The 288,358-nt window shown below is 36.5% G+C and overlaps 7 protein-coding genes across 29 annotated transcripts in view; 3 read left to right on the top strand and 4 right to left on the bottom strand.

The window, feature by feature from the left end:
- Positions 1-17,070, bottom strand: part of ANKS1B (ankyrin repeat and sterile alpha motif domain containing 1B) — an 895,010-nt gene extending 877,940 nt beyond the window's left edge. For 3 of the 17 annotated variants that reach the window (XM_074326198.2, XM_074326191.2, XM_074326192.2), the window contains exon 1: positions 16,230-17,064. In XM_074326198.2, the coding sequence (XP_074182299.2) occupies positions 16,230-16,363 (134 nt within the window). In that variant the 5' untranslated portion in view covers positions 16,364-17,064. Of the gene's footprint in view, positions 1-16,229 lie in introns of all 17 variants that reach the window. The other 14 variants (XM_074326200.2, XM_074326193.2, XM_074326195.2 and 11 more) reach the window with 9 other exon arrangements.
- A 29,449-nt stretch (positions 17,071-46,519) lies between these two features.
- On the bottom strand, positions 46,520-123,657 carry BLTP3B (bridge-like lipid transfer protein family member 3B). 2 transcript variants are annotated; one of them, XM_019732112.3, is made up of 22 exons: positions 123,307-123,590; positions 112,950-113,097; positions 96,922-97,084; positions 95,620-95,658; positions 95,140-95,231; positions 91,733-91,922; positions 91,026-91,166; positions 89,934-90,104; positions 85,017-85,197; positions 82,473-82,556; positions 80,337-80,519; positions 79,677-79,795; positions 77,206-77,347; positions 73,328-73,521; positions 70,500-71,998; positions 69,994-70,169; positions 66,562-66,704; positions 65,719-65,869; positions 62,231-62,484; positions 61,454-61,562; positions 49,361-49,554; positions 46,520-47,169 (listed from the first exon to the last, which is right to left on the bottom strand). In XM_019732112.3, the coding sequence occupies exons 3-22, from the start codon at positions 96,982-96,984 to the stop codon at positions 47,050-47,052; spliced, it is 4,245 nt and encodes a 1,414-aa protein (XP_019587671.3). In that variant the 5' UTR covers positions 96,985-97,084; positions 112,950-113,097; positions 123,307-123,590; the 3' UTR covers positions 46,520-47,049. The 2 variants fall into 2 exon arrangements, with proteins under 2 accessions (XP_019587671.3, XP_019587670.3); XM_019732111.3 differs by lacking the exon at positions 112,950-113,097 and having other exon boundaries at positions 123,307-123,657.
- A 4,304-nt stretch (positions 123,658-127,961) lies between these two features.
- Positions 127,962-146,845, top strand: ACTR6 (actin related protein 6). Its single transcript, XM_019732202.3, has 11 exons — positions 127,962-128,117; positions 130,652-130,769; positions 131,281-131,349; positions 132,215-132,338; positions 133,473-133,608; positions 133,699-133,755; positions 137,315-137,413; positions 137,504-137,582; positions 142,033-142,204; positions 143,850-143,988; positions 146,031-146,845. The coding sequence occupies exons 1-11, from the start codon at positions 128,050-128,052 to the stop codon at positions 146,158-146,160; spliced, it is 1,191 nt and encodes a 396-aa protein (XP_019587761.3). The 5' UTR covers positions 127,962-128,049; the 3' UTR covers positions 146,161-146,845.
- Positions 146,846-152,453: 5,608 nt separating this feature from the next.
- LOC109447589 (DEP domain-containing protein 7) lies at positions 152,454-162,057 on the bottom strand. Its single transcript, XM_088789603.1, is given in 5 exon segments — positions 152,454-152,831; positions 152,938-153,075; positions 153,676-153,937; positions 155,937-156,126; positions 161,721-162,057. Coding segments are annotated over 5 exon segments (1,251 nt in total). The 5' UTR covers positions 162,004-162,057.
- On the bottom strand, positions 162,045-166,151 carry LOC148759018 (uncharacterized). The gene is made up of 3 exons (XM_088789571.1): positions 166,086-166,151; positions 164,599-164,932; positions 162,045-162,158 (listed from the first exon to the last, which is right to left on the bottom strand). Exons 1-3 carry the CDS (start codon positions 166,149-166,151, stop codon positions 162,061-162,063), a joined length of 498 nt encoding a protein of 165 aa, XP_088645697.1. The 3' UTR covers positions 162,045-162,060.
- SCYL2 (SCY1 like pseudokinase 2) lies at positions 164,307-218,395 on the top strand. Of its 6 annotated transcripts, none has more exons than XM_019732107.3 (19): positions 164,334-164,568; positions 177,590-177,790; positions 184,143-184,300; positions 187,084-187,228; positions 193,401-193,550; positions 194,681-194,902; positions 195,356-195,472; positions 196,060-196,185; positions 197,140-197,316; positions 199,078-199,089; positions 199,200-199,322; positions 203,095-203,208; positions 206,103-206,235; positions 208,084-208,202; positions 212,763-212,863; positions 214,209-214,275; positions 214,418-214,510; positions 215,483-215,602; positions 216,748-218,395. In XM_019732107.3, exons 2-19 carry the CDS (start codon positions 177,614-177,616, stop codon positions 217,390-217,392), a joined length of 2,799 nt encoding a protein of 932 aa, XP_019587666.1. In that variant the 5' UTR covers positions 164,334-164,568; positions 177,590-177,613; the 3' UTR covers positions 217,393-218,395. The 6 variants fall into 6 exon arrangements, with proteins under 6 accessions (XP_019587669.1, XP_019587667.1, XP_019587666.1 ...); XM_019732105.3 differs by having other exon boundaries at positions 214,415-214,510; XM_019732106.3 differs by having other exon boundaries at positions 164,566-164,965; positions 214,415-214,510.
- Positions 218,396-231,400: 13,005 nt separating this feature from the next.
- On the top strand, positions 231,401-272,318 carry SLC17A8 (solute carrier family 17 member 8). Its single transcript, XM_019732069.3, has 12 exons — positions 231,401-232,838; positions 243,652-243,904; positions 250,045-250,163; positions 251,992-252,106; positions 253,543-253,630; positions 257,143-257,229; positions 257,568-257,707; positions 257,840-257,989; positions 258,964-259,096; positions 264,601-264,711; positions 268,888-269,015; positions 270,392-272,318. Exons 1-12 carry the CDS (start codon positions 232,738-232,740, stop codon positions 270,734-270,736), a joined length of 1,770 nt encoding a protein of 589 aa, XP_019587628.1. The 5' UTR covers positions 231,401-232,737; the 3' UTR covers positions 270,737-272,318.
- Positions 272,319-288,358: the final 16,040 nt, after the last annotated feature.

Here is a 288,358-nt window from a genome sequence, read left to right as displayed (position 1 = left end):
AAGAAAGCAGTGTTGAAAGGCATCCACGGTCACAGAAAGAGAAGATCTACACGTTACCCACTTTCCGAAGGCCCAAGACACTGTGGCTCCAAAGGCAGCCCCAATAGCCTCAGAAGAGACAACACCCCCTGGAGAAACAAGCTTGACCACTGTGCCATCGTCAAGTCCCCCTAACTACAGAGTCAGCCAGGAAGAAGATAGAAGACAACATACACTGTGTCATTGTGAATGTCAAGGTCAACAAGTACCACATCAAACAGCCTGTGAACGAGCTCTGTGACATTGACATGGCCAAGGTCAACGTACCCTGATCAGGCCTGATGGAGAGAAGAAGGCATGTTTGACTGGCGCCTGACTATGATGCTTTGGATGTTGCCAACAAAATTAGGATCATGTAAACTGAGTCCAGCTGGGTAATTCTAAATATAAAAAATTTTCACTGTAAAAAAATAAAAATGAAAATTAAATTAAATTTAAAAAGATAAACTAGCCAAGGTTTCAGGAATGAAGAAGTTCAGGGTCTAGAGGAAAGGCAAACATGCAAACAAGTAATTACAGTGCAGTACTCTAAGTGCTAAAAATAGAGACGTGTACAAGGTACAGGGACGCACAGAAGACAAAGCTCAGGCACAGCTTTCAGAAGAGATGATCATGCTGGAATGAGACTAGAAGAACAAACAGGGCTTCACTGAGCACAGAAGGGAAGGATGAGTATTCCAGGGGGAGCAAGAGTAGAAAGTCTATGATGCCTGCTAACAACACCAAGATTTTCAGGTATGGTTGGAGGCTGCTGTTGCAGAGAACCAGTGGGAAATGAGGCAGGTAGGAAGGAGCCAAATCACAAAAGGCCTCAAATGATACGCCAATGAGTTTGGGCTTTCTTCTTTAAACAACAGAGAGCCACGAATTTCTAAGTCAGAAAGTAACCTGTTTTAGAACAATTCCTTAATGGCAGAGGAAGGAATGAGTTGGAAGGGCTAATGCTGGATGTGGTCGTACTGAGTGTACGTAAGAGTGAAGGAGGATTCAAGGATGCTCTAGGCCAGGGGTGTCCAAACTTTTTTCAATGGTTTTTACCAAGGGCCATAAGCACTAAAATACACAAACAGCCGGGCCACTCACTCGAGGTGAAGTACGTATTGCCTCACCTGGTTTATTTAAGTAAACTAAATATATTTTTGGAATTTGCTGTGGGCCAATTAACAATGGATTGTGGACCGCAGTTGGGCTGCGGGCCGCAGTTTTGACACCCCTGCTCTAGGGTTTCTAGCTTAGATGAATGCTACATAGTGGTTCCACTAACACAGAGGAGTGAAGCAAGAGGCAGAGGCGAACTGTGGGTAAAGAGAATGAACACTTCAAGTTTACTATCTCTACTGAGGGAGAGATGCTCAATAGGTCCCTGGGAATAGCATGTCTAGAGTACAGGAGAGAGGACTCAATTAGAGTATATATTTAGGATAGATATTAATAGTAACAATTTTTTAAAACCCAGGATCATACTTTTTAAAAGAAACATAATTCATTTGGACTTTTCTCCCAACTTCAATTGAAAAGATTATGAATTTAAAACTTTAAATTACTGTCTATTGCACACATTAAATTTTACCATGAAAAATAAGTCCACGTATTTCATGAAAAAAATAAACTCTAACCAAAGGTATTTTATATTTATTTATCTGTTTTCTTAAGCAGTCTAACTGATAATATATTTCCAAAATACTGTTTTCATGGCAAAAAAAAAATAAAAAATACAGCATGCTTCATTTTCTGAATAAACAGCATGTTTAATTTCCTGAGTAAACACTACTCCTATTTGACAGTGAACAGAGTCCAAAGTCCCAGAAGGAGTTAAGAAATTTCTAAAATCCCAGGAGCAATAAACCTCAGCTCACCCAGAGAATCTAGTCAAGAGCTTATTATAAAGGACTAAAAGTCAATGTCATACCAACATTTTAAATAACATCATGCCTTCCTCTATTTAATAAATTATTTCAAAATCAGGTCACAATTGACAGACACACTATCTTGGGCAGACGGGAGAGAGTAGATAAGCAGGGGAAATTTCCTTTTCTCTACTGAAGCATGTCCACCAACTGTCATGTCTGGAAAACAGCCAAAATGAGCACTTTATTTGCAAAAAGAGCAGGAGATTCATGAAATACTAGCAAAATGTGTGACTGTATAAATGTGGAATGTAGAGAATTCTTTTAAGATTCACATTTACGGATGTTTGGAAATAACCTTTCTAAGAAATAGATTAAAAGCACAAGTGCTACCTCTAAAAGCCAAGGTAGTGCCCTGAACGTCTGGGGATAAACTTGACCCTTTTCTTCTAGGCTGTGAACATCTATCCATACGGTTCCCTTACACACTCCCAAGACAGATCTCTGGCCTCCTAGATATTTACCTGAATTAGTCACATAAATTACCTTGAGAAAACCATTGTCAAACCATGTCTCTTTCTCTTAACTTTCTTTTTGTTAAGTTTCCTAATTTTTCTGTTCCTCTTTGATCACAGAGCATTTTCTAGTTTCCTGGCCATAGGGTTTACCAACAAAAGCTGACACAGCTGAGTTGCTGAGGGAAAACAGCTGAACTATTGGAAGGAAATCAGAGAAAAAAGAGGGAGGAAACCTAGAAATGTTAACTACAGAGGAAACAGGAAAACCTTGAACTTTGTCTGAATCTGTATAAACTTGTGACTCTAGATTAATGTTCTCAATTCAGATCAGGATCCATAGTCAACTACCATGTTTCCCCGAAAATAAGACCTACTCAGACCATCAGCTCTAATGCGTCTTTTGGAGCAAAAAATTAACTTAAGACCCGGTCTTATTTTACTGACCGGGTCTTATATAATATAATACAATACAATATAATATAATACAATACCTGGTCTTATATTATATAAGGGACCACACAGAGTATCTATTAATTATTGCTCCAAAAGACGCATTAGAGCTGATGGTCTGGCTATGTCTTATTTTTGAGGAAACAGGATAAGAGTCACCAAGGGCTTTCTAAAGAGTTTCTCACTGATCTAAAATAAATATATATTTTTTTAAAAACCAGAATGGTAGGAGTCTGGATCATGTTTATAGCCAATAACTAGGGAAAAGAGAAAGGTGGGCATTCATTTTGAGTGACTTTACTATTGGAAACTCCCCAACAGTTATAACATTGCAAACACCACTGTCACCTTGGACAAGGTACCCAATTGTGTCACAAAGTATTTTGGCTTTTTAAAGAAGTGAGATAAGCATAACAGAGAGCAAGTGGAAAAGGTAAAGTGAAGAAATACTTCTGGTTTTGGTGTATTTTCTCAAGAAGTTCACAAAGTAGTCAAGGTAATAAATGTTTCCACATGGCCCTTTTCTGAGATTTTTGTCCTCTTTTACCACCCAAACATGAGGCCAGGCTCAACGCAATCTAGCAGCCCCTAAAATATGATATATGAGCCTGTCCTCCTGAGCCTTTCCAACTCCTGGCAGTTCAACTTTTTTTATTTGTATCATCCAATAAAACCCCATCACCCTGTAAAGAGCAAGCAAGCAAGACCTCCAAGGAAGGTCACATTAGACACGTATCTTGAACTCTTTTCCTCAACTCCTGTCCATCAAAGAAACAACATGTGGATCACATTGCTGAGGAAACAGTATCTGCCAATCCCAGATTCAAGAGTTCTGGAAGGATTTTGAAGGGAATAGGAAATGGGTTGCATAGATACTCTGTGTGGTCCCTCGTTCTGCGAATGAACACTACACCTGCAAAGAACCATTTCTATGGAAGCCCAAGGGTTCCATAAAAATAGAAAGCCAAGATACAAACAGACATATCATGAAAAGGTCATATGTTACTAGAGGTGCTATTGATGATAAGAAAAGGTAAGGCGGTAAGAAAAGAGTAGATAGGAATCATGATCTCTTTAGATCCCTAGATGGTACCTTGTACATTAAGCAGGTTGCTTCAAACCAGGCCTGTTTCATTCCCTTATTAGATTGTAAAACCTAAATTTTTATTATCTTTCCATTGAGCTTGTTTTCCCAGACCTAGAAAATAATAGCAGCAACTTATAACACTGCCTGATGCTTTATTTTTTCTTGAATTTGGCATGAAAAGCCAAATGGTCTTTTAAAGTACGAACTATAACTGTAATGAATTATTTTTGCAATGCTCCCAAACTATTTTACCAATTTTTGCAAATAAGGAGGGTATTTTTCAGCTATATCAATGCTTACTGAAAGTTTCTTTGCGTAGATTTGTTTCTAGATATGGATTCCTTGTAATAATTTAAAGTCTGAGAAATCTCCAGAATGTATTATTTACTGTCCTGGTTCATTTGGGCCAATAATGATTTTTATAAGACCTGTGCAGAGTTATCATATTTTAAAATATACTTGGTCAATGTCCTGACATAATGTTTTTCTGACATTTTAAAAATCATAGTGGGACTATCATATAACAAGAAAAACCTACTTGCTGAACTTCTTATCTCTATCAAATTCTGCAAACTCAACTTCCTCAGTGAATGACAGTTACTATTCCAGTGCTTTTATAACTCTTCTTTTGCATTATCATCATCTTGCTGAAATTCTTGAGAAGGCATTTCACTGACAATTATCATAAAGACTTTTAGCTAAACAGAGGGAAAAATATAAAGATTTTCTGTCTCTCAGTCAATCTGGAGGCCTACTATTAGGTTGGTGCAAAAGTAATTGCGGTTTAAAAGGCTAAAAATATAATTGCAAAAACCGCAATTACTTTTGCACCAACCTAATACCATGTTTCCCCAAAAATAAGACCTAGCCGGACAATCAGTTCTAATGCGTCTTTTGGAGCAAAAATTAATATAAGACCCGATCTTACAGTAAAATAAGACCGTGTCTTATATTAATTTTTGCTCCAAAAGACGCATTAGAGCTGATTGTCCGGCTAGGTCTTCTTTTCAGGGAAACATGGTACATATCTACAACAACATTCATGAAAGAAAAAGCTCATAAAAAAATGCAGGGCGGCCAGTTGCTCAGTGGTTAGAGCATGGTGCTCATAACACCAAGGTCACCAGTTTGATTCCCACATGGACCAGTGAGAAGCAATGGCTTGAGCTTGGAGCTGAGCCGCCGGCAGGCAGCCAGTGGCTTAGTGATTGAAGCAAGGTGCTCCTAATACCACAGTTGCCAGTTCGAGTTCCACATGCGCCAGTGAGCTGCTCCCTCCACAACTAGATTGAAAAAAACAACTTGACATCCTGGAAAAACACAGTTTCCCAATATTCCCCAATTAAAAAAAAAAAAAAAAAAAAAGCAAAGTGCTGACCAGCCTATCAAACTATCATCATCTTTCCTCCAAAATACAAGGAAAAATAGTGTCCAGGAGAACTGCCACACAGGACTCAAACTTTGGTCATAATCTCCATGGTACCTGGTATTCTTAATTGCCCATAGCCTATTTTCTTCCAACACAGGGGTACAGGCATTGCTGACTTGGAGAGATTTTATTATTATGATGATGATGATGATGATGATGATGATGAAAAATAAGAGCATTATGTTACTCTCAGCTTCTGCTCTTTTTTTCTTTTCCTTCCTCCTCATTTCCCTCTCTTCCTGAACAACTCAGTTCCCAAAGCCATTTAGTAGGGCAGAGAAAGACAGGCGTTCACACTAGAGGAAGAGGGAGACCCACAGTGACCCACAGTGAAGTGACAGAGCCCAAACTAGTGGAGGAAAATATCCTTATTGGGGGCAGCTGAGTGTGGGGTATCAGAGCTGAACCAAGTTAGAGAGGGTGTCCCCTAGAGGGGTATGTGATGTGAGAGGTCAGAACCCAAGTAGGGTGACGAGGATATCCAGGTAGCGGTGGCAGAAGTGAACATCCAGACATGGGGTGTCAGAGTCCAAACAGGGTGAAGAGGGCATCCACATGCCAGGGTGACCCCGTGCAAGGGTTAGACCCCAAGCACGATAACAAGGGCATCCTTCTGTCGATGTGAACTGGCAAAAGGAGTCACAGCCTGGAAGGGGCAAGAGGATGTCTGCGTAGGAGATTCATCCTGTTGCTCACAATGTTCTCGTTTATCACTTGCTTATGAAAACACCTGTCAGGCTTCCCGTACAATCACTCTTCTTCCCTTTGTAATAACTAGTTTGGAGAGGCACACTTAAACTATTTGAATATGCCAGTCTTCATTATTAATTCTGATACTTATATTTTCTCAGACTTCAGTACAAGCCCTTTCAGGCTGGCTTCTTTGAGTCATTTTTTGAGCATTTTCTTGCTTTTGGCATCATAAAATGTTCCAGGACTCATCTTTCTCTGTTTCACTCCTGGATCAATCATTTCTCTAAGAAGCCATGGTTCCTTTTATTGGAAAATGGCAATCAGAGCTAAGATTTGGTTCCTGGGTATGTTCATTAGTGAAAACGATATGTTCACACACAGAAAAACACACATTTACATCTATATCTATATTTATTGAAAACTGTGAGTTTACAATGATTTGTCTAATTCCCACCCAACTCCACAGGCAGGATTCATTTTGGTTTCTTCCTTCCTATATCTGTAAATTCCTTCAATAGTGAAAACTTGGCTTCTGTTCTCTTTAGTACATAGACCTGCTCGATAAATCCCGCTGTCTGTAACCAATCCTCCTGTTTACTGCCACATCTTCCCCTGTGCCAATGTCTTCCTTACCCCCACTCAGGCTCTGCCGCCCGTGTCAGGCTGAAATGCCTTTCTCCCAAATTGCTCGCCTGGCAAACTTCTACTCATCCAACAAGATTCAAGAGTCTCCGTCTCTCTGAAGTTTCCCGACTCCTCCTCCCAGATGGAACGAAGGGCGCCTCCTTCTTGCTCTTCACATTCCTGTAGCATATTTCCATACTTCCATTATAGCACATATCACACTATTTTTAACTCTTTGTTGACATGTCTGTCCCATTACTCTGCAAGTACTTGGGGATAGACAAAGATGATCTCATTCCATTTTAGAATCCTCAAGGTACTCAATAAACAGTTGCTAAAATGAGTGGTCATTCTTTGTTATCACTGTTCTTAGATGTCAGTGCCCCATAAAATCCTGATTGACTTTGGTTAGTTGGAGAGTATTTGGTTCCTTGATTAATAAGTTTTGGTCTAAATACACCCTAATACACAGCATAAAACATACCAGTGAAAAAATGTGTAGGAAATGGGTTTATCATTATTCATAATTCTTCACCTTCTCTGATATGTCTTCGAAGCTTCTGTCATCCTTCAGAGTGACAGACCACTATGGTCTCTAGCCAAAGAAGGCAAAAACAAGATGCAACTCTGTCCCTGGCTAGCCCATTGCTGGAGTTTCCCACGCCAAAGAACATTCTGCTGTGCCCCCACACTCACTCCTACTCACTCCCAGGTCACCACACTAGCAGTAAAATAGCTCTACAGAACAGGAATAATTCTGTAAGTAAATATAGCAGTTTTCTGGTATATTCAAAACACAAGATACTATATTTAGCATATTTATATGATGATACATAAAACATTTCAAATGCAGATTAGTTACTAGAGGTATCAAAGACTCAAAGGAGTTAAGTAGTAATTCAGGCAAAGAAAGAAAACAAGGAAGGAAACTTTAATGCGGAGGAATGCTAATTGATATACAGAGGTCAGAATTTCAAATGCCTCCCTCGAACAGTGAAACACAGGAGTACGAAATAGTCTACATACTGAAGTCACCTTGCAACATAGATTGTTTTAAAACCCAAGAAAATGCATTTAAAAGAATGTGAATCTCAAACCATATTAGATATTAAATCTCTTAAACATTTGCACAGCATATCTTTGTCATCCATGATTGTATAATAAATATGTACATCTAAGGAATAACTTCTAGAAACAAGCAAACAACATGCCATATGCTAATATCTAAGATGGGTATATAATAAAACAGATATCCAATAAAATGTTCTAGAGACTAAACAAGCAGCAAAAAGAAAAGGCTTTTCCAGCACCAGCCCTGTGTCACCCCATTTCTCACGTCTCCAACCAAGTCCCTTTGCCCTTGTACAGCAGCAGCCTTATCAGAAGGAAGGATAAATGACCACCTTTATCCAACACCCTCTTGCAAATCTGGCCAAACCCACTCCATCAGCTCTACTACAAGAGCTCCAGGGGCCGGCCCGGTGGCTCAGGCGGTTAGAGCTCCGTGCTCCTAACTCCACAGGTTGCTGGTTTGATTCCCACATGGGCCAGTGGGCTCTCAACCACAAGGTTGCCGGTTTGATTCCTCGACTCCCGCAAGGGATGGTGGGCTGTTCCCCCTGCAACTAACAACGGCAACTGGACCTGGAGCTGAGCTGTGCCCTCCACAACTAAGATTGAAAGGACAACAACTTGACTTGGAAAAAGACCTGGGACTACACACTGTTCCCCAATAAAGTCCTGTTCCCCTTCCCCAATAAAATCTTAAAAAAAAGCGTTCCAAAGCTTTACTATTTGTCCTCAAGTTTTGTTTTACCTTAAAATGAAAACACAAAAAGAGCATCCTCTTCCTAAATGCATTTATCAATCAATCACATCTCAGTATGCATTAACTGTGAGCTCCCAGAAGTAGTTTTTGGTGATGGTGTAAAGTTAGGAAAGAAATGAGGACACTGAGTCCATGAGGTTAGTGGAGAAATTAACATTGAGGGAGGGAGGAAACTAGAGATGATGAAAGCAAACTCTGTAAATTCAATATTCCTTCTTCTTAATCTACTTTTCACTACACAGCCCATTCCAGTTCTACATCTCACACAAAATCTGCGCCCCCTTAGGAGAGGGACAGTTGGCACAAAAACTAGAACCAGGGTGAACTTGTAGTAATTTGAATGCAAAAAAAAAGGCTTTCTTTCTAGAAAAAGAGATTTGGCCAGGAACGGTTAAAGGAAATGTTGTATAGGGAACAAATATCTCAAACCAGCACTAAGAAAATAGGTTAGCCTTTTAAGCCCAAATCCATCATTCAAGATTTGATACAACTTGATCAAAGAATAGTGACAAGTTTAAGCTGATTGTTTCAGTTCACTTAACTAGAATTAACCACTTTAAATAAAGCTGCTCTCACAACACAATAGAACCCAAATATCTCTGCAGCACAACTGAATCAAAGTTCCATTTTACAGACAGATTCATGAAGATATCCTGTTAAATAAATCACAAAATTTCAATCCTCACCCAGGTTTAACACAAATGTAGAAATCACTTGCTGTCCTACTGATGCAAAAAAAGAAAACTGGACTCTAAGAAGAGTTCCTAGACCTGTGTTACACAGGAAAATTCACTGGGTTTTCAACTGGCATTATGCCTCTGCCTGCCATATGGTTTACATGACCATGTCATCACGTACATAAGATAGAACTGGAACACAGATGAAGTTCTGCGTAAATTCCTGCTTTTTCAAATATAAAATACTCTCTCGTGTCAAAATATGATGAATAACCCAAATTCATCCTATTTCAAGTAACTAAAACTATGCTGCACTATGTTCAAAATAGAAACCAAAGATACACTCAAGTGCATCAAATGTTAAATACCTTAAGATTCTGAAATTAGTCTTTTCTAATCCTTGATTTGACTTAGGGTCAACTTCCATTTCTAGTTAAATACTTAGGAAGAATGTTCTATAATAGGCTCCTTGAAAGAATTTTCCAAAATTATCCCAAATGCATAATTAAGTAAACTATTTCAATAAACAACTGAACGAATCAAATTGTGGTTATCGTCACCTGAGAGGCCAAATTGCTATGTCGGCAGATGCATTACTGAATATCGTGAGCTCCTGCATTATGTCAGTGAAGACCTGCTCCACTCTTCCATCTACTGTAAGAAACCCCTGAGACACACGAGGTGTTGGGCAATGTAAGTACAAACGAGATGCGTAGTAGTCACAGGCCGGTTGTCCTAATTCCTTGCTACAAATGAGCCTCACCGTTATGAAGAGGGAGCTGAAAACCCTGCTTAGTAGAGAAAGAGGTCAATCCCAAAATTCCCTCTCCTCTCTCCTCCCTCCCCATCATGCAGCTGGCACCGTTCACTCTGGCAGACACAGCTCCCTGAACATAATGGTGCAATCACCGCTTCAAACATCATTACTATCTAAAATAGATAACCCACTTGCAAGTTGACTATTTTTATAGATACAACATTTTCATGCAGTTTAGCTGCTCTATTTGTGATTTATTCCACTTAACCAATGCAGTTTCCCTGGTAGTGTCTTATGTCAGAATCAGAATAACCACAATTGCCCAAGTAATTGTAAAAATTATAATGCTTCCGAGTTGCCCCTTATCTCCTTGTACCCCTCACCAAAAACTTCATAAACTGAATCCTGAATCTGAAAAAAAAAATTATAAGTTATCTGGTTTATATGTCTTTAGTGATCAGAATATTATTTTTATCCAATTTATCTACTTTTTTCACATGGAAGTCTTGAGAACAAGAATTTACTAAATACACTTTATATAGTACTTGCCTCTTTGAGGTATTAAGAAAACCAAGTACAGAAAAAACACCAAAAAAAAAAACACCAAGTACATTTGGAAACATTAATAAACTTTTTATTACTTTATTAAAATACAAATAATTCTTACTCTAGACTCACTAATAAAGAAATAGTATACATTTTAAATGGGAATTAATTTTGTTTGGATTAAAAGGCAGTTGTACCAAAGAAAGACACTTTAAAAGGTTTTGCAGCTGTATCATGAAACATATGTTAAATAAAACGAAATTTCACATATAATATGGAGGAAGGAAAAGGAGAGAGGCAATCAATTTGAATTCTCTGATGAGCTCAGATTTCTTCAAGGACAAAAAGGGGTGATGAGGGGCATAATTGAAAAAACACACAAAAGAGTAGTATATACTTGTCCTGGGAAAATTCTAATGTCCCTTTCAGCTAAGTTTGGAAAAAAAAAAGGAAATACAAAAGTTCACTGGCTATGGTAGCTAATGTAACCTTGAGCTCTGACAGAGTAACAGTAAAACTGTGGATGGTTTTAGACCACAAGAGAATTTCCTATGACATTGAACAACACCAAGAATCTGACTCTTCCCAATTTCTATTTCGCTTCTGTCTTCCCTAGTGAGAAATATTCTCAAACCAGAAAGGATAAACAAATAATGTTAAGAGATTTTTGAAGTTCCAAACAGACAGAGATCCTAAGAGACACTTAGCTGCTTTAAATCAGTGTAAGTATCCAGACCCAGAAGAATTAGATGCAAGGGAGTGGGAGGAATTTGCATAAAAATTAGGCATCATCAATGGTTCACTACCAAAAACAAGCTATAATAAAGTAACCTGATTTGGGTGGAATTCATAGACTTACTACTAAAGGCGTAGATCAAAGGAATGTCATAAAAAGAACATAGCGTGAATTTGGAAAGGCAGTGAATAAAATACCTCACAATATTCTCACAGGTATATTGGAAAGAAGTAGCTGACAAATAGCTCTATTAAGTGGCTTCAGTGTTGGTAGAAATGCTATGCATAAAAATTGCTGCTTGTAAATTTATACTAAGCAGAAGAGAGGTTCTTTAGCAATATATCATGGTGTGTTGAATTCCAGTTACAGAAAACATGCTTATTAAATCTAAAGATCATGTACAGGAGACAAGCGAATATGTTGGAAGATAGACTCAAGATTCACAAAGATCTAGATAGACTATGAATATAGGCTAAAACAAATAAGACTAAATGTAATAGGAATCATTTACTTTCAATCAACACTTTTACAAGTACCAGATAGGGGAACCATGGCTTCACAAGTCATCGGGAAAAAAAATATCTGGAAGATTTAATTGAGTATGTGCCCAGTGTGAGCCAGTGCCATTAGATAGCTCAGAAAATATTGGCCTACATTACAGTAGATCTTAGATCAATAATAAGAAGGTAATAATTTCATTGTATCATGTTTTAAATAGCTGCTATTTTATTTTCATCACATGATACATGCTCATTGTAGAATATTGGAAAATGTGAGCAAAAAGAAAGATCACTCATGGTTCTGCCACTCAAAGATGACTACTTTTTACATTTGGTGTTTATCAGTCCAAATTTCTTAATGCGCATTATAAATGTTCACACACTTATTTTTCATTTTTTTAAAAAAAGGATCATACTGGGGCCAGCCTGGTGGCTCAGGCAGTTAGAGCTCCATGTCCTAACTCTGAAGGCTGCCGGTTCAATTCCCACATGGGCCAGTGGGCTCTCAACCACAAGGTTGCCAGTTCAATTCCTCGAGTCCCACAAGGGATGGTGGGCTCCGTCCCCTGCAACTAAGGTTGAACACCGCACCTTGAGTTGAGCTGCGCTGAGCTCCCCGGATGGCTCAGTTGGTTGGAGCGCACCCTCTCAACCACAAGGTTGCTGGTTTGACCTCCCTCAAGGGATGGTGGGCTGTGCCCCCTGCAACTAGAAACGGCAACTGGACCTGGAGCTGAGCTGCACCCTCCACAACTAAGATTGAAAGGACAACAACTTGATTTGGAAAAAAATCCTGGAAGTACACACTGTTCCCCAATAAAGTCCTGTTCCCTTCCCCAATTAAATCTTTTAAAAAAAAGGATCATACTATTACAATGCTAGTTTGTAACCTGTTTTGCTTTTTAATTCAACAGTATATCAAGTCCCAGTATATTCTACACTGGTCAAATGACATCTAATGCCCTTGTGTTCATTTCTGCTCACCACACTGTGAGTCGTTGCAAAATTTGAGAATATGCAAAGAAGGAAAAAGAGAGTAGCAAAAAGTATGAAAATATAAGTTCACCTATGCTCTGGTGCCACATGACAAAAGGTTGAAGGAAATGAGTGTACTGCCATGAAAAAACATAGAAGATTTATAAGAAAATAGTATAGCTAAATGCATGTGCCTGAACAACTGTGCTGGTAGATGAATTAAACTACTTTAGATTGACCCACATTGCCAAACTGGTACCAACTCCTGGAAATTAAAGGGAGATGGATTTCAACTCAATAGTAGGATTTTTTTAAAAAAAGAATTAGAGCTGTCAAAAAATGGAATGGATCTAATTATTGGAGGGTTTAACAGGACTAGAATAACTAACTGGTAAAGGATGTCAGAGGTAATTCCTATAGGTGAGAAGTTCTAATAAAAGACCCCATCTTTACGAAGAGTCTGCTTCTAATGGTAAACTTACTATAGAAATTTACTCCCAGTCCAATATGAAGCAAATTGGTAGTCATTGAGGTCTTAAGAAATAAGTCCAGTGCTTTAGAGCTGCATGAGAAATGCTAGCACTAACGATGAACACCAATGTGCTAAACGCTCTGCATTCATGCTTTACACCTCATTTAATACTTACAACAACGCCATATACACTATTCCCATTTTATAGAAGATAGTGAGGCTTAGAGAGATTTTTATATTTGTTCAATGTCATTCTTACTTTTGCCAAAAATTGCAATGTCACCCAATCATACCTGATTCCCCATCACATAGACACTTGCTCACTTAGTAGGTAATATGTAATCAAAGGCATTTTCACAAAAGTTCTTAACTAGTGATCCCTCAAAGCACAGTCATGAGATTTGTAATTAGAAAAAATATATAAAGATTTTTAAATTAAAATATACATTGTAAAACAAAAATATTCAGATTTGACATTCTCAACCATATACCTTAAACTTTTGTGAATAAAACAGATCCAATGAATAAGATGTAAGATGTGGTAAAGCAAATTTAAATCAAGGAATTTCAAATCTTTGCCATTACTAATTATGTGACCTTGGGCAAGTTCTTAATCTTCCTATCTCTTTAGTCCTTTATCTATGAAATGAGGATCACTTAAGGTTGATATAAGAATTAAATGATACATGTAAGCATTTAGCAGCATGGGATCTAAAACTTATTACACAACACAAGTAATAAACGGAGGGGGGAGAGGAGAGGCAAACCTATTCCACAATTCATTCCAAAACATTTTAAAATTCCAGAGTGTCATTATGTTTGAAGGGGGAGGGGCCACATTTTCCATTATTCTGTAAGAAATTTCTGATGACAATCATTTATGAAATAAAGTGACAACTAAATAACATGTGCCTTCTTTTAGGAATTTCATTTTATGCAAAGGATCACCCAAAGAGTACAATTTCAACTCCCATTTCCTTCTAAGACACTTTTAATTGTCTATTCAGTATGAGATACGTAAATCCAAGTTTAATGCTTATTGGTTTGGGTTTTGATTTTTACATCTTGGTTCAAAATACTCTAATGAACACGTTTTTTAGTTTCACTGTTTTCTATGTGCATTCTTGTTGTAGAGCTACTACTGTTACCTCTGACAACACCAGCAAAAGAGAAAAGCTCTCACTCAAGAAGCACAATTTGGGTCACCATTTTGATATTTTATTTAATGTTGACATTAAAGAGTTGGTATTTATTCTAAAAGTTTGACATCTATTCTTTTTTTCGAAATGGCACAACTGAGAAAGTATTTAAAATATGTTTGCCTTTAAGGTCTATCACAAAGATAGGCTTTTTAAAACACTATTTATCTCAATGAAATTTACTGAAGTTCTCCCTGTTTTCAAAGAATTCTTTAGTCTTTCAAAGAATTCAGTTCCAAAAGGAATTGATTATTTTTAGAAACCTCTTTCAGCATATAGGTTTCTAGCTATAATCATTTTTATAACTGATATGATCCACTGGCAAACGCTTTACCTGCAACTTAAAACTGTAACTAGATATACTGCATCTGTGTAAATTACCTGTGACTAAGGGCAATTACTACAGCTATCATCTGAAATATGTACACATTGTCTGTGCGTGAAAGTTAAAATTATTTAACAAGGGAGTACACACAAGAGTCATCACTTCTAAGACCTACTGAAAAAGATGTCCCATAAATATTCATTGTTCTGTAGTGAACTGTCATTCCAATAAAATGTCACTATCAACAAGTATAGATGATCACATATGGAGATTTTTTGAATCTCATCAACTATTTTCCTACTAAATTCACTTCACTGTAATACAAATGTTTTCACTGACCCTTGTTAGCCAGGGCTGTAATTAACTGCATTGTCTGACCACTACAAACATGAGAACTGTGTAAAGAACACATTGTCATCATTCAAAAGTTTGCATTAACCACTTGTTAAGAGTAGCACAGAACAGCTTTTCAAAACCAAGAAAATCACTTGGGCTTTTAAAATTTTTTACAAGTCCAGCTGGGTTGCCTAAGAGATGTTTCAGGGTGAAGATATGAATAATGCCTCTCAAAATGTCCAGGATAAATTGAAAAGCCATGATTTTAGATAAAAAGAGTTTTCCTTGAATGCTATCTAGTGAATATTCTTCAGGCTTCCTCCTTCCCAATTGATTTCATTTGTCCATCAATTCAACTTTTTAGTTCATAGTTTTTGAAATATGCAAATCAACGCTATTTCATTTCTACGGTACTGCCTGCTGAATAAAGACCTTGACATTTTTTTAAAATGTCATCTTAGAAAGATTCTCCAAAGATTCTCCAAAAGGCCTCTACCACATTCCAAATACACTATCCGGATCCCGACTTGGCATCCTTCATCCCGCGATATCAAATAAGCAAGTTTCCACTCAGCTATGTCCAGGTAACTGAAAGTACTGCTGGGGCTGCCAAACCTGCCTCATCAAGTTTTATACACACCCTGTACTGATGCCATCTCATCAGAAGGTTCACTTTCTTCATTTCGTGGGATCATAACCCATAGCAGAGCAAATGCCTTCTGCAAGAGAAGGTAGCAGCAACCAAAAGCTGTGGTTTTTGCAGGGTGATTGCATGCACGCAATAGCTTCTCTGCCCATTTCATTTAAATACTCCAAAAAAAAACCACCACAAATAAAAGGCTGGGTTCGAGCCTGCAAATATATCATAAACATTGATGGGAAGCAGGTGGAACGCCGATTTTCTTCCAGCCACACTAGTACATGTCCAAGTTCTGCACCACAGCTCAGAGAAAAGTAGCTACAGACGCATTGATGGAAGGCTATTTTAAAATTACCGAATGTGAAGCATCAATCTTCCTGGGAGGCTCAAACCTCCTCTCCATACACCCTGCCTGTTTTCCTGCCTAATTTCAGAATGAATCGCTGGCAGCCGGCAGGTGCAATAACCAGGAGGAGGAGGAAGAGGAGGAGGACGTATCCATCACAATGCATAAGGAGGTATGCAATCCCGGAGCTGCAGCCGGTCCTTACCTTAGCAGATTAGACAGGGGCAGGGGTCCGGATCCGCCGCCCAGGATCCCTCCTTTCCTGCCAGACAGGAGTTTCTCCACCAGGGCCACATTGCCAGTGCGAGCAGCTTCCAGCAGCTCCTGGTCCTTCCCCATAGTCTCTCAGCGACTCCCTCACAGAGTCCTTTCCCCTCTGGGTCCTTCTCCCCGCCCACCCCCACTCCCCCAAATCCGGGGCCCTCCCCGCCCCACCCTAAAATCATGCGAGAGCTTCCGCACAGAGAGATCCCTGCAGCCCCGAGCCGGGAGCACCACTCCGTCCTCTTCGGGGCGCAGCTTTTACAATGGGGATCGGACCATGTCTGGGGAGAGGGGCTGGCCCAGCGGGGAGCCGCGACGCGCCCCCACAGCCACTCCCCTGAATTCCTGAGGCCTCCTTCCCGCGGGTGGGGCGTGAGGGGGGTGGGGACCGGGGTGCTTTGAGAAGCGTGCGGAGAGGCCGGTGAGGGCTGAGGAGGTCTGAGCAGGAGGAGGACACCGTCCTCGCGGGAGCCCGAGCGCAGCGACGACCGCGGCGGCGGCCAGCGCGCCCCGGCCCGGGATCTCCTCAGCTCCGCGCCCGGCCGGCTAGCGGTTAGGGTAGGCAGCGGCGGCGGCGGCGGCCCGAGGCGGAGAGGAGCGCGCGGCCGCGGCTCCCGCGCCCGTGGCCCGCGCCGAGGCAGGGCGGTGCGGAAAAACCGCGGCGGGCGCGTGCCGAGGGCGGCGGCGCGGAAGCGGCGGAGGCGCGGGGCTGGGGACCGGCGGCCGGGCGCCCGGGTCCGCCGCGAGCCCCTCTGAGGCCTGGCGCGCCGGGCGGCCGGCGCGCGGGGGGCGTGAGCGCGCGGGCAGGTGCGGCCCGCCTGTGCGGGGGGCGGGGGCAGGGGGCGGGGCCGGGCCGAGATGGGGGCGGGGCCCGGGACGGTATGATCCTCGTTTTCGTGGGCGGGGTCCCTCCCGCCTCCAGTCTCCTTGGAAGAGGTTTAACCGTGTGAGGACTGGCGTTCTCCTCCTCAGCGGGTCGGGCAGCCGCGCCATGCCTCAGGTCAGTCACGACGCTTGAGGAAAATCCTCCGTGGTGGGGGTGGGGAGGCTGGGGGTGCTGGGAAGGGGTGCTTCTGCCACCTATTCTGTCCGCATCCAGGCAATGGACCCGCACTCCGTCCTAAGGCTTAACCTCCCGGACACGACTGAGAGCTATCTGCCCGTGGTCAGAAAGAAGAGGTTTGTTTTATCCTAGTTTCTGTGGCACTGGCCCCTGAACGGTCGGTGACTGTTCCAGTTTTTCTAGGGTCTTTCATCAGCCCCATTTTTCAGTTGGGCTTTGAGGATCTGCTGACTTGTAAAAATACCAGCAAGAAGGCTCTCGTTGAAAATTCCTCCACAGTCATACTGGGGAAAATACTCATGGGCATGGATTAGAGACCCACTGTAATTGGAACGTATCATCAGCAATTCACTATGCATGGTTTTGTTGGTTTGATGCTCTCCTTGCCTGTGGTGGTGAACACGCGTTTATTTTCTTTTGAAACTTCCTGTGACACCTTGTGCTTTGCCTTGCCCTTGAAATACACTTCATAAATGTTAACTTGCTAATAATCGATTGGGAGGAAAGGGACATAATGGGCACTTTCCTCTCAACCCAGTGAACTGAGTATTATTTACAACATATCCGTTTTGGAAATGAAGTAGTGACACAAGGGGTTAATTAAATTTCTCAAGATGCTGCACACAGTAAGTGGTGACAACTGGAACCCAGAACTGACTCACTGCAGAGCCTGTGCTCTTCGCAATATACCTTACTGCCCCTCAGGAAAAAATAAAGTGAACAGACAATAATTATCAGTCATTTGATGAGCAGCTACTATGTACCAGGCACTATGTTAAGTGCTTTTCATATGTTATCTTAACCCTCATAACCATCCCACGAGAGACTTCCATTTTTAACCCTATTTTACAGATAAGGAAACTGATTATTCCAAGATCATGCAGCTCAAAGTGAGCCAAGGCTCAAATCCAGGACTGCCTGCTACAGGCAGAGATTTTAAATCAGTAACTGGAGAAAACAAAAGACATTCAGAGATAAGTAACAACAAAAGTATATATATATACTATATATATATATATATATATATATATACTGAGTTCTGAGGTTGCATTTGAATGGTTGAAAGTATTAGGTAAATTATGGTTACTCATGGGAGGTTCCCTGAAGGAAGTAGGTTTTGAGCTAGTATGATTTTTGTTTGTTTTGTTTTAGTTTTAGAATCTGTTCTAATAATATGATATTATATATGGGGATAATACAATCCTTGACATAATGGGACTAGCAGACCAGTTAAAGAAACCATTGAATTTGTTTTGAAAATGGCATACAGAAATCCTTCCACTTTTCTCTGTTGCCACTTTAGCAACACACACATTTCCTAGAATATACCATAAGTATTCAACTGGTCAGAGGTAAAAATCACCCCCAGTTTTCACAAGCAACATTTAATCATGGCTGAGTTAGTGATTGGGAGACTCCTGGGTTATCTTATCAAAGTCAACTCCCAATGAGATAAGCATTAGTAATGATTTACTCTAAGAATCAGTTCCACAGTTCCAGGCACTCTAGTGGTATATGGATACTCAAAACCAGTTTTTTCAAGTCCAAAATCCGGGTTTACTTACATTATAGTTTCTTGTTTGAATAGGACAAAGGCTTGTCTGCATGGGAACTAACATGCAATTTAAAAGTGAAGACATTCTTCCAAAAATCTGAAGAGGCCAAAAAACCCTCCAGATTTTTTAAACATCCAGATTTCATCAAGATACTTTGCATCTGTATACAGTAAAAAGATCCAGAAAATCTTGGGAAACAATTAGACAGGCTAGATCTCAACTTGCACATATGTAGCTGATGATGTGTCTGATGGTCTCTACTAGCCTTTCCAGCCCTAATATTCTGTGCCTATGGTGAACGGTCTTAGTCCATTAAGTTATATGTATAACTGAAGCTAGAAATCAAGTATGGGGAAAGATTTGAGACCAATTTCTATTCTGTTTTTAATAACAAAAAATAAAAATTATTCTCCATGGTTTTCTAATTGAATTTTTAAACCAAAATCTATCTTTGTTATTCTCAATAGACAGTATTAATGATACTTGTAAATGCATATTACATACCAGGGATGATACCAAATTCTTTACTTTTCTCTCTTTCTCGCGCTCTCTCTAAATATATGTGTGTGTGTGTGTGTGTGTGTGTGTGTATACACACATATATATATGTAATTGTATTTTATACACACACGTGCACACACCAGTCAGGATTAAATGAGACAAAGTGAAGAATCTAGTATCATCCCTGGTACATAATATTCATTATAGTTATATATACATAATGTACTATATATATATATATATATATATATATATATATATATATATATGTGTGTGTGTGTGTGTGTGTGTGATATAATTCCTGCAAAACCTCTGAATCCCTTCTTCAAAATCCTGATATACAAGGATGTAATTGTGTGTACTTTTTGGCAAGTTGAGAATTATTACTCCAATATACACATATTGCAAGTCACTCCTTTTGGGGTTAATTAATAAAAGAAGGAACTAGGGACTGAGACTAGAAAAGGAAGGTAAAGCAAAAGATAAGGCAAGTATTGAAGTGTTTGCACACACACAAGTCTTTGGAAAAAATTGCAGGAACATAAATCCAGATTAATCTCAAAACTATGTATCAAGGTCTGTCTGCAGTGAGGAAGAGGAAAAGATGATGTCCCATAGCATCAAGTTATCAAATGAGCTAAGATAGGATAACGTTGTGATTCAGAGAATGGGTTTGGAATACATCTACTTTCTCCATATCCAGCACTGCAGACACTCCACATAACTGGGACTATAATAGGCTGTGGGATAGAAGTCAACAGCTTCAGGTTACAGAATATGAAGATACTGGACATGTAAATAGAAGGCCAAGTTCTTGCTTTCTGCATTCCACTTGAGTTTGTCTCCTATGCCCACTTGCCCCTCATCATCTTCCTGAGGAAACCCAGACACCAAGCATATCATGATGTTTGCAGTCTTTCTGAATGCATGGTCATGAGTGTAAAAGGCCATGGAATGTCAATCACCCATCTTCTTCAGGTTCTAACTGAGAATAGACATAAGGAAACAAATGAGCATCTCATTGGGGTTCATCTTTATTACTGAGTCAGGTAGTATCTAATATCCCTAGTGCAGGCATCCCTACTAAAACTAGAAGGAAAATGAGGCTAGTATCTGCCTCTCTGTAAATATGCAACCCTGAGACCTACATGTGGAGAAAGATCTGCAAATAGGACTTCATGTACCCAGCCAAACAAAAGCCTGTCTCACAAATAGGGTCAGAGGACTGGAGAGAATGATACAGAGACAATGATAGGTTTCCTGGGCTGCCTTTGGAAAACATGCTGGGACAGGTCCTGATCTACCTGGGACAGGTCCTGAGTTAGGAAGCAGAAAAAAGCCCACTTCCCTTCTTAGTGATTCATGAGACAGGCACATCAAGACAGAAAGCCCGAGTTGAATCCATATCTTGTTTTGAAAGCAAGGTAACCCTACCCACATAGCATCTGCCAGGAGGGAAATTTAGAAACATTGCATTAGATATTCTAGCCTTGGGTAAGCAGTAAGCTACACATTTGACCAGTTCTGCCCCTTGCAGAAGTTTTCATTGAACTGAACTGTAATGCAATGTCCTTGGCTTTTATGTAACGTGTGTTATCATATGTAGGAATGTGCTTGGAAATTTTGTCCACTACTTTATTTAGTGAATTCTATATTGAACAAAGTAATAAAACTATACAGGAAAGTTTCTCTACCTCTAGGGAACTCATTTTTTTATTAATACCTAAGAAATTGACTTCTTTACTTTCCACTTTAGCTCTCTGGCAACTGAGCCAAATTTAAGGTTTGACATACTTGTGATCTTTTTGCATCCTTTAAATATTTTTGCCTTGATTTTTGTTGATATTTAGTTGTATTTTATTCAATGTTTGTTACAAGAGCTATATGTGCATCCATATTATTGAACTTGCATCTGTAATGAACTTGCTATATGCCAGGCACTGCTCTAGGTAGTAGAATAATCAGTAAAGACAAACATACTCCCTGTCCTCATGGAGCTTCAATTGAAAGTGATAAAAATGCCAGAAATTAAGGAAAAGTTCCCCGTTCTCTATTTCTTTTTGTAATTATTTCACTTATCATATGAAAGCAGGCATAGGGAATATCTTGAAGATTAGTGTCTCCTTCAAAATGTACCATAAGAAACAAACTTAATTTTGACCTTAACGATACAAATTAAACTATATATTTCTTATCTTTTCATTCACTCAACACTTACTGAGTTGTCTGCTCTGTGCCTGGAAGCTTGCTAGGTGCTGGCAATTGAGCGGAGAACAAGGTGAAAATGGTCACAGTTCTCATGGAGCTCATATTCTATTTGGGAAAAGAGACATGGAACAAGTACTAACAAATGTTATAAAGAAGATGCTATAAGGGATATGGGCTGAATAACAGGGACACCTAAGTCTTGGAGGTGAGCAGGAGACTTGTCTTCAAAGGAGATGTTTAAACTGAGGCCTGAGAGATAAATGACAAAGAGAAGCAGGAAGTAGAAAAAGAACATTCCGTGCAGAGAGCTGCTTGGGAATCATTACACTTTGCTCTTTAGAGGGCAGTTGGAAATTATACTCTCAGAATTAAATCCCCACATCTTTCTTCCATCTCTATCTTTACCTCTGCTTCAACCTTGTTTTATTCACTCACATCTCCCAAACATGTTTGTATTTTTATGAAATTTAAGTTTATTGTTATTGAATGTTCTTAATTTCAAAAAGTATTACCCAAATGCTTTTTCTAAAAATAAAGTTATTTGCTTGTATATAGTCACTGATTCCTTTTGAAATTGATGATATTAGCCCACTTCAAAGGAGCTTCCCTCTTCATATGGAAAAAACCCAAATGAGTAAACTATGGCTTGTACTTTTTTTGATGGCTATGCATACTTTATGGACCAATGAATAGAATGGGAATTAGTCGCATGAAACAACTTGTAAACACAGCTAAGCTGAATATGAAAAAATGAATAGTTAATTCTAATTATAATTGTCCAGCACACATACGCTTTTAAATTCTTTCACTAACAAAGAAACATGTGCAACTAATTATTTGCCACAATCCAAAGCCCTCCCACCTTCCATATTCATGGGCCAGCTTCTTCCTGTCACCCAGCTGAGGTCCAAGCCTGCCAATCGGGGGACCAAGCTGGGCTAGATTTGCAGCCAAGAACAGAAGGGGAGTAATTGTGAGATTTTTCTGGACTCATTAGCTAACATCTGACTAAATGTATGTGTCTTCTTGTACATTGGTACCTAAATGCTTTCCAAAGTATCCTTTACAAAATACCATAAATTATGGTTTTGTAGTAGACCTCGTCTTAGCTTAGAAAACTTCTAGAATCTATCTGTGTCAACAGAGAAGCATAATACATATACCTTCACAGGTATATCAGTTTGCTAGGGCTGCCATAACAAAGTACCACAGATTGGCTTTTAAACAACAGAAATTTATTTCCTCACAATTCTGGAAGCTAAAAGTCTGAGATCAAAATGTCAACAGGATTTGTTTTGTTTCTTTTTCCTTGGCTTATAGATGCCTGTCTTCTTCCTATGTCTTCACATGGTCTTCCTTCTATGTGCATATGTCCTAATTTCCTCTTCTTATTAGGACACCAGTCATATTGGATGAGGGCCCATTCTACTGAATTCATTTTAACTTAACCACTTCTATAAAGACCCTTTCTCCAAATACAATCATATTCTGAGGTACTCAGGGTTGGTAATCAGGGCTAATAATTTTGACATATGAATCTAGGGAGGACACAATTTAGTCCATAACAACAAGGTTATGAGGACATTTTAAATGAGGATCAGATTAAATGAAACTAAAGAAGTGAAGACATTTGACTCTTACTAGATATTCAATAAATGCTAGTTATATCTAAACAAGTAATTTTTGAAGTATCTATTGTTTCTAATATTATCTAAGGTAAGGTTATCCAAAAACATTTGGTGTTGAAGGTAAATTTTAAATGAGAAAACTGTACTTCCTATAGGGATACACAACTACAATTTCATAATAAAATAATTCAAAATATTTGAGTTAGCTCTTTTGCTCCTTTTAAGAGTCAGCAGTAATCAAGAGTTACTTCCCTTTAATATCCATGTGATCATATTATTCATTAGGATAATGAAATTTTTCTCTTTTGGTCAATTCTAAGTACTTTAAATATCCTAGTAATTAAAATTAATTTTATTCAAGGTGTTATTTCTAAAGTAGAGTCAAACTTTTAAGTTTGATTGCTTGTCTCAGGAATCTGAAAATGTGTGTAAATACGTATGTATGTATTTCCATGCATGTAGTACAACTGTAAAATCAGAAAAAAATACTGTGGTAGTATTAATACATTAATATATCAATAAACACTACATTAAGAAATACATTATTAATATAAGTCATACATGAAAATAAGTGAAACTTTCAGTACTTTTGCAGGGAACTAATCTAGACAGGAAAGAGAAAAGATAAAGACCTCCCCACCTCATAGACTGTGTAGATGCCTGACCAATGTACCATACACCTGAAGCTGAAGTAGAATAATATTGAATGTCAACTATAACCAAATATAGATGTATATATAATCCCGGGATGTGGAGTACAACATAGGGAAGATAGCCAATGGTATTGTAACAGCTATATACGATGTCAGAGAGATAGTAGCTTGGGGGTTGGGGGTTATCATTTTATGAGGGGTTTAAATGCCTAACTATTATGTTGCTTTGTACACCTGAAACTAATAAAAATAAATAAATAAAATAAATAACCTCCCCAACACTCTCAATCATTGAATTCCTTTTCTTACAAACTATTGGACCAGTTTTTATGATGATTTTTAGTAGCTATGAGTGTATCCATTTAATAAACAGCATCACATTTACTAATAGAAAAACATAGATATCATTTGACTCAAAAAAATTTGATCTAAGATTCTGAATGAAGGAGGACAGAGAATTAAATTATTTACAGAACCTGCAACCTGAAACAAGTATTTCACTTATTTCCTGTTTGGAATATGTCATTTTAGGGGAAAGAACCTACATGCAAAGTAGATTGTTGCAGCCCAACTTGATAAGAAGGACACTGTAAATACTTAGCGTCTAGAAAAAATTAAAAATTCAATTATTTCCTAGTATCTATAAGTAGGCAGCACAGAGGAAATCTCAATGAATCCCAGCAATGATGGAAGGATAAAGAAAGAAAATACTGAGACATTCAAACTGCTAGGGTAGGTAGGGATTTGGTGAACTACTTTTCTTAAAATACTATGAAATAGACGAGCACATTAAAAACACCTTCCAAGGAGATCCAAGATGGTGGAGTAGATAAACACTGTGCCTGCTTTCTTCTGTGAACACATTACAATTACACCTAAATTATAGAACAGTCAACTTGGAGAATCATCTGAAGTCTAACTGAACAGAAGTTTTGTAACTAAGGATATAAGAAGCCACCTCAAGACTGGTAGGATCGATGGAGACCCAAAACAGGCTACAAAAACTCCCTATGGCAGTTGAGAACCACAAGGGATATCTCAGCTGCAGAGGTTCCCCTAGGAGGAGCAAAAGACCCCAAGCACTAACCAGTCTCCCCAGCCTGGAGTAGTGGTGCCGGGAAAAGGAGCCCCCATAATATCTGGCTGTGAAAAACAGTGAGAATTCCGACCATCCCAGTGAAACAGAAGACTGTGGGAAACCCAGACCTCCTTTTAAATGGCCCACACACAAACTCTATCACTCACAAGCACTAACCTTGGGCTCAAGCAGAGGGACAGTAACTTGGGGGATGTCAGAGACATATGGGAGGCAGACTGAGGTGTGTAGCTTTGTAGCGACATCTGGAGGACAGTTGCCATTTTCCCTGTGTGGGGTCTTTCTCCCGTGCAGCTGGCAGGCAGGCACCATCTTTCCTGTGTTGAGCCCTCCCCCACAGACCAAATCTAAATCTGATTGGCTTGGTGAGTTCCACTCACGCCAACCTGCTGACTCACTGGGACCCAGCCCCAACCAACCTGCCCAATACCAGAGGTACGTTCTCTGCCTGCAGCCAGCCCCTCCCACATTGCACTCTTTCTTAGAAAACTATCACAGTCCACAGGGCCCAGGAAGGAGGCGACTGGCTTTAGTGTGCTCTGAGACATTTGCTGAGTAGTTCCAGGCTCAGCACTGGTACCAGACCAGAGTCTACATTAACTTGTTGACCACACTCTTCCCACTCTAGTGACTCCCTGAGGACCCACCTCACCCAACTGGTGGACTGCACATGGCTTTATCAGTGGCTGAACCTTAAGGGAGCTAGAAGTGGCAGCAGCCTTGGGGGTGTCATGGCATTTTGTGGAGCTACCCCAAGCCTGGCACTGGTGGCAGACATCTTCGGTTTTCAGTGTGGCCTCTCCCACTCAACTCCATGGTTGGCACAGGCAGCAAACAACTGTGAATCACTTTGTAGCCCCTATCAGATAGTCTCAAGCCAGTCCCAGGCAGTGCACCTGAGCCTGCACAGGAGCCTCTTCCAAGAGGCCCAACATACTTGGAGGTTGGCTACAGACCACAGAAGAGCACAACCCAATTAACCCACAAGCAGCACACATGAAGGGCAGTCTCACCAGGCAATAGAGTCCACTGGAGCAAATCCCACTCAGTGGGGTAAGCATCCTGCACAGCAGCCCATAAGCTGTGAACATGGCCAAACCCCACAGCCAATCAGCCTGAGGCTCAATCCCACCCACTGATGTGCCAATAGCAATCAAGGCTCAACTATAACAGGAGGGCACAAACAATCCACACAAGGGACATTCCTGGATTACCCGGAGCAAATAACCAAAGAGATTGTGCCAGGGCCCCAAAGGGAACCTACTATATAAGGCCACCTGGCCAAGACTGGGAGATATAGCAGATCTATATAACTCATAGAAACAAGGAGAGAGGCAGCCAAAATGAGGAAATGCAGAAATATGTCCCAAATGAAAGAACAGGAGAAAACTCCAAAAAAAGAACTAAATGAAATGGAAGCAAGCAATCTACCAGACACAGAGTTCAAAACAATGATTATAAGGATGCTCAGGGAACTCAGTGAGAACTTCAACAGAGAGATTGCAAGCATAACAAAGTACAGAGAAACCATTAAAAAAAAAAAAAAAGTGAAAAATACAATAACTAAAATGAAAAATGCACTAGGAGGAATGAATCAGCAGCAGACTGGATGAAGTAGAAGATTGAATCAGCATTTTGGAAGACAGGGTAGACAGTCAGAACTGCAAAAAGGAAGAAAAAAAAAGTCCAAAAAAAATGAGGATAGTTTAAGAGATCTCTGGGACAACATCAATCATGACAACATTCACATCACATGGGTACCAGAAGGAGGGGAGAAAGCGAAGAACTGAGAACCTATTTGAAGGAATAATGATGGAAAACTTTGCTAACTTGGCAAGGGAAATAGACATACAAGTGCGAGTCCCAAACAAAATGAAGCCAAATGGGCCCAGACCAAGGCACATTATAATTAGAATGGCAAAGGTTAAAGACAAAGAGAGAATCTTAAAAATAGCAAGAGAAAGGCAACTTGTAGTAAATTATAAGGGAGCTCCTGTAAGACTGTCAACTGACTTCTCAATAGAAACTTTGCAGGCCAGAAGGGATTGGCACAAAATATTGAAAGTGATGAAAAGCAAGGACTTACAACCAACATTACTCTACCCAGCAAAGCTATCATTTAGAATTAAAGGACAGATAAAGAATTTTCCAGACAAGAAAAAGCTAAAGGAGTCCATCACCACCAAACTAGTATTACAAGGAATTTTAGAGGGACTTCTTTAAGATCGAAAAAAAAAAAAGGTCTTAATTATAAATAATAAAATGGCAATAGCAACACACAATCAACAATTACTTCCAATGTAAATGGATTAAATGTTCCAATCAAAAGACATAGGAGGGCTGAATGGCTAAGAAAACAAAACCCTCACATATGCTGCCTACAAGACAATCACCTCAGATTGAAAGACACACACAGACGAAAAGTAGAGGGATGGAAAAATATATTTCATTAAAATGGAAACAAACACAGAAACAAAAAATTGGGGTAGCAATACTTATTCCAGACAAAATAGACTTTAAAACAAAAGCTATAAGAAGAGACAAAGGACCCACTTCAGGATATTTATCTGAAGAAACGTAAAATGCTACTTTGAGAGGACCTGTGCATCCATATGTTCATTGCAGCATTATTTACAATGGCCAAGATGTGGAGGCAGCATGAGTGTCCATCAATGGAAGAATGGATAAAGAGGAGATGGTACATATATACAATGGATTAATGCTCGGCCATGGAAGGGAATGTGTTCTTTGCCATCTGTGGAGGTATGGATGAACCTGGACGGTGTTGTGCTGAGTGGAGTATGTCAGACAGAGAATGACAGATGCAATGTGATTTCACTTGTATGTGGAATCTAAAGAGCAAAACTAACAAACAAAACAGAAACAAATTCATAAATACAGAGAATATATTGATGGTTGCCAGATGCGCGGGAGGTTTGGGCGTGAGTGAAAAAGGGGAAGGGGTTAATAAGTACAAATTTGATGTTACACAGTAATGATGGGGATGTAGGGTATAACACAACGAATATAGTCAATAATATTGTAATAACTATGTATGGTGTCAGATGGGTATTAGATTTGTTGGGGTGATAGATGGGAGAGGGTTGGGGGCAGGGTGAAAAAGATGAAAGCCTTAAGAAGTACAAACTGGTAGTTACATAATAGTCATGGGGATGTAAAGTAAAGCACAGGGAATATAATCAATAATATGGTAATAACTTGTATAGTGCTTGGTGGGTACTAGACTAGTCAGGGGGATCATTTCTTAAATTACATAAATGTCTAATCACTATGCTGTACATCTGAATATAAAATAATATTGAATGTCAACTGTAATTGGAAAGTTTTTAAAGTGGGGAAAAGGTGAAGAGGAATAAGAGGTCTAAATTTCCAGGTATAAAACAAATAATCATGGGGATGTAATGTACAGCATAGGGAATATCATCAATAATATTGTGATAGTGTGGTACAGTGTCAGATGGTTAGTGGGCTTATCATGGGGATCACTTCTTAAGTATATAAATGTTGAATAAGTATGGTGTACACCTGAAACTAATATAATATTGTATGTTAGCTACGTTAATAAAAATCTTAAAACATAATAAAAACACTTTCCATAGAAAACATTTAAAACGCATTCTGTTGGATAACTGTTTTTTCTATATATAATATACATCACTTATATTTATAAGAATATGGCAAAATAAAACTTTAAAAAAAAATCCTCCTCCCATTCCCTTTTCCCTTTGTCCTCACTGTTAGCAACCCCAACCCCCACCAATTTTTCTTTTTCTTTCTTTCTTTTTTTTTTTTTTTTTTAAATCAGGCATCCCACTGCTCAAAGGAGGTACCTGGTATTAACCTGAAATTTTCTTCCTGGCTTCTGGCTTCCAAAATCCTAGGCCCTTAGGAGAAGAATGAAGCATTACAAATATAGAGAGGTGAAGAACTGAGGATAATAGCCTTCCTCACCTGAACCCCTCCTTCAGATAGAAAAATATTCCTGATTAGGTAGATAGAAAATTTACAGGTAAGCAAATACATGAGAATTGAGGCCACCCATAGTTACAGCTTAACTAGTAGTACTGAGAACTTAGGTAACCCGTGTCCATATGACTTTTACATTTATTTCAGGAAATTCTTTCCTAGGAAGACAATTCTAATTCCAATAAATAATTTCAGTTTCTTTCAGGAACTACCTTAAAATAACTTTATCTGACCAAATAGTTTGGTCATCTGGGTAAATAGCCCCTTCTTAGGACTGTAGGGAGGAAAATGTGCTTTAATGAAAAACTATGCATTGTTTAGAGCACACCCTTCTGGGTTATATCATTCTGATTCTATGGAGGTTCTGAGCCACTTATTGCCTTTGAGCTATTTCAAACTCTGTAAGTTGTAGATAACTAATAGCAATGCAAATTAATTCTTGTCTATATACCTAAAATAAATTGTCCAATGAATGTCCACTAATATTTTGGGATAAAGCTCTAGCGGAGGTGCCATCTTATAGGACTAAACAGGTATACATATTTCATCTTCCCATCTTCCTATCATCTTCCTAATTCTTTAAGCTTGCTTCATCTTTTGATCTCAGAGGCAAATGACTTCTTTGAGGACAATCCTCATAGAATAAATGGCATTTTAAAGGTAAGATTTAACTTCAAATTAATCTGTTATATTCAGCTAAAAGGGAAAAGTTTTTTATATACACAGTCTTAGAAACTGTTATTTTAAATCTTTAATGTTTGTTACCTTTCCTGTCAAATGACTATTAGTGCAATAAACTATTATTTCAGAAAAACATTTGTGAAATGCATTATCGACAGTTGGAAATGTGTTCATTATTTTGTTAACAGAAATGCCATTTTTCAGGACTGCTCCTAAAGTCTTAGGATTAGAAGTTTTGGTCCAGAATCAGAATAAGTAAAACAATCTCGTCTTCTAATAGGAAATGATGATAGTGGTGGCAAAGATGATGAAAATAATAAATAGCTAAATATAGATTTATTCATTTATACATTTGTATTCCCTTTGCAAACTATTCATGTTGACAAATATATTTTTTACAGTGACTTACCTTAAAAATATGTCTATAATTTTAATGTATAGACATTATGATCTCAAAATCAACTATACAAATATATTTTTGATTATTCACACATTCCTGATTTTGTTAAAGACTACTAAACTTCAAATAAATGGAGTTTTACTGAAAACTTTACTATTATATGAAATTAATAATCCCACAATCATATTATTCAAATTATGATAGCTACCAAATTATTTACAGTGTGATTAGGATTTTTGAATATCGTAACTGTACTGAACAAAGACAATTAGGTTTTGTAAAAAATGGATTGTTAGGCATTCTCAACTGATGCCAACCAGTAACAACTATTTGCTGAATAGCAATCCTTTTTGAAGAGAAACCACTTTGAGGATTAATATGTACACCCTTAAAACCATTACTGAAGCATATTTATATATAAAATTCACCCATTTGAAGTATAAAGTGGTATGAGTTGTAGTAAATATATAGGGTTGTGCAACCACTAGTATCAAGTTTTAGAATACTTTAATCACACTCAAAATTTCCTGATGCCCTTTAGCTGTCAAGTTGTCCTTCATCTCATCCACAAAGCAAGCACTGATCTGTTATATTTTTGCTTTTTCCAGAATTTCATATTCATATTTCATGTCTTTTGTGTCTGGTTTCTTTTACTTACTATTGTGCTTTTTATATTCTTCCATATTGTTCTGCATATCAAGTGTATTATTTTATTTGCTAAATTGTATTCTATTGAATGCACATGCCACCTTTTGTTTATACATTGACCAGTTGATGGCTATTTGTGTTATTTGTATTTGATTATTATGAATAATGTTGCTCTGAACATTCATGTACACATTTTTGCATGGACATATATTTTCATTTCTCTTAGGGAAACACCTAGGAGTTGCATTGCTGGATTATGTAATAGGTATTATGTTTCCATTGTTAAGACACTGACACTGTTTTCCAGTGGTTGCTACATCTTTGCTAACACTTGGCATTTCAGTCTTTTTTATTTAAGATATTCTAATACCATGTTTCCCCAAAAATAAGACCTAGCCGGACCATCAGCTCTAATGCATCTTTTGGAGCAAATATTAATATTATGTTATACAATATTAATTTAATATACTAAAATAAGACCAGGTCTTATAAATATAATATGACATGACATGACATGACATGACATGACATGACATGACATGACATGACATGACATGACATGACATGACATAATATAATACCGGGTCTTATATAAGACCGGATCTTATATTAATTTTTGCTCCAAAAGATGCATTAGAGCTGATGGTCCAGCTAGGTCTTATTTTCAGGGAAACATGGTAGGTGTGTATCTCACTGTGGTTTTAATTTGTATATTTCTCTAATGACCAGTGAAGTTGAGCATCTTTTTAAGTACCTGTACAGATCTTTTTCCTGTTTCTTAAAACTGAGTTGTCTTGCTACGAATTGTAAAATTTCTTAATCAGATCTGGATACAAGTCTTTGTCAGACATATGTTTTGCAAATATTTTTTCCCAAACTGTAACTTGCTCTTTAATTTTCTTAATGGTTGCAACAAGCAAACGATTTTAATTTTTTTAAATTCTATTAGTTTTTTTCATTAATGGTTCATGCTTCTTCTATCTTATCCCAAGGTTACAAGGATTTTTCTCCTATGCTTTGTTCATAGGATGTATGTGTTTTTGCCCTTACACTAAGGCTTATGATCCATTTTGAATTAATTTTAGTGTATGGTATGAAGAAGTACCAAAGCTCATTTCTTTTCCATATGAATATATAGTTGTCCCAAAAACATTTCTTGAAAAGACTATTCTTTTCCTATTAAGTTTCTTTGACATGTTTACTGAAAATCAATGGGCCACATAAGTGTGGGTCCATTTCTGGATTCTTAATTCTGTTCCATTGATCTATATATTTATCTTTATGAATCTTTTCATTTTTAATCCTTCAGAACAAGATAACATTAAGAGAAAAATAATCATGTTCAATACCTTCCACTGAAGCATACAATTTATCAAAATTTAAATAAACAGGCAAACAAGGATTAATCTTTCTAAAAAAATGTATTCTTTACTACGCAATTTAAAGCAAATGTGGTAATTAGATCATTTTGGACAGTTTTTTACTGGATCTGGAAAAAATTAGAAGGAAAAGCCTATTGCTTGAGGTAGTAAATTATTATTAACTACTGTGTTGCTTATGTTAAGAATAATTTTTTAATTTAAGAGGTAAGTAAACATGATTATGAGACAATTGAAAATAGTAAGAATACACACAGTTCCTTTAAACTGGTTTAATTCTTCAGCCACAGATGAATTACATCCATGGGTATAAAGCATAATACTAGGTGATTTAATGATAGAATCATTGTCAGTAATTTTTAGAAATGGAGAAGAACATAAGAATTGCCAGAAGGCTGAAGACGCACAGATGTTTCCATTTTCAAAACATACAAAAAATAGATTCCAGAAACAAAATGCTAATAAGCATGATATTGAAAGCTGGCAAAATTATAGAACAGATGAAGCATATAGTTTATCAACATCATTTCAAGTAATCACTAGAAGATGAGGGAGTTTTTTTCACCAACCTAAATTACTTAAATCACATACCTGAAAATGGCTGACACAGAACCTGATTTATTGTGACTAGTAAATATTTTTTTTAAATAAGGCAACCTCAAACGTTTCTCAGGGAAATCATATAATGGAAAGAAATAAATTAAATAAAAAAATGGAACCTAAATAAAATTATTTTTTAAAATATCATGTATAAGTCTACACTTAAAAAATAGAAAATCTTGATGAAATAGACTCATCTCAAATTATTAAAACTGATACCCTGTCTGTGCATGGTCGGCCTACTGACTCCAATATAAACTGAGAAATACTCAGGTGGAAGTTTAATATATGAGGTTGAGTCCAGGTAAGAAGTCAGGGCTGGAAATATGAATTTGGGAATAGTCAATGTATTTGTAGTATTTAAATCCATGAGACTGGAAGAGATAACCTAGGAAATAAGCATGGACAGAGAAGACCAAAAACTGACTCCTGGCACACTGAGGAATATGAGGAGGATTCATTTAAAAAGATTGAGAGGGGACAGCCAGTGAGGCTGGAAGAAAAACACAGGTGAGTGAGTCCTGAAAGACAAATGAAGCAAGTGCTACAAAAGGAAGAAATAATCGACTGTGTCATATGCTTCTGAGAAATCAGCTGAGGACTGAGACCTGAAGCAAAGCGGAGATAGGAAAACAGTTTCAGTGGAATAGTAGAAACAAAAGCCTAATTGGAGTTGGTTCAAGATAAAATGGGGACGGACAAAAAAAAAAAAAGAAATAGAAAATACTTTGAAGAGTTTTTCTACAGAGAGTAGAAAAAAAAATTAGTAGAAGCTGAAGGGGAATGTATGGTCAAGGGAAGTTTTTTGTTTGTTTTTTAGGTTGAGAGATTTTATAACATGTTTGTGTACTGGTAAAAATAATCCTATAGAAAGAGAAAATTTGATCATGTAGGACAGAGAGGAAAACATTTCAGAAGAAAACAGCTTGAATGGCTTACAAGCAACAGTATTCGCGCAAATTGAGGATTTGGTCTGAGTCAGCATCCACACATTTCACTCATGCGAGGCAGTGTACATAGGTAGACATTGTTAGACTGATAGATTTAACGGGGTTTTCAGGTTCAGAGGGTGTTTAAGTTTTCCACGAAGCAGACACTGAGTGAGGGGCCTAAAATTACCATTGCACAGTGACACCTATGAAAGGAAAAGACATGGGTACACTTCTACAATGCTATCCTGACAATCGCTGCCAGCCCAGCTCAAGTCAAGATTGCCCATTCAAAGGAGTACCCCCCTGGATGGAAGTGGATATGTCCTTACACACCACCTTGCTCTGTCATCAGCTGGGTGTCAATCCAAGAAGCCCATAGCCTCAGCTTGAGAGCTAAAGTGGACCCTGAAGCCATTAACAGCTGGAAGCAATCAGCCAAGCACACACCTAGCAACTGGGCAACTAGTCCTTCCTTGAAGGGGTATCTGAGTGGGTATGCTTCTTCATATCTGACCTAGGGTAAGAAGATGTAGAAATTCTCTTTTGATTACTTCCAGCTTCACAGTGAAATAATAAGCAAAGTCATGGGCCTGCATGGAGGGAATGGGGGAGTGTTGGAGGTTTATGGAAAGAACGGAAAGCATGAAATAGTTAACTTGAAAAGTAAAACTGTGAATCTAGAGGATTACTAGGCAAACCTGGTGATTTAGTAGCATTTGATAGTCATAAATTTAAAGCAAGATCAGCAGAAGGATCAGGAAAAGCAAGAATCATTGAAATAACTGAAGAAAACTTTTAGTATTAGAGTTGAGTCTGCCAAATTAAAAGGGCAAGTGCCAATAAAAATAGAGACCAATGGCTATACCTGCTATAGAGACATTTTAAAATATACTTTTAAAAATATTGTTAGCAATCAGTCAACAAAAACAAGTTATACACAAAGGAACAAGAATCATGCTGGCCTTGTATTTCCCTGATGAAGCAATGGAACAATATATAGTTAAAAGTTGTGTACCAGGAGGCTTTTCAGTTCCAAGAAATAGAAAACCCAGTACAATTGGTATGGGCAATAAAGCAAATTTATCGTCTCAAATAAGAATTTCTAAATTGGCTCTGAGATTGGTTAATTTAGTGACTCAAGGACCTGAGTTCCTTCCATCATTCTGCTTTGCCAAGCTCAATGAATCAGTCTTGCCCTGAGTTATACATATTTTTGTCTAGGCATTGTAAGTGGACATGACAATATCAAGCAGAAGGAAGATCTCACTGGCTATTTATGTGTCACACGCCCATTCCTCAGTCAATCACTTTTAAAGGGAATGCAACTGGTGTAGTAAAGTGCTGGCTGTGTGGAGAAAGGTAGATTACTCAAACAAAACCAGAGTTTTAAGAAGAGGAAATGGCTGTTGGGTAAGCAATCAACAGTGCCTCTTTCATGAGAGGAAGAAAATATTGTAACCTGAAAATAAAAACCCACCAAACTATCTTTTTTTTTTTTTTTTAAATGAGGACACATTCTCAGACATGAGACTACTTAGGAAAAATGTAGGATCACCAGTGTATCCTTCCTGAAAATTTTTCTTGAAAAATATTACAGATGATTGAAAGGAGAATCAAAACAACTCCAAAGGGGGAAGTCATGTTATGAAAGAGCTGGTAGTAATCAATGAATCCAATAAAACAAAATTAAGTCTAATCTCTTGTTTTTAATAAGCGTATCTGCATATTATATGAAAAACCAAATACTTATGTGACATTTAAGCTGGGACTTAAAAGTTGAGAAGTATTTAGTCAGATGAAGAATTGGGCGAAGAGCATTACAGACGGAAGGAACAACATGTGAGCATTTCCTTAGGCTGGAGTGGAAATAACCACAAGATAGATTAGGCAGGAGTCAGAGCGTGCTGAGCCTTGTGAGACATGTTAGGGATTTGGAGTTTTATTTTAAGGATATTGAAAATCGATGATGTATTTTAAGTAGAGGAGTGACATATCTGCATTCTATTTTAAGATCTTCCTGGTTGCTCTTTAAAAAGACAGATGGTAGGGGTGGCAAGGATGGAAGTTGAGAAGCTATTGAAGGTAAGAGATTATGTTGCTTGGACTGGGAAGGAGTGTGAAAATGGTGAGCAACTGATTAATTGGAAATGTAAGGAGACCCAATAGGACAAGCTAATGGATTGCATGCATACGAGGATCCGTTCAGAGACGTGGTAGAAACAAAGATCCAAACTTTTGGCTCTGTGGGTGGCAGTGCCATTTACTAAAACAAGAAGTACTCAAAGATTATCAGTTGAATGTTAACATGGAAAGAGGAGAGGAAAATGGGGGACCAAGAGCTGTATTTTGAACATTTTTAAGTGTGAGATGCCTGTGAAAGATCCAAGTAAAGATGTTAAGTAGGCAGTTGGAGTTCAGAATAGTGGTCTGAGCTGGAGAGATATTTTAGGAAGTCTTGGCACATAGAAGATACTTAAAAACTACAGGAAATGAATGAGATTACCTAAGGAGAGAAAAAGAACGAAAATTCCAGAATATAAAGGTTGGATAGAGAATCATAAAGAAGACGGAAAAGGAATACCCAATGAATTAAGAAGAAAACAAAGCGAGTGTTGGAATCATGGAAGCCAAGAACAGGAAGTGAGTATCCAGTTGTGTCAAAAACTGCAAAGATTCTCATGAGATGAGGACATGCATATTTTCATTAGATTTGGCAAAGTTTGGCCATGAAGATCGGAGCGATATCTGGAAAGATGAAGGCTAAAGGGAGGTTTGTTTGCTTTTAAAGATGGGAGAGACCAGTGTATGTTTGAATGCTGATAAATGATCTGATGTGATAGTGAGAAGTTGACCATGAGTGAGATGGGGTTTATTTGAAGAAGTGTCTTCAGAAGGCTTTAAACCCATCAGTAGATTGAGGACGAAATCTTGATGTATCCCTCTGTCAGAAAAGTTGAGTGCTATGTGCCAAGCTCAGTTCTAGGTACTGGTGCTGTAAGAATGAAGAAGACAGACAATATATCTGCCCTCACAGATTGTACTTTCTAGTGTGAAAGAAAACATGTCAACAAGTAATTAAATATAGAAGATCATTTTGAATATTGATAATTGCTATAAGGAGGTCGAGAGAGCCCATGTGCTTCGACTGACTATCCTTACAAGCCTCCATGTATTGTTACCCATCAGCAAAAACCACATGGCAGCTTCCAAATCATATGTGACTCAGGCAAAACCCCATATTTCCTTCCCCTAAAACTCTTAGCTTCACCACTACCTTCATCTCTGGGGCCAAAAGAACAAACATCATCATACCTTCAATCCTTATTTGTCATTGAACACACCCCTCCCTCTCCTGACATCAATCCATACACTGATCTGCACACCACCTTTCCTGGCCCCATCTTCCCACGCCTCTCCAGTACCCAAAATCTTTCCACTGTGAGACCCTCTGGAACTCAAGGTCAGTCATCAGCAAAATCACAATTTCCTTAACGTCTTCTTTATTTCTTGTATCTACTTTAACTGAGGCCAGTCTCTCCCCTAAGGGCCCTGCTTCTCCTGCAGCCCTCTCTCAAGTAGTGGTAGTTTTTCCTCCCACATTCTTCATATCGCAGGGCCTGAAGGTGGAATGGGTGTTTTTCTTGCACTTAATTAATGCTTCCAGGGTGTTTTCCTTCCCTCCTCTCTTGAAAAACAGTCATCTTTGAATTTTGGACCATCAGACCGTAGAAAGTTATCTTCCAGCCCACAGTTTACTTCTTCTTGGTCCTTGAACATTTAGCTCCTGGATCACTTCACTCTAATACTCCTCTTGTCGTTATTCTTGGGGACGTAAGATCCTCACTGATGATCCATCCGACACCCTGGCCTCTCATTTCCTTGGTCTACCCTCCTTCAACAACATTGTCTTTCACTGTTAGCTACTCATTCCTAAAGTCATTCTAGATCCTTCATTATCATTAATTAACCCCTACATAATGTCAAGTTCAAACATCCTATCCTTCAACCTCTACCTTATTTTCAGAATCCCAACTCCAAATACCCTTCAATACCACTGGGATCTATAATCCATTGATCTGACCACTAGTTCATTGTCTCTTATCCCCCTCGTGTTCTACTTCTTTTTCTCTTCTCGGCTGTTATGGGATGACTTGTGTCCTCCCCAAAAATATGTTGAATTCCTAGTACCTGTACCTAGTCTAGTATCCCCCAGTACCTGTGAACGTGACCTTATTTGAACACAGGGGCTTTGCAGATGTAACCAAGTTAAGTTGAGGTCATTAGGGTGGGCCTTAATTCAATGACTGGTGTCCTTATAAGAGGAAAATTTGTACACAGACACACAGAGCTATGACGACCATGTGAAGACAGAGGTAGATATTTGAATTCTACTGCCATATGCCGAGGAGCAAACACGTGGGGCTATGACAAGCTGGGAGAGGCAAGGAATGATCCTCCCCTAGAAGCTTCAGAGGGAGTATGCCCAGCCAGCACTGGCAGATTTCTAGTCTCCAGTACTGTGAAATAAATTTGTTTTAAACTACTGTTTGTGGTACTGTTACGGCAGTCCTATGAAACTAATACACTAGGTTCACTTGTACATGGTTAAATGATAAAATCATTCCCTTGCACATACTCTGAATTCCCTTGCTTTCTCTTACTTCATTGTACTTGGCTAAACAATAAACCCCGATTAAATCCAATTCTCAGCTCTCACCATGACTGCACCTGCAGTTAAACCTGCCCTGAGAAAAACACTCGATGTTGATTGGTGTCACTTAAAACACACGATTAACTGCAGTTGGACCCTAATAGTGCTTGGTAATCATACTGTATTTCTCTACTCCAGTCATCCTTCATCTCTCCTATAAATACCTCTCCTAAATAAAACCAATAACTCCTCTAATCCTCACTCTTAACTAGTGACCTCACTACCTATTTCAATGAGAAAATACAAAGCTTCGTAAGGAAATTTCCACGAGCTCCCATGACATCACCCCTCCTACCTGCATCTGGCCCCATATTCTTTGCCTTCTGTCTGCGCTCCTGGCTAAAACAAGCCACTCCACTCATGCACTCTAGACTATCCCCTCTTGCCTCTCAAAGACATGGCTCCAAAAATGCCCCTTTTCTCTTTCTTCATCAAACTTTCCCAGTCTACCTGATCATTCCTATTACCTATTATTTCTTCCTCTTAAACCAACAAACCAACACTTTATTCCACTTTCCTTCCAAGCATAGCCCCCTCTCTCCTTTCTTTCGTAAAATGACATTTATTTTAGTTTGTCATGACAGTTCCAGTTTATACTTGATTATTAATTAAATTTGGGCTTAATTATTAATGGTGCCCTTTTCAAATGTTCGTTTGGACTGTAAATTATATGGTTAGCTTACCTTTTAATGTAAAATTCCCTTAAAGTGTTGTCTATGTTCATTTTCTCCAATTTTTATTTTATTCTCTCCTGTGCCCCACTGCAAACATCTTGCCCCCATTACCGCATTGAAACTGTTCTCAAGGGCACCAACCATGTCCATATTGTTAAATCTAATTGTCAATTTTCAGTTCTCATCTTTTTGACCTTCAAGCAGCGTTTAACATAACCAATCATTTCCTCCTTCTTAAACAATTTCTTCACTTGCCTTTCAGGGCACCACTGTCCTGATTTTCCTCGTCACTTCTTCTTGGTCTCCTGTCCTGCTTCTTCCTCCCCTCTGACCTCTGAACACTGTACGGCCAAAGAACAGTCTTTACACCTCTTCTGCTTTTTATCTATACTCATTCCCTCCTTGTTATTCTTCCAAGCTATATAGGGAAGGAACTAAAATCCATTATACCTTCCCCTACACACACACACACACACACACACACACACACACACACACACACTCTGCTGAAGTAACAACAGATGGTCCCTAACTTTGTCTAAGAAAGAGAGTTATCTGCAGGAATTTTGTTGGCTGAATGTGGGTGTACGATCACAGCTGAATAGTTCAGGTCCAAAGGGGCTGAACACTCCACCAGGAATTTCAGTAAGTTGCTCAGGTCAGAAATCATGGATCAACACTCAAATCTTATCTTTCACACACACATCCAACCCAACAGCAAATCCTCAACAGATGCACCTTCAAAATATATTCAGACTCCAACCACTTCTCACTTCTGCTCCTTTAACAGCTCGTCCCTATTCCTTTCAGTTGTTGATGTCACACAAAATTACATCCTTATACATTGTGTCCAAAATCATAAACTAATACTTTTTAATGATTTAGTCTCTTAAATTATATGGAAAACAAAATATAGAGTTACAAAACAAAGTTAATGCTAGCTTCTAGACTAACAAGTTTTTTTTTTAATGTGCCTCTTAAATCTTATAAAAAGGGTGGAGTTGCATACTATTGCTACAATAACACTTTTATAACTATGTATTTACCTTTACTGAGATTTTTCTTCATGACTTTGAGTTGCTGTCTAATGTCCTTCCACTTCCACCTTTGTTTGCTTTTAACGATCATAATCATTACCACTGACAGTGCTTCTGAGGATACAAACTGTTGAAGCCTTTTGCAAAGTATTTTCAGTCACAGGAAATTCATGGCCTTTGATGGAGTTATTCTACTTTTGGAAATCCTACGAAAATAATCCAACCTGTAGACAATGTTTTGGCTCAAAAATGTTCATTAGTTATTTACAATAAAACATTGGGAAAACCCAAACGATTAATAATGGAGCAACTGTTAAATTTTAGTATATCTACTCAATAAAAATTATTCAATAATTAAGATTATATTTACAAAGAACTCATAGTGCATGGGGAAATATTCATGGTACATTAAGGAGAAAAAGTATTCCATGATTACATAAATGTAAATGCCAAGTAATTCGTGTAATTAGAAAATAATGAGAAGTGATATTAACAAAAAAAATTCTTAGTAGGCTCACAAAATATATTAAGAAAATATTTTAGAACTAAGTGGACAATCTGAGCAATTAGGCTGAAAAAAAATAGAATCGAGTACAAGAAGGTTGTGGCAAGTGGAATAATGGTACCAAAAGATTAACCTCTCTCCCTAGAATATCATATTGTTTTACATGGCAAAAGGGACTCTGCAGTATATATTTTTATATTATTTGTGCTTCAGTTTCTAAAATTGGTCACATTTTAATGGCCTCTGCACATATTAAGGGAAATACATAAAAAGTGGATCAAAACAAAATCAAAGCTGAAGCCTACTCAGCAAAATACGCGAATATTAACAAAAACCTGAATTCTGCCAAAAAAGGAGAGGACTTATTAAAGATACAGGTAAAAATTGCAAAGTATTAACTAGACTCCCATTAAGATTATAGGTAAGGCTTACATACATGATTACAGTAATTCTCAAATATCTGTGCTAATGCAGCATTCTACCACTTTTAATAAATACGTGGAATGTTTTCCTATTAATAATATGGGGATGCCTTAATTTCTGGAAATTTATAGAAATAGGACATAAAAAAATTGCTTAATTTGCTCATTCTGTATCCTTTAGAACTCTTTGCCTTCCTAGCTCTTTTCTATGAAAAATCTCGTTTGACTGCAAAGAATGGAGAAAGTAAAAATAAACCAGAGAGGAAAGCACCAAATGATCATCATACCTATGCTAATAATGCTAATAATAATTATGAAGCTAATATGCTGAACTCAGACAAAATGCTAAGATGCCACATTATTGCTACACCAATAAAATATCTCCAAAAGCAGAGTGCCCTGACTATCGATGTCAAAACTGGAGTCTTAAGATACTTTTGTGGGCATATCATTTATTGAAGAAATATGCCAATGTGCCAATTTTTGCACATTAAATCGAAGAATTTCTATCTATTTTTTGCTTTAGGCTTTAATATTATACACCAAGTGAATTCTTTATTATACATCTTTCTCAAGTACTTAATTATTGGAATTTTGTTCAACATATTTCCTTATGTAGGATTTGTTCATTGTTAATTATTTTTAAAAGCCCCTTCTCTGATTTTACTGTATATCTATTTTAATTGGAATGATCTTAAATTCTTGTGGAAGATGGACTTTGATCATACCCCTATAAATTTATTTCACTCATATCCTTCAGGGATTCTTCTGCTCTCTATTTATTTAAACCTTTGTTTATTTGCCTGTGGCTTTAAAAAAAAATTGTCATTCATTCTTGATGACATTTATGATTTGGTATTTGAGTTCTTTTTTGTCACATCAACCAAAACACTTCTGTTAAATGGTCACAAGAAAAGGTTAATCACCTCACTGTAATCTCTTAACCTCTGTAACACTTCAGTATTTCTTCACTTAAGTAATCAAATATTTCTTCACGTTCAGAATTAAGTCAAGAATGAGATATTTTACTTACCATTCAGTTTAGTATAACTTATAAAGAATGAATTGACTCTTGATAACAAACTGAAAATAAAATCTAATTTATAAGTTATATAGTATTGCCTTTTTGTCTGAAGATTTTTTTTTCAGAATCTTTTAAATTTAAAACCCAGATTATTCTTCTTGGTGATTTAGTGAAACCTTTTTTATTTTCTAAGACTAAGAAGATTATCACACATTTTATTGTATAAATATAAAAAAGACATTAAGTTGATTTCATATTTCTTAAAAATTTTCTATGAAAAAGAATTCCAAATTCTTAAACCTGCCATGACTACACAAGTGTTGGTAACACATATGCTGAATTTCACTATTGTAATACTAACGTCAATTTCCCTCTACTTTATGACGATTCATTAGATAATATCTAATGGTTTATAAAAACCACCATGCTTCACGGTACCTTAATTTTTGTACTTCTCAAAAGAGGCAGCAAAAATAAAATTATAGAGAATTTAATGAAGAAATCAGTGTTTTAAAAATATTACTGCTTTAGTGTTTCTATATCCTGTGTAATTCCAACTTTCACTATTTATGTATTCTTAAAGGAAATTGAAACATATTCAAATTTTACTTTCCTTAGCATCTCTAGGCATAAGCTAAAATGACATTGCTTGCACTTTAAGCAATTAGGTAAAACAGATCCTGTGTATTGATTTCTTAAAATTTAGAAACGTTCAGCCACTACTCTGTGGGCCTTATTTCCATTCTGTTTCGCTGATAGGACTGGCAGAGCTTGACAGCCACAACACCATATGCTACAATCAAAGCCAGATGACATTCTGGCACTGTCGTTTCATGAAGTGATATGCTAATTTTGTTTTGTGATGGTTTGTGATGAATTAACTACCATGTTTTCCCCAAAATAAGACCTAACCAGAAAATAAGCCCTAGCATGATTTTTCAGGATGACATCCCCTGAACATAAGCCCTAATGCATCTTTTGGAGCAAACATTAATATAATACCCTGTCTTATTTTCAGGGAAACACGGTAGAAGTTCAGATATTCAAAATTCTGAAGAACACAGTATGGGAAATTTCTCTATTCCCTACTTTTTTCTTTCTCTATGGACTCAAGGAGTCTGCACCTTTTAATAACTACTACCACCTACTTTTCTGCCTGTGTCCCATCTCCCTTCAGTCCAACTGAGAGGAAGAACTCGATACCTGAAAACACCCTTGATGCCTCATCCATTCATTTTATTCTTTCAACAAATTTATTGAGCACCTACTATGAGCCCAGGCACTGTATGAGGCATAAGGAATACAAAGGTAAACAATGACAACAACAAAAACACAATTCCTGTGCTCATGGGATTTTACAATCGAGAGGGTCTACATTAATCAAACAAATACATAAAAAATTACAAAGGTGTTCAATGCTAAGTAGAGGTATGTGTTTACGTGATAATGTGTAACAGCAGTCTTGCTTTGTGACAGAAATTACGGAATGCTTCCCTGAGGAAGTGATGCATAAGCTGAAGTCTGAAAGACAATTAGGAATTAACTAGTCAATGAACAGGGGAAGGTATTTCAAGCAAAATGAATAGCATGAACAAAGATTCCAATGTGGAAGAAGCACTTTTATTCTCATTTATTCTAGATACTTAAAGTGCAATGAAAGTAGAACGCAAAGTAACTGAAACATGGTACACAAGGGGATTAAGCAGTAATAATAACTACCTTCTTTTTAAGGTGCTTTTTAAGGTGATGTGCCAGCCACTGGTTTAATGTTTTGAGACATTAATTCTTTTAATGCTCAGAGTTATCCTATAAAGTAAATGGTGGCCCTAATATTTTTGTTTTCATTATAAGAGCATGAAAAGTCACTAAAGTATTTTAAGGTAGGGTGAGAATGGGGTAGGTGGGTTGCCTTGATTAATACTGCACTTCAAAACCATGAGAACTCTGCCTGCGTACAGAGAATGAATCCAAGGACTCCACAGTAGCTGCAGGAAGACCAGTTAGGAGGCAGTTCCAGTAATGCAGGCCAAAGGTGCTGATGGTGGCTTAGATTAGAAAGGTGGTGAGAAATGGAGAGTGGACAAATTTGAGAGATGTTTATAAGGTAAAATGACAGGACCTGGTAATGAATTGGGGGGGGGGGGGTGAGTGGGGGCGAGAGTTAGGGAGAGCAAGGTGTCTAAGATGAATTCTAGGTTACTAGTTTGGGAACCAGAGTGATGGTGACGCCATTCACTGAAATAGAAAGATGTCTTGAATAGACTAGAAGTGGATAAAAACTTCTTAAAGAGGAAGTTATAACTCCTGTATTGACAAGCATTGAATAAGTACAATAAAAACCCAGGAAGGAATTTCTGCTTAATTTTTCCACATACATTTGCCTGCAATCATACATAGCCATTCTTACACGGCTTAAATAAAAATAATGCTTCATCACAGCTAGTGTCACATGGTGGTCTTTTGAAATTCTAGGATAAAATGAGAAAAGAAAAAAATACAAGATACCAAGAAAATGTTTTTGACATACATGAAATTAAAATGCTCAACATAATTACCATTTCCTTCCCCTGATCATTAATATCTCTGCTAGAGATTTAGAAAAGAAAAAAAAAAATCAAGATACGGCAATTGTATTTCTAATTTGTGGTGATTTTAAAACTCTAGTAGGTTTATTACAGGTTTATTCCTGTATTTCTCACACCACTAAAAAGGCTGGTATTAGCTTAATCAATGAAAAATCCTCCCACTGTCATTTAAGTAGTTTAAATAATACACATATATCGTACACAAACACTATTAAACATATTATATTTATCTCTAAAAGAAAAACAGATAAAAAACAGTGATTCTTCTCCCCACCCCTCAAAATCTGTGAATTAATGACTAAAGTAAAATAAGAGCATATAACTGAGATTTAATCAAAAGTGCAGGTTGTTCATTGTGAATTCAGTCAAGTCACTTGTTCTAAGCCTTAGGGTTTTTATTTAACTTCTAAAATGTGAATAATAACTACCCTCCCAGGTTTGTTGAGGGAATTACATGAGATAGTGTTTTTGGAAGTGTTTTAAGAATTTTAAATCACTATAAAAATACTACTAATTTTTAGAAATCCAACAAACCATACAGAATGCTCAGATCTGTATTAATTATCATCCCTACTATTTATATGATTTTCTTGAGAAGGCCAAATAAATAAAAAAGGAGCAAGAAAAACATTCAGCTTCTTTAACACTACACAATTATAATGTACCATTAATTTAAAATGTATGTAGAGTGAATAGGTCAATCCCGAGAAACACTGTCAGCTCTGAAGAAGGCAATGTCCTATCAAATCTGCTTTTCCATACGAGACTCCTTTCGTTGAATATATGCCCACAAATCAAAAGGACTTTATCAAGGCTATTAGCTATCCATTTTAAATCTTTAATTAGACCTTTGCTTTTAACCTAAGACTATTACATAGTTTTAGATTAACATGGTTTAAGATCATTTTTAAAATACTCCGAGATAAAATATTAACAATTTAGTATGTTCTTTACTGTATCCTCACCTTCCAAAACAGGACCTGTTATTTTTAAATAATGTCAATGAAAATGGATGTTATAGAAGAAAAGAAAAAGGCCAGTACAGTTTTCAATAAAATCTAAGTCACTCCAACACTTAAGTAAATGAAACACATATTTTACTCCAACTACTCAGATATAGGGATGGCTATATAACATGCCAACAAGCAAAGCACCATAAAGTGTCGTAACGTGGTTTAAAATTTTCAAGTATCTTAAAGAAAAAGTACCCCAGCGGTTTCATGTTCTACCTTGGATATATTTATGGTTAAGAATGTGAATTTTAAAATAGACTCAACTAAGTTTAATTCTATCAGAAATATATTTTAAATCTTTAAAAGTCTCTGTTTCTTAAACACTCATGAACTTTTATGTCACAATGCATGATTGAGATATTCTTTCATGTTGGCTTCAATCTTAACAATCCCTAGAAAATAGAATTCAAAATATACCAATTATTCTTATTATAGAAGATAATATATAAGTCACATAGAACTTTAATCAAAACTAGCTATATATATTTGGTATGTGCAAACACTCACCTAATATGATACTACAAGAATGGTACGAAATTTTTTTTTTTTTGTATGTGTAAAGAAAATTCTCTTAAAACATTCCCCTCCTTAAACAGAGAAAAGATGAAGGTAAAGAAATAGTATAAATAGTATTAATTAAAATTCTTATAGTTATAAAGCACTGCCAAGTTTAGCAGGATAGTTAAATGACTTTTTTACTTCTAACAATAGTGTTTCAAGGAATGTACAAGTAATACTTTTTAAAAGAGTTGGCCATACACTCTAATGTTTTGCTTTTTTGGTTTGTGCTTTTTATTTTTACACTTGTACCATGTTTTTTGTTGAAAATTATAGCTTTACTGATACAGTCTACCCATCATTTAAAACGATTTCTTTTTCATCTTTTGAAGTTACTTTCTAAGTTCAGTAGGGTGATGATTTTCCAGAATTTTCAAACCAAGTAATTATATAATTTATTAATATGATTGGACTTTTTTACAGTAATTAAATAATTATGGTTAAGTACATTATTTTAATAACATTTAAAATGTAATCCTCCTTTTATTTTACATTAGCCCTAACAGCATTTGAATCTTTGTAAACAGTAATTATTAACAGATAGTGATAAATAAATTCAGCAATCTGTGGAACACAATAGGTTTTCATTTTTCTTTTTAAAAAATACCTATAGTGTGATATCAAAATTCAGAAATGATATTTTTATTACATGTAATTATTTTACAGTATGTGTTGAGTTCCCTATATCATACCAATTTAAAAGAGGGTTAAATCTGAAACACAAAACAACCAAAAGATTGTAATGCCTGTACCTAATACTTTCTAAACTGGTTTTAGAATAGTTACCACTGTCATTTTATTGTCTTTTCATGAAAAGGAAAGTCTTGAACTAATTGGTAACATCACATTATAACATCCCTACTCCAGAGCTATAATTTGAGTTTTTGACTGACACTCCTGCTATTCAACTGTCATCTTCTTTATCTGATGAAGAAGAGCATCTTTTTCCAAGTGAGCCTCTGCAAGAGCCATTTTAGCTTTAGCCAATTCCTTTTTAAGAGATTCATTCTCTTCCATGAGCTGAAATGATAAATTTGGAAAATAAGAGAATTTAATCATTTTCAGAATATATAGACAACTTATATAGTAGCTAAAGGTGTGTGACACATGAAACAGTAAAAATACCCAGTGCTGGTAAGTGTGCACTTAAGCTGAAAATTGCTTTCTTTTTTAGTTTTCCATTGCTTTGTTTTTACGTTTTGTTATTACAAACAATATTCCTATGTACATTCTTACACATGTGTCCTTGTGTACAGGTGCAAGAGTTTAAGAAACATTTTTTTTAATTAAATTTCTTGAGGTGACTATGGTTAGTAAAATTACATAGGTTTCGAGTGTACATTTCTATAATACATCATCTATATACTGCATCGTGTGTTCCCACCCAGTCAGTTCTTCCATCACCATATATTTACCCCCTTTTCCCTCATCTCCCACCCCCCTCCCCCCGACCCTCTGGTAATCACTAAACTGTTGTCTGTGTCTATGCATTTTTGTTTTGAAAATTGCTTTGAGAAGCTATTTGGAAACACATTTCAAGTACTTAAAAAAGCAATTCAAAACACTAATTAACTACTAATTTTGAAATCTAATAGTGATTTAGTTTAGTTTTAACTTCCCTGGACCTCTCTGAGACTTTTGACACTATTGACTGCACCTCTTCCTCCTAAGTCTCACTCCTTTTTTGCCTTTTATGCCATCACCTGAGTTATTCTCTTAGATGACCTCATCTTCTCCTGTGGCCCCAGCTACCATATACAGCCTGATCCAGCAGAACCCACTCTCTTGAGCTTCAGATCCACATTCGGAATATGTCATTAGACATATTCATCTAGATGGCCAACATGTCTCCCCTCCCCTCCTTAAGACTCATTCAAGTATTTCATCCTCTTAGAACTATTCCCTAATCCCTAACTATGATGAGAGGATAAAATTAAGGATTTTCTCCATGGAAAAATACATTTAAAGATACATTAAAATATGTGCACTTAATTTCAAAGAGTTCTCAGACTTCTTTTAGTACCAGCTTAAGAATTCCTGCCTTAGAGACCAAGCTGGGTATTTCCCTGTACTCCCCCAATCTCTAGTATAGCACGTGACACAGTATCATGTGATGTGCATAGACACAGACAACAGTTTAGTGGTTACCCGAGGGTCAGGGGGGAGAGGGGTGGTAGCAGAAGGAAAAGGGGGTCAAATATATGGTGATGGAAGAACTGACTGTGTGGTGAGCCCACAATGTGATATATAGATGGTGTATTATAGAAATGTACACTTGAAACCTATGTAACTTTACTAACCGTAGTCACCTCAAGAAATTTAATTTAAAAATATGTTCCTTAAACTCTGGCACCTGTACACAAGGACACATGTCCTTGTGTAAGAATGTTCATAGGAATATTCTTTGTAATAACAAAACGTAAACCAGTGCACACTCCTGTATTTCCTGCTAGACTTTGAGTTTCTCAGAAGATAAGGATGGTATACTGTTCAATTCTGTATCCTAGCTCAGAGTTGACAATTAAGAAATCCTGTTGAACAAATAAATGAACTCATTCTGTGGTTTTATCACAGAGAATTAAACTTCTGCTGGACATTTCATTTATTCATAACAGCAAAAAATAACAACTCAAATGTTAACAAATATTAAGAGGAAGGTTTAGAAATAACAGTATATCCACCTCCATATCACTCTAGCATTAAAAATAGGAAGCATATGTAGCAATATGGAAAACTATTTGTTAAACAATGTCAAGTAAAAAAATATATAGTATATACACAAGAATAAAAACTGTTTAGAAAAATTATGGAAAACAGCCTGAGAAGAAAATAAAAAAATACTAATAGCACTGCAGGAGGTTAGAAAGCATTAAAGTTGTTTTAAAATATTTTTCCAATGTTCTAAAATATAATACTTTTGCAACTTAAAAATAAGACCTCAAAAGGAACACATCCTCCTGGAAGCCTTCCTAGATTCCAGAAACCAGCACTCTTCCACACTGACTCCTCTATCTCCCCCATTAGACTACAAGCTCTGTGAAGGCTGGGAATGTCCCTACACTATATCCATAGCATCTAACACAGGGCAGAGGCCTATAACAGGCACCCAATAAACATTACTTAAATAGGTAAATAACGTTGTAATGATTTAGAATCTAATATTTATTTTAATTGCTGAAACTGAATGAGAGTGAGTTCGCTTTCCCATTACCTGTTCCCTAGTAAAGTCAAAGGAGCACTCAGGAAAGTTAACCGACTGAGAAGACCCAGGAACCTCCGGACTTGTCTGAGTGGCTTGAGTGATACTGTGTTGTTTCTTCAGATCATACTTTCCACCGGGAAGCAGCGTTGACTCACTTTTGACATTTTCTTTCAAATCATTTCCAGTGTTAAACATCTGGGAATCTGATCAAACAAATAAAATGCTCCAATAACATTTTCAAATACATGATAAATCTCAATTTCTATTATGAAAAACTAATTTAAAAATTAATATATCTCTATTACTATGAGGACATCATTATGAAATAGAAAAAAACAATAAAGTCAATAAAACCAAAAGCTCATTCATTGAAAAGATGAACAAAATTGGCAAAACTTTAGACAGAAAAAAAAAATTACTAGAATCAGAAATGAAACAGGGGACATTACTATCAATCTTAGAGAAATAAAAATTATTATAAAGGAATACTATGAACAACTGTATTCCAATAAATTAAATAATTTAGGTGAAACATAAAAAATCCTAGGGAGAGGTAAACTGCTAAAATAGCCTAAAGAAGAAATAGACAATGTGAATAGACATATAGCAAGTAAAGAGATTCGATCAGAAATAAAAAAATACTCACAAAGAAAAGCCCAAACCTAGATGGCTTCAGTGGTGAATTCTACCAAACATTTAAAGAATTAATATAAATCTTAACAAACTCTTCCAGAAAAATAAGAGGTGGAGCATTCTCAGTTCATTCTATGAAGCCAGTATTACCCTGATTCCAAAATCAGATAAAACTAAAATCAATATGTTCATAAATATGAACACAAAAATCTTCCCCAAAACATTAGCAAACTGAACCCAGCAATACATAAAAATAATTATGTACCATGGCCAAGTGGGATTTATCCCAGGATTACAAGGTTGATTCAATATCCAAAAATCAATTAACGTAATACATCACATCAATAAAATAGAATCAAACAAAAGCCATATGATTATCTCAATAGATGCAGAAAAAAACAATTGACAAAATCCAACACTTTCTTATGATAAAAACACTTAGCAAACTAGGAATTAAAGAGAACTTCCTCAATCTGATAAAGGCAATCTACAACAAACCTACCACTACTATCATACTTAAAGGTATAAAAACTGGATGTTTTTCTCCTAAGTTCAGAAATAAGACAAGGATGTTTGCTCTCATCACTTTTATTTAGCACTGTCCTAGAGGTTTTAGCCAAGGCAATTAGGCAAGAAAAAGAAATGAAAGGCATCACACTAGAAAGGAAGTAAAACTATCTCTATTCACAGATGATATAATCTTGCATATAGAAAAATAAATTAAGAATCCACTGAAAAACTCTTAAAACTAATGAATGAGTTTAGCAAGGTTGCAGGATACAAGATAAATATACAAACATCAATTGTTATTCTAAACATTTATAATGAACATCCAAATATTAAGAAAACAATTCCATTTAAAATGTCATCAAAAAATAAAATACTTAGGAATAAATTTAACAAAAGAAGTGTAAAACTTAAGCTCTAAAAACTATAAAGCATTGTTGAAAGAAATTAAAGATCTAAATAAATGGGGAGAAATCACATGTTAATGGATGAAAACACTTAATATTAAAATGGCAATACTCCCCAAATTGATCTACAGCTTTAGCACAATTCCTATCAGAATCTGAGTTGGCTTCTTTATAGAAATTAACGAGCTGATTCTAAATTCATATGGAATTGCAAGGGACCCAGAAGAGTCAAAACAATCTTAAAATAAAAACAAAGTTGAAGGACTCAAACTTCCCAATTTGAAAACTTACTCCAAAACAAGTTGGTAATCAAGACAGTATGGTGCTGGCACCAGGATAGATATACAGATAAATGGAATAGAACTGAAAGTCCAGAAATAAACCCATATGTCTATAGTCCTTATCACACACCAAACACAAAAATTAACTCAAATGGATCAAACAGCTACATTTAAGAGCTACATCTATACAACGTTTGATAGAACACATAGGAGTAAATCTTCATAACTGCAGATGTGATTTTTATCTATAACACCAAAAGCACAAAAGACACAAAAACAACAAAACCCCAGATAAATTGGACTCAATTAAAACAAAAAAACTTTTGTGCTTCAAAAGATACTATTAAACAAGTTAAAAAAAAAAAAAAAAAGGCCCATAGGATGGGAGAAAATATTTCCAAATGACACATTTGATACAGGACTTATTTCTACAATATATGAAGAACTCCTAAAACTCAGTAACAGAAGACAAATAATCCATTTAAAACACAGGCAAAGGTTGTGGACATTTTTCCAAAGATGTATAAATGGCCAATAAAGATATGAAAAAAAAAATGCTTCATATCATTACCCATTAGGGAAGCAAAGATCAAAACCATAATGATATATCACTTCATACACACTGCGCTGCCTATAATCAAAAAGTCAGATAATACCAAGTGTTGGCAAAGATGCAGAGAAGTTGGACCCCTTAATACACTGTAGCGGGAAACACGCCTACTAGGGCAACCACTTTGGAAAACAGTGGCAATTCCTCAAATGGTTAAAACATAAAGTTACCTACATTCTTAGCTATAAACCCAATAGAAATGAAAACTTATACATGAATGTTTAATAGATGTGTAGTTCATAATAGTCAAAAAGTAGAAAAAACCAAATGTCCATCAAGTTATGCATAAGCAAAATGCAGTGTGTACAGAGAATGAAATATTATTGGCCAGACAAAGTGATGAAGTACTGATACATGCAACATTATGAGTGAACCTTGAAAATATGCCAAGTGAAAGAAACTAGTCACAAAAGACCGTATATTCTGTGATTCCATCTATATGAAATGCCTAAAATAGGCAAATCAATAGACAGATGTTAAATTTGTGGTTGCCCAGGGCTAGGGGAGGAATTAGGGAAAGACTACCAGTAGGCATGGGTATTTTTGAGTGTAATGAAAGTGTTCTATAACAAAATGTGATGGTGGTTCACCATTTGTGAGAATACTAAATACCACTGAATTATATATTTTGTATGAATGGTATGGTATTGGAATTATATCTCAAAAATGTTTTTATTAAAAAAGTTATAAAAAACAAAGCAGGGAATATCTTTATATGTCAACTTTTTTTTTTTTTTTTTAACTTTCTGAATCACAGAGCACTTTAAGTTGCAAGTAAACAGAAGACCAACTCAAACTTGCTTTTAAAAATGGAAATATATTTGTTTCTGTAATGGGGGAATCCAAATGATGGTACTTCAGGTGTGGGTGGATACTAGGATTCATATAACATCCTCGAGTGTCATTTAGGGAAACTGACTCTAACTTTTAGGTCTACTTTTCTTTTTCTCTGTGTTGGTTCAGTCATATGATGGCAAAGGTAGCGACTGGGGACTCAAACAAGTAAGTTTTAAAGCCTTTCTCTCTCAGTGTCCTCTGAATACACAAAAAAAGTCTCAATGTTTGGGTCACAGTCAATTCATTTATCACTCACCATGTCCCAAGGACTAAAATCTTTTGATTGGCCCAATTGGGTCCTATCCCAACTTTTGTGATAGGATCATGATTGTCGGGCCCACCAAAATCACATGGAATGCGAGAATGGCAGCACACCAAACCAAATTAGATTGCATAAACAAAAGTAATATCTGTTGAACAGAATTTTCCCCCTTAAAAAGATTCCCACAAAGGGATAACCTCAAAAGACTAATAACATCCCTAAAATACTACTTGATTAGTGATTTATAACATGCTTTGGTTTTCAAACTTTTAAAGGAGCAAAATTCTTCTTTTAAATGAGATTTGACTTAAAATGCCAATATGAACTAAAAATAACAGCTGAGCTACCCGGCTGTAGTAAGGATAATAGAGGACCTAGGACTCATTCCATTTAGCCTACATCTTACTACTCATGGGATCCTAAAAATAATGAAAAAGCCACTGACGAAACAACTTTGAAACCCATTTTGTATTAATATCAATCACTGGGATGTAGGAAGAGAAAAGGGAAGGAGAGAGAAAAGAAAGAAATCTGGAGAGAGGGAAAGAAGGAAGGAAGTAGAGAAGGAGATAAAAATTGATGTAGAAAGAGGAGGGAGGATGGGAAGAGAGGAAGAGGGATGTATAACTAAGGGGAGATAAAGAAGGAAAGCTAAGGAAGAAGTAGGCAGAAGAATGTAATATGGGAAAACGAAGAGGTAAAAAGGGAAAGAATGGGGAGGAAGAGGCAAGGAGGGTAAAGAATGGAAAAAGATGGGAGGAACAGGAAAGGAATGGGAAAAGAACCCATAAATAACAGAGGTGATTGGAGGCTATTACTATAGAAAGACATTTCATTTACTTGAAAATGGTTTCTTACAAGTTTTTAGGACAAATTTTGATGAACAAATCCATGGCCCTCATAGATGTCTTCCAGCAACATATACTTTTTTCCTAGTGCAGGCTCTGCTACTTTCTAGCTCTTTCATCTTGAACAAATCACTTGACTTCTATAAACTTCAATTTCTTCATTTGCAAAATAGAGGCGATAAGAATACTTGTCTTAATTATTGCAAAGGGTATGGTAAGAATGGGTTAATATTTAATGTAAAAGAATGTTATAAACTGGGAAGCATTATTCAAATATAAATTGTTGGTAGTACCACAGTAGGTGCTCAATAAATATTTGACTTTAAACATGGACTTTAACAGTTCTCTGCTTAGTCAAGTAGAAGATTCCTATTGATTTTTCTTTTCTGGTCATATATAGACACTCTCCTGAATTTAGATTTTATCTTTCTTTAGCTTTAGTAATCAAACAAATCTTCCCATATTCCCAATTAGAAAGCATTATGACAATGATTCTAAGGTGGGAATGGCAGAGCTGCTTATCACAGACCTTTATATATAAATACAGTGCCCCACCCCCACAACATTCTGATATAATCTATTGGGAGGTAGTCCCTCCCTCACAGCCCTTTTGGTTGAGAATTGATGCTATAATGGCCACTGCTCCAGATGGGAGTATGCCAGGTCCTAGATGTGTTGGATGGAAAAAATGACGAGCCCAGTACACTGCTACTAAAAGTAATTAATGATAGATGGCATGGTATAAACACATGCACCATATATACACATATCAAACATCTTCTGTCCTTTTCTCTTAATGGTAGTCTTATTAACAGTTAGCTAATTAGCCATGTTTCACTGGAGCAAGAAATTGTAGTACCTTTCTAATATTCTGAAAAATTATTTGAAGTTTCTCTTTAAAGTCTTTACTGAAAAACTGGTTAATTGTTTTTAAGACGCTCCCAAGAAGTGTGAAGAACTGATAAGCAGCAAAAAAGGTATAAAAGCACCTATTCTTTCATGATGGAATTTAATCACATTCAAAACAGCTGCAAGTATCCCTTAAACTAAAAAAGCAGGAAGGAGTGAAGAAAAGTAGGTAAGCTGCCATTATATAGCAACAAACACCTACAACTAATTTTTGAAATAGCCACTGATGAGATTATTTTGAAGGCTCCTGCTTGCTAAATAAATTTGCTTCAAGGGAGAATAAAAAACAGCATACTTCGAAATTTCTTAACAAGCTTTTTGAGAAAGTTGGGCCATTCAAATCATCCCCTCAAAGCCCTTTTAAATTCTAAGAAGCAAATAAATTGCTAAATACTTGTTTATCATGTCTGATGCTGTTAGTTTGAGTCATATTTATGACACATTATCATACAAGCTGTACATGTAGTATATTAGGCTATATGTTACCTTATATACTTTACACACTGAAGACCCTAATGCAATTAATTTCCACATCCTAAAACAACATAACACAAACTGCTTCATGACACTGCTTTTAGAAATACACTGAAATAAAACATGAGACGTTCTATATAAAGTAAATCATATTTGTTTATGCTTAAAATATGTTATTCTTTCCAGTGCCAATGGAAAACTACTTTAAAATAATCTTTGAATTTTTTACAATGCTAACATGTTGAATAACAACGTCATAGAAATTATCTCAATGAGATTTTGAAACGTACATCTACAATTTACATATGAGAGCTGCTGATTACGATCAAATAATACTGAGTTATGATGCCCATTTTTAAAAAAATCTTTGCATGTGCCTTTTTCTTCTAACATTTCATCATTATCTAAACTGCTTTGCTGAAAAGATCCAAATAAGTGTCATTGTAAAGACATGAAATAAGAAAAAATATATTCTTAAAATGTAAAACACTCAATTAGGAGCAGTTTCTAGTTTTCAAAAATGTAAAACATGAGGTACACAAAATATATGTGAGACATGCCATAATGAAAAAATAAAAATAGATATTATCTTGCCTTCATCAGGACACTCTTGTAATTTAGATATAATTTTTTTAAACCCATACAACTTTAAAGACAAATCCAAATAGAATTTCCATACTGAAATGATCTTCATGCAATATATACACTTGCTAGACAAGTGATTTACTTTGGCCTTTAGCTACTACATTAAAATAACACTTCACAACTGGTGAAATATGTACCTAACTGTAAAATGTAGATAAGAAATGTAGGGGAAAATACTGGGGAAGAAATTTCAAAGCACCTTGATTTTTAAATTAGTTTTTACTCATCAAATTGATGTTTAATTCTGTATTTCTCCAAAATGTGTACATAAGTAGATATAAAGCAAAAAAAATAAATTATTGAATTTCTTATGTACTTAATTTTTAATGTACTCAGAGAGGCATGTTAAAATTTTTCAATATGATTATAGTATCTCAATATGATATGATTCCATTTTTCTTTATTTGAAACAGGTTTGCTTTGTATTTTTCAGTCACGTTTTTTAGATGGGTAAAGGTTTATGACTGGAGTATGTTTTCCTGGAGCAGGGGGGTATCTTTTATCAATATGAAATATCTCTCTGGGGTCAAAGACTCTAACAGGCACCTCACCAAAGAAAGTATATATAGATGGCAAATAAGCATATGAAAAGATGCTCTAAATTATGTTATCAGGGAAATACAAATTAGAACTACATACCTCTACACATCTATTTAGGATGGCCAAAATCAAAAACATTGACAACACCAAATTCTGGCAAGGATATGGAGTAACAGGAAGTCTCATTCATTGCTAGTGAGAATACAAAATGGTCCAGCCATTTTCTTACAAAATGAAACATACTCATAAAATAATATTGAATATCAGTATAACTGAAAAATAAAAATAATAAAAAAGGAAAAATAAATTCTTTATTTTTGCCTTTAAAAATAACAGTTGAGGTTCAAAACTATTTTCCCACAGAACTTTGAAGATGTTACTTAACTATCTTTTAGTATCCAGTGTTGCCAATGGAAAGTCTGATGCAAATCTTATTCTCATCCGTTTGCCTTTTCTCTCCAGATTTTAGGACTTTTCTCTTTATACCTTTGTATTGAGAAATTTGACCAAGATTTCTGGGGAAGAATTATTTTTCCCCAGATGGACCTGGTCGGCTCATCAACTTGAATACTTGTTTCTTACTTCAAATGTGGTACGTTTTATTATTTATTTTTCCTCTTTCCTTTTATTCTATTCTCTCTCTTTCTGGAACCCCCTTTAGAAATATGTTGTCATTTCCAGCTCTATTCTTCATGTCTCAATGTTTTTGTTTTTGTTTTTTGTGAAGGGCCACCTCAACACCATGAGTCAAAAAAAAGATATGTTTTCCTACTACGCAGATGCTCTCCCCACCCATCAATACACTTCAGTATCTTTAAAGATTCACTTCCCCTAGACGTCTTTCCCTGTTCCTATGGCCCAAGATACCCCCGCACACTGAACTGTGTTTTCCTAGAGCTACAGACCTTGGAGCTTCTTTGCCTCTCTATTTTTCTTTCACACTTTCCCTATTGTATTTTTCTTGATGGCTGTCTCAATGTTTTTTTGTTGTTGTTTTTTAATTAAAGTATATTGTGGTGACAATTGTTAGTAGTTTGTCTCAATGTTTTAAACATTTTTTCCTCCTGGTTTTTTTTTTTGTAGAATACCCTTTGTTCTGTCTTCTATATCTGCCATCCAAAACAGTAACCATTAGCAACATGTGGCTATTTAAATTGATTACAAATCGAGGAAAATTAAAAATTCAGTTCCTCAGCAGCACTTATCCACATGTCAAGTGCTCAACAGCCACTTCATTATAGATTACAGACCTTTTCCATGACAGCTGGAAGTTCTAGTAGACATTGTTGTTCTAGATCAACTATTCAATCTTCAGCTGCATCCACTCTGTTTTTAAGCTGTCTTTATTCACCCAGTCATTCAACAAGTATTTTTTTGAACCTCTACTAGGTACCAGACACTGTTTTAGGAGATTGGAATAGCAGCGTACCAAATGAACACCTGCTCTCATCTAATTTACATTCTAGTTAACAAACAAAAAAGAATATAGCATATCAAAAGGTGTTAAGCACCTATTGAGAACAATAAATCAGGGGTAGGGAGAAAGGGAGCTGCTGGGGATGAGGAATGATGGATGAAAATTTCTCTGTTAAGGGGGAGATTTGCGCTGACTCTTGCAGAAAGTGATGAAGTGAGAGGCATGTGGATATCTGAGGGAAGAGTATTCCAAGCAGAGGGAAAAGCACGTAAAAAGGCCCTGAGACAGAAGTATGCTTGCCATGTTCAAGAACAGCAAGAAGGCCAAAGTAGCAGGAGTGGATGATGTAAGGGGCAGAATAACAGGAGATAGTTAAGAGAACAGCAAAGAGCAAGACCATGAGAAACTTTACAGGCCTCTGCAAGGACCTATGTTTCTACAGTGAGAAAGGAAGCCAGTGGAGGGTCTTTAGCTGAGAAGTGACACCATGAATTACATTTTTTAAATGGCATTCAGGTTGCTGGGCTGAAAGCAGAGTGTAGTAAAGCAAAGGCAGAAGACAACACAGGACTTAGGAAGTGACTCATAATTCAAGCTGACTATAATAATTCAAAGGGCTAGTGTTACAGATGGTGGGGAAAGGTTATACTCTGGGTATCTCTTGAAAAGTTACAGCTGATGGATTTTCGGTGAGCTATTATTTTTTATACTTCAAAGATCAAGCTTTTAATTTTCAAAGATTTCTAACTGGTTATTTCCACAAGAGCTTGTTTCTGTTTTATTAGTTCAAAATCCTATCATCTGTCTGAGGACAGTAATTACATTTCTTTTTTTTTAGATTTTATTGGGGAAGAGGAACAGGACTTTATTGGGGTACAGTATGTACTTTCAGGACTTTTATTCCAAGTCAAGTTGTTGTCCTTTCAATCTTAGTTGTGGAGGGTGCTGTTCAGCTTTAAGTTATTGTCCTTTTAGTCTTAGTTGTGGAGGGCACAGCTGAGCTCCAGGTCCAGTTGCCAGTTGCTAATTGCAGGGGGCGCAGCCCACCATCCCTTGCGGGATTCAGAGGAATTGAACTGGCAACCTTGGGTTGAGAGCGCACTGGCCCATGTGGGAATCAAACCGGCAGCCTTCGGAATTAACAGCACGGAGCTCCAACTGCCTGAGCCACCGGGCCTGCCCCAGTAATTACATTTCTTTAAAAGTCTCTACTTTTCCTTAGCATCAACTGTATTATTCATTTACTTGTCTCTTACTGTGTTGATTTTTGAAGTAGGTATTTTGTCATTTATTTTGGCCATCCACCATCAGAATCCCTGCCAATACGTGAAGAATTTCATATTTTTATGAGTTCTTTGTGGAGTAAAATTTGTTCCCTTCAATAAATGTGGGAAACTACTACTCAATTTTCCATATTCTTTTCCATGCATGTGACTGAGATAATGCCAATCAAACTGCATTCACCCTTGATTTCCCTCAGATACCAATCATAAAAGAAGGGAAGGAAGATGACTCTTTCTCCTTTTGGAGGGCAGCAACAGTGACAGCAGCTGCAAATTCAAGTTTCTAGCATAAAACCTGAAATAATACTGGCTGCAGCAGTTGTGGTAAAGTTGATTTTACGAATCTATAATGACCGTGGTACAAACTATAAAATCAACTTGCCCAGTGTTGAGTAGCAATTTTTCCCATCATACCAGATTACACTATACTGTGATTTGAGGACGTGAATACTGAAGGTAAGCCTTGAGCCTGGTTCCCCAGATCTTTCATGGTTCTAAAATTATACTTTCATTTTTTAACAGCATTATTGAATGATAATTCATACGCCCCATTCATTCGAAGTGTACAATCCAATGGTTTTTAGCATACTCAGAACGTTTTCATCACCCTCAAAAACCACTGTACCTAGTAGTCTCTTCTCCTTCCTTTCCAATTCCTCTCTCCCCCCACTCCTAGGCAACCACTAACTTAGTTTCTGTCTCTATGGAGTTGCCTATTCTGGACATTTCATATAAATGGAATCATATAACATGTGATCTTTCATGATGGGCTTCTTTCATTTAGCACAATGTAGTTAAAGTTTCCGTATTATAACATCTATCACTATTTCATTTTTTTCATGCTGAATAATATTCCGTTGTTTGGATATACCTCATTTTCTTTGTTCATTCATAGCATTATATTTCGATTCTCCACTGTTTGACTATGAATACTGTTGCTGTCAACATTTGTGCACAAGTTTTTACATGGACCTATGTTTTTATTTCTTTTGGGTGGTCTTCTTGAGTAGAATGGCTGGGTCATAAATAATTATTTAACTTTCTGAGTTACTGCCAAACTGTTTCCAAAACACCCACACCATTTTACAATCCCAGTAATGTAAGAGGATTTCAGTTTTTTCCTAGAGTAGTTCTCCTGGGCTCTCGTGGTTCCCCTTCTCACTTCTGCACAAGGCAGACGGTATAACTTATCTGATTAATGAGTTTAGAAATAGGAAGTATATGTGTGTGTTTCAGTGTTTTCTGACTTTGGTATAAGCATTGCCTGCAAAAAGGGTGCAGTCTGTTCTGGTTCTGCTTTTTCTAAGACAGACTTGCAGTTTTGGTATCTAAAGCATTTGGGAGAAAGAGCCATAGAATAAACCTATCTTCTCACACTTAAGCTATCTTCTCCACCTGAGCTTTTATCATAATGAAGCTGACATTTTGATCCTTGTTGGCCTGACTTCTACGTTTGCTCTAGTTGATCTCAAACTCCAGAGGGGAATATTCTTCAGTTAAGAGTTCCCTACAAACTGCTGCTACCCGAGCAACAGTCCTGTCTTTTGTGGGTTGATAGCTACAGATTTTTCTGGGTTTGCCTCTGGTTGCTTGATTTAGAATTTCTGACCCACTCATGATATTTATTTTTCATTTGTAGCACTGTTATAACTTTATTTTCTTTTAACATTTTATGCCATTTCATGAGGTTTTGATAGATGAAATAGAAGCATACATCAGTCCCTCATATTTCACCCTCAAGTGGCTACTAATAAAGTGAGGACTAGAACACCCAAGTCTACTGACTCAAGTGCTTTCCATTACTCCACACTACCTTGTAAGATATAAGCCTCAGAGACCTTAAAAATCTTGTTAGAATGAAGATACAAACATTAAAGAAGAATTAAATGCACAGCAATATACTGTAAGTAACTGATGTACGAAGAGTAAGTATCCAAAAATTATAAGGGGTCACATCAGGTTATGGAGAAGGGTTCACTGAAAAGGAGAAGCTAGAGATACCTTGGAAGGGAATGAACAATTCTAATGAGTAATGACAAGCAAATAAGAATGCAGAGATGGGAACGTACAAGACAAATTCCAACATAGGGAGTAAGTACACCAGGTTGGTTGAGTAAAAATAAAAGAACAGTGGGAAGTAAAGCTGAGAAAGAGATCTAAAGACCCAAGTAAGACCAAGAGATATATAAGACCATGAAAGCGTCTCTCACTTCCATTCAAAACACATTTTGTAGGACAGGTACTAAATCAACCGTAGATGAGTTATTTCTGAGGTAGAGATCCATACATAGGTAATATTTTATTACAAAGTACTGAAAGTGTCCCTCAATCATTTCGTACTTCATATGTTCATACATATAAATTAAATAATAAGTATGAGGGGAAAGAATCAGAATGTACATCATTTCAAATTTCAGTAGGTGCTCATTTAAATTGTTTTCATATATACCTCTGATATGAAAAGAGCCATCATCATTTCTCTCCACCACAAGATGATCAATATGAACGGTTACAGTCGCTGGCTCACGGGACACTGTACTACTACGAGGACTGTCATCCTACAGGAAAGAGAAATACTATCAGCATGTTGTTATTAAAGTAAATGATAAAATTAAAATATTATTTTCTTAAACATTACTACAATCATATTTTTAATGAGTTAGAAATATATTGGAAAAAGATGGTGGAAAAGGTAAACACCGTGCCTGTCACCTCCCATGATCTCATTAAAAGTACAGTTCAATTATAGAACAATCAACCTCAAGAATCATATGAAGACTAGCTGAACAGAACCCCTATAACTATGGATAGAAGAGGTCACATCGAGACTGATCAATTCTTAGACCCAGAAATAATAATATCCTGATAATCATCATTTGCAGTGCATATTGGAATTATTTCTTTCTGTCTATTTGAATATGGGTGGATTTTTCTGGCTTGGAGAGAGTCTGTAATACTGAAATTAAATACCACAGATGCCAGGAAAAAAATACATTTTTACATTTTCTAGTTGATAGAGAGAGGAAACTGCCCATTCTATTTTGATGTTTTCTAATTTCTAGGAAGGGTCTCTACATCATTCACCACAAAGACCAACAAATTTATTTCAATAAATGCTGACAGAGTATGTATCATAGAGAAGGCATATTCTTAGACATGAATTAAAGTCCATGTAGGCAAAGTAAACATTTATAACATGAAAACATAAAAGTATTTATTAACATACTTTTAAGTTTATCTGTGTGTTACAAACTTGTATCTTCATTGGCATCACTGATGCAACAGTTTCATCGTCCAAAAAATGTTGAATATTCGTAAGAGAAGATGTAAGAAACTCAGTGCTAAAGTTTTCTATATGGCATTGCAGAAATCCATTTTTTTCTGCAAGCAAAGAGTGTATTACAGCACCAGGCCCACTTTCAAATCTTAGAGTAATCTCAGGACAAGATTTGGAGTGACTGACAGCTTTATGATCAGAACCTATGGAGAAACAACAAATAAAAATGGTAACTTTGTGGCTACTAAAAAATGTCACTCTCGATTATTTGTCATCAGAGGTTATTGGCACTTTGTACCATGTTAAAGCAATAATAAAGTTTTAATATTTATCCTTAATTTAAATTACATTTATAGTACATTTACAACATACAATACACACCCTAATTTTTACCTTCTACTGCAATGTTGACTTGTTTATATTTTCTATTTTTTAGTAACATATGAAAACATGCCATGATAGAAATTCGATATCATGCATACCTCAGATACTTAAGTGTGTGTCTGGCTATGTACTCATCTATAAATTTGCAATATCATGGATAACTGTAACAAAGAAACAGTTATGGCATTTAAAGTGACTCTTAAACCATTTCTCAAGAAGTAACAAAAGCCTGACATTTTGCACCTTCTTCAGTAAAACTGGGTATTAAAAAATTGGAAAACTAAATAGAGAAGACCTCATTAAAATGTTTCTATTAGAAGACAACCTTAAAACTGAAATTATACCAAAGGATGGATATGGATGGATTTACACACACACACACACACACACACACACACACACACACACGCCTTAGCCTTGTTCCAGAAAAAAACTTAAGGTTGTTTACAGAAATATAAATACTTGAGTTTAAAAACAAATTTTAAAATTTCAATGAAGAACCCATAAAATAGCTAATTTAAAATAAAGTTCTTAGTGGAACCACTGAAGTAAATTAGCCCTCATGGTAGGTAACATTTTGTTTATTTTATATTACCTAGCTCCAAAAAGAATAAAAGGCAACATGCACGTGGCATAATCAGATAAAAATTAAGTAAGCAATAGAAAAATAAGGATAGAAAAGGTAAAGATAGGTAGTAAGGTTAATAACTCAAATACATTATCTAAATTGGTGCCAAAGGTAGACCGAGAATGACCTTCCTAGCAGCAAAGAGAAAAATACAATCAGTTTCACATTTCAAAGAACCCATGAGTTAAAAACAAACTGATTGTTCTAGAAAGGGAAAGTTGAGTCTCTGTTATTGAGGTTGTAGTTATCTGTCCACTGGGTCCTAAGAATACCCCAACAGTTCATGATGGAAAAATGTTTATTTTCTCTCAGCCTGCATATGAATACATACTTAGATATGTTAGTGGTTTTTTCCTATATCAAGAAAAACAAGTTAATTAAATTGTCTATTTAACAATTAAGAGCAATTAGAAACAACTTATTAAATGTGATTTTAGTCTTTTATCTATCTATATATCTACATATCTACACACACACACACACACACACACACACACACACACACCCCCCCCCCCAGACACATACTCCAGAGACCTGAGAGCAAGAAATAATTTTAAACAAAAAGAGTGTTTACTTGGAGCAGAGATAAAACAAAAATTTTATTAGTCAAAAACCACTCCTCCCTATTACGTCTTATGCCATGGAACTATTATACTTAGGTCTTCCTATTAAAGGAATCCACAATCCATGCATTATAGAAAAACAAAAACAAACAAAAGCGATCATATACAATCTTTGTTCGTATGGCTCATTAATTAATGTTTGAAATGTTCAAGCTAAAGCTTTTTTTTCTCTTTTCAATTTATCCCTTTTCACCTTCCTCCTTTCTTTTCCTTTCCTTTCCCTCCTTTCTTCTTGTTTTTCTTTCCTTTTTAAAATCCTTCAAACAAACAACTAAGACAGTTGCAGGAAAAAATAAGGTATTAGATAGCACTGACTATGAACCCATACATACAGAGCATTTCAAAATGTTTTTAGTCAGATCAATATAAAACAATAGGATATGGTACTAAGTGAGCTATAAAGCAAAAATATAATTGCGCAACTGGAAATAACCTGACTGTACAATTTGAAGAGTGTTTGGGTTGGGTATGAAACAGGGTCTAGGTTTTGAAATTTTATGTTTAATCTCTTTTTTTTTTGTTCATGCTGAAACCTTCCCAACTATATACTTAGCTTCTACCCTTTTGCATGCTATTAAGATTTTACTTGCTAATATTAATAGCAAGATTTATACTTGCTACTTGAATTTTTTTTAGCAGATATATTGTAAACTGCAAAGCCTACCCATAGAATAAAGAAAGGAGCCAACTGTTTTCCATGATGCTGGTTTATAGAAAAATGGAACATTTCAATATGTTATGTATCAGATATAGCACTCTGTATATATATAGCAAAGAAAAATATTACTTTTTAAAAGAGTTTAAAAATTGAATATTGTCATTTTAATGTCTTAGTGTAACTATTCTAATAAACTCATTTCTTCAAATGACTGAACACCATGAATTATAACTTTATATAAACTTTGCAAAAGGGATGATTTGATGTGTTTTTCTATTCATGCACTGCATGTTTGTTGCTTGTATTCCTCTACGTCCAAGTGAAGGTATTGATCTTGAAATGAAGGACCATAAGAACAGGATACATGATTTTTCCAAATACCAAGAAAAAGTATCCAAAAATGATAAGGGGTCACATCAGGTTATGGAGAAGGGTTCACTGAAAAGGAGAATCAAGAGATACCTTGGAAGGGAATGAACAATTCTAACTAGTAATGACAAGCAAATAAGAATACAGAGACAGGAACGTACAAGACAAATTCCAACATAGGGAGTAAGTACACCAGGTTGGTTGAGTAAAAAATAAAAGAATAATGGGAAGTAAAGCTGAGAAAGAGATCTAAAGACCCAAGTAAGACCAAGAGATATATAAGACCATGAAAGTGTCTCTCACTTTCATTCAAAACACATTTGTAGAACAGGTACTAAATCAACTGTAGATGACTTATTTCTGAGGTAGAGACTCAGTAAATGTTTAAGAAAAAAAATGGAATATAGAAATTGACATTTATTCTAGTGTGGAACTAAGTTTGACCTCCCAGGATTACTGTATCATTCTTTTCAAACAGAAAGAGGTCAGTTTCTCAGACAGATTATCTCAAAGATGGATACTTTTTTTATTTTTTTAAAAAGTAAAAGATGGAACTTACAGCAGCAGAAACAAAAAGAAATTACAAAGTACATCTTCAACAGATTATATTTCTAATAACTTAATCAATATAGCAGCAATAAGGTGATCTAAAAGAATAAATCTTTGCACTATTCTAAATAAATGCAATTTCCTTGAGTTAATTTATATCAAAGATAAAACTGCTGATGAGTCATATGTATATAAAAAAAATGTTTAAATCATATTAAAGTCTTACCTACTGGACGATTAGAAAGGTAATGCCGAAGGTTGATATTGCCTAACTCATCTGGTGTAACTTGGTCCACTTGAAGACAGATTTCTGTATCTTCCCCTCGGATGTCAATTTCCCCATTAACACCAGTAATCTTAAACACCACAACTGACATCTAATAATGATTGAATAAATAATATTAGTATACTAAGTAATTTAAATCAAAATTTTAAAAATGACACAGGAAACTACTATCCCCTCTAAAAATACAATTGTGGCCTAATAAACCAAATATATACTGTGATTAACAAAATGTAGTTAATATAGTATAATGACAAACTTCAGCTTCCTCTCTTCTTATTCAGTCAAGAGAAAAATTATTTTACAGCACAAAGACTAATAATATGACATTTCCATATAATTAATTACCAAAATTATTTTCACTAAAAGCTGAACATATTTCCTAAGTCATTTATAGATTATCTCACTGGGTGAAGAGGGCTTAAATAAACCAATAATGTATTTGTTTTGTAGACAGCCCCTCAAAGGAACTGATTACCATCCTTACCGTCAAAAGTTTTCAGAATGTTTTTAAATGGAACTAAAAAAAAATAAAGGTCGAAAAATAAAAGACAGGAAAAAGATAGAACCACCCTTTCTCAATTTGAAAAAAAGTATTTTTTTAAGTATAATTCAGAGAAAATTCACTAACAGGTAAGAATTTTCAAGAGTAGAAAGAGCAAAGTGAATCAATCATCCACAATCCAAGTCAATTCATTTCATATATTAATGTCTTAAAATGTGTACATATTGAATGAGATAAAGTTGGTCGCATTTCTCTTCATAGAATCTCTCTGAAATGATTACCAGGTCGTTATGATTTTCTTGAGCACCCTCTGAATTTGTACTCATGGCATCTGGGGAGGTTTCACCATAATTCTGTAGGTTTGCACTGGCATTTGCACTACCTGTTGGGCTCTGAAAATTTGTAGTTGAATTCTTTTTAATACCTGAAATAATGCAAAAATGAACGAATAAATTAAAATCAGTTTTACACATGATCCAAAAATATCACATTTATCTAACCAAAATGGACTATCTCTTTAACCCTTTCTTAAGCATTGCCTTGTTTAAGAGACAAAACAAAGAAAAATTAAACTGTGATTAGTTAGAAATAAGAATAACTTCTCACAATAAAATGTTAGAGATACTAAAGCCCTAAACTTAAGACAGTCTGAAAAGAAATCTACCCCAGCTGACCACACCTGTGTTCTCCCCACTGTGGGCCTGGTGCTGGTCTAACCAGCAGGTTCCTGCTCAACCAGCTTGAACCCCCTACTCTATCCTACATTGAACCATCCCAGTCTGATCACTTAATTTTTCTTTACAGTATGCTCTCGGAACTCCTAACTATCTTCTATGTGAAGTTAATGCCACTATCACCAGTGTAATAATCATTTTCTGTCTTTTTCTACCTGCCTTAATTTCTCAATGTGCCATATTTCAGTATTTCTCAAATTCTCTGTGCTAAAAGACAATTTTTTAAAATTTTTGTGTCTGTCACAGATCAATACTTTAAAAAAATACTGTAAAACTAAATTACTAGAAAAATTAGATTAGAAAAGCCAAAGACATACAAAACACGCATCAATGTCTTCATTATATTTACTACCATATAATCAGCTTCTCACCCAGTGCCTAGCAACATAGTAGGTGATCAATAAATTATCTACTGCAAGAATGAATAAAATAATTTTTAGGACCAGGGAAGATGTACATAAATGCAACTGTGGTACGAGTATGAGGAGATAGTAAACTCACATTTCACAAGGAGTTCCTAACATAGTCATGGGTTAAGCTAATGTAAACAGAAAGAAAAAAGGGCATTCAATGCACAGGTATAAAGACTCTGACGTGGAAAAAAGTTTGTCACCATGAAGAAACAGAAGACTGAAATATACTATAGCACATCCGGAGTGTAGTAAGCACATGGGTCAATAGCAGAAAAGGTAAGCTGGGGCCACAGTACACAGAACATTGTCAGAAATGTCAAAGTTGTTCAACTTATTAGCCTTACAGCAGTGAGAAGTTGTCAGGATTAAAATGGAAATCGACACAATAGTATTTATTTTATAAAGAGTATTCTGCCTATGGAATGAAGAATGAACCGAAAATTGAGAAAAATAAAAACGGGGAGACTAGTTAGGAGCCTGTGGTGGAATGGTCGTCCAGTTTTATGTTTGTTTGCTCATAAATATGTATATATATGCAGAAATCTATACGCACATATACATACACGTGTAAGTTAATCTGTTTGTATACATGTTACTTTTTTTTGCCCTTGTATACATGTTTCTTATGCTATTGTGTGTGCGTGTATATATATACATATACATATATATAAAAATGTACACATATGTATATAAAAATACATACAAAAAGTCTGGAAGTATACAGTATATGCATATACCAAAAGTTGATGGTAGTTATTTCTGGAGTGGGGAATTGTATCGAGGGCAGAGTAAGGGTGGTTTAAAGTGATACCTTCATTTTTTACTCTAGATATTTTCAAAATATCTGATTTTTTTTACAATGAGAGCATATCCATATATTTCTTATAAAATTAAAACAAAAAAAAACAGAAAACTAGAGTCTTCCAAATGAAAAACAATTCCTCTGACATAAAATCATTACAGTTCAGAAGAATTAGGACTATATAGTCATAAGAGTATATCATTTAAATGTTACACACACAATCAATGCCTTGATATTTTTCAGGATCTTAAAAATTAGTCTACTGCTGGAATCTATTCTAAGACAGTAATTAGAAATGCAGACAAAATTTATGAACAATGATATTAATTATAGCATTTGTATAACTGTAAAAACTATAAACAATCTAAACATCCAATATCAGAGAAATGATTAAAAGATTATGGTACATTCTTATGACAGTTTAATACAGACTTTAAAAACATTTTCAAAGGAGTTTAAATAACATTAGAAAATGCTTACATGTGATAAAAAGAAAACCATAAATGTAATATGACACCAAATACATATATATGGATATATATACAAATTCACAGAATAAATTATAGTTCTAAATTGTGGAAGTTCGGGGTCATTTTATTTTCCAAATTGCTGTTGTCTATATTTTCCAAATTGAGTGGCAATCATTTTTATTATTTAATTTTTAGAAATAATAAGAAAATTGCTGATGCTTTTTGAGAGTAAGTAGGGATATCTTCTACAGGAACACTGTTTTTGAAGGATATTTTGTTCACAAAACAGAAATCATCTGTTAAGGTAGGCTATTAAACCATAAAGGGAACAGAGGAACTAGGCAATAGAGCTATCTGTGAATACAGAATATATTTTTATGACCCTATCAGTATCTCCTCTACATTTAGCTGGTAGAGTATGCCGGAAAGGAGATTGCTGAATTGCCTATACTGACTGGGGTTAGATCAGGGCTTTTTGTTTACATGTGGCAATCATTTCCCAACTCTGGGGAGCTAGCATAGCAGACTGGTTGGTTAAAAGCTTAGGCTCCTGACTCAGACTAGCTGAGTTCCAAATCTGCCTCTATTACTTCCCGACTGTATACTAATTTCTCTAAGCTTCAGTTTCTGAAGCTATGAGTCTTTCCTTACCTGAGCTGTTTTCAACTGTGTCAATAGGCTTATTATCTTTCATACACAAAGTAATCTGTATGTGTCTCTGCTCTCTTACTCTCTGGCTATGGCCCATGCTTTTATTCCTGTTCACAAAGTCCCCAGTGTGGTGGGGATGCATCCAATTCTAAGCCATTCCTACTGGTCTTTATCGCGGCATTATTTGCCCCCGAATAAAATCAGGCAATCATGTAGTTCCATCATGTATAATCATGTGAGAGAATCCTGGGAATCAGTAGATCCAGTTTGAAAAAATTCTAGTCCTAGGACCACATAATTGAGAATCTATCATGCTAATTAAGGCCAGTAGTCAAAACTCCAGATATAGGAGCCTCTATGAGCGAGGCTTGGAGCCTTAATGTTCTCTGTTTTATGACCTAAATGACTGTATACAAATAATTGCTGGATGTCAGCCACAAAAAGAAAGCAATATCTGTTAAAAAGAAGCTCTGGAACCACTATTAGAAAGTTAGGTACAATGCTCTTTGTATTATGCATGTATGTGTGTATAAATAAGTATTTTGGGGGCTGTATATTATTGAATATAACTAAAAATACTTAAACATCAATTCTAAGATATGTATGTATATAAAATATAAATTCTTAAACTGTACTGCTTTACCTTTTTCCCAAAATATACGACTATCACTTCCATCACTTTCTAACAACTGTTCTTCCAATGTCATGCTGTCAAGTGAAATGGTGTCCAGTGAGGTCTGTGAAGAGCTTCTTTTCATGCTCTTATAGGAAGCACAGAGTGGAACCAGGTTGGGTGGGCACCGTTCCTTAGGCTTTCCACTGTTCACAAACAAAATTATTAGAAAATCATCACATATAAGGAAAAGAAATTATTTCTAAAAATTACGTCTAACAAAATAAAAATATGTATATAGTAGCTACAAGTTTTTAAATTATATTTTACAAACATACACTCAGTGTTCTCATAGATTGAAAAAACTACCTTTCCAAGTATTAAATCTAACAATGGCGGATTTTGGCATGACATTTTCTGTCCAAAAACAGAATATGTTCACATACATGTACACACACACGCACGCACACACACACACATGCACGCACACACACAGCAAAACAAAAGAACCCCAAATTCCAATACTATGTTGTTACCTTAAAGATGACTGGGACTTAAGTGTTCTAACTGGGGGTGCTTCTTCTTTACAGATGTCCACGTTCTCAGAGAGTGAAGCTGTTTCTGGAAGCAAATCTTCAGCTTTAAAGATCGACTCTGTGGTTTCATTTCCTTTACTAGTTGAACTATTTGAAAGCATGTTTTGAGAACCCTCGTTATCAAATGACAACACACTTGCATCTTCTCTGGAATTTAAGATTCTATTTGAATTTGTATAAGATAAATCCTTTTTGTCACTTGTTTCTGATCCAATTTCTTGTGAACCACTTTTGCAAATAATTCCACTACTTTCATCTTCACTTATTTTCCCTAAATTTTTATCTGATAAATAATCCAGAAAAGAAATGCCTTTTTGCAGATTTGTATCACTGGCTGATTTAAACAGCAAAGGATCCTTCAGAGGGACATGGCTAAGGTCAACACTCATAGATCTGTTGTCTGACATATGATTAACAGTTACACTTCTAATTTGATTTATACCTCTACTAACTTGTTTTCTTTTTGAAGACAAGAATTCTCCGTTTTCTGAAGGCAAATAATCAGGAACCATTGGGGTCACACTTTCAGAAACAGGAGACTTAAGAGTATTTGCGTGATCCACCGGATGTAGCAAAAGAGCCACTTCTGCACTTTTAAGTAAAACTCCAATGCAAATGGAGGCTTGACTAGCAGGACTGCCGGTCACAGCTTCTACATCTTTCCTTAAGTTCTCGGAAAGCAGAATAAGTGACTCTTGGAGGAAAAGCAGGAGCAGATACTGGTAGTGATTGATCTGCATACTGACATGTTTATGAAGGTGAACCAGGACGTGAATATCTGCATCAGATGATGAAGAGGAAAACCTTAAAAATGTGTCTGAAGAAGGTTTCTGACTATTTGTCAAAGGCTCAGACTCGGTACTGTAATAGTCCTTCAGGAGCTTTTTCCGCTTCAGTCGGCCAGTCAGGTCACTAGATTCACTCTGTGATGTATTTAGAGTTACTTGATTACAAGTCTGTCGCTCTTTTTGTGACAGTGCATACTTCGTTGGTTGACAAATCCAGATGGAAAGAGGGAAAGAGTCTACAAAACTTATTGGCCTTCCTTTTCCACTTTTCATCCCTTCATAATCTATCCAAAATTGAGAAAAGTACACAGCCCAAACATCCGTGGCAGCCGAAGTTTTAAGAGTGTATTTATTCAACTTGGGAGTAATATTTCCTTTATAAACTTCATGCATTTTGGTATCTTGCTCGTGAGCATGTCTCTGGAAGATTGGATGCAAAAGATTAAAATTCTCACCAGATTTGGGGAAGCTGGTAAATGTTTTACTGAAAAAATCACAATCTTTGAAGTCTTGGAACAAAGCTTCCAGGTCAGAATGACGACAGTTGGGACAGTGCCTAGTATTTGTAGCAGTCACTTCAGAGCTCTGAATAGAGACTGCACACGGCTGATCTTCATGGCGTTCAGGTTTCATTCCAGAAGGAATGACGAGCTGGAAGAGAAAACACCCATCAAGTCTAACTCACAAATCCATTTGTCTTGAAGATAACATCATCAAGAACATGACTTAGCTCAGGAATTCTTTTTGACATCCCCCCACTTCCCTATCCAGACATAAAACACTAACTCTCTCCCCCAAATCTTTTTATTAAACTGAATGAAAGGGACTTAAAAGATTAACCACTAAGAAAAGAACAACTTAAAAAAACAAACATAATAAATAATGTATATAACATACATATATATTTGCATACAACATATCACAAAATAAAAAGAACAAAATTGAATTAAATCAGTACTATCAAATGCTTACTATGCCTTGACTATATATAAGAAGGTGCCAAGTTTAAAAAAGGGAATTTTTTATTAGGATATTTTAAACCCAAGCAGTTTGGAAAAATGAGTAAATGGAATGACTAGACAGATGTCATTAGAATCCCTTTTCTGGGAGAAAACTATTAAGAAAATTAATTTAAGAGTAAAGGTCCAATTATTTACTAAAATAACTTTCCAGAAATAATTAACCCCATTTCTTAAAATATTCACATCAAAGAGTTCAAAGTGACTGGTTTTAAAACTGCTACTCAGAAAATGTAAAGATTATATAACTGTATCTTAAATTATAATTGTAAATGTTATAAAATGTGTCTCTACAGTGAATATTATAGGATCTCTGAGATATCTTTAAAACATTTCTGCAATGCAATTGTTGAATATTATTAACCTCATTTTACAGAGAAATTAAGTATATAAATTTAGTCTACCAGCAACAGATCTAGCAAATGAAATTTTCATCCACGCCAAGTCTTATCCTATTTACTACACTTAACTTATTTTTTAAAATTTCCCTCCTTTAAAGTTTAAATATCCATGGTATTCAAATTATCAACTACCTGGCTATAATATAAAGGAATTTTCTATTCTTGTTGAATATTAATAGAATGAATGTGAACAAACAAAACCCAGATATAACTTAAAAACATCACTGTATTATTTACCCTCCTTAAAAGAAAAATTTTTTCAGCTCTGGTAAGAAGTAGGAAAAAAAATGACTGATTTAAATTTTACTTCTGCTTACTGTCAAATGGATGAGCAATGAAAAAAACAAAATAAAAGGAAGGTAGAGAAAGAAGTAGGAAAAAATCTCAACACTCCTATAATTGAAAATCAAAATTAAAACTGAAATTTCAAAATCAAAATTAAGATTGCCATGAAGGTGATTTATATTTCAGCATCCCTCTTACAACCTGGAAATATAACGGTGTTAACTCTTCTTCTGTAAAAATAGTTTTGTTCTCATAGCCACTTGTTTATATGGTACCTTTAGCATTAAGCCATCAACTCGAATATCAACATGCTCATCAGATTTTGAATTGTCATTCAACTTGTATACAGCCATAAATTGATTAAGACTCTGTTTTAAATCCAACAGAAATTGATTTAACCATAGAATACTTCTTTCATCCACAGTAAACTGTAGTGCATTCAGCTGGCTATAAAGGTTGGGAGATGGAACTGTGGAGAAAAAAATTTTTAAAAGATTTTTAATGAACAGATAGTTCTCAATCTTCCCTGAAAACAGAAAAGACATTTTTAACAAGTTTTATTCTTTTTTAATTAAGGTAAAAAATTTTTCAGATGTTATTTACAAAATTAAAGTGACACGTGTGGATGAGAGTAAACAAATTTAGATAGACAAAAAACATTTTTCTCTGTTTCGCTAACTGAAAAATATACAAGTTATTCTAAAACAAACTGTATAAATAGGACGTACTCTTTAGATTTCTTTTCCTAATGGTACTGTCACCAAGAAGCAAACTTCAAAAAACCCTTACCTTCTTGATGAAGTATCACATCAAAGTGGTAGTCCTTAATGTCTTATTTCTGTAAGGACTTTTACTACCCAAATCTTAATCTGAATCCTTTAAAATGAGAGAATCACATCTAATGACTAATTTCTTATGGAAGTGGTAAACTAGGCAGATCTTCCTTGAGAAGAAGGATCATGTATAGTTTTATTCTCCACTTACTCCTATACCTAGAATAGTGCTTGGTGCAAAGTAAAAACTCAAATACCTCTTAAATAATCAAATGAATACACTCCTTTACATAGCTCCTCCAAAATATCACAATGCTTAGGGGTTGGATAAATGTTTTAGTGCTAATATATGTTAAACTAATATGTATAATTACAGTACACATCACTTTGTGAAATCCACATATACATATTTGTATCATAAAAGCTAATACCATTTTCAGAGCGTCTAATGAAGGTATTTTATTCCAAAAATTCAGACCTATTTACTTCTATGAAAGGGAACAGTATGCATATCTAGAACCTTTAAACTATATTAAGGAAAATAAGCTCAAGGTGTGGGATACCAGTTGAGACAGCATTGTACAATGTTCTGAATAGGATTTCTTTTGCTTTCATTCATTCGTTCATTCATTCATTCATTCATTCACTCTCAGCAAAAGATTCATTGAATGCCAACTGTATTTTGTGTAGTATTAAGCAAAAAGAATAAGAAAGAAAACAAACAGGGCACGAAAAAAAATTGGGCATGGTCCATTTCCTTAAAAAATTCATAGACTATTACACAAGACAGACATGAAAGTAGAAAAATTGTAATTCAAGCTCCAACAGAGACATTCAATTGGGATGTAAAGGTGCTTGTCTTTGGGACTAGCCAGGAATGAAGTGCTGAGGAGATCACGTCACACTCGGGAAGGGAAGGATGGAGAGGGATCTCAGGTATAGATTAAGTGATGACGGCAGCCACAGAGAAGACTAGCGAGCAAATGTAGTCCGCAAGACTAGAGCACAGAAGGAAAGAACCATGAATGCAGCTCTGGGAGAAAGGAAGAAACCTGGTACACTAAGCAGTAGAAAGATCTATATGCAGTTTCTAACAGGGATCTACTTATGAAATAGATTATTTATGTAGCTACTAAAGACATTTAAAATGAATTTGTAGAAACCTGGAATGTTCTCACATCATTAAAGGAAAAGAACAGGTTGTAAATCAAATACGTTAAAAAAACACATACATTAAAAACAGGACTAACACTATATTTGTTGCTAGGGTCTGAACTGTGTCCCCTCAAAACGAATATGCTGAAGTTCTAACCTCCAGTATCTCAGAATGTGACTGTTTATGGAGACAGAACTTTCGAAGAGGCAATTATGGTAAAAATGAGTTCATATGAACAGGTCCTAGTCCAATATGACAGGTGTCACAAGAAGAGGAGATCAGGAAACAGACACACACCGAGGAAAGACCACGTGAGAAGATGCTATCTATAAGCCAAGGAGAGGCCTCTGAGGAAACAACCATATTGACACTTTGATTTAGAACGTCTAGCCTCCAGAACTGTGAAGAAATAAATTTCTTTTGTTTAAACCACCCCATCTATGGTTCTTTATTATGGCGGCCCTAGCAAACTAATACACTTATGTTTTAGCATTGTCTCTAAATTGTAGGCTCATGGACCATTTTCTATTTTTGGCATTTTCTTTTCAATATAATGAACATATTACATTTACAATTATTTAAAAAGTTATATGGTTTTAAAGTTGGATCACTTATTTAACAGAGAGATGAAACATGAGGACTGAAAATGGATCCTTATACTTGGTGATTCAATATACTACCCTCTTTACTTTTGCATATATTGTAAATTTTTCCATAATAAAAATTTAAATTAAAACCTGTTAAACATAATCTAGCGATTCCTCTCCTAGGTATCTAGGTGGTAAAGCCTTAAACTGCTGGGAAGGAATTTTATATTTTTATCAGGAAAATAAGTATAGATTATAGAATGGGATTATTATTCCTTTGGCACACATTAACAAAACTGATAGAAATAAACCTTGATTAAAAGTCAGAAATCCAGGAAACCAGTCCTCACTAAAAGAGAAAAATTTCTAGCTCAATGATGCATTATTTAAGGAAAATAATTTGTTGGGGAGAGGTATGTGGGAGAAGGCTGAAAAAAATAGGATTACCTAATTATAGAGAAATGGCTAGGGAAACAGTGGGGGTTGAAAACAATGAATTTCAATTTAGAAGACCCATGCTTGAGTTTTAGCTGTGTCATTTTACTGTTTATAAGGTACTGATCACATGTCTTAACCTATCTTAATTTTCTCATTGTTTTAGTCAGGAAAGTAGAAGAAAACAAACAAATGAGAAATATACCAAAGACTGTTGAAAAGCATAAAAATGTTGAAGACTAGATCCCACAAGTTTGGCACAAACAAAAATTAAAGAGATAAAATAGCTCGATATCTAATTCTCCAAAGTAATTTCCAGGTTACCTTCTTTTTATTTATAAACAAAGGCATGAGCATCAGAAATTCCCTTCTGAAACTAAGAACCTATACAAAGTCAATATTAAACAAATGGGTAAAGTAGGTCAAACTATCTTGGAGTTCCACTTTTAAAGAGAGGACATAAAATGTTTTTCTTCCAGTAACATATCCTATTTCATTTAAACATTTTCCTTAACTATGATTTTCAACTACAGTAATGAAAAAGGTACCACATAAACAAAGGCAAATTTTACTTTAAAGGACTCCTTGATGAACTGAGACAATAACAAATAATTTTAATATTCAAAGAACACAAATTATAATCATTTTAACTTTAGGTAGATAAAGTAGCTTGCAAATAAAACTTCATGTAATTCAATGTTTCTAACTAAAGACAAGTGCCAGAAGTTGTCCAAGGTACACATATGGGCATTAAAAACTAGCCCAAAAAATTCTCTGTACCTAAAAGGATAACTTCATTATTAATTTTTCAATGAAATATAGATTTTTATATAGCAGAAATATAAATAGAGTTTCACTAAAGGAAAAAAATGACCTTATTCTACAAATAATCTAACTTTCATTAAACAAACAGTTACTGAGTACAAAAATGAGTCAAAGCTCAAGGATAAAATGACACATGAATCCTACACAATTCCTGACATCAAGTATGCTACAAACTAGTGAGAGAAAACACATGAACAAATAATAACATGTAAAAATGCTATACTAGAGTTACAGTATACTACACAGAAGTAACAAAAGTAAAGAACAATAGACCTTTGTTTCTGTTTTCACATTTATAAAATTGAAAATGTTAGCAAGGAAAAAAAAAACAATTTTCCAAGTAATGGACAAATAATTACAAAATAGGAAACTCTTACTTGGAAAATCCTTGCCATCTGGATAGTAATATTCGGTGAATTCTATATAGACAGCTGACATTTCTTGTGGAAGATACAGGGATTTTTTATTGCAAGAAATCATACTTTTGGGGGAAGAACGATATTGTTCTGCTGTAGAGACCTGAAAACATAAATAAGTTTACTGAAGTAACACTGAATAAAGCCCTTTCCAAAGAATGTATGCAACATAGACATCATTTCAAACTTTTAAAACTACTTCCAATCATTTATTAATGGTTAATTTTCAATGAAAGTTTACTATATATTAAACTTCACATTAAATTATTTTTAAATAATACCAATCAACTATTCAGAAAACTATAATCTCTTTGGATTCTTATCAATTACAAAATTAAATCTGTACAACATCCTCTGCAAAATTATTATTTTTAGCATTAAAATAACATAGAATATTTCTATAAGATAATAAAATAAGTAAATGGTAGAGTCTGGACACAGATCCAAGTTCTCAAGACTAAAATGCTTCTCCACTATGTACTGTATAAAAGACTATTAATTTTAAGGTTCTTGTTATATTTTTTCACTCTCCAACCAAAAGAGATTATTTATATTAAAAACGTACATACTAACTTACCAAAGTTCAACCAATAGAGTTTTATCAATTTCATTTATTTATGCTTGTTTAGTAGATCCAGGGATGTATCTTGAGGTTATTTTAACTTTTCTCACTCATTCAGCAAACGTGTATATTTCTCATATAAAGTGGAATGCTTTTCAACGGTTTGTTTCCATTTGTGTAGATTGCTAATGATATCTTTTGATTGTTTGTACAGTCTTTATAAATTTAAGTCAGTTCCTTACATTATCTAATTAAGAAGCATTTCTCTGCATATATGGAAACAAATCCTTTCCAACTCAAAGTGTCAAGTGATTTTAATAGACAGCAGCTTATTCCCGTTTTTCCTTTAATAATTAAAAAGTTACTCAAAATGGAATAAACATACTATTTTATTTTCTTCCTATTACTTTTATTTTTTGCTTTGTTTCGGTGTGTTTGTGTATATGGGACTTCTTTACTGTATTTCACCCTCAAGCATTCGAGATTATGGATAATTTCTTTCCCCCACTTCCGTATGAAATTATTTAAATCTCATGATTTAAAGTCTGCTTCAAATAAGATGCATTATATACAGAATGTAAAGAAAGAAGCAATTGCACAATAAGAAAATAACTGTTAAATTAGAGTTTCTCAAAATTGGCACTACGGACATTTGTGGCCAGATAATTCTTTGTTGTGGGAGCTGTCCAGCGCATTGTATTAATACAATGTTTAGCAGCATCACTGGTCTCTACCCACTAGATGTCAGCACCAACCCTTTCCAACTGTGGTAACCAAACTTGTCCTTAGACAATGCCAAAAGTCCACTGGGAGGCAAAATCGGCCCTAGTTGAAAACCAGTAAGTAAAATGAAAACTGCTCAGATAGAAAACTAAGTCTCAAAGCCATACGCTTATCAAAATGAACGAGAACAATTCATAAATGCTAATATACATCTGAAATCCTTTTTTTTTTTTTTTTTTTAAATAAGTCACATATTGTGTTTATCTCAAAGGACGGTGAGGTTAGACTATGTCGTGAGATTACAGACTGAGTAAGATGGTTAGTATAAATGGGACAGAGTCCTTAGCTATATATTTATATTCACAGTATAGCCAATACTTGGCAGCTCAGTAAAGCAAAACAGGTATTTTAGTTTCTTCCACTGAGACAATTGTGCAATAAGGAATCTGACCTCCAAAGAGAGGTCTGGCCTTTGTCCTTGCTCCTGGGAGGTAAGTCCAAACTCTTGGAATTTCCCATTGATGGTGGACCCCAGACCACTACTGATAGTTCATGCTCACAAGATATCTCAGAGTGGGGCTGGCCATACTTGGATAGCCTTAATAGTGTTTAGAGGATAGACACTTTGGGTCACCTGGAGACTGAACTCAACTATGTGGGCAGCATTTCATACATACTGTTACATATCCATGTCAGGAGGCTAATGTGTCCTGTGGACAAGAAAGTTCTCCTGTCCTCCCAGACTCCACTCTATGCTCTCTTCCTATGGCTGGCTCTAATTTGTATTCTTTCCCCTACAATACATGTGACTCTGAATATAACTGATTTCAGCAAGTTCTGTGAATTTTTCTAGTGAATTTTGAATCTGTGGGTAGTTTAGGGAAACCCCTGGCCTTGGAATTGGTGTCAGAAGTCTTGCGCAGACTTGGCAACCTTGAAGACTGTAACCTTAACCTCACAGTTTGCCTAATTCTGGTTAACAACATAAACAAAAATCAGTGAGCTGATATTTTCTGTCCTGTCTAATTTAACCATTTCATAAAACTGGCCATTTTTAAATAAAACGGTGGCATTAGTTTGTAAGAGTTGCTTGCGGGAGATACAAAAAGTATTTACCAGAAGATGTAATTTAAAAAGTAAAACATACCTGGTATACAATGAAATCTGCAAGTCTAACCACAACAGAACTAGACATTAACATAGCTTTGGATTGTTGAGATAATACTGATGGTGTCCTGGAAGTCCCTTTCAGAGCTGAGTCTTTCTCTGTGGGAAACAAAACTCTTTTCAATTTATTGCAAATTTTTCCCTAAGTCATTCTTTTATTATTGTTACAGCTACTATAAATATAGATGAACTCTAATTTCTCAAATGAGATTAATATATGTAGAAATACCTTATATATAAATTGATATAAAAATGTAAGTTATTGTGATGATTATTCTTTTTTTGTGATGTTTATCCTTTAAATAGAAATCATAGTTATATCACATTTAATATTGTATCATATAATAACTTTTGGCTGGAATTCTTGTTAAAAAGAGAGATTTACTAGCCATTTAAGTGTCTGAAATATTCTACCTGGATATTACTCTTATATTCGTCATGTTAATTTAAAAAGGGCTTTGTTCCATAAGACTCTGGTATGAATAAGGTACAGGATTTTTATACATTAATTAAACATAATACTTACTTACACAGAACATATTATGAACACACACACACACACACACACACACACACGCACGCACACACACACACAAATTAATATTAGGGGAATGCCATAATGTTGTTATAGGTAAAATACCTGTTTGTGTGTGCTGGGGAGAGGCATGTGTTGGGGATTTAGGAGGTGAACCTACATTATGATCCTTTACAGCCTGTTTAAGCATTTCAACGTTGCATTCAAATTCATGTAACAACTCATTGGCCCATCCATTTTTTGTCTTGGTCGCATCACTAAAATACATCCAATGATTACAACTATCTCCTGTTAAAGGAATAACAGAAATTTTACTGAAAAGTTCTCAATTTTCGTTTATTCTACTATAGCAATGCTTCTAATGAGATTTATTCATATTCTCAAGGGAGTTTTTAATTTTCCAATAAATTTCAGCCTTCGTTTACTATAGATTTTACTCATAGAAAATATGGACATTTAGAATAGAGGAAAAGAATATCAAAAAAGCAAATAACCTGGGAGGGTTTCTATCTAGAACCCACCATTGGATGAATATCACTCAAAGTTTCAATGAGAAGCAGCACTGCTAGTCAATCTTCATGAACACTCAACTTCCTGGCATATTGCCATGAGGCAGAATCCCAGAAAATACCACCAAAGAAAAAAATCTTTTCATCAAAGATTTTGTTGTAAAGTGACTAACAAAAATTTATAAAAAAACGATAAGATGAGGATTATTAAAAAACTGAAGAAAGCAATAAAAATCCTCAAGATGGACATCAGGCATAAAAACATATCTATGTTTTTTTGGAGAGAAAATTAAAAAAAAATCAGGATTATTAGGTCTTCTATAGCAACTAAAGAAAGCATTATGTACATAAAAGGGTTAAGAAAATAAAATCTACTTTATGACTGAAAGTTTCACTTCCCAATATGAATGATTTCTATAGTAAAATTATTTTAAGTATACGTAAGTAACTTATGAATCAGGAGGAACAATGTAAAATAAAGCCCTGCAAGCGAAAATCAAAACAGACCGTCTAAATGTTAAATTCTGTCAGGCACTGACACAGAGGTGACAAACACTGGAAAATGAAAATTTATGAACAGAAATATCTTATCACTTTTTAAAGTCCTAGAAAACTCATTATAGTTTATTGTGTGAATTAAAAAAAAAAAAAAGCCATGTACCACCAAAATGCAGAGGTGGGTTTAAGGTCAAATTACTTAATTTGGCCATAAAGACACTACTTTTTGTTTATATTATTTGGGGGACAACCTACCAATACTTGATTATCAAGGAGCCTATTAAATCTTACTTATTGATGATATTTAGAAAGTATAGAAAAGATTTTTTTTAAACAGTTCCTAGACTCCTACAATTTAGCTAAAATCACTGTTACCCTTTTGTTTTATTCTTTTTAATTTTTAAAAAATATCTAGGGGCTGGCCCAGTGGCTCAGGCAGTTAGAGCTCCATGCTCCTAACTCTGAAGACTGCCGGTTTGATTCCCACATGGGCCAGTGGGCTCTCAACCACAAGGTTGCCAGTTCAATTCCTCGAGTCCTGCAGCAGATGGTGGGCTGCGCCCCCTGCAACTAGCAACAGCAACTGGACCTGGAGCTGAGCTACGCCCCCTACAACTAAGACTGAAAGGACAACAACTTGAAGCTGAACAGCACCCTCCACAACTAAGACTGAAAGGACAACAACTTGACTTGGGGAAAAAAAAAAATCTAAATAGGGGTGGCCAGTTAGCTCAGTTCGTTAGAGCATGGTGCTAATAACACCAAGGTTGCCAGTTCGATCCCCGCATGGGCCACTGTGAGCTGTGCCCTCCTTTTTTTTAAAAAAAAACCCAAAAACTAAATATGTCATTTAAAAATTCAAACATATTAATAACTTGCTTTTGTTACAATTAAAATAACACAAATATATGTCCTCTGAATTATGACTTTTTTAAGTTTTAAACTAATTATTTAGAATATTGTCAATTTCTAAAAATTATACATATTGCCAATTTCTAACAATTATACTTTCTAATTATCTACATAAACCTCAATATAAAATCCATGAATATTTTTTATGGCAATTTTATTCTCTTGGGAAGATACTGTGGTGGGGAGGGAATAACAAATGTCTTGATCTCTTTTCCCTTTAAAAAATTAAAACAAAATAATAAAAAAACAAACAAAAAAGAAACAAATTGGCCATATAATTATAAAGCAAGATTTACGTATTTAAAGAGATTGTTATACATACCTGCTTTGTGATAAGGATAATAATCTATAGTTAGCTGTGTAAACGACAGTTGCATAGCCCCTCCAGTAATACGTCTGTTCGACTCTGGGAAAATAAAAAAGATTAGAGAAAGAGAAAAAAAAAAAAAGTATTAAGCAAATATCAGAAACACTTAACTTACCACAGCTGCAGTCCAAGCAGTAGTAACTGTCTCTCTGTTATCACAGATAATACATTAAAGATTTTAGGAAATACATTTCAATCTAATAAGTAGTGAGACTGATCTTGGAGACTGAGCAGTAGAAATTATCCTGCTTCCATCATAGAAGGTTACCAGATCAAAGAGTAGAGCAGGAACGGTGAGAAATATTTAGATTTTGGAGCAGGATTTGCAAGGTACTAGGCTAAAACATGAGGATACAAGAATAGCACAACTTTTGTCTTTACAGCCCTAACCAGATGCCAAGCACTGTTTTAAATCCTTTAGGTACACTTATTCTTTTGCTTTTCATAACAACCCTATGAAATAGATACTATTATTATTTTGCCCCTAGATAAAGAAACAGACACAAAGAAGTTAATAGGCCAAGGTCATACAGCTAGTAAGTGTACAGCTGGTTTTGAACCCACGAAATCTTTTTTTTTTTTTTTTAAAGGAGGGCGCAGTGGCCCATGCGGGGATCGAGCCAGCAACCTTGGTGCTATCAGCACCACACTCTAACCAGCTACCCCTGAGCTAACCAGCCACCCCTGAACCCAGGAAATGTTAACCACTACACTATATCATCCTGCCTCTTATGAAGAGGAAATTGAGTTTATTAGGTTAAGTAAGTTGTCCAAGGTCACGTAACTACATTAAGATCAGAAGTAGATAACAAGTCAGTGTAACTTCAATACAAAAATCAAATTTTAGAACAATATGGACAAAGCAATACAAATTAAGGTACAGCTATGTACACACTCTCTATGTTCATTTGTTAACTCTAATGTATCTCAACTAGCAGAATTTCTAGTACAGATCTATAATCACTTATTTAAAACCCCTGGAGCCAAACGTTCCACAATTTCTTTAGGTTTTATGAAAGTAGTATGTGTACACAAGGCATATCATACAACAGTTCTGAGGCAGCACTGATTAATAAAACATAATAACTCTTAAAAAAAAAAATCTCAAGCATTTACACCAGGGGTGTCCAAACGTTTTTCAACGTTTTTTACCAAGGGCCATATGCAGTAAAATACACAAACAGCCAGGCCACTCACTCGAGGTGAAGTATGTATTGCCTCACTTGGTTTATTTAAGTAAACTAAATATCTTTTTGGAATTTGCTGTGGGTCAATTAAAAATGGATTGCGGACCGCAGTTGGCCCGCAGGCTGCAGTTTTGACACCCCTGATTTACACTAAGTGGGCAAAACAAAGATGACAAATAGCAATGTGTTTGTTTAGGTCGAATTTTCCCAGCAAATGAGTTTTTCATAAAGAACATTTCAGATCTTTCTGGATTTTAGAACACCAGAGAACTAATTACAGATCTGTACAATGAGGGAAATATTTTGGTGGAGGGGTTATCCTTCAAATAACATCATTAAGCATATTCTCCGAATTCCAAATCTTCCTCACCTTTCCCGTTCCACGCTGTGATCTGGTAGCCTTAACTGATGAAGGCAGGATAGTTTCTACTGCTAAGTATCCAGGATCAGTCTCAAAATTCACTCTCTCAGCTTTAAAAATCCAGAGCAACAATTTTCATAGAGATAGATTCTGATTCAGGTCTGAGCTATACAGGCCCAGCATCTCCATTAAAAAAAAAATTACTCAGCTTGATTCTCACACTCAGCAAAGTTTGAGAACCACTCTCCTAGAGGTAGGACTACCTGCTGGCCCCTTCCAGCATTTATGGGCCAGAGAAACAGAAATGCCCCAGCATCTAGATTAGGGAACCATAGATTTTCAAAGTAACCAAGAACAGCTTCCTGCTTATCCCGTTACCTTTGTCTACAAAATACGGAAAAATACGGGAAACAAAAGCTAAAAGGAAAGAAGAAAACCTCCTAACTGAAATTCAACTTTCTAACCAAATTTTAGGAGGATTTGTGGGCCTTGAGGAAAACAAGAAATGTCAAACAGCCATATAGTTGGGTTTCCATGCAGATGGGGTCAGAAAAATGTAAATAAACGACTAAGCTGAAAACACATGTGCAAATTATAAATGGAGTATGGACAACAATTCAATTTGTGGACAATTTCAAAATTATGAAAAAAATTAATTCAAAGGCAAGTCTAATACTTCATCATCCTCCAAGGATGTCATCTACTTAGTCTTTGATTCTTTTAAACCTAACTTTACTGTTAGCATTGATAGCTAACAATTGTGCTGAAGTACTAACTACCAAAGCAAAACAAAATTTCATATCAATATATAATGCTTAACATTACACCTTTCATGTATCTCATATTAATGATAAAATTATGATCAGTTATCTTATAGTGTATACCACATATTACATAATACACAATCCAGTTTTATAATAAATTCTGGAAAAACCAAAATAAGCAGGTTACCTTTTTCTTTAGCATGAATATCATCGCATATGTGTAAATCTAGATGAGAAATCACTAAATGATGGGAGGTTTCTTTAACATCAAAGTCACTGAACAGTTTCACAATTGCGTCATTTAGATCAGGAGCATTTGAAGTCTGCGGTGTCTTCACTTGTAGCGTCGATGGGGCTACTGTAGAGCTCTAAAAAATTCAAAACTGCCTTATCACTGCAAATTAAATACTTGAAATTCCTCACACAAGAAAACTTAAACATTTTTAGGAATAAAGTGAAGAAAAATAAGCTAATACAGTTTGCATCAATAACTCAGTTCCCTTAAAATATTTTCTGATTTATATAGGAATAAAACTAAAATCCAAAAATTGGAGAACTATACACAATTTTAATATGAACCTAATATGTTTTGGTAAATATCTGAATAGTTACATTTACACATTTATACCCCTTCTTGTCTTAGAAAATATATTTATTAACTACCAAAGGCAGCTTATTTGATTACAAATTTGAGCCCTGTATACATCAGCTGTATACACTATTATATATCCTACAGAAATAAATCACTTCTTTGTAAAAGCATTTGTGATATTATTATTTAGTACTGTAAGTGTTCTGGTGTCTCCTATAAGGTGTGGTGTGTCCTTTGAACTTGGAAATATAAAGAAGTTAGAAACCAGAAGAGACTTATAATAGACTGTAAGTTCAAATTCTTTTCTCCCCAAAGACAAAAAGCATAGAATACTCGTGAAGTGTACAGACATATGTGAAGCTCTAATAGCTTACAATAATTCTGCATAAATAATCTAATGATCTGATTGATATATTAGCCTTAAAACTGTACATGAAACTTTGGTAATAATAAACAAAATGAAGACCAAATTTTTCATTTAAAAACTTTCTAATTAATAATAATTCATTAATAAGAGTATAGTTATGGAAAATTAAAGTACATATAGTCTGTATTTACACAACTTACACGTATCTATTAAGAAGTATGATCATACTATAAAATAATTTCAAAGTGTACTCAGTAAATGAAAATCTCAATGAAAATAATTGGGGCCCACAGTAATGAAAGATGAAATGTAGTTGTGAAGCTGCTAATACTAGAGACTCAAATAAAACTTTTTTACTAATTGATAAACTGATTTTCACTTAAAAAAAAAATCACTTTTTCTTAGCTCTTCCCCATCTACTACTTTTAAAACCTTAACAGACTTGTATTCATATCTATGATGGTACTATTTGAAAGAAAACACTCTCTTTAATCATGTTTTATCTCTTCTTCATCAAGATAAACACTGATACAAATAAAAACATAAACATTACTCTCTCTACAAACCCCTTTCTTAATACTGTGGTAGATTCAGGTTTCTGGATGCTGTCTGTAGGGGGGAAAAAGTGGGCCACAATAAACTCTTTTGCTTATGAATAATCTTAACATCTCGTGCTTTTCAATGTAGTCTTCTTTTTCTTTTAAAGGATGAGGCTAAGCAAATATTTATGATAAAAGATGGCTGTCAAATTGTAAAGCTGAGCAACTATTTCACTCTCTAATCCACTCGCTCAGTACCTCAAATAATCAGGACATTCTGTATCATACATAAAGTAGTGATGTGACAACTACCACCCAAGAAAGAAACTATGGAAATGTGAACGCTTAAGTTAATCTACTATGAAGTATTATGGAGTGACAAAAGAATGATTACAAAGACTAATGACATGAAGAAAACTGTATATACACACTTACTACATCCTTAATAAAACTAGGAAAGAATGCAGATGCCTAGACAAAAAAATCTGTAAGGACCTAGATACGAAAATCTGTAAGGACTTAATTACCTCAAAATGCTAACACTGGTTTTGCTGTGATGGTAAGATTTATAGAATTTTATCCTTGTTTCTAGTTTCCTAATCTGTATCTTTCATTTCCTAATCTATATTCTATTTTATGTAAACATATCTACATTGTATAAACAAGAGCTACGGTAACATCAATACTATTAGGTTTTAGTTTCAACTACCATCTCTGTGAATGACATCCTAAGCTACGTAAATCCTTACTGCAAGCCTTCACAGACTAGTGTTTATGTCTATGATGGTAAAATTGTAAAATATTACCTCCTGTACCTCTTCAATTATGTTTTTTTCAATTCCAAAGTGGAACTCATTATTACTTTTTCTTCACCTTACCTCCCTTAATCACCTGTTTCCATCTCTCCCCAATTTGGTTCATTTTTTCTTTCAAGCCATTACCAGAGGTTCAAGTGTACCCCTCCTCTAAGACTAGCAATCTTCAGCCCATTCTCTATAATACCACCATGACATATTTGATTGTTCTTTCCTATTTGGACTTCCACATGCCTATAGGAAAAAGTCCAAATTCTTCAACATATAATGCCCTTCACATTTAGTCATCACAAACTTCTGCTTCAATTCAGACTACCTATCCAGGAAAATGCTATTTTATGCTACAGTCCAGTGTTCTGTTCAACAAACTTTCAAAATTAGGTTACCGCCGAGAATTATGAAGATATCTCATTGAATAAATATTACTGCTAGAATGATACATGGTTCATCATTATTCTCTATGCAACTGTTTTTATGGCCAAAATCTCTGGAAAACTTTTATCTCATAAATAGGTAGATTGGAATGAAGTGAGTTTTGTTTTAGCAATGTGACATAATTCTCTGAACTCCTTTAAGTTACATTCCAGGATTCACAAAGTGATCTATTATAAAAAATTATTTTTAATACTCTAATAGCTGGCATTTATTAGATCCTCCTTCTAATGTGTTTAAAGCAAAGAAGTAGAAATCACCTGACTTGTTACTCTGTCATTGGTCATTCACTTCCAACATGGATAACAATATGTCAAATTGCCTGTCTTATTTCCTGAACATTTTGGGCTTTTTTCTTCCTGGACAAATCCATCACAGTAAGAATGAAGTCAAATAAGAATGTCTTTCATTTGTAAAGTATGCAATTATGCAATGTGAGAACCAGTCTTAACATCTTAACACAGAAACATTCTCAGGCAGATCAAGTTTAAGAAAGAGTACATCTCAAAAATGGAATATGTAGTACTCAATTTCCTTAAAACTTGGAAAGCTGTTATATATCGCAGAGGCATCTGTATCTCACTCTCCAAAACAATGCACTAGTAACACCAGAGTCATATCAGAAAATACCATGCCCTTCAACACCTCCACACTTTTGCAAATTCTATTTCCTCATCTGAGATACACTTTCCCTCATCAATAAACTTCTCATTTTAAGACTTAATTTCATTATCACCTTTGTGAAACCTTTCCAATCTCTGCAAGAAGTTGATGAAAACTTCTCTGTGCGTCTATAGTCCCTTCAGCCCTCTTTTTAAATCTGCACTCTAGCATTTATGTTGAACTGCAATGATTTGTTTTATACTTGATTCCCCATTTTACTCTGGGATCCTTTTGGACAGAGTCAGACAATATTCATTTTGCTATCTGCAGTGTTTAGCCCTGTATCTTATGACAAAGCAGGCAGGCAGTAAATAATGCCAATTTGATAGTCCTAGGAGAGCCTAAATGTATGCCATTTTCATGTACCAGGCCAGATAACCAACAAGCTATCTACCTGAAATACATTACTCTGTTTCCAAAGAAATACTCTAGCTTTATAGAAGTATGATTTGACAACATCCCTTAAGTTTTTTTTTTTTATTAAATTTATTGAGGTGACAATTGTTAGTAAAATTACATATATTTCAGGTGTACAATTCTGTATTACATCATCTATAAATCCCACTGTGTGTGCACATCCCTTAAGTTTTTATTAACAGTTGTGAGGAAAAGAGCAAAGAAACAAAATGGAGTCACTATAGTCAATCTAACAAAACTAAGAAAACAATTTTACTTTACTTTAGCCTGATGACTTAAACTTTCCAACTTTTCAATTGTGGGCCAATACCTGGATGTACACAAATCCTAAACAATCTGAAGAACTTAGGAAAGAATGTTCCATTATCCAGATAACCTAGCATCTGGGAGATTACTGTCTTGGGCCAACCCAGAAGCTAAGATGCAGGACTGATTCTTCTCAAAGTCTGTGCTTTTTACTGTAAAACTCTAACCTTTTCTCTTTGTTTCTGAGCACTCCTGGTATTGCCTGGAAATGTTTCTCAAGTTGCAATTCACTTAAGACCCCTAAATGAAACTTTGTCATTTAATTCTAGCAAAGCCTCCTGATTCATTTATGTTCAAATGACATTTAATATAAAAATTCAATTGTACTTTTTAAAAAATTATCAAACAACATTATACATTGGGATTTTCATTATCCCTTCTACAAATATCTTCATGTTAAATTCTCAGAATTTAATTTAGCACTGAGAAAGATTTTTAGACAACCTTTTTCTCTTCAGACAAAACTAGTACTGCTAATTTTAAGAACATAATCAATAAATAGCTCATTATGCTTCCCCCATTTTGTTGCTGGCCCTCAGAGAAGTCTAACAGTTTTGTGTTCAACTTCAGTAATTCCCCAGGGTTTTAGTTTTCTGCACTACTAATTCTCACATTCCCTCCCTTGACTATAATTACCTAGGTTGTTTTCCTTTTGTCCTTACTTTAGCAATTTAAAAATTGTATATTTTCAACTTCCTTAAAAGAGGTATTCATAATACCAACTATTTTTATGTCATCATTAATTCTAGTGCCTACTACAGACCTCCACACAAAATAAGCACTATAGAGATAGAAGTACATTTAATGTATGTTTTCACATAGATATAAAGTATCAAATTATATAGTAAGATATATAAGATTCTTGGACACACAGTATTACAATCTATTTCACATAAATAAAATTAACCATTCTCATTTTTAAACCATTTACATGTAAAGTAAGGGTTTTTTTCCTGTTAACTTAATAGCATACCTGTGTAGGTTCAGGAGCCATACTCTTCCTTTGTTCTGTTGATTTTTCTATTGCTTCACTAAGAGATTTTGCATATTGTACCATAGCCTTCAACTGAGAATCTGTTAAAACCCATAATAAGTCATCCAATATTAGAACTAACTTTGTGGCAATGACATTGCAGTCCTTTAACTGTCCAAAAAAAAAAAAAAGAGAGAGATTCATAAAATTAGTCCAAGAAATAAAACTTATAATGTACTTGTATTACAATTTTTAAAAATTTTTTAATAGAGTTAAATATGGATCCTTCTTTCATTCACCAAATATTTACTAAGTTCCTAGTGTTGGAGACACTGTGGTAAAAAAGTGACAAATTCCTATACCTAAACAGGTACAAGTTATATAGGCACAAGTGCTTATATAATTTAATTTTGCATTTATAGCTAATAAATCATCTAATTATCTATATTAATTCAACAAATGCTAGTAGAAAAAGGGGCATTAAAATTATTTTAAAACTAAAATACTATTTTAACATTTCAGACTTCAGAATATTTATATTAAGTGTCATATTCTGAAAAAATTTTTCAAATTTAATTTAGTATAGTAATTTGTATCTGGTGTTGCAAAATATGTTGTTGAGGCCTTAATTAAGCCACAGCCAAAAGAAGTTATTGCTCTGTCATTAAATTTCATCATAATCCATTGTGGACTCTCGACTCTGACATCCTTAAGTAACTATCTTCCTTATTTATCTAAATTACCAGTCATATCTTACTAACCCAAGGCAGTAGTGTTAATTACTGATAATGCTGTGCTGTCTACCCACTCCTAAGCAACATTCAATAGGAGAAATGAAATTATAAAACAGTTAATGTTCAACAAATATGTGGCAACTGAGAAATCTATTTAATCTATGAAAAATAAAAATCTAAATATTAAATCTGAAAAATGTTATCATTATACTATGTTTCTTCAAATACTGCTTAAGGCACTATATTTCCTTTTATTTTGCATTGTGTTAATGTGCCAATGTTTTGCCTAAAAATTATTTTAAATTTCCTTTCAAACCCAACAGTTATCATATGAATCAAAAGGTAACTGTTGACTTACTCTTCTTTTAAGTGTGACTCTGATTTTTGACTGGTTGGTTATTAATCGAACAGGAGCGCACATAATTTCAAGATGTGAACTTTGGGTAGCATCTGCCTCTATTCGAATCATCTGCCAATTAATTTCTTTAAATGTCAAAACCTAAAGAGAACACAGAGATCAGCTTCACTTACTCATACAAAAGATAAATGTAGATTTGTTAAAAAAAAAAAAAAAAAAAGTAGAAATATAGCTCTTCACTAATTTTCATATGACATTCTAAATATATTCTCTGGTTTTATTTTTTGAAATTATATACTTCTGAGAAATTCACTAACATCTTCATAATTATATTCATCTGTAAAGCTGTTAAAACATTTATTATAAATAATTTAATTTTAATATAAAGTACAAAAAGCTTTTGAATTATGTGACCATGAATTTAAACAAAATTAATATAATATAAAATAATATAATATAATATTAATAATATAATGAAATATAATACCCGGTCTTATATTAATTTTTGCTCCAAAAGACGCATTAGAGCAGATTGTCCAGCTAAGTCTTCTTTTCAGGAAAACACAGTAGTTGTGGAGGGCGTAGCTCACTCGACCATGGGGGAATCGGACCAGCAACCTTGTTGTTAAGAGCTTGTGCTCTGACCAATTGAGCCATTGGCCGCCCCAAAATATTTCTTAAAGAAAATAAAAGAAGAAAATCTTTACCTCTCCTCTCTGTGGATCTTGAATACGAGTAAATCTTAAATCTCCATGTTCCCAGTTTGCATTTACACTATAGATCCGTAGCTGGGAAACTTCAAAGGATGCATTGAAGGCTTTTGCTCCAATACGGATGACAATGGAGTTTACAGAAACAGTAATTCCCTCAACCACTTTTTCAGCAAAGCCGTATTCACTAGAAATATAAAGCAAAACAAAATATAATGCACTAAAGCCAAAAAGTAAATTGCTAAAAGATGAAAGATATCTGTTAATATTCTCACACAAATACACAAACTACCATAATATTATTCCTTTTGGTTAAAAAAATTTTTTTTGTTAAAACAATAATCTAGCAGTATTTTCTCAATCCACTGAGATTCTGCTTCCTGACAATTGTCTTCAATTTGGCTCAAATAAACTCTTATAAGCTTTTAAAAAAAAAACAAAAGAAAAGAAAAATCTATAATCTCACCTGGTTACATTTAAGTTATAAAAATGCTCTTCTCAAAATAATAGATTTTTTTAAATTAAAGGTTATTCTCTAAAGTAAATTATTATAATCAGTATCCAAAGTTGCCTACTCTCAAAAAGCATTAGTCCAGACAACTGGCATCTATAACATAAATAAGAGAGCTTAATTGACACAAAGAAGGCTACAGATTCCAGTTGGAATATAATGTCATATTTAGGAGTAAGTGCAGAAAAATTTTACATTCTCTAATTCAATTCAGCAAATATTTATTGAGCATCTACTATAAGAATAATGCTAAGACATAAGGAAAACCAAAATATAGTTGTGGCATTATAGGGCTTACAAGTTACTGGGGGAGGAAAAAGCAGCATACCCTAGTAACTGAAAATAAGGTAATCTGTAATTAAGTATTTTGAAAAAGGAATTATCAGTACACTTGGTAGAGGAAAAAATTGCTTATAACTAGGGAGCAACACATCCAGGCAAAAAAGATGAACTTTCCACAGGGAGAGATGGGAACGAAGGGAAATCTTAGAATAGGAAAAAGAATGAGCAAAGGCATAGATAAGTAGGAAAGTAGAGGTCATGTTTCAAGAATGATGAGTAGTACCGTATGCCAAGAATATAGACTATCAATATATTTTGACAGGAATGATGCTGAAAGTTTGCCCAACTGGCACATTACTTCAATTATCATCAAGATGACCACTATTCCTAATTTTGTCTCTATCCAGATCTCTCAGAGGAAATACAGAATGTAAAATTCAAATGTCCACTAGATAGTTCCACAAGACTTGCTTAATCATTCTAAGCCTCAGCTGAATTATCTTTTAAATCAGGTAATACTTTGTAGGTTATATGTGGATTGCATAAAATAATGCATATGAACCAAATAGTCCATCTCTTGACTCATGATATTTCATAAAATATATTATTTATAATATTATTAATGGTAATGTATTATTATTAATACCATCAAAAGTCTATGCACCTCAGTTTCCTCACTTGTAAAATAAAAATAATATCTATTTCAAAAGGTTGCTGTAGTCCTTCAGTGAAACAGTATATATGTAGTAATTTATGTAGTCTTTGGCTTGACTGGACTCATCATGAGGTAGTTTTGTTATAAAAGGAGGTGGCCATCTACCTTGGGTTTAGAAAACTGAGAACTAAAGAGTAAGAACTCATCAGCATTCTTGGGAGGAGCTGCTCTGATCCTAAGGACAAATACTGGGCACTTAAGTAGAAATATTCCTGTATTTTGAATATTTCTATATAGAAATATATAAACAATATTTCTATAATAATTATGTGGGAATGCCCTTTGGAATATCCAACCCCATCTGTTCTAATCTATGCACATTAAAAAGCGTTACAATTGTATTGAAATATTTACCATCAGAAGGGCGATGGCAATATCAATGACTAAAGTCTACATGCTTCTGACTATGTCACCCATGATAAAAGGGTGAAATTCCAGTTTACAAGTCTCTTCTAAGCCTCTTATTAATTTCCCTCTATTTTAATCTCTTAGCTAGAACAAAATCAAATAAAATCAGTTTCCCTAAGTTGTATAAATAAAATAATCATTAAAAATACATATTCTTATTCTTGATAACCATTATAGACCTACATAATGAATCATAATTTCAAAAGAAGGAGCCTAAGAGACTCTAGATTTAAGAAACACCCTAAGTGATCGTTACAATCAGACAAGTCTGGAAAATGTGTAAACAGATGAACCATATTGTCTTACAACAAAATACAAGGATTATCATCTTACAAAGCTAAAATCATAAAACTTATTAATATTATAAAAACATGAACTAGGAAGAGCACTATCAACTACAGTTAGCACACACTGACAAAATACCTTATTTCTGCCACACCTCGTTAAAATAAGTCTTTCATTAATAACAATTTTCCTGATCTTTTCAATAATCTTATAAACATCTCTATTTTCTAATTTTTCTAACTAGTCAATTTAAAGACCAACTGCTCTAATCTACTAATCTACTCTATCAAACCTGAAAACACAATATAAACTTTAAAATCTCAAAATACTGGATGATGCATAAACTACAAAGAAGTTAATGTGAAAGCTCTTTTCCCAGTCACTATTATCTGTAGTCCAAATATAAATTGCACATCTGATAGAATGCACTAATATAAAGGTGGTTCAACCCTGAGTAGTTTTATCATTGGTTTTACTCAGCACCTAGAATGCTACAAATGTTCAGGGCTGCCATGCTGTATAATTTGACGAGGCACTAATGACATTAAAATCTATGTGACCATTTGACATGAATAGCTGCACAATCCAAAATAGTGCAGAAATCCCACCTTGAGGAAATGATGTATAGTACAAGATCCAAATTCATTGAATGCAAAAATAAATAGGCAATTTTTTCAAGATCTGTGCTTTTAGAATTATTCTAACTTTTTAAGAAGGATTTATGAAATGACCTCCATACGTCTACTTTATTAGCATTTGATTTTTATCTATCAAAATCCAATCTGTGAGCATTCTTTATTTAATGAATTTTAGAGTAACCGAAAAGGCCCATAATTTTCTTAGGCATCCAGTTTTAACTCTTTAGAATCTTAAAAGTTCCATGGATGCATAGAATAAACGATATGCATCTGATTTATAAAATACCTAAGCTCTTCTGCTTCCATTTTCTGCTACTGCTGTGTCTTTGGTTGATCACTACTATTTAAATATCAAGAAAAGCAAGATGAATAAAAGAGGCTAAAAATCAATTCTGCTACTTTTGCAACTATACTAAAACTATAAAATCTTTGATGAGAGGTGGCTGAAATAGAGACTGGTTGGAGTTAGGGGACTTTATTTTATGTCCCATTACTGAAGATAATAGAGATGACTATAGGTAAGAATTCCCTCTGCCAGTCATACAGATTGATGGAAATAACTTACCTCTGTCCTGAAGCAGTTGCAATTGGTGATGGGCCATTAGGGTTTCGTGGTTCTTCACATGTACTCATTTCCATAATTACTTTATCCAGGGACTAATAAAAATACATTAAAAATGTAAATGATCAGATATTTTATTTTATGTATATTATGAAAATATTCTTTAAGGCTATTTTCTCTTTCATTTGTTTAGGAGCAAAATAAACAGTAAGTGATCACAGTCATTTTAAATCTCTCTCTAAACGTCTAAAAAGACAAATACAAAAACAATGTGCTCAGTAGTTTCTTAAGACACTTATTATCTGATGGAAAGATGTGTGTATGATAGGAGTACGGGAGAAAAACTGTAAGTAACCAAATACTGCTGAGATCATCAGATTTTATAGCAGTATAATTTCTAATTCCAGAATATATTAATATCAACTGAGAAGTTAAATCATATGCATATATAAATGTTTATTTCTGAGGCAATTCAGAACTCACCAAACAGATAGGATGTGTTTTCAGTTTTGTCCATGGAATCTAAAACAAATTTAAAATAAAAATTTTTTTCTTTAAAATGAACACTAAAAAAATGTAAAACAGTAACCAACACAGTTGCTCTCTTAATATAGTAACAGACATACCGAATTATATCATAAGACTTTTTTCTTTAATTGTAAAATAATAAAATGAGCAATTCATTCATACTTTTAAAATCAGACGTGCCTACTATATATAAAAGACTACTAGTCATATTTTCTTAGTCATATTTTTAAGTAAGAATTTCAGGTTCTCTTAAATATCTTTTTTTCCCAGTCCTAAAAATATCTAACCACTATGCTGTACAACTGAAACTAATATTGAATGTTAATTTGATTTTAAAAAACTATTCAATCTATAAAAAATACATTTTAATTTCATAATTTATGCTAAGACTTCCCAACAAAGCATAATTGGCATTTCTTCCATTGAACAATTTTTTAAATTCCAGAATTCTGACCTATCGTTTTGTAGATATTCAAGACAAATACAAAGTGAGGACATTAATATAAAATGTAGACAATATCAATTAAATACTATCTTGCACTACATATATGTCTTTGTAGCTATTTGGCTTTATAGAAACTAGAACAGAAAATTAAAGGTGACTGTGAAAGAACATATAAATCTTTTCACAATCTTTTCTTTGGTGCCCAATTTTAATTTCATGAAACAAATTAGCATTCAATATTTCTACTGAGCAGACTTCCAAACTCAGCTTAGTCTTTAAGAGCAAGAAGCGATATGAAATGATTAGTATCAAAGATAATAACTACGAATAACTTTTAATAAGTAGGAGTAACAAAAACACTTTAAAATCCTCCAAAGAAACAAATGAGAAGATAAAATTTCAACAGGAAGTATAATATACAGAATAAAAGAACTTATCAGTCCTTATGTCTTCATTTGAAAGTGTTTACTTATTACAAATTTGTATTGTCCCATTTGACAACAAATACTATGAAAAATGTCTTTGAATGTGTGCCAAATTTAACAAATTATTTTATTAATAAACTATCAATAATTGTATTTAAATGTTAATAACATTAAATTTTAACAAAAATTAAATCTATAAATTAATGTATGACTTTAAATTCATAGGCCACACATTCATGCTATTTGGACAAAGGTATTTGTCTTTTTAAATCATATTAATAAAAATTCTTTACAGAATTATCTGAAAGAAAATATTTATTATAAAACATACAGGTGACATTAAAAAATAAAAATAGACAATTCTTTCCAAAGATATCAAAGTCTCACCCTAATAGATGCTTTATTACAAAACACTTTGTTGATAGCAAGCCATGTCGGCAAATCCAACATATTCTGGAGCACCTCTTCATCTAACTCCAAATTCTTCAGTTCACCTTCTCCTTTAAGGGTACTTAGATTTATCTTGTCAGGAGATAAATTTTTGGTAAATCTGAAAGAGAATATACATTGACATTTATTTTAGTGTCAGTTACTGTACCCCAGTCATTCTTGCAAACATACAGAGCATTAAAAATGTAAAATGTAAGAAACCCAAAAATGCAATGATAACTCTACTTAAACCCATGTTTTTCAATGTGGTTTGTTATTGTTTTGATCTCTCCTGTCCATAGCTGTCTTACATAAAGCCAACAGCATGTTGGGCATAGATTTGAATGTCATATTCCCCTATGTAACCAAGCTATGGTTCCTAGTGCCTTTCAAATTTATGAATATTTAGTAAGTATCCACTATTTTCCAGGCACTGTATAAGGCAGTGCAAATCACACATTGTGTTCATTTCACTACAGACTATACATCACAGGGGATATCCCTATTCTACTAACCAACCTACAAGGAAGGAAGGTAAGGGAATGAAAGGCGCCTTTAGAAGTAGCCGCAGCAGCTTTAGAAGTAGCCGCAGCAGCTTTAGAAGTAGCCGCAGCAGCAGCCACTACCATTCATCATGCCAAGAATGATGATCAAAGGACATTAGCACTCCCTTTAGAATAATCCACTGATTCCCAGCTTTAGAAACTGACCCACTATTCCAGGAATAAATTATAGTACACATATTTTGTTCTAAAAGGTCTCTGGGGTAGGGGATTATGCAACTCTATTTAGCAATCAATGTTGGTATTTTCTATATTAAAAATACCAATTATTTATAACCCTGAATTAGCTGTTCAAATACCATTTATCCTGTCTATAGGAATTAAGATAACTGAAGTAAAAGTGTGTAATAAAAGTGCCAAAAGTGGACCCTGAATTCTAACTCAAGAACTCAGATCCTCTATGACTTAAAAAGGAAAGTTATTAAACTTAAGAAAGATTGAAAATAATAATAGTTAAAGTAATAGTGAACATTTTCCAAGGATTTATTGTGCACCAGGCTCTTTGCGTGCATTCATTACTTCATCTAACTCCCATGATAAGCCATCAGGGTCAACACTATTTTTATCCCCACATTTTATGAGTAAACATAATGAGTAACGTATATGCCTAATGTCACAAATAATGATGATAGTAATAGTAATAATAAATTACACATGTACTTTATTTTCATACATATTACTTTACTTATTCCTTAAAACAATCCCCCAAAATTAAAAACTGCTAACTTCACCCAGCAATTACTTTTTCAAAAGTGAAACTAGTGACAAAATTAACTACTGGCTAACAAGAATTATTGGCCAGTCTTTTAGTTTTTTCTGAAATTAATCATTAAAGTAGCAAAATGTACCAGTTTATTTACATGCCCTACACATCAACAAGAATACCAATCAACATACACATGTTTCGCCACTGACTCTAAACCAGAATTTCTTGAGTCAGAGACATTAATCTGGAAGACAAAGAGGGGACCAACTATACAAGGCCTTAATTATTTTGTTCATTAATTCATTTAATAAATTTTATCTTATACAGTAGCTATTTTGTTAGAACATTGATGAACTGCCATAGGAACTTAACTCTTGTTTATGTCAACAGCCTATGGTAAAACTGGTTTCATTATACATCCTCTCCCCACAGTTCCAAGGACCTATAGACGTATTAAGTGAGGACTTGACTGTTCCCATAATTTAACAGGCACTGGGACTTTGACAGTGAACAAGAGATTAAAATAGTCTCTGCCTTCATGGAGCTTAATGGGGGGAAGAGTGTGCGGAGGATTAAAAAATAAGTTACACATATAGTAAGCCAGGTTTTTATATCTATGGAGGAAAAAAGCAAACTAGTAAGGAGGTGCAAACAGAGGACTTTTTAATTTTTAAAAAGATGAACAGGAAAAGCCTCATTGAAAAGATGACATCTGGGCAAAGATTTGAAGGAAGTGAAGGAGCTAGCTATGCAATTATTTTGAGGAAGAATGCTCTAGGCAAGGAAAAGCAAGGACGAAAACTTGAGGTACAAGCTTAGCATGTCTGAGGAACAGCAGGAAGGCCAATGTGACTGGAGGAAATGAACAAGAGCAAGAATAAAAGGACATGAAGTTAGAGAAATAACAGGGACCAGACCACGAGGGACCTTTTAAGCCACTCTAAGGACTCTGGCTTTTAATTTGAGTGAACATGAGTTACTGGAGATGGATTTGACTAGAACAGAGGACTTCATTTTTAAAGGATCACTCTATTGAGAATCTATGAGGAGGGCATGGGCAGAAACAGGGAGCCCAGACAGGAGGCTATTGTTGCAATAATCCATGTAAAAGATGTTAGCTTGGATCAAAAATGGAAGAGTAGGAAAGAAATAGTCTAGAGATATTCTGAAGGTAAAGCCAACAGGATTTGTATAGATTGAAGTCAAGGATGACTCCAAGGTTTTTGGTCTGATAGGAATGGAAAGATAGGTTGCCATTTATTGGGATAAAGAGACAGAGGGAGAAATAAGTTTGGGATTAGCTTTCAATAGTTTAAGAGATGCCTATTAGGTATTCAAGAGGAGACGAGACGCCAATTAGGTAGTTGGATATTCAAATCTCATTCAGCAGCTACAGATGTAAATTTTGTAATCACCAATGTTAATAGATAGCATTGATGGTCATAAGATGGAGACAGAAAATGAAATAGCTCAAAGACTGGTCAGGGACCACAAAGAGGCCAAGGAAATATAAAAGAAAATAAAGGAGATTAAAAAGACAGGCCAGTGAGGTAGGAGAGAATTGGTGGCGGTGGTGGGGGGTGTTCTTTCTTTCTTTCTTTTCTTTCTTCCTTTCAGTGAGAGAGAATTTAGCAGGCTTGTATGCTGAGGACAACGATGCAAACAAAGAAAACTAGTATTGATGGTACAAGAAGGACAAACAACGGCTGGAGCAAAATCCTTAATTATAAGACAGAGTACACAAGCAGAGGTGTTGACTTTGAATAGCTTTGACTTTGGAAAGCATGTTAATATCCTACATATGTAAAAAAATAAAATGAGAGGAGGAGAAACACCTAAAACTGAACTTAATTGTACTTCAAAAGTACTGTAACCATACTCAAGGAGAAGACAGGAAGAAGGACAGACAGGGGCAGAGGGACAAAGACTAATCTGAGTAACTCATGAACACATTTGACTATATATCTTAGGGTTGGGCAGGGTGGAACGTGTGTGCACGTGGCGGGGGTGGTTAGTGGAGAAGTCAGGCAACATCCTGACTGCGTATGTACACGAATGTTCTTCTCAATATTTACCAGGGGGAAAAAAGTGAAAGCAGTTAATAGTCCATAATGGAGTAATCCCTTTAATTATGATACATTGTGCTATATGCACATCAAATAATGTCTTTTATTTTTTTTCAGATTTTATTGGGGAAGGGGAACAGGACTTTATTGGGGAACAGTGTGTACTTCCAGGACTTTTTTCCAAGTCAAGTTGTTGTCCTTTCAGTCTTAGCTGTGGAGGGCGCAGCCCAGCTCCAGGTCCAGTTGCTGTTGCTAGTTGCAGGGGTCGTAGCCCATCATCCCTTGTGGGAGTCGAATTGGCAACCTTGTGGTTGAGAGCCCGTGCTCCAACCAACTGAGCCATCCGGGAGGCAGCTCAGCTCAAGGTGCCGTGTTCAATCTTAGTTGCAGGGGGCAGAGCCCACCATCCCTTGCGGGACTCGAGGAATTGAACCGGCAACCTTGTGATTGAGAGCCCACTGGCCCACGTGGGAATCGAACCAGCAGCCCTCGGAGTTAGGAGCATGGAGCTCTAACCGCCTGAGCCACCAGGCCGGCCCCAAATAATGTATTTTTGCCAACCATATAAATCAATGTTTATATTATAATGTCTGGTGAAAATTCAAGGTTCAAAATTATATGCAGTGATGTCAATTATGTAAAAATGTATTATAAAATCTCAGCTATCAAGAGTACCTATAGTTGGTGAGATTTTAGATTTATTTCTTAATCTTTATACATTTCTGTATGTTTAAGTGTATAAGGAGCACATATCACTTTTATAAATACAGAAGTTCAACAGAAACCCAAAAAAGACAGGTCTGGCAAGAGTAAAAGTGAAAGATGGAAAGATTGAAACATATGTCATTCACAAGAAATGCTATCTTCAAATTATTTCATACCAAAGTGATAACATCTGCAAAGAGTGTGGGCCTTTAAAGTCAGACAAACAGGACTGAATTCTAGTTTAGCCACTTATGTGACACTGCTGTGCCTCAATTTGCTCATCTGTAAAATGGGGAAAATAATACCACCGTCAAAAGATTTTAGTAAGGATTAAAGATAATATACAAGTATAAAGCACCTGGTACAAAACAGATATTAAGAGTTCTCTTTCTCCTTCCTTCTATTTAAATTATGAACATACTGATTATAGTTTTAACTGGAGCAATATCAAAAGTTTATGCTTTTCCAAACAAGATTTTAAAATGGCTAAGCTATGGAGCTAATCTTGAAAACATTAATTAATGTGGCTGATCTATTAAAATATTTTAAATAGAAAGCTGAAGATATATTGGTAACTGTCATAGCCACGGCTATCAAAAAGCTGGTTTCTTATATTGAGTGGCAGTGTATACATCAAATTATTTATCTTCTATTATTCATATGTTAGACTTTATATGTATTTCAGTTTGCACAAATGTTTCCCAAATCATTTATTAATATAATATGCTTCTTCCAAAAACAGAAACAGGTGAACGGTTCTCCAGCCACATTTGTCAAAATTTAATTGATGTAGAAAAAGCAGACTTTCATTAAGTGTATACTAGGCAAACAAAGGGAAGAATACTCACAGAAGAGCATTAAGGCATGGAAGAGCTATGTGTCTACCTATGTTTTTTCTAAGTGTTGCTGCAGGCTCTTTGGACTAAATTGCCATTTGGAGTCCCCAGATAACTGTATTAGCCTTCTAAATATTATAATTGAGAAGGGGTATAATCCTGGGCCTGCTCCTAAAGAGAACAAATTGTTAACTGAAATAAACCATTTCAGCTTTCTAAAGAATCATTTAAAGCTCTAAAAAGTTACACAAACATTTTAAATCTAAACTTTAAAAAAAAAAATGGTAGAAATCTAGGTCCATGAATTAAACTCTGAATAATTATTTACTTGGTAGAGATGGGGGGATGGGGAGAAAATGGAAGCATGAAATCTATATAAAACCAAAGCAGATTTGTTAACATATTCAAAACAAGGATAAAAGAGAAAGCCGATTTACCTGAATATGTCAGTTATAACAACTACACAGAAGTAATAATAGTACATAACAAAGATAAAAATGGCACAACTCTTACTGATACTTTTATTTTTAAAATTCAGAACACACTGTTTCATTACTATGTACATTATGGTATGCAAACAGGTTTATTTTAAAATAAATATGTCCTTTATTCTAACATTAGTATCATATAAAATAAATTTTAATGTGAATGTATATATTTTTATAGGTTAATCTCATATTTTTAACAATGTAACAATTTTAAAACATACTTAAAATATGAAAACAGGCTTCCATTTTATCCAAAATCTTCTTTAATTACACATAATACACGAAAATAAATTTACTAGTTTTGTCAGTATTAACAACAAAAATAGCTAACTAGGGCCGGCCTGGTGGCTCAGGCAGTTGGAGCTCTGTGCTCCTAACTCTGAAGGCTGCCGGTTCGATTCCCACATGGGCCAGTGGGCTCTCAACCACAAGGTTGCCAGTTCAATTCCTCGAGTTCCGCAAGGGATGGTGGGCTCTGCCCCCTGCAACTAAGATTGAACACGGCACCTTAAGCTGAGCTGCCGCTGAGCTCCCGGATGGCTCAGTTGGTTGGAGCTCATCCTCTCAACCACAAGGTTGCTGGTTCGACTCCCGCAGGGGATGGTGGGCTGTGCCCCCTGCAACTAGCAACAGCGACTGGACCTGGAGCTGGGCTGCGCCCTCCACAACTAAGACTGAAAGGACAACAACTTGAAGCTGAACAGCACCCTCCACATCTAAGATTGAAAGGACAACAACTTGACTTGGAAAAAAGTCCTGGAAGTGCACACTGTTCCCCAATAAAGTCCTGTTCCCCTTCCCCAATAAAATCTTAAAAAAAAAAAAAAAACAGCTAACTAGAGGAATAAAATTTCCAGACAAATGGAAAGAATTGGTTTAATTTGTATTATACGTTTTACAATCAATACATAATTATTAGAGTATAAATTATGTGCAAAGCACTGTGCTAAGTAAACATTTAGGGCAAAACAAAGCAAGCTAAGTCCATATAATCAAGATTTGTAATTTGATTAAGGGAACATAGCATAAATGCATGAGCAGTCAAGAATCCCAGCTCTCCAAGAAGAAAAATACCACCTACTACTTAACCTCTCTGTGCCTCAATTTCATCACCTGTAAAACGGGGATAATGATATAGTACCTGCCTCACGAGACTGAGTATTAACTGAGTAAAAACATGTAAAATGCTAGGAAAACTCAGTGAGTGTTAAATATTATTAAGACATGGGTGAAAATAGGAATACGAATAATACAGAGACATTAATTAACCAGTAATCAAAATTTTCTAAAAAGTTTTTGTCCTGATAAAACACTAAGTATGCATATGCAGATCATAAACAAGAAAGGTATAAATTTCGTGTTTTCCTGAAAATAAGACCTAGCCGGACAATCAGCTCTAATGCGTCTTTCGAGCAAAAATTAATATAAGACCCGGTCTTATATTACATAAGATCTGGTCTTATATTATAATAATATAAGACCGGGTCTTATATTAAATTTTGCTCCAAAAGACCCATTAGAAGTGATTCTCTGGCTAGGTCTTATTTTCGAGGAAATATGGTTTTATATGTAATATTACTATAAATTTTAGTCATGATTTATTTGAACTTCCATTAGATTCATTTTATAGCATATCATAAAAACAAAGAGCATACAGTTGTTTTATTTTTCTAAAGCAACCTGAAATTTGTGAAATGAACCATCTCCAGGTTAAATATAATACTTGAATGTAGAATCATAGACTCCTAGAGCTATAAAGAAACTTAGAACATAGTTTATAAAAACCCTTTTCCAACCTTCTTTCACACTTACTACTTTGCATTCATATAGTGAACCCCTGGGACATTCTTTTCAAACCTCTCCAGCAAATGTGCATTTCCTGAATTACTTACCTTGTCCTGAAATTATTTATGTTTCCTGTCACTGTACAAGTTAAGAGGTTCACATCAATGCCTAATGTTTTTCTAAATTTAAGAAGAGGTTATGCTACTAGATAGCATTTTCTCAAATAGTTGTAATTAGAAATAATTATTCCTATTCTATATTTCATGCTATAGCATGAAGAACTAGATTTTACAGAGAATTTAACAATGCATTTTAAATTGTTTAATGAAAAAATTTAAAGTAGGCACTCAATCAGAAGTTCCTGGATGGGCTTTAAGGGGTGCAAGATATTTAATCATATTTATCATATCAAAGGGGTTTGGGGACTTCAAAAAGGCTAAGAACTATTGTCCTAAAGAAACATGATTGATTTTAACCATCTGGAAAACAAATTACTTCAATACCGTAATTTGATTTTTAATAGTTATTTAGTTAAATTAACTTGTTATTAATAAACAAACACCTCTTAGGGTGGTTGCCCAGCTACCAGTGGTTCCATCTTCAGAGAAAGTCTATAAACATAGGGGAAAGGTATAAATCTAACACATTTTAATATACTTCCTTGGTTACAGATGATTGATCTAGAGGTTGTCAAGGCATCTAGGCTGCTTAATCAGATTCATTCCTTCAAAATCTGAAATTAAAGCACTACCTTTGGATCAAGCTGACAAGTAACAAAGGAGTGTAATTGAGAGACAAACACAGATCCAACATTTTAGAACTTTAAAGTACCATAAGGATTCTTCCTGGGGCTGGCCAGGTGGCTCAGGTGGTTGGAGCGCCATGCTCCTAAGGCCGAGGTTGCCGGTTCGATTCCCACATGGGCCAATGAGCTGCGCCCTCCACAGCTAAGATTGTGAACAACAGCTTTCCCTGGAGCTGGGCTGCCGTGAGCTGCCGTGAGCTGCCGTGAGCTGCCATGAGCGGCCAGCAGCCAGCGTGGCAGCCAGTGAGAGCTGCAGAGAGCTGACATGAGCTGCTGTGAGGGGCCTACCTATGACCGGTGATGGTCTGCCTCAGCCAGAGGGCGGGCAAGCCCAGCTCATAACACCAGCATGGGCCAGGGAGCTGTGTCCAACACAACTCGACTGAGAAACAATGGCTTGAACCAGATTGTGGGAAGTGGCAGAAGGGAAAAAAAGTCTTCCACCATCATGTTCCATTCTCCTCAGTTGGGCCCTACTCACATACCTTCAAATGAATTAGTAATTAAAAGCGCTAGCTAATATCTCAAGACTGCGTGCTCCCACAAGGATTAAATTATCATTGCATATGAAGAGATATTACACAAACCCAATGTCTTTGTGTAAGTAAATTTAACAACTTCTGCTTGATTTTATTCAAAACAGTGTTTCTAGAAGAGAAACGCACCCTAACACCACGTTAAAGTCATACAAGAGAGGATGTTCTTGGCGAGACTTCCCAAAATCTGAAGGACTGCCAAGTCCTTTGGCTAGGAACATTAAGTTATTAATCTGCAACTAATTACATCCTTTCACAGTCCGTGAGCTTCATCATGCAGTCAGAAAAATCCCTCCACTCAAAACTAAGAGGTGAGGCTTTTCTAAAATTCAAATTCCTCATTTTTGAGGGATATAAATGATAAACGTCTAAGTATTGCTTTGTCTTGTGCACCTGAAACTAATACAATTAAAAAAAAAATGAGAGGAAAAAAAAAAATTCCTCATTGTCTCCCTTACCCTACACCATTTATTTTGCCCAAGTTGTACCTCCTTTAATTTGCCCCCCATCTGAAAACTAGCTGCTTTCTTGCCCTATTCTATGCCTCATTATCTTCAGGCTCAAAAAGTGAATGTTATTTTCAAAATTTTTTATATAAGTAAAGTCAAGAAATATAATTTATGTTACAATCTAATACACACACACATACACACACACATTCGACAAAAATGTCATGAAGTAATAGTTTAATACAGTCTGATATTTTCTATTTTATTTCATTCTTTTACAACGGTAATCACAACCTACTACACTAATTTCACAAGGCAAGCTATGATCCACAGTTTAATAAACAATATATAAAAAGTACAACACAACATTTATTCCAGGAATGAAGGTCCATTAACATTCAAAAACCAACTAATGTAATTCACCATATTAAAAGTAAAATCACAGGATGATCTCAATAGAGGCATAAAAAAGCATTTGACTAAAGTCAGCGACATACATGGAAAAATAATTCTCAACAGAAGAGAAATTCCCCCAAACTACAAAGGACATCTATGAAAATCCTACAGCTAAAATATACTTAATAATGAAAGACTGAAATGCTATTTCCCTAAGACAAGGACAAAGCAAGGATATCTGCTCTTACTTACCACTTCTATCCAACGATGTATTGGAGGTTCTACCCAATGCAATAAGTCAAGAAAAATAAACAAAAGGGATCCAGTTTACAAAAGAAATAAAGCTATCTTGTTTCCCCAGAAAACATGATTATGGAGGGAACCCTACCGAATCTTTAAAAAAAAAAAAAAAAAAAAAAAATCTACCAGAACTAATAAATGAGTTTAGCAGGTTACAGGATATAAGACCAACATAAAAAATAAAATCAATTGACACAGGAACCAAATAAAAGACCTTCCTTCCAACAGCAAACCTGGAATAATTTGAGCAATAAAATAAAATATTGGATTATAACCCAAGTATAAAAGAAATATACAGGAGTCTACACAGATATAAACACATGATTGAATAAATAAATAACTGGGAGAGAACATATAAACCTCACATACAGAAAAGTTCCAAATTACTTATTCTAGCCTCAGGGAATAATTCCTGACACCTTTTGTGGGGCTGCACACAGTACTTCCTTCCAAAGCATACAGTAGGAAAGTGGGGTAAAGAATAATTTTATAGTGGAGAACCTGACAGACACTACATCAGCCAGATGATCCAACAAAGGTCAACATTAACAATGGTGAGATACGTTGATACAATGTACCCTTAATATGATGTAACACAAATGGCACTTGACCTCTGTGGTCTTCTCACCAAAAACTCAAAAGCCCATTCTAATCATGAAAAAAAATTAGACAAATCCTGACTGAGAGACATTTAACAAAATATCTGACCAATAGTACTCAAACCTCTCAAAGTCATCAAAAACAAGGAAAGTCTGAGAAACTGCCACAGCCAAGGAAGAGCCTAAAAAACCCCGATGAATAAATATAATTTGATATTCGTAATGGGATCCCGAAACAAAGAAAGGACCTTAGGTAAAAAATTAAGGAAAAATGAACAAAGTATGGGCTATAGTTGATAATAATTTATAAATATTGGTTCACAATTGTGACAAATGTACCATATTAATAATGTTAATAATAGGGGAGACAGGATGTAGGGTATATGAAAACTCTCTGTACTATCTTTACAACTTTTCTATAAATCTTATTTTAAAAAATCATTGAGCTGCATCAGGAAGGTTTATCCATTTTATTATATATAAATTTCAATCAACAGAAAATGCAATAAAAATATCAATTGTGTTTCTACACTTCTAGCAACAAACAATTATAAACGGAAATTTAAAAGTAACTTTTATATTAGCATGAAATTTTTAGGGATAAATCTCACTAAAGGTGTGCAAGACCTATATACTGAAAATTACAAAACGTTGCTGAAATTAAAGAAGACATAAATAAGTGGAGAAACAAAACATATAGGTAGATCAGTTTTTTACCCAATGTCCTTTTTGTTAAGATGTCAAATTACCCCAAGTAGATTTATATATACATCCCAAGTAAACACCCAGAAGGCTTTGGGTAGAAAAGGCAAGCTAATTCTAAAACGTATTTGAAAACGCAAAAGACTTACAATATCAAAATAACTTTAAAAAAGAGAAACAGAGTTGGAGGCCTTGTATCACCAATTTTAAGACTTATCAAAAAGCTATAGTAATAAAGATAGTCTGATATTGGTGTAAAGACAGACAAAGGAACAAAATACAGAGCCCTGAAATAGACCCAAATTTATAGTCAGTTGATTCTCACTCAACAAAGGTGCAAAAGCAATTTAATGAGTAAAAGATAATATTTCAATAAATTGTGTTGGAACAATTGTATAGCTATGTGCAAAAAAAAAATAAAGTAAACCTTAACACTTACTTCACACTATAAACAAAAAATTAACTCTAAATGGATCACAGACTGAACTCTAAAAACTGAAATTATAAAATTTCTGTAAGAAAATATTGGAGAAAATCTTGGGGATCGTCAGCTTGGCAAAGATATCTTTAATGCAATTAAAAAAATGCACAAATCATAAAAGAAAAAACTCAACAAATTACACTTTATCAAAATTAAAAATTGTGCCCATCAAAAGACTGTTACTAAAGGACAAGCCATAGACTGGGAGAAAATATTTATAAAACATGTTTGAAAAAGAACTTGTATCAACACGATATAAAGAACACTTACAACTCAAAAATAAGACAATCCATTAATAAAATAGGCAGAAGATTTCAACAGAACTTCAAACCAAAAAAAACATATAGATGGTAGATAAGCACATGAAAGAAACATGTACGCCATCACTAGTCAATAAGGAACTGCAGATTAAAAACCACCATAAGATACCTCTACTTACCCACTAAAATGGGTAAAATTAAAAAGACTGACCATACTGAGTATTGGTGAAGTTATGAAGCAACTGGAAGTCTCTTACACTGGCTGGTGAGAATATAAAATGTACACTTTGCAGCCACTTTTAAGACTCTGGAAAGCTCTTCAGCAGTTTCTTAAAAAGTTATATATGTACCCACATATAAACCCAATCATTTTACTAGATATTTACCCAAGAGAAATGAAAAGCTATGTCTTCACAAAGACTCATACATGAATGCTCATAACAGCTTTGTCTGTACTAACCAAACAACCCAAATGACCATCAACAAGTGAATCGATCAACACGTTGTGGCATATCCACAATAGAATACACTTGACAATAACAGAGAATGCATAAAACCAAAATAGATTAATTGTAAAATAATTATGCTGAGGGAAAGAGCCAGAAAAAAAAAAGTATGCTTTTTCATTTATATAAAATTCTAGAAAAATGCAAACTAATCTAAGTGGAATAAAGAAGATCGCATAATAATAAAGGACAAGGCAAGAGGGGAGGAGGGAGAGAATTACAAAGGGGCGTGAGAAAACTTCTGAGGGCATACGTCAAAATGTCATCAAATTGTATACCTTTAACATGTGTAGCCGATTACCTACAAATCAATCATATTTCAATAAAGCTATCTATATCCCATGTATATATAATTGGTTATACAAGATGGGCTGATTTTCTTTACTTGCATATTACAAAAATAATTAAGCCAAACAAACTCTGTATATTGGAAATGTTCTCCCCAAAAGGGTAATTTGTCATGAGCACACTTTGATATATACAAACATACACACACTCACCTATATAAACATGTAGGTGTATGTATACCTCAATAAAAAAGAATGGCCTAGGGAGCATTTGAGATCTTACTCCCCAGTATATGTCGTCAGTTTGGCTCAAATAATCTCCTATTAAAAAGGAAAAACAGAAAGAAAAAGAATAGGAATAGACTAGTTAACTCAATAAAATACAAAGGAATAAGAATTTTTAAGGTATTTGAACCATGGCTTTGTGAAAACTACACCACTGCATTTGTCATATAAAGATATTAGAAACCGCTTTATTAAGCCAAGTAAAAAAATCTGAGTAGAGCCACAGGCAGCCCTCATACTAGCAAAGAATATCAAAAAATTTCAGAATTTTAGCACCTGAAAAGTTCCTCTAACCCAAAGTCCTCCTTTTATGGTAGAGAAGGTGAAGCCCAGAGGGGTTAAGTCAACTGCTCAAGGTCACTCTAAGGCAGAGCCAAAACTGTAAGTACATTTGTACAATTTTAACTTAAAAGGTATTTTAGGATCAAGTGCCATTGTATTATCATATTGATCAATGTTCAATTCAACAATATTTACTGAACATTTAGTAAGCATTATAGGAGTCTATGGCAATTCTCATCCTCAAGGAGCTCTCAAGGTCAATTTGTGAGGCTTATTAAATATTTAAGGCATAAATGTTGTTATTATTTTAATGAAACCTACAGTGTTACTGGAACAAGGATCAAGAAAGGTACGAGCATAATCTTTTGTTTTTGAGCATTCTCAATTTACAGTTTGTTTGACTTGGTTATTTTTGTAATAAGCACGTAAAGAAAAATCAACCATTCTTGTCTAACCAGTTTTTCTACAAAAACATTTAAAGAATGAAAGAGGTTGCAAATTGGCAGCCTGTGAGCTACATTTTACCCACATATGTTTTGTCCGGCCTGCAATGTTTTAAAAAAAACCTGATGTTGCTAACATTTAAAATGGGTGGACCTTACACTGAAATCTGGGTTTCTGAATTTTGTTGAAATATTGGAAGATGTGACACAACTATGCATACATCCTTCATGGCAAAAACTTGAGAACCGATTAGGCTCTTGGGTAACTTAATAAATAAGACATAATTACTGCTTTCAAAGACCTCAGTTTATCATTAGAGACAAGCACATAACCAAACCATAACAGTACATTAAGGTCTTACCATGTGCCAGGCACTGTGAGACAATAAAAATGAGAGTAGGATAAAATGGAGGCACAAGGGAAGAGGTGATCAATCGGTTAAAAAGAATACTGCTTCAGGAAGGCTTCATGGAAGAGGCAGCACTTCAGATGTTTTTAAGAGTGTTTTTGCCTGGTAAATAAGGCACAGGAGGACATGTCAAGCATAGCAGAAGCATGTTCAAGGTTACATGATCACAAAGAGTAGGCAAAGATGAAGTATAAGGCATCAGGTAGCTTGGAAAATGATAAGCTTTGAAAGATGGTATGAAGCCAGATCATGAAGGACTCGTTATCCCATGTCAAGAAATGTGGGTTTCATCCTACACGTTAGCATCATTCCCACAGCGCTACTAAAAAGACTGCTCATGATTCAACGCATATGGGAGAAGAAATAAAAACGGAAAAGACATGACAGCTGACCCCCTTAATTACTGACTCAACTAGAGAAGCTCTACTTTTGTCTATTTTATGCAATGAAGTACTATTTTAATATTTCTTTGGACAAAAAAAATTCTAGTTATAAACAAACTTTTTTTAAAAAACTTAAATATGAGCCATTAAAAGATTTTTTTACCAAGAAATTAAATGATAAGATTATCATTTTGGAAAGATCTCTCTGGTAACAGTGCCAAGGATGGAAAACAGTATGAGACCAGACGGAAATGAGAATTAATTGCAACAACTGACACAAGAAATTATGAGTTAAATCTGGGTAGTGACAACAGAGATATTTAAATCTTATTGATACCTACTTTGTGCCAAGCAGTCTGCTATGTGCTAGGTTCAGGAGGAAAAAAGGAATTCAAAAGTTATTTAAATAAAAGGGAATCATAATTGATTAAAATGAGAAAGAAAAAGAAATTAAGTTTGGTAGGTGACTTGAATAAAGGCATGGATAGCTGTGGTTTCAACTTAGAATAAAATCCAACACCTCATCTTCCACAGGCTAAGCACAACCCAGGTCAAAAAAAGACATAAGGAGTACAATCTAGAAAAAGCAAAGGGTTATAGCTATGACTACACTTCAGGTGCAAAGGTCCCAGAGGATTTGCTAAAGGTATATACAAAATCAGAACCATCCTCGAATGCCATTATAAACAAAAGACCTTACCTATCCATATCCTAGAGAGAATCTCAATGGTTTCATGAATGGTCTACCTAAGGTTAAAGCTTGGCATCTTTCCCTCAGCAATTTTGATAGAGATCCAGATACCCAAATGGCAGTATGGCACCAAGGCAGACAAGAACACCGACAAACAGTACCTACTTACATCATCATACCTATACAATTGCTAGCTGATATATGGCCAACCTGTGTTTCAATTGTCCCGTTAGTCCTAGGGTAAGTATGTAATGCGGTGCACAATTACATTCATGGTCAGTCTTCAATGAATGATTTCTTACTAGACTTTTAGCATAGGTTCAAAGTATTTATGTGGATATACTTTCCAAGCATTATAAGTATTCACTAATACGTGTTTCTAGGTTTTTTATCGAGTTCTAAGTTGAAAGAAATTCAGTGCCATTTCCACAAAAATCTGGTTTTACAATGTAAGTGCTTTTCCTGATAATGAATTTTAAAAAGGGGCAGAGGAGAGGAGAAGAATGGGGTGGGAAGCCCTACATTTTTAAAAAATGAATCCTATTTTCACTGCTGTTCATGATAGTCATTTCAATCTCCTTGGTAAAGATTATAATTAACATTAAGTACACAAAATAAACTCTGAAGTCCTTCAGTGAGAGAACTGATCAAAATACCCTCTTTATCAAGAGCCTTCAAACCTCATTAATCATAGACTATGAAGTTTTACCCATTAAAGAGTAGATCAAATGCTAATTACTATTTCTAAATAGCTGACTCGAAGTTATAAAACTCTCTTTCGACAACATCAGGAAGAGCTGGTTTTAAGCAGAAGTGCACTGCCAAACCTCATATATTAGAAAAGACATTCGAAGAGAGGAATTGCTTGAGCCTGTAGCCATACAGTGAAAAAACAAAAATGAAATCGGTATCTGACTAAAACGGTATGAATTAGAAATTATTCTCTAAGTATCTTTTTGTGGGGCATAAAAGTGCTTGCATTTATAGGAAGAAAACAAAACGATGGGGAATAGAAGTATTACCTGAGGGCAGGACATTTCAGACAAAAGGTCCCTATTCCTGATGAAAGCAAGTAGTCAGTTGCCAGGGTTTCTTAGACTCCTCTGGTACTCATTTGGGTGATTATGAAATTCACAGCACACCAATCTCCACCACAGCCAGCAGGGATCGCTGCAGGGAATGGGTACACGGGGGACACAGAAGGGAGCAAGTTTAAGGGAAGGAAGAGGAGAGGAATGATATGATAAAAATATTTAGCTATGAGTCACTTTTTAAAAATACAGTTGTATTTCACACTGGATGAACTAAAGGCAGACTACTCAAATTCTAAGATAAATTAACGGTCTATGATTTCTTCATTCTCTCTACCACTGGAATTACTACTAATCTACTAAATTAATATGTATTTAAAATTTTTTATATTAAAATGCTACTTAACAAAAGTGATAGCTATACTGTACAAAGTTATACAAAAACTGAACTGTATAATTCAACATTAAATGAAGCCAATTAGGACAAGCACTCTAAAAGTTAAACAATCTACAAATACAAATTGTCAATTTAATGCCAAAAGTCCCAGTTACAACTATTATCCTCTTTTCATTTCACAGAGAATACCAGAGTAAAGTTACCAATGAAAAGCAACCTACAAACCAAAGAGTGATCCAGTAATAAGCTATATCTGTATTCTCAAAAGTAAACTGGAGAACTACTGTATTTATCAGGAAAAGGGTTTTTAATCTAAATTTTTGGATATGAGTCAACTTTTTAAACCAGCCAAAAATGAATTCAGGACCATCGTATTCTGTGAAGGCTAATGTAGTATACATTTATTTCTCCAGTCAGCTAAAAGTGTTTCTGAACAACTACTACCGTGATTCCCCGAAAATAAGACCTAGCTGGACCATCAGCTCTAATGCATCTTTTGGAGCAAAATTAATATAAGACCCGGTCTTATTTTTAAAATAATATAAGGCTGGGTCTTATCTTATAACATAATACAATATAATATAATATAATGTAACGTAATATAATACCCAGACTTCTGTTAAAATAAGACCGGGTCTTATATAATATATAACATATAACATATAATATATAATATAATACCAGGTCTTATATTAATTTTTGCTCCAAAAGATGCATTAAAGCTGATGGTCCGGAGAGGTCTTATATCCGGGGAAGCACGGGCTGTACCAGAATACTGCGGCAGCTGCTCAAGTACAATGGCAAACGAGACAAGCACAGAGCCTACCAGGGGGCTTCTGCCCTTAAAGAGATGACACTACAGAACTAACAAACATGAAACTTTTCTTTAATAAAACAAACAATGTATTTTAAGACCTTAAGGAGTTCAAAACGAAGATGACCCGTGAAGACTAGCCTAGTTAAAGTTGCCTATGGGAGATGTACAAGTAAAATGAAGCGTCAGAGGATGCCCTGTCATGAAGGTATGCAGACAATCTGGCTGCAGGAAATAAAACAAAAGGTGGGGAAAAGAAGGGGTGGGAGAAATCTAATATTGAAAAACAGTAAAAAAGAAAATTGCAGCCAAATTTGGAGGATCTAAATTACCCTAAACTTCTCTAAATACTTGCATTAAATATTCCCTTGCTGTGCATGCTATCGTGAGAGAAAACAGATTTAAAGCTATCCACTTTATATGACTAAGCTGTTGTTTATGTGCTTTTTAATTCAATATTTCTTTGTAAGTTTCTCTGAGACTTAGACTACCTCTGTCTCCTGTCTCTACTGCTGTTAAAGTTGCATATAGTACTTTGTGCTTCTCTCATAAAACATATTCTAACTTGAATGCTACTTACATCTACCATATTGTTTCCAGAAGACATCCCTAGCTCTTAATTTTACTCATATATCTTATGGAACTTTCTTTAAGTATTGGTAGAAAAAAGTAAACAAATGACTTGTCAATGAGAATAATCATACTTAAAATAGTCCTTAAAGATAAGATAAATATCATTTATTATAGATGCCTCTTTTTATAGTACATTTCATTTACATATAAAGCATCACAGCAGAAGAAAAATTTGGAACAGAAACTCAATTTAATTAATATCTAAAAACATAGTTTTACCAAGTTTTAAAATCTCTGAATTTTCTAGTATTATTAAGTTTATCCCTAAATATTAATTCCTAACAATAAAACTACAAAAGGTAGCAGCGGCAAAAAGAAGCCAGAGATCCCTTTTTTAATAGTATTTTGGGGTAGAAAAAGAGTATCTATACTGTCGTGCGGGGGACCCTGCTCGCCGCGCCATTTGTCATGCGGGACGGCCTGCGGGGTCTCCGCTCCCACCCCCCACACAAGAACGCAGGATATGGTGAGGCCAAAAAGGAACACCCACGGAGCCACAGGCAGGGGAGTCATACCACTATATTCTCTCTGGCGGCACTATACTCTCACTGGAGGCTGGATCCACACTGTCCGCAAACCGCCATCCACACTTGCCAGCCCAGCCACCATCTTCTTGCTAGCCCCCATTCTTCCTCTCCTCCTCCTAGCCACAGCAGTTATATTGTGGCCAATGGCTCAATGGCTACAGCTGACGGCCAACTAGCCACAGCTGATGGCCATGCAATCACAGTTGGCCATTTACTACCTGAGCCAGCACCTGTCTATGTGAGGCCGAGAGCCTGGAAACTACTCTCTGGGGCTCCGCCCCCACATATACATATAGCTAAAATTAAGTCTTAAAAGATAGACTAACGTAATAGTGATTCAAAATTTATACACAACAATCATTTAGTCTAGGAGAAGTCTCAAAATAAGTCAGTGAATTATAAGACAGACCAATAGCAAGTCTAATGCTGCATATTTCACTCATGGAAATAATCATTAAGTCTTCTTGTAACTGTGGGGGCAGAACCCCAGAAAGTAGTTTCCAGGCTCTCGGCCTCACAGAGACAGGTGCTGGCTCAGGTAGTAAATGGCCATCAACTGTGATTGCATGGCCATCAGCTGTGGCTAGTTGGCCGTCAGCTGTAACCAGTGAGCCATTGGCCACTAATATAACTGCTGTGGCTACGCTAGCAGAGAGAGGAAAGAGGAGAGTGGAGGAGAGTGAAAGAGAGTCGTCGGTGGGTTGCAGACAAAACGGACAGCAGGTCGCACGTCCAGTGAACCCAGCCTCCAGTGAGACCGTAGTGGTATGACTCCCCTACCTATGGCTCCGTGGGTGTTCCTTTTTGGCCTCACCATATCCTGCGTTATGTGGGGAGCGGGACCAGAGACCCTGCAGGCCTCCCCGCATGACAGTAACTTACATTCAATCTGAGCTCCAGTCACTAATATCAACTGATTAAATACTAATATTTAATAGCAATATTCAATTACTCATCCTAGGTAATATAATACACAGAATTTAAAACATGTATAATTGATAAGAGATCAACTTAAGGAAAATGTTTAGACCAGAAACTGCAGTATTAAGACAAAGTTTAATATTGCAAAAAGTAATATTGCAAAAAAATGATGCAAATAAAAAATGGATGGAGAAATTATGCTTCCACAATTTCAAAGAACTGCTGAGTCAAAAGATTCCCAAGTAATAAAAGAATCCCTTAAGGGATACTGCAGCAGGATAGTTAAACACCGTAAGAGTAATGAGGGAAACGTTGAAAACTGAGTAAAAGAAAACCAAGCCATTAAGTGGGAATAGCAGCCTGAGCAGGCAGCATAGAAACATAAAATTAAAGGTGTGCTGGACTAGTGACTTAACCACTTAACACTACGTGTCAAACCTTAACCTTGGGCAAGTGACAAATCTCAATGTTTCAGTAACTTCCTATTCATAGACAGGAACAAATCCCTTCTGATTCTAGGATGGTGATACTACAATATCCAATGGACCAAGCATCCAACCCCTTTTTCACCTAAAGTTTTCAAATCAATCTCCTGAAAGTAACTTTTGCAAGAATCAATATCTGATATATTTGGAAATTAATGTGAAAGAAATGGGCACCTGCTTGATTTCAGATGCCTCTATATAGTGAACTTAATATAAAAAAAAAAAAAATCCACCCCCTAAAATTCAACTCACAATTCACTCTGCTGTAATCACATATTGCATAAACCAAAGGATAACCACATAAAAAACACTGACATTGCTGTTGCCAGTCTAAATTAGTTCACAAGTGAAAGGGATCTCCATGATATCTAAGAGGCATCCAAATCAATGAACCCAAAACCAAACTCTTGACCTTCTTCCATAAGCCTGCTCCTCCTGCAGTCTTCTCCAACCCAGTGAACAGCAACTCCACCTTGCTAGTTGCTTATGTCAAAACCTTGGAGTCATCCATTACTGCTTTCTGTCTCAATCACATTTTATCTGTCAGCAAATCCTGTGGCTCTACCTTTGAAATACATCTAAAACCTGATGATATCTCAACAACGCACTGCATGCACGCAAGTCCAAGCCAGTATCTTTCTCACCTGGATAGTTAACACTGCTAATTGGGCTCCTGTTTCTGCCCTGGCCTTCCTATTATTTCTTTCCCACATGGCTGCAGTGTGATCTTTGGCTCCAAGCCTTCCAGTGGATTCCAATCTCACTCAAGTAAAAGCCAAGTCATTACAAGGCCCCACAACATCTGGCCTTTGATCTCATCTTCCTCTACTCCACTCCTCACTCCAATTTACCTGTATCAGTGGCTCAAACATATTTCAAAAATAACAAGCAAGCTTCCCCACTTCTGGATCTCTGCGTTTGCTTCCAACAGCTCTCTTTCAGATCCCTTCTCAAAGATCACCTTCTCAAGTAAGGCTTCTGGAATCAACAGATTGAAAATTGCAAACCAAATCCTTACCACCTTGCACTTCCTATTTGCTTTCCCTGTTAATTTTTTTTTCAGTAGCACTTACCATAAACTGATACAATGTACTTCACTTAGTTAGTTATTCACTATCAGCCACCTATTCTTAAAATATAAACTCCACGCAGGGATTTTTGACCCAGCGCTACGGACCAGTACCTGGTACAAAGTAGCACTCAGTAAATATTTGTTTAATAAATGACTAGTATAGCTAATGTCAAAATCAACATTATCAAGATTATTTTTAAAATAATACTGTCAATGTAAGTAACCGACGTTACTTTAAAAAAATCCCCAAATGTATAAAAGTAAATTTATTTATAATCCTAAAAGGTAGCATTTAACTCAGTCTTTTCCCAGTTGCCTAATCCAAGTAAAACAAATCTGGCAAATTTCAATGGCAGTATAACTCTAGAAATAGGTTACATTTAGTGATCCTATTCCTGCTTCTTATGCCAGAATGGGAGTTACTGAAGTTTCCCAAGAGCTGAGACCATATCTTACCCATCTTTGCATCTCTAATGCCAAGTGCTCAAGACCTGATATACATAAACTGAAAATTTATTGATTGAGCTTTACCATGAAAGTGAACGATGTAAATAATTAGCCTATCGATAATTATATAAAATTATCATTTGAGAAAATAATTTCCAACAGTCTAATCTATGTTGTATTTCCTTTTCAGAATGCCCAGCACAGAAACAATTATAGACCTAGCAGTATTTATCTCCAATTGCATGCACCTTAACTTCAGCAATTCACTTCCATGGCCCTATCTGACGTTTTGTCCTAAGCTTGGCCTATTCTACCACTAAAATATTAAACTTCAATGTGACACTTTCAGACAAAACCTCCAATCCTTCCAGTTCTCTCATTTGTTTTTCTCAACTGCTCTTCCACCTAGATAAAATTTCTAATCCTTGGACGGTTCTTATGCAACCTAAACCACCCCATCAACACATGGTGAGGCATTCTAAACGCTCATCTCTTTGCCATTCAGTCACAAGATCCTGCAAGTGGTCAGCCCTTCCTAATCTCCTTGACAAGTATCCCAAATATTTAGCAATTTCCTAGACCACCCTCACTTTCTATATGTTCCTTCCCCTTAGTCATAGTTCAGGGAACATGACTTGTTAAAACAGTCAAGTAATTTCTCCTACCTAGATCCTTGGAGCCAGTTGGATCCAGTCTCTTTCCAAGTCTTCTTTTCTAACCTTCCCATAAATTCTGTGGGATACTGACATCTTTCCAATGCATTACTTTTCTAATTAAGTTAATCACAGCCCCTCTGTAGACTCTATACCCACCCCAGACAAATGCTCCTGAACCCTGGACTTCAAAAATAAAACTGATATCCAGATATCTTTAGTGATCAAGTCCTTCTTTTGTCTGGAATTCTTTATTAGCGGTCAGTCACCTCCTGGGATGAAGTTCAATTTCCCTAACATAGAAAATGAGGCCGTGTGAAATCTAATTTAGTTCAGTGCCTATTAAAGATACCAAATGGAGCAGCAAGCCTGACTCAAAATACTAGTTCTCCTAATAACCATATCTGCTGTCTGTATAATCTTTTGCCATTGCCAATTGATCCATGGATAAACAGAAGTGGGCCAAACAGGTTCTCTCTCCCAGGGATCTGAAACTTGACAGGAAGGATCACAGATTGAGAGTTGTGAGAGATGGGATAGCACCTTAGCAGTGGTTCTCAACCAAGAGCGACTCTGCTCCCCGGGGTACATTTAGCAATGTCTTTAGACATTCACTGTCAAGACTGTGGGAGTGCTATGGGTATCCAGTGGGTGGAGATCAGAGATGTTGCTAAACATCCCAAAATGTACAGAACAGCCCTTCACAACAAAGAATTATCTAGTCCAAAATGTCAATAGTGCTGAGGTCCAAGAACTCTTCCAATGAGGTTCTAGGAATTGGCGGGTTTCTGCCCTTCCCCTGATTCTGTGACCCACCTGAATAGCTTTCTGTTACGTTTACCTTTCTACCTAAGTTAAACAGAGCAGGTTTTGTTGTTTGCAGACAAAATAACCTTAACTAGCACAGTAACCCTAGTTCAGTCATCTGACACACATGTGTACACTTTAAACCAGTTTCTCAACCTCAACTATTGACATTTGGACCAAATAATTCTTTGTTGTGGGGAACTGTGCTGTGAATTGTAGGATGTGTAGCAGCTGCCCTGGCCTCTACACACTAGATGCCAGTACCCTTAGCCCACCCATCCCCCCAAGTTGCGACAATAAAAAATGTCTCCAGACATTGCCCAATTTCCCTGGAAGGGCAAAATCACCCCTGGTTGAGAAACACAGCTTTAAACTGCAAAAGGACTCCACTCAGGTGTGGTGTATGTCTGTCCTGCCAACTCCCACGCCCCAGTAAACTTTGTGCCAATTATAGTCTCCTTGAGCCAGAGAGAAAGGGGGAGGGGAAGAGGGAGCATCTGTATCTGCCTCTTCCCTACCCCTGTGCAGGCCCTGACTTAAATATACCCCATCTTCCAGCTTCTATCGCCCCATCTTCGCCTTTGCTCGAGCACGCATGTACGCACACTCAGCAACCGATAATGACGCTTGGAGCTGAAAGGGAGCCCGTCCTCTTCTTTTCTTTCTTATATTTCTTCTAACTTTTCTTTAGAACTTTCCATTCCCTTGCGAAAAAAATACTCTTTCAGAAAAGCCTCCAATGCACATTCTGCGCCTATTACAGTGTGAAAGATCAGAGTAATTTCTCCTTCAAAGACTTCCTGTTTCACTTCTTTTAATATTAACAACTCCAACCCCACCCCACCACTTACACAAATGTGCGCACACACTCTCCCTCCCTCCCTATCAGTTTCAGATTAGTTCCAAATACACAAACTAATTTTATAAACAATGCAAGAGTTGCTTGGGATACAAACTAAACAATTAGGCAAGAATTAAGTATATAGATTTATAGTTCTCACATATAGTTCAGCATTTACTCAAAGCATTTGTTAATTTCTTAAGAACAATTCCTCTTTCATACTGTTCTGATATATCAGTTTATCAAGCACCTATATCCAGGTAACACTGGCTTTAATCTTACAATTTTACCATACTCCAGTCTCAAGGCTCAGAGTAAGCATTCTCTTCCTCCTGTTTTCGCCTAGATAGCCTTCTCCCTTACTGGGAGATCCCCAATATACCCATCAATGATCATTTTCATTGAGTAAATATGAAAAGCATATTTACTCAATGATTCAATTACCCATTGCTTCCTAACACCACAGGTAAAATGTGATAATATTGCTGGCATACAGTCTTGCCTCAGTTAAAAAAAAAATAGCAATATGAGGGAGAGTCAGTTGATTGGTGCCATTCATCCATTCATTTAAAAAATAGTTGTTGAATGTACATTATGCTACAGTCAAAACAAAAATCCTTACCATCATGGGGTTTACATTCAAGTGGAGAAGACAAACAGCAAACAATATATATTGTGACAGATGAAGATGAATGTTACGAGAACAGTGTGGTCAGCCAGGTAAGGCCTCCTTTGTGAGAAGGTGCCGTGGTTGCATCCACTGGCCATATGAAATGTCTACTATTGGAAAGTAATGTGTTCTAAGTATTTCCTGTTAAAATGTATTAAATTGTATTCCAGATGATTACATCAACATGGTGACATCTTCATTACTGGAAAATTTGTAAAATTAATCTTGACCCATGTAATTTCAAAAGTTCATTCCCATTTGTACAACTATTATTTATCACAACACCCACCTTGTTTCATCTACCGTCTCCTTTAGATTTATAAATAACACCATAAAGTTAACAGCAATAGCAGCAGTTAATCAAGAACATGAATTTGATACTCTTCAAGTCACCTGAGTTGTTTTGAAATATGAAATAATTAAAAACTTAAGTGTTTCAAACACTCAGCTCTAAAAAAAATTCTCATTACTATTTACAACACAGATATTAGAAATCACACAGATTTAAAAATAATTCTAAGGACTCAATTCTAAATATATGGGTGTTGTTTATTTTGTGAAGTAAGCCATTACCTTGCCTATTAATTTTTGAGTCCTTCTCAACTGTTCTACAACAGAAACTCTAATGCCCTAAGACGCTCGTTGATAGAATTAACTTTCCTCCCATGCATCTAGAATACAATTATTAATAGCTATGTACCATCATCCTTGGGAAAGTAAGAAAATAGACATTCAAATCATTTTCTGTAGGTCTAAAGATTCTGTGGAACTGAGTATGAGAAAGGCTAGAAGATATCTGCTAAGTCAGATCTTACCTAAATAATACATTAAAAATGAAGATAAAACCTTCTTCCAAAATAAGTTATTCATATGGACCATATGTACAATTTTAAAAAAACTTTCCAATTAGTGATACTAAAAAACGTATATTCATAAATGCCGCTATAATTTGTTACGTTGAAAAACTGTTATGTCTTATTCAATATTATGTCTTGTTCAATTAAGTGTGGAAAATACTTGCTGAATCAGAGAAATATTGATTTTGTTCCCCAATATAGAATCTGTGGTATATACAACGATCTGCAGAATCAAGAATTGTTTTTACAAGTATACTACACCCAAGGCTTTTCCTAAAATTAGTTAAAAACTAATCATCAACTCACAAATAACAAAGAAAAGGGTCATAACCAAGCGCTTTGGATTCACTGTTAACAACTTGGAAACAAGATCCTACATTTAGCCCGTGTCTGAGACAAATATGGAGAAGCCAGGAGCAACAAACTGCCAGCTTTACTGAGTCATGTTTCTGACTAAAACCGCATTATGAAATGGAAAGAATGACAACTCCAGGGTTTACCACCAAAGATGTTGACTCCCTGACTTTATGGGTCTCAGATTAAAAAAGCAAAAACAAACAAACAAACAAAAAACTGTGTTCTAAGAACGACCTGGGGCTTAAACGACTCAAGAAAGAAACTGCCAGAGCTGGGAACTCTGGTTATTTACCTAAAACAAATCTTAACCGTGCAAACAGGCACACCCTCTAATGCATCAGAGCGGGAACGGCAAGGTGGGGTGAATTCAGAACAATAACAAGGTTAACATTTCACTAAGACAAGCCTCAGCCCTAGGAGTCCACACTGCGCCAGACGCCCTCGGTTAACGGAACCGCTCGGCTCCGAGAGGAGGCGAGCACAGAGCTCAGGTTCATCCGACCACAGAACCCAGGCACTTGGGTGCCGCCTGGCCGTCTCCAGCCTCCGCGCAGCACCGCTCAAGAGGGGCTCCCCGGACGACCCCGGACGCTGCGTCGGGGACGATCCGAGCCCGCTGTCTCCGCCGGCCGCCCTCCACGCTCCTCCATGAGCAGGCCGGGGAGAAGCCGTCCAGGGGCTGTCTCCTGAGGCCAACCACTGGCGGGAGATCCGGGGCCGCGCGACCCCTGCCCCGACTGGAGCAGGGAATCCAAGGGTCGCCTCTCGCACGGCTGCCAATCTCCGCCGTCCCGGAGGCCGCACGCTGCCTCGGGTGCCGACTACGGCGGAGGTGGGCTGGCCCCCACGCCCGAGGCTGTCACTGACCTGGAGAGGTGTTTCAGGATCTGTTTTTTGATGAGCCCAGCCATGGTGTCGGGGCGTGAGGCACCGCGCTCTCTCTCCGTTACTCACTAACTCTTCTCTTTGGGGCCGTCTCCTTTTTGTCCGGGTTAACCCGGCCGGAGGAGAGGCGCCCGAGCGCTCACGTCCAGGAGAGACCCGACGCCTCGGCTGAGGCCACAGGCGCCGCCGCTGCCGCCGAGGAGCCGGAACATATCGCTCAAGCAGCCACAGCCGCCGCCAGCGCCATCTTGGCTGCAGCATCACCTAAGAGACCTGGGGGAGGGCAGGAGCGATACGGCCTGGAGGCGGGGCGAGCTCAGGGCGGGCGTGCTCGGGGCGGGGCGAGCGCGCGAGGGGCGGAGCAACGCAGGCTTCCGGCAAACGCGGAAGTTATGCGTCCTCCATCCTCATTCAGTCCTTTGGCGGTGTCCTCCTTTGCCCAGACGCTGTTGGGCGCTTTCACTCCCAATCCCAAAAACTTCTTGGGCTTTAGTCCTCCCTCCCCACCCGTGGACTTGTTCCTGCCTCCTTCACTGAGTCTCCTTTCACATCCTACTGTTTTATTTCCTCAGAATTTCTTCCACAAACTTAACTGCTTTCTTTGCTCTCTTTATCTACTCAGCTTTCTTCATATTCTTGCTGCAGTTTCTTCTCCTTTGCTAAGATATTCTGCTTTCCCCTGGCTAAATGCTATATAATGCTTCCTCTGGTGATTTCAATCCTAAGGGAAGTAAAAGTTGACAATATGCCCTAATGGAATATAGGACCTGGGGATTAGAAGACCTAAATTCAAGTCATGGCTCTAGTATTTTTCTAGCTGTGTTAATCTGGAGAAAATAATTTCCTTACTTTTAGCCTCAGTTTAATCATCTATAAAGTAGGTTAATAATATCAACCTTTTCCTCCTCACTAGGTTGTTGTACCTAACGAAATAAGGATGTAAAATTTCACTCAAAAATTTCTATTAAAAGGAAGTTTTTGAAATAGCAGGGGGAACTATTACAGCTCCGCACCTTCACCCCACCCAGCCCCAAACCAACATTTTTCAGAGGTGAAAATGATCACCCAGTGATGTCTAAAAGAGGAAAAGAAATTATACTACTTCTGAGAAATGTATCAAGAAGATGTGTGTGTATGTGTTGGGTAGAGGGGGTAGTTTACACATAGTGCAACAAACTGGCCCTTTTTGAAGAGAACGGAATTGACTATTCACTCATTTAATATTTATCATGTACTATAAACTAGACACTATTCAAATAACTAGGGTTGCCTAAACAAAAACAAACAAATGTTTCTGCCATCAAAGAGTGAACAGCCTAGCACAGAAGGTAAATTGCTAGTGCTAAGACCTTGAGCTCTGCCATTAGACTCTGCTTCAAATACTAGTTCAGACACTTTGTAGCTGTGTAAACTTGGGCAATTTATTTAATCTCAGCCTCTCTACATAATGACTGTTGGAGTAATGGTATCTAACTCAGAATGTTGTGAGAATTAAATGAGACTGTGCATATAAAGTGAATGTCTAGCATATGTCAAGCTCTTAATAAATGCTATTATTATCATTAACATAATTAAAAACAGGAACAAAGTGCTATGAGAACACAGAGGAGGGAGTGATTCTATCTGGTTAAGTCAGAGATAGACTTATAGGGGAGATATTATTTCAATGATGCAAATGTCAGCTTAATGTGTTAAAAGAACTGGCCCTGAAACTAAAGACTTGGACGTGAAACCTAGCCCTGTAGATAGTTAGGTATGTGATCATAGGAAAGAATGTGATTATTTTTTCCTGTGTGATCACAGGAAAAGAACCTCTGGAGCCTTGTGCTATTTACCTTCATAAGGTTGTTGTGAGAATTAACCAAGCTAATCAAGATAAAGTACTTAGAGAGTTCCAAATACAATAAAATGGTAGCTATCATTATTAATTCACTAGGCAGAAAAGAATGTGTCAGCCAGGTGAAACACAGTTATGAAAAAGGACAGAAGTGTCAAAAGTTCATGGTTTCTAAATAGCAAGTGGCCTAATGTTGTGGCTAGAACAAAATGTGGATTCCTTTTCAAAGTAGTAAGTATCAACGAATCCCACAGGTTAGTGTAGTTATAGTATATTTTCATTGAAAAAATACATGGTAGTAACATTAATTTTACTCCCTGGATTGAGAGAACACATAATGTCACAAAACCACCATAAATTCAGTATTTAAAATTAATTTATGTTTTTGTTAATTGCATTTAATTATCAAATTTTCAAAAAGTTAAAAACATGACTGTCATACAAATATATAATAAGTATTCATCAAAGATTTATGAACTCATATTAATGTAAGAGCCAACAAGATAGGGTATAAAGCAATTCACTCAATATGACAAATATGTTGCACATGTTCGTCATGTATTTATAGCAAAACCATATTTTTAACTACTTTAAAATTACACATTGCCAAAAATATATATTTGAAAAGTAGTACTTACATGCTTATTTATGCTAAAACCTGGGAGGAGGAAGTGAATAGACTCAGAACTTTTACTGAACAGTCTGAACGGAAGCTGGCTCATACTGGCTCACAAGAACCTATTGTGTGCATCTCTTTCCAACTCTGTGTTCTGTGTTTGGTAACTTCAATATAGCTTGAAATCAGCCATTGTGGCAGTATTTATATCACAGACAGTGGTAAACACTACAAATCAGGGCTTGATTTCCGGGAGATCGGGTTGTTAAACATTTACCAGCACACACTTTGAGATGGGTTGAAGGGGAGTGAAATTGCAAATGTATGCATATTATTTCATAGCCAATGTCAAGCCATGAAAGACTTCTTTGGAAAGTGTATTTGGGGAGGATGATCAGATTTCTGATTTAGAAAAATATCTGCTAATAATTAGGCGCCCAGTACAGAGGATAGGTCATAATGAGAAGAGAATGGAGGCAGGAAGGGCACTGAGAAAGCAGTGGCATTTTCAGGTGAGAAATACAGCAGTTATCAATAGAGATGAAAGGACAAGGACAGATTCTAGAGATTCAGTCAAGGATAGAGCTGAAGGTAGTTGAGGTTTCTTCTAGCTTGGGGCATTGTGTGGATCTTGGGACAGATCACTAATAAAGATAAGTAGTATAGGTAGAATTAGAAGTTTTGGAGAGAAAATTCAGTTTGGGATTTGTTGCTTTAAGATTATCTCAGCATATCTGGGTAGAAACATTCAGGTTACAGTGGAAATGGAAATTCTGCTTTAGGATTTATCTGTGTTTAATGGTAGCTGAAGCCAAGAACAAAAATGATCCTGATAAAGGAGCATGTAAAGGACAGCAAAAAGAGAAACTTAAATGTGAAAGGGATGATGACCAGAAGGAGAGATGGGATTGAAGGAATGTATTTTGAAAGAGATGAATAGAAATGATGGCTGTTCCATGATGTAAGATTTATAAAATATTCTTTACATGTTTGTAGTAAGGAATCTTATTGATTTAATATTAGAGAAAACAGAATGACTAAAATTGGATATAATTTTGGACATCCAATGACTGTTTTTGATACAAAGTGTTATAGACACAAAAAGAGTGCCTGACTTCAAGGAGTTTGCCGTATTATGCAAATTAACAGAGAATGATCATATGTAAAAAGATGATGATGACTACTACCAGGTACTTGACTTTCATCATTTACCCTCTATAAAATAATTCTGTAGAGAGGTGTTACTAATATCATTCCATTATACAGATGAGGAAACTAAAGCATAGAGAGGTTAACTAGCCTGTCCCAGCCATCTAGTAGCAAATCCAGGATTTGAGCTAGGAGTTTGAATTCAGAGCCTGTACTCTTAACCACCATCTCTTTGATTTCAGTAATAATTACTTCACGAATTGTAATGACTAAATTACTTAACACATGTAAATCTCTTAGAACTGTTTACCCACACACATTAAGCGCCGACTGTGTATTAATCACTATCATCTTCATCGCCCAAGATTACACAGACATTTTGTAGCAGAGTCCGGATTCCAATCCAGAATTCATTCTCTTGACCATTACGATACACCGGAGTGAGCCCAGAACATTACAGCAACACACAGGAGCACCTAATTTTATGAAGGGAAACGAGAGGAAGTGTGTTAAATGTCGAGAAGCCTTTTTAGGTAAGATAACAGAGCTCTGTCTTGAAGCACAAGTAGACAGGGGAAAAGTGTGAGAGTGAGGAAAAAAAGCAAGGCGGTTGACAGAACAGCATGTTTGTAATTAAGGGTGGTGGGATCCTACAGCAGGATGAGCAATGGCAGGGAATGAGGCTGAAGAGACCCCATGTTCAATACCATGCTGCCTTTGGATTTGCACTTTATTCTCCATAATTGTCACTGTCTGACCAATACTTCGAACACACATACACACACACACACACACACACACACACCCAGGTTCGCTGCAGAGGTTAGAAGAAAGTTGCAGGAGCGAGTCATTATGTGAAGTAAAGGACAAATACGCAATGGGTGAAAGAGTACTACTACTCTAGGATCTCACCACGACGTAAACGACTTAGGCTTGGAAGCACAGCACGACTCTCGCGGACAGGCCAGGCGGCTGCGCATTCTCTGGCTTCCGGCGTCTGCCGTTGCTAAGGGAGACCGGAAGCGCGTTCTTAAGCTCCGCCCATGCAAACCATAGAGTGCCGGAAAAATTGTGAGCAGAAGTGTCGGAAAGAGAACGCTAAGACGGTGTGATTCGTGCTAAAATGACGACCTTAGTGCTGGATAACGGAGCCTACAACGCCAAAATCGGTTACAGCCATGAAAATGTATCGTAAGTGTTCGTTTTCTCCGAAGGATAAGGCATAGACGCCTAGTAGTTTCACATCTACGCTTCATCTAGGGACGTCAGTAAACTGCAGACGCCCCCACGCGGTCGCAACCTAAGCCAAAGGGATGCTCTTGTTGGAGCTAGGTGGTTGGGGTTAATTTTGGGGTTCGCGGCCCCGGAAGTGGCACGTGTGTTTCGTTTTGTAACAGGAAATTGCTCAGGAAAATAGGCATCTAGAGAAGCGGTTCCTCACAAAGAGGTCTGTACACAAAGTTAATGAATCCTCAGGAATCGTGGACAACATTTTGTTTGTATATACGTTTTGTTAGAGATGCGATTATAGCTTTCATCAGATCCTGAGAGGGTTCCTTGACACTCCCCTCCCCCAACCACCCACCCCTCCGCCAAATGTAAAAACCACTGTCTTAGTGGCTGGAGACTTTGAATTCTTGTGCCTAAGCCCTTCGAAGTGCTCATTGGCTGACGTGGTTGATTATAGAGTCAATTAAAGAAATGCTACAATAGCGTTCATAAAACAGATGTTTGCATAAAGAATAAGCAAATTTAAAGAAACGCTTTTCTTAACATTCACAGAGAACTTTTTCCTTTTCTTTCCTCTCTTCTTTTTTTAAGAGGACAGTCGAACTGCTTAGGAATGTAAATTGTTAGTCTTCTAGAGAACATTTATCAATGTATATTGTTGTTATCCTTTGACACAGCAGGTCTATTATCAGTCACCTAAGAAATAAGTTGCTTCGTAAGAGTAAATACGGGAAGCTCTCTATTATTTATAAACATTGTGTATGGTAGCAAAAAGAAAAAAAAAGGAAGTAAGCTAAATAATCAAGAATACCAAATTGGGCCGGCCCGGTGGCTCAGGCGGTTAGAGCTCCATGCTCCTAACTCCGAAGGCTGCCGGTTCGATTCCCACATGGGCCAGTGGGCTCTCAACCACAAGGTTGCCAGTTCAATTCCTCGAGTCCCGCAAGGGATGGTGGGCTCTGCTCCCTGCAACTAAGATTGAACACAGCACCTTGAGCTGAGCTGCCTCCCGGATGGCTCAGTTGGATGGAGCACGGGCTCTCAACCACAAGGTTGCCAGTTCAATTCCTCGAGTCCCGCAAGGGATGGTGGGCAGCGCCCCCTGCAACTAAAAAATTGAACACGGCACCTTGAGCTGAGCTGCCGCTGAGCTCCCGGATGGCTCAGTTGGTTGGAGTGCGTCCTCTCAACCACAAGGTTGCCGGTTCGACTCCCGCAAGGGATGGTGGGCTGTGCCCCCTGCAACTAGCAACGGCAACTGGACCTGGAGCTGAGCTGCGCCCTCCACAACTAAGACTGAAAGAACAACAACTTGAAGCTGAACAGAACCCTCCACAACTAAGATTGAAAGGACAACAATTTGACCATTGTTCCCCAATAAAGTCCTGTTCCCCTTCCCCAATAAAATCTTTAAAAAAAAAAAAAAAAAAAAAAGAATACCAAATTGCTTAAAATTATGATACAATCATAAGAGACTACAATGCACTTTTTAAAGTCATGTCCTCAAAGAGTATTTAAACATAGGAAAAATGACAACATAGTAAATTAAGCATGTACAAAATAGTTTTGAACATTATTAAATCCATATACTTTCTCCCCACCCTATCTCTCTCCACAAACGTACACTTGTATAGTATGATTGATAATAGCTGTAGTTTGTCTTCCTAAACAGATTGTGAGTTCTTGGTGGACAGCAACCATATTTAAAACTACTTCCTACTTCTGTATCCTATAGCATCTTGCTGATTGCAAATCTTTGACTTAATGGAAACTTAATTTTATGGCCAGAATTTTGAACTTGTGATTTTTTTTTTTTTTTACCAGAATGGTATTAAGAATTTCTGAATTGGTCAAACCACTATGTTGTACACCTGAAATTAATATAAAATAATGAATGTCAACTGTAATTGAAAAATTTAAAAAGGAGGGGAAGGGTAAAAGGAAATAAGAGGTTCAAATTTCCAGGTATAAAATAAGTAAGTCATGGAGATGTAATATACAGCGTAGGGAATATAGTCAATAATATTGTGATAGCATGGTATGGTGTCAAATGGTTGCTGGATTTATCATGGTGATCATTTCATTAGGTATATAAATGTTGAATAACTATGGTGTATACCTGTAACTAATATAATATTGTCTGTTAGCTATATTTTAACAAAGATCTTTAAAAAAAGAATTTCCAAATTAAAGCTAGAAAGACCAGAAACTTTATCTAAGTTCCACTCTAATCTGTGTGGTGGCAGAACCAATACCCACCTGTAAAGATTTCTTGAAGATTATTTGAGAAAGATAAAGGGTCTAGTATAGAACCTCGTGCATACTAGAACCTTTAAAAAAAAAAAAAGGCTTTTTAAAAATTATTTGAAGACAGAATGAGAAACACTGGTTTTGGATATTTTTTGGCATCCAAGGTGGTAGTTAAGTAAACATATTTTTAGCAACTAAGTAGTTAGTTATGTTATTTTTTGTATTGTTTGTTTCTTTGTTTCTAGGGTTATTCCTAACTGTCAGTTCAGGTCAAAAACAGCACGTCTTAAAACTTTTACTGCTAACCAGATTGATGAAATAAAGGACCCTTCTGGACTCTTTTACATCCTTCCTTTTCAGAAGGTAATTCAATTACGTATCATTTCTAGCATTATAGACCTAAATTTAAAGATAATTTTAAAATTTATGTATAAGATTTTGTATGTATGGAAATATTTGTAGATCTTTAAGAAAAGGTTATTTTAAATTTTAAATAAGATCTTATTAAAACCAAAACTTGACATTGTCTTGTTAAAAATAAATGACCATGATTTAGTTACTGATTGTGGGTATGAGTACTGAATTTTACTTGTTTGTGTTAAAGCTAAATGAGATAAATACATTAAAGAAAATAAATATAGAGAGGCATCTCCCCATACTGGTGTCTTTTGTTCCTTTGACATTTTGGTTGTTGTTAATTTGTAATTCTTTGAACTTTTAAAAGGAAGAAAACAATTGGTTTGAAATTCAAATAGCATTAGACTGGTGAAAGTTACCATAAAGAGACAGAGTCAGTGATTTAGGATATATTAACATGATTTTTTTAAATTGTTCAAATACTTTTAATAACTAAATTTGTAACAACTTGTTTTAGGGTTACTTGGTAAATTGGGATGTTCAAAGACAAGTTTGGGATTACCTTTTTGGAAAAGAAATGTATCAGGTAACAAATTGGAGTATGTATTCAAATTTCTATTTCCATGTTTTATTCAAATGAAAAATTAGAAGTTACATTTTAAGAGTGATAAACTTCTAAATATGTTTCAGGTATGTATTTACGTCACTTCATATACTGAGCTTAGCTGTGATTTTCAAAATACTAAATAAATCCAAGTGAATAGAATTTCCATTTTGAAGTGAAATTTGGGATTGAGAAAAGATAGTCTGTATGTAATTCAAGATTAAACTTTTACTTCAGATTTCTATTATTAGAACAATTCAATGTCTCATTTTTATTTTCAGAATAAAATATTTTTGCCTGCATATCTGAATGTATGAATATTATAATATGTTTGTACTTCAATGTCTGTTGTGTGATTTTAGATATACTGAGAGAATGTGCAAATTTTAATGCTTCTTAATGTGTGAGAGAGAATTATGTAAACATTAAATATCCTCAAGCTTCTTGCCTTTTAACTTTTAAAAACGAAATGACAACAGCCCCAATGCTTGTAGTTATATCATTCATTACTTTTGCATAATTATCTTTAAACAATTTGATAGTACCATTTTATTAATGCTACCATTAAGAGAGTTAAAATTGAATAATAGTTAAACTGCATGAATTCTGTAACCAGACCCCAGGGTTCAAATCCTAGCTATGTTACTAACTAGTTTTATGAATTTTGGTAACTTACTCAGTTCTTCTGTCCTTCAGTTTGCTTACCTGTAAAATGGGTATCATCAGACCTGTCTCCTGTTGTGATTGGATTATTCTGAGAGTTAAATAAGTTTGTTTATGTACGTAAAACAAGTGTTCATAATTATAATCACAAAGTTATAAAACTTGTGGGATTTTTTTCTCATAGGTTGATTTTTTAGATACTAATATTATTATCACAGAACCATATTTTAATTTCACTTCAATTCAAGAGTCAATGAATGAAATCTTATTTGAAGAATACCAGTTCCAAGCAGTATTAAGAGTGAATGGTGAGTTAAAAGTTTTGATTGAAATTGAGTTATGTGACTATGGATATGAATAGGATAAAGAAACAGTTAAAATCCAAGAATATTGGGTGACATTCTTTTAGAGTTGAAGGAAATAAAACATGGAATTTAAAACTAGATGAACCCTTAGAGATTTCTCTCACTTTATCTTTTTACTAATATGATATTTCTCCCTAATGAAGTTACTAACCACATATTTCTAATCTCTTAAGCATTATTGTTTCTGAGGTAGTTCTTTTCTGTGACTGATGTGTTCGCTATTGTTATTATTTATTGAAATAATGTTAATAGTTCAGGCTGCCAACAGCAAGAAAAAGAATCTGTAAGTATCATTCAGAAGTAAGTTTATTAAAGGTTAGAATTACATTACATGGCTGTACAATGAAAGTATTCAGATATTTAGCTTGAGGAATTTAAGTCTATATGAGCAACAATGTATTGCAATAGTTAAGAGCACAATCCTAGAACAGTGTTCTCAACCAAGGGTGGTTTTGCTCCTGGGGGGACTTTTGGCAATGTCTGGAGACGTTTTTGGTTGTCACAGTTGTAAGGGTGCTACTGTCATCTAGTGGGTAGAGGACATACATGCTGCTAAACATCTTACGATGCACAGGCAAGCCCAAAAAGAAGGAATTATCTGGCCCAAAATGTCAATAATTATAAGGTTGAGAAGCCCTGACCTAGAGTCACACTGCCTAAATTTGAATCCTGGCTCTGTTACTTTCTAATTGTGTGGTTTTGGGCACATTCTTTAACTTCTCTGTGCTTCAGTTTCTGTAAAATGGGATTGTTCTGAGGATTAAAGCACACATACTCATGGAGTTTAGAATAGTGCCCAGCATGTAATAAATACTCAATAAAATTATCTGCTGTTAAAATAATTATAAGCTATGAAATTAATATTTACCTTAAAAATTTGAGCACAAATTTATATTTACCACAACAGCGACGTTTTAAAGTTTAAGTACTGCCAAGAACTTGACAGAATTATGCATATGCGTATAATTAACATTTTTCTTATAAAGTTTTGTTGCGCTTGCCTTAGTTTGCTACCTTTATTGCTGTAAATTAAATATACTTTCATTTAATTTTTTTCTTTATCTTTTTTTTTAATAGCTGGGGCTCTCAGTGCACATAGATATTTTCGAGATAATCCTTCCGAATTATGCTGTATCATTGTAGATAGTGGATATTCCTTTACACATATAGTTCCTTATTGTAGAAGTAAAAAGAAAAAAGAAGCAATTATTCGGTGAGTTGCGTTTAATTTTCATGTTTTTTCTTAGGATAAAACTGGAAAATGTGTAATAAACTGAACCAAATTTCCATTCTCCATTTTTAGGATAAATGTGGGAGGAAAACTCTTAACCAATCATCTAAAGGAGATCATATCTTACAGGTAATACTTAGCTGTGATTCTTTCGGAGTATATGGTGCTGGCAATGAACTTTTTCAAGCAATTTAAATTTTTTCGCATCTTTAATTGTAACTTTAGGTGGTAATTCTGTTACTACTCATAAAGCTACATAGCACATATAAACCCAAATGATATTCAAATTGAAAAGGTGTTTAGAAATAAAATGGTAGTGTCTACCAAAAAGAAATTTCCAAATTCTAGGGAGTTAATATATTAATAGTATTATAAAATTATAAATGTTGTACATGTGAATTGTAGTGCAAATTAAAAATGTGTGTAAGGAAATAAGGATCTAAAAGGAAAATAAATGTCTGCCTTCTCTTTCCATTTCTTATGGCAATATACTATTTGAACTTTATCTTTATTTTTTAATTTCTATAAACCTTAATAATATATTGATATTTTTGATTCTAGAATAACCAATATTATTTGTCCACTATTTTAAAATGAGAAATTAGTATACTTATCCACCTTCTAACTTTTTTCCTGCCTCTAAAATTTTATTTATGCTATTATTTTAAATTTTCTGTGTTTAAAAACGTAAGTAGAATTCTTAACACGTTGCGTATGGCAGGGTTTAAATCCCTCGTGAAGATTCTCGTGATCCGTACGCAACGTGTTAAATCTTAATTTCTTGCTAAATTAACTTTGGCCGGTATAATACTGTCCATATTTCCTAGCTCCCCTCTGTGTTACGTGAGAAACTGAGTGAATCTTCATTTACTTCTGCCTGTCCTCCCTCCTTTACCTTCTTTCTTCTGTCAGTTATAACATTACTTTTTTTTTAATCAGTTTTATTGAGATGTAATTCACATACTGTGCAAATCATCCATTTAGAGTGTACAGTTTCATTGGTTTTTAGTATATGCATCTATTACCACAATCAATTTTAGAACATTTTCATTATCTCCAAAGAAACCCACTCCCATTATCTCGAGTCATCCCCCCAGCTCTAGTACGTTTTTAAAAAACTTTTTATTCTGACATAATTATAGACTCAGGAAGTTGCAAGAATGGTATACAGAGCCCTGTGTACTGGATATTTCTTAGATTGGAAGCAGCAAATTGGAAGGTTAAGACAGATGAGGACATTAACCAAAACCCAGGCAGTTTGAGTCCAGAGCCTGTACATTTAATCATTCCTTCATGCTGAATGGAAAAGACTTTATATATTTTGAAAAGCAAGGGTGTTGAAGTTGAACTTGAAGAGAATAAGCTGGAAAGAATACCTAGAAATATGTATGGAAAAGAATAATAGTGAAAGGAGACTTTCTGTAGTAGATGATAAAACGTTTTTAAATTGTAGTAATTAAATTAAGGTGATACTTGTATGCAGATTCACTGATCAGTGAAACTGAACAGTTAATCCTGAATCAAACGTTATGTGTTAAAAAAAATAACAGTATATACTAAAGAAAGCATCAGAAGCCAATGAGCAGGGTGTTAATTATTCAGGAAAGAATACAGGGAAAGTTCGCTCTTTGTAGAAAAATTAAAATTTTACTTTGCCTCATACACTAAAGTTCAAGTGAATTTAAGACTTACATATAAAAAGAAAACCACAACAAGAAAATATTTAACTGAGTTGGCTAAGCATAAAAACAATAGCAGAAATAATAAAGGATATATTTTTCCTATATACAACATGTTAAAAAATAAAGTTTTATTGAAGTAAAACATTATATGTGTGTGTGTGTATATATATATACATATATATGTACAGAAAAATTGACAGTCTTTGAGTGTACAACTCAGTGAATATATACCCAAGTAACCAGGACACAATTCAAGCAGAATATTACCATCACTCTAACTTCCCTTTTGTTCCTTGTTAGTCTGGAAAAACGACTGACTGCCAACAAGATAGATTTTGCCAGCCTTTATGCTTAAGTACATAAAAAATTTAAACCTTATGTATGTCAAAAGCCTTTGTAAACAACACTAAAGTAAACATAAACTTGAAAAAATAATTTATTAGAAACTACCCTGGTATAAAATGGTTAGATAATTCTCAGAAAACAAATGGTCAGTGGCAAAGATAATCATTAGAGAGTTACATGCAGTCAAAGAACAAATATGGGTAATTCTAGGACATAAAAAATGTTAAACATCTATAGTAATTAGATTCAATTCAAATATTAAGCATTTGTTTAGCAGGTTGGGATACATGAATTAACAAAACGTAAGAATTCCTCTTTCTCATGGCACTTAGTAAAGAAATGCAAATTAAAATACCATTTTTTACAATCCAGATTAATAGAATTTTTTTCAAAAGATGACGTTGTAGATTTGTGATATGGACACTCTTATTTGCTGCTGATCAAAGCATAACTTGAAAAAACTTTTCTGGTAAATGATTTGGCAGTATACCAAAAGACTAAAGATATTTCATATTCTGTGTCCTAGAGTATGAATAAATAATGAGATAACCAGAGATATAGATACAAACACCTATATTTCATTGATTCTGAGTTGTACTTTTTTTACATTTTAACATCTGAAATTGTGATGAATCTTCCAATCATTGGTAACTTAGAACTGTCATAGTTTAATTAGCATTTTTCTTCTTATTGGCACTATTGTGCACCTAATAGAAAGTGGAATATGGTATATATGAAGATGTTATAACAAAAGAAAAAAGAAGCAATAATAATGTTTTTTATTTATTGAGTACAGGGACTATGCTAAACACTTTAAATGTATGATTAGAATCATGTGCTTATTATAGTTATGTTAAGTCGGTGATCTTACTGTGATTTTAGAGATTGAAGATACTGAGTTCCAAAGAGGTAAAGTAAGTTGGCTAAGTCGCAATTAAACCTCAGTCTCTGACTCCAAAGTCCATGTTTATAAACACAAAAGTATTTTTCCTCCCTATTATAAACTTCCAACATTAGGAATATTGATAAATATATTTTAATAGACCCCTCTGAATATTACAGGGCAGTAAAGAGTCATTTTTAAAGACTATGTAATAGCATAAGAAAATGTTCATGAGATAATGTTTAGTCTGAAACGTAAAAACACGTACATAATCTAAGTGCAGAGAAAAATATTCAAAGGAAATAACCTCACATTTTTGTTTGTTTTTTAAAAATCTTTACATTAAGTTTGTGTTTTCTTTGATTCACTCATCAAATATTTGTTAAGCATCTACTTTGTGCCAGGTACTGTGTGCTGACTCTTAATACTTATATAATCAGAAAAGAAAGAGCAAAGAGTTAAGGCAAGATTCTATTCAGAATGGTTAGAGGAAAAACTTTGCTCCTTAATTGGAAAAACCTTACCACTTAAGACCTCTGTTTTCAATTTCCTCCTGCAAACTAAACTAATACTTGCCCTCAGAGGGATAATGTGTAGATTACATAAGATAATGGACATGAACATTCCATAAAGTTACAAATATTTTACACATTCAAGAATTCATTTAAAAAAATTAGTTACCCAAAAATTTAATTCCAGAAAAAATGTTTTCAATGATAATTGTAAGTTACATTTAAATTTTTCCATTTTAAATGTTATAACTTTTATTTCTCTTTAGGCAGCTACATGTTATGGATGAAACACACGTGATTAATCAAGTAAAAGAAGACGTATGCTATGTGTCTCAGGATTTTTATAGAGATATGGATATTGCCAAGTATGTATAATGGTAATCTAAGAATTGGGAAGTTGATTCTTGGATAATGTTACACGTTAAAGTATTTCATGTCTCTATTTTGTTTTTCAGGTTAAAAGGAGAAGAAAATACAGTAATGATAGATTATGTTTTGCCTGACTTTAGTACAATTAAAAAGGGCTTTTGTAAGGTAATTAGAAAAATCCTCAATGGTATTTCTTCAAGTGACCACTTCAGTCCGATTTGAAAAGCATGCAGCTGGGATTGGCGGTTTTACAGAGTTACAGTATTGACTACTGCCCTCCAGGTGGCCATTTCTCCAGGCACAAGTGCATAAATGATTAATAAATACAAGTATCTCCCTAAAGTTATTTAGAAAAAGAACTATTAGTCAAATGATAGCACATGGACAGATCTGGAGATAAACAGTATTATTACCTATGTTACGGTTAACCCTTTGCTGTTTACTTAAGAATTAGTTTAAATTCAGTTAGAAGTTGGTTATTTGCCTGTTGTGAATATTACTGATACAGCTGACCTGGGGCCGAATTGTACCCATGGTTGGTCTGATATGATCAGATTCTAGTTGCAAAGGGCAACATCCAATGCACTTTCAAAATGTTGAGAAGTATTTTATCTTGGATGTCAAAATAATTTCTCCTTATGTTTGATCAGCTCAGGTAAACTATCAGTTCTGTGTTTAGATAAATGTGAAATTTGCCCTTCTAGTTACTGGCTTGATGAGAACGTTAAAAATCTTTGGTAAGAAATGGAAGTATATTTGCACAAGGAGACATTTATGTTAATTTTCATTGCAGTATACTTTAAAAGAGTGAAAAAATTGGGAAGAGCCTAAATATCCACTAATGGAAGAAGAATAAATAAACTTGTATATTCATATTATAAAATAAGCAGTAGTGAAAATGAAGTAGAGCTATGTGGTCACCATGGATAAGTCTCAGAAACATGTTTCTGTCTAAAACATTTAAAACATAATAATGTTTAAAAGCAAGTTTTAAAAGGATATGTACAGTTTCAGGCTATGTAGAATAAATTATGTTTAGGAATATATGTATGTATGAAATACATATAAGTATATAAGACTATAAGTATGAAATAACAGTATAAAATTATATATATATATGAATGATAACACCAATTTTAAAAGGGGAGTGTTACTTTATCTGTAAAGCTGCATTAAACTGGTTGATAGATGACGTGGGTTTTATATAATTATACTGCTTTGTATGCCTGAAATGTGAAAAAAAAAATTTTGGCCAGATTATTGAGGTGAAATACAAATCGGAATTCAGAGTAGGCTACCCGATGTCTTATAAAATTGAAATCATCCTGCAGTGTCCTTAGAAATAGATCCCTGTGGAAGTACCGGGGCTGTCTTTTAGAGGAGGGAATTGGGACAGATTATGGGATTAGGTTGCCTGGAGGACATAAATTAGGGAAACTTGAAGCCCAAGTCCTACATAGGTTATAGAATGTGTTTTTGTCTTTATACGACAAGGAAAACTGCTCCAAACAGATGGACGTCAAACTGCTTTCTCATTAAGCACATTTGATCATCCTTATATATTATGGCTGATTAAAACACTCCAGTGAGGTAAAATACCTGAAGGCCGGTTTATAGCGCTCTGTGGAGTTAATGGTGGATGTAAAGTAACCCATATTTCTATAGGGGTGGACCCTGAGTAAAGTCTAGTGATTCCCAATTTCTCCAAGCCTGACTGGTCGTTGGAATCAGCTGGCCACTTGAAGAACAATCAGTATTCATGTTCTCAGTTCCTGTCCCTGGAAGTACTTAGTGCCTGAGTTTGAAAACTTAGGCTTAGTCTTAAAAAAAGAAAAAGTCACCTTTAGATGGTTGGACTGTCAACTGGGTTAGGAAATCTTTCTCTTTTTTAAAATGTAGTTCTCTCCTACCCTGAAAATGACAACCTGTCAGGTTATTGGACATTATCGACTAAACTGCCAGTTTCCTCCTTGCCAAATCATAAGCCTTGTTTTTTCAAACCTGCACCTTATCTACTGAGCCTGCGTATAGGTGTGGTTATTCCGCTTGGTCATTGTTTTACTCATTGTCTTTGGAGAAAAAAGACAGAAGCCACATTACTTTGTTTGCATTTCTTTTATTGGCCTTTGGTCTTGTGATCAGAATCTTCTTGTGGACGGTGCTTCTTTAACGCAGTATAGACTTCTTGTTACTTGTACACTTTCATATCAGTTGAGTGGACAGAGTCAGTTGGACTGGACTTTTGCCAGATGATGGAATGTTACATCGAATGTCTATTCCAGAAATAATGGTTTAACCTTTCGTTGTCAATTAATGTTAACATTTATACTTTATTCATAATGCATGTTAAATCACGCATATTTTAATAATTTTTAAAATTTAGAAAGTTATATTTTGTTCATGTTAAGATTACTCCTAAGATGTATTATTTTGAATTTAATGCGTGATTAACTTGTTTTCATTGTTGCCTAATAACATAACTTTGATAACGGCTGATAAATATTTATGAAATTAGAAAAACAATATATACAATGAAAAATAATTATATTTGTTTGAGAGCTTTTATACGTCAAATATTGTTAACATTTGGACCTTGATAGTTTGTCCAAGAATATTTTTAAATACCTAGGGAAAAGTTACAAACTTGATTTTCTAATGATGATAGTAACAATAACAGTAAGGTCTATAATATTGTCACTGATTACAATGCATAGAAATTCTCGTTTTATCTCTTATCAGAAAATATAAAGTATAATGCACTTGACTGACCTGAATTGAGAATATAGCCTTCATGATTAATGACTACCACGTTTTGCAGAGCCATTGTAATTTAAACTGATCCTTTTCTTTCATGGTATCAGAATGAAATTTATGACGGCTGCGTAATACCCATGGCCTACATTGACCAAAATAGCAACTCCCAGAAGCCCTTATAAATTCCATCATTTTTCTCTGTCTAAAACAAAAACCTTTTTGGAATTGCACTCTTAAAAGCCAACTATTTGTAGTTCCAGGTTACGTATTAACAGTTAATGGCTTTAGAGCAGGGGTGTCCAAACTTTCTTCAACGTTTTTTACCAAGGGCCATATACAGTAAAATACACAAACAGCCAGGCCACTCACTCAAGGTGAAGTACGTATTGCCTCACCTGGTTTATTTAAGTAAGCTAAATATATTTTTGGAATTTGCTGCAGGCCAATTAAAAATGGATTGCGGGCCACAGTTGGCCCGCAGGCGGCAGTTTGGACACCCCTGCTTTAGAGCTAACATTCAATAAGGATATCTAGATCTAGCTCTTTTCCTTAGTTAGATATTTGATCTTTGGTAAGTTGCATGATCCTCTTCTATAAAATCAGAGCCGTGGACTAGATAACCTCTAATTTTTGGCAACTGACCTCCAAGTCTGCATTTGTCTCAGGTTATTTTGAGTGTTGACAAAATGAGTTCTGTCCTTTCAACTCAAGCCAGTATCACTTTTCAATGAATTTATAAAATTATAGGAAATATTTTTCATTCTACCTGAGAAAGAATATTTTATCTGTGAAGGAATAATATTCTTTGCTAGTGTAATAATAGTTTAATTGAGTTAAAAGTGATTCATAGTTCTTCCTAAAGTATTGTGAATATTGTTTAATTTTTAGAATATTTTTATTTAAAAATAAAGTTTCGAGCATGGAATTTCCAAATGATAGCAAAAACATCGTTGGCTTACATGCCATTGTTCAAGAGCTTATTGAATACTTACTGTGTACCAGTACTATGCTATGCTACGTAATGGATATGTGGTGGCATACAATATAGACTATGAAGGATAATACAGGGTGATAGTAGAGAGGAATGGAGGGACCTTTATTTGGGAGTCAGAAAAAGCCTCTCTGAGGAGGCTGAAATCTGAACAGAGAGGAGATGACTGATTATATTAAAGAATCTGTAGTAATTTTCATATACATTACTCTTTAATAAGTTACTAATATTTCTTTTCATACATTTTAAGTATTTTTTATACTTATATGAAGGATTGGGATATACTCTGATATGGGAGGAAAATTGCATGATATGAGTCAAATGAAGTGAGTGTCTATAACTGAATCTAGAAGAGCTGATGATTCTTAGTAAAATTGAGAGAGATCATTATTTTAATGATGTAGGATGCTGCAGATTATTATTTTTTCTGGCCCCATCAGGAATGTCGCTCACAGATGGGTGGGTTAGCAAGAAAAAAAAAAAGAATTTCAGTGATAATGCCCAATGCCTAAATCATTTAGAAATCAATTTTCAAGTAGAGATTGCATCTGGAATCAGTCTACTGTTACAGGTAGATTATGAAGTTCCCACTCCTCAGTTCTCCTTTCTGTGTTAAAATGTGTGGAATGAGGCCAGATTATCTCCAGGGGAGTCGTATATTATTATCTCCAGGGGAATAGTATATTAGAGTCAGTAATTATTTATTTTAATAGTTTAGGCAACAGGAGAGAAGGCCACATTTTTTTCTAACTGAGCATCGCGAAACTTCCAAGAACATGGTTAATATATTAGTATTACATATTACTAAATGTTATCAGTTATGTGAGCTAGATAATGTAGCTTAAACATTTTATCTTATTTTTCTTTAAGCCAAGAGAAGAGATGGTGTTAAGTGGAAAATATAAATCTGGGGAACAAATTCTTCGTCTGGCCAATGAGAGATTTGCTGTTCCAGAAATCCTCTTTAATCCTTCTGATATAGGCATTCAAGAAATGGGAATTCCAGAAGCTATTGTCTATTCAATTCAGAACTTACCTGAAGGTACATAGGTAAAATATTGAGTAGTAATGGTAGTTTTAAAATATCATAAGCTCTCTGAACCCTAGAGAAGTCATCTGTTTCTTTTAAATAATTTCAGCAAATGGCAAGTCTTTTATTTGTGGAGATTTCCAGATCCAATAATGTACTTGAATAATTCTTACTTTATTGGTCCTAGATTATAAATTTGATATAGGAGGTCATTGTGGTCCACTTAAAACTTGAATAAATTCATCTCTCCATGAGTATTAAATTGCCATATCCATTTTAGAAAAAGTTTTAATTTAACAAATTTTCACAGAATAGAAATTTATACTTAGCAATTTAGTGGTTTTTAGCTGTTGATGGGATTCATTTGTTCTTTCTCTTGTATTTGGATTCATCTATAGGAAGATAATTTTAATGAGATTAAAGTATGGCTCTTCCCAGTGATGTCTAGGTTCTCCTGAACCATTTAACTAAATTATGTTCAGTGTCTTCCTAGTTAATAAGGGACAGTCTAGGCGTTGGAAAAAATGTAGCACGTGAAATATCCTCCTATTGAAAAAAAAGAATGAAAAAGAAAGTCACATAATGCTATCACCCTAATATAATTATTTCACAACTATTTTAATATTAATATTTCATACTAATTTCACATTTTACAGTCGTGGGGTATATAACATATTGTCCTAAACTGCCTTAATGTCATGACACTCAATGTCTATATAAGGGAACTTGTTTCTTGTTTTGTGAACAGAAGCATTATGTGGGATGGCCAGTACCTAATTATTGTACTAATAAATTTCCCTGTGGTGCTTAGTAGGCTTTTAATACTGGCTAACCATATGGCACTTAATGTTTGCCCTCATGTAACTAATAAGTATAGAACATTTTCTTTAAATATTATTATAGATTATGAGTATTTATCCCTAGTAAATGTAAATATTGCATAGTGCTTACATAAATATCTGTCTCAGTGAGATAACATGGAAATTTGGACTCCCAAGTTAAAAAGTCATGAAGGACCTCCTTTTTATTTTTACACTACTTCAGAATCTCAGCCTATATAAAGACCCCGTCCATTTCAGGGAAGAACAATTATAATGACTAAATGGCGGCTACTAGGATGTTATTCATTTATGTACAGCTTACATGTGTAATATAAGTAGTGAGTAGTTCAACCCCTTTTGCCTTTCTTTTAAAGATCTGTGAGGTCATATTTCTGTTTAATGTGTCTGTCTAAACTATAATTTTATTACATAATCTTAGAAATTATAATTTATATGGTTATGAAAAATTATATAGTTTCCGAGCCAATGACTACTGTTTCCCCGAAAATAAGACGTACCCCGAAAATAAGCCCCAGTTAAGATCATTAGCCAGACGGACACAGTTATGACGATGGTCCAGAAGAAGATGACATGACTGTATTTGAATAAATGTAGATTGTTGTACATGAAAAAATAAGACATCCCCTGAAAATACGCCCTAATGCATCTTTTGGAGCAAAAATTAATATGAGACCTGGTCTTATTTTCGGGGAAGCACGGTATAATCCCTAATTGCTTTTATCTAAGTGCTCATCCTTATCATTCCAGAAAGATAAGTAAACAGATTTTCTAATGCCTTTTTTCTTCTTCCCTTTCTCCTTTTTTCTCTTTTAAAGAAATGCAGCCGCATTTTTTTAAGAACATTGTTTTGACAGGAGGAAATTCCCTTTTCCCAGGATTTAGGGATCGGGTTTACTCAGAAGTTCGATGTCTCACTCCAACAGATTATGATGTTTCTGTTGTGCTGCCTGAAAAGTAAGTGTTGGCTTATATAGAAACAAAACGTGGAAGTCGTGTCATAGATAATGTGGTCTGTAGGCAGACTTGAGTTTAAAACCTGGTTCTACTACGTTGGCAAGTTTATTTCACCTTTGGAATCCTCATTTTCCTTTTCTCAGAAATTGAACTGACAGACCTTACATTTCAGTGGGTGAAATGGGATGAAGTATGGGAAGTGCCAACCATAGTGGTTTGTACATAATGGGCATTCGGTTGACGTAGGATCACTTCCCTATAGTCAGTCAGTCCTCATTCCTAAGAGATTTTTACAGGCAAAGCAATTAGGTTATTATCTACTTGAGTTATCTGAGATGTATCATTTCTTGAGAGTTTCTATCCAGTATAGAAATTTAAGAATTGAACCATTAAGGTAAATTATGTCAGCATTTGAGATCTTGCTTCCTGGCAATTGTCATCAGTTTTGGCTCAAATAAACTCTTATAAAAATTTGAAAAGAAAAAAAAAAAGATTAAGTTATGTCAATTCCTAAGTTGTTTTGGAATGTTTTAAAATAATTTAAAATATTTTAACTAACTTTTACACTTAACAAATCTTTCTTAAATTTAAAAGTGTGTTACCCCTCCATCTTATTAGAAAAAGCAGATATCATTATTTCCACTTTAGTGGTAAAAAAAAAAAATTAAGGTAGGTTGGTGCAAAAGTAATTGCGGTTTAAAAGTTTAAAAATAATTTCAAAAACCGCAATTACTTTTGCACCAACCTAATTCAGAGCTGTAAAAAAGGCTTACAGGTTATCCTGTTCAACGTTCATACTTTGTAAATAAAGAAACAAGGGCCCATGAGTTGGCAAAGGCCTTACAGTGAGTTAACAGCAGTGACCATACTAAAATCCAGTTCTCTTTACCTTGAGGCAGGAGCTCTTACCAAATATGTGTCTAAATATGCCCTCCTCCCAAGTCTTAAGTGGCAGAATTGCATATGAAACCCTACATATCTGACTCTTAGAGTTGTGTTTTAAAGCTAAAATAGAGTTTTTCAAAATCTATAGCAGTTAATAGAAGGCCCTATTACTTAGTTTTATGGCTATCAGATAAAATACTAACCATTAGATATTAAAATAATTTTTAGCAGCATTGATGTTCATATACTCTAGAGTATGAAGCATATTGGATTTTTATCCTACATTTTAAATGTAAATCGTGCAGATGTTACAGGCCAAGGGATCCACAGAAATAGTTTTATTCTTCATTTATTCACAAAATCTTTATTGCACATCTAGTGCTCGTGTGTGTGTGTATACACACACACACACACACACTCCCCCCACCTAAGGTTAGAAATTCAATAAATACAAAACATGTATTAACTTTTTAAATCATTTTTCAGATTTAAAACTGAATTGCAGATAGAGGAACAGTAGAAATAGAATTGAGTCATAACACAAAGTATAAACCGCTTGTAGATAAAACCAAAGTAAATGTTTAATGTGCTCTAATTATACTTATTGTCCATGTCCTACCATGTAACTCTTTATCATGCACTGTTTTCTAAATGTCTCGTTTATTAAAGGCAACAAAGTACAGCAGCAAAGCACAGACTGTGTGAAAACAGTCCAGGTTAAATGCTAGTTCCAGATTTAATCTCTCTGAACCTCATTTTCCAAATCTATAAAATGGGAGTTATAATAGCTGTTTCATGAATTGCTGTGTAAATTAATGAGATGACATAGCTCTGCCACACATAGAAGTTGGACTTGGTTATGACGACATTTTTTGTTTTAGGCATTTTTGGTCTTTTGCTTGTATTCTTGTATTTATTAAAAGTAGAAGGTCCATAAATCCAGGGCACTAGGAAAAAATCCAAAGAACACTTCCTTGTAGTTGTGACCAAAGTTCTTTCTGAGTTTGCTTTACTTCTATGAAGTTTATGCTTATTTTCATACTTCAAATGATTTTCTGTTAAATCAGGTTGGGTAGAGATTGCCATACTTTAGTTACTAATTAATGTTTCAGTTCCATAAAACCATCTGGGTTCATTTATTTTACCTTTATTTTTAGCCCTATTACTTACGCCTGGGAAGGTGGAAAATTGATATCAGAGAATGACGATTTTGAAGATATGGTGGTAACAAGAGAAGACTATGAAGAAAATGGACATAGCGTCTGTGAAGAGAAATTTGATATTTAAGAAACATTTCTGAATGAACATTTTTTGGCTAGTTGTGACAAAGGTTTAATTTCAGTGTTCTTTTTAAAGGAGGTTCAGGGTCTGTGTTACCTTTCATCTTAAGATAAAGTCTTAACTTATGTAAATACTTTGCTCGCTCCATGGGTAATTTTCAAAGGTTTCTAAGCTAGGTTATTAAGTAAACTGTAACTCAGCCCATATTTGCGTTTAAGACCTAGACTCCCATAACAATGCTTATACTGTTTTTGAGAGCAGGTTTTCTTTCATTAGAAGATGAAAGGTTGAATGCGTTTTAAGTTTAATTCTTCATAGCTGAAAGCAGAAACTTAACTGTCTCACTGGTCAATTTTCCTAGAAAATAGTTTTGTGTGACTATAATTAGGAATTGGCCAAAGTGTTTTCAGGTTGTTAGGATTTCTTTCTCTCTTAGAATTAAGTATTTTATTTTGAAGTTTTCATTTTTATTTGTATATACAAAAGTTGGGAAGACTAATCTTGTGGGTGTTTAAATGTTTATTTTTTATTCAGAATAAGTTTGAAAGGGTAGAGACTAAAGCCTTTTTGTTCATTACTATGTTGGCAGAAATGTATTATTTCACTCATAAAAATACTGTACCAATTTTTGGGTTAAAAAGAAATTTGGAGTTAACTTGAGGTTGTTTAAAAACTCTTCATACAAATGTCAGTGTTTAGTTTTAAAAACTCTTTTATATAATCCACAGTAAGCATTTTGAGATGTTAAAGGCTATAGTTTTCCAATTTAAGGAAATAGCTGTCAGTGATCTTAATGGATAGATTAAGTAGGCTTCTTTGATTGCAAACAGTAGAAACTCATTGGGGCTATCCCAAGCCAAACAAAATTTATCAGCAGGACCGAGGACAGCTCATAAAAATCTGAGAGAAAACTGGACCTTAGGAAGAATAAAAACCAGATAATCTTAGGAATGTAAGTTATAGAAATTGAGAAACAATCCTTACAGAGCACTGCCATCAAAATACCTCAGCTTCTGTATTTTTTATCTTACGTTACTGTGCTCATGAATCAAATTCCTACCAGTCTCCTTACCCCAGTTAGGATTATGTGCCTGCCCCATGGCTCTGGGGACTTTGACAGTCTACTAAGATAGCCTAGGGTGAAAAAAGGTAGTTTCCCAAAAGGAAATCAAGGTGAAGAGAGAAAGATGCTGGGCAGGGTGAAGGAGCTGTCTACTACAATCATTATTTGGTTAATTATTTGGGTTAGGGCCTGATTGGTCCTTCTTAAACGTAGGCTGGTTATTACAGAGTTGCAATTGATTGTATTTCTGTAATTCCTATTACTAGCATATAATCTGTGGGCAGTGTAGCAAAAAGATGCTGGTAGCGTTTTGCAACCATACAGTATAATAGTGCTAGAATTTCAAGGTGATGTGGTTGGAGGTCAAAAGATAAACCCCCATTTAAAGGACTTTCCTTGACTTGGCCAGGACCTCATCCTGGACAGACAGAATACTGTCACACCAACCAGGGTGTTTTCCCTGTGAGGAGCTGGGGCATTCTTCAAAGCTGCATTCCCCAACCATGCCCCGGCCCGAGGTCTTCTGTTATGTTTTGCTGACAACAATGGGTGTATGTTCACTTCCTTACTACAGTAAACTGTAATTTCTCTACACAGTGTAGGTTTCATAGTGCTCATTTTTGAGACACTAAAAATTCATTTCTGAAATTAATGAACATTGACCCCCAATCCTTTATCTCTAGCATCAAAGCTCTCATGCATTTCTCTCCCCCCCCCCCCCCCCCCGTTTCTGCCGCCTCCCCCACACCCCCACTCCGGTTCAAGCCGTTGTTTCTCAGTCTAGTTGAGTAGGACACAGCTCCCTGGCCCATGCTGGTATTATGAGCCTTGCGCCCCCCCCCACTGAGGCAGTGGATCGCTAGTCGTTGGTCGGCCGCACACAGCAGCTTATGGCAACTCTTGCCTGCTGCAGCCTGTGGCAGCTCACACCAACTTCTGACTGCTCACAGCAGCCCATTTCCAGGGAGAGCTGTTGTTCACAATCTTAGCTGTAGAGGGCGCAGCTCACTGGCCCATGTGGGAATGGAACCAGCGACCTCCGAGTTAGGAGCATGAGCGGGGCTCCACCCACCTGAGCCACTTGGCCGCCCCGCTCCCATGCATTTCAACACCTAATTTTGAAATTTTGTTTCTGGAGATACTATACGGTAAGTTAATTTCGAAGAGAACATTTAACATTAGCTCTAAATAGCATGAGATGATGCATTAAAGATTTCTATTATTTTGCAAAAATACTGATGATTTCAGTTTGAGCTTTACTAGAAGTAGAGAGAGAACTTAGCTACATTTGAATTTATAATTTTTATTGTAATTTGCATGCACGGAAACATGTTCCAGTGTTGGCCATGCTTTATGTACACCATGAGACAGTAGAGGATTAGGATTTACAGCAATGAGTAGTCAAGATAGAACAGTCCTCTCAAACACTTTTCAGTCTTGGTTTTGAATTTTTTAATTCAGTGGTGATTGGCTTGACATAGCAAACTGATCATGTTCACCTACCTCTTTACCTGTACCAGGTCCATTTAAACATATCCAGCGGAGAAGGGAGGGAGGTAAATGAGAGGGAGCAATGCACAGGGAGCGCTTCAGTGCTATTTGTGACATACTATTTTTTAAGCTGAGTGATGGGCGCCATGGATGTTCATTATATTAGAATCTATACTTATTGTGTTATGAAATAGTTGATACTATATTTTGACAGAAAAGTAGATCCTTAAGTGACTCTAGGAAACAAAAAGGGTGCCATTAATGAACAAATGTGGAGGAATTTCTAAAAGATGGAAAACAAATTGCATTAAATTGTTAGAGAAAGAAGAACAAGAAAACCCTTGTCCCAGATCAGAGCAGGAGAAAACTAAGGACATAAAAACAAGTACAGAGATATTTTAATTCTGGGCAAATACAGAGAGTAGGAGTTCATGAGCGAGCCATTAAAAGAATAAATCGGAAACAGCTGAGCATTACTCCCTTGCTTGGAATTGAGGCTCAGCGGTAAGAAGAGAAGTGTTCAAGTTGGAGAGAGAAGGAATAGAACCTGAAATGTCATATCTACTAAAAGCAGCAGAATAAAAAAAATGAACAGCTGATTGTGGCACTGTTTGATCTCTGACTACGGACGAGACCTCAGACCCCATTAGAAAGAATTCTGACTGGGCGGGGCCCTAGAGAACTTAATGCCCCTTCCTCCTGCTTACCTAGGAAAGGCACCATAACCAGAAACTAGATTCACCAACAGGTAGATAGGAATTCATTCATAAATGAAAAAAAACAGACACGCAAGCAGTAAACATTTGAGGGGTACTTAACACCACCAGAGAGGCACCAAATCCAAGAAACAAAAACGAACCCCTAAGGGAATATAATAAGCAAAAAGAAACTTTACAAGTTATATTCTGTAAGAGACTGATGAGGGAATATCTATTACAACATGAACAAGTTGTTAAAGACAGATCTTAGAAATTAAAAATAGGATTACTTATGCTTAATTGATAGGTTGACTAGCAGAATGGATCCTACTACTGAAAAACAGAAAGAAGCTGAGGGAATTTTCACCAGAATGTAGCACCACTGAGCCAGCACTGGGATGGCAAAGGGGAGAGGCTAGCTACCGTGTTTCCCCAAAAATAAGACCTAGCTGGACAGTCAGCAAAAATTAATATATGACCCAGTATTATATATCATATCATATATCATGTCATATTATATTATGTAAGACCTGGTCTTACAGTAAAATAAGACCGGGTCTTATATTTTAATTTTTGCTCCAAAAGACGCATTAGAGCTGATTGTGCAGCTAGGTCTTATTTTGGGGGAAACACGGCAATATACACAGTATAGGCCGTGTTGTCCCCCTAGAGCCTTCCCTACAGAAGAGGCCTTTGATGACCTTTCACACAGGACAAAAACATCCTCGCCATTGTGGCCTATTCTGAGATGTCCATTCAGATACTTCTTTCCTAAAGCTTCTAGTTCCCAGGTTTCTTGTCTTTAGTTCTCAAGTCTCTGATCCTCTAGTCAAACCATTAGCCCTCATCTCCAGCCATATCTTCATGCAAGTTGAACAACCGGAAATGCCGCTCTCAGTTCTGCTCCCTGGGATCATTTCCCTTTCCCACTGCAGGTTAGGCATGCACAGAAGCATGCCATTGTCAAGCGGAAGTGGTACATACAAGATGGGACTTAGGTTGGACAAGTTTATTGCATGAGCTCACACTCAGATCATTTACTGCACTGTTAACCTTTCCCTCAACCCACATCTGTGACCTCATGGAAGTGCCCTAATACCAAAGAGAAAAAATTCAAACCTGGTTTAAAGGTGGTTCTGCATAATATGTGGTTGGCACTAGCTACAAGTGGAGTGCTGGCATACATCAAATGTTCAGTGATACACCTGTGAGTGAATCCGGCAACAAAGAGTTGCCTAATAGTGTCACTGATCACACAGTTGTTAAGTGACAGAGCTGGAATTGCAACACCAACTTTCTGGTTTTTAATGTTCAAAATCTTTCCAGCGCACAGGAATCGCAGAGTAAAAGCACTTCCAAATCCTCCTGTAGAGTACAGGGAGGAAAGACTTCCAGAAAAAGAGGTCTCAGGAATGACTTTCAATCTTGAACATTATGTATATAAGTTATATGAGGGAAACGTTTTGTCTCAATTTTATTTTTTGGAGTTAGAAAATCTTTTATTTGCCTGGATAGTACCTGAGAATGTGAATCATAGAAGTTTAAGCAGAGTCTTAAGCACTATGAATCAGTCTGTTAATTCACATGGAAATTTACTGACTGTTCTAACAGGAGGTAAGCTTTACAGTGATTGGAGCTGGATTTTATTTATACAGTGAAAAAAAAATCCTTTGCATGTAACTCCCTCAAAAAGGTTCAGCCTAAAATTGACCCTTGGGAATTCTGTTTAAGCCTAATAACTGTAATTTATGGAGCTGTCACTAGGTGGAGGGGCGCTACTGGGTTAGGAATTTCTCTTTAGTAATTAATGCCTCAGAATTTTCAAAAACCATTCCTTAGAAGTCATTCAATAGTAGGCTATATGTTGATCAAAATAAGCTCCATTAGGGCATGTTATAGGAAATGTTATTTTAAATAAAAATAAAACATGTAAACATTGCTGAACAACTCTTCTAGTAATTCTGCTGTTTCTAAATTGAATTTTCCCTCAATCCAGGGCACTCATTTGCTAACATTTTCCCTTCAGAACCCAAGTAGTTCAAGTAGTAGATCCAGTTCTCTGACTCCAGAGCCCCCCTACCTTACCATCCACTCTCCCTCATACCATTGCATTTCTGGTCCAATCTTATCAATACAAATCTATGCATGTAATTTTTCTCATTAAATCTTCAGTATCCTGAAAAAAAAAAGTTGAGGGGAGCAATTCTTTGTAGAGGCTTTGAGAAATACCACTGCAAGTACCACTATCAGTACTAAAATGCAATATAGTAGTGAGGCTAAAAAACTATCTTGACATGTTTTCAAAATATATCAAGCATCTGAACACATTTTACTAACTGTATTGCTACTCCTGTTTCAAGTCACAAGATCTCTTGTCCAGATTATTACAACAGCCTCCTAAAAGGTGTTCCTGCTTCTACCCTTGCCCCTCAACAATCTATTCTCACAAAAGCCGGCGTTATCTTTGTAAATGTTGGTCAGATCAGGCCACTGTTCTTCTCAAACCCTCCAGTGATGCCCCATTTTATCTCTCCGGTGGCCTAAAGGGCCTCCACCTCTCTAACCTCATCTCTACCTCCCCTCTGCTCCCCACCTCCTTGCTGGCCCTCAGCACCCAGGCATGCATCACCCCCAGGGCCTCTGCTCTAGGAACCATTCCCTCTGCCCAAAACCACGACTCCCACCCTCAGAGCGACTCCCACCCTCAGAGCCGTTTGGTTGACTCCTCCTTCCAGTCTTTGCTCAAATTTCACTTCTCACTCAGCCCAATCTTGGCCAACCTGTTTAATACTATAAGCTCCCAATCATCCCCTTCCTAGCACCCATTAAATCCTCTTAACCTGCATTTCTTTTTTTTCTATTGCATTTATTGCCTTCTATAAACTATATGACTTGACGATGAATGCGTGTATTTTTTTATTGTCTGTCATCTCACTTGGATAGAAGCACTGCAAGGGCCTGCATATTTGTGTTCTGTTTGCTGACGTATTCTAAGAACTTAGTGCCTGGCACATAGTTTCAAAACACAGGAAATTATGTATATAATTTCATATAATATGCCAAACACTTGCATAATTACATCCAGCATTATCAAACAGTATTTTGCTGCACCAGAAATGGGTTGAAGAAATTAATATATTTGCAAATAATATTAAGTCTGCTTTCTTCTCTTTAGTGGGTAGGTACTCCTTCAAACTTTGCACATTAGAGGTACTCAATAAATTATTAAGTGAATAATTTGCCTTTTTGCTTGACACTAATAGCTTAGTAACAAATGTGCCCAGACAAAATGCCAGAGATACCTCGAAGAGCTCAGGGTGACACCCCAGTAGAAACCAGACGAGTTCTTCTGCCTATACTTTAAATAATGATTTCATTTGCAAAACTGCTTTGGCAAGAGTTTTCAGGACCACAGTTTTGTTATACTGTAAATCTTCCTGTATTAATATTAATATTAATAATAGCTTGAACAGTTTTTAAAAGAAAAAAATAGCAGAAAATTATAAAACTGTTATTGCAATTTATTTTTACCTGTTTTTGTAACTTGTAAGTATTAGGTTCTGATGTCATAGCCATAAAGGTAAGTAGCTGTTGTAATTCTTCTCTAATGTTGGGCAACAACAATCTTAGATATAGGTGTGTCGCTTCAAGTGCTTCTGTTCTTATTTTCTGTTACATGAGTTACAAAGAAGACAAAGCATGGGTCAAAAAACGAGATTATAGTACGTACTAGTCAATTGAAATGCTATGATGCTGTATTGGGTTTTCAGAGTCTTTTTTTTTATTCTCAAGTGTACAAAAGAACATTAGATTCTTTTTTACACTTCAAAGTTTTCCTTATGAAATGTTTCAAACACACTGGAAATTACGTATATAATTCCATATAATATGCCAAACACTTGCATAATTACATCCAGCTTTATCAAACAGTATTTTGCTTTTCACATGAAATTACATGGCCACCTACATAGCTGAAAAAGTGACATGATGTTAGAGCACCTGATTTTTATTTTGCTAAAAGGTCACCAAATAATACATCAGAAATATTTCTAGCTACAACAGTTCTCGAATCCTGTACTATATCAAAATATTTCTTATATATAATTACCTGAGAGCTAATGTCCTCTACTACATTAGTTACATTTGATAGTATGATTTACATGGCAGGCAACATTAATGAAGTAAAAAAAAAAAATTCCATTGAGTACTTTGATGTCATAGAAGAAAAATATTAAAATATAACATTTTATTCAACTTGTATCTTTAAAAATGTTCTTTATTATGCAAAAAATTAAGGTTTAAACATCTCTTACCTAAAAGTTCAGTAATTCCTGAATGAATATCAAAATACTCATCAGTTAACAATCTCTCTTGATTATAACACTTTACTGTGACATCAAAGAGTATCTTCTGTATATTCAATCTCATCTCTTCATTTCTGTTTTGCACTAACTGCTGACTAACCAAAACTATTAACTGGTCAGGGAAATATTCCAAGCATTCAGTTACTGCCTTAAGCCAGTTATCAATCCTGGAGGAAAAATACAAAACAAAACAAATCAAGGGTTAACATTTCCATTTACCTAAAGCTGTTCTGATAAACTACTGTTTGACAAAACAATCAAATCTAGCTTATATTTAGCCAAATCTAAGGAAGAAACTATTTTTCAGAGAATCATTTCAATAAATTTTGCTGGATGAATGAGGAGTGAATAAGAGGGAATAGCTTTCATTCCTCACCAAATACCACCATACCTTTCTATACCTTTATTTTCAAGGTGTTAAAATATTTCTGGCCACCTTTTCATTATTTATTTCTAATTTTGTTAGATTTGGTTCAGAGGAGTTCATCTATACTGTTCCATTTCATTAGTGGTTCCCTTCCCTTTCCCACTCCAATAATTAGGTGTCTATTGTTCTGTTATTTGAAAATAAGACACCAACTATTTCCCCAAACAATATGCACTGTTGACCCCACCATACCCTGTCTTCCCTTTCTTCTCTCCCCACCCCAATAAGAAATTTAGGATCTTTTCACCCCTCCCTTCCTTCAGTGATGCCTTTGAAAGGCCTTTAATTCCTCTTTCTCATCTGCCACCTTCCCAAGCCCCAGCTTTTGCTGAGATAGATTAGTATTTATTATAATTTCCCTTAATAGTATGTCCCTTGTGTTTTGACTTCTTATATAGCACTTACATTTTATACATTCCCACATAGTCTTACCATATCAACTTGGAACTATGTGTGTACGTGTGCACGTGAGTACAAAATGAGCGAGAAAAAGGAAGAGCACAGATCAAAATTTGTTGCCTACCAGTTTTCTTTCCTCTTCATCAGCTTATGGTTCTGGCTATTTCTTTGTAGTATGTTTAAAAGCATTCTTCAAATATTTTCTTGGACAGGGTTCCTAGGTGATATACTCGCTGAATTCTTGATAATCCTCAAATTTCTTTCCTTCTTCCCTTTTCCCTTCCATCTTTCCTTCTCTCCCACCTCCCACCAACAGGTGAATGGTACCGTACATCTTGCCTAAGATGTGTGACTCATTATCTTCTAGATTCTAGTGTTGCAAATGAAAAGATTAATGACAGTTGTATTGGTTTTTCTCTTGCAGATAACCTATCCTTTCCTCCTGGAAGCTTATAAAGGCAGATTGGCTGCTGTCTGTTTCCTGCAGAAGCATCCAAAGAAATCCTGTTTCTTTGCTGGTGTCCCTATACTCTACCTGACTCACGAGCTAGAGAAGACTCAGCTCTTTGTTTGGCCCTTTCTTGGCTTATTGTGAATTAGGGAAACCTGCCATGTGCAAACAGGACCACAGTTGATTATCTAAGTGGGTCCGCAGGTCTCTCATCACCAAGTTCTTCCCAGGATCTGGAATTTTCTGGTCATCAGCCTTAGAGTCTGATGTTCTTTTCTTGTTTGGCTCACATGGGAAAAAGGATCGGATCCATTCTCTCTGTTGGAATTCCAACAGTACCCACGGTTTTATACCTATAGTTCCCGGCAGTAGGAGTGACAAATATATTGGAATTCAAAGTGAAAGAGAATGGAGCCTCATTAAGATAACTGGGTTCCCTGAACCTCTTCCCCACAAATGAGGCTGATTTTATGATAGGACTTACCTCATTGGACTGTAATGTTGTTTCATGAATGTCTCCCCTACTAGACTGTGGATTCTTTTAGGGCAGGGATAAAATAAACTGGTAGAAACTGATGGTTAATGTTATTTGAGGGTCATAAAACAGAAATGATAGAGCTTTAGCAAACACTGAACTGGTGCAGGGAGGGGATGATAGACAAATCATGACTGAAATAATACGAATGAACCCACACTGATTCCCAATAATCTTGCAGGTCATAACCAGTGACTTTTTTTGTTAGATCAAATGAGAATTCACAGTGATTAATTTCTAAAACAGATGGTATTAGCTTATACATATGGATATGTTCTCGCATCTTAAAATACCTAGGGTGAAATATATGAAGACCTTTTTAGTCATCAATTATTAGACAATAAAAATGGTCACTTACTCAGGAGACATAAACTTGGAATAACCTCTCTGTCTAGACAGGCATTTGAGATAACAAGATCTTCCTCTTTAGTTAATTGAAGATTTTGTGTTTTGACTGGAGGCTCCAAAATATTTTCCAAGAATGGAAGATGAATCATTTGAAGAATATGTAACAATGTTTGTTGTTTCCAGACATCTTCTGTAGCTTAGAAAGAAAAATAACTATCAGATTGAGAAATAATACACATTCAGCCAATATTATAAAATCCTTCCATTTCTAAATAATACAAAAGAAAAGCTACATATATATATAATGGATTAATTTAATGCTAGGAAAATTTAAGTTTGCTAAATTACAATTTTTCTTTACAAGGTTGATCTTTAAATAGACACCAGGGTTATGAACCATATTGGTTGTATTTTCTGGTTATGTTGATTATAAAAGTGATATTATTTAGTTTTTAAGGCCAATAATAGGCTATTAGATGGGGCAAAAGTAATTGCAGTTTTCGCAATGATTTTTAACCTTTTAAACCACAATTACTTTTGCACCGACCTAATAATTCCAAATATAAAAAGCTACTAATGCTTATAAATTATTTTGCATAACTGAGAGAATATAAGCTTGTTAATTATTTACAATTTTATTCAAAGTAGCACGGGTAATTGTAGTTTGTTGTTTTTAAATTAAAATAGAGTATTATGTTAACCTTAACTTGGGTTTCTGGTCATTCCTGTTAAGAGTTAAGTTTTTTATTATCCTCGTCAGATCATAATTAATGTTTTGTTTTTCCTTTAAATGAAACTAAATCATAAAAGCAACAGCTATAGTAAATCTCTTGCAGAGCTCCCAAGCCAGTACCCTATGTATTAAATTTGGACCATAGCCATAATTCGTTTGGTTATAAAGCACTTTGAATAAAATTACTTATAGAAAAATGGACGATTTCATGTAAAATTCTGGGTTTCCAGCTTCTCTTTAAAAAAATCATAAGCTTTCATAACACGAGGCTTGAATTAATGCCTGACCAAAGTCAGCTGATAAGAATCAGTACCAGTAGGCTCTCCCTTTGCACTGGCAGGCCATTTCTAGTTGACCACAAATCCCACCTCTCCCCATTGTAGCCCATAGAATGAAGTTCAGTGTCAGCTACCATTTCCATGATATTGTCCTATTGGTTTTGCTTCAGTAAAAAATAACCTCCCTGTACTTATATCTACGTGTTAAGTGGGAATAGGAAAAATAGCCTGAGAGAGCCATATATTTCAAGCAAAACAACAGTATATATTTTCCTACATGTTTGATAATTAAGTACCCACTGGCCCTCTAACCTGCCTGGCTCCTAAAGTCATCTGAGTTTGCTACCTGTGAGTTATTGGCCAAAAATAAATCAAATTAACAATCTTTTAGTAAAGACTTGAGATCATAAATGGACTCTAATGAATCAGTCCACATTTGTCAATACCAACCGTTGGGCATGGCACTGAACCAGGTGCCGGAAAAACGATACATAAAAAATTGTGGGCCTTCAGCCGCTACACCCTAACTACAGAGGCAAAATAGTGACCTATGAAAGTGGTGAAGACAAATTTTATCAAAAATCACCATGAAGTATACATAATATATTATGAATAAATCCAAAAGTGGAAAAACAACTTTTGCAAGAGCATTAAGACAGAACATTCATTTATGCAACCAATATTTATTGGGACCTATTTTGTGCTGGGCACTGTTCTAGGTGCCAGGGATACAGTGGTAAATAAAACAGGTAAAAATCCTTGCCTTAATGGAGTTAATATTCTAGTGGGGGTAGGGAGGCAGGCAATAAATAAACAAAAAGTGAAATATGTAGTGTGTCAGTTAGCAGTAAGTTCTATGGAGAGAAATTAGGTAGAAGAGAGGTAGTGCAGGGGGAAATGTTGCAATTTTAAATAAGATGTGTGGGAACTATCATAATATATTAGCAAAGACCTGAAAGAGACAGGACAGAGAAATATGCATGTCAAATAAAAGATAAAGAGAATACCTAGCTCTGTGTAGGGAAATTAAACTCAAGTAGGGTATTGTGGCAACGCATCCCATCACCGCAGCCATCTTTATGGAGTTCTTCATATTCAATGATTATTGTGCTGAGTGATGCAGACAAAAAAAGGATAGACTGCATTTGAAGAGTGTGCAATCCATGCGATGTTTAGGATAGCCTAGACACACAAGTTCATATATGCTTACATATGTATATGTATAGGATGTATATATAAAAAAGAAAAAACTCATAAAATAAAAATAAATCTCAGCGAAGGTGGTTCACCTTAAATCTTGTCACACAAGTGCAAATTTGTAAGTAGGCCTGCAGTCCTATAATTGCACTGCTTTACCACTGCTGGCAGAGTTTTCAACTCAGTCAAGTGAAATTATTTGGGAATTAAGAAATGGCCTTTTTCAAAAATAGAGGAACTCCATACCTTTATTTTTTGGCTGAAATTTATATAGGTGTCCTCCAACCACATACCCTTAACCAGCCATATTTTACCAAGTAGAACATGGCTTAAATTTTCTTGTTGGCAAGCTAATTATTTAATTTTATAAAACCAGATAGTGTCTATATGGTTTTATTCCTAATTTTACATCTATTAATGTCTGATTGGGTTGTTTTGTGCTTTAGGATCAGAGAAGAATCGTACTTTAGTGGATCACAATAACAAAACTCTATTCATGCCTGATTTGTTAAGAGCAGAGAAATTTCCAAATGCACTTTCCCCAAAAAGTTTTAGTATGAAAATGAAACTTCTCCAAAAGTGAACTTTTTTTAATGCATCAAATACAAGAGCAACTAGTCAATTTTAAAGTTAGTTCTCCTTTCCAAACCTTTTTATGAAACAAAAACCCCACCCTACTAGATTAAAAAAAAAAAAAGGCTTTTGAACATAAAGAGATCACCTATTAAGTAACTTATTAAGGACTACCTCTCTGAAAACTATGCTTTTATTAGAAAGAACAACTAAAATAGATTTTGTGTTTTTCTATTCTGAAGGCTGATACATTCACTTGTGACAAAAAGTAAACATACCAAATAAACACACCTCATCCCCACTGATTTTATAATTTACAGTACTTTGTTGTAACAATAATGATAAAACATTGGATAAGAGTATGGAAATCTAGGTCTGAATCTTGATGCCACACTGTGGAAACTTGTTAAATTATCTAAATTCTCTTGAGTTTCTGTTTCCTTATCTATAAAATAAGCAGTCTAAACTAAAGCAGTGGTTCCCAGATTGGCTGATTTTTGTTTTAATATCAAGTCTCTCTTTCAACAAAACTTAATAGTTTATTGTTTTGTGACTTACTGTTTAAAATATCTGGCTAAACAATATCATCTAAATCTATATATATTCCTCCTATTTTCACCTGACATTTTTTGTTATATATATTATACATAAAAGAGTATAAAAGCATAAGTATTATTTAAAGTGTTTGGGAGACAGATGCAACAAAGGGAAGAGGCCTAAACCCCCATTTCCTTTGTAGAAAATTAACAGATGTACCTAAATCTGAAAAATCATCAAGTAGCAATATAAGCATCCTATTTAGGGATATGAGATACAAGTTGTAAATTATTGTCTCTGGGGAGGAAGAAATGGGTGGGAGGAGAAGGGCAGGGAACTGCTATTTTTTGGTAACAAAACCTGTAGGATGCTATCAATGTTTTACATTATATGCATGTATAACAAAGATAAAAATACATTTTTTAAAAAAAGTACATAAGAATGCCTGCTTTCCTTCATACTGTGTTTTCTTTATTTATCCTTCTCTTTATTTCACCAACTATAAAAAGGGAGTTTCAGTTTCACCAACTATAAAGTGGGAGTTTTATCCCTCACTTTAGCGGCCTCTTGTTAGATTATAGACAATGAATATAAAATGCATAACAAATTGCTTAGCACAGAGAAAGGCTCAACAAGTGGAAATTATTTTTCTTAGCATCTTTGCTGATAAATTACATCCAAGATGGTGGGACAAGTTAGTTTTTCATTTGTATTAGATAAAAACTGTACTTCTGTTGGCTCTTCGTCTGCCTGTCCTCTAAATATTGGTCTTCCAGTCCCTCTTCTAATTCTGCACCCTTTCTTTGGGCACCCTGTATTCCCCTTATCACACTTATCCTAACTATTGTTGATAATCTTTGCTCCTCCATGTGTGTGTGAATCATGTTTGTTTTGCTTCTACCATGGTTTGACCAAATTCAGTAAAGGGTGAAACCATATTGAATTGCCCTGGGTATGGGGCTCTTCTTTCCACCATTACCTGCCTAATAAGGAGAAAACCACAAGTAGATGAAGTAAATAGTAAAGAGGAATAGAGCAACAGGTAGCCTAGCTAATTTGTTCTGAAAGGTAAAGGGCAGGGAGATGTTTGGGAGAGGTTTATGTAACGGACAAAGGATATACTCCTTAGAAGATGGTCATGGATTATAAATTATAAGGACTGGTAATGAGTCTGTATGTTTTCTTCTGGTAGTGTGGAATGTAACACCTCCAGTTAATCTGTTCATGGTCCTTGTAAAAAACATTGGATCTATATTGCCTCACCTGTCTTGTCTGATGTAATCACTATGTAGAAGGAACTCTTACAGGAAAGAGGATTAGTGAGTTGATACACCCAACACACTACTTTTATTATAACTGAAAAGTCAGTTCTTGGAGACAGTAAAAAGATCAGTGGTTGCAAGGGGTTAGGGGGAAGGGAGGAGTGACTAGATGAAGCATACATGATTGTATGATACTATAATGGTAGATACATGTCATACATTTGTCAAAACCCACTGAATACACAGCACCAGGAGTGAACCCTAATGTAAACTGTGGGCTTTGGGTGATAATGATGTGTCAGTGTAGGTTCATAGACTGTAAGAAATATACCACTCTGGTGGGGGCTGTCGATAGGGAAGCTGTGTGCATGTGGAGCTGGGATATATGGGAACTCTCTGTCCTTTCTGCTCAGTTTTTCTATGAACCTAAAACTGTTCTAAAAAATAAAGTCTTTAAAAAAAAAAAAGTCAGTTCTTTCTTACAAAGTTCTGACAAAAAAATAGAGAAAATTGAAATTACCTTCTTTTGAAAGCAAGAAAATAGGTTTGTCAAAACCAGATTCCCACTCATTGTATGAATGAGTTCCTTAATTCTTTCCTCACCAATCTCTTGTGCTAGAGGACTTGAAATCATTCCATTTTCTGGTCTGTTAAAAAATATTATGTGAATTTTTCAATTATAGACAGGATCAAAATTTCAAATATACATTTTAATGTATTAAACTTATGTATTCTTTATTTCCAAAAAAAGATTTCAGGCAGCTTACAATAAAAGACACAAGCAATAAACTTATTAGATAATAGAATATCGCCAAAAAAGACTAAATTAGGATTACAAATAAATAGAAAGGATGTATGCTAATTATAAGGTTAACATGGTTGCTATGATGGAGTAGAAAATTTTTGCTCTTGAATTTCTGGAAAACTTTGGCTTCTTTTTACTTTGGGTAAGTCATTTTTCAAAATTAGGAAGCATACAATTCATCAGAGGATAAAGTTTTTTTCCTGGTATATCAGAGGATAAAGTTTTTCCTGGTATAAATTCTGAAAAATGTATGTGGTAACGTCCTCCACAACAGTTTTAGAACAAATGCAGAAATAGATTTTTACATGGCTATTTCTTTTATTGACTTCTGAAAGAAAAAAATAAACTGAAAGCATAACATTCAAGTTTAGCTCAATGAAGACTGTTCTGCCAGAATCTAAATACGATACATTACAGTATCCCAGTCAACACTAACCTTAAAGATGCCTCTGATTTTATCAGTTAATCCATTCTCAGCATCCTTTTTTCTTTTGCAAAAAACATAAGTTGATTTATTGCCTAGAAACCTGTAGAGACAATATTTGGAAGCTTCAAATTCCAATTTCTTTTCATTTTTGAATAGCTTCATTTCTATGGCTTCAAATACATTATGGTTCATTAGAACTTGGCAAAGATGAACTCCTTTAAGATGAGAGATATCATTACTACTTAGACACATTTTTTGCATAAGATGACTTAATAGTATATCAACAGCATCAGAACCAGTAAAACAATCTTCATATGTTCATAAATGATGCCGCCTTCTTTTTATTTCCACTTGAGTCTGAAGGGAATGAATAATACCATCCCATAGCTGAGTAGCTTGAAAAGGACCAGAACATCCTGGAAAAAAAAAATTAAACATGTTTCTAACCAACACATATTTAGATTACACAAAAATATTTAAGTTTTTCAGTTTTGATTGTATGCTTTTTTATGGCATATCTGTTGCCATTGTCTTTCTTAAATTGCTACTCCTCCCATCTTATGTAAACCATAACATATTTACTAAGATTGCACCATGCATGCCAATAAAAACAGAATAGATGTAGGTACTTACTTCACTGATATTAAATATATGATTATGTAAATTTATACACCCTAAAATTACATGTTTAACTACTAGCTATACTTAATCTTGAAGAATATTATTTCAGGACACACTTAAAAGGAACGCACACACACACTGGAGTCTTGATTATTACAGAACTGTGGCTTCACCAGCCTTTTTTGTTTTGCTTTCTTCTTTTTGCTTTTTGATCAATGGCAAGTTCTTTATGAGCAAGATCTAGGGCAAAGAGCTCAATAAAATTAATCAATTTATTTTCCTTGTTGAAAAAAAGTTTGTGAGGAATAATAAAATCTGAAAACAATAAAAATGTCCATCACCTGGGGAATCATTAAATAAAATGTGGCATCGCCTTACTATGGAATAAATATTAAGCAGTTATTAGGAAAAATGAGGTTTACAGCATGGAAGGATATCAAGTAGGAAAAACAAAACAAAACAAACCCCAACAAGTTGAGCAGAATTATTTGTATACTATCATCCTAGTTATGTAAAAATGAATTCCCAACCTACACACAAATATATGTAAATAAATAGAAAGGTCTGGAAGGATAAACTTCAAACAATTAACCCTTGAGAACTAGGATTGTAATGAAAGAGGATGTTCGGTTTTCTATATAGTTCCAAATTTTTATAAAGTACATATGTAAATTTTTCAATTAATTGGAGACAGCAAAATTTTTATTCAGATATAATTGACATACCACATAGTTCGCCTTATGAAGGTATACAATTCAGTGGTATTTTAGCGGTCACAAAGTTGTGCAACCATCACTACGATCTAGTTGGCAGACCATTTCATAACTTCAAAAAGAAACTCAGCAATCACTCCTCATTTCCTTCTACTAGAGCAAATTTTTAAATAAAGAATTTTAAGAATGATAAGGGAATAAAATGAAACATCTAGAATGCTGTTTCTAGATTTTTTGGGTTAGAATCCAAGAATTTAGCTCTCTCCTCCTTTGACTATGGATAACTGGAACCAGGATACCCAATTTTACAGATAAAATGACAGAAATAAAAACCCATCACCTTCAAATGCCTGTATTAACAGAAGCCGTTATCTGTCTATCCTTCAAATATTAGCCCGAGATACTGTGGACAGTACGGAGACAGGAGTGGTGTGTAGGCGAAGGATGGAGAGGGGTAGGGGTTAGAGGAGGGAGGAGCGACGGGCGGGAAGGGACGAGTTTGGGTGGGATGGGATGTAGAAGTCTACGAGTTGTTGCGCGGTGGAGACAAGGGTATTTTCCATCCGCCTCTAACTTTTTACACAAGTAGGCTAGGTTAAAGAAATAGCCTTCGTGCTCAAGGAATTTTCCATTTAGTACTTTAACCTCTTCTTCTAAGTGTAGCCTGTCGACCAACAGCATTGGTATCATCGGGGAAATCATTTGAAAAGCAGAATATCAGATTCTACAGCTGAACCCAAACTGCATTTTAACAAAGTCTCCAAATGATTCGTGTGCATATTGAAGTTTGAGAAGCACTGTTTTCCTGGACTTCTCAAGGAGAGTAGTTCCGAAAAGGCCAAGTCGAGGTTGTCAGTCCCCGACCAGAGAGGGCAGGTGTGCTAGGAAAGGGGCCGGCCCCAGATTCCCGAGAAATACAAGCCAAATCACATGCTCCCCTGAGCTGCCCTCCCCTTCAGTACACACTCGGTATAGGGCTACCTGTCCTATATATACCTGTCCTGTATACGGCTACCTGTCCTCGTTTTCCGGCAGAAGCCACCTCTAGGGCTCGGCCCGCGAGGTGCTGCGCAGCGAAGCTCGATCTGGCTGCCAAGGGCACCGAACAGAAGAGTCAAAAGAACCGCCCGAAGCTCGCGTGCCGGCTCCTCCCCCGGCCCGTAACCCCGCCTCCACCTTGCTCTTGGGGGCGGGGAGCCAAGGATGGTCCCACCCCGCCCCTTCCGAGCCAGCAGGAAGTGACGTCATGCCCTGGCCAGCTGGTCTTTCGGTCTTCTTCCCCCTCCCTAACTCTTCCTCCCCAGTCCCTCCCCGCCCCTCCCCCTTCCCTCCTCCGGCTCCAGCCTCTGAGGCCGCGCGGGTGGAGGAGGCTATGGAGTAAGCTGGGAGCTTCGGCCCCGAGCGGAAGCTGAGCAGGAGCAGCCAGGAGGTGTTTGGCTGGGCGGGGGAAACGAGCCCCAGCACCGCCCCTCCCGGGAGAATTGAGGAAGAGGTGAGTGACCGCCCACGGGCATCGACTGACCTCCTTCACCGGTCACGCTCCCGCCTGGGCTCCCAAGGCCGGCGAGGAGGGAATGGGGAAGACCCGCGCCGAGGCTAGGCCTCCCGAGGCCCCCAAGGCTGGCGACTGTTGCTAGGTGACGGGCCTGCTGGCGGAGAGCTGGGCTGGCCGGGCGGTGGGCGCCCTGGCGAAGCCGACCTGGGGGAGCGAGCTCCGGGGAGCGGATCCGAGAGGCCCGAGTCCCCGGAAGAGGCCTTGAAGTGACGGGCGACCCGGGGCTGGGGCCGTCTGTCCCAGCGAGAGCTCCCGGCTCCGGCTCTGCAGCTCGGGTTTCCGTGGTGGAGTTCGTGGTTCTCTTTTGGGAAATTGGATACTACTCCAGGACTGGGTGAGACAGATCCCCTCAATTCTGAGGTCCGCAACTGATAACCAGGCTTACCAAGCAGGGCCCTACCCCTGGCGTCCTTTTCTGACAGTAGCTATAGTTCTGCAACGGAAGGTTATTGTGTTTGAGGTGGGTGGGGCAGGTGTTTTGTTAAGACTGAAAAACCCCTCGGTCGTTTCTGCACTCTTATTTTTCTAAGCGGGAGAGAAAGGATGGAGGAAGGTTAAGCCCGATAAAGCTTGCAAAAACTTCTTGGGATCCGATTGAATACATACCTATGATTAGTATAGTAATTAAGGAAACCAGTGTTGTCAAGTCAGCTCCTGTAACAGTCTTCATGAGACTCCACATTCAAGGGACTTAAAAGCGCTATGTCAGTAGTGACTTACAGTTGTAAATTGCCATCTATGTTTTTGTAGATCAAATCCAGGAATTATCTGTAGGATGGCTTGTTTTACAAATTGGATTCTATTGTAGTAAGAAGTTTTCTAAGACGCGTTCGCATGCCTCTCCATTCTGGAAAATTGACCTAGTTTACAGTCTGTCACTGTAAAACTCGATCAGGCTCTGGTAATAGTTTGAAAGTCAGGTGCTTGAAGCTGCCTTTTGGACTTTGCAGGCTTTTTTGTTTGTTTGGCTTTCTGTCTTTTTCTTTAGTATAAATATTTTTTAAAAGTTTAACAATGATTTATCGGCACTGAATAGGTAGAATTCTTGACATTATTAAATTGTACTCATAGAAGATGCTTTTGGGGGATTGTGTCATGGAACGGAACCTAATGGAAGGTAAGGACCTTCAGTCTGTTCAGATACACTTTACACAACACACATGCAGAAACCTGTTCTTTTGTCTCTAAGATCCACAAACAACCAATAAAACAAATACAGACATTGTACAACGGAATATTTCTGTACAAATCAACCCTGTAATTGGGAATAACTACTCATACTCACATATTTGGAATTCATGATTTACTGCCACCCCCAAGAAAAATAGGTCCTCTTACTGTGTTTAACTCAAGTGACTAGCTTCATCGTCTGTCCCTTTCTATAGGAGTCAAAGTTTGACAGCTTTCTCTCTCCTGCCTCATTGCAATTTCTCATGAAGTCCTGTTGATTTTGCCTCTTGAATATCTCTCAAGTCTGTCTTCATCTTCACCACTAGTACTCTAGCTCCAGCCACCGTCATCTCTCATCTGAAGTATCACTAGCCTCCCAATTATAGTCTACCAGCAGTTAGTTTTCCACACCAGACTGAGTGACTTTTTAAAACTGCAGATCTAATCACATTGTCTCCATGTTTAAAACCCTGCAGTGGCTTTCATTGTTTTTAAGAGAAACTAACATTTTTAAAAGCCTGTTTGGGTCCTCCAGTTGCCTTTCCAGCCTCATCGCCACAGTGCTTGCTGGCATTCCTTTTTCCCCTAGTCACTCTGTTTTGCTTCAGGTACTCGGCTTTTGGTTATGAAGCTTAATCTGCCAGGAAATGCACTTCCTTTCCGTTTCATCCAGTTAATGCCAGCTCATCATTCAGCTCACTTCAGGAAGACTTTCCTGATTAGGATAGATTCCCCTAATTATATGTTCTCATGACACCATCGCAGAGTTGCCATATTTATTAATACCTAATAAATTTATGAGATGTTCTTCATCTCCTGTTGCTGTGTAAATGCTTAATAGTTTGTTATATGAATGAATTCAGTGAATGCTTACTAAAAGTGCCAGGAATTGTACTAAACATTGTTACGTGCATCATCATTTTTAATCCTTATAACAGTCAGTTGAGGTATCCCCCTTTTTAAAGGTTAGAAATTGTGTTAGGGAGGCTAGTTTAGGTGGAAACAGTGTTAGTAAGTATTAGAACTGATTTTTGAAGCAAGGTTTTCTTGCCACTGAAGATTGTGTACTTAATCATATAACACTTAATTTTCACACTGTGCATCAGAATCACCTGGAGCAGCTGCTAAAAATATAAATGCCCTGACTGCATATTTATAGGTTCTTATTCCAAATGTTTGAGATAGTACATAGGCATCTATATGGCTTAATAAGTTATTCAGTCATTAGATGGTATTAAATGTATATAGGTGTTCACCAGAGTTTGAACACCATCCTCTTAGACAACACTTAAGTGCTTTATGAGTTTCAGTTTTTACACATTGTACTATAGTGTATTTCAAATTGTGTACGTTCTTAAATCAGGGAAGAACTGTAGTCCTAAGGAAATGACCTTAGTGGTCATTTATTCTAATTTCCTACCCAGTTATTCCTTTTCCCCTTTCTCCAGCTGCCACCCTAGTGCTCTTGGTACCTTTTTTTAAAATTACAATATCAAGAATCTGACTTTCTGTAGTAAAAAGTACACCAAGTACATAGGCTGGAAGTGCTTTCAAGCGTTGCATATACTCTGTCTTCAGAACTTACTGTTCAAATTACTGATTTTGATATTTAAGCACATATTGCCTTATAACCTCATAATTGCGTTTTAAATCTTATTGTACAATGGTCTTAAGTTCGTAAACAGTGATGAAAACTGAATGTTTTACTTGTTTCTCCTACTGTACCTTACATGGTGCTTTCCACTTAGTGGGTACTCAATAATTTGTTGAATAGATGTGTGTTTTCACTGTACATTTCTAAGTCTCTTTAATTTTTATGTTTGTTTCTTAAATCAGGTTTGTCTCCTGTAAGTAATCTGTTCTGGCTCAACTGATAATAATCACTTTTTGTGGTTGTAAAGAGAATGATTGTACTCAGCTGGTATAATCTTTGTTTTCTGAATAAGATTAAACATTACTTCTGTATAGGCCAAAGAATGGTATTAACTATTTTTTAGAAAACTATAATTTTTTAAAACTTCTGATCTCTGAGTGCTCCCACAAGAAAAAAACAACAACATGTATCTCAAGAGTATATCTCAGGATCATGTTACTTTAGATATAAAAAGATAAGCACTGCGTATTAGGAGTATAGGTAAAAACATTTTTCCATGTTGTGAAGCATTTTACCAAAGGTATTTGTCATTAATGTAATTCTTATTTCAAATTACAAAATTTCATTTTATGAATACTTAACTACTTAAATGACTATATAAGGGGTATTCTTTTATTTTCAGGCATTTACGTGGAAAGAAATCTCAGGCCCTTGTTCTTCTAAGGAATAAATCAAACTATTTTTGAGTTCTTTTGTATTTATTTGTATTATTATTCTTTGTAGTCAATGTGAATTGTTTTGTGCTTATTGAAAGTCTCTGCTAGTTGCCATGAGACTAACAGTTACTAAATGTAATTTCATGATCAGATGTAATTACAATATCTTTTTATTTGCATTTCAGTATTTTCAATAAAAATGCAAGCTAATTCTACTTTTTAGTATTTTATTCTTGGCGAATTAAGGGACTCTTTGCACTTGTTTTACTTGAACATTCAGAGAGGTTTTTTTTTTTGGCATAAATATAATTTTTTCTACTATATTCTTGCTGTGTCTAGAGTTTATGAGTAGGCAGAACTGAAAGAATTGCCAATACTTTTCAGCTACGGTCATCAGGTACTGTAAGACCTCAGCCCACCTTCTGCCAGGTGCACGTAAAATCTAGTATTACAGTAGATTCACCTACTGGTTCTGCTAAAAGCCAAGTGATGGCTGAGCCAGATGATACCGTGTAGTAAAATAAGACCCGGTCTTATATTAATTTTTGCTCCAAAAGACGCATTAGAGCTGATTGTCCGGCTAGGTCTTATTTTGGGGGAAACACGGTAGGATGATACAATCTTGGGAGCATACTGGCGCTGTCACAAGTCTTATTTTGGCTGAGATTTAGGAGGGGGAGATGATTGAATTTCAAGTGAATACTAAATTGTGTACAAGGGGAAATGGCTTATGTGAATAAATATTTCTGTCATTTATAACTGTCTGGAAAAAATAGGCTTATTTCTTTATTAATCAAGTGAAAATTTGAAAGCTATCATATCCAGAAAAGATATTTGGGCTCTAGATTTCTTACATGTCAAAAGCTGTTGCTAATAATTCAAAATCTCATCAAGTTCAGGTTTTATTTTACAAGCTCATTCATTAGCCTTCTGTTACTTTCGCCATATTCTTCTTGGGTCTCTTTAGGTCACCTTTTTCAAGCCCACAGTCTTTTTTAACTACTGTACTGCTTAAAATCATGGTGCCCAAATTTTGATCTTCAATTGAGACATGTTTTCTAAGTTTTTGGCCTGCATGTCACTGAAGCAACTCAAATCCAACATTGAGTTCTTCCTCCCACAAAACAAATAATTGTGTTTTCTAAGACCTGCCTTGGTAAATGGTTTTTATCATCTGCCTAGAATCTGAAATTGACGTGATTGGCTTTTGCAGTTTTGTCTCCTTCCTTTAGCTAATTAGTCACTAAGCTCCCTTCGTTCTAACTCATACTTGTTTCTTAATTTTTTCTTTCTTCTTTTTTACTGCTATTTTCTTAATTCAGCAACGTCTCCCTCTTTTAAAATTTGTTTAAAATTTTAAACATAAAAGTGCATAATGAAGTCTGATATGTAATTATAAAATAAACATCCATTTATCTAGCACCTTTGAAATACCCCCTCCATCCACCATCTCTTCCCTGTCATCTCCCTATTTCCAAGTGTTCTTTCCTTTGTCTTCTGCTTGTATACACTCTAAATTGCGCACACACACACGCACGCACACGCACGCACACTCTCTATATATGTATATATATGTATTTATGTATATATGTGTACACACACACACACACACACCTTCCCTGAACTACATATTGATGTGCTCTTCAGTCTTGCTGTGTGCCTTATTTTCATCCCTAGTACGAGTATATCATTCACTCTGTTTAGTGGAGTGGTTGATGATCTTACGCATGCCTGAAACCCTTCAGTGTCTTACAGCAGCTTGATTTCTTCTTACTACTTAATACTGGTGATCTGGCTTTTCTGTCTCTTTTGCCATACTTCTTTCTTACACTCCAGCTTTAATCTGAACTGCTTTGTTATTACTCCTACACTTTTCCCATTCACTGTCTAGTTCATTCCTACCTTTAAAGACATCTCTAGCATTACTGTTTTGGGGAAACTTTGTTCCATCTGTTCCTCCTCCTTTTTCTCCTGTGACACTCTGTATGTATTCTGTAGCATTTTATCACTGTAGGCTGATACATTGTGGGCTAATGCTGCTTTTTTCTCCCGTTTCTCATATGGTATCAAGTAACTACCGTGTTTCCCCCAAAATAAGACTGGATCTTAATATTAAGTTTTGCTCCAAAAGACGCATTAAGGCTGATGTTCAGGGGATGTCATTCTGAAAAATCATGCTAGGGCTTATTTTCTGGTTAGGTCTTATTTTCAGGGAAACATGGCAGTGGGTACTCAGTAAATATTAAATCACCAGATGAATTTCCACGTCTGTTCCTACCTTGTGTACACTAATGTTTACTCTTTGGATGATCTCAAATTTGAATATTAACTCTGAAAATATTCTCTGTTTTCATACTGAACTATTTATGGTTTCCAAATCACATCATAGTCTTCCTCCCCTCCATGTGTTGGCACATGGTAATCCTTCTTTCTGGAAAGCTCCTTCCCATTTTTTTCTATCTGAAAAACACTTCATTTTTGAGCCCATTTTCATGTTCCCATAGCATGGTACACTCATACCTCTAGTTAATTGCTATAAATCTTTGTATGTCTGAGTCTGTTACTGGACTGAGTCCCTTAAGAGCAGAAATGTTTCCATTTACATCTGTATTCCCAGTGTCTAACAAGTGCATGTACTATGTGTCTACTCAGGCAGAGTTAGAAGAATGGATATATAGATTTTAAATAAGATTTTTGTGTCTCTTCACCTTCCCATCAAAATCCACAGCAGATGTTCATAGAGAACTTGGCATAGCAATAAATGTTTTCATACTGCCAGTAGCAACATTTTCTAACTGCTTACAGAAATACAGCATTAAATTAAAAAGGGAAAGTGCAGCTGTTTCTATTTACAGATAGTTCAAATCTTTAATAGAAGAAAGTAGGTTATATTTACATAAATATAATGTAATAAACAGAGAAAACAGGATACAAACTAATGCTACCTTAGTTCAGTGGCTTTCCAAATATTTTTGCTTGTGTATTCTCTAAATAATTTTGGAAAGCAGTGTACTCTTTTGCATGCTTTTAAGTTGATGGCGTCTGAAATTTTATTTTGTCAAGCGTTAGATAGTTACAAAGGATTTGGTTTCTATATTGTGATTGTTTTACTTTCATGAAAACCTTGAAGTTTTTGCTTCTTAATTAAAATAAATTTGTTCCTGTACATTCCTTTGACAATCATCTTGTTTCTTAATTATAATTCTGTGATATAAATAAGGCACGGGGTTTTGCTGTTAATATCCGGCCTGGAAGAAGTAAAGCACAACCTCCTTCAGTATTTCTTACCAAATTTGATTTGCTTTACTCATAAGGGACTTTCTCTTAGGATTAATGCATTCTTGAATTGGCTTCTCCCTGTCCCCCAAAGTTTTTTATACTCAAGTAAATGCCCTATAATAAACTGGGATGGCTGAGAAAAATACTTTTCTTTGGTAAAGTGGGAGAAAATTGTGAAGAAAGAAAGAGTTGATTCAGGAGAACTTGCAGAATACAGAGTTTTCTGAGGTGAATCAGTTTCAGGAAAGAGTAGTTGAAGATTTGAAGTTTGTTTAAACAAATTCTTTTTGTACCATGGACCCATTTGACAATCTAGTGAAGCCTGTGGACCCTTTCTTAGAGTAACATTTTAGGGTCAGCTTGTCAATTTCTACAAAAGCCCCTGGTATTCTGGTTGGATTGCCTTGAGTCTATACGTCGATGGAGAGAATTGACATATTAACAGTATTGAGTCCTCCAGTTCATGAACACAATCTTTTCATTTATTTGTCTTCAATTTTGTCAGAAATTTTTTTGTTGTTTTTGTTGTATAAGTCTTGCATATCTTTTTAAATTTATCCATAGGTATTTTATAACCTTAAAATGGTATTTTTGAAATTTCAATGTTCAGTTGTCTGTTTCTAGTACATAGAAAATAGTCTTTTTAAAATGTACTGTTCTTGTATTTTGCCACCATGCTAAACGCACATATTAGTTCTAGTAGCTTTTTTATAGATTTCTTCTGACCTTCTATGTACATGATCATGTCATTTAGGAATAAAGAGATTTACTTCTTCCTTCCCAATCTGCATGCCTTTTATTTTGTTCTCTTTATTGTTTTGGCTAGGCCATCCATTAGAATATTGAATCGAAGTGGTAAAAGTAGATATCCTTACTTTGTTCCCAAACTTAGGGAGAAAATGATCTTTTATCTTAAATGTAATACTAGCTGTAGGTATTCAAATATGCCATTGATCAGATTAAGGAAGTTCCTTTCTGTTCCCAGTTTGCTGAGAGTTTTTATCATGAATGGGTATTGAATTCTGTCGAAAATTTTTATTGCCTTTAGTAAGATGATTTCTTTTCCCCATTATTCAGTTAATATGATGAATTACATGGATTGACTTTTGAGTGTTAAATCAACCTTGCATTCCTGAGATAAATCCCATTTGTTTGTGGGCTTGCATTTGTTGAATTTGATGTGCTAATAATTTTGTTAAGGATTTTTCCATGTTGATAAGGGATATTGCTGTTCAGTTTTCTTTTTCTTTTTTTTTTTTTTCAGTGTACAATTCTGTATTACATCATCTATAAATCCCATTGTGTGTTCACCACCCAGAAGTTTTCTTGTTATGTCATTATTCAGTGTTGGAATCAGGGCAATACAGACTCTGTAACATGAAACGGGCCATGCTCTATTCTCTTCTGTTTTCTGGAAGAGTTTGTATGGACCTGGTATTATTTTTTCTTTAAATGTTTGATAGAATTCAATAGTGATACCATCTGAGCCTGGAGTTTTCTTTGTGATAAGGATTGTAATTATGAATTGAATTTATTTAATACAGCATTATTATTCCTTCTTGAGTCAATTTTGGTAGTTGTTGCTTTCAAGGAATTTACTATTTCCAAGTTGTTGAATTAATTGGCATAAATAAGATCGTTATATAACACCTTATTTAGAATCTGTAAGATTTATATAGAATTAGAATCTATACTATTTCCTCTATTTCTAATATTAGTCATTTGTATCTTCTTTTTTAAGCTAATCTAATTCACCTTTATTAGGGGAAATCATACATGTTTATCAAGGTAGGCTTCATCATTGCAGGTACAGGCAGCAACATTTCGGCACACGCAGTCAGGACACATGGCTATACATATATCCCATGTTCAAAAATGACGGTCCACTCCTGGGTGGAGATTTTAGTATTATAATGAGGCATAATTAGGAAAGTTCATGAGGAGGTCACTGGAGGGTCTTTCAGGTTGCTCCAGCTGGTTCAGGCAGTTTCAGCTGGTTCACCCCCTGGTCTTGCGAAACATCCTGGGCTTGTTTCTACTCCGCCATCTTGACCAGAACCTCATGTGTGTCTTCTTTTTTAAGATTTTCTTAATGTAGCTAGAGGTTTATCTTTTTAAAAAAACAGATTTGGGCTTTATTGATGTTTTTTTCTCTTTTACTTCTCTATCAGAGTATTAAATTACATTAAATTTAGTCTGTTTCATTGATTTCTTCTCTTCCTTCTTTCTACATATTTTGAGTTTAATTTTTTTTTCTCTTTTTCCCCCCCAGCTTCATAAAGTGGAAGCTTAGACGATTGATTTTGGACTACCCCCCCCCCAATATAAATATTTAAAGCTACAAATTTCCCACAAGCACTGCTTTACTTATATCCCACAGATTTTTTTTATGTTCATTCTCTTCAAAATATTTAAAAATTTTCACTGTGGTTTCTTTTTCAGCCTGTGGGTTATTTAGAAATGTTGTTAAATTTTCAAGTATTTTCATTTTTTTCCTAGATATTGATTACTGATTTCTAGTTTAATTTCATTGTGGTAAAAGAACATATATTTCAGTAGTTTTAAATATGTTGAGATGTATTTTATGGCCCAGTATATGGTCTGTCTTAGGGAATGTTCCATGTGTACATGAAAACAAAATCTTCTGTTGTGGAGTGTTTTAAGTCAGATTGTTTGACAGTGTTTTTCAGGTCTTCTGTATCCTTACCGAGTTTTTGTCTACCTTGATCTGTATATATCCATCTGTTACTGAGAGAGGACCCATGAAGTCTCAACTTTAATTGTGGATTTGTCTATTTCTTCTTTCAGTTCTATCAGTTTTTGCTTTATTTATTTTGAAGCTCTCTTACCGAGTGTGTACACAGTTAGGTTTGTTATGTCTTCTTGATGAATTAACAACTTGATCGTTATGAAATCCCCCTCTTTGTCTTGAAGCCTATTCTGTTATTAATATACTAGCCACTCCATCTTGGTATATTTTCACATTCTTTTACTTTTAAATCATTTTGTAAAGTGATTTTAAAGTAGGTTTCTTGTAAGCAGCAGATAGTTGGGTCTTGCTTTTTTATCTAGTTTGACAGTCTCTGCTTTTTAATTGGAATTTAAAATCATTTACACTTAATGCAGTTATTTAAATGGTTAGATTTTAAATCTATTTTGATATTTGTTTTCTATTTATCACATTTGTTCTTTGTGCCTTTCTTCCTCTTTTCTTACTTCTTTTTGTATTCGGTTTACTTTAGGGTTCCATTTTATTTCCACTATTGGCTTTTTAGCTATATCTTTATTATTTTAGTTATTACTCTAGGGCTTATAATATGTCTTTAACTTGCTGCAGTCTACCTTCAAATGATGTTATGCTACCTCACATAAGAATATTTCAGCAATAAACTTTCATGTCTCCTCTCCTGTCCTTGGTTTGTTTTGTCATTTTTTTACTTAAGCACATTACACTTTTGTTAATTTTACTTTAAATGATCTGCTATCTTTTAAAGTCAACATGAGAAGTGTTTTTTATATACCCACATAATTTTTATTTCCAGTATCCTTCATTCCTTTTGTAGATTGAGATTTCCATCTGGTTATCTTTTTCCTTCTGTTTAAAGGACTTCCTTTAATATAGTACCAATCGGTTGGCAACAGATTCTCTCAGATTTTGTTATTCTAAAAAAGTCTTTATTTCACATTTATTTTTTGAAGTATTTTCCCCCAGGACTTACAGAATTCTAGGTCAGTAATTTCTTTTAGGACTCATTCAGTTGTTTTCTTGCTTGCAGTTTCTAATGAGAAGCCTTGGGAAAATTCTTATCTTTGTTCCTCTCTATATAATTTGCCTGTTTTCTCTAGCTACTTTTAAGATTTTCTCTTAATCACTGATTTTTAGCTATTTGATATGACAGATCTAAGTATGGTGTTCTTTGTGTTTATCCTGCTTATGGTTCATTGAATTTCGTCGTGTTTTGTATAGTTTTCATTGAATTTGGAAAAATTTTAGCCATTGTTTTTTCAAGTATTTTTCTTCCTTTTCCCTCTTAATTTTGGGACCCAGTTATATATGTTAGACCATGATATTGTCACTGAGACTTTGTTCATTTTTTTTTTTTTCAGCTTTTTACTCTACAGGTTTCGCTACTCTCTTTTTCTTATACTGTAATTTATTAATTACATCATCTGAATTTTTTATTTGACATTTTCTTTTTTCATCTTTAGAACTTTCATTTGGGTTTTTTCCCCCCTTCTTCCGCCTCCCCCCGCCACACACACACACTCCAGTTCAAGCTGTAGTTTCTCAGTCTAGTTGTGTAGGACACAGCTCCCTGGCCCATGCTGGTGTTATGAGCCTTGCGCTCCCCCCCCCACCCCCCCACCCCCGGCTGAGGAAGTCGGTTGCTGGTGGTCGATCGGCAGCTCACAGCAGCTCTTGCTGCCGCGGCCACTCATGCTGGCCACAGGAGTGGCACAGGGTAGCCCACGGCAGCACACAGCAACCTGCGGCAGCCAGCGGCAGCCCACAGCTGCCCATGGCAGCTCACCGCAGCTCATGCCGACCTTCAGCTGCTCACAGCAGCCCAGCTCCAGGGAGAGCTGTTGTTCACAATCTTAGCTGTAGAGGGCGCAGCTCACTGACCCATGTGGGAATTGAACCAGCAACCTCAGCATTAGGAGCACCGCGCTCCAACCACCTCAGCCACTTGGCCGGCCTGGGTTTTTTTAATATTCCATTTTCTTTCATTATGTTCATGCTTTCCTTTAAGTACTTGCACATGATAGCTTTTTAATGCCTTGGTTAATTCTATAATCTCTCGTTTTGGAGTCTGTTTCTAGTGACTGATTTTGGTCTTGATTATGATCCCATTTTCTAGCTTCTTGGTGTATCTGATTATTGAGTGCATGTTGAACATTGTAAATATTATATTGTTTAGTATCTGAAAATTTTGTCTTTCATGACTATTGGGTTTTGTTCTGGTAGGTAGTTAAGTAATTTGTGATTAGTTTGATCGTTTGAGGGTTGCTTTTAGTTTGTTAGGGCTGATTTCGAGCAGCTTTTAATCTAAGAACAGTGTGTCCTACTAGTAAGGCATGGTCCTGGGATTTCTACTGAATGCCTGGAATGATCAATGAGGACTCTTTCTAGCTGGTGAGAAATTAAATGATTTGCAGCCCGGCGCAAACTCTGGAGCAATTCAGATCACAGCTCTGTAGTTGGTCCTTGCCTGAGCTGGTGCTGTTTCACACCACGCATGTGCATCTTAGTATTCAGTAAAGCATCAAGGGGACCCCTATGCAATTTTCTGTAGCTATGTTTCAGCAGAGTTTCTCTCTCTCTCTCTCTAAAAAAATTTCCCCCTTCTCTTTGAAATCCTCCCAGCCACCTCAGCATCCTTGATTTCAGTTTGCTTCCTCAACTTTTTAACTCAGCTAGACTGCTGCTTGGAATTCTGCTCTCTGGTCTGTAATTTGCATTGTGCCTCTTGGCAGAAAGCTGGGGCAGTCCTAGGGTTCACCTTAATTTGCTTTCTCACTGGGATCATATAGCTATGCTGCCTGTTCAGTGTATGAAATGTTTCCTATATATGCTTTGTCCATTTTGTAGTTGTTCAAAATGAGAGGGTACATTCAGTCTTTGTTCTTCGATTATGACCAGAAGTGTGTAAAATTTTAAAAGTATTTTGTGACCTACTGTTTGTGCATGTTTTATTGTCCTTCTGTCATCAGTTCTTTTCTTTTAGAAAATATTTTCAAATGATTTCATAGTTCAACAGCAATTTTAATGAACAGAACTTTTATAAAATACAAATTTATTGCTTAGTATAACATTAACTCCTTTCAACCATTTTTATATGGTTGTTTTTAGTGTGAAGGAAGATTCAGACACTTTACACCAGTGTAAGTCTTAAAGAGTCCAAGTTATACTCTTCTAGTTGAACAACATTCATGTCAGTGTCAAATGTGAATATGTCTTTCTCTCTTCCTGGGCTGTCACAATTGAAGTTGAGGGAGCAGTTTGGTTCCTATACTTATATTTGCATCCAAGTTATATTGGGTTCTCTAAAGACCAAACCAACATGTAGCTTTTATCTATAGGACTGTTTTGCTCATTGTTTGGGTATACTAAGCTTTTTGGACTAAATCATGAATGTTAAGTGCTTAAACAAGTTAAAAACAAGTGATCACAGCTCCCCTATCCCTCTGTTTCTAGGTAACTGTAGCCAGTATTGCAGCCATGGAGTCCATGCTTAATAAGTTGAAGAATACTGTTACAAAAGTGACAGCTGATGTCACTAGTGCTGTAATGGGAAATCCTGTCACTAGAGAATTCGATGTTGGTCGACACATTGCCAGTGGTGGCAATGGACTAGCTTGGAAGATATTTAATGGCACAAAAAAGTCAACAAAACAGGTAAGTTTTAATTGAGTCTAAGTGGAAAAAACACATGCTAGTAAGTACCATAAGGTGTGTGTATGCATGTTTATTTTAAGAAATGCCAAAAGTAGTGGGTTCTTTAGTTCTCTTTTCACCTAATGAAGTCTACAAAAACAAATGCTTCTAAACACACCCTGAATCTCCTGGTTATGAATATATTGTTTGATGTATCATCTCATAATTTTGCTTACTTAATAAATGTATCAGTTGAGCAAATGTGTATTTATTAAATATTATAAATCAGTTGAGCAAATGTGTATTTATTAAATATTAAAATAGATTTTAACATTTAGTGAAGTGTATGTTTTAGAATAAAAATTGTCATTTTCCTTTTCATATTTGTCAATAATAAGTTGTTGGTAAAAATACCCAGTTAAAATTTTCTGACATTGAAATGCATTCTTATTTAGTGCATTCTTACTCCCTTTTTTATTCTATAGCCTTCTAGGAAATAGACTTTTATAATATTCTTTTGTGTTTAATCTGATAGTTTTTACCATCATAATGGGATACATTTGTGGAGTATAATCAGTAATGTGTCTAAGGATATTGATTTCAAAGTTATTTTAAAACTAACTGTTCTTATAGTGAGGGGTAGTTTGAATGAGTTGTATTGTTTTTTTAAAATTTGATTTAAGAGACCAACAGGTGGTTCTTAGAAATGTGGAGGATCGTTAGTGTTATATTTTACTAATAGCTTTCTGTTAGAATTGTTAAAGATTTGAAAAAGTTTGCATACTTAAAACCTCTATAGAAGGATGTTCTTTAAAAAGAAAAGTCACCATTTCCAAAAGTACTTTTACTTCTCTGCAAGTGAAGCATTTGGATTGTAAGACTTAATGAGATTTATTACACATATTTTTCCAGTGACTGTAACAGTCATACAATTGTGAGTTTGTATTATTTGTCACTTTTTCAAAATCAGCTTATTTCCTACATAAGTATATTAAAGATTGAATTAGCTTTGATTATCCTTTTATGAAGTGGGAATCTTGGCCCTGTGATAGATTGCTGGTATGTGGTCTGTACCTGACCTATAAATCTGTCGTTTGGTTGGAAGTCTAAATCCAAAGTTGTTCTGTATTTTAAATGTTGATTGATTTGTCATTTTTGAACATTGTTTTTTCTTTCAATTCACCAAAAGCTCATCCACAAAATAAGTGATTTCTTGAGTATTGACTACTTACGTGTAAAAAGCCATTAATCAGGTCATAAGTTATGTAATGACCAACCTCCAACATTAGCACAAATTGCTTTTATAATCAATTATACAGGGGAAAATGAAAAAGCACCAAATTTACCAAATTTTGTGTTACTTATTAAGGATGTGGTAACATAATAGTGTTTTTGTCCTTAACCAAAAGCATTCTAGGTATTTGGGTTTTAAATAGCATTTCGTATGCTGACCTCTGATAATATTGGAGCTTCTGTTGCTGCTCATAGAACATGAGAACAGGCACAATTAATAGATAATTGATTAGATATTGCATAATAATACAGCAATTCTCAATTGCTAAAACTGGGTTTTCTTAGGAAACCTTACTACCATCCTCCCTCTCCCCCCAAAAAAATTTATTGCTTTGAGGAAAAAGGTAGTTTGGGAATATTTCAGTGCTCTCTATGAATATGGTTTTGAATTTTTTTCTTTGCCTCTTTCAGACCTCAGGGGTCAGACTTGATTATTCTGTCTGGCCCACTGGCTATTTCCTTAAGGAACAGCTAAGTCTCTAACTACTTTGGCATTGTAGCCTCATTTTGATTTCTCAACTATATGAAAAATTGTAATTCTTTCCCAGTTGCCTCATTTTTATTAAAAGGGAGTCATAGGTAATTTAGAGCTATGCTATCCAATATGGTAGCCACAAGCTACATATGGCTGTTTCAATTATTTAAAATTAAATAAAATTAAATTCAGTTCCTTAGTTCCACTGGTCACATTTCAAATGCTCCATAGCCACATGTGGCTAGGATTACCATATATGAAAATGAGAGAAAAATAATGGACAAGGGTACTCACCTTAGTCCTTTTTTACCCCATAAAGGAACATTGAGACTGAGAATATCTTTCTTACCATCTCAGCCTTTCTTGATCTAGCATACAGTGTACTTGATTGCAGTGGTGTTTTATAGCAGAATATATGATCTTAAATTTGACTCTGAGGTAGACACCAGATTAGGAACTTTGGGCTAGGAGATTCTCATACCTAGTTTTAATAGTTAAAAATACATGTTTTCTAGCTCAATATGACAGTGAAATAAGTCCTGTGATATTTAAGCCATTATACTTAAAGTTTGTTTTGTTCTCTTTCTCCTCAAATGCATTTCACTTTTTTTTACATAATCTTCAGGAAAAGTATCACAACATAACATTGTCCAAAAAACACAAAAAAACAAAACAATATTTCCAAGTTAAAAGAATCCTTATATAAGTAGTATTTCAGGTTTTGTATACCCTTTGAAAGATTATCTGTGTATTTTTCCTAGGGTTATTTCAAGTTCACTTTAGTACATGCTGAATTACAATTATAATTTTCAAATCATGTACAACTTTTGACTTTTTAATGTACATGTTTGAAGGCCTTTGAGAAGAGTAGTAATAACATGTACAGAACATCAAAAGTACGTATTTGTGAAACCTGAATGCAGCAAGATGAATTGGTAAATAAAAATGTACCTGTGTGGCTGGTAACTTCATTGTACCTGATTAGACATTTGTATTATTATTCTGGCCTTCTGCTTCCAAAAGTCAATTTCTGTTGGTTTTGAAAGACATTCTTTGAAGAAACACCTCATAATGAGTAATTTATGAAAGTGAAATGAAAGATTCCTGAGACTCTTTAAGACATTTTTTGCAGTTAAGTTCTTGGGACAATTTTGTATACAAAATAAACAATTAAGATTGTAAAAAGTTATTATTTGGATAAACTTAAGCGAATACAATATGCAAACATGTTGAAATGGCTAGATCTTTTAATGATACCTTATTAGCATTTGAAGATTCTATTTAGGCTTATGTATTTTTCAGTTTCTTTTTTGAGTGTTCGTTTATAAGCAGCTCTTTTAGTTCCTAGCCATTACTCTTTCTAGAATCTCAGTAGAGATGCTGAAGACATTTCAAAGTGACATTTGGGGAATAAAAATTGTGTCTCTTTAAATTTTGTAAATATAAACTTATTTTTAAGAACTGATACAATATAGTGCATAAATCATGAGTGTACAGCATGATGAATGTTCACAGTGGACACACTCGTGTAACCAACACCCAGATCAAGAAAACATTGCTAATACACGTGTCTTCTCAGGTACCCGTCCCCTCCCCTCCCCGACCACCACCACCACCTTCTCTCCAGGGATAACTGCTACCCTGTCCTTTGGGACTGCAGAATAATTTTGCTTGGTTTTGAACTTTATTTAAATGGAACCATGATGTGGACTCTTGTGTTTAGCTCCTTTTCCTTAAATGTTTGTTCATGAAATATATCTATGTTGTTGAACATAGTAGTTTTTCTTTTATTGATATATGTTATGAACATTTTTGTATGTGCCATTGACGTATATGACACATTACCTAGATAGGGTAAATGATAAGTTAGTCCTATATCAAAAGATACAGCTTCCATTTGGGTAAATATTAGTTTTTAGTATAATTTTGTTTAAAGCTAAGCTATTGAAAAAATATTTTTTAGTGGATAACTTTCTTTGCTAATATAGTTTAAAGAATACGAAGTGAATAAGTAAACAATAGAGTGCTAAATGTTACTTACATTCTGTTTTAGTGATTTTTGTATAAAAAAAGAGCCTCAAATTTTAATTAGAGTTAACAGTTGTTGAATTTTAAATGGAAGATATATTGATGATTGCACTACATTGTCTTTTCTGTATGTTTGGAAATTTTCATAATGAAAAGTTGAAAAATACTTTAATTCAAGATGATAATGAAAAGCTTCTAATAATTGCTTATTTTTATTGACTATCAGTAGGCAATAAGCGTCTGAGTGTTTTCTAGGTATATAGTATCTTCTGTGGTGACTACAGAGATATTTAAGGCATAGTTTCTTTCTTCAAGAAGCTTGTAATACATATAAGGTGGCAGGAGTTTTACACAAGTGATAATGTATTAGCAGAGTGGGTAGTCTAGTGAAGTAGTAGAAAGAAAACACAAATTAGAAATTGGATGTTAAGACTATCTGTTCTGATTAAAGATTTTGAGGTTCAGGCTGAGAGTTTTCTCTTAGGAAGTCAGTATGAGGCCCAAAGGGTTAGTTAATTAGTAACAACTTAGTTGAAATTGGTTCATTTTAATAAGTTCCAACTGATTGGAACAAAGAAAATATTTTTAAAGTAGTTGATAACCTATTGTGACCCATGTAGGAATCTTTCATCTTTGACCTAAAACAATAAATAAATGAGAAAATATTGCGTTGTTTCTTTCCTTTATGAACTGCAGTGTTCCTTCCTCCTTCAGAGTGGTAAAACTGCAAGAGCGCCAGCCATTTCATATGATCTTTTTTTTAAGATGTAAAACATCTTGAAAAAATAAACACATTTAAATTAGATGCACTTATAAAATGTGTTATAGCAGAACACTTACTAAAATAAGATTGTGAACATGAATAGTGAGATAGGAACCTGAACATCTAGGTCATTTGTTTTTAGTTCAAATTAACATTACATAACACTCTTAGCTCCTGGTTGTCTTGTGTCTCATAATGAGCAAAAGAGCTAAGATTATGTGTTTATATGTCAGTGCTCTTTAAAGTGCTCATTGAAATGATGGTTTTCCTGAAGGCATATGTCATGTTTTACTGGTGTGCTCCATATGTGTTGGCCCTGTGTTATTTCTGGGAAGACAGAATGGTGTATTGGGTAAGAATGTGGTCGCTCAAGTTTAACTAGTTTTAAATGTTGATTCTCATCTTACCAATTGGGAAGTCTTAGATAATACACTTATCATCTTCACAATCCCCTCATCTGTAAAGTAAGGATAATAACTTGTCTCATAAGATCGTTGTGAGGAATGGAATAATTCCTAAAAAGTACACAGATGTTTGCGGAATGGGATTTTAAAATTGAGTTACTAAATAGTCCCTTTATGTTACCATTTTTTTTGACACTCAATTGTCTAGTACCCTTAACTTATGTATTTATATATACATACAAGTATATACATACATATGGGAGGTGAAGGAGAGAGAGATTGCGAGCCTCCAACTTAAAACAAATTGTATTTGAGAAATGTACTGGCTTGAAATTCTGCAGTGAATCTCTGTTAGGTGATTAGGTTGCCAGGCTAACTCATGAAAACAGTAATCATAATGTGGCAAAAATAATTAGAGAACAGCAGTAAAATGGAAAGATACTGTCTTGGATATTCATAGTTTAGTAGTAGTAGATTTAATTAGAGGCTTTTGAAAGAGATTTGTGGAAATGCTGGAAGGTCCATTCAAAAATCTTTCAAAGAATTTTGGAAGGCTAGCATTCATTCTTTGCTAATTTTGCTTCCAGTTTCATCAGTTTTCTTTGCATTTAGGTTGGAGATGTAGCATCACTGATGTAGTTCCCAGTAGTAGTAGTATATCAACTATCAATAAGGCTATTTTTTGACTGATTTGCTAAGATTGGGTAACTGGATGGGAACTTTTTTTGGGGGGTAACAGAGAATGAAAGAAAGAAGATAGTTAAGGAAGATGTGTGATTTTAGTAGTATGAAAAAAGCTGTGAATGATCTCAAAGAGAAGCAACAGGGGGGCATTTTCCTGTACTGGTAACCATTCCCAGTTTCTACCCATAACAAGATGGGAACAGGGTAGAAGGAGAGACAGAGACAGAGACAGAGAGATTATAGGTTATTCATATGTAAAAGGAGCTTATAAATTGGGTTTTTGTGTAAACAAGCACTCTGACATGCACAACCTCTCTTTCAAAAAGCATTTCAAAATTTTGTAGTGTACTCCAGGGTTATCATTATGAATAGCATTTTGAATTTTTAAATATTTCAACTTTTATTTGAATTCTGGTTATATAAGAGATTAATAAATAGGGGACAATACATTATACACAGTTTATGCATACCTCTGATACCAGCGTTCAACGATGGAGATTTTTCCTATGTTTTCCTTAGATGAGGGCTCTGAGTCTCATACCTTTAAAAATATTTAGATTTACTAATCATGAAGAAGCCAACTGTTCAATATCAAAGAAGTATTAAATAGTGCTAAAATTTCCATGGCATTAGTTTTTAGTTATTTGTAGATTGTGACACTTAAGTAAATTTTTTATTACTTTCATATATTCTTGATTAAAATTAGTTACACAATTCTTTTCATAGGAAGTAGCAGTTTTTGTCTTTGACAAAAAGCTGATTGATAAATATCAAAAATTTGAAAAGGATCAAATCATCGATTCTCTAAAACGAGGAGTCCAACAGTTAACTCGACTACGACACCCTCGACTTCTTACTGTCCAGCATCCTTTAGAAGAATCCAGGTAAATTTTTATAAAGGCTTACATAAGAGACTTCCTGAACACAAAGTTGAAAATGACTTTATATATGAAATCTGTCTATATAGTACACTGCTAGTGAAAAATTCTTATAAACTGAATGTTGAGTTCCTATGGATTAGTTATTTCCCTAAAATTTATTTGCATATTCTATGAATGTGTGTATTTTTGAAATATTAACTAAAGCTTTCTTCACATTTGCCATGAGTCTGTTTGCTCATTCTGTGCTCAGCACTACAGTAGTCAAAATGGAAGATGCAAGAGAAGTATAGAATATAGTCCCTGCCTGGAAGTAGCTGTCTTTGTTAATTTGCTAGAATTTCTTGTGCCCTTTTCATTGATTCACTATTTGGGGGTTATTTTTGTATGTATTCCAGGTATTGTTCTAGACATTTAACCTTCTGCTGTGCCCAGTATGTCAGTCCATAGCCCTCAGTTACTCTACCATCCATTTTGCTCAAGGATGAGCCTAGAAACTGTTGCTGAGAATGATAAGAAAATGAAATCTATGTTGTGTAACCTTAACTGCAGTGCTTTTAATGTGCCACAGATACCCTAGCTATATAAACCTTTTCCACTTCACTCGTAACCCCTAATTTATTCCTTTCTGTCTTCCTGCATAGCAGACTGTATTTCCCTCTTAATTCAGAAGATGCTAACCAAATGGTTTGCCAGTTGTGTTCATGGACCCACAGATTTTAAGGATGGGGGAGGAACAGGAAGGTGGAGAAAGAGAGGGCAGGGTTCCAGACTTCCCAGTCCTCTTCAAACAGGACAGTTTTGTTGCTTTTATCTATTTTATATATTGGATTTCTGCGTAATTCTTACTTTGGAATCTTCAATAAACCACTACCACTACCCTCTACCCCCAAAGGCACAAGATCCTTTCTTTCAGCCTAAGAGAATAAAACCTAGTATTTGCTATGTGAAAAACTGTACTAAATGCTTTATATTTGTTTATTCTCACAATGAGATAGAAGAACTGAGAGACAAGAGACTTTACTTAAGCCACATAACGGTGTCCGGATTATGAGCCCATGTCCCCCGCCCCCACACTGTACCATGCTGTGCCAACCCAGAAATATGCTCATATGTCTCTTATTATATAATTTGTATTGCCCTTCTGTTCATGAAAAAACGCAGAAGAAGACTCCAGTTGTCTCTGAGGTAGCACTCACTGTTGTGAGCCCTCTGTCCCTAAGTTTGGCTTGCCACACTTGTCCTGAGCCTCCTGAGTCCGTATTTGTTCGCACTATTTCCCTGAAGAGTTTACCATCAGGTTCTGTAGTGTCACCTATCAGAGTACCGCCCGTCTTTCTTATTTTAACTTGTATTGGACATGTCTTATATTTCACTATTACGTTTTAAGTCTCTTGAATGGAGAAGGATGAATATTTTATGTTTTTCTCTTTTCCTGCAGCTTCTAGTATATGATTTAAATATTACAGAACTAGGGACTTGCTGGCAATCATAAAGAAAGACAATTCAAAGATTACTTTAATGCTTTTTATTGTTAAGTTGTAAAAATTGCAGTAGCATTGATAGAAACAGAGAAGGAAAAAATAACTTCCAGTTTTTAATGAATTAATAAAACAGAGATGACACTGGAACTACCCAAAAGAAATGTGCTATGGGAAGAATCAAAGCCCAGAGTTGGTGATGTGTATGGGGGTAAATAACACAGAGGCAGCCATTAAAACTATGAAAAAAAATGAATTTTTCAAGAGCATGAGGAAAAAGCAGAGTACTGAGTACAGAACTTGAATTGTAGAGGGGAAAGAAGAGCCAGGGAGGAAAAGCTGGAGGGATCATTGTCATGTGGCAGTACCTTATAGTTCTCCATTGCCAGAGCCGAAGCCAAGCCAGAACGTTGTTAGGACTTGCATCTCAAACGTGTGGTCATTTAACAGTGTTAGTAAGCATTTGTGGAGTTTCCGTGCTAGTCATTGTACTGCTGACTTGACATGCATTATCTCTTTTGGTCTTCACAATGACCCCTCAAGGTGGTCTTTTATCACCATTTTACAGATGAGCAAAGTGAGGCTCACAGCCATGGTGTCAGAGTCATCATGTCAAGGAATAGGGCTGTTGGGACTTGAAGTCCAGTATTTGTCCTCAGAGCCTGAGCTCTTGGGCATGATTTTATAAAGCTATTAAATATTAATGTCTAACATTTTCTGAATATCTAAATATCCTTATATATCAAAGAGCAGTACTTAAAAACATTTTGAAATCGTGATACCTTTCAAAGTGATACATAAAATAGATAAAAGTAAGGCTGCTCTGATTGGGGACCTGGAGCCATGCCCAGTTCCTCTTCCTGACTCCTCTTGCTCCAGAGGCATCTGTGGGAAATCTACAGGTTCCTTTGAGATAGTCTGAAAACTATAGCCTTACAAATAAGGGTAATATCATTGATTGGTATTATGTAGCAGTATTTTAAATTAATTCATTTGTTTTCTATAAAGAATAATAGTCATTCAAAAAGCAGAGTTGAAATGTTTTATTCCCTGACTTCTTAAGTTTTAAAAAATGGATCACAACTGTTACAACACTTCATTTAAAAGACTGTTTAATGATTTATCCAGTATAATTCATAGACAAAGCTTCCTGACTTTGTTCTGTTGGTTTAAGTGTGTTATGTTAATGCTGAAAATAAATCTGAAAGTTTACCTTCTTGTTGATAGTTTAAGAGGACCACTTTTATGTATTTGATTTTGATAATGTGGAAAGAATGATAGTAATTAACTTTTTCTTTTTTAAAACAGGGATTGCTTGGCATTTTGTACAGAACCAGTTTTTGCTAGTTTAGCCAATGTTCTAGGTAACTGGGAAAATCTACCTTCCCCTGTGTCTCCAGACATTAAGGATTATAAACTTTATGATGTAGAAACCAAATATGGTTTGCTTCAGGTATGTATTTTTATTCGTCATGTGAGTTTTTTTTTCAAAATTATTTTTGACTATTTCAAACTTATTAGCTACTTTATTCTATTAGCTTATTAGCTACTTTTGGCTATTTCAAACTTATAAACTACTTTATGTAAACCTTAGTAATTTAAAAATTATTTCTGTGTTCTAGAATTTTTCCATAGTTTATTTCTAGGCTTAAGTTATATTTTAATTGTATGAAACAAAGCATTGGTAACCTTTGGAGAAGGTCACTTATTAACTAGTGGATGGCACAGTTCCCTTTTGATGTTTTTTTGACTTTTAAACCTTGTGAATATAACAAAACATTAAACTGAAACAATAAAGTACTTAATAAAAAATTATATGATTAAATAAATTATTTATTAGGTGTAAGGAGATGTAGCTTTTTCATATATGTCCACTTCTGATTTTCCTTTCCCTGAATAGCAAAATATCTTCAGCTTTATAGAGTCAATTTATGCAGTAGATTCTTAACTTCTTTGGGGACAGCGATCATTTTATTTTTTAACAGCTTATTAAGGTATAATTAATTGCCATACAGTGAACGTCATGTATTCGAAACACTCAGTTTTATAAGTTTATAAACCATCACCACGATCAAAATAATGCACATATCCATGACTCCCCAAAGTTTCCTCATACCCCTTATAGTCCCTCCCCCCTGCTCTTTGCTATGTTTCAATCTCTTGTCCTAGGAAACCACTGACCTGCTTTCTGTCACTATGAATTGGTTTATAGTTTCTAGAATTTTATAAATGGAATCATACACTATGTACTCTTTTTTCCTCTCTTCTTTTAATCAATTTAATTATTTTCAGATTCATCCTTATTGTTATGCATATCAGTACTTTTTTATTGCTAAAAAGTAGTCCATTGTATGCATAGACCATAGTTTATCCAATCACCTATTGATGCTCATTTGACTTATTTCCAGTTTTTGACTATTGCAAATAAAGCTGCTATTAACATTCATGTACAAGTTTTGTATGGACATATGCTTTCATTTCTTTTGATTACATACCTAGAGGAACGGCTAGATCAAATGTGGGTGTGCATGTACACACACACACATACATATACACAAACTGCGGCTGCCAAAAAAATGTATACAAGTGGAACTTTGGTCAACGTTGCTCAAGCAGTAGTTTACTGTAATCAGAAGTGTCCGGACACTGATGGTAACCACCTTGAGCCCCTCTTGTAATTGCAGAAGTCAAACATGACTTGTACTCATCTTTTTTTATCAGTATATATTGAGTATTATAATTTTAATAGTTTTCTGTTCTTAAAATGTGTATATATTTTACATATATAAATATATATATGAGAGATATATATATAATTTTTAAAGAAACTGATAAACTGTTTTCCAAGGGGGTAGTATCACTTTATATTCCCACTGTAGTATACCAGAGTTCCATTTTTTTCACATCTTTGCCAAAACGTGATATGTTGTTGGTCCTTTCAATTTTAGCAGTTCTAGTAGACGTGCAATGGTATCTTGGAGTTTTAATTTGTTTTCCCTGATGAATAATGATGTTGAACACCTTTTCATATGATTCTTTGCCATCTAAATATCTTTTTTGTTGAAATGTCTGTTCAGATCTTTTGCCCACTTTTTGAATGTGTCATTTGTTTTCCATTATTGAGTTTTGAGATTTCTTTATATATTGTGATCACAAGTCCTTTGTCAGATACATCGTTTACAAATATGTTTTCCCAGTCTGTGGCTTACCTTATTCTCTTAACAGTATATATTTTTTAATTATGGTAAAATACATATAACATAAATTTTACTCTTAACCATTTTTAAGTGTGCAGTTCAGTGGCGTAAAATACATTCACATTGTTGGCAACAATCACCACCACGTATCTCCAGAACTCTTTCACCTTGCAAAACTGAAGCTGTATCCATTGAACACTAACTCCCACACGCCCTTCTCCACCCCCAGTCTCTGGAAACCGCCATTCTGCTTTCTGTCTCTATGAATCTGACTACCTTAGGTACCTCATATAAAAGGAATCATGCCGTATTTTTTCTTTTGTGATTGGTTTATTTCACCTAGCATAATGTCCTCAAGGTTCATCCATATTGTAGCTTGTTTCAGAATTTCTGTCCTTTTTAAGGTTGAATATTATTCCATTGTATTTACAACATTATGTTAGTTCATTCATTTGTGGATGGTCAGTTGGGTTATTTCTACTTTTTGGCTATTGTGAGTAATAGTACTATGAACATGGGTGTACAAATAATTTCTTCGAGACTGCTTTCAGTTCTTTTATGGTTATACCCAGAAGTAGAATTTCTGGATCATGTGGTTATTCTAGTTTTTTGAGGAACCAGTGTTTTGTTTTCCACAGTGGCTGCACCATTTTATAGTTCTACCAATAACTCACAAGGGTTCTAATTTTTCACACCCTCACCACCATTTGTTATTTTCTGGGTTTTGATAATAGCCACGCTAATGGAAGTGAGATGATATCTTGATTCGGTTTTGGTTTGCATTTCCTTAATGGTTAGTGAATTTGAACATCTTTTCATGTACTTATTGGCCATTCTTATAACCTCTTTGAAGAAATATCTATTTGAGTCATTTGACCATGTTTGAATCAGGTTGTTAGGTTTTTGGTTGTTGAGTTCTAGGACTCCTTTCTATGTTCTAGATGTTAACCTCTTATCAAATACATGATTTGAAAATGTTTTCTCCTCTTCTGTTGATTTTTGTCCTTTTGATGTAGTGTTTTATTTTAACATATACAATTTATGTATTTTTTATTTTGTTGCCTGTGTATTTAGTGTCATATCCAAGAAGTCATGTAGCTTTCCCTTACGTTTTCTTCTAAGAGTTTTATAGTTTTAGGTCTTAAGTTTAATAAGTCTTTGATCCCTTCTGAATTAATTTTTATATGTGATTTAAGGTAAGGGTCCAACTTCATTTTTTTGCATGTGGACATACAATTTTCCAAGCACCCATTGTTGAAATTTCTGTTCTTTCCCCGTTGAACTGTCTTGATACCTTTGTTGAAAATCACTTGACAACATACAGTAAAACATTTCTAGGTTCCCTGTTCTGTTCCCTTGATCTGTATGTCTGTCTTTATGCCAGTGCCACACTGCAGCTTGGTAATAAGCATCTGAACTCCCCCCCAACCATAAGATGGTTCCAAAGATTAGCAGATAATTAGTAAAAGCACATACCAAATTGGTGCCTGAACTGTACAATAAGCATGCAATAAGTTTTTTTCCTTTCAACGTTAAGAAAACTTTTCTAGACTTGAAAAACCTTGCATATTTTATAAATTATATTTAAGAAATAAGCATTTTAAAAAATGTGAATCTTACACAAATTTCATGTTCACATGTATTAGATAGAACTAGAGAACATTCACTTGAAAAATATTATCAACCCCCTAATTGCTTATTGTACTAGTCACTGAGGATAAATATTCAGGCAATTAGAAGTAGTAGGTTGCATCTCAGGGAAGGGTGAAAAATGAAACTGAAAAGATAGAAGAAGATCTTGTTGGTGATGGGGAACTCTGAAGGATTTTAAGCAGGCTAATGACCCTGTCCAATGTACATTTTAGGGCTACCATTCTAGAAGAATGGAATTGTGGAGTAGGGAAAACATGGGAAACAATCCCTGTTACATACAGGGTATTTTTCAAAACCAAATGTGTAAATTTATAAATGCTTAGCATAGCGCTTACATGCAAAAAATAGAATGAACGTTTTTTTAAAATGTCCTAGGAAGGACTAGAGGTACAGAGTGAAGTTATGCAGGGAAGAATGGGACCTAGTCACGGACTGTGTGGTGGGAGTTGGGAGTGGTGTGGAGTCTAATAGGATTCCCACATTTATTAAGAAGTTGATAGACTGTCATTTGTAATAATTCACCAGCTGGGACCTACACAGATTCAGTGATTTGCTCAAAGTTGCAAGGCTAGTAAGTGATGAAGTGGGGACAGGAATCGAAATATCTTTTAAAATAGTACTCTTTACACTCTTTTACTGTTGACTGGCCTTCATGTTGAAAACTGTAAGAAATCTTTTTAGAGAATTTATTCACATATTTGTTCATTCATTAAGCAAATATTTATTGGTCACCTATATGCTGGCAGAATCCTGGGTGCTTAAGGTGTGGCAGTGAACAAAACAGACACAGATTCCTGCCTTTTGGAACTTAAACATTCTCCTGGGGGAAGAAAGACAATAAGTAAATACATAGTACATTAGATTACAATGATAAGTGCTTGTGGAGAAAAAAAGAGTGAAGGGGGATGAGGGGGTAGTTTGGATGGGGAGGAAAGGAGATTTGCACTTTTGAATGGGGTAGTCAGGAAATCTGTCACTGAAAAGGGGACATTTGAATGAAGACCTGAAAAAAAGCAAAGAAACGAGCCATATATATACCTGGGGAGAGAATGATCTAGGCTGAGAGAACAGCAAATGCAACGTCTCTGAAACAGACTCTTGCATGACATGTTCAAGGAACAGTGAAATACCTGGAATGGTGCAGAAAAGTAAACAAGAAGATGAGTAGTGGGAGATAAGGTCTTAATGAGTGGTTAGGTCCTGTTAGGCCCTCAAAGCCAGAGAAATACTGTGGATTTTAGTCTGAGAGAAAGGAAAAGCCTTTGCAAGGTTTAAGCCGGAAAGTGACATGGTCTGGGTTATGTTTTAAAAGAATTACTCTGTGGTAGCTGCTGTATTGAGAATTAAACTATGTAGCAAAGTAAGAGCAGAAGGGAAGAGTAGGTAGCTGCTACAATAATACAAGCCAGAGATGAAGGTGGTCCAGGGGAGAGAAGGTGGCTGAGACAGGGTCAAATTCTAAGTATATTTTGATGGTGAAGGTATTGAGATTTGTGGACGGATTTGCTGTATAAGAAAAATAGAGTAATGCAAGATAACTCAAAGGTTTTTGTCCCAAACAACTGGAAAAAATGAAGTGGCCATTAACTTAATATGGGAACAATTGCAGGAGCGGAGAATTGAATTGGAGGGGAAGCTCAGTTTCAGATTCATCTAAGATTGAGGTGCTTATAAAACATTCAAGGGGAGAAAAGTCAAGAAGGCAGTCAGATATTTAATTAATTCTAGACTTTAGAACAGAGGCCCAAGGTGGAGGTATTTGGGAGTAATAAACATATGGATGGTAGTCAAAGCTATGAGAACACAGAGAAAGAGTAGATGCAAAACTCAGAGGTTAAGTCCAGGAGGTTGGGGTAAAGGGGAGGAACCCACAAAATAAACTGAAAAGCAGTGACCAGTGGAGTTGGAGGAAAATCTGGGAGAATGGTGTCCTCGAAGTCAGAGAGCATTAATTAGTTTGCCAAAATCTACGCCTGGAAACAGAAATCCAGTCTTCATTTTTGGTTAGTAAATCCCATGGTAATCTTAAGCACAAATACAAAAATTACCAAATACTAATCCAGTGTGAGAACGAGTGAGCATCAATTAATATTTGAAAACTGAGCACAATGCTATTTAGAAAAACAATTTCAATATGAAGTGTAAGTATGTAAAAATATTAAGAATTAAAACCAAACTGACAAAGGTATCTCTTGACATTTACTATCTGTAACTCAGGAACCAAAGATTCTCTCACTTTTCAAACTCAGGAACTGAATGTATTTGGATAGCAAAGTACTTTTATATTTTCTTTTGCTTGTGTGCATATAGAAAGGAACTTAAATACCCTGTTTCCCCGAAAATAAGACCTAGCTGGACCATCAGCTCTAATGCGTCTTTTGGAGCAAAATTTAATATAAGACCCAGTCTTATATTACATTATATTATATAAGACCCGGTCTTATATTACATTATATAATATAAAACCCGGTCTTATATTAATTTTTGCTCCAAAAGACGCATTAGAGCTGATGGTCTGGCTAGGTCTTATTTTTGGGAAACACAGTAGTTGTACTCTGGTTTTATAACTGGGTTTTTCCTGCTTATGCTTGGATTATCTTGGCAACTGAGAATGTCTGTACTTTTGCGTTTATGATGAAGTTTAATTGTTACCTGACGTAAAAAATCTTTTATTGGGAGAAGCAGAAATTATGATTTATGAGACATTTTATTATGGTAATTGAAAGTTTTATTTAATGTAAAAATGACTGGGTGTTTTTTTTTTTGCATTTATAGGTTTCTGAAGGATTGTCATTTTTGCATAGCAGTGTGAAAATGGTTCATGGAAATATTACATCTGAAAATATAATTTTGAATAAAAGTGGCGCCTGGAAAATAATGGGCTTTGATTTTTGTGTATCATCAACCAATCCTTCTGAACAAGAGGTAATGAAGGTTTCAGTCTTCCAATTTTTTAAAGCTGTGGAAATTTGTGATTGCATGTGTAATAGAATAGAGAATTTGTAAGCCTCATAAATGTGTAGAAATAGTCTGCATGGTACAATGGTATGTTTAAATGTATAGAAAATTTCTAGTGTTCACTGTACCTAAGAGTATTCTTTAGCTAGCTCATTAATTCAACAGTAGTTAATATTACTTGAGAAAAGAAAGGATGCTGGAATTAAATTTGAGAACTGTTGTGTTAAGTAGGTTTTTTACGCCCCTCAGAATGCCAAATACACAGAGACATTGTGAATCTCTAGAAATATTTCCCCAACTTACTGGCCACAGAATCTTATTTAGGGAGCATGATAACAATAATAGCACTGATAATAAGAGATAAAAAGTGAGGTGTAGAAATAATACAGTTGAGTAAATTAGGTTCATACAATAACGTCACCTGCCTAACTTTAGGCAGGTGGTAAGCAACAGAGCTAGGATGTGAATCCAGCCTTTCTGGTTTCAAAGCACCTGTTACTTAGTAATTATGATTCCTGCCTATTTATACTTAAGAAACCACTCAGTATTTCAAGTTTTCACTATATGTAGTTGTTAAAGGGACCTTGATTTGTTCTAAGATAGATTTGTAATTTAAGTAAACATTTTTAAGGGAAGTAGAAAGAATTTGTATTGGTGAGTATATACTATGGATCAGACACTGCTTGGTCTGTTTTCCATACATTTATTTAATCTTACAGCAACCTTTTGAAACTATTAACTAAATCATGTAGCTAGGTAAAGAACAAGGTTTCAAACAGTACTCTATTTGAACCTATAAAACTCGAAGGCTGTGTATCATAACACATAGGCCAGACCTTTCCATAGTCACACTATCTTATAGTGATAATTTGCTAGAGCTCCGATAATCTCAAAGTCATAAGAGTTCTTATTCTTATCTCTGAATTTGTTGCATGCACTTTCCAGATTTGGGGATTTGGGAATTTTAGAATTGAAGATGGTGATGACATTTTTATTTGACTGAGTATGAATTTAAAACTAGATTGTTGCTACTTGATAGTGGTTTGCTTTAATTTGAAATATTTAATCTATTTCATCTCTTTTCTGTCTTATTATAGCCAAAGTTTCCTTGTAAAGAATGGGACCCAAATTTACCATCATTGTGTCTTCCAAATCCTGAGTATTTGGCTCCTGAGTACATACTTTCTGTGAGCTGTGAAACAGCCAGTGACATGTACTCTTTAGGAACTGTCATTTATGCTGTATTTAACAAAGGGAAACCTATATTTGAAGTTAACAAGCAAGATATTTACAAGAGTTTCAGTAGGCAGTTGGATCAGGTATTTGCCTTTAAATATTTGCTTGCATTAAAATGTATTAAATGTTTCTTTGATTTTTTTCTACATTGTGTTCATAAAATTCTCTAAAATGAGATGAGTGTCTCATATTTTAATTTTTGCATAAAATCAACTTAACAAACAGAAGTAATTCTGTAAATAATGAGGATTAGTTAAAGTTTGTTACTACAACTTTAATCATGGCATTTATTTACTAGAGTGAATATTGAAATTGTCTAGAATACTGGACATTTTGTTTTAGGAATAAATAATTTCAGGTATTAAAGATAAGTGTTTTAATTATCTTGCAATAGTAGAATTAGCAATTTGTTTTAATCTGAAAAAGATGTTTTTTAGTAAATTTCAAAAGTTTCTTAAATGGACTATTGACAATATAAATTCATATGTTTTTAAATATTTTATATTCATATGTAGTATTATCACTCTTTTGAATAGTTGAGTCGTTTAGGATCTAGTTCACTTACCAATATACCTGAGGAAGTCCGTGAACATGTAAAACTACTGTTAAATGTAACTCCAACTGTAAGACCGGATGCAGATCAAATGACAAAGGTGAGTATGCGTGAATTTCTGCCATAGGTGGAGGGACAAAAACAATTAAAGCAGACTAAGTGCTTCTAAAACAAGATTTAGTCAGATATAGTCCCCAGAAATATCTGTATTCTTGAGTATATTAAATATTCAACTTCTTTTAATCTTAAACAGTAAAATAATTGCTCTGATATAAAATTAAGATTTCAAATAAACAAGAGTCCTAATAGTCACAGTTAGGTATGCAGAAGTTTCTGGCCACCCTAAGATTTCAGAGCCCTCTAATTCACTCAGAAGCATGGGTTTTAATTGATAAATGGTACTCTTTATTCCGTCAAGATGTTTTATTTAATCTTTCAATATTTTACTAGTTGTGTAAAGAAAAGCTTACTCTAGCCAACTTAAAAGGTACTGGTTCTGAAAATTTGAACTTGAAAAGAAAAATAATTTGTTACTTCTTTATTCTGATTCTTATAATTAGAATTTTTATGAAGTGGTCCTTAGCATTTTGCTAAATGTTCTGAATATTTTTCCACCACAGTGTAATAGTTTCAGACATGAGAAATACTTTCATATTTATCAAAGTCATTATATTTCCCTGTTTTTAGATTCCCTTCTTTGATGATGTTGGTGCAGTAACACTGCAGTATTTTGATACCTTATTCCAAAGAGATAATCTTCAGAAATCACAGTTTTTCAAAGGACTACCAAAGGTTCTACCAAAACTGCCCAAGGTTTGTTGTTCCTCACTCTCTTATTATGGTCAAGATTTTAGAGCTTAAAGTTTACTTTGACTTTCTATAATAATTTTTCCAAAGAAGTAAATGTAACTTTTACCTTGGGTGCATAATGGCTATAAAAGACTGCAGACTGAAGCCAAAAGTTTAGTTGATCTTTTTTCCATCGTCCAAAAATAATTAAATAGGATTGAAAAAAAATAGAAGGATACTACCTATGTCAAGGCAGTGCTTGGACATTAAATATCAGAAGAGAAGTCCATGAGTTGTCATGGTGGAGGTCACTGTCTCACCAGCAGTGAGGGGATGCTTCTGAATTGATAATGGCCTCTCTAATTCCTTTAACTCTCCCTCTCTGGCTTATTAAATCATGAGTGTAAGATAGCCTCAAAACTCTTTGTGAATGCTAAATATAAGCCACTGGTTGGGAAACTAATACTTTCTTGATTACCAAAGTATCTCCATTATTTAGTCTTTCAGAGTCACTGATTATGTATTGCCTGTATAGGCCTTTATTTAGATGCTTTGGAGAATAAAGAGGAAACATAAAATTTGGCCTAATTCTCAAGGCCCTTAGAGGAAGTGTAGATAGGGTTAATATGCACGAAACAACAATTAATAGTACAGGACACTGTTTAAATTGTGTGTTATGAATCATAAGTAATGAAGGAATTAAGAGGGAAAACATATTGATGAAGACGAATTAGGAAGATTTCCTAAAGACACGGTGATTATATGTCCCCTTTTATCTGTGACATTCCCAAGTTATGCCTTTTGTCCTGGCAGAATTAGCAATTGCACCCTATTTTACTCTTAAAAGTCCCAGTTTTAACCATAAGTTATATGGTCACCTTACCCAAAGGGATTGGAGATTTTAGACTGTAACTTCAGTGTTAATACTAAAGACCTGAAATTAAATTTATTTTTTTGAAAACTTTTTTTGCCTTTCAGCGTGTCATTGTGCAGAGAATTTTGCCTTGTTTGACTTCAGAATTTGTAAACCCTGACATGGTACCTTTTGTTTTACCCAATGTTCTACTGATTGCTGAAGAATGCACCAAAGAAGAATACATCAAATTAATTCTACCTGATCTTGGCCCTGTCTTTAAACAGCAGGAGCCAATCCAGGTATGTATATTGATATTTTTTCCTATTTATCTGCTGTTATTCAGTGATGTTAGTCAATGATGACTATCATTGAAAACAAAAGGAATGGATATGCAAGTTTTTAAAAATTGAGGTAAGTATAAGAGACTTTTCTTTCCCATCAGTCACCTATTTTGCATATGCTTGAAGTGTACCATTCCTAAAATTATAATTGACCTTAGCAAGTAAATGTGTGCGGCTCTCCATAAGTTATCTCTGAAAGTTAATTGTAATGAGATTTTGCATGTTATACTGTTCCCGTTGGCCTTACTGAAACTTACTGTGTTTCCCCGAAAATAAAACCTAGCAGGACCATCAGCTCTAATGGAGCAAAAATTAATACAAGACCTGGTCTTAATTTTAATATAATATAAGACCAGTCTTTAATATAATACAATACAATACAAGACAATACAAGGTCTAATATAGTACAGTATAGTATATAATATAGTATAGTATAATATAGTATAATATAATATAAATATATATAATACAATATAATGTAATATAATGGGTCTTATATTAATTTTTGCTCCAAAAGACGCATTAGAGCTGATGGTCCAGCTAGGTCTTATTTTCGGGGAAACACAGTATAGGTTTGGGAAAAGAAGTATTTATTTTTCTCCTACACTTCTAAATATTTCTTTTTATTTTGTTTTTGTTTGTTTTGTTTCTCACGATCTTTCATTTGTAGATGGTTTATGCCAGTATTTTATCTTTATTCCATTGTTAATAGTTTTACCAGAAGAGGGAAAATGCTTACAGCCCCCAGAACTAATATGTGTGGTTATTATAATTGAAAAACATAATTAGTCTCTGATGTAGACTCTATTACAGTATTTATTTGCCAGATTCAAGGTAGTCTTGGACTTAAGAGCAGTAGGGTCATACACCTGGGTTGGAATCTGGCCTTCTTTATCTCCTTACTAAAAGTATGGCTTGAATAAGTCATTATTTTCTTAAAGCTTCCATTTCACTCATTTCCAAAATGGCACATAGTAAATATTACTAGTTCCTACTACTACATGGCAATAGCTTATTAAAAAACTATCAACTACCTGATTTCATAGTTTTCTTGACAAGCTGTTTGCATCCCTTCCCTTGAAAGGGGAATAGAATGAAGTGGTGTTAAGGCAAGTATTCCCATGACTAAGGAAAGGGCAGGCAACGGAACTGTAGGCCTTGAAGCAAATTACCCAAACATGATCAAGGGGACAAGGAGAGAAAGTAGTGGAGCCACCTGCTAACCAAGCGATGCATCAGCCAAAATAATAGCCTAAGGAAGCCATCATCTGAATGAGTACCATTCTTTGGTACTCTTTTTCCCCTTAGTAGTCCAGCTGAAAATTCCTTCTGAAATTTTTATCTGAGACTTGGCAAAACCAAATATTCTGCACGAACAGGAGCAATTTGTTCTTCGTAATTTAGGTATGTGGTGGCAGCAGGTGAAAGAACGAATGAGCAGGGATGATTGGAAATGTTTCTCTGTAGATTTTTTCCCAATAGTCCTTTTCATTTCTCTACCTTTTCTTCTCTTGAACTTCATAGAAGCTGAGGGATATGATTTATTTCTATCTAAAGGCCATCTGACTTTGCTGCCCTAAGTGACGTATTACTGATGATAAGTGCAAGTTAGGAAATTAGTCTTTGTTTAAATGTTGAAGCCGAGAGCAGATATTAAATATTGTGCTTCCAGAAATGTAAGAGACTTGATTTGTATGTTTTTGTCTTCCATGCCCTCAGGCTAGCAACATGGTGAGTGTCAAAATATATGACTTATTCTTTAGAAGATACTTTAAATTTTGGCATATATAAAATCTCATAAAGATTCTGGACTTAATACATTGTTCCCTTTTTCTACACAGATTTTGTTAATTTTCCTACAAAAAATGGATTTGCTACTAACCAAAACTCCTCCTGATGAGATAAAGAATAGTGTCCTACCAATGATTTACAGAGCACTGGAGGCTCCTTCCATTCAGATCCAGGTACAATATTTGATTTTTTCCCTTTAATGGTGATTTTGATTCTTAAGGTAAAAGAAAAAAGTTAAAGTATATTTTGGGTTTGAGTCATAAAATCTTTTATGTAAAACTCATTTGTATATATTAATCCATTGACATCCGTTATACACTGTTACTACAATGTACCCACTTATAAATAATTTAAAGAATCAATTGACAAATACCTGTATTAATGAAGTACAATGATTCATTGCTTTTATTTATCGGGAGAATACTATTTTAGAAGGTTTCATTTATTATAGTTTGGATTATTATATACTTCCTAAATGAGTGATTAACATATGAACAAAAATGTCAAAGATATATGTGCCTTTTTCTTATGAAAACATTAAGTGGGTTTTCCCCATACTCATAATTTTCTTCTATGCTTAGTAAGTTAATCTATTTAGAAATGTTCCTTCTGCATTGAAGTTAATTTGTGTAGCAGGTACATAGGAAAGCAGACAGTAGTTTAGTGTGAGCATTCCTAAGGAATTTATAGTTAAGCTTTTGTGTCACAAAGGTGATGTTAAAACATCACGTACTTCACCAAACTTTTGGTTTTGTAGCTTTGCTATTAAAAATTGGGTTCTAGGGCTTTTCTGTCTGGAAAAAAAATTTGGATCACTATTAAAATTGTAATTTAGTTTAGTTTTTTTTTTTTTTACTTTGGAAAATAAACACTTTTGTTAACATCTCACTGTAAAAATGGTTTCACATTTAAAAGTTTATAGTTTCTTTACTATTAGAGAAATTCTGTACTATAGTACAGATTGTAGTAAAGAAAAACAGACTTTTAGTTTTAAAAAGTTACTGACCAAAATTTTCTTTTTAATGTGAGGCTAATAACCACATGTATAAGGTCCCTTTCTTGACTGATTTCAGTCTTTGCTAAATTATTTTGTTTATTCAAAGTTGTGAAGTTGATCTTAACATTTGTTTCCTTATTAAGGTCATGTCTTCTCAAAGGTGAGGATATGCTGCCTTTGTCCAAATGGCATGGGATGAGTGGGGAAGGTGTACTTACTTCTGCTTTTCAGCCCTTTACAAAGGGGTTGTCAGTTATAGATTTTGAAACATTCCCACAGGCCCTGTGTAGCCAACCAGGTTTCATATTCAGTGAGATCAGGGAGCAGAGGGAAGGTTAAATGAGATGAAAGGCCATTTTTCTTCCTAAGGGGATTGGTTTTGCCAATAAGTATCAGCCAGTATTTTATGGAAATAGTTAATATATAATTCAAATTGACGTGTGCAACTTTGCTGAGTTTTAGAAACCAGCATTTCTGATATTATTCAACATGTGCTTAGTCACCAGTCCAACTAACTAGTATCAGCATTGCTTGGTGAGAATCTGATAAAGTATGTCTAAGCTTTAGTAGAATCCTAGATAGAGCAAGAGCAAGAAACAAAACTGTTTTCCTCAAGCTTCATACAGGTAGATGGCTAGAAAGTAACTTCTGAAATTCATTTTTGGAGTGATGTTTTTAAAGTAGAAGTTCAGATATAGAACCGTTGTCACCCCAATAAATTTTAATTAAAAAATGTTTAGATATATTTAAGAGGCTAGAGAGAGTTTAGAACAACATTTGGAAAAGTAGAAGATGGTTTACAAAAGTTAAGGTCCTAAGAGGCATTAATAGAAATATATCTGTGAACCTGATTTTTATATTATTTACCTTTAAAATTAAACATAGCAGCTATGTTCATTCTCCCCTCCTATCACCAATTATAAAGAAAGTATAAAATAAGAGTCAGAAGTTCCTGAGAATGTGCTAATTGGATTTCCTTGAGTTTTTGTTTGTTTCAGTCTCGTTCTTTGGTTCTTCTTCCTATCTCCTCCTAGGGCTCTCCCCTCCTTTTGCTAAGTGATTTAATCATAATATAAGATTTTGCTTTGTAACCTACTGCTAGATTATACAACATCGTTCATTCTCATTCTCTCTCTCTCTCTCTCTCTCTCTCTCTCTCTCTCCCCCCCCCCCCACCAGTTATTGACTGATCTTTCTTAAGGAGGTACCCTCTGGTACCTCACTGATGTGAGAATGGTATCTCACTGATTGCTCACCTTCCTTCTTCTCCTCTCCCATCTTTGGAAAATGGTCCCTTAAATGTAGCTTGTATTTTTTTTAAAAAGATTTTTATTAAAATGTAGCTAAAATGCAATATTAGTTTCAGGTATGCACAATAGTCAATGTTTACCTACCTAAAGAAGTGACCACCGTAAGTCCAGCAACCATCTGACACTGTACCATGCTAACAATATTATTGACTATATTCCCTGTGCTGTACATTACATCCCCATGACTTACTTGTTTTATACCTGTAAATTGTAGCTTGTATTTTTTATTTTTAATGATGCCACCCACTTAATTATTATAGTTCTGAGTGGATATAACTCTTATATCTGCCTTTTTGGAAATCTGGGAATAAGTTAAAGTAAATAAAATACTTTCCAGTATTTTGATAACAGATTCTTAGTAGTTAATTCATTTCTATCTGCTAATTACAAATGAATGTCTGTCTAAGTTTACCACATACTGTCAAGAACTCCTTCTCTGATGCACATGTATACTTCATTTTCTTCAGTAATCCTTTCTCCTTTGCTTTGCTACATGGATCAGTCTGCCCTTATAAGATATCTGAGATGTGTGTTCTTCAGCCAGTTAAGTTCTCAGCCATTTTTTAATTATTTTCCTTATCTCATTTAATCCCCCTAATCTCACTCATCCTTTGTTATCCTCAGAGTTCCCTGTTCCGATTATTTACATTATGGTGTGGCACTAGTTAACAAGACTGTTTTAAATAACTTTTTCCTGTTTCTGAGTTATACTTGCTTAAGTTTTAGAATTTGGAAGTACTTAAAAATATAAAGAAAATTAAAATCTCTCTCAGAGATGCCCACAGTTAACATTTCCAGATATATCCTTGCAGTCTTTTTTCCTAAGCCTGTAGACAGACACATGTACATAAACATTTTAAAAATTGGGATTATATAATATCCTTACTGCATTTTCTCCCCAATATTATTAAACAGTCTTTTAACACTTTGTAAGCGGGCATTTTCCCGCCAAATCACGTCGTAACGCGGGGCTTTTTTGACATTTTCTTGCCAAAATTAGACTTTCTGTAAAATATTCATATCTTTCAATCTATTTGATATTTTTCTATGAAACTTTCAGTGTTTTAGTTTAAAAAGAGGTCTCTATTTATTTACTTCACAAAATTTTTGCCGGTTCCAACTAGAGGCGATATGATGAGTTTACTCGTTTCCCACAAACAATGTGTTAAAATACATTTTTTAAATGTTTGTGTTATATTCCATCATATGGATATATGTAACAGCTAAGAAACCCCCTATTTAAGAAGAATAGTTTTATATAACTCTGTTCTTAATTTTCCCTCATTATGAAAGATAGCAAAACTTATGTTCCTAAGTTTCCTATTTTTGAAAATAAATGAAGAATTGTGTTAGGGAAAGAAATTAGGAATGAAACTAGGGAATTTGGTACCATATGCTAGTTTTATGATCTAGCATGATTTCTTCTGAGCCTATTTCCTCATCTGTACAATTGAAAACTGATAAAAAGCTGTTCTTCTTTCAAATAGTTGTTGAAAGGACCAATTGATATAATATACAAAGAAGTTTATTTCAAACTATGTGACAAATTAGCCATGCAAATGCAAAATGTTTTTTAATATATGAGAAAGGATGAGAATCTTTCCAAACTAAGATTGATCCAGTTTATTTTCTTAATAGGAACTCTGTCTAAACATCATTCCAACCTTTGCAAATCTTATAGACTACCCATCCATGAAAAATGCTTTGATACCAAGAATTAAAAATGCATGTCTACAAACATCTTCCCTTGCTGTAAGTAATTGCATGTTAACTTTTGTTTTTCTTACACTTCTCATTGTTTAAATAATTTTCTTATTGTTTAATAACCCTTTATAATTTGCTCATATATTTTGTCTTGGCTATAGGTAACATATAGATAGTGCTGTAAAAGTGTGAAATAGCTATAGTTTCCCCTGATACGTAATTTTACAATAGTGCATCCTTGATCTTACTCCCTGTCCCCTAACTTTGAGTGCTTCAATAAAAAATGTGAGTAATTTCTCTGTGTTCTTTTCTGCTTTAATTTACAATTTATTTTGTTGGTAGTTTTAAAATAATCATAAGAGTTTAACTTGGTATATAAGCTTAAAAACTTTTTGAATGGCTTCCTTTTATAAACTGCCTTTATTTTTAGTCATGTGTCTCTAAAATTTTTTTTTTATCACTTATTTGCCTACTTTCAAAAAAAGTAAAGGGTACAATAAAATAAGAAGAAGAATATAAATGGGGGGAAATAGTTGTACTCAAAAATCTAGGGTAAGGGTAGTTGCCCTCTATGAATACAGAAGTTAGTATTAACTTTTTAATACTAAGTTACTTGGTAGTCAAGGAAATATTGGAAGCAATAAATGTTCCCATTCTTTTCTCTAACTCTAAATCATAAGAACTATCTCATTGATATTTCTTTCTAGAAGTGACATTGAATACTCTCCTCAAAGAGCAGCTTTAGAAAAAAAGAGGGAAAAATGTCCTAACTTCCACTGATCAATTCTTATATTGATGTTTGATAATGGGCATATTATTATTAAATTTGCATTTTGTAAAGATATTTCTTGGAAGATCTCATCCATCTTTTCTTGGTGAAATGTGAATTTAAATAAAAATAAGTATTTATAGCTTAATAGAATCATAGGCAAAAGCAATTTAAATGCCGTGACTTTCCTTTACAGTTATCTAGTCCATTTTAGTTCATTTCTGTTTTTTGGTAGAAAGGCTCTGAGATGGGAAACAACACCAAAGTAGGAAAAAATATGACTGTTTACTGAAACGAACATGTACGAAATAAAGTCAAGAACCCTGAGTTCTTATTCTGACTCGGCTACTAATTGTCCCTGTACCCTTGAGCAAGTCATTGTACCTCTCTGAGTCTGTTTCTTCTTCAACATTAAAATAATTTGAAATGTCCATTTTTCTGAAATTTTCTAATTTTATGATTAAATTTTCAAAAAAGGTGGTACCATGTTTCCCCGAAAATAAGACCTAGCCTTCCCATCAGCTCTAATGTGTCTTTTGGAGCAAAAATTAATATAAGACCCGGTCTTAATATAATATAAGACCGGGTCGTGCATAATACAATATAAGACCGGGTCTTGCATAATACAATATAATATAAGATCGGGTCTTGCATAATATAATATGATATAAGACCAGGTCTTATATTAATTTTTGCTCCAAAAGACTCATTAGAGCTGATGGTCTGCTAGGTCTTATTTTCGGGGAAACAACTGTAGTAATACACAGTTTAAAATTCAGTTTTCAAAATACCCTTTAAAAAATCACATACGTCATACTATAGTCTATGGCAGCATACATTTTGTCAAAGTAGATGTTCTGCTTCAGTTTGAAGTATGTATGCAGAAGTGGGAAGCATGGAAACTTAAATGATCTGTATTATTGCCCAGAGATGTTTATATCTCTTTGTAAGACACCCGCTGAGCCCCAAAAGGCACGTTGTTTATAAGGAGTTATAATGAATGTAATATTTAGAACAATAACTCTGGGATGGATTTGCATTTTACACACCACATTCAGTGCTCCTACCTTCAGAGTGGCAAATGTGAATTCCTGAATTGTATTCATAGACAGACCTGTAAGGTTTAAAACTTCTAACTAGGGAATTCCTGAAACATGATTCATGAGTTAGAATTGTAATAAAGAAAAAATGAATTCTGTGGTTAGGTAAAATGCTCCAAGAGCTCTATTTCTTCATGACTGACATAATATTTGTACATCATAAAAGAAAATAAAAATAAACTAGTATTTCTAGTTTTTCTTTGTGTGTATATAAATGCATATACATACATAAATAAAGAACTCCGCAATTCCTTTTATAAGACTGATTGTAAGAGTAAGTTAAGCCTTTAGGTATCTTTTTGAATGTATAATATCCCTTGTGTTTGTGTTTCAGAAAACAATTATACATTATTTTTCAGAAAAATGTTTTCATCTTTCTTGCAGAAATACAGTGCTTTTTAAACTAAATTGTTTTCTGCTTTTCTTTGAAAACTGGAGTTTTATTGTTGTTATGTTCCTGGCTTGAAGTATTCTATTTTAACAAATTCCAGCAAAAAAAATAAAGTGTGAAATGTTTATCAAAATAGTCAAATGAATATACATAAAATTTTGATAAAAGAGCTCCTAAATATCACATTTTAGTAACTGTATTAAAGATATATTTAGAAATAGAAAACTATGTAGGGCAAATATAGATATTCTTTACAGTGTTGTTAAAACATTTAGTTAAAGAATGAATTGAACCTGAGTTAGAGAAAAATACTGGAAGCCCAGTAAAATTAATTATTTGGTGGGAGAATGTAGTCCTTTTTATAATTCAGATGTCCCTAAAGAAATGTTCTTAGTAACCAGATAGTAAAGCTTCTCAAGTCCTCATCACTTTATTTAAAATGATACAAAATTGAAGTCATTTCTCACCTTTACTGTGCTGGTAAAACCATCATAAATTCTTTCTGAAACAAGTCGGGAATTAGCATATAAGTGAATTTCCTGTATTAATAAACGAGAGCTTTTAAACATACTTTTATTCTTGAGATTTTAACATATATCTATATGAAGATTACATTTATACTTAAAGATTGTCTAGATTGCAAAGACTTTAAATGACTAATGCAATTTACTTCTTTTAATAGGTTCGTGTAAATTCATTAGTGTGCTTAGGAAAGATTTTGGAATACTTGGATAAGTGGTTTGTACTTGATGATATCCTGCCCTTCTTACAACAAATTCCATCCAAGGAACCTGCAGTCCTCATGGGAATTTTAGGTAGCTGAAAACTTAATGTCCTTTGATGCTACTTTATCGTTTACAGTCATGCAAATAAATTTTCCAATCTATAAAACCATTGTACTCTCTCCTTTCATGTATGTAGCATCCAGTAATTCAAGAATGATGGGATAAATGCCATGATATAACTTTTCTCTATGTTAATTTTAGCAAAAGCAGTAGAACCTTGACATTTACAAAGGAATAAGACATTTGGCAATCCTAGCTTCACAAGTATTATGAAAGCATATAGTTTTTCCTGTAAAATGGTACCAAATAAGAGAGGCAAACAAAGCTACTTGAAATGCTGTTAGTTTTAATAGTAATACCTAATGTTTATTTGTTACTCAATTTGTAAGAGGCCTTATGATAAGTATTTTCTCTACATTATCTTATTTGTCTTCTCCAAAATCCAATGTATAGGTACTACTATTTCTGTTTACAGTAAGCAAACTGAGGCTCTGAGAGGTAAAGTAAGTTATTTAAGATTACACAGTTGATAAGTGGTAGAGTTGGTTTTTAAGATGTGTTTAAATCTTAACCAGTATTTTTCTCTGCTAAGAGATATGCTGATAAAGCATATTAGCCTTACAGCACAATCTGTTCTATCAGCGTAATTGCTAAGTACTCTGTCAAGAAACTCTGAAATTGTTTACAAATAGTTAAAGCTGTGAAAGTCCAATCTGGAAATGCTGGGGTCTAAGAGAAACAGACATAGCTATAGGATCACAAAAACATTTAAAAAATTCACTTTTTACTGAATTTGAAGTTCTTTGTTAATTTTGAGGAAAAACTATATTACTCAGCCATGAATTTTTAACATGTACTTTAGTACCTGGTCTCGACAAAGCCCTCAGTAAATATTTGCAGGAATGGTCAGCAAGTAATTTATTGTAGACCTCTGGAGACGTAGAACTTTTAGGACACGGCATGAAACTTTTGGGCTCAAAGAAATTAGTCTTTCTGAGGAGTTTGGCATAATGGAAAGAGCCCTAACTCCAATCCTGGCTGTCAGTTCCTAGAGTGACTTTGAAAAGTTTCTTTATCTATCAAATAAGGATAAAAATAGTGTCATTATAAATGAAGTCTTGTGAGAATTCAGTGAGACAACTGAAGAGGAAGTAATGAGCGTAGTGCCCAGCAAATGAGCATTTAATAGGTTCGCAATAAAGTTATTCTTTAAGTGTGTAAGTAAAGTGTACATTCACAGGAGAATAATAGGAGACTGTGTGTTGGAAAGCTTTGGATTATATACAAAACGCTTACAACACAAAAGCATTGAGAGAGTGAGAAGCACGTGCTCAGTTGACGGCTGAAGGCTTTGCGGAGTAGGTGGGACAATCAGGTTCTTGGAGGTTGAGTAAATGGGTGAGACAATAGGGAAGGATTGTGTGGCGGTGAATTAAATGATTGTTTCAAACATGTTGAGTAATTGGTTAAAGAAGTGGATAAAGGTATTTCAAAGTGGACACTTTGAAATAGATGTCTCCGGTTGAGTGAGAGAGGTCTGAAATATATACTTAATTGCTCTCAGGGCAGAGGGCATTCTGTAACCTTCCTGCTGCTCTGTAGGAACTATATATGGTTCTGATAGGCTTTCAGTGTTGCATTATTAAATGTGCTCTTAAACCAAAAGAACACAAGATGAATATGTCAGGGTGCTTAAACTGATGAGAAAGCTGAAATCATTCTGATTCATGTGTAAGAGCGTCCTTGTTCTGAGCACTGATAAGGGAAAACTTGTAACTATACTGATTATCAGGAGGTTTCATGTCGATAAACTGTTTTCCTAATTTCTGTTAACTTGTGGCATTGACTTATAAAGTTTGACTCATTCTTTTCTATCAGGCATTTACAAATGTACTTTTGCTCATAAGAAGTTGGGAATCACCAAAGAGCAGCTGGCTGGAAAAGTATTGCCTCACCTGATTCCCCTGAGTATTGAAAATAATCTTAATCTCAATCAGGTAGGGGAAGTTTTGTGCTTTATTCAGTTTATACTTGGCATTAAATATGTAAATATGTTACATATAATATTGCTAAAACGGAATAATACGTCACAGAATTAAATGAAGAAAGTTTGCGGATTCAAAGCAAGGAGGAAGGATGTATTGAGGGCCTCACTAGGAGATAGTAAATGAGCAGAATGTTGAAAGATGTGTAGGATTTGGGGCTAATTCACATTTGGGGCTGGGAAGTTGCCATGAATAAAAAAATATTAATATAATGGGTCTGGGGTGTATATTCATTATTTATTGCTATGTAGCAAATCACCAGAAACTTGATGTTAAAACAACATACTATTATCTCTCAGTTTCTATGGGTCAGCCAAGCCAGGACATGAGGGCCTAGATTCTCTGCTCAGTTTCTCACCGTCCTGCAGTTAAAGGCTGGGTCTCATCTGAAGGCTCAGCTGGTGAAAGGGTCTGCTTCTAAGCTCATTGCATGGTTGTCAGCAGGATTCGGTTCCTTTGGGCTGTTGGACTGAGGGCCTCAGTTCCTAACTCTGTTAGCTGCATGCCACTGTCAATTCCTTGCTTCATGGGCCTCTCCAACATGACAACTTAGTTCATCAAAGTTGGAAAGAGAGAGTCTGCTACAAAGATGGAAGTTGCAGTCTCTTATAATGCAATCAAAGAAATGACATCCCATTACCTTTGCCATATTCTGTTGGTTACATGCATGTCACAGGTCTTGCCCATGCTCAAAGATAGGGGATTACACAAAGGCGTGAGTAGCAGAATGAGATAATTGGGAACCGTTTCAATCTATCTCCCACAGGGAATGAAGAATCAATTTGACACAGAGATACCTACAACACAGTATGGGAGTAGTGGGAGAAAAACAAATGGAGACTAGAATAGGTAGATTTTAAATGCCTGTATGGTTTAGCTATTTAAACTTTCAAGATGTGGTAAATGTTTGAGCAAAGGAGTAATGTGTTCAAAGATTATAGAATTATCACTCTGCGTGCTTCAGTCACTAGTTATCTTGGCTCTGTACTTATGTGCCTGACTCTCGTAGAAGCCTGGGTATTATAGCTTATTCTTCATTATATCCCCTGTATTTAGTGCAGTGCCAGAAACAAAAATATGTATTTAATTGAGAGAAAATTTGAGGTACAGAGTAATGACAAAGATATTTTGTTCAACATAGAACTGGTGTTCAATGAAGTGTAATGGAAAGACTGGGAAGGGTTACTGTTTAACAGAGTGTCAGAAATGGATAAGCAGGCAAGATTTGGAATTAGAGACTAAAAGTGAATTGTAGCAATGAAGGAAGCAGCAAGCTGAGAGGTAAGCAGGAGAGCTTTTGATATAGGGGAAAGTGCTGAGTGAATGGAGTTTTGGAATTAGAGAAATTTATAAAATTAATCAGATCCAAAATTGCACTGAAGTTGTAGCGTAGGCCTCTGAAAGTTTGTGTTTCTAGATTTCAGTTTTGGGCTTGATAGTTTCTTCATAACTTTCATGGCAGGGTTGAGGTTACAATTGGCAAAAAGTGACAGTGGATATTGGGGAAGAATAGGATGATAATATGCCCGATAGTCTTCAGTTTTGGGTCATTTCTGCTCTTATTTCTTATCTTTATGATTTAGGGTTTTTAAAATAATTCCAAATGCTTATTTCAGGATATGTAATTCTATTTGAAATGTGGTATTAGTTTTCTTCAGCTTTATGGTTGATTTTTTTAGAGGCCTATTTTCACCAATAGAAATACTTTAATTCATATCTTCTGGTATTTTATAATAATCAGCATAGTCTAACTTACAGTGAGTGATCTGCTTTCTTACCATATCATGGACAGGGTTCCTAATTCAAGACTGCCCTCTTCTGTCAGTTCTGATGTAAAATAATCTAAGTATATTACACAAAATGTGAAAAAATATAAAGTAAATTAGGAAAATACCTTTTTAGCATTTGATTTAAAAACAACAAATTTCACACAGCAATCAAAATTCAGTCACAACTTGTATTGGGGAAGGGTTCCAAAGGCCACCCCCAGATTCAGTGATTCACTAGGAGGACTCACTGGCCTTAGCATATAGTTGTATTCGCAGGTATGATTTTTTTTTTCCTTTAATTAAAGTTCATTGGGGTGACAATTCTTAGTAAAGTTACATAGGTTTCAGGTGTACAATTCTGTAATACGTCATCTATATATCACACTGTGTGTTCACCACCCAGAGTCAGTTCTCCTTCTGTTACCATATATTTGATGAGCCCGTTTTCCCTCTTCTAGAACCCCCTCCCCCTTACCCTCTGGTAACCACTAAACTATTGTCTGTGTCTATGAGTTTTTGTTCCTTCATCTATCTTGTTTTTTTGTTGTTTTCAGTTTTATATACCACATATCTTTGAGATCATATGGTTCTCTACTCTTTCTGTCTGACTTATTTCGTTTAGCATTATAATCTCAAGATCCATCCATGTTGTCACAAATGGTCCTATATCATCTTTTCTTACCGCCAAATAGTATTCCATGGTGTCTATATACCACAACTTCTTTATCCATTCATCGATCGGACACATTGGTTGTTTCCATGTCTTGGCCACTGTAAATAAAGCTGCAATGAACATTGGAGCACATATATCTTTACGGATAAATGTTTTCAGATATTTTGGGTAGATACCCAGGAGAGGGATTGCTGGGTCATATGGTAATTCTATTAATTTTTTGAGGACCCTCCACGCTGTCTTCCATAGCAGCTGCACCAGTCTGCATTCCCACCAACAGTGTATGAGGGTTCCTTTTTCTCCACAGCCATGGATATGATTTCTTATGGTGAAAGGATATAAAGCAAAATCAGCAAAAGGAGAAGACTCATAGGGCAAAGTAAGGGGGAAAACAGGCTCAAGCTCCCGGAGTCATCTCCTGGTGGAGTCATACAGAATGGCTTCATTTCCCCAGCAATGTGTTGTGACAATATGTATGAAATGTTGCCAATCAGGGAAGCTCATTAGAGACTCAGTACCCTGAGTTTTTATTGGGGGTTGATCAAGTTGCACCCTCTGCCTGTCATGTGCTCAAATTCCAGAGTCCCAGAAGGAAAGCAGGTGTTCGGCATAAAACATATTCTTTGTATAGTTTAGGTACAGTGAGCCACTATCGTCAGTGAATGGTGGGAACTCTGAGTTCCTGGTTACCAGCCAAGGACCAACCTGCAAGCACATCTTTCCAAGGATAGTAGTTCAGGCCTGTTAACTCTTCTGCACCAACTTCATACAACACTGTGGATGCATCTCACAAACATAGTGTTGAACAAATGAAGCCAGACCCAGAGGAGGATCTGCTGAGTGATTCCATTTGAATAAAGTACAAAACAGTCAAAACAACACTGCTAGAAGTCAGAAGAGGGTTTACTCATAGGGTGAGGGCAGAAGTGGGCAGAAGAAAGCTTCTGGGGTGCTGCCAGTGTTCTGTTTCTTTATATGGCTACTGGTTAAATGCAGTTCGTGAATGTTTTGAGATGTGCACTTATAGGAATACTTCCCTGTTAGTATGTTATGCTTCATTAAAAAGTTTTTAAAAACTCACCAGCAGAGAGTCCATCATGGTAAGGAAATAGGCCTTTTGTTACCCTCTTGGTAAGATAAAGGATAAACAGATGGTAGAGCTAGTGAAAGGCAGTGTAATGGAGGAGAAAAGAGCAAAGCTTTAGAGACAGACTGTATGAATTCTACTTCTGCCATGGAAGTTACTTAGTATCTCTGAATTGCTTTCTCTTGCTGAGCCTGAGCTCCCTCATTTATAAAATAGAAGTATTAATAAACCGACTTTGAAGAGTTGTGAGGATTAATGAAACGATGTCTATATAAGCACCCAGCACAAAGATGTTGTTGTAAGATTTGGGGAGGGGAAGAAAGCAGCTTCTGATTTTTCCTGTAATATATAGTATTATTCAAACAAATTGTTTATGATGATCCTGAAGGACCATAAGAATGGTTAAACCAAAGCTTAACCTACATTAAGACAGTGTTAAAAAAAAGACAGTGTTAGATGTACTGTATGAACTTTAATTATTTGAATGTTAGATTATGTACATTTAATATTTCTACTAACTTTTTTAGAAAACAGTGTATTTTGGCCAAATATTTTCATAACAATCTGAAAAACTAATTTTTTATCCATTATTAAGTAGCTTGTTTCCAGATATGCACAAATTCAGATGGTCAATTTTGGATTATTCTAGGAAAATCCATACGTAAGAACTGCTGGGGATGAATTCATATAAGATCCCTGAATAATAGCTGTTAGTCATCGCAGGATATAAAATTCATTGAGACATGTTTTCTGGAACTTAAGAATCTCATCAGCTATATTAGCACCATACTAAGATAAAGTATAAGCTTATTGTGATTTGCTCAGTTTAAGTATACTATTCTTGTGACATCAGTGCTATGAGTGGGTCATATTCTGGTAGAAATAGAGAATACTATGATTAACTCACTTATTAGATGACTTATTAGATAACATTTGTTGCTAACTTCAAGCATTATAACCATATCAATTTCTTATCATACCAGTTCAATTCTTTCATTTCCGTCATAAAAGAGATGCTTAATAGATTGGAATGTGAACATAAGACTAAACTGGAGCAACTTCATATAATGCAAGAACAGCAGAAGTAAGTAGGTTGCGTATGAATTGCACATGGTCTAGGAGTGAGATTAAAGATATCTCATGATTGATTTTCTGGAATAGACTAGGAAAATTGATGGATTTCAACTTGACTTATATGTAAAACATTGAAAAAATGTTTCCAGCATATTAAGTTGAACTGAGTTAAAGTAGAACATTGTTGAAAATCTAATGTCATTTCTGAGTGCAAAAGTATAACGTGGTATAATCTTAGCATTTTCTCTACATAAAAAATATTCTATTTCTGAGAAAATCTCTTGTCGGCATTAGCCACTGGCTTTGTAAACTCGGTGCTGATCACCAAGAGCACCACTTATAAACATTTTTCAGATCTATAAAACCCTGGTGTTTTGAGTTCTCCCTTTCTCTTTTCTCAAACCCCAGAAACATTTACAGAGCATTAATTTCATATGTAGCACCACAACATCCACCTGTGTGTCTTTCTTTTTCTAGGGAGGATTTTCTAAATTATTTTCCAAATACTTATATTCCAAGGAAGAAGGGAAAGGTGAAAATTATTCACTAGAGAGTGCCAGTTTATTAAAATCGAATTTTCACTATAGCCTTTCCCCTAGGAAAGATCACATGGTTTTAGGAATCTGTTCAAGTCTAATCCTAAACCAAAAGACACCTGAAAGGTAGTAAAACTGATATCAATCACGAGCATGGTCCCCAGATAGAAACTTTTTAGCTTCTGCCACAGTGCAAAATAAAGGTTTATGGAACTAAATACACAAAGTGTAAAATGACGTGAAATAGCCTTTTGTGTGCTCTGAGTATTCTGCGATATATATGTTTATGATGTTTGATGGATTGACTATATTCATAGAAACCCTGAAAAATAATTTTTAAAAATTTTAACATCTAGTATTTATACTTGAGGTATAAATGAACCTTCTCTTTTTATTCTTCCTATCTAAATACTATCTTTTTTTCAAGGAGTAAATCTGGCCCACATCACAGTGATTATAGCATTTATTGTTAGAGTCAAGAGATTTTAACTTTTCCCCATATTTTGTCTTCTCTCTCAGTGAGCTATAAGCTTTCTGATGGTAAGAACCACACTTGCCTGGTTTTATGACATCCTGAGCAAATTTTCCAGTAAATATTAAATATTGAGTTAAAAAAAAAAACAACTTGTATACAAATGTTAATTTGGGGGACAAGCAGACATTAATATTAGTAAATAGTGAAAACAATTTAAGACTAAAGTATCAAGTTGCAGTTTAGGTTCTAATAAATTCCATGTGGATGAACTATTTTTAGTATGAGTATTTTAAAAAGATGCATTTTTTTTTTTTATTGCTTTGTCACAATTCAACTCTTTGAAGATCTTTGGACATAGGAAACCAAATGAATCCCTCTGAGGAGACAAAAGTTACAAATGCTGGGTCTCAGGTAAGGCAATATTTAGATTATTTAAGTTTTTGTAAAAGGTACTTGACAGTATACTTCATTTGAGGGTTTTTTTCATCTTTAAGCAGTAAAATCACAATTTTTTGATGTCATTCAAGCGGTTGACTTTTTTCTAACTCAGCAGATTGACAAAGTCTTTAACAACATTGGAGCGGACTTTCTGACTAGAAATGAATCAGAAAGTAAAGAGGATGGGTTACAGAATAAACATAAAAGAGTAAGTTTCTTTATTGTTTGTTAGTACTCTTGCTTATATTATAGGACTTCCTGGAAACCACAGATTTTTGCTGGCAAATACTGTGTAGCATTTTAACAAGAAACATTCTTTAATTTTCTTTATAAAATTTAAAAGTTATCAGTGGAACATGACTTTACCTGAGTTGAGAATAAACATGCTTAAGATTTTTAGTTGCTTTGTTACTCAGCCTTACACATAGTAACATTTGTAGATTGTCTGACTCATTTGTCTTTTCAGCTGCACTTTGTCAGTCACACCCCTTGATAAATTCCAGTCTCTTTTCTGCTTCTGATTTTGAATAATAAACTATCAAGGTATACTTTCCAATTGAAATAGTGGTTAACATCCAATATAAAAAAATATGTCAGTTTTGAATTTCTGCTGAGGGCATTCATTCAACAAATAAAAGTACTTGTATGTGTACAGCCAAGGAGCTGCTGGACATTGTGGTTTACAAAATTGTAAGAGAACATACTGTGAGTTTATAGTTCAGCAATCTCGATAAAAGAAAAGACAAATGTCGAATTTGATGCAGTATTAGCAGTGAAAGAAGCTGTTTACTTCTTCCTTAGCTTTCTGGGGAGTTCCTAAAATATTTTTAGAGTGATAGACTAGAGTTGAACAGGAATCTTCTGATTTTATAAAATGAAATCACCTAATCATATTCTTATCGTCTGGAAGAATATGATTCTAATGAATGGTTTTAAAATAATAATTGTTCTTTCATAGTGGAAATATTTGAGCACAGATCCTGTGGGTTTCTACCTAAAGTTAAATCTTATAATAGTTTGAAAAATAACATACTTGTGGGAATCACCAACACTGAAGTAGTTTGCAAACTACGTGGTATTGTCAAACATACCAAAATATAGTTTACAAAAAAAAATTAAATCTTCTGCCTTACAAATGGAAATATGAAGTTACCAGTTGATTTTTTTGTTTTGTTTTAAGGGATCACTTACACTAGAAGAAAAACAAAAATTAGCAAAAGAACAGGAGCAGGCACAGAAGTTGAAAAACCAGCAGCCTCTTAAACCTCAAGTGCACACGCCCGTTGCTCCAGTCAAACAGGTAAGAGTTCAGCTCTTTTCAAGCATACCTCTTAAGGAGTAAGGGAGTGCTGAACGTAGTCTGCCTCCTAGTGTTTGAATAAAAGTGTACTTCAAAGAATAATATGCAGTTTTTGAGAAGTGTGGGCATAAAGGATTTTCCAACAACTCCTCGTAGACAGTCTAATGTATATTGTTTCGTAATAGTGCTTGTTACCAATGAAGAAGGAAGCTAGATGAACAGGAGGATTTTAAAAAATATATTAGGTCTTATAGTACTAATTCACCTCTATTCACTTTGGAATGATCAGGAATATAGTATTCATGCATTTATGTATTTTTTGAGCAAAAAGTGATTTTCCAGTTTTGGCTTTTCAATTATAGTCAGGTTTGTAACTTGATTTAGGAGTACTTTTTATGTGTCCTACCCAGTATTTATTTCCATCTATGTTCTAGGCACTGGTACTATAGCAGTGACTAAGGTCCCTACTTGTAGAGAATTTACATTCTTATTGCTTTCCCACATAAGTTTTTCTTAAGTGCTTTCTTTAAATTATTTTTTGTTATCTCTTAGTCACTAAAGTTCTGAGAAAAGTCTTTGTGCACCAAGAGGCAAAATCAAGAATATTTTGTACTTACGTAAGAATAAAAAAATTTCCACAAAATTTTGATAAAGTTCAAAATATAAAAAGAGTATCATTTTTTGTACTACAGATTTATTTTTTTATTCATTCATTTATTTATTTTATTAAAGTTTATTGGGGTGACCAGTTAGTAAAGTTACATAGGTTTCAAGTGTACAATTCTGTAATACGTCATCTCTATATCACATTGTGTGTTCACCACTTAGAGTCATTTTTCTGTAATACGGGTTTATTGATGAGAAGAATACAATTCTGTCTTTGGAGAGGTGGGGAAGACATTTCTTTAACTGAAGTTCAAAATGAGTGTTCTTTATCATCATATTGATTACAAATGTTTAGCTATAAACACATACAAAAATATGTATTGACAGGCTGAATTTGGCCTGTGGGCCATGGTTGGCCAACTTGGTGTAGACTGTTGTTAATTTTAACTTGTCCTTTATAATATAATGTATGAAACATTTACTAATTATAAAGTAATTTGGAGTTCTTGGAGATAAAGTAATTTCCTTATATTTTTCAGACTAAGGACTTGACAGACACATTAATGGATAATATGTCGTCTTTGACCAGCCTTTCTGTTGGTACCCCTAAAATTTCTGCTTCAAGTACCTTCACTTCTGTTCCTCCCATGGGCCTTGGCATGGTGTTTTCTACACCAATCGATAATACAAAGAGAAATGTGACAAATGGCCTAAACGCTAACATGGGCTTTCAGACTTCAGGATTCAGCATGCCGGTGAATCCAAACCAGAACTTCTTCAGTAGTCCAAGCACACCTGGAGCGACCACCATGACACTGGGAACACCTTCCACTTTGCCAAACTTCAATGCTGTGAGTGTTCCTCCTGCTGGTACAAAGCAGACACAACAGAGACCTACAGATATGTCTGCTCTTAATAATCTCTTTGGCCCTCAGAAACCCAAAGTTAGCATGAACCAGTTATCACAACAGAAACCTGGTCAGTGGCTTAATCAGTTTGTCCCTCCTCAAGGGTCTCCAGGTATGAGCAGTTCGGTGATGGGAACACAGATGAACATGATAGGACAGTCTGCCTTCGGTGTGCAGGCGAATCCTTTCTTTAACCCACAGAACTTTGCGCAGCCACCAACTACTATGACTAACAGCAGCTCAGCTAGCAATGATTTAAAAGATCTTTTTGGGTGAGGTGTCTTGCTCCTATTTTTGAAGGATCACTTCAGTTTTAATCATGGGTGAGCTGCTTTCCATCTTTATATAGTTGGCTTGGAGGAATTACTTCTATGGGAAAGTGAATGGTTCTGAGACAGAAAACACCTGTTTCCATGCCACCGTAGTAGTTGCATGGACTCCTAACAGTTGAGTTTTTTAAAGCATTGAGGACTTTTTTTCCTCTTACCAACTTCTCTTCAGGTTTTTAAAAGACCAACCTTACCAATCTCAAAGAGAAGAAAGGTACTTGAGTATCTTGAAAAGCAGAATTTTTTAATCAAATGTTTATTTTGGCTTGTAAATCTTAGTGTTATTTAAAATATTGAGTTGATGGTCATTGCAAGTTTTATCTATGAAATACTACATGGTACAGTCTGCCTTCACAAGTCATTAGTCTTCATTTTAATATGTGAAAAATCTCGATGCTGTATTGATTTGTTTGCATTTAGTATGACTGAGAAAGTGATAAGCATAATGAGAAAACGATCAGGTCACTTGCTTTTTCCAATCGTATTCTCAGATGAACTAATGTTTAGTACTGAGCAAATACTGCAAATGTTTAGACTGAACAAATAAATGCAAAAATTTAACTTAATGTTGATTTCATTGGTTCAAACTAAAGGCATTATTAACCATCTTAAATGCAAACTAATCGTTGTAAATTATATTTTAGCATGGTCTGCCTCAAATAGTAATGTATTTTTCTGCATTGTATATATTTAGATTCACTTTTTTCCTACGGTATCACAGACAGAAGAGGTATGTACTGATTTGTACAGATACTTGACAAAGCCCTCTGATGTGATTTCCCTGACTATTGCCTTCATATTTCATTTTGAATTCAAAATTCTAAGGTTGCAGCATATATGAATTGCATTTTCAAAAGGAGATTTGTAAGAATTAAACTATATTTAATGAGTAAACTTTTGAGATTTCTGCTGTTTTGTTTCAAATATAATAAACGTTACTTCTATACAAATGAGCAGTTGTATGTTCTGGCTACCAAGACATTAATTTTAAGCTTACCATGATAAAGTCTGACCTCATCTGTTACTGCATCTGAAGTTTACTTCTTTTCTAGGAATTTCGGAAACCTTTTGTTTGAACATTATAATTAGTTATTTTTAGGAAGAAAATAATAAGTTCTAATAGGAAACATGCTTTATTTTTCAAAGCCTTTCTCTGATATTTTTCTTTGATGTGCTGATTATTCATTCAGTCACGGATGGAGCCTTGTGCTCTAAATGTCATTTGTATTTTGTTAAATTATATTCCACCATTATATGATAACTTTAAAGTGATCGTTCAGAGAACTGTATGTATTATAGTTGCTGCCGTAGTTTGTGGTTTTTAAATATCTGAAACCAGCAATTATTTAAATAAGTCATATGTAGTTTAGTGTGCTAATACTAAATTTATTCATTGAAAAATTATATATATATATACACACTAAAATATCATTGACTAGACAGTACTTGATTATAAAATGTAATTTGATGATAATATTGCTGGCAGCATTCAGTAAGAGGATACTTTTTAAAAATAGTCAGCTTTACATCTGATTTCTATATGCTGTACTTTGTTACATTGTTGTAAAAAAAGAACAAAAAGGAATCTTGGAGAAACTTATCCAAGAAATGAAAAGCACTAGGAAGATCAAGTGTTTTTGTCAAGTACATTCACACTTTGAGCAGACTGTTTTGTTTGTAACACAATATGATTTCTCTTGAGAAAAGTTTACATAGGGAATAAAATTGCTTAATGCTCATGAATTTTTCTTTGTAACAATTCAGTAGTCACTGTTTATTAGGAAATTGCTTTTTATTTTGTAAAACAACTTGATGTCAGTGTGTTGAATTTCTAATTAGAAGGAAAGCTTAATGTAACCCCATATAATTTGAGCTTCTAAATATAAAAATAGGTTATTTGAAAAATATGTCATTCTTAGGTAATTTTCACATCTTGAAATTTGCTCATTTATTGAGGTAATGGTGCTACATTTTTAGTAATTTTCTTATACTTCTTTTCTACTTTCTCAAAGGTATTTTATTTTCATCAATTGAACTGTTACCATTGCCTTTTTCTGTTGAGAAATTGCCTCTAAAAAACAGTTCTATTTTTAGGCTTGTATTTCTATGTGAATAAAATTTTGAAAGTACTAGATCACCTTAAAATTATTTCAGGTATTAACAGCATTCAAGTCCCTTGTGCTTAGGAGCAAGAATATTGGTAGTTTAAAAAGCACCTGTAGTCACAAATTACAAGAAAGATTACCTTTTATTTGAATTGGTTTTTTTAATGCTTAAGTGTTTGACATATTTAGAGGATGTATAAAAGGAAACGGAAACAGACTGTGTACTTGGTTGGGTTTGATTTGTTTGTTTTTGTTTTTACTTTGGCATGCTTATAACTCTTCTTTTCACCTGAATAAGTGAAGGAAGTAGGTTTTTGTTATGTTGGTTTTTTTTTTTTTTAACCTGTAAAATACCTCACATGGGTTGCCTTTACATATTAAAGGAAAAGGTATATGTGAAAGTACCTAATAGTAAGCACAGAGTATGCACCAAATAAATTTTAGCTTTGATAAATAAAATTTTCCATATGAAGTTGTGATTTTATGCTTCATGATTTACTGGTCTTGAAATAATTTTAGAGCAAAACAAATCTATAACTATTCAAACTACTATATAGGAATTTAAGAGATTATCTATGTCAGTGGCTTTCAAACTGTAACTGGAACACTCAGTAAGAAATATATCTTATAATGCAAACCAGTATAAAATACATACGTGAAACAAAAACGTCTTTAATAAATTAGTGTATTCTAATATTCCAATAATAGATTCTAATAATCTATCCTGTTTATTTAAAAAAACAAAACACCTGGTTGCAATTTCTAAAAGGATTTCATGTTGTAGTTTGAATAAAACTGAAATAATTGAGCCCCATCTTTCTCCAAGCAGATGTAGAAACAGGTACAGAGACTTATATGGCCTAACCCAAAGTCAGAGCCAGGAACAAACAGAAGCTCGGTTGTTTTCTAATCTGCAATCCAGTGCTCTCTACCGTGTTGCATCCTTTATCTCTTTTATTGTATGAATTCTTCTGGTTACTTTTGTTGAGACTTTTATGTAGCAAGTATACATTGGGTACCATAAATATATCTATACTGGAAAAATTGACATTGAAGAGGGAGATGACAGAACAAATGTTTATAGTCAAAATCATCCTCTGGGCTGCTTCTCTGAATTGTGGTGAGGATGGCTGGGGGGGCAAGATTAGCAGTGCTTGCAGTATGTACCAGAATTAAAGCATATAACCTTGGGGGCGGGGGTTGCATTGCAAAAAGCCATTTCACCAAAAGGGAGTTTGTTGGCTACTAGAAACTTTCTATCCAAAGCAGCCAAGTTGCTTCAGCTACTCAGGGAGGATTTAACTACCTGGAGTGCAAGCCACACTCGTATATAATTTAAAATTTTCTAGTAACCACATTAAAAAGAAAATTAGGCGAAATTGATTTTAATATTTTATTTAATGGAATAGAGCCAAAATATCATTTCAGCATGGAATTGATAATTAAGTTTAATAAGATATTTGACATCCTTTTTTTCCCTAGTCTTTGAGATCCAGTATCTGTTTTACACTTAGCACATGTCAGTTCAGGCTAGTCACACTTCAAGTACTCAGTAGCCAGCCACATGTGACCAATAGCTGTTGTATTAGAAACTCATAGTGTAGGTATATGTGGAAGCTAAGTAGTCAAGGAGTGAACTGGCAGTTACCAACTTCCTGTCTCCCCGCTCCAAATCCATCCTTCTCTGCCCTGCTTTGTGATACTGGAGTTGGACCCTGTAAACTTGTCTCCTTCGCCAGCTTGGCAGACTGTTGGGCTTCACCGATTGAGGGCCCTGAAGCAGCACTGGAAAGCACTGTCAGTGAGAAGACACTTCACTTCTGCGTTCTGGTTCTCCATTTCTATTCACCATAGGAGCCCAGCAGCCCCAGCAAAGGAGTTCCATCTGTGCTTCAGGTCACACTACCAGCCCTGCTGCCACTTTGGAGCAGCTCCAGTGGGCTGCTTCTATGGCAACCCACTCATTTCCTCAGGCAACTGTCTTCCCACGCTGTGGCCTGTGGCCTCTGACAAGTTTCGTCACCACTGGCAGGCTGACGGTGCCTGTGGACACCACGCCTTTTCCAGAGAAGCCTGACGCTCAGTGTACTGGGTTGGGGTGAGGAAGAGAGCCATTCCCAGACTTTAGTTCCTTAATTTTTTTCACTTTGTCTCAGCCTAGAGATTGCTGCTTTTTTTATGCAACTGCTATTTCTGGACTCCTTAGACTCCTCTTTTATCCCTCTAAATAGTTAACCACCTCCTAGTAATTAACAGTCGTTTTATTAAAAATGTCCTGTTCAACTATCCGGTGTGGTTTCTGTCTCCCGATCTCACCCTCACTGGTATACTCCTGAATCTACTAAGCCATTTTAAAATGGGGCTAAATGGTACATATTTTGCTGCTAGCAAAAGCCATATGGAATTATATATACCTAGCCTATATTAAGAACTTTCTTTTCTAAAAAGTTCTCTTGAAATGTGCCTATAGTGGAAATATGGTCTAGCTACTTTAATTTTACCTATTGGATGCAGTTCCAGTTTTTCTCCTTATTTTATTTTTGGATACGTTCCTTTGTGTGGTAGCTAGGTTGCTAGGAAAGCCAGTGTTTGACTTTCATATAAGAGTAAAATGAGATGGAGACTCCAATATCTAGAATTGGAACGTAGGAATCAGCATTCATGCAGGTCTCTTCCGAGTGTGTCCTTAAAGCCTGCCAATCTCTCTCAATGCAGTGATCAAACCTAAGTCAAATACGGGCATTCCATACACACACTGGAAGCATAGAATGCATAACTTTAGAACTAGATAAAGTCAGGGTGGTGGTGGTGGTTGTTTGTAAGGTCTTAACAATATTCAGGTGAAAATTACAGCACGTATGCTTTATGGAGGTGGAGCGGGATGCTTTACACAACTGTTCACCTGTGGAACAGTTCCAAAATTGTTAAGAAAATGTAGTCTCTAACAGTGAGGTACTCTTAAGGTCGTTTTTGTGAAGAGATGCAAAGGCTTGTAATGGAGGCGGTATCTTCATTAGACAGTTCCAGTTTCAGAAGGGGATGTCATCTCTGTCCCCAGCTCCAGGGATTATGTGGACCTGCCCTTAATTAGCAATGATATGTGTACCCCAAGTACTAGTCAGAGAACAACCTTTAACTTTATTGCCCAACCTTCAAAATCTCATTGTTGAGAAATGTTTATGGAGGAGGTCCAAAATTAAATAATCCATCCATTTCTCTAGAAATTCCAAGTGAAATTAAGCTCACTATGGAGACCTTTGTGTCTGGTTTCCTTCTTTGGGCCACACACACATCACGTTCCTTTAGCACACCTTGCTTTGGACTGCATTGTGACATTTATGCCAGGAATGACATTGGTTCACTCTCACACAACAATAGCGACATTGAGGACCCAGAGGGGAAATTTCAGGTTTCAGTTCAGGAGTAAATGTACTTCTAAGCCCCTGATTTGCCCTTTTGAAGTCTCTGAATAATATAACAAATCACTTATTGACAGCTGGGAGGTTCAGCCAAATTTGCAGGCCTCCTGGAGCGAATGCATAGGACTTTAACTGTATGCATTGTTCGGTACTTATCTTCTGGCTTTATCTGATTTTTAGATTTTATTTCTCCTTTGCTCTGAGTTCCTCCCCGCCCCGCCCCCCAAGTCTTGTATCATGTTCTTCGAAATTCTCATTTTGGAATAAGTTGGAGTGTAAGTAAGTATTTGCGGTGAATGAGTTTAAATCTTGTCTCTTTCACTTGCTGACCAGATGAAGCTTTTCCAGCTGTAAAGTGAGGACCACGCCTTATATAGGCCCGTTAGGGTTAAGTGGAATTCTAGTCATGAGGCACCTGGAGGACTCCTGGCACATATGGTCGGTGCTTAATAGGTATCCCCACCTTCCTTAGGAGGGACATAGGCCTCTAAAATAATATCCGCGTGAATGAGGAAGAAATACCTCACCTAGCATTATTCGAATTCATGTATTCTTCAAAAAACAAGCCAAAAAAATAGATTTTTAGGCTTGGCACTGTGATACTCTTGGGATACAAATTCTAATGAGATCTAGACCTTGCCCTCAAGGAATTTACACCATATTAAAAAGGTAGCTGAGTAAATAGACAGTTACAGGACAGTGTGATACAGGCTGAGACAGATCAACGGGAGCGACGCCCAACTTAGGCCAGCGGAGTCAGGAAGGCTTCAGGGGAGATGGGCCTGAGCTCAGCCTTGTCTGGAGCCTTTTAAAACTTGTTTCTGATGCTATCGAATGATTACTTAGGAATCACATTTTCCCAAATTAAACTAGACACATAGGAGGGGATTAGAGCAGGTAACTCCCAAGGTCCTTTTGAATTCTGAGATTCTATGAAAACTGCTTTGTGGGGACAGAGCCCCAGAAAGTAGTTTACAGGCTCTCGGCCTCACGTGGAAGGGTGCTGGCTCGGGTGGTGGATGGCTGTCGGCTGTGGCTGATTGGCCGTCGGCAGTGGCCGGTTAGCCGATTGGCCGCTGGTATGGCTGCTGCGGCTATGGAGGAGAGCTGAGGAGACTGCCGAGGATTGCCGAGGAGCCTAGGAGAGCCGAGGAGAGCGGAAGAGAGCAGAGGAACAGTCGAGGAGAGTGGAGGAGAGTCGGTCAGTCGGTTGGCGGAAAGGCGGACGGCAGGTCGCGTGTCCGGTGGGCCCAGCCTCCAGTGAGACCATAGTGGTATGACTCCCCTACCTATGGCTCTGTGGGTGTTCCTTTTTGGCCTCACTATATCCTGCATTCTTGTGTGGGGAGCGGGAGCAGAGACCCCGCAGGCCGCCCCGCCTGAAAAATGGTGCAGCGAGCAGGGTCTCCCCACGACATGCTTGATTAAGGAAATGACTGCTGATTACTAGGAAAAGTGGAATTAATGTTGGCTGCTTAAAACCTTTCCTACTAAATTCAGCCAGGGATGACAGCAAGGCAAGGAGCAAAATAAGTGTAGTGGGGTTTTTTTAGCTAATAATTTATACTTCATTGAACATTTCAGAAATTTAAGAATGCACTTTTGAGCTCAATAAAGATACACTGAATAGATAAACCTATTCCTTTAAAACTGGCTGGTTTGGGGGTGGGGTGGGCTGTGGAATCTTTGACTTAAATGTAGTCTATGAACTACCAGAAGATGTCACTGTCTCCTAAATAATGATCCATTACATTGGTCCCTTTTCAGGTACATGTTTTGAACGTCAGCAGGCTGTGACGGATGGATAAGAATATCTGGTTTCTAGTAGTTAAACTTTAAGAAGGGTAGGACCTCGCAAGAAATACTTGTGTGTAGGTTTGTTCCATCTTAATTCTTGATGCCCTATATAGGTACCCTGTTCACTGCTTTATGTATTGAAATTACCTGGACACTGAGTTCCATCTGCACTTTCAAGAAAAGGGAAGGTGGTGAAAAACTCTCCAAAATATACTCTGATCTTGACTTCTTCCCACATTTTCAGGTTGCATTATTATGATGCAATTGCATTTATTTACTAAATTATCAGATTTTCTAGGATATTTTGGCCTTGGACACAACCTAAGATATCCTTGAATCTTTTTTTCAAGTCACCATTCATAATGTGTAAAGCAAAACTGGAAAGTGTTTCCACACTGGAATAATACTGGATGAAATGAACGGGTATTTCCCCAGCTAATCACAAATAGGGACTTCAGATAAGTCTGAACCAATATACAGGGGTGCCAAAAAAATGTACACAGGTGAACACTTTGGTCAACGTTGCTCAAACAGGAGTTCGCCGTAATCAGAAGTGCCTGGTAACCACTTTGAGCACTTCTTGTAATTGCAGAAGTCAAATGTGACTTGTGTTCATCTTTTGTTATCGGTATATATCAAGTATTACAATTTTAATAACAGTTTTTTCTTTTCTTAAAATGTGTATACATTTTTTTTACACCCTCTGTATACTCCGAGTGTCTAGGCAATAACACACACTTTAAAGAAAAAATAAAAAATAAATTTTATTGTTTTTACAGCCAGAAAGAAACCAAGAAATTGATATTTGAATGTCTCATGTTGGGGGCTTTGGGGAGTGGGATCTCCAAGATGAAGTGATAAATCATTTATTAAAGGCAACCAGTGACAGCCAGCAGATGAGGGTATGATTTCTAGTCCAACTGTGCCCAATACCTCGCAAGAAGTAAGTACATACTGGTCTTCTCCATGACCTTGGCTCCAACGGTAAAGGGAAGTAGTCTATCCAGGTAGGTACTTAGAAGGCTCAGAGGAGCAGTGGAAAATGAAGTTAAAAGTGATTCAAAAATGTAAGGGATTCATGTTTTAAGTAAATTCTGTGAAAATTGCAAAATATTTAGAAATTATTCCATGCTGTGTTAGACATCCTATATGTTGATCATTTGACTTTTACATTTTTAATTGGGAAAAAATTAATGACATCTCATATTTAGACAGTTATAATGACGGACTGAAAACAGAACTTGATTTTTCTAGGGTATCCATGTATGTAACCACATATTTGCAAAGTAGTATAGAGACATTTATTTAAGAATAATATACAATTATGTTCCTATAATTTAGAAACATAGAGCCAAAGCAATTCCAGTACCTACCTCACAGTAAGCTGAAATAAAATGGGACTAACGATGTTTTATTGTGGACTAGAAGGAACATGGTATAATAAAGTGAGCATTTGTAATTAGATGAATTTAAATCCTGATTCCACCAAAAACTGTAACTTTGAGTTACAGCCTCTTGAGTTGGAGCCTGTTTTCTGATATGTAAGATGGAGAGAATATCTATTTGGTCATTCTACTTGGTCATGTGTACTCTTTCATTCTACTTTGTGAGAATGAAATGAGACCAGGAAACTCAAGTCAGAACACAGTTAAGGACGCAATTATAATAGAATGGGGTAAGGGTCCCCATTCACCTCCCCTTGGAAGGGGTGTCTTATCAGACCGATGGTTGGTGGCAATCTTAACCCAGGGGTCAGTGCATCAGTGTTTTACGTTAATATCGCTCCATTTCACTATTGGTTTGCCCTATGTTTTGGTAGAACTTTATAGTGAAAGCAAACAGATTAGCATGTAATCTTAAAAAATAACACCCTGTTTTATTCATTTCTAAAATTTCCATAGCTCACCTATAGTTAGGCATTCAGTGATGTTTTGAAAGACACAAGGATTCTGAGTACATCTTTCCTGACTTATGTCAAAGGCAGTCTTTAGTACCCACAGTGGGATGATAGGATCTCAGTGTACTGTGTACCATGGTGATATGATACAAGTTCAGGAAAGAGGTTTAGGGATCTAGTCCCAGATCGTCACATTCTACTGGCCAGATTACCTTTGGCAAAATTGAGTCGTAGTATCTGTTTGTTTGTTTCACAGGGTTGCTGTGAGAACCAAGTGAGATACTTGAACGTGCTTCATATACATGTTTGCCAATGAAAGAATGAATGCTAAGTAAAGGAGAAGTGCAATGAAAAAACTCAAGTTTTATGTACATTCCAATTAGCACTGATGACAGTTACCAACAATACTCAAATTTGAAGGGATTGAGAGAAGTCCTGGATAAAACAGAAATTTTTCTGTTGGTCTCAGTATGTTATGGGGGATGGATAGGAGTTTGGAGGTGGGGTGGAGAAAGGAGTTCGCTGGGAAAGCTGCCGCAGAATTCAGGAGAGACTCTCCAGATGATTCGCTTTTTCATTACCTTTGTTTTCTTATGAAATTTCTTATTCAAAAAGGTGAATAATTTGGTCATTAGTTCAAAGCCAGGTTACAAAATGTCCATTTAACACTTGGATTTGATAAAATTATTTTCTTGAATAACTATTCTCTTCAGGTTGTTTAGCATTTGTTTGCTTTTTCCTTTGGTGTAGGTAGCAGGTTGGAATGACTTCTGCACTTTTTCACTGTTGGCTTCCTCGCGTGGTGTTAGGTAGAGGAATCTTGATATTACATGATTTGGATTTTAAACCATTGCAATAGTCAAGATTCTTATCTGTGAGGAACAGTAAATTGAAAGAAGGCAATATGTTATAAGGGTATGGTATTTCATGAAACCCAAGGGTTGGACAGCTGGGTCTGGACAGACAGGAAGTGGACGGCCACTAGAAACAGACACCTTATCCTGGTAGTTTCATTCCTCTCGTTCTTTGCCAGACCAGTGTCCTATGCATCTGCAATCCGTAAACTAAATGTAGCTACTCCACAGTTATAGTTCCAGGGTCTTGCAAGATTAACTAGCAGTCTGTCAATCGCCAAGTTAAATTACCAGGACAATCTGGCATCTAACTGTTTTAGCTTGGTGCTGTCGGTGAGATAGGAAACAGTATACACAGGACTTTTGGAGCCCGTCACCATAAAGGGAAGAGAGGAATGGGGACACTAGAAGTTCCCTGAAAATGAGGACTTGCTATGGTCTAGGCAAGCACCCTTAGGATGTCTTAGTTAACATTATTGTTCTCTAAGGGAAGAGGCTTTTTTGTATAGAATGATGGGCATTCATCAAGTATATGTCAATGGCTGGACTTTTTTCTAATATATATTCAGTGTACATATCTCCAGCATTCGCCAAAGCTTTTGTTTCATAGCCCTCAGGGGGTTCTGCTATATACCTAATGTGCTGTCTGTGTGTTATATTTGATATTTTGAGATGGGAAGAATGTTTAAATGCCTCTCTGTAATGACCAAGTTATACGATGCTCAAGATCATTGCTTCACCTTGTTTTCTACCACATGGTGCATGCACCCACCTCTCTGAAACTGCAAGGTTCCCCAGGTGCCATGCTCTCTCGTGCAAGTCTTTGCTCTCACATTTTTTTCCCTTTGTCTCAGTCTGTCTTGCCACTGAAAGCTTACACTACCATCCCCTCATGTAGGAAGCCCTCCCCCACTCTCTTCAGCAAGCTGAGTTAGGTGAACTTACCTGTGCTCCTATAACCCCATATGCTGCACTCATTACATGTGATGGACTCATTCATTTTCTGAGTGATTGGTTTCTTCAAGGGGAGTATCACAGTCAACCTTTATCACTAGTGCCTCAAAAGGGCCTGCCACATAGTAGGCCCTCAAGAGAAAGTACAAATGAATAATACATAAAATGACCCTCGGTTCTGGAAAATCTGCCTTTATATTTTCTTGTCTCTACTGTCAACAGCTCCACTGTAGACATTAAGAGTACAGGCTCTGATGTCAGATTTCCTGGGTCTGTATCCCATCTCGGCTTAGTTTCCTAGCTGTGTGAACTTGAACAAGTTTACTTCAACTCTCTGCTATAATTTCCTCATCTGTAGATGGTATAATGATAGTGCTTACTTCAGGGGGTTCTTGGGGGGATGAAATGAATCAAGTGCTTAAAGTCTGGCATCTAGAAAATGCTCCATAAATGTTAGTTATTATTATCAACCATCTAAGTCACCACCAAAACCTTTTGTAGGTTCAGATGTGTTTCATAAGTGATACATTCTGCAGGAATGTTTTGTGCTCTTAGCAGTGATTTACCCTTAAGAGAGATTCTTGTGGTCCTCGCCTAGTAGTAGTGCTCCCATCATGTGCTCTAAGAGGTTAGTAACTAGGGTATCTGGGATTGAGGAAAGGGTTACAGATGCACAGGGGATCCTTTCTACAGCAAGAGAGTGTATTTATCCTAATTTGATTGTATTTGCTGTTGATGAATGAGCAAGCTTTGTTGGAGACAGGTAAGGACTTGTTGGTGGAGTGATTAGATGTGTGATTTCCTGGGGTCTTAGCATTCTCAGCCTTGAGGGATTGTGGGTGCAAGGTGTGTAGTCAGAAACTATCCTTTAAAGAGCTTGGGGCTGGACAGGATTTTTGCAGAAACTGACAAAGCGCTCCTGAAATTTATATGGAAACGCAAAAGACGTAGAAGAACCAAAACAATTTTAATAAAAGAGCAAAGTTGGAGGACTTTCCTTTCCCAATTTTTAAACTTATTCTCAAGCTACAGTCAGGGTTTTGTGATATTGGCATAGGGCAGACATAAAGATCAATAGAACAGAACTGAGAGTCCAGAAATAAATCTTTACATTCAATTGTTTTCTGACAAAAATACCAAGGCAATTGGTATTTTTGGAGAAAGGATATCATTTCTAACAAATGGTGCTGGAACAACTCGTTATCCACATGGAAAAACCCTAACTTACATGTTTACCTCACACTATACATAAAAATGAACTTACAATGGGTCATACACTTAAATGGAAGAGCTAAACAATAAAACTTTTAAAAGAAAAAAAATAGGAGAAAATATTCAAGATCTCAGATTAGGCAATGATTTCTTTTATATATGAATAAAAGCACAGTCTGTAAAAGAAAAAAACTGATAAGTTGGACCGCATCAAAATTAAAATGTTTTGCACTTCAAAGTACAGTTTGAAGAAAATTAAGAGACAAGCAGCAGACTGGGAGAAGATACTTGCAAATCACATATCTGATAAAGGATTTGTATGGAGAATATATACTCAGACACTTCAATAATAAGACCAAAAAGACATTTAAAGATGGGCAAAATATTTGAATAGAAATTTCACCAAAAAAAAGATATATGAATGACTGATATGCACATGAAAGATGGTCAATGTCATTAGCCATCAGGGAAACAGGAATTAAAGTCACAATGAGATACCATTTAATACCCACTGGAATAGTTATACAAAAAAAGACAACAAATATTGGTGAAGATGTGAGGAAATGGGAGCCCTTATACATGCTGGTGGGAATGGAAAATAGTGCAGCCACTCTGGAAAATGGTAGTTTGTTAAGAAGTTCAACATACACTCACCATATGATGCAGCAATTAAACTCCTAGGTGATTTACCCAAGAGAAATGAAAAGATATGTCCACACAAAGACTTGCACGTGAATATTCTTCAGAGTTTCATTCAAAATAGCCAGAGATTGGAAACAACCTAAATGTCCATCAATAGGTCAGTGGATAGACACACGTAGTACGTATGTCCATACAACAAAATATTCCACAGAGAAGAGAAAAAGGAGGAACAGACTGCTCATACAAGCTGTGACACAGACAAACCTCAAAATCATTACGCTGAGTGAAAGAAGCCTCATACAAGAGACCATATATTGTATGATTCCATTTACATGAAATGTCTAGAAAAGGCCACTCTTCAGAGATAGTAGACTGGTGGTTGCCTGGGGCAGTGCAGGGAGATGGGGAGTCACAACATGAGGGATAGTATTGGGTGATAAAAGTGTTCATCTGCTTTGTACTTTATGGTGACGCTTGCAGAGCTTGGTAAATTTATTAAAAACCATTGTCCACTTGAAATGGGTGAACGATGTAATACGCAAAATATGCCTTGTGAATGTCAGAGGAGGTAGTGAGGGCAGGGTGGGCAGAGAAGACAGGATGGGTTGAGAGAGAGAGAGAGAGAATGAGAATATGAGAGTGAGAAAGACAGCAGGGCTGGCTGGAGCCAGGCTGTTTGGATCTGAAACCTGACAAGTCCAACCTCTCTTAGCTTCAGTTTCCTGTCAGTAAAGTTGAGGAAAATAGTAAGTTACTAACCACAAAGCAGTGTTGGAAAAGTTATGATAATACCCAGAGTGCTTAACACAGGTTTTGAACCAGAGAGCTCAATAAATGTTAGCTATAATAGCAATAATAGTTATTAGTGGTGGTGGTGTTTAACCGACCAAGAATCCAGCTCTGATTTAGATCAATTTGCTTCACATCTTGGAGGAGGGTTTGGACTGTGGCTTGCCGAGGGCGGTGACTGGTCCTGTGGAAATGACTCTTGGGGAGCAATAGTTTAAGGCTCGGAGTTTGTCAGTCACATGAGGCGGGAGGATGGGAGCACTGGCACCTCGAGACGAAGGCGGTTTCTTCATGGCAGCGGCGTTTATGGAGGTGACATCCTGCTGCCCAAGCATGTGGGAGCAACATGGGATATTTCAACCCCGGTCACCAATGATTTATGTGACACCACTACAAGCCAGGCCCTGTGGAGCAGAGGGCAGGGGCCAGGTGATTTGGAGGCACAGAGGAGGGACACCTAACCTTGTCTGTGAGGGTTTGTAGAGGAAGTGATGTCTCAGTGAGACTTAGGAATCCCTCAGAGTTACCCAGATGAAGGGTGAGGGGAGTTACCCAGGTAGAGGGTACAGCTTGAGTAAACCCCAGACGCGATAGGGAGCTGACTGGATTCACTGACGTGATATGAAGAACAGAGTGACAAGAAACAAGGCTGGGGTCCCTGGAGGGCCTTGTGTGCCGTCATGAAGAACTTGGATTTACCCTGAGGACAGTGAGGACCCGTGAAGAGTTACAAACAGGTCAAGGCCGGCTCAGATATCTCTTCAATGAGATGGCCCCAGTGGCACCTATGCAGCACACCTTGACACCCTGCTCTGTTGACCGGGAGCAAACAAATGCCCTCCTAGATGTCTGTGGCCGCCTCAAGTTCAAGTGCTCCTTCACGGACCACATCCATACTAGAGTCTGGCTGAAAAACTGTTTCATGGCTCCCACGAGGGGCTGACAAGGCATAATTTGGCGGCTGAGAGCCTGTCTGCAGGACGAGACCTCAGAAAAGCAGAGGACTTGTAAATGTTTCATACACTCCATCCTGGGTGCCTGCTCTGGCTCAGAGCCCATTGCTAAGCCCCAGCTGCTGAGGGGCAGGTATTGTGCTGGTTACTATAGCATCACCTTGGAAAGGATCACTCAGTGAGAGCCACAGCCCCGCTGAATGAGGCAGGAGAGGGATGTGGTCAGAAGCAGCAGGAGGGGCGGGGAGGTAGGCCACAGATGCTGTCGCTGGTCTCAGGGCACCTTGTGGGCTGGAACCCACTTCAGCTTCTCCAGCTGCAGCCCCAGGGAGGGAGCGAGGCTGCACTCAGCCTGAGAGCCGCTGCCTGAGACAGCAGCACACATTGCTGCTGAGCTGGTAGCTTTTTAAGGAGCTGAATTCCCAGCCAGAAGCCCCTTGGCTGCTGCTTCTTATTATTTTTTTTTTTTTTTCTGGGTGGGGGGTATAGTCTCAACTTGAAAGATCTTGGCTTGGTGTCATCTCCTTTTTGATTTAAAGTTGTTACCTCCATGAGAACTGACTTCAAGGTGTTCATCAAGGAAAGCAGAGTGTTCCCCACGCTGGAAATGAGAAAGGATGACAGTTTCTGAGACTGACTATTAGCGGCTTGGAGGTGCCCCCCATTCAAAATGCCTTTGAAAGCATTTGATACTTTCAAAGAAAAAATTCTGAAACCTGGAAAGGAAGGAGTGAAGAACGCTGTGGGAGATTCGTTGGGGATTTTACAAAGGTAAAGTTTGAATGCAAACTTCAGGTTTATTTCTGGGTAGCTTCGTATTGCCAGTGTTTGAGAGAATTTGCTTAATGATTTTAAAGCCATATTTGAATAAGGACAAGGTGGGTCAGATGAGATGGCTTCTAGAGCTCCTTCCAGCTCCAACAGACAGTGCCTGGGGAAGGGGAGGGGTGGGGGATGGGAAGATGCATCAAAAGTGTAGGGTTGAATTAAGAAAATACCAAGACAAGCATTCTGCTGATACAGCAGGATTAGCACTTACTAGAGGTAGTGACATTGCATATTGTGTATTTGGCATCGAGTTAGAAAAGATTTAGAGAGATGATATTTTGTGTTAATTCAATAGGAATGACAAAGATGGTTATGCTTTGAGCTGAAATGAGTTTTAAGAATTTTTTTACTTCATTTTTTACTATAAATGAAAATTAGATATTTGCAAATTATTGAGTTTATTATACAAACTAGGTAAAGTGATGCCTGGGTGTGTAGTTTTCAAAGAGAAGGGTAGTTGCACAATGGTTTGAAGAAGATAACTTAAAAAATTAGTGTTATTTAAAGCAGAAAATCTAACATGATTACAGTGGGAAAATGTTAAGCACTACCATTGAATTGAATGTTTTTATCCTAACCAAAAAATGAATCTTTTTTTTAAAGTAAAATATGTTGTTCGAAGGAGAGTTTGCCATAAATGAATTAGTTGATGTGACATTTTAATTTGTGATTTTTTTTGTAGACATAGTGAAATCCTCCCTAGGTTTTATTGATGAATTAAAAAGTGGTCATTATATACAAGGTAAAATGACTCCCGTAATCTCTCTGATATAAATAAATGTGAAAATGTTCTTGATAAGATTTTTATGTGTTTGAATGGTTACTGCTAATCATGATGAGTGAAAATGCCACCTGGTGTCTTCTTTTAACTTTTCTATGTTAGCTCTTAAATATAGAAAGCTTTAACATTTAAAGGACAATTTCGAGGCACACTGAGATTCATTCCATTTCTTGTGTTTTATAACACAGGGGCTCCTGTCAGTGTTAAGCGTTTTATTGTATCACTCTTGATGAGCTTTCATAGTAAGAGAACGGGTTGGGCACCTTATTAATTAGTGATTAAAAATAAAAGGGTTTTAATCAAACGTACATTGAATTTTAATACATAGAAGAAAACCTAGCTGAAGAGTGAAAGCCGAATAAAGTAGCCAAACATAGGACATGATTATAATAACCTATTATTTTAAGAGTGTTTTATCCTTCTGTTGAGCTCTCCCTGGGTAATGTCTTAATATGGTGGTGTTTATTTGATTAAAAATGCAAAAGGCAGGCACAATGGCTTCACTGGCATATTTAAGTGATGACAAAGGAATCTGAAAAAGTCAGGAATAAAAAGCAGGGCTTTGAACCATAGTCATCATTATAATCACCAAACTCTGCCTTAGTTTATAAAATACTTGGCAAAACAGCACTTAGGAATTTTCCAACTTTCAGTTTGCGTTTTTTGAAATTTGTGTTTCTATTTATTATTATTTTTTTAAACAAAGAGACTTATCCTAAGAGCTGGTTTTGCTGTGTTTGATTGGATGATGCACTTGAAGATCCTTTTGTTTACCAGATGGTTTATTAGGGATGTAACACAATTTTTAACCTCTGAGTTGTGCAACCTCAACCCACAACTCTGTGTTTAGGACTCAGAACAGTTTCCTCAGAATTGAACTATGGAACAATAATAATAGCAAAACAGGTAAAAGTACTTGAGATCTTAGAGAATGCAGTAAATGCATGCTCGATGTTATTATCATTGTCACAATTGTAGAGTGACTTTAACATAAAGAAAGTCAAACTCGAACCCCTTCTTTCAGTGATCTCTAGAGGGGACTTATTGGCAGAGGAAGGAAAAAATGGCAGTAACTGACCAGTGAACCAAGTTGATCCTCAGCTCTAGGGGTCTTTATTGCAGAGCTCCAGAAGTCGGTCTTCTCCAGTGACACCAGCTCTGCCACGCACTTGGTTTAACCTCAGGTCTGTAAGATAATTACATATCAAATGCCTTGCCCAGAGCCTGGCATATAATGGACATCCCCTCCCCTTCTTGATTTTTCACATTAAGCCAGTCGACAGAATCCAATGTAAAAAACAAAACAAAAAAACCCAGAAAGCACTGTTTTCTGTTTTGTAAAAGGGATAAGACAAAAACATTTGGAAGTAAGAAACCCCAACTTTCTAACTTAGCAAGTAGTGTAAGTCATAGATGCCTGATAATGTTTGAGACTGAGATCATCATCTAAATGGAATTCTTGAGGTGCTTTTTAGTCTCGGCGCGTTCTCATGGGCAGGGGAGTGGCAAATGCACAGGGAGACACCTTTGAAGTATGCACTTGAGGCTGGTTACTGTCAGGCTTTATTAACCTTTCTTGAGAGCAGTCATTGATAAGAAGCAGCCGGACAGTTTCATCAGCTAAAAGTATAATATTTTAGAAGTCTAGGAGGACTCACTTATTGTCCAGTATTGGAACAGATGACACAGAAGGCATTAAATTTGGAAATTAATGTCCAGAGATTGATTACAGATTTGTCCAATGACAATATGGGTGTCCTCTAATTATGTGTAATAAGTTATAATAACAAACACTATGTTCCAGGTACTGTAAACTCATTTAATTCTATTAACAACCCAATGAGGTCGGGCTGATTATAATCACAGTTTTACAGATGAAGAAGCACAGAGAGGTTAAGTAAGTTGCCCAAGGTCACACAACTTGAAAGTGGCTGAGCTGAGTTTTACACCAGATGTTCTCTGCTTATTCTCAATCATTACACTCTACTCCCTCTCTAATTAAGTGTCTTTGTTCTTTCCACTTGTTATCTTGAAATTTACCCACTCACTTAGGTTTAGTGGGTTACTTGGGCTGCAATGTAGACAGCAATCTCTGGATCTTAAAGCAAGTATGGGCTTTTCTCCTAATCAATTGTAGTGTTGAAAACTGCCCAAGAAGACTGGGGGGAAATCTGGTCTCCTTATAAGTATTTATATCTTCTCTTTAGAGAGATGGAACCAATCCCTGTGTTGTGCCCATCTCATCATGCAGATGAAACTAGTCTATACCAAACGTGCACTGTCTGCTCCATCAACAAAGGCAGGTGTGAGAATGGGTTCAGATCAGGTGAGCCTGGAGTTCCAATCGCCGTGACATCACATGCTTTCTGCCTGCACAACCTCAAGCAACTTGGTTTCCACCCTTGCGGCCAAAGTAATTCTACTGAAAGTCGGATGTCATCTCTTGCTCAAACCCTCCCCATGGTTGCCCACCTCACTCAGAGTTAAAGCCAGTGTCTTTTCCCTTTAAATAAGAACTTGACCTATAGGACCTTGAGAAGTCTCACTGACCTCATCGCTGACTTTCTTTTCCTGTCTCACCCCACTCCAGCCACACTCTACACACTTACTGGAACTCCCTGGGCCCACTCCTGTGCCAGCTTTTGCACCTGGAAAGTTTTTTTCTCAAAGCACCTGCTGGCTCATTCCCTCACTTTCTTCAAGTCTCTACTCAAAGGTCACCTTCACAGGGGGAGCTTTCCTAATCATCCTATTTAAAGATAAAGCTCACCTTCCCTTCTCCCCCCACCTGTTCCTTGTCCCTCTTCCCTGCTTTATTTTACTCCACCTTTATCTTAGGGAGGGTGCCCTAAAAGCAGGGCTTGAGGTGGGAATTTGGATGAGCCTAGCATGTGATTTATTGAGCGGGAGCTCTTCCCGAAAAGATTGGGAGGGAGGCAGTTAAGTAGGCTAGGAAAGGAGAAAAGCAAGCAAGGACATGATCTCAGTAATGCACAGGAGACAGATCACAGCAGGGGGCTCTGGGACATTACCAGCCCTAAGCCAAGGGGCTGTGTGTCTTTGTGTCAGTCGGTCACTGACTGGGCTGCCACACCACGCATAGGGATTTATAATGGAAGCCACTTAGTGGTTGGCAGTTCTCCCAAGCAGGGAGCTGTTGCAAGCCGTTGCCAGCTCCAGAAGTGTGCTGGCCTGAGAAAAGGGACCTGGGGAGTACATTACAGTATCTGTGGCAGCCCACTCACTGTGCCACTCAGATCTACTTGCTTTGCACATTAAATTCACCCCACCCAGGTACAGCGTCTCCAAGGCTCTGTCGTCATAAAATCCGAGGAACCTTTAAGAGAAGAGTTGGTGGGACATACTCCAGCTCCCACTGCTCTGGCTGGTCCTGCCTCTCTACCCATTCTCGATTCCTCTCACTTCTATTGCCTTCCTGGTGGGTTGACCTAGTCCTTCATCTCTGAGGGGTCTGAACTGTTGGTTAACAAGTCCTTACCAGGTCTGGTTGCTCTTTTTGAGTTAAACTAAACAAGGCAGTATCAGCAGATGTGCCAGTGGATCACCTGAGGTCCAAACACATGCCTTCCTGTTCCCGTGATGAAGCAATAGTCCCACCCCCTCCTGAAGATCAGACCAATTACTCTTGCCATCCGAGTGATCCCCAACCTTACCTTTTGGTCTTGGCAGGAGGACCCCAAAGTGTTGGGGCCACAGTCATAGATGTATATTCAATGGGTTTTCCACTGTATTCCAAAATTGAAGAATTCTTCCTTGGGAATCAGGACTTCTGGACCCATAGAGCCTAAAGGTGATGAAATGAGATATTCTTCCATTGGATTGCTGGGAGTGATGGTGAGTGGGGCCACCCCAACTTCTACTTCTTGTTTCCAAGACCCTATTCTACCTTTTGGGGACATAGCCCCATATAAAACTGTTGGTTTATGGAATATCTTGCATCCTGAAGGATAGTACCCTATTCTGACAGGGATTCATCTCTAAGCTGATGCCTCAGCTGCATCTTTAAGAGGCTTCCCTTAGTCTGGCAGGCTGCCAGGTATGAGGTAGGGTCAGTGGATCCCATTGTCACGTGCCCCCACTGTACCTCCTTTGTCATAAATTAGATGTCTGGGTCTGAGGTAGTGTTACGTGGGATCCCACGTTGGCTAATCAGGATTTTGTAAATCCTCAGATAGTGATGCTGAGACCCGCAGGTTAAAAGGACAAACTCACATGTGGAATATATGTCAACACCAATCGTGATGAATTGCTACCTTTTTCAGGATGACAGGAATCTTATATAAACTCTTTGACACCGAGAAGCTGGTCTGTCTCCTCAGGGATTGTGCCATCTCAGGCTCTCAGCATTGGTTTTGTTACTGACCGTGGTAGCTAGATCAGTGTTGGTGAGTGAGAGCCCAAGCATAGCCTTCATCTCTGCTCCCACGGTTACTCCCCTCATCCACTGCTTTAGGACAGGGTGCCGGAGAACAGCGGCCAGCTAACATCCACCAGCCAAGTCAGCCTGTCCATTGGCTGGCTGTTCAGTGCCCCTTCCAGGTGGAAGCGCTCTGGTGTCCGTGCCCGTGCAACATAAAGATCTCACACTTTGTGTCCACCTCGTAGGTCCACCCACATGTCTGCGCGTTCCTGTGAGTCAGGTCCCTCCACTGCCATTCTGACTTTGCTGCCCTTGTCTCTGATCTTTAAAGTACTGCCACTGGCCTCTGCTCCTCAAGATTCTATCATTCTAATTGTCACTAGGGAGCCCAGATCTGGAACAGCGCCCCCTATCGTCAGATCCAACCTTCAGAGGACAGCCACTGCTGAGGTGCTCAGTGGTGCTGGTGGCCACGTCACCACGGCGTTCCTTATTGCCTTCTCTGCCGTAACAGTTCTGGCATCGCTCTTAAAACACAAAAACCGTTCAAGACAGGCCTATTTATTGAAGCGTGTGATCAACATTGAAAAGATGCCGTGAATTTTTATATTCCAAATAACAGACATTGAAATTTTAGCGAAAGAAACAGACGGCAGCCGATTTAATCACTAATTCATTTATATGGTCCAGTCAAACTCAGTAGTTGTTACAACAGGCATGACGAAATGAAACAGGCCTGTAATTTAGGTTTACTAGACAATGAAGGAAAGGAGAGGAAGTGGAGCACTGAACCCAAAGAAGACGCCTCTGTGGTATCCTTGGCTATTCTCTCTCCAAAAGGAACAGGAGAGGCAGGAGCAGTGATGCCGGACTTGCTTAATAAACCATGACCTGACTTCACCAGGTCTCCGTCTTCTGGTTCTTATTCAAAGGGGAAAGTCACTCGCAGTTAAATTGAAAGGCATAGGTCACTGATAGTCAAATCCACTTCTTCAAAGATGTGCTTTGCTCCATTACTGAACCACAAGAAACTCTCAGATTATTTAAAAAAAAAAGTGGCCATCATCTGACTGCAATGCAATAATGACCAGAAAGTAGTACACAATGATTATTTTTTTTAAAAGAAGTCATCAGGCTCCTCTCGGTATCTCCGCTGTGTCTAAGTTTCTGAGGGCACACAAGCAGCGCCTTGGAAGCACCGCCTCGGCCTTTCCAGGATGGCAAATCCTGGGTCCTGGGAGAATGCCCCCTGTATTAGTGTCCTGGGGCTGCTGTAACAAAGTGCCACAAACTGGGTAGCATTGGTTTATTTATTCTTTCACAATTCTGGAGGCCAGAAGTCTGAAATCAAAGTGTCATGCTCTTTCTGACGGCTCTAAGGGAGGATTCATCTTGGCCTTTCCTCACTTCTGGTGGTTGCTGGTGGTCCTTGGTATTCCTTGCAGACACGTTACTCCAGGCTCTGCCTCTGTTGTCACATGGCCTTCTCCCCTGAGTTTCTGTATCTCTATGTTCAAACTTTCCTCTATTTATAGGGACACCAGTCATTGGATTAGGGCTTACCCTAATCCAATATGACCACATTTTAACTTGATTACATCTGCACACACCCCATTTCCAAAGTTGTCAGAGGTTAGGACTTGAACTTATCTTTTGGGGGGACACATTGCAACCTACCCCTCATATTGACAAACTCTCCCTTATCTTTATTACCCCTCCATCTCCCTCGCATCCAGCACCTTCAGGATCCCAGGCACACTTTCCTGCTTCCTGTTGGGTACATGTCCGTCAGATCCTGCCTCTTTGGTGTATAGCCCTTCTCTTCCATTGCCAGACCCAGTCCATGCCCACTCTGGGATTTGGTTCTACTTATTGGTCTCGTGCCCAGAAAGGGAGATAGGAGCAAATCCTGAAGAGCGTCAGCATTGTCTTGTAAGTTACCTGCCCCGTTGGAGGCTTTTGCATAGTTTTCAAGTTAGAGGAGGGACATCCATCTTCCAACAACGGGAAGTGTCCACTTATGCAGGTCCAGAGGGTTCTGAGGAGTTTCGGGTGTTAGATGTTCAAGTGCGGCTATCCCCGAATCCACGTCTCAGATATCCTCCCACCCTAAATTCTCAGGATCCCATTTCTTATCAGGGTCTCAGCTTTGGTATAAGAGACCTACTTAAACCCAGAATCCCACCTTCTCTGGAGTTCTCCTGTGTTTTAAACTAAGCTTTTGTTTTGTGATAATTTTAGACTTACAGAAAAGTTATATAGTACAGAGATTTTGTATATACTCATTATGCAGTTTCCTCTAATGTTAACGTCTTAGATTACTGTGATACATTTGTCAAAACTAAGACGGCAACATTGGTACATTATTAATTAAACTCCATCCTCTATTAAAATTTCATTACTTTTTCCACTAATGTCATTTTTCCTGTTCCAGGCTCCAGTTCAGGATACCGCATTGCACTTAAATTGTTATGTCTCCTTAGTCTCCTCTGATTTGTGACTTTTCTCTGCCTTATTTTTCATAACTTGGACAGGTTTGAGGAATGCTGGTAGGGTATTTTGTAGAATGTCCCTCAGTTTGGGTGTGTCTGATATTTTTCTTATGAGTAGACTTGGGTTGAGAGTTTTTAGGAAGAATATTGCATAGGTGAATATTGCACGTCTGTCTCTTCACATCCCATCTGAGCGTACATGCTATCAATATGATTTATTATTGGTGATGCTAGCCTTGGTTGCTTGGTTAAGGAAGTGTTTGCCAGGTTTCTCCACTTTCCCTGCTCTGCTCTTCAGAAGAAAGTCACTAAGTCCAGCTCACCCTCAGAGGGGATTCTGCCATTTTTACAATGCAGTCTCGGGCTTGATCTTCAGTTCTTTCTGCTGTACAACTGCAGGAGGTGAGGGTCTCTTTAAATGGTGACAAGGAAGCGACTGACTCCCACTTTCCTTTAGATTGATGATTGGTTGACCGAATCCTGAGATTTTTCTCTCTTCAAATCATCAATGGCATTTAACAATAGCCACACAACTCCATGGAGAAGTTGCGATTGCTCCCATACCTCCCCCATAACCAGGGATACTGCGTGGACCAGTGCATTTTATCCCAGTTCACCAAGTTGAAATCGTGGTATTTACACTGGTACCACATGCCAGGAACTACCAACACTCCACCTACCACAAGTGGTGAGGTCCTCTTTGCCAGCTTGTGAGAAATCAAACTCAAAAATCTCATTCTTAGGGTCTGCTTCCTAGAACTATCTCTCACAGACTTCCCATACCAGGGATTCTGCCTAAGAAGCAGGGAACAGAGCCTCTCAACTTTGAAACTCTCCGCCGTCTCTCCTAATTCTTATCTTCTCCTAGTCTAGCAGTATATTTTCTTATCTAGGATGTATTTTCTCTCTTTCTCCAACTTTCCCCAAATATCTTTAAGGAATACCCCTCATGCCACCATGTTTCTGATGTCACTCTGATATAAACTGATCGCTGCTTCATTCACCTACTTTCTCATAAATCATTTCTTAAATCTTGTTTGTGAGCCATTGATACCAGTCTCATTATTTGGTTTGGGTTCCTTTGGAAGTCAAGCCTTGATAGCTGAATTTTTTATTTTCTCATTTATTCATTCAGTATACATTTATTTGTGTGCCTTCCATGAACCACGTATTTTGTTATTCACATCAACAGCCAGCTGAAGAGACTTAGGGTGAGGTCCTGCCCAAAAGAGCTTCTGTCCTCGTGGAATTTGGAGCCTGGTTGGTGGCACGTGGAAGTGTTCTGGTTCACCAACCTGGAAACTCCCCAAATATCTTTAAAACAACCAAATCCTCTATGTGCTTTTTAAAGCTCAGAGCAAAGACCATAGGCTCAATACCTACAGAGTGAAGCAGGCGATATTGTATTTTTTTGACAAAGACATTCATTCCGTGTTAACACTCAAAAATAGTCCCCACTTCCACAAAGAAACGTATGGTATTACTCAAAGTTCTGAGTTGCAATCAACAGAATGAACTGTAGCTTAAGTGGGAGAAATGTAGTAAAGCCTGTTAGGGAGCTCTCAGACTCTCTGGGAGGACCAGGTCTGGATGTTCTACCTCCAGAAAAAAGGCAGGAGGGAACATACTGTAACACTAGACTGCTCTAGCTAAAACACAGCCACCACCAATGCTTGCCTCTAAGTATTAATTATGATTTGGTACAGTCATTCTGGCACAGCAGTCACAGAGGGACCAGTCGCCTCCGCCACTGTGTCTGCCAACCTTTGCATCACCATTTCCCCTTCATAACTGCATTTTCATCTTGTTGCTTCCCTCGGCTTCGAAATCTCACTCAAAGGCTTCTGATTTGTCCACATCTCACTCAAAGGCTTCTGTTGGTCCACATACCAAAGGCTTCTGTTGGTCCACATATCAACATCATAGCTGTAAGAAAGCACAGAAAAAGTAATTTTCTCTGGTGGTAAGGCAGGGCTCAGAATTTCATGACACAGGTAAGATATTGGGCATCCATAAAATGGTGGTTGACTATGTATATTTGCTCCTAGTAATTTTTGTTTTTTGACTTCTGATAAAGATGTGGGTACAAAAGATATTTTCCTTTCCTCTTCGTTTAGCTATAAGAAAAGCAACAGTGCAATTGTAAGGTTAAATGGCTACTGAGTTCAGTGTAGGGGTGACAACAGGGAGTGGTGGGGACTTTAGTAAACAGGGGAGCTAATTATACCCATGAAAGAATGTGGGCCTAATAATTTCACATCTTCAGATTTTTCAAAATAAGTCAGAAGGGTTACAATATAGGAGAGGATGCAAACAGTTCCTTTTATAATTGACACAAAATGTTCAGTTGGACAATTACTTTTTTTTTAAAGAGGAAAGTAAATTCACTATAACGGACATATCATAATCTGAACCTATAGAAGTCAATGGAAAATCTTATCATCCGGTTAACAGATGCCAGAAAATAACTGACTTAGAAGAACCACCTAAGGAAGAAAGAAAGGATACACAACCAACTGGGTGTGTTCTATGATAGAAAATGTACCTCCCTACCTTCACCTAGTCTTTTATTAAGACTTAGAAAAAGAGGAAGAAAAAAAATCGACAAATAAATGAATTCTCCACTGGATGTCATTTTAGCAAGCTTCATGTGACATTAAAATTAAGGTCAAATGTAATAGTTAGCTAGGTCATGCAATGTGGATGAGGTCTATTGATACCCTTCAGAAGGAAATTCAGTAAAGCGTGTTACTGAAGACATAGTCTCCAGTCTTGAACTTGCATCCCACTTCACATGACTTGGTTTCCTCATCTATAAAATGGCAAGGTAACTGCACCACATGCGGTTGTTAGGAGGATGAAATTATTTTATGCCTGTGAAACTGCAACACAATATCCAAAATAGTAGTTTTAGCCATTTTAATTTATTTTAGTAATAATAATAATGATGATGGTAATAATAATAAATTTTAAAACTGCAGGCTACATCTTCTTTTGTGTCTTCCCTTTTCTTTTTTGGTATACCTTTTCTTTTTGATTAGTACAATTTGTTTTTTCTCTAATCCTGGCTTTTCTTCTCTGTGCACTCTTTTTCCACTGTAGAAAAATCGATGGGACCAATGAGGAAGAAAACAATATTGAGCTGAATGAAGAAGGAAGGCCAGTGCAGACACCCAGGCAGAGCCCCCCACTCTGTGACTGCCACTGCTGTGGAGTCCCCAAGCGTTACATCATTGCCATCATGAGCGGGCTGGGGTTCTGCATTTCCTTTGGGATCCGGTGCAATCTTGGAGTTGCCATCGTGGAAATGGTCAACAACAGCACTATCTACGTTGATGGAAAACCAGAAGTTCAGGTCAGAGTTGGTCTGTGGTGGGAGCTCTTTTGGCCACAACTGTGCAAATACTTTGCTATGTGAGAGAAAGCACTGCACCTCAGTCATATAACATGACAAAAATGTAGAGTGGCTACAAGTGGAGGTGATGGGGATGGATGCTGAATAACACAGGCTGGGTCCTTGTCCTTACAGAGATATACAAGCAAGCGATGACAATTCTTGTAGGTGCTTCATTGGGGGAATTCAGAATGCTTGGGGGTCACATTGGAGAAAGCATAGCCCAGAATGCGATATTGTGAAAGAATTCCCCAAACAATGGCTGAACCTGAAGGATGAGGAGGAATTTGATAGGCAAAGAAGGTTTTGGTGCAGAGTTAAGAAGAGTGAAGAAAAAGGAATATCATGTATGGAAGACTTTAAGAGAGAGAGTTGAGAGAGCAAGAGAGCACGCATGTTTTAGGAACAGAGACAGGAGTTCTTTATCTTTTCTGTGCCACGGACCCCTTTGACAACCTGGTGGAAACTTATGAACGCTTTGTTAACATAGTTTTTAATTCTTAACATAAACTCCATGGGATTATAAAGAAAACCAATTATATTAAAATTGAGATACCAAAATATTTAACAGTAAAATCTGTGATATAGAAACATATGAGCTACTTTATGAATACATCAGATGACAAAATCTAGCTATGGGTCTAAAAATTACTGTAATTTTGACTTTTGAACTATAAACAATAGTTTGAGGTAGTGGCAACAACTGTCATGTGATCTGAATATATTTATAATTTCTCCTACTAATAGAGCCATAGATACTGATAATACAGCTGTGGCTTGTTGCCTACATTCACAATTACAGAAATGCGAAATTTCAGTGAACCGTTAGTAGAAATAAAGATACCGATTTTTTTTCCCAACCCAGTTCACAGAGGCAGAGGATTCCATCCACAGACTCCAGGTCGAGAATCCCAGTAAGAGAGTAGACCGTGGGAGTGAGCACCATGTGATAGAGAAAACCAAAAGAAGGATGAGGTCATGGGAAGCCTGGTAGGCCACGTAGGGAGTTGAGGATGGGCTTTAAGGACAGAGGTGATATGACCAGAATGATCAGATCCAGAATGAATGCTGTCCAGCTAGTGATCTCCCAATGGATTGGGATTGAAGTGAGTGGAAGCAAGAGGTCCAGTTCAAAGGCTGTTCAAGTTATAAGTGAATATACTTTGGTGTGACTTAAATAGTATTGTTTTTATGAATCACTGGAAAAATAAAATCTGGTTCATTAATTAAATGGTAGGCCTAGAGCACTATTGGGGTTATAGGGGAAAAAATGGAAATATATGCCCAGAAGGTACCCAATAAATACATGTTTCATTCTGTTGAACACACACACCAGAATGAAGTCCATCCACTTGCAGAGAAGAACTTGGTTGTTCTCTGGTCCCTGCCCACAGTTGGGGAAACTACTCTCTTTTTGATGCCACAGCTGAATCTGTTCTAAAGGATATCCTGGTTGTTTATTTTTTTGGAGGGGGGCAGGCAACTGAGGGGGGTATGTCATGCATTTTTTAAAATAAAGAATGATGTATACTAGCAAGGTTTCAGATGTGTATCACATGTATTCTTCCAGCCTTTTGTGAGCAAGGCCAGCTAATTAAAAGTTGTCTGCTGAGGCCCAGAGCAAAATGAAATGCTGGTTTGCACTTGTTTGTTGCCTGAAAAGATCAGCCTAGGTCAACAGAGTCTGCTTGAGGCATATGGAGAAGATATTTTGATAAATCCAAGGACCAATGCTAGTGTGTGCTCTCTTAGTTTTTATGGTTTTGCCCTCTGGAGTCTTAGAGGAACTTACCGTCATTTTCGCTGGCCTCAAAAGTAGGAGTTGAGTAGCATTTCAGAAGCTCTAACACAACTCTAATTTATAGCAGGCCATGTCTCTCTTACCCAGATAGCACAAAGCTTAGGTATCAACTGACATGTTCAAGCTGATGACAAAGATTTCACTAATTGTATTAAGAAGGGCTCTGAATAGCTGGTAATTTTGTTTGAGTTTTCATTTTATGGGGAGGAAACTAGACATTTTGCACTGAGAAATTTTTAAGTCCTCATTTTCTAAATAGTGGGAAACGTAAGCAGTATGAATAGTTAGGTCTTGCAAATATGTGGCATGTATTCTACTAGTGGTATAAAGAGTGGTTTTAGCTGATGTGTGAATAATCATTTGTAATTTAATAATTCTGTTTTAAAACATGTGAATCGCTTTGAACAGTTCCTGGCACATGGTAAGCAATAAAAGACTGAAGTTTAAAGAACTTTGCGATGATTTCTTAGTGCTCTCTGGAAACGTCCAGATTCCTTCCCATGTGTCATGAGCCCCCTGTAGGTTGAAGAGGGTGGGCTTTGGAACTGGCCAGACCTGCTTTCAAACTTGACTCTTGTTTATTAGCTCTGAGACCTTGAGCAAGTTGCCCTCGTGTCCCGGTAAGGGTTTGCTGGTGGCAAAAGAATAGAAATTTAGTGAAACAGTTCAAATTAAAAAAGGAATTATGGTAGGGCTGTAGGGGAGCTCATGAAAGTGAAGATCTGTGTAAGTTTGTGCAGTCTGTGCTCTGGACGGGGTGGGGCAGCCTGAGGTGGGCCTGAAACGCAGGCTGTTCTCCACCGTCATGAGGAAAAGGAACCTTTATGTGATTGTTTCCAAGGCACGAACAGAGGCCAGGAAGGGCAGAGCAGAGCCGGCCTCATGGGAACTAGGAAATCCTCAGCTCAGGTCTCCCCAGCTTGCTTACTCCTCATGGTCTGTAATCTGCTTCATTCTCCTGGACTCTCCACAGAGTGTTTTCTTTCCTTTTCCATGGCTTCTCATTGCCCTCTAACGCTGAAGTTCCTTGAGCCTTTGCCTTGCCAGGGAGCTGACTTCCTGGGCCCTGAGTTGTTTGGGCCCTGAGTTCCTGGGCCTGAGTTCAGTTGAAGGGGACTTGCTTCAGTTCAAGTGTTCAGTATTGTTTACCTAGAATCTCTGGGTTCATATTTGGAGAGAAAGAGAGGGAGAGGGAAAAGGAGAGGGAGAGGGAGAGAGAGAACAAGAGACAGGCTGATTGGTTCTCTCTATTCTGTTGTCCAGTCAGCAGGGTGAGGCCCATGGTGCTGAGGGAACGGGGAGAATCCTCTTAGAAAGAAATGTGAGCAGGGAGGCAGGAATCCAGCATTTCTAGCAATTCTTTGCTAACCCTCGTTGTCCTTATTGTGAATTGGGAATAATAGGCCTGCTTTGCAGATCAAATGAGATCATTTGGTACTACCATATTAAGTCTTTATATTGTTTCCTAAGGGCTGCCATAACAAATGACCACAAACATCGTGGCTTAAAATAAGAAAATTTATTCTCTTACAGTTGTGGAGACCAGAAGTCTAAAATCAAGGTGTCAACAGGGCCACACTCCTGTCAAAGGCCCTCGGGAAGAATCCTTCCTGCCACTTCCAGCTTCTGGTGGCTCCTGGTGACTTGTGGCAGCATCACTCTGACCTCTGCCTCATCTTCACATGGCCTTCCCTTCTCTGGCTCAAATCTCTCTCTGCCTTTCTCCTATAAGGACACTTGTCATAAGATTTAGGGCCCAGCTGGATAACTCAGGATAATTTATTTCAAGATCCTTGACTTTATCACATCAGCAAATCCTTTCCCCAAATCAGGCAGCATTCCTAGGTTCCAGGGATTTGGGGTGTATATTTTTGGAGGCCACTTTTCAGCTTAGTAGCACCTGACACAGTGCTCGACTTACAGGAATGATTTGTACATGGGGCCATTCTGATTCTAACGGGGCTCAAGTTGTGATGCAAGCCAGTTCTCAGCAGGCCCAAGGGCTCTGCTTCACATCTGATATCCTTTAGAGAATGGACAGAAGCACCAACCCCTCAGAGAGAAAGACATGAGCAAAGGACAGTGTGATTGACAAGCAGCCACCTGTGAGGCGGATCCCTCCACCTTGGATCCTTGGTTCTTTGGGTCATTCTGTGACTCAAGGCAAAGAAGTCTAGTCTCCACTTCTTTGTAAGAAAGTCAGCTCTTTACATGCAGTGGAAAGAATGTAGTGTTTTGGGTCAGGCAGGTAAGGGGTCTCGGTCTCGGCTCTCCTTATAACTAGTTGTTGTAACCAGTAGCATGTAACTAGTATGACCTCGGGCAAGTAAGTTAATCTCTCCAAGCCTCCGTTTCCTCATCTACAACAAAAGACCTAATAATAATTACCTCTAGGTATTAGAAGGAAGAAATATATGGAAAGTGCCTTAACAAAATCATGTCCCTTTCCTGCTCAAAGCTTCCAACAGTTCTCTTTGAGTAAAAGCCAACGTCCTTATAATGACTTAAAGAATCATTTGAACCTCTTTTACTTTAACTCTTACTCTCCTCTCTCTCACTCAATACCTTCCAGCTATGCTGACATCATGCTACTCCTCTAATACACAAGATACATTCCTACCTCAGGGCCTTTGCACTTGCTATATCTCTGTCTGAAAAGCTCTCCTCTCAGATAATGAATGCATGACTTGTTTCCTTCCTTCCTTTAAAGGCTTTCCTTAAATATCATCTCCTCAGTGAAGACTTCCTTGGCTACTCTATCTAAAATCGCACCCTACCTCCCTCCTACTCAACACTTTCTGTCCCCTTCCCTGCTTTATTTTTTGTTCTTATCACTGATTACCATCCAACACAGTATGCACTTGGTTACCATCTGCCATCCCTACTGACATCTTCATGAAGACAGCAATTTACTCTTGTTGTTCACTGCTGTACCCCCAGTGCCTAGAACAATGTGTGGCACCTAATAGCATGACATAAAAATTTGGTGCGCTGATTTGAATTAATGATGGTTAGTTTTATTTTACTCTTGAGCTTCAACTTCCTAATCCACAAAACGGAAAATATAGGACAGCGTACAGGTCAATGTTACCTGATCTGTGATCTCTTAAGGCAAAAGCAATTCGTATTTGAGTTTGTATTTACACTGTCTGGCACCTGACCCAGCACACAGGAGGCACTAGGCAAATATTGAATAAATGAGCAAATAAATACGACAGGAAAATGTGATGAAAGTTTGTAAGACAGAGTATGTTGAAAATTAAGAATCCTTACTCTGTAATAGGAATACTTTGCATTTTGATATCAATGCTTTACAAAGCCGTTCATTTATTCATTTGGCAAATAGTTACTTGCATTTTCTATGTTCCAGGTATTTATTTTAGGTACTGAGGCTATAAAGTCAAAAGGACACAGCTGCTACCTCAGAGTTGCTTGCCACCCAGTGTGGGAAACAGGCATTTTGGAATGGCTAGTATGAGAACAACGCAGTGTGGAGGTCCTGGCTGTAAGAGCAGAGGTCTGAGGGACAAGCGCAGGAAAGAGTGACCACATCAGTTCCAAGGGGGTTTGGGGAATTTCCTCAGAGGAAGGGACATTTGCAGGGAGTCTGAGAAGAATGAGTCACCTTGCCTGGGGAGGAAAGGGAATCCAGCCCTGAGAATCACATTTTCAATGACTTGTTGGGGAAGGCTCTTTTACTGCCATTGTCCTCATCATAACAACAAGGGCTGCTAATGTTTACTGAGTCCCACTATGTTCCAGGCTCTATCCTAATGTGTCAATGCAAAATCTGGAAGCAGAGGACTAACCTATTAGAAATATTCACAGTCGTTTATCCCTATACAGCCTGTGGGTAGGTAGAATAAGTTTTAGTATCCTTGTTAAGAAATGAGAGTCTTAAGACTCTCATTTCCTCTGTGCTCTCGCTAAACTGGTATCTGAATAACCTCGTAAATAGCCTAGTAAACTTAGAACTTATTTTTCGTTTTCTTCACAAGTTGTTTTATTTTCTTTTTGGCACTTGTCATTATTTGGGGGATGTGTGTGTGTGTGTGTGTGTGTATGTTTAAATTTGTGCATAATCTCTCCTTTCTTTCACTAGGTGAGCTCCCTAAGAATAGGTAGGTACTTTGTTGTGTTTGTTACAATATCCCAAACACACAAGAGGTCCTCCATAACTATTTTTGAATAAAGGAAGGTAAGAAGGACTTGATAGGCTATTAGGTAGGACCATCAGTGAAAAATGGCAGTCAAATGTTTTTTTTCACAAACACAACTGTATTTGCTTTCTCGTTTTCAGACAGCACAGTTTAACTGGGATCCAGAGACAGTGGGCCTTATTCATGGATCTTTTTTCTGGGGTTATATTGTGACACAGATTCCAGGTGGTTTCATTTCAAACAAGTTTGCTGCAAACAGGTAAGATAAACTGATATGACATGATACTGCACAGATCATAATATGGTTTTGTACTTTTACCAAGTTTGCACAGCTGGCTCTCAATTTGGGGGTGCAGAAGAAAAGATAGGAGCCATTCCAATAGGTGTGAGTCACAGATATCGATCCCATAGGATCCTGTTCTTCAGAGTCTCTTTTTATTTACCTTTTTGTTTAATCTAATTTATCTTGCGATTCTTTAAGTGATTATGTAATAATGATAATAACAATAATAATAATAATAATAAAGCAGCAATTGACTCTGAGTCGGGAGAAACAGCTTCTGAACCCTAAAGAACTCACTTGGTGACCTCTACTGAGTCACTTTCCTTCCTTCCCTAGGCCTCAGTTTCCTCATCTGTGAAATGAAGCATGGGTCAGATTGTGTTTGAGCTTCCTTTGACCAGTGACATTCTGTGATCCTTTGTACTACATTAATATCGTCCACTACCATATAGATTTTATCATGTGAGTAGTAGGGACTTGCCTCTAGATTGCAAGATGTAGTCAATGCCCTTGATATTCTCTAGGAGGTGTTTGAACAATTAAAAGTGGCCAAGACAGAACGAGCTGCCTCAAAAAGTGACTGAGTTCTCTGTCACTAGAGGTACTCAAGCAGAAGCCCACGACCACTTGGAGGAGACATATAGGGTATATGTACCAAAAAAGGAGAGTGCTAAATATCTCCAGGTCCTTTCCGATTGTGGGTCCTGTGTGACTTTACAGATACGGATTTTGTGAAGTATGCATTTTATAAAGCGATGTTTTTCAAATTCTAAAATACAACTCATTTGATGGTAATGAAATCAATATAATGATTTACCAATGAGCATTCTGTAAAAAAAGAGAGAAGCAGAAGACAATCAAATAGAATAAAATAGAATAGAGAATGTCTTAGTTCATTGTACATTTAAGTATTGGTTTTTGAAATTTGTTTTGATTACATTTGTGTGTGTGAATATCTATTGGGTTTCAATATAAAATATGTTTTGTTTCCTGGGTCAAGGTCTAGAAAGTTTGAAAATCACTTCCATAAGATCTAAATAAGTATAAGCATGATGATATTTACTTATGTTCTTGTCTAATTTGTGTCATTTATTTATTGTCACTTACCTATTGTAGTCTTTTTAAAAAGTGATAAAATATTAGCTCCTATGGCCTCTGGGGTTATTGCTTACACTTTTGCCCTAAAAAGAAATCACACATAATATGATTTCCCAGTGTGTAAAATGGGTTGAATCATCATTAACACGTGTGAGAAAGAAAGAAAATGCTGCCTGCTCTCTTTTCCCGGGACACGCCTGTCCAGGCAGGAAGGAGAAGGCAAGTTGAGGGCAGAGAGTTGAGGGCTGAGACAGGTACACAGCCTGTCTTGTACGTGGCTGGTCCCAGGACACAGCATGCTTCTCAGGTAGTCAGTCATCCCTTCTGGTAAAGTGAGAGCAGCATTGTCAAGCAGAGACACCACCCACACATGCACAGGTGGGTGAGTCGGGTAGAACCAAGCAGGATGGCGGGTCTCCAGCAAGCTCACCTCAGGCCAGTCAATCTCTACCTTCAGGACTTCATCCAGGCAGGACATCCCTGTGCTGCCAAAAACCTGCCCATAATGGGCCCAGGGACTGGAGCTTGGGAATCAAAGCAGCCCAACAGTTCAGCTTGGGACACACCAGACTATAACACAACATCTATTTATCTTTCTATTAATTTCCATAGAGGTCTTCCATGAACTGCTAGGATGATTTCTGATATTTAAAGTGCCACATCCATGAGTGGGCCTGCCGAATAACACAGTGTTTTGGTCTCTCAGGGTCTTTGGAGCCGCCATCTTCTTAACATCGACCTTGAACATGTTCATTCCTTCTGCAGCCAGAGTGCATTACGGCTGTGTTATGTGTGTCAGAATTTTACAAGGTCTAGTGGAGGTAGGAGATTCTTTCCTTACCAGATTTTCCTTATTGCTGGAAACATGTTCTTTTAGAAAATTCAGCTTCTAAAGAAAGCCCCCTTTACTCAATTTTCTTATCTTCCCCTTTGTCTTGCTATCTCAACTCTCTGGTTATGACTACAATTATGAACACTTTAATTAAAAAATCTTGTGAGATTCCAAATTTAAATACAATAAAGGACCATTTCATAGAACACAGAATTTCAGATAAATCAGTAATGATCTTGGAGATAATCTAATCCAACTCTTTTCATTTAATAAATGATGAAACCAAAGCCCAAGATCTACAGTTCACATAGCAAGGTCTCTGTGCACTGAAACAATTTAAGTGGATTTATTAATAAATCTGTCAATTTTCAAGAGTATAGTCTTACACAGAGATTTAACTCCATGAAGGACGTAGCATGATATAGAGCCAGAGGGTAAATATTTTGGACTTTGCTGGCCATATGCAACTATTTAGCTCTGCCATTGCAGTACAAAAGCAGCCAGAGAAAATATGTAAACAAATGGGTGTGGCCATAATCTGACAAAACTTTTTGGATATTGAAATTTAAATTTCATATGATTTTTACATGCCATGAAATATTACTCTTTTTTCAATTTTTTTCTTGCCACTCTAAAAAATGAAAACCATTTTTTGCTCGAGGGCTGTACAAAAATTGATAGTGGGCCAAATCAGACCATAGTTTGCCAACCCCTGATGTCGAGAACTCTTTCCCAAATACAGTCATTCACCACTTACCTTTGTCACTTTTATCATGTCCATGTACAATTTATTCTACTGTTTACCTATAGTTTTTACCTAGATGAATTCACTTTTAAAAAGCCCCAACAACAACAATAACAACAACAAAAACAACAAAAGACAAAGGACCTCATCATAAGCAACAATATCTTTGCAATCATGGGTTTGATGTGCTAGGTACATTTTTTTCTAAAGCATATTAGAATATATACGTCACAATTATAATAAAAAATGGAGGTTGTTGTAGCACTTCAAATCCAACTGTAGAGGGGCATATACTACATTTTGGAAAATACTGACGTGGTAGAAAAACAAGATCTCAGCAGCCATGAAGACTAGAGTCTAGTTACTCAGTGGCTCTGAGCCTCAGGTTCTGAATCTTGAAATGAGAGGATGAACCAGCTGATTTCGAAGTCCCTTTCTGCAGTGATATTCTATAATAATGTGAAATAAAGACCTCCTTCGCCATTCCCTACCAGGCTCACATTTGAACTGACATTTAGATTTCAGCATTTGTGCTGTCAGTCAAAACAGCTGACACATGCACTTAGCATCTGAATTGGGCTTTGATATGGTAGCCTGTGTTAAAGAATTAGGATCCATGTTTTAAACACAAACAGAAACTGGAGACAAATGAAATCATCTATTTTCAACTATTTTGTCAGGGTGTGACCTACCCAGCCTGCCATGGGATGTGGAGTAAGTGGGCACCACCTTTGGAGAGAAGCCGACTGGCCACGACCTCTTTTTGTGGTAAGTGTGTTAGAATCGTAACAAGCTTTATTTAGGAATGTGTTGGGCTTCAAGTAAAGACTATAGCATCTATTGTTTTTACATAACAGAAGTCCAAAGGTGAGTGGTTGCTGGTGTTGGTTCTGCTGCTCAATGATCCATCCAGGGCCTACATGTGCTTTGACTTTCTACTCCACTGTCTAGAATGATAGTTTTTCACTCTCATGCTTGTTCCTCATGCTCACAAGATGGCTGTCACAGTTCCAGGCATCAAGTCCACGTTCAAGGCAGGAAGAAATGGGAATGGGTGTCCTAGCCAAAAACTTGCCCAAGGTCACACAGCTACTAAATCACGAAGCTGGCACTAGACCACCTGATTCTTGATTCAGCGCGTTCCTTCCTCACTACACACTACTAGTACGCACGTATTATCATAGAGACCTTTTAATTAATTTCCACCATTATGTTCTAGCTAAAAATGAAGTGGAGACCATCCGCCTTCCCTGAAAGTAAATTAGTGGTCCTTAAGGACTGATGTGATTTTAATTCCTGAGTCTCCAAGCCTCACCTTGCTAAGATTGCCTCACGCAAAGCCATGCCTTTGGTGCTGACCCCTGTGTATTTTTGGGAGTAATCAGTGTTCTGAAGCGTCTACCTAGGTATCAATCAACAATTGAACAAGGACAGCACATGCTGCCACCATCAACACAGGTGCATAATATATTTTCAAAATAATTTTTTATGGGGGAAAGGACCTAGGAAGACAAAAGTACATGAGGTCACAAAAGTCACAATCTGTCTAGTGTTTCAATCTAGCGTGCCTTTCCTATGAGAAGCTAACCTGTACTTCCTAGGTAAAGGAAGAAATAAAGCTTCCTCTTTATTTCTGCGAATATTTTTATTTCTCTCTCAGTCTCTCTACCTCCTTTAATAATAGTAGTAATAGTAAAAATAGTAATAATAATAATGATAACCATGGGAATTTGGCACATAACATTCATCAATGTGCCTATTTGGTGCCTAGTTTGGAACTGCATGCACAGCTGAGATGTCTTTACATCTTTAGCCTCTGGTTCTCAGAAACCATTTCTGTTCTCTTGTTTGCATTTCAAGATCATCTCCGCCCCCACTACTGACCTTATACCAACTCTAGAAGAATATAAGATTCTTCCTCAGCTGACCTGTGAATTGTCAGATCCTTGGATAGTTTATGTATAAGTCCTTTCATTTTGATTTGCTAGCAAAACAAGAATGACTAGCAGCCACTCCCCTTAGTGTCTTAGTGTCTTTATAGCCCTAAAAGGGCTGATTTAAGAAATGGTTTGACTCTCAAGGAAAGCTACCTGATCAAAGTCACAGGCTTTTTACTACATTTACCGGCTAAGGTGTGGCCTTGGTTTCAAAGAACAGCCAAGGGAATATGTCAGTAGAAGGAAACCCAGGCTTGGGGCTAATCGGTTCTTAAAAAATAATGGAGTTGGAAAGGACTTTAGAAAACATCTAATTATAGTCATTGTTTTATAGAGGAAATGGAGGCTGAGGGAGGAAAAAAGATATAAATTCTCACAGCCAGTGAGGACAGAACTGGGGACTCTCTCACCCCCAATGCAGGCATTTTCCACGCTCCATGCCATTCAACAAGCATGAGAGGGCCTCCCCTGTCATCTGTGGTGAGCACACAGAGGGATCAAGGTCCTGTCGGCTCCCCAGGGCAATGTGGGTGAAGTGCCCTATTGGCATCTGCTAAGGGGATGTGGGTGGGTGTGACAGGAGATTACAATCAACCACATCGAGGGTGAGGAAGAGTTTATCTAATCGACAGGGAAGAAAGACATTTTCAAGTTGTAAAATTTCCTCTGTGAAAGAATACTTCTTACTATGAGGAATTATTAGGTGGTTTTGAGTGGAGGGGCCAGGCCTAAATTATTAAAAGTTAAGGGTAAAAGCTTTGGATTCCTACAGGTCTGGGTTCCTGTCACTCACACCTGTGTGACCTCAGGCAATTTACTTCCCCACCCCTTCCCCTCAGCCTTGGTTTCCTCCTTGTAAAATGGGGATGATATTGGTATTCACGTCATCAGATTGAAACGAGGGTTGAATAAAATCGTGGGTCTGGAGCACTTAGCACAGTGCTGGGCACATAGAAAGCACCCGATACATTTCAGTTGTTGTTGGTTATCCCCTGACCCTCCTTGTCCTGCACATTCCTTGGCATCTCCTAAACGGGAGCTGCCACCCTCCCACTAGCAGGGTTTTTGGCCCCGGGGAAGAAGACCACCTTCTCCACACCCACAGTGGAGTCGGGTGCCGCTCTTTCTAAATGATATGCCCTGGAATTCTTGCCTTATTGGTTTCAGAAAGTCTGAGGTAAGAACGAAAAAAAAAAAGAAAGTGTGCTATCATTCTGCACACCACAGTAGCAGTTATAGCTTTTGTGCAGCACTAATGATAGCTTACAAAACATCTTCGCAGACATGATTTATTTGATCATCAAAACAACTCTGTGAGCTAGAGACTTCATCCCCATCTTCTATCCGAGGAAACTGGTTGGGAGAGATTGCCAGACTTCCTCAGGTGTCATGATGTTCAGATTTTGGATTCTAGATTGGAAAGATGGTGTTTAATCTCCTTCTCTGAAAATCTTCAAACTCCCATTTCCTGAAGGTCTTCCTTAACATTAGATTCTGGGATACAGAATTTCCTTTTGCTGCTCACTTTTTCTGAAGCAAGAATTTTTTCATTCACAGACAAAAGGGAATTTCAGATACTTGGTTTTTTAAATTTATTTTTATTTTTATTTGTATTCAGTTAGTATTTATTGGGAGTTCACAGGACACGTGGGCTTGTGTTTCTCCAGCAGGAGATAGTGGAGGCCAGGTCACTGCCTCTACCTTCATTATCTTGTTTAGACAAGATAAATATCCACACATAGGTATGTATTTCCAAGTTTAAGTATTTACAAAGTAAGAAATAAACTTAAAAATGTACCCATTCAGGAAGTGGATGGAGACAGCAGGCATCCTCGTCATCTTGACATTAAACTTGCAATGTCATTTTAACCATTTTCTGATTTTTTTTTTTTAAATCAAGCCTGATCCTTTATTAGTTTGAAGTCCCTCATTTAAAGATCCAGGTGATCATCCTATGAACTGTGGCTCTGAAAAGTAGGTCCATATATTTCTTCGCTTGCTGTCTTCAGCACACAATATTGTGCCTCGTTGAGTTGTTCAAAGTTCTCACAGATTTTTCTACTTTTTGTTGTCTTCTGTCATTAAATTCAAATTGCTGTGCCTGAGAAATCCTTGTCTAATCCCTCCATGGTACCTGGATGAAGTTGAAGGGCATCCTGGTGACCTTTCTGCCCTGGAAGCCCTGTTAGAAGGCACATTGTGAGTTTGCCTGTCCCTCTGCATGGAGGTATTCTGTCTCCTGCTTAGTTTGATTCATGTTCCACTCCACCATGTGAACTGTAAATGAGTTGAAAGGGCTGGCATGATGATTGGTAAGTTTCCCTCAATCTTTTCTTGTTGTAGGTTCCTATGCCGGTGCAGTGCTTGCCATGCCCCTGGCGGGGGTGTTGGTACAGTACATCGGATGGGCCTCCGTCTTTTATATTTATGGTGAGTGACTTGAATTATTCATGAGTACCCATGGGTGACTCATAGCGATGGCATTTTGCTGTATAATGCGGTAGGCTAAGAGTTTACCATATGAAAACAGGGATTGCTAACACAAGTTTGTCATATAAATGGAGTACTTGTCTGCCTCTGATTCATTTAACATTTATATTGAAGTTGAGTTTCTCAATAAGCAGAACATTATCTTTCTTTAATACCAGTTAATAACAACAAAATGCCTTCCTCTACTAGCTGAACATAGTACTGTTTAGGAAATTGGAAAATTTGCAGGTATAAGAAAATGAAACCGTATCATCAAGCCTTTTGTTTTTTAACTGCAGGTATGTTTGGCATTATTTGGTACATGTTTTGGCTGTTGCAGGCCTATGAGTGCCCAGCAGCTCACCCAACAATATCCCATGAGGAGAGGACCTATATAGAGACAAGTATAGGAGAAGGTGCCAACTTGGTTAGTCTAAGTGTAAGTATCGAAGGAATGATGAAGACTTGCCTCTTTTCTATGAGCATTTCTCTTAGGGATTGTGTTGTCCTCTTAAGAAAAATAACATGTCAATATATTCACTAAAAATCTCATGGTATTTTTACTCTCTAGAAATTTAATACACCATGGAAAAGATTTTTCACATCATTGCCAGTTTATGCAATCATTGTGGCAAATTTTTGCCGAAGCTGGACCTTCTATTTGCTGTTAATAAGTCAGCCTGCTTATTTTGAAGAGGTCTTTGGATTTGCAATAAGTAAGGTAAACACATAGGTGTTTCGAATGTTCTCGAATTTTAAATCTCTTGCTTCTACTGAGAAAAATCTTTGCATGATGAAGTAATTAAATTGCTGGTCATAATTCATAACAGTGCTATGACACCTAATACCCTGGAGGTCAGACAAGCCATACATTCTGTGCATAGTATACATAGTTATTTAATTTCTTCTTAGTAAGGATCAGAGCTACGTTAAGCTGCTTTTCAAGATTTATGTTCCACCCAATTTCAAAGTGTTTTTGAAGCTAACTGAAGGATGGCATATTAGACAAGGATAAAAAGATTGAACAGTGAGAGGCTTTCCCCCCCTATAAATTACTCAGGGAATAGTAGTAAGAACCTTAAAGCTTATTTTGCAGCTCATCTCTCTCTCCATAATAGTGGTTATAACAATAATGACCATTGCCATATATAAGAGCCTTTTTCAATGTCCCCAGCCATTGTCATTAGGTTGACTGTGTTTCAGGGAAAACAGGTGTGGATGATGAAATATAAACCATCATCATAACAGAATTAAGCCTCCTTCTTACAATGGAAAGAACAGAAGCCTAGTAGAGGTAGATGTCTGCATAGCTCCAGATACTGTCCGAAGTCTCCATGGAAGAGCTAACGTAGTCACGTTATAGTGGTGCCATCAATGAGCATTCACTCTGTGCCATGTGTGTAGCTACCATGTACCAGGCCTTATGCTGGGTGGCCGGGCATCTGAGATGAATAAAAATCATCTCTGCCCTTAAGGAGCTTCCAATCTGATGGAGGAGACAGTTGGGTCTAGCCCTAAAATCATTCACTAATTCATGTTTTATTTATTACAAAATTCAGGCCTACCTGAGTCCCATATAATTAGATGATTAAATTTGGTGGTGGTGGTTGGCAGTGTAGGCGGTGGGGGAAGGCAATTAGGGAAGTACATTTCTTGGAAGCAGCTAAAAAGAGGTCATTGTTTCTTTCCATCCAGGTGGGTCTCCTGTCAGCACTCCCACACATGGTTATGACCATCATTGTGCCTATTGGAGGACAACTGGCTGATTATTTAAGAAGCAGGAAAATTTTGACCACTACTGCTGTCAGAAAAATCATGAACTGTGGAGGTACCGTGGATTTCATACGTGGCTTCAGTAGCTTTTATAGGAAGAGAAGAAATTGAACTGCAGAGCGTATTTTGGAGTTTATGGTTTTATCACTGGAAAGGATCTTAACGGCCCCTATGTCCATCCCCTAGTAGATCCTTGAGGGTCCATCACACCCCTGCCAAGTAGTCATCCAGTCTGTACTTTTACAACCTGAGATATTACAACTTAGTTGATAAATCAATACATACTTGCAACTCCTGAAATGCTTCTTTCATCTGCTCTTAAGTCAAAGCAATATGATTTCCTGTTACAAATCTATTTATTACTTGTTTCCCATACATCCTTCCGCATACAGTACGTATCCTTTGCTTATGTAGTTTATTCCCTTAACTCTATCTTCCCTTTCCACATATATGCATGTTTCAGTAAGAAATATAAGAAAAATATTTTCTATAAGTAGTCTTCTTTCCTCCCAACATATACTTGTGCGTGGGGTGTACACACACACACACACACACACACACATCATCCTCTTTCCAGCTTTGTTTAGTTCCTGCTTTATGTTTTGATTTTGAAAAGACAAAGTGGAAAAGTGCAAGTTGGGTGACTTACCAAAAGAGATAGGTAAAGGTAACTGTGAACCCCTACAATGTTTATGACTACTCACCTTTTAAAAACTCTACACTTTCTTATTATCCCCTTTCTTTTGCTTTTAAAATTAGCATTTATTGAATGCTTTCTGTGCCAGGCGTGAAGCTAAGTTCTTTACACATACATTATTATCTTATTTATTTCTCATAATCACTCTGTGGAGCAAGTGCTATTATTAAACCCAATTGCAGTGAGGAAACTGGGGTGTAATAAGGTGACTTGCTCAAGTGACAGATCATATACAAAATCCCGGAAAAGGCAAGAACAGATTTTTCCCCTATAGACTCCAAAAGGAACACAGCTCTGCTGACACCCTGGTTTTAACTCTATAGGACCCATTTCGGACTTCTGACCTCCAGAACTGTGCAATGCTAAATTTGTATTGTTTTCAAGCCACTTAAGTTTGTGATAATTTGTTATAGCAGCAACCGGAAACTAGTACAGTAGCCAAAGTCCCACTCCACTAGTTATGTAATTCTGCTCCCGCTGAATAGCCCTCCACATATGAGGCCCTGAATATATCTTTCTGCCTCTGACTTTGCTCATTCCCTTTCCCTTCACTGTGAGTTCTGCTCACCTTCACCTCTCATCCCAGCCCTCTCCACACATCCTTCCACATTGGCTCAAGTCTTTTCCTCTTGTGCTTCGTTAAGGCTATGTCAGCCTCCAGTGATTGCTCTTTCCTATCCATATAGGCAACTCATTATGTACTACCTTATTACAGCTCTTGCAAGAAAGTGTTTTAGGCAGAGGGAATAGATGTGCAATGGCCCCGAGGCAGGCATGAATGTGGCATGCTAGAGAACAGAAGGAAAGAAGTCAGAGTGAGGTGGAAAGAGACAGGAGATGGCGTCAAAATGTACAGCTGGGACCAGATCTTGGGAAGCCTTGCAGACATACAGAAAGCTAGGGTTTTATTTGAAGTGCATTGGGAAGCAAATGGAGGATTTAAAGCAGGGAAATGGACATGATCTGATTTATGTTTTTCAAATCTTAATAACTGAATATAGAACACAAGACTAGAAGAAGGGAGACCAGCTAAGAGGCTATTTGAGTCTTTCTGTCAAGAGAAGATGATGGCTTGAAATAAAGTAGTATCAATGGAGGTGGGGGGAGGTAGATAGATTTGTAAGTTCTCTGAAACTAACTTTCTTCTCATTTAAAATCTGAATTATAACATTTACCTCAGATGATTGTTATAAAGGTTAAATGAGGTACCATATACATATAGCTAGCATGGATCCAACATATATTAGTGCCCTTTTTCTTCTCCTGCGTTCAAGACACTAACAAAAATGGGAGTTTTCCAAAGGAGGCATTCAATAAATATCTGCTATTCAATCATATTTCCCATGGCCTAAAATATGCAGCCTCTGAACCAGAACTTGAAAGAAAATTCTAGATTTAAACTCTACTTGCACAATCTCTTCTAAGGACAAGTACCTTGAAGAATCTAAACATATTTTTATAGGAATGTCTTGTTTATATCTAATTTTGCCCTAATCACTTTGGTCATTGTTTCTCCATAATTGATAATATTGGTGTTTGGTGGTGGTGGTGGTAAGAACTCTCAAAGATTTTCAAGTGCTAACAAAGTGTCTGTTGAGAGTAAGTCTTTTTTTTTCTCTTTCAGAAACTAGAAAGCATATATAGACTCTCTCCAGCCTCAGTCCCATCTTTAAAAAAAAAACACAAAAAAAAAACAAAAAAAAAACCTCTTCGTGTGTCTTTTTATGTCATTTTATATTCTGACATAACAGAAACAATGACCTCTACATAGAACAATTTTAAAAAATGACCATTGTTGTCCAATTCTGGTTAAATAGAGAGATGTTAGACTAGCTTCAGGTATTTATCTAAGATAAATACCTGAAGACAGAGTTTTGTGTCATTGCTGAATAAGCCAGATTGATTTGGATATGATAAAACATTTGCATGATCTATGATCGTCTAGAGCATTTTAGTTGGGTTCATATTTTCTAAGAAGAAATACAGAGGACATTTCTCATCTGAGAAATATTACACATTTCTTAGAATCTGTCACCTCATTTTTTTTCTGTAGGCAAGGGATATTTGCTGCTAGAATCATTTAAAGTAAACAGATCACCTTAAGACATGATGTTCTATTCTAGTTCATTCTGAATCAGGGCACGTTTCCAAGATCCTTAAAGACAGTTGTCAAATCCTTGTACCTCCCTCTGTAGTATATAAAGTGAGATGAGGGTCAAAAATTCTACCCTGGCCTAATCAGTTGTCTGTGTGACTTTAGGATGTTTTAATATGAAATGAAATACATTTTCAGGCCTTTAAATCCTAGTTTTATTTCTCTTGTCAGCTCTGGATAGGTTCACTTTCAAGGATCTCTTTATTACTCCTGAAATTTTATCTTCAGCTCCTGAAACATACAGTTTTCTCTCTAGCATTTTCACTGTAGACAGGAATCCTTTAGGCTCTTAAATACTTTTTTCTTTCTTTGGAAATCTACTATTTAGTAAAGATCTTTTTTTTTTTCCTTATAAAAGAACTAATGTATTATTTTAAAGTTTTATTCTTCACACACTGTCTTCGTTCTAATCCTTCATGGGAATTAACTTTCTGGTATAACTTTTGTTGAGAATGTTACAAAAAAAAGAAGTTTCAGCCATGTGCCTTGTAACATAAGACAGGTCACTTCTAAAGCATGCGTAGTTGCTATTTAAAACACTAGCAGTTTTGCCCTATGTATGATATAAATTGTTGAAATAAAATTACTAACAGGTAGCAATGATATAAAGCTCACAGTTTAAAGAACATCTCTGGTCCATAATCTCATTGATTCTCTTTAGATGACCATTTAAAACAATTATCATTGTTTCTATGATAGCTTTGAAGAAATGAACTCAGAAAGGCAGGAAACTTACCAAGATTTACAAAAAGTGCTTTAGTTTGTATTTCAATTTAATTATCTTGATTTTCCTTTTCATTAGTTCATTATTCATCGAGGGCCCCCTACTTGCTGGCCATGCTCTGTTCTATACCCATGGTACCTTCCCTGGAGAATATCACAGTTTTGAGGGGGAGGCAGAAACATAAATGAAAAATTACAAGGCAATGTTGAAAAGTTCTATAAGATGAGTGAGGAGAAGAAGACGTCAGCTTCACTGGTGGGTGAGGGCAGGGTTGTCCGGAACGCTTTTTAGAGGAAGTAATATTTGAATTAAATTTTAAATGATAGTAAGATTTCTCCAGGAAAAAAGAAATACATGGTGGGAGAAGAGCATCCTAGGTGAAGAAACAGCCCATGAAAATACACACAGGCATGAAACTGTGCTGTGATTAGGAAATAGCTAATATCTCTGTGTGACTACAGCAGAAGGCTTTATAGGGGCTAGAGGTGAAGGGCAGCGAGGTGAGGGCTGGCAGAAGATGACATAGGAACAGCAGGAAGGACGTATTATATAACACTGTACTAATAATGTGGAACCCTTGACAAAGTTTTAAGCAAAGGGGCAAGTGATCAGATTTGTAATATATAAAGGTAGTGATATGGAGAAGAGAGGGGAAAACCAATACAGAGTCTACTGAAATTTTCCAGGTGAGAGTGGCAGAGGAGGGGAGAACAGGGTTGGTTTTGACAGGTATTTCTGAGATTGAACCCATAGGTTCTTATGTAAAAGCTGAAAAAGAGGGAGATTTTGAGATTTCTGCGTTGGATTTTTGGTTACCATTTGTTGAGCTGGGCCCATGTGCCAGGAACTGTGCTCAATACCTTATATAGCTAATTTCATTGAATCTTCCAGTGCCCTATGAGGCTGTATTATTAGCTCCATCTTGGGGGATGAGAATTCTAAGAGGTGACTTGTCCAAGGTCACACAATTAGTGATTTCGAGGTGGAATCTGAACCCAAGCCTGTCTGACTCTAAAGTCTGGGTTCTAAACACAGGTGGACAGAAGATTAATTTAGAGAAGAAGAAAGCATGGGGGTGATTATTTGCTTTGTGTGTTTAGGGGTAAAAAATAGGAGAATAGAGATTTGATTTGGGCATGTTGTCTTTGAAGTAACTGTAAGAGAGTCATGTGGAGATGCCTGGAATCAGCAGACAGTCTCCGGAATGAAGCACCATTGTCTTCCATTTCCCAGGGCACTTTTACACCTGGAAATAGTGCTTATATCGTCCTATCTGCTGTTGATTGCGTGTGTGTGTGTGTGTGTGTGTGTGTGTGTGTGTGTGTGTGAAGGAACACCTTTATCATTTCCTTATCCTTTTTTGTTGGGTTTGAGTCCCTTATTCTGAATAAAGGAAGTACTTTGTCCTGCTGTATTTTCTGAGCAGATATCTCATGGCATTTATACAGAGGCCTGAGAGCTTGGTGAACTTCTGAAAGGGAAGAATTATGCTTTATGATTTATAAGCAGTAAGCACAGCTTTTCACTTCAGGTATTCACTGTCGCTTTCTAGTCACTTTTGGCCATAAATATTAGTGTTGTCATTTTATTTTTCTGTGAGAGGCCATACATTATGTAAACAAAGGGGACTCACTGACAGTATATAGGAGAGTTTTAGTATTCAGAAATGACAGGGGCACCTAGCCATGAAGAAACAGATAATAAACATCCCTCACCCCCAGGGCATCATTGGAACCAACTGGGACCATTCTGTGTTCAGAGTGCACCAAAATAGTGTCAAAAGGCTCAGAGAACACCTGGGTAATAGTAGCATAGTCCTGTATTCAAGAAATACCTGGATAATATTGTAAGCACTGTGCCAGAGTTTATGTACTAAAATACTTAGGTCCATGGAAATACTACTAGATTCTTATTTGATAAATTCACAAACTTGCGTTGACTGACATGAGAATGACATTTTTTTTTTGCTGTTTCCATTCACAGGTTTTGGCATGGAGGCAACCTTACTCCTGGTGGTTGGCTTTTCCCATACCAAAGGGATGGCTATCTCCTTTCTGGTGCTTGCCGTAGGATTTAGTGGCTTTGCTATTTCAGGTAAAGTGTCCTCTGGGTTTCCAAATCTTTTCTATAGCTCCTGCATGTCTTAGGAGGAAAGAAGGGGAAGGAAAAGGATACCGTGTCACCTTCCTTTAGTAGCCAGACCGTTCCCAAGAACTGGACAACTGGCTAGAGAATTTCGTCTAGTGGGGATGACTCTGTAAGATCACTGACGACTGGGCTTAGGAGCCTTGTCAAGCTGGAATTGTCCCTACTTCCTCCATCTTGAAAAGAGACACAAAGTGCCGACGACCCCCTGGAGGCATGGGCAGAGGCCCAAGCATGTGTCCTGGGTGAAGTGGCACTTTTCATACTTCAACACCAGGTCGCCCTACCTAATAAAGGATTCTGTGACGTTTTCAACACTCACCTCCTACTATCACCTCCTCACCTGCTAGTATCAGCTCATTTGTCCTGTAGTCATGGAATCAGTTTCTTAGAGTGGAAAGTTTCTGTAGATTTTTTTCTATGCCATGACCTTCATTTTCCAAACAAGGAAACGCAGGTCCAGAGAGAGGAAGTGACTTTCTGAACAGGCTAGAACAGGTAGTAAGAATAATTATGGTGATGGCGAGAGCGAATGTTGATCAAGCACACACTCTGTGCCATGGGGCTGATCAAAGCCCTGTGTGTGTATTAGCCCCTATAATTCTCACAGTATCCCCATTTCATAGCAGCAGAAGTCCACTCTCTTCATATTATATCTTAGAGTCTTCAGAAGCTCCCTTGCAAAACTGGGTGAAAAAGTAAAATCCAGTCATTTTTCTACCTTTAAAACATACTGTAATACTCCAAAGTATCACTTAAAGAACACTTTACACTTCATAATGTCTGATGCCATTATAAAGTAATATCACTATTTTACTGATGAAGGAACCTAAAACTCAGAAAAATTAGGTATTTTCCTATGGTCACACGATTGCAGTTCTGCCTGGCTCTCAGCCTGTGCCCTTTCCATCATTCCAGGCTGCCGAAAGTAACACCTCAGAACAGAAAAATATGGCACCTCTGGCTTAAACTACCCCAAAATAGGGGTTTGATCTTATCATAGAGCTGATGAAAAGGAGAAAATGTCTACTTTAAAAGTAGCTTGCTGCTAAGAACCTGGGTTTGGAGGTACATAGACCTATTTATAAAATTTAAAGAAATTGCTATGTTACGGTATTTAAATCCTGAAGTCTCAATTTCTTCCACTACAGAAAGTAGTAATGGAAACCTCAGTGGGTTGTTGGGTGATCTCAATAAACTGAGATCATTCATGTATAGTCACATTTCCCATGAGCCAGGCACTGTGCTTGGCACTGGAGATATGGCAGTGAAAAAAAAGTCAGAGATTCTGTCTTCATAAATTTTATATTCTAGTGGAAATAAAGCATGTGAAGCCCTTAGCCTAGTGTCAGATGCATAACAAAATTAATAAGTATTCACTATTTTTGTCTAATTACTATTCACTCTGGCCCAGTGCTTCTCACACTTCAGTGTGCATACAAACCACCGTAGGATTTTGCAAAGTGTAGCTTAGATTGAGCAGGTCCAGAGCAGGGCTTGGGATTCCGCATTTCTAACAAGCTGTCCAGCGTAGTTACTGCAGCTCAATGGTCTACATTTTGAGTAGCAAGGAGAGGGCAATTATGATTTTTTCCCAGTAGGATGTTGAGAAATACCTTCTCTTGATAGTTCTGTGATGCAAAAGAGATTCATATCCTGTCCCCAGAGATACTGAAATATTCGGGTTATCAAACTGCCCCCAGATTGCCAATTAAGCCACACTCGGAAGGAGAGAATCCCAATACCCCAAATCAGAACAGCTGCCATTATTTTTTTAGTGCATACTCCAAGCCAACCATTTTTCAGACATGATCTCATTTAATTCCTGTAGCAACCCTGTGAGAAGGGTATTGCTATGTCCATTTTACCAGTGAGGACCCTGAGGTTTTGGAAAGGTGACTTCACTTGCTCAGGTAAGTAAGTGGCTGGGACTGGAATAAAGGTTTGTCTGACCGAACAGTGATACTAGGGGGGACACTGTGGCCATGGGGGCAATAATTCCTCTGGATCTGCTATCTGCCAACTTTATAAGGAGTTAATAGGGATGCCAGGGAAGACTGGCACAATCTAAGAACTGATTTCAGACAAGAGAGCTGAGACTGGTGAGATTCGAAAGGTAACAAGGGTTAGGTGATGCCTATTTGAGAAATATCCTATGTAGAGAAGACAGACTCTCCCCGCTGTTGGGCAATTTTCATTTTTTTTTATATCTGCTACCAAAAAAAAAAAAAAAAAATCCGTCAATACCTCCGTTTCTCAGTGATTTTTTTCCCCCCTTGAACACCAAAATTGTGCATCTAGAAACCTCAGTGGTTTTCCACGCATTATGTTTAACTGAACACAGATACCTGGGCTTTGTATCAGAATATAATACTCAACCCATCATATTAATTGCTTCTCATCTCTGGGTTCTTTTCTAATAAAGTGTTTATCGCATTCAAATCAACAGTAAGATTAATTAATTTTGCAGCTGTTTTATATTCTGATTGTCTGCCACTTTGATCTGAAAGAGACAGCATGTTTATTACTAAAAAGCTTTTCTTAAAATTCTCCCTGAGTGGAGGTAGGAAAACAAAACCAGCCCATGTGCCAAATTAGGGGAAACAAATTTCTTTTAAAATCCTGTTTTCAGGTTCTTTGCCCAGAATAGAGAATTAAAGAGAAGGCAAAGAAAAACAAACACATGAATAAATAAAATTTGCAACCTCCTGCTGTAATTTGATAGCTCAAATTGGTAATTAACTAAACAATTATTTATCGAGTGCCTACTATGTGCCAGACACTCTGACAGTTCAGGGAAGATAGTGGTAACCAAAGCAGATGGATAACCACCCAAAAAGAACATATGTGTTGTTTTTCACCTTTATATACCATGTAATGAGCATACATTAATTAACTTAATTCTTACAGTTTTATAAGAATGATTATCCCAGTTTATAGATGAAGGGGAGGTTCAGGAAGTTTAAATCCTTTGTCCAGGTTTGCATCTCAGTTAAGCCGCCAGAGGCAGGTCTGTCTGCCTCTAAAATGCACCCCTGGGCAATATTGGCACAATTGGTTCTCAGAGCCCGAAGCCTTTTTTCATAGCCTTGTCCTTCCCCTGCCTTCACTCCTCCCCCTTCATTCCACTCATTCTTTCCTCCTGATAAACAGGTGAATAGTGAGGTGTTGGTCATTTATTATTTTACTGCTCCCAGCAGCGTTATCTTGTGTTAGAAGACCTCGGAGAGGGAGAGGCTTAGCAGCAGCGGAGGCAGCAGAAGTAGCACTGGTAATGGTAACGGTAGTTAGTGTAGTAATAGTAGTTAGTGTAGTAATGGTAGTTAGTGTAGTAATGGTAGTTAGTGTAGTAATGGTAGTTAGTGTAGTAATGGTACACTAATGGAGTTAGTGGCAGTAGTGGTAGTTAGTAGAGCTTAGCTATTTGCCAAGCGCTCTTGCATACATACTTCCCCTGGGTCTAATATGACAGCATCTTTATGACTTAAGTAATATTGCCCCCATAGTAGAGATGAGGAAACAAAAGCCTAAAATGACGTAGGAGCTGGAAATAAGATCTAAATCCAGATTTACAGACTCTAAATCGAGTATGTACGTAAAAGTATTTTGTAAAGTACTGAGAATTCTGCCAATGTCTGTGCAAATGTTTATTATCCAAAAAAGCACCCTTTGCATTATGTCACGTGGCTACAAAAGCAGACTTACCTATGGTGGCCTTTTGGGAGTGAGTTGAGGGCTAGGAAGGAGGATATTATAAGGCAGGGTTTGGTCCTAATCACACTGAAGGTGACTGTATGATTATTTACTCTGTATAAATGCGATCCAGGCTCTCAGCTTTTTAGTATTGCCCAAAACACTATTATTTTGGAGTTCTGAACCTACAAAGCACAGGTGACATAATTTTCCCCAGGGAGAGATGATGGTAGACATTGCTAATCAATCCCAGCACATTTTTCTGCTCTGTGCAGACACAACCTGACAACCCTCTCGGTAGAGGTATCCATTAGTCATATGCTAGCAGAAACCACATAGATTGACGAAAGTTCGAGGGAAGTTATGTATTTTCCAAACTGTATTTGAAATTCTGTTCTTGACTCTCATTTTGAGGTTTTGGCTTCACTGTAGGTTTTAATGTCAACCACCTGGACATTGCACCCCGCTATGCCAGTATTCTCATGGGCATCTCAAATGGAGTGGGAACCCTCTCTGGAATGGTCTGTCCCCTCATTGTTGGTGCGATGACCAAGCACAAGGTAATGGTTTCCTTTGGGGCAGTGGGTTACAGTATCAAAGGACTGAATTACCATGCAAACTTAAGATCTCAAGGCCCAGTGTGTAAATGTGTATGTCTTTGACCTTGGCTGAGTCATTTGAACTTCTATTTATCTTTTCTTTCTTTTTTTTAAAAAAATATTATTTATGGATGGCAACAGCGATGATTAATTTTGGTTCCACATTTCCTTAACTGAGAAATAAAAGGTGCATGTGTGTGGTGGGGGTGAACACCATAAAAACTGTTTAGAGATACAGGAAGAAATTGAGGCAATCAACTCAGAATAAATAAAAAATCACTCAAGATTGTTTTATAACTCTAAGTAATTAAACTTTGTAACCCGTTTTAATCTATTGCTTAGCATGTTCCAGCATAAACATATTAGTGCTGTTGTACTTCCTTATGAAAAAATAAAGAAGACATTAATGACCCTTCATAAGAATCTACATGGGTTTGGCACTTAATCATTATTGAACCTTTGTGTATCTAGACCAGGGTCGATAGTACAGGAGGATTCCAGATCCATCCAGAGCTCAACCATAGACCACTTAATCTCTGGTTTTTTTAATCTCTGTCATTGAAAAGGTTTCAAGATGCCGCTTTCTGCAAATAAGAATTTTTTGATGCATATGGAGTTTTTACCCAACTATTGTTTTTTAGTTGGATTGCCTATTAAAAATATGACTTCAGAAATTCTTTCAGCTTCTTGGAGAAGAAAGTGTGGGACAACTTTTCATTTTTTTTTTGATGTAAAAGAAAGTTGGGATTTGGAGGTTTTTATAGGCATAGGATCTACCTTTTTTCCCCTCTCTCTTGATGAGGATTGGTAACATGACTATTACATCTCAGATACTATCTTCCCTTAACTTTAAACACAAGTTCCCATTATTTTGTGATACTATTAATCTATTTTACACAGCAAATGGGATTATAAATAAGCTATTGACAGTCAAGACTGAGCATCTTCATGGCTCAAATTGTTATGTATCCAAGAGCAAGAAGGAGACCTCTGGTATTTAAAATGATGGGTTTCTAAAGCAAGTTTGATTTAACCCAGTAGGGTGAGTCGAAACCCCATTTGTGTACTTAGAAAAGCTATGAAATGGTGCTGCATGTATTTTATGTGATAATCATTTTGTAAAGCATTTTTATAAATTAAAAAATGCATATTCATTGCAGTTTTAACTTTCATTTTTTTAAACACTCAAATTCTGTTTGGATCCTGTGCATGCTTCTGACATGACTTCCCAAGAAGCAGAGCAGTACCTGTGGGGTGACCAGGTGCTTTTGTCCCCTAACATGCTGTTGATCTCTGTTTGGGGTTAAAATATTAATTGGTGCTGTTTCCCTGTTTAGACCCGTGAGGAATGGCAGAATGTGTTTCTCATAGCTGCCCTGGTGCACTACAGCGGTGTGATCTTCTATGGGGTCTTTGCTTCCGGGGAGAAACAGGAGTGGGCTGACCCTGAGAACCTCTCTGAGGAGAAGTGTGGAATCATGGACCAGGATGAATTAGCCGAGGAAACGGAACTTAACCACGAGAGTTTTACAAGTCCCCAAAAGAAGATGTCCTATGGAGCCACCTCCCAGAATTGTGAAGTCCAGAGGAAGGAATGGCGAGGACAGAGGGGAGTGACCCTTGATGAGGAAGAGCTGACATCCTACCAGAATGAAGAGGGAAACTTTTCAGATATATCCTAATGTCTGAAGGGCACTTCTGTCTTCTCTACACCTTGGAACCAGAAAGTAACCATACCTATTGCCTTCCCCGTAGCTCAGCTTGCCAGAGGGTCAAATATGGGGACACTGGAGGTGGGGGAGGAGGAGAGGAATTTAATCAGCAGTAGATAAAAGAGAAATATTATCTTGCAATGACACTTACGGGTATGGAGCTTATTCTAAGTTGATAAAATGGGTACATATATATTATATATATATACATATATTTTTTTTAGTTTTGATTGGCAATTGACTCTTCTCTCAAACCACTGAACTTATTCAGAAAGGAATAAGAGAGACAATGATTCAGAAAGGAATGAGAGAGACAATGCCATGTTTTTTGAAGAAAATGGGAGGATAGGGGGATATTTGGCTCGGAGCAAAGACAACAGTCACTGCCACTACATTTCTGAGAACAACCATGCAGAGGAGGGTTTCCTATTCCTAGCAAAGACTACTGTTCCTGGAGGCCCTGTGTTGTGCCAGGTGCTTTATAAACATTCTCATTTAATTTCCACACCTGTGTGACATATGTTTCTTATCCCCATTTTACAACTAAAGAAACTAAAACAAGAGATTAACTTTCTCAAGATCATTCTGCCAAGGCCAGAGCTGAGATGAGTGGGGTCCAAAATGGGTGGCAGTTTTGGTGAAGAAGGTTTCACTTCAGGGTAGAGAAGACAGTTTTAATAATGAAAACTGAAAATGGAGTGGGTTGTCCTGTGGATACTTCTCTATTTTGGCAGGCATCGGGGATGGGAAACATTTGGGTTGATGTGGCAGAGAACATTCAAACATTGGACGAGGGGCTAGATTCAAAGACCATTAGGTTCTTATATGATCTGAGGAGTCAAATGACTCTGGAAATCCATAGTTTTTTTACATAGTAAGGGTCACAGACTATATGACAGATTCGAAGAGATTAAAGAAAAAGAAAAAGCTAAGCAAGAGAGCAAATTTTTGGGAATCTGATGGTCAGAATGGCTGAGAAGTAAACAAGGGTTTGGCTATTAAATTTCAACCCTTCATAGTATCAAGAATGTTGTTAAATAGTGTCCTAAATTACTTACGAATCTTTAAGACATTCAGTAATTTAAGAAGTTTGTTCATGCACTTTATTAGGCAAAATTCTCTTGAAAGAGTCTTGTGTTTAATAACAAAACGTATGTCTTTAGCCATTTCTGCTAGTGATATTAGGAAACTTGATTAAATTATACAAAATCCTGAGTGAAGTACTCTTAATGACTCTATTTGGAATGATATACAGGGACACCACAATAATATAGCAGTAGTTATACAGAGAAATACTAGAATGAAAATTTCTGGGACTAGACTCATAGTGTTGAAAAATTCATATTTGATGCATAAGGCAATAACATGGATGCTCTTTAGATATATTTTGAATTTTAATGATATTTTAAAATTTACTGTTGGTATGTAAAGGGTTGTTTGAAAATAAAATTATTTTCCTGTTCATTGGTTTTGGAAATTTTATTTCTACTTTCAGAAGAATAATGTAATATTGTGGGTAATTATAGATTGACTTGTAGTTTATTATTGTAAAATGTTTTTTTCTAACTTCATATATATATATATATATATATATATATATATATATATATATATAATTTTTTTCTGCTCCCTAATTGTACCATTAGAGTTGTAGTGTATTTTATAAAATAATAATTTTGAGAAAAGAGTTGCCTGATTCTCCATTAAATACTATCAAAAATGTCATTAATATATAGTTTATGTGATTATATACCTTTAAATCTCTTTAACGAGTGAATCCATGTGACTCCCTTAGAACAGTTTCTGTCCTGTAGAAAGTGTTCAGTAAACATTAGCTATCATCACCATTATCATCTTTTAACCTTTTGGGAACTTTTCGGTTGAAAAGAAAGCATGCTATGTTATTTTCATCCGTTAGCCACAGAATTTATTGTGAAAGTTGTGCTGTTTTCTTAGTAAAAAAAAAAGAGAGAAATTATGGTAGTCAGTGTTTTCTTTTTCCTTCTGTTAATAAAGTCAAATAACTATATATAAAAATAAACCTCATGGTAATCCTTAAGGTGATATTGTAGATTGTGACACTGAGTTGCATTTATTCCAACATTTAAAGTCAGTGTCATATGCATAAATTCCACATTTTGATAAATCAAAGCATTTAGGGTGCCTGTAACTTGCCCTTATAGTATAAAAAAAAAAAATAGAGCCCTGCATCATGGTGTTAAAAACTAAAAAGCACATTATTTTCTTGTGATGGGTATTGTGAAAGTTGCATTGAACAGATAATTACAACTGAACACCAGGCGTGAGTAATTTGCAAGTCATTGTACATTTTGCTGCAACTTTGTAGATTAGCCTTTGGAGGCAAACCATGCATTCTAGCAAAGGGAAGGAGGCATGAGGATTCAGGTTTGATTGGTTCTTTTTAAAGAATGAAAATTTTGGAAAATATGGAGAACATGACAAGAAAAAAAATAATTATTCAAGAAATAATGGCACATTTGTTATCCCTGCCTGGATGATAAATTCAACAGGTAAAAATTGAAATCTGCTATTTTTATTTCAGATTGCCTTCTCCCGACTTCAGCAAAGCTGTTCTTCCTTCTCTGTTTCTTAACTCAGTTAATTGTATCACCCTTTTGTGGGAGTCAGAATTCTTGAAGTCATCTTTGGCTTTCAAAAAAGTAGCCCTTTCTCTCTTCCCTGCCAAGTCCATTTTACTTTATTTTCAATCTGTGGCTCAATGTCTTACATCAGTTTTGGAAATTTTTTAGCCATTATCTCTCATGATACTGCTTTTGCATTATACTCTATGTTCTTTCCCGGAGTCGGGTTAAAGGGATGCTGTAGGCCTCTTACCATCTCTTCTGTATTTTCCAGCCCTTTGCTTCGTTCTGTGTCATTTTGAATGTCTTCTGACTTATTTTCAAATTCTTTATTTCTCTCTTCAGCAAAGTCTAATATGGTAAAAATCTACCCATTGTGGTCTTAGTTTTAGTTATTGTCTTTTCTGTTTTAGAACTTTTATTGGCTCTTTTTCAATTTTGTTGTGTCTTTTAAAAAATATTTCTAGTCTCTGCTGAAATTTTTTCAATCCTTTATTTTTTCCCTTGGAACATAATAGACTAACTATAGTAAAGTCCGGTCACTGTCCCTACCTGGAAAACATGTAATTCTGTTTCTATTGTCTATTAGTTTTGATTCTTGTTCATACTATCTTATTTCAGTTTGTACCTGATTTTCTTTGACTATATCTGAAATTGTATTTGAAAAATTGTTTGTAGAAATGATTTTAGGCTTAGAATAATGTTTATTTGTTTGTTTTTGTTGTTTTTTCTCTCTGCAGAGAGGATTTTTGTTTGCTTCTTCCAAGAGCCTGAAGGCATTAGGAATCTGGGATCTCTTTCATCCAGTTACAAGGCCTGAGATATTTTGGAACACCCAGATGATTTGAAGCTGAGCTACAGGCAGTGGGAAGGCTCTTTGACTTTCAAGTCACCCTTATTCCTAGAGTACAGAACTTCACGGTCCCAACCCACACTACTGTGGGTGTTTTCATCAGCAGCCAACGTTTGTATCCATACGAGGCCATCAAACTGCTCAGCCATCAAACACTGCCTTTGTTACAATTAACACGTGCTCCCAGGAGAAAAGTGGCCTCAAATGTCAGGCTCCCTTCTCTGGATTTTCATCTTCTCCCAGACAACCAGATGGTAGCCAAGTGATTTTTCACTTCCGTGCTGGCTCTCCAATGCCTTTGAGCACACATTGAAGGAAATCTATGTTTTCTACTGTGAAGGTTGGTTTGAGTCGCCTAGTCTGCCATTAATGGACGCTGAAGTCCCTTTAATTTTATCTTACCAAGTTCTCTCAAACTGATTTATTTTCCTAGATATAGTAATTAATTAAACCCCTAATCTCAGTGGTTTACTACAGCAAACGTGTACTTCTCTTTTGTCTTACTAGCTGAGTGAGGGCTGGATTGGGTGAAAGGAGGCTTGTTCCAGTCACTGAAGGATTTATTTGTGACTCCACTCACCATCATCTTGTAGTTCACCATTTGGAACATATAACCTTTGCTATCACCATGAAAGGGGGAGGGAGAAGGAAGCACTCTGGCTTTTCACTGCCTCTCTTGGAAATGACACTGCCATTTTTGCTACTAGGCCAACGACCTACTAGCCATGTAGCCCCCAAACCTAACTTCAGAGGTGGCTGGGGATTAAAGGGGAATGTGTGGATTACTGAGTAAACACTAATTACATCTGCCACCTAGCTCTAGCCTCTCACTTGACACATTGAAATAATCTCCTAACCCCAAGTGCCATAAATGATGTGACTCTGCTATGTGGCATTCTGCTTGATCTGAACTAGATGCAGGGAGCAAATCTTGCATGGGAGGGAGCTTTGCGTCCCATCCAGCAGAGACTATAAGGATGTCAATTCATTAGAGTAGAATAGAGTCTAGCCTATTCAAACTTGAGTTAATAACCACATGGACCAATTTGAAAGGCCAGGAAAGCTGAACTTTTCTTTAGATTTCATGTGTTACTGTGTCCCAGGTCTTATGCTAAGCCCTTTGCATACATGAACTCATTTAATTCTCATGGCAACCCAATGAGGAAGGTTCAGCTATTTATTCCCAAGTATTTATTAATAAACAAATGGTGTTTCAGAGGAGAACTTAAACTCAAGACCCCCATGGACATTTTTAATCTTAATTCTTAGTTAAATCTTAATTCTTAATTTTTTTTTAAGGGGGACACAGCTCACTGTGGCCCAGGTGGGAAGTGAACCGGCAAACAAACCGGCAAACAAACCGGCAAACCTGGTGTTATTAGCATCACCCTCTAACCAACTGAGCTAACAGGCCACCCCTAATTCTTAATTTTTAATCTGTTCTCCACTGTTTCTCCTGGCTGCAGTGATTCCAGACATATGCATGTCTCAAGGTCAGGAGAATGTCCTAATTATTTCAATAAAGTGTGAACAAACTGATGGAATGAGCCTTGGCAGTTTAGTCCAGACCCACATATAGGGACTGGTAAAAAACCAGATGAACAGGTGAGATCCCTCATCTTCTCGAATGAGGGACTTGAGTTAGATGCAATAACAAGGGGCCCCTGTGTTTTTCCTATTTCTCTGGCTACACAGACGGTAAGATAGGAAGGCTGAACCCATACTGGGTGTATGTGTTGGGGAATTGGGGCGGGGTTGCCAGAGGACTGAATTTCTCCCAGACACCCTGGGTATGGGAGCACAAACACTGTCCAGATGGTCAGCACGTGACCTGCACAGGATAGGTGCTCAACGAATACATTTTTTAAAATCTGAAGTGGTGCTTAAGGAAGATGATGCAGGAGATGACATTCAGGATGGCTGGTGAAGTATGGCAGGTTAAATGTAGGTAGTTATATTTGCATTGTAAAATCATAACAAAGGAATAAAAGAAGGCATACACTTTCCAGGACAAAGAGAAAGGAGGAGCAAATCACATTTAGGAAGCTGAATGGGGATATATCAGTCTTAACTGACTTCAACAGAAATATGGGAGAAACAAAGGAAGCTGTTTCATGTCCCTGCACCCAGGGAGGCTGCAGAATTGAAGGCTCCAGCTCCAGATTCCTCTGAAGGACAGAGTGAGCGGGCAGAGTGACATTGGAGGAGGGGAGCTGAAAAAACAAGGATTGGTTGAAAGTTAGAGCTGCCAGATTTAGCAACTCTGCAGAAAGTGCATATAAGGAGCAGTGATAACCCCAGAGTCTTTCCAACCAGCTCAACTAAGAAAGTGCCCCTCCCCATACCTAGTAGAAAATAGAAAGTTTATTTTTTGGACAGGGGAATCTCTGCATTCAAGAACACCTGTCGATGCTGAATGTATGCTCCAAGAGTTAGAGATTTTGGTCTATTTTGATCACTGATGTATCTCAAATACCTAGGACAGTGGAATTTAATAGCCACTTGGTCAATATTTGTCGAATGAATGAATGAGTGAATGAATGAATGAACCTTACTAAACACAGGGAAATATAAATTTGCATACTAACCACTGAAACATTTCAGCTGCCTCCGTGGGCTGAGCTTCCAAAATGCTGGCAGTCAGGCTCATAGTCCCGAGGCAGGAGATTGGAAGATTCATGGGGTAAGGGGCGGAACTCTCTAAGAAAAAGACTTACAGCCATTGATTGACCTTTGAGGTTTTCCCCATCAAAGTAAGTGAATCCCTGCCTGATCGTTCCCTGTGGAGGCCTCCCACCACGCCCTGTCCATGGGAATAGAAATTCCATCATTCATTCATTCTACAATTATTGAGCACCTCTAATGGACCAGGCCCTGGGGATAGCAAATAAATGAACAAAGTCTCTACTTAAATGGAGTTTACATGCTAGAGGGCAGACAGAAAAACGAGCAGGCTGATGAGTAAATCCAGTACATAGTATGTTGGAGGGTGATATGTGCTAAGAACAAATATAACACAGGGTAAGGGGATAGGGAGTGTAGGGGGTGGGGTGCTGGGTTGAGTGTTCAGGGATAAAGTGAACTTTGAGCAGAGAACTGAAGGCAGTGAGGGATCAAATCAGAAGTACATTTGGGCAAAGAGTTCCAAAAATAGGACAAAGCAACTGGTATTAGGTTGGTGCAAAAGTAATTGCGGTTTAAAGGGTTAAAAATAATTGCAAAGACCGCAATTACTTTTGCACCCACCTAATACTAAGGCCCTAACGTGGGAACACACTTGGCATACTTAAAGAACACCAAGTCCCTTAAAGTGCTCAGGTCCTGAACATATTTTGAAGGAAAATGGCACATTTACTGAGAGGCAGGAGATGGGGGAAGGAATCAGGAATTTTGGACATTTCATTTTGGTTTTACTTGTCTATTGATAGCTAAGTGGCAATATCAGGTGGACAGCGGACATACAGGCTGGGATTCCGGGCAGAGGTCAGAGCTGGACCTGTACGTGTGTGAGTCATCGTCATATCACCCAGATAGTAGTTAAGCCACGAGACCGGATGAGATCAACATTTGAACATGACTGAGCCCTGGGGGCACTCCAACATAGAGAGATCAGGAAGATGAGAAGAGAAATCAGCAGAAAATGTGGAGAAGTGATGGGTGGAAGCAGGAGGGAGGGAGGAGCCCAGAGAGAATGGTGGCTTGTGGCCAAGTGGAAAAAAAAAAGGCTTGGAGGAGGGGTTAGAGTTCCAGTTAGGGTTAGGTCATGTTGACGTGTGTCAAAGGTGCTACTAGGTCAAGTAAGTTGGGAACTTAGAATGGATCATTGCATTTAGCAGCCTGGAGGTCACTGGTGACCTTGACAAGAGCAGTTTCAACACAGAGGTGATGACAAACTCTGAATGGAATGTATTCAATGAGGGGTGAGCTTTTAATTGTCTTGCTCTTATACATGCATAGACAGCGGAAATTCCAACAGGAAAGACAAAGAGCAACGCAGACAGGAAGGAAGGTACTCGGAGGAAACCAGAGGACACAAGAGTAAAACAAAATTTAATCTAAAAGAGAAAAAAAGATATTGCGTGCGTGACACAAAAAAATAGAATTCTATTTTTTAAATCGGAAGAAATATCCAGAGAAGCATATTGGAGTAGATAGAATCTTGAGTCCGGGGAATCAGTTTGGAATCTATTACAATAACCTAGAAATGAGGGCAAAGGCCAGGATTGAAGCAATAGAAATAGGGTAGACAGTGTAGTTATAGAAAACTTAAAAAAAAAACCTTTTCTTCTAAAAAATTTAATGGATGCTCCTTGTAGAAATTTCAAAATGTAGAAAAATAGATGGAAAGGAATAAAAATTACCTTAATATTACTGCAGATTTAATTCCTCTTAACATCCAGGCACATGTGCCTCCAGTCTTTACACATAACATATTTTTGAACAATTTGACATCATACTGCAATATATAGTTTTATATCCTGCTTTTCTGCATGTAACCTTATAGAATAAATTCCCATGTCTTTAAATATTCTTTGAGAACATGATTTTAAAAGAACCACCAAGACACAATCTACATACAGTAAAAAGCACAAATCTTAGGTTTATAGATCAATTTTTGCTTATGTACATATACACCTGCATACCACTCCTAGTGTACCCACTATTCTGATGTCTATTATTGAGGATTAATTTTGCCTATTTTGGAGCCTCATAAAAATGGAATCATACAGAATCGACTCTTTTGAATTCTACTTCTTTCCCTCAGTATACTGTTTTTAAAATTGATCTATGTTATTGTATTTATCAGTAGTTCCTTTTTTTACTGGTGTGTAATACTACTACATTGGATGGCTATACCAAAATTTGTTTATCCATTCTCCTGTGGATGGCCACTCGGATTGTTTCCAATTTGGGAAGGTGGAGGCTATTATGAATAGAGCTGCTATAAGCATTCTTGAGTTTTGTGGACAGGTATTTTCATTTCTTTAGAAGTGGAATTGTAGTTCATAGAGTACCTGTATATGTGTAACTTTGTAAGAAGCTGTCTAACACTTTTCCACAATGGTGGTGCCATTTTACTTTCCCACCATTAGAAATATGAGTGCCCATTTTTCCACATCCTTGCCGATGAGAACATGATTTTTTAAATGGCTGAGTGGTATTATTCCATGTTATGTGTCTAGACCAAGTAGATGTTTTAAGCAGTTTCTAAATTTTCACTATTATAGATAATAGTTCTTGGTTATAAATATCTAAGAGATATTTTCAAGGGGAAAATTAACCTGACTTTCCATTTCTATAGTAATTATCATTCAATAAGTAACTGGTTAGTTAAGTTTATTAGCATCAATAACAGAACAGATAATACAAAAACATGACTATCTGAAAACCAATTTCAAGGTGGCTTTGAAATGCACTTCTTTTAAGTTACATTTGAATTGGATACATGACTAAAATTCCAAGGCTTGAAAGTACAGTTGACCCTTGAACAAGGTAGGGGTTAAGGGTGCTGACCACCCACGCAGTGGAAAATCCAACTATAGCTTTTGACTCGCCAAAAAGTTAACTACATTTGTTTGGCCGATCACACCCTCAGATGCAACCAATGGTAAATGAAAACAATATTTTCAATCTGGGGTTGGGAATCTGTGGCTGGGAATGTGAAAATACTGTTTGAATCTGCGGATGCGAAACCTGTGGGTAAGAAACGCCTACTTTATTTATTGAAAAATATCTGCTTATAAGTGGACCTGCTTAGTTCAAACCAGTGTTGTTCAAAGGTCAACTGTACTTCAAACACAGGAATAGCACAAGGTACTAGTATCTCTTTTATCTCTCACCTCTTTCTCTCTCTCCTGTCAAATGACAAAACTAAAATAATTTAGTAACGAGGTTGATGTCCTTTATTCAAGAGGAAACAGTCCATGCATTAGGGAGTACAGTGCCTCACCAGCAGTGGAGCACTCTTCCCCGGGAATTTTGGGCAAGAGCCAGTTTATGGAGTGTTAGAAGAGGAAACGAGCAAATAGGGCATGATTGGCTAGGAGGTCGGGGACTTTCTTATAAGGCAAGCAAGTCCTGTTTTCTAGGGTAAAGTAAGCTAATTAAAGCTGCGTTGTTGGATTGTGATTGGGTATGTTGGGTTTCCTTGACAGGTGTTGCCAGTAAGTGCCACCTGACTTGGGTTTAGATTTGTGACGTGGGCCGAGCTCCCGGGGCAGCCTCCATTTTGTGGGTCCTGACATATGGGTTAACTTTATCAGTCCACATATTCATAATCACTCATAATGTCTGGATTCTGAAATAAAGTTCAAGTTAAGTCAAATAACTAAGACAAACCAGTAACTCCAAAGACATTGTAGGGACAGAGCCAGGAGTGCAGTTTCCAGGCTCTCGCCCTCACATGGAAAGGTGCTCACTTGGGTAGTAAATGGCCATCAACTGTGATTGGATGGCCATCAGCTGTGGCTAGTTGGTTGTCAGCTGTAGCCAGTGAGCCATTGGCCACTAATGTAACTGCTGTGGCTACACTAGCAGAAAATGGGGGCTAGCAAAAAGATGGTGGCTGAGGTAGCAAGAGTGGATTGCAGTTAGCACGGCGGATTGCAGCCAGCAAGTGAGGCTGGCTGGCAGAGAGAAGCGGACGGCGGGTTGCGGATCATGTGGGTCCTGCTTCCTGTGTTTCCAACCCAGCCACCAGCGAGACTATAGTGGTATGACTCCCCTATCTATGGCTTCGTGGGTGTTCTTTTTTGGCCTCACTATGTCCTGTGTTCTTATATGGGGAGTGGGACCAGAGACCCTGCATGAGTCCCTGCATGACAGACATTCAACCCTTTCAGCCATTTGTAGAATTGTGCCAGACTGGCTTGAGAGTTGCTGCCAGGTGGATCCACTTCCCTTTCCTCCCCAACTTTCTTCAGTGGGGGTGGAGAAAACCACCTTTCAGCTTGTGGCAGAACAGAAATAACCTCCCTTACCTAAATGGAGAGAGGAGGCCAAGCTTTTTTGGTGACGTTCTAACTTTGCCACAAATTTCACATGGAGAATATCACAGGGAAGAAGCGATTATCATCAGATCTTGAAGCTGGGTAAAGCCACTGTTGTTCTGGAGAGTGTTGGTGTGGGAGTAGCTACCCAACTGCTTTGAGGTGAGGCCATCAGACTTCTGAAGTTGAGGTTCATAGAACACCCCAGAAAACATGAACTAAATGATAAGTGTATGTGGTGACTTTTACCTGCAGAGAAAGAAGGGCTATCTTCTTTTATTGCTCTTGTCATATTCTCAAAGTTGTCCATGATCCAAAAGAGGCTACGATGTGCCCAGAATGAGCCACAGACAGTGCGCTAAATTGAAGGAAACCTAATCATTTTGTGGTAGCTTTGTAGTCACTGCCTGAGATGCCTTTTGTGGAAGCCTGAGTCTCTGGCTCAGGCATCTGGGCTTCTCATCTCCCCTTCTTTTATCCTTATCTAGCTTTCTTTGCTTTTCTCTACCATATGATCCCCGTCTCCGTCCTTTGTTTGGATTCTTCTCTCTTTTTTCTTGTCCTTTTCTATACCACCTTTCTTCCTTATCTCCTGTAATTGACTGACTGGGGGCTGTTGGCTTGGAGTGGTGGGGTGGTCAGGTAGGTCAGAACTTCTCCAATTTATTTCTCTACTGTCTTCTTCCACTGTTCTCAGTAGTGACTATAAGAGGAATTAAACAGATAAATTTATTTTGAAGGTACTTTCGTAGTTTCCTTTCAAGGCATATAACATCTAGCCATAATATGTAATAACACTTGCTGAGGAACACCCCAGGAAGATATTGCTAACATCCTTGAGACATTAATGGAAAATAGTACGATGTACTGTGAACAAATAGCCATAAAGTCTGGTTAAATATTATCACTTAAAGCACCACTTTAAAAAATAATAATGCTATTTATGCAATCAAATGAGTCTCATTTCTCTGCAGATCAAATAATTATGCACAGCAAGAGTAAGCATCTTGGCTTTTACTAATTACAGAATTTTTTCACCAAATAGCTTTTTATATTTTAAGAGAGCTAGTTGTTTTCAAGTTGTTTCCAAGACTGTGTGTTCAAAGATCATCTTTCAGTCTTTCACATTTGTTTTTAAACGTTTATTTATTTTAAGTGTGTTTTCCCAGGACCCATCAGCTCCAAGTCAAGCTGTTGTTTCATTCTAGTTGTGGAGGGCACAGCTCACAGTGGCCCATGTGGGGATCGAACTGGCCACCTTGTTCAGAGCACTGCGCTCTAACCAACTGAGCTATCCGGCCGCCCCTAGTCTTTTACATTTTTAAAAATGATGTAATGCTTCCTTGACGATTTCAGCATAACATAGAATTGAAGCTCCACAGTTCAGAGTTCACAGATAATTCCTTTTACTCTTCTTTAGGAACACATTTCAAAATGAGTTCTGGTCTAAAATGCGACCTTGGTTTTCATTCTGTTTTTAGCTGAAATGGGGTAAAGAGTCAAATGACTTTGAGCTCCTTTTTTGTCTCGTGTTTGTGGTTTCACATGGCTTTAATATGCCTGAGGACAAGATATCATTCTGAAGAGAAGAACGTAAGGCCCCTGTAGTCCAACATAGCTCTGTGAGCTGCACTTTCTCTCTGATGAAGGCCATTATATTTTTATCTTTTCTAGAATGATTGCAGACCGTGGCTTTTATGGATAGATTCATTAATGTATTTGGGATGAAATTTGTCTTTAAAAAACAATAATGTTATTTTACTCCTTATGTGAAACTCCAGTGATTTCTGTATTATTTGTCTATCACTGCATAACAAACCACCACTAAATTTTTATGTTTTTTAAACAGAAGACTGTTTATTGGCTCATAGTTCTGTGTGTCATCTATTTGGGTGGGGCTCAGAATGGGGTTCTTCTGCTGGTTTCCCTGGGGTTCCCTTGTGCTTGACTGGATCTGGATGGTCTGGATGTCTTCTCCAGCAGCTGGTGCTACCTGGTGACTGTGGTGTCCTGGTTCTCCTCCACATGGCCTCTTATCCTCCAGTTGAATAGACAGGGCTTCTTTACATGGTGGGCCCAGGGCAGCATTATGAGGAGGAGAGAGTGGAAGCTGCAGGGATTCTTGAGGCCAAGTCTCAAATATCCCACAATGTCATTTCTTCCCCATTCTCTTGGTTCCCTGCCCAGCCCCAGTTCAAAGAGAGGGAAAATAGGCTTCACCACTTGATAGGAAGAGCCTTAAGTCACATTGCAAGGGACATTGTACAGGTTGCAAGAATAGTAGTGGTCATCTTTGCAAACAATTTACCACAGTTTCTCATCACAATCAAAATAAAAATCAAATTTTACCATAGTCCACAAGTCCCTACGTCGTCTACCTTCTTTTTCAGTCTTGTATTATTCAAGCTTCCCTTTGTTCTTTGCCCTTCTTTCTGTCACTCAGACTTCCCTGCTTTGTTGCCCCCTTGTCCAAAGTGTTCCTTCCTCATATCTTGGCTCCTCTTGTCATTCAAGTCTCAGTTAAATGTCACAGAATTTTTTTTAAACCACTTTATTAAGGTGTGATTGACATGTAAAAATTTGTATATGTTCAATGTATATAATTTGATGAGTTTGGGGATAGGTATAAATCTGTGAAACCATCATCACCATCAAGGTCATAGACATGTCTATTACGTCCCAAAGTTTCCTCACACCCCTATTATTATTATAATTATAATTATTATTATTCTGTGATAAGAGGACTTAACATAAGATCTGCCTTCTTAGCAAATTTTAAGTACAGAACATAGTATTGTTAACTATAGGCACTGTGCTATATAGTAGAGTTCCAGAACTTAATTTCTCTTGCATAACTGAAACTTTGCACCTCTGGCCATCACCTGCGCAGTTCCCGCCCCCCCCCCACCAGCCCTTGGTAACCACCATTCTACTCTTTGCTTCTATGAGTTTAGCTATTTTAGATTCTACATATAAGCGAGAACTCTCAGAATGTTTGACGTTGCTCTGTTTAAAGTTGCCTCTTCTACTTTCTTAGCTGCTCTTTATTACTGTATATGTTCTTATCTATTTTATTTATCAATCTCTGAAATTACCTTAATTAAAAAAAATGCTTATTTTCCCACTAGAACGTAAGTTCTGTGAGAGCTAGGGCTTTGTCTATGTTGTTCGTTCCTATATGTACAGGGAGGAAAATATGCCTGCCATAATGGTTCTCAACCTTGGCTGCACTGTAGAACCACCAGAGGGGTGGGGTGATACCCAGGCTGCACTCCAGACAGCTGATCATGCCAAGGGATCCCGAAGAGCAGCCAAAGTGAAGGGTCACTGGCCGAGCCTGCAAACTTCCTAGAAGGGCTGGAACCAGGGCTGGGTCTTAAAGAGAAGATACGATTTAGAGAAGTTGGAGAAAGAAAAAGACCTTCCTGTCGGAGTGGACATTGAGGAGCAAGGTGGAAAGGAAATGAATGTTAGAGAATGAGTTATGCTAAGAATTGGCTTGTAAACTTGCTTGAATAAGTCGTTGGTACATTGACCATCCTTCCTGGATTTCCCAAGCTGGCTCTGATTTGAACTATTTTATTCCATCTTCCACGTAAACCAAGAAAACAACTAACATTTCAGCATCTGAACTCTATTTCTAAAGCAGAAGCAACACAATAATCATAGGTAAATTTTTTTTTTCTTCAGAAAATATATTCTGTGACCTCGAAGAAGCCAGTTTAGATTCTTAAGTGGGGCACAGGAGTGATGAATGTGGTGTTTTATGATTGTTCTATTAGAACAGATTGTAGATTAGAGACAGGAAAAGAACTGGAGTAGGTACACCAGCCACACTGGTGCATTTATTCACGTGAAGTGGAAATGGGTCATGGGTCATGGTGATGGGGACATAAAGTCAAGATGTGAGGCATTTGGAAGAAAAAAGCAAGCCACAACCCATGATGATGGGTCGGTAGAGTTACAGACAGAAGAGAAGGGAGGCCTTACTCTCCATGTTAAGGCATTCTGAGTGTGCATTTATATCAATCAGCTTCATAGAATTAACTTCGCTTAGTTCTGTGTGTTACCTGAGGGGAGGAGAATGACAAGGCAAAGAACATAGAGAGGAAGCCATTTTCCTGGTACCAGTTTCCAAAAGCCTAAATCATTTACTTTTTAAATTGAGATATAATTCACATACCATAAAATTCACACTTTAAAGTGTATAATTCTGTGGCTTTTAGTATATTTACAAGGTTGTACAACCAACATCACTAATCTGGAACATTTTTATTACCCCAAAAAGAACCCTGTATCCATTAGCAGTCACTCCTTCTTTCCCCTCTCGCCATATCTTGGCAACCACTAATCTTCTTTCTGTCTGTATGGATTTGTCTATTGTGAACATTTCATAAATGGAATCACATAATACATGGCCTTGTGTGACTGGCTTCTTCCATTTAGCATAATGTTTTCAAAAGTCATCCATGTTGAAGCATGTCAGCATTTCATCTCTTGTTATGGCAGAATAAATTCCATTGTGTGGATGTACCACATTTTGTTTATCTGTTCATCAGTTGATGGACATTTGGGTTGTTTCCACTTTGGGGCTCTTATGAATAATGCTGAAGTCCTGAATTTTTTAGATGACTTTTACTACTTTCATGAGCCCTTTTCAATATTTCAAGAATCCAGAAACATCTGGTTGGTTCACACAACTGTTAGAATGATGCCATGAAAGTGGAAGATCATGCCATTCCTTTTCTCAAAACCCTCCAAAGGCTCCCTTCTCACTCATAGTGAAAGCCCATCCTGAGTACAAACTCCACAACTTTGTTCAATCTGTTTTCTCCACTGTGTCTCCTGATTCTGTTCTTTGTCTCAGTGGCCCTGGCCGTCTAGTTGTTCCCCGAACACCCGGGGCATGCTTCTTCGTCAGGGCTTGTTTCCCGTGTTTGCTCCCTCTTCTCCCAGGGGTCTCAGCAGATCACTGTCGCCTTCTGTAGATCTATGCTCAAACATCACCTTCTCAGTCAGACCTTTTCTAACCTCACTCTTGAAAAGAACATTCCTGTACCCACCCTGTGCTTTGCACATCCCATCTCTCTTCCTGCTTTATGGTTCCTTTAGAACTTACTCTGTCTCTGTATTTTATTTTTCTTATCGATCTTCATTAGAATGCAAACTACATGAGGGTAGGAATTTGTGAGTGTTTTGTTCACTGTTATATTTCTAGCAACTAGAATCGTGTCTGGCAGGTAATAGGTGTTCATTCAATATGTGTTGAATGAATAAATGAATGTATTTCAAATCTGGCTGCTCAGGCTATCCAAAACATCAAATTTCTTTGTTTTTGTCTGGAAGGGTAGCCATGCAGTGTGAAAGTATGTCAACTCGTGCTGACTGGAAGTTCTAATGACTCTATTCATTAGTTCAACTAATGTAAAAAATACAGAATTATCACTTCATGTCTGCAGTTTGTTTGGTAGAAAAAACGTTGGAAACCTGGGTTTCTGTGGGAGAGGTTGTGGGGAATAAAAGGGATGAGCAGTGGTAAGAAGTTTGGGAACAAGTTCTCTAAACAGCTATTTGAAATGATCTTGTTTAGTGTAGTTGGTTAATTACTGAGAAATTCCAGGAAGAGAAAAAACCACATTCTAAACAAACATTTATCAGCACATACCATTTGACTGGTTTTCTGTTCAAAGGTTCTTGTTGCAACTTATTCTGGCAGCACTTGCATAAAACTGAGGCATCAGTGAGTGACAAAGGTTTTATTTATTTCCTGTTATTATATATTGACTTTTAAAGGGCTCAATAAGAGCTGCTCAGTGGCAGATTAGCTAACGTGTCGGAAAGGGTGAAGCAATGTCTTGTGAGGCCCAGGGTTCCCACCAACCCCCCTGGAACTCTCCAAGCCAGTGGGTCTTGGGTTCCTATGAGAGAGAACATCTCAACAAACACTTTGATGAGATAACTGTGTGAACAGAGCCTCCAAAAGGGGAAGTAATATGTCCAAAACTACCCTGTTAAATAAGAATCTACAAGATTGCTGGTTCCACTCCCGCTAGGGCTGGTGGGCTGTGCCCCCTGCAACTAGTAACAGCAACTGGACCTGGAGCTGAGCTGCACCCTCCACAACTAAGACTGAAAGGACAACAACTTGAAGCTGAACAGCACCCTCCACAACTAAGATTGAAAGGACAACTTGACTTGGGGGGGAAAATGAAAGTCCTGGAAGTACACACTGTTCCCCAATAAAGTCCTGTTCCCCTTCCCCAATAAAATATCTTAAAAAAAAAAAAAAGAATCTAGCCAAAGTAAAACAAAACTACTAATTTGAGAGAGTTAATACTAATTGTCCTCTGATTATACCAGATACTATCTATATATTATATCACTTCATCAGTACCTATCAAAACTGATAGGTTTTCTTTTTCCCATTTTTACATTCAAGAGACTTGAGACTCACAGAGCCTGAGTAGCTTGCCCAATGCCCAAGTAAATGGCTGAGCTAAGATTTACATCTAGTTATCTTGGACTATGAAAATCTTTGATCTCTTTCTCTAAAGCCTGGTGTCTTTAGTGAGAAAAATCTTTTTCTCTAAAGGTCTCATAGTTCCTGCCCCTTGACAGTAACAAATAATGATGATGATGATAATACTAATAAATATTTGCTGGGTGCCTATAATATAGCAGGCATTATCCTAGCTTCTGGAAATACATAAGTAAATAAAAGGAAGAGAAATTTTTGCCCTTGTAGGGGAAGAAAGACAACATAATATAAAAAACAATTTATATAGATTTTTAGAAGGTGATCAATGATGAGAAAAATAAGTAGAACAAAGTAAGGGGGATGGGAAATATCTGAGAGTGTGCCAAATTCAAACAGAGTGGTCAGGGCCTTCACTAAAAAGGTAATACTTGAGCAAAGACTTGAAAAAGTTGAAGATGGAGATATTTGGGAATGAAATGTTTGAGGCAGAGAGAAGAGCTAGTGCAAAGACCCTGAGGTGACCACATGCCCTATGGTTTGAGAAACAGTGAGAAGGTCAATGCGGCTAGAATGGTGAGAGTGAAAGAGAAGAATGGAGGAGATGAGGAAAGGCGAAATGGAGGCCAGATTGGGCAGGGCCTTATAGGCCGTTGTAAAGACAGTTGGTTG

Source organism: Rhinolophus sinicus, chromosome 1 (assembly GCF_057876585.1).
Source record: "Rhinolophus sinicus isolate RSI-liver-muscle chromosome 1, RSI-T2T, whole genome shotgun sequence".
In the NCBI taxonomy this organism is placed as follows: Eukaryota; Metazoa; Chordata; class Mammalia; order Chiroptera; family Rhinolophidae; genus Rhinolophus; species Rhinolophus sinicus.
This window is presented reverse-complemented; position numbering and strand designations above follow the sequence as displayed.

Bases quoted from the DNA above. Each gene is read 5' to 3' on its own strand.
- BLTP3B (XM_019732111.3), bottom strand. From the start codon at position 123,350: ATGGCTGGGCTCATCAAAAAACAGATCCTGAAACACCTCTCCAG. The intron at 91,167-91,732 runs GTAAAGATTTTC...TGTTCTCTTTAG, and splicing joins AAGATCCACAGAGAGGAGAG to GTTTTGACATTTAAAGAAAT. The intron at 85,198-89,933 runs GTATGCTATTAA...TGAATTTTTTAG, and splicing joins TGGCTCCTGAACCTACACAG to AGCTCTACAGTAGCCCCATC.
- ACTR6 (XM_019732202.3), top strand. From the start codon at position 128,050: ATGACGACCTTAGTGCTGGATAACGGAGCCTACAACGCCAAAATCGGT. The intron at 131,350-132,214 runs GTAACAAATTGG...TTTTTCTCATAG, and splicing joins TTGGAAAAGAAATGTATCAG to GTTGATTTTTTAGATACTAA. The intron at 132,339-133,472 runs GTGAGTTAAAAG...TTTTTTTAATAG, and splicing joins AGCAGTATTAAGAGTGAATG to CTGGGGCTCTCAGTGCACAT.
- LOC148759018 (XM_088789571.1), bottom strand. From the start codon at position 166,151: ATGACGGTGGCTGGAGCTAGAGTACTAGTGGTGAAGATGAAGACAGAC. The intron at 164,933-166,085 runs GCAAAATCAACA...ATTTCCCAAAAG, and splicing joins ACTTGAGAGATATTCAAGAG to AGAACCACGAACTCCACCAC. The intron at 162,159-164,598 runs GTCAGTCGATGC...TTTTTTTTCCAG, and splicing joins GAGCGTGACCGGTGAAGGAG to GATGTTCTGGTCCTTTTCAA.
- SCYL2 (XM_019732105.3), top strand. From the start codon at position 177,614: ATGGAGTCCATGCTTAATAAGTTGAAGAATACTGTTACAAAAGTGACA. The intron at 199,323-203,094 runs GTACAATATTTG...TTTTCTTAATAG, and splicing joins CTCCTTCCATTCAGATCCAG to GAACTCTGTCTAAACATCAT. The intron at 212,864-214,208 runs GTAAGTAGGTTG...AACTCTTTGAAG, and splicing joins ATAATGCAAGAACAGCAGAA to ATCTTTGGACATAGGAAACC.
- SLC17A8 (XM_019732069.3), top strand. From the start codon at position 232,738: ATGCCTTTGAAAGCATTTGATACTTTCAAAGAAAAAATTCTGAAACCT. The intron at 232,839-243,651 runs GTAAAGTTTGAA...TTTCCACTGTAG, and splicing joins TCGTTGGGGATTTTACAAAG to AAAAATCGATGGGACCAATG. The intron at 259,097-264,600 runs GTACCGTGGATT...TTCCATTCACAG, and splicing joins AAAAATCATGAACTGTGGAG to GTTTTGGCATGGAGGCAACC.